The sequence below is a fragment of the Lycorma delicatula genome, chromosome 5 (genome assembly GCF_047948215.1).
Source record: "Lycorma delicatula isolate Av1 chromosome 5, ASM4794821v1, whole genome shotgun sequence".
In the NCBI taxonomy this organism is placed as follows: Eukaryota; Metazoa; Arthropoda; class Insecta; order Hemiptera; family Fulgoridae; genus Lycorma; species Lycorma delicatula.
Window position 1 is genome coordinate 87,729,031 of NC_134459.1, and position 243,653 is coordinate 87,972,683.

Consider the following 243,653-nt stretch of genomic DNA (forward strand, 5'->3'; position numbering starts at 1 on the left):
ACAAGTGGTAGTCAGAAGGGGCAAGATCAGGACTATACAGAGGATGAGCCAGTACTTCAAAGTTGAGTTTCTGGAGCATTTCAGCAGTGTGGGCAGCAGTCTGTGAACGGGCATAGTCGTGCAACAACACAACATCTTTCGACAGCAGTCCTTGGCGTTTGCTTCGAATTGCAGGCTTCAGCTTGGCAGTAAGCATCTCACTGTAACACGCACTGCTTATTGTCGTGCCCCTTTCCTCATAATGTTCCAGTACTGGGCCTTGTGAGTCCCAAAAAACCATAAGCATTAGTTTTCCTGCAGATGGCTGGGTCTTGAACTTTTTTTCCAGGGCGAATTTGGACATTTCCATTCCATACTCTGCCGTTTACTCTCTGGCTGGTAATGGTGGATCCATGTTTCTTCACCAGTGATGATTCTGTCTAAGAAGATCTCCCGTTTTTTACCATAGCGATCCAATGTTTTTGGCAGATGTCCAAGCGTGTTTGTTTATGCAACTGTGTGAGTTGTTTTGGGACCCATCTTGCACAGACTTTATGAAACCCAAGTCTGTTGTGTATGATTTCATAGGCAGAACCGCGACTAATTTGCACACGATGTGTCACTTCATCAATAGTTACTCGTCTATCTAAGAAAACCATGTCACGTGCACGCTTAATGTTTTCCTCATTTGTGGCGGTAAACGGTCGTCCGGCTCCTTCATCGCGTGTAACACTTGTGTGATCATTTTTGAATTTTTCAATCCATTCGTTGAAAAAAGAGAACAGTGTGTTGCCGCATTCATTGCGGCAACACACTGTTCTCTTACTGTATCGAAAGCCTTCGATGAATTTCTGCCCCTGATACACCTTCCGACCACAAAAACGGATCACTGAACGTTGCTCTTCTTTGGAGCAAACAGAAAGCAGAGCAGCCATGGTTAACGGCAGGGCAGCGATAATGGAACTAACCTAGCAGCATCAAACCTGCACAGACATAACAACAATTAAACCACGAATGCGTCAACCATGCAATGACAGTACAACCAACATAAACAAAAATATAACTAAATTGCGGATAATAATTGACTTACCCTCATATATTAGATACAAGTAAAATGTGAATGTTTTGCCTCTTAGAGATTTTATCATAGTAAAAAATTTTTAATATTTAAATACGTTTACTTACATACTTTATTTTATTTGGAAAAAGCAAATAATAATAAAATGGTAAAAAATATTTTATTTCTGTACTCAATTAATTGTAAATTTATTTCACATTACCTTCCATACATGCAATTGTGCAAAAATATATACAGAAATGTACAGTTTATTCTCTTCTAATGTTTTTATTTATTTAGTAATATGATATTTTATTCATTCAGTGCTAGATCACATAATACTTGAATCAGACTGTTCAGCGCTTTTGATATTAACTTAACCCATTCAGATTAAAAAAAGTACATATCACCATCACATGTTTCATTTGCCATATTTGTTCTTCCACTTTTATCATATGTTTGTGGTAATTTTTCCTATGAAAAACACTTAATATGTACTTAATATGCAGTTAATATGTACTTGTGATTTATATTATTATGTACAACACTTTGAATGTACTTTAAAAAGTCTGGAAAGCTAAGTTTATGGTAATATTATTTATTATAAAAGACAAATCTGTGCATACAATAGTGGGATATATTCAGCTAAAAAAAAAATAGAGGTTATTATATTTGGGTAGAAGGGACTACTGGACGAGATGCCCAAGAGGTCAGATCTTGTTTGCAGATACAGATTTTAAGTGATATTTAACATGATGTCAACAGAACTTAGTTTGTTGAACACACTATTTGATGACTTGCCCCATTTGAATACAATTAGATTAAAATACCTAGTATCTGGCCACTGCTATCTCGAAAGACCTTTGATGAAAATAGCCCAAACAGTTCAGTAGATATTAAAAAAAAGAAGAAAGGAAGGCCAAGGCAGCGATTATTTTATTCATCAAACCTTGTTCCTCTTTGGTCTGATGGTAAACCCATCTCCACTGAGAAACTTAATGACATTCAATCAATAATGAATCTTATACCAGAGACCTACTAAAGCTTTTACAAAAGCCTGTATTCCAGAGATGGTGTTGAAGATGACTTGGAAGGAATAGGAGAAGTTGATAGAATATATAGAAGAGAATAATAATATTTTTAAGGAAGTAGTTTAGTCCAGTGTAATACAATATTTTTCTAAACATGATATTTAAATCATATAATAAATTGTGTTTCATTCTTTTTTTATTCTAACATCTTATAATTTTAATACTTTGTACATTTATATACATGCAAATAAAGTATGTTTAAACTAATTATTTGTTGGGTCTGTTTATATACCTTATATTCTAGTGATTATCTTTCAAAATAAAAGGAACCAAGTGACATTTTGATCCATAATAGGCCTATTTTTAAGGAACAGATTTAAATTTTCATTCAATAAACTGAATAAAATGTTTTTTAGCGATTAATAACAATTTATGAGCATAAACATAATTACTTTATTTTTACACCACGAAAACTTTGATCGCTTTTTTTCAGCTTGATAAAGACTGAGTGGTTACATTTATATAAAGATCATCCAATTAACAGAAAATATAATAGTATGAGCATTAATTAATTAATAATAAAGACAAATAGTTCTTATGCATTATGGTAAATATTCTTGTATTTACCATACAAGATCATGTCTAAGGATTCTACAAGATCCTGCATATCTAATGAAAAAGCAGCCTAGAAACTGAAATAAATTGAAATAAAAATGTTACAGAACAGGGAAAAGTAAGAATTAAATTCTTACAGCCAACCTGATTGAACTGCATTTAAAAATGTGGTTTCTATTCATTACTACACTGTTGAATAACAATGGGTGCAATTTCGCTGTAAAATATTGGCACTTAAGAGTAGCTATACATAAATTCTGGGAAATGGTTCAATATCTCAAAATAAAAATTTATTTGAATACAAACCCTATTTCGATTTATTTTCTGGCTGTTAAACATTTTTTTTTCCGATAAAAATTTATGTCTCAAGAAGGGTTAAGATACTTTGATCCAATTTGATATACATTTTTAAACTGATACTCAGAGAGAAAATAAATTTAGAAATTTTTCCTTATCAAATTTAAAAATAGAATTTAAAAAGTATTTTCCTTTTGTTTTCATTTCTGTGAAAAAAGGAACAATAATATAAAACTATAAACTTTTGAGAATACTTTTGGCTTGTCATTAAAAAAGTTTGGTTACAAATATTTCACATCACTGACTGTCAGAGACAAAAATGTAATAAATTAAAAAAAACAAACACTAACCATTCCAATCCCTCTGGTTCCTGAAGAAGAAACATCTGTCACAATAACCATGGAAAGGCTTACATTGCCTTTACCTATACCATCTAAAATTCGAGCAATAACAAAAATAGAAAATGTTTTTTATAATTCCTACAATACATAAGTTAATGCTATTACCTGTCTGAAACAAAATAATTGCAAATCAAAATAATTTTACCAAACATTAAACCAATTCATATCAAGTTGGAGAACCAGTTCAATCAAGTTGGAATAAAATCTAACTGGTCAATAAAAACTTCTACACTACTTCATGTATTTAAAAAAAAATTGTTCACAGCATAACACAACCACAAAAATAATTAATTTAAGGTAACTAGAGTTCATAAATAATTTAAATCTATCCTAACCAAATACATAAATGAAAAGAAAGACAAATTACTACAATTTATTTATGAATTAATGTAAATATCAATAAAGAATGCAAGTTAATATATAATTTACATAAAGAATAAATATTTTTAAATACAATGCACTTCTATAATTATAGATTAAAATAGCAAGACTTTCAACTTTAATTAAAAATATCAGTTGCTAGCATGCTGTTCAGTATCAGCCTATCTTTGATTTAAAACTGTAATTACATTATGGCCGTTTTTAACCAGAAATATCTGAAGCAAATGTAAAAGTAATGCAGATTCAAATGCAGGTTACTTTAACATAATTCAAACGATTTAAAATAATCATGAATGTAGTAAGCCAAGGTTAAATGTACAATTGTGAAGTGAACAATTTGACTCAATAAAATTAATGTCTACTAAAACTTATACATTTCACTTATATGATTTCCTTTACTTATATAAAGCAAATCTAAACGACAATCAAATTTCTGGCAGATTCATCTTGGAATGTCTGCTGCTATCACAGATTCCAAGGCAGCAATAATGCTATTTATTAGCTTATTCAGTTTTGATAAATGGTGCAACAACCTTAATGTGCCCTCAGAACAAAATTCCCACCATAAAAAATCCATAATCTGAGGCTAACTGTAACCACTAAGCAATAAAAATTTAAGGAGAGCATCAGTCAATGAAGATTACTGCAAAGGTAACCTTTGCAGCAACCTTTTAATCCTCCAAGATATCTGCTTTGACTTGGCTGTAAGTTAATATAAGACTGATGAGTTAAGTAATCATGAAATTAGATAAATCTTTTGCAACTATTCTGTATTAAATAAATAAAACCCATAAATTGCAGAGAAATTCTTTACACTATCATTATTTATTTTTTATATCATCACTGGTGACTCAGAACAAAATAGAGCAAGAGTCAGAGTTTAACTTCAGATCTAAAACTATAATTACCTAAACTATTTCGTATTGGGGAGGGAAGGAATTATTCAGGAGTTAAAGATATTTTTGGATTAAAAACTGTTTAAGTCTGTATTACACATATAATTTAGTGTATTACTATTAATTTCTTCATCAATTTTATGACAGAATCAAATACCTCCACAAACCTATCTACCTATTTTTTACACTGTAATTATGAATGACATACCTTTTAATCTTATTCACAAATAGTGATGGGACATAAAAGATTTGTTTCATAAGTAAATAAGTTTGTAAGAAAATAATAATAATGCTTCACACTAATTAATTGTAGTATTTTAAGTCATATTACTTGTGGCATCAGAGCTTTGGAGGTTATGCTGCAAGAAGGAAAGTATGGTAATAAGTCAAAAAAGGGATATGAGTTTTTAATTTCTTGACATTTCATGACTCAGGGACCCCAAAGAACAAAAAAAAGTGGGGAATATTAGTGCATAGCATATACATAATCTATATGTACATGTCTTTGAAGCTTTTATTGGATAAACCGATTTTTATGAAATATTAAACAGAGCACTCATGTATTTAGGGAAATTTGCTGGTAAAATTTTGGGGTCAATATCTCAAATTGTGGCAGTTAGATAGTTTCTTTGGGGACAATTTTCTCAAAATTTTACAAACATAATCCCACTTTATACTGTACTCACTCAGTACATGCATGCATGGTTCTCATCATTAAAAAAAAAATTGCCCCAAAATATTCTCCCTTCCCCAAAAACTGCAAAAAACTATCTTTTTATATAATACACATTTTTTAACTAGATTTTTTTTTTAATGTCTTCCTAGGTGTAGCAACAATGCAAGCTATCCTAATAAAATACTTTGGGGTAATATTGGGGGTGGGAGATCCAAACATGTTTAAAAATTTTGGTCGTTTTTTTTAATTTTTCAAAGCTTGTTTGAGTTTATTAACTTAGTATTAAATTAGTTTATTAATAGTATTAAAAATTTAAATTAAAAAAAAAAAAATTAGTAATAATATTACACTATAATTTCATCACAATACACCCCCATCTCCAAAAAAGAAATCTTAGGTGATTTTGTATTGGTTGTGGATTTTTTTTGTGGATTTTTTTTTTAGTTTCATCCATTTCAACATAGTAAACAGAAAAATCAAAGAACTTTCTTGGAAGTTTCTTGGAAGGTGATTTTGCAGGTGGGGAGCAGAAAAAAAATACCAATGTTTGAATTTTTAACACTTTTTTGGTTTACTTAAACATGTAATGTTAATTTTTACTATAAAACTTCATCATACATGCCTTCCTGAACTTTGTGGAACGACATGTTCCACAGACATGTCTGTGGAACATGTCGTTCCACAGACATGTTAGGCGAAAGATAACAACTGTAATAATAAATGTCTCCAATCCTCGCCCTGATGAAGTCACGCTCTCTCAGAACGTACCGCACAGGTAGGTGCACAATCGGCCAGATGACCACACCCTAATCCATGGAGATAACCCACTTCAGCCGCGCCCCGGAAATGTAGGAATCAGAGATGAGCGCAATATCAACGCCCATCTCCGATACATACCTTGTCAGCAGGTCAAGCGCTAGTGTCACATGTTCATGTTAAACTGAACAATTTTCATTTCCATCAACAGGTTGAGATACGCCCGGTCCTCCCACGGTTCTCCTTGTTATTCTCACTATTTGCCCCTTGGGGCATGTGGCACTGCCAGTACGGTGTCCCTCCGCATTGCACGAATGACACCTCGGTGTTTTACTACATTCTACAGCGTGATGTCCGTCGCCATCGCTATTGTAACATACAGCCTTCCTATCTTCAGACCTGCAGTTCCTTGCCAAATGTCCTGCTGCTGAACATAGATAGCATCGCAGAGGGAGATCAACAACATCTACTCTACAGCTCACAAGTCCGATCTTCACCCTTCCCTTTAGTACAATGGGTGTAACAATCGGTAACGGGAGACGACATATTGCCACTCCGGTTTCTCCAAAACCAGGTCTAATTTTCACTCTCGTGTCAGCTGACAACACCTGACCGGAGACCGTAGATAGCCCCTGTAAGATATCACCTGGCTGTATATGCCGTCTTCCAAGTCCCGTACCTGGAGAAAGGCCGTCCTGGTCTTCGTGAGAACACTACCACCTTTTATAGTTGACAAAAGTATCTGATTAAGGGCGCCATAGGTTTCCCTTTTCTCCATAACTTTAATCTCCAAATTTCCGTCAGCCTTCCTTATAGAGAGAATTTCTGAATCCGCTGGGATCTTCCCCTCCGTCTTAAATGGTTTCAGGAAGTTCGCGTAGGACGCCGCTGTTTTAACTACTATAGTCTTTGTCTTATGGTTAGTCTTGTCTCCAGAGCAGCCGACCCAACATTCCCAGCTTTTATTTCGGATTTATTCAATAGCCAGGTCACTTGTGGTTGTCTGGCAAGCAGTGTGTCCATCGACTTAGATTCTGTCAAAGCATGCATATCAACAACAACCTTATTGAGAGGTCCCTCAATTTTTACCGGATCCCAACAAGGGTACTTCTGAAGGCTTTCTTTGGCCAGCCTTTTTTGATAAAGTCGACCATCTGGGACCCCGTTATCCAGAGCATCCTCAATGGGACTGCCTGTAGCAACCCGTATGTGCGTCGCCATCTCTGCAGTCAGTTTTTGTCAATGGTAAAAGAAGTACCGGTAACCATTCTCCTCAGAACTTTCACCGCTATGCTAAGTTTTGTTTCTAGCTTCTTTATACTCTTCGTTACTTTCTTATCAATATTTTTTCTCAAGTCTTTCGCCAACCGTTCGAATCTGTTAACAAGAACCTCTAATCCAAGGGGCACTTCCTCCTCCACCGTAGAGGACTGGCTCGCTTTCAGATTTTTGTCCTCTTTCTACAGCCCGTAACAGGCTTAAGAGGGAAGGCTTTCCGGCTGGTCAGCCTCCAATATCACTGGTTTGCTTAGCAATTCTCTCGCCACTTCGTTGTACTGTGATCACCGTTCCTCTACGGTACTGGCCCGGGTCGAAACCGCATCCCAATTACCTCGGCCTCCCGGCCTCTTCGCAATCTCCATATGGCAGCCCGAACTTTCACCTCTAAATCGATTGGGAGGGCCTTTCCCATTACGGTGGTAGCCTCATAGGAGGTTGCTTTAAAAACACCAGTGCCTACAATTAAGTGTCTGCGCTGGGCACTCCTTAAATTTTGAAGAAATGCTATATTCATATCCAACCTATGCTCCCAAATGGGCGCCGCGTATGAGGTCATGCTTTGGAAGACACCTCGGCACAACATGTACATTTCACGGCCCGACAACACATAGTCTTTCCGAGCAAACCTAATTTTGTGCGTCACTGAGACTGCGTCCGCCGCTACTTGCCTAATATGGTTGCTAAACAGTAACTTCTCATCAAACAAAGCACCTAGATACTTATGAACTCTAACTCGGCAGATTTCACAGCCTTTATATTTAATATGGGGGTTACGATTGTACGATAATTTGTCTGCACCATTGAGAAGCATAAACTTCGTCTTGGACACAGAAATCTTTAAAATTTGAATGACCATTCAGCCCTCTACGGTTGACAAGGCCGCCTGTGCTCGATCTTTTAGCTGTGGTCGTGAATTACCACAAATTAAAAGGAGACAGTCATCGGCGAAAGCTGAGCCGTGACCCCTTCTGGAAATGTTAGTCCCAGAAATTCGTCGAATACCAGGTTCCACAGCAGGGGACCGAGACCGGAACCCTGCAGGCTTCCCATGGTAACGGATTTTTCTACAACTAGGTGCGCATTCTTAAACAGCACCGTACAAAAGACAAATAGTCACGTACCACGACCTACAGGGCTACGGGAACCTGGCTATTGAATAAATCCGAAATAAAAGCTGGGAATGTTGGGTCGGCTGCTCTGGAGACAAGACTAACCATAAGACAAAGACTATAGTAGTTAAAACAGCGGCGTCCTACGCGAACTTCCTGAAACCATTTAAGACGGAGGGGAAGATCCCAGCGGATTCAGAAATTCTCTCTATAAGGAAGGCTGACGGAAATTTGGAGATTAAAGTTATGGAGAAAAGGGAAACCTATGGCGCCCTTAATCAGATACTTTTGTCAACTATAAAAGGTGGTAGTGTTCTCACGAAGACCAGGACGGCCTTTCTCCAGGTACGGGACTTGGAAGACGGCATATACAGCCAGGTGATATCTTACAGGGGCTATCTACGGTCTCCGGTCAGGTGTTGTCAGCTGACACGAGAGTGAAAATTAGACCTGGTTTTGGAGAAACCGGAGTGGCAATATGTCGTCTCCCGTTACCGATTGTTACACCCATTGTACTAAAGGGAAGGGTGAAGATCGGACTTGTGAGCTGTAGAGTAGATGTTGTTGATCTCCCTCTGCGATGCTATCTATGTTCAGCAGCAGGACATTTGGCAAGGAACTGCAGGTCTGAAGATAGGAAGGCTGTATGTTACAATAGCGATGGCGACGGACATCACGCTGTAGAATGTAGTAAAACACCGAGGTGTCATTCGTGCAATGCGGAGGGACACCGTACTGGCAGTGCCACATGCCCCAAGGGGCAAATAGTGAGAATAACAAGGAGAACCGTGGGAAGACCGGGCGTATCTCAACCTGTTGATGGAAATGAAAATTGTTCAGTTTAACATGAACATGCGACACTAGCGCTTGACCTGCTGACAAGGTATGTATCGGAGATGGGCGTTGATATTGCGCTCATCTCTGATTCCTACATTTCCGGGGCGCGGCTGAAGTGGGTTATCTCCATGGATTAGGGTGCGGTCATCTGGCCGATTGTGCACCTACCTGTGCGGTACGTTCTGAGAGAGCGTGACTTCATCAGGGCGAGGATTGGAGACATTTATTATTACAGTTGTTATCTTTCGCCTAACATGTCTGTGGAACGATACAGGAAAGTCTTGGCCTCGCTTAATAGAAACCTCGAAGCTCACCGTCCAGCAAAATTGGCTGGGGATCTTAATGCCTGGTCGGTTACCTGGGGATTACCCAGAACCGACGTGAGGAGCAGATTGCTGACTGAGGCCGTCGCATTACTGGACCTAAAATGCCTTAACTTTGGAGATGCACTAGCGTTCAGGAGTGCATCTCCTGAACCCGGGAGTGAAGACTACTAGCGAGTTATCACCAGGCCATCCACATGAGTGTTACAGATGGAGGTTCTCCGGGGGCTTGGAGTCCGATTCCTCGTGACTAGAATATGGACCCGAAAGAATTTGTGGAAACATTGAATCTCAGTGGGGTACGCGAGGTTGCTGCGGCAAATGACGGAGCCGCATGTCTGGCCGACTGCTTGGAAACAGCATATGCTGCTCTTCTCCCTCGTAGGTATTGTTGGAAGAATCGTTCCCCAGTATATTGGTGGACAGAAGACACCACTCGGAAACGCAAGGAGTGCCTTGAGGCTAGGAGGCTCGCGCAGCATATGCGTCTCTATTCACTAGGACAGTTATACATGGCCTGATGTCATGGCCATTATACATGGCCGCGTATGAGGTCATGCTTTGGAAGACACCTCGGCACAACATGTACATTTCACGGCCCGACAACACATAGTCTTTCCGAGCAAACCTAATTTTGTGCGTCACTGAGACTGCGTCCGCCGCTACTTGCCTAATATGGTTGCTAAACAGTAACTTCTCATCAAACAAAGCACCTAGATACTTATGAACTCTAACTCGGCAGATTTCACAGCCTTTATATTTAATATGGGGGTTACGATTGTACGATAATTTGTCTGCACCATTGAGAAGCATAAACTTCGTCTTGGACACAGAAATCTTTAAAATTTGAATGACCATTCAGCCCTCTACGGTTGACAAGGCCGCCTGTGCTCGATCTTTTAGCTGTGGTCGTGAATTACCACAAATTAAAAGGAGACAGTCATCGGCGAAAGCTGAGCCGTGACCCCTTCTGGAAATGTTAGTCCCAGAAATTCGTCGAATACCAGGTTCCACAGCAGGGGACCGAGAACGGAACCCTGCAGGCTTCCCATGGTAACGGATTTTTCTACAACTAGGTGCGCATTCTTAAACAGCGCCGTACAAAAGACAAATAGTCACGTACCACGACCTACAGGGCTACGGGAACATTGCGGCGTTTCAACTCATAGAGGACAGAACTCCAACACAAGGAAGGAAATGCTGCCTCTATGTCTATAAAAATTGCCAAAACATATTTACAGTCGGCCCTTTCCCCCTTCGGCAAGAGCATTTAAGATGCAATCCTCGGTGCTTTTTCATTAATCGCTTTCATTAAGTCATACTGGCCTCTATTTAGAAAACGTTCACCTCAATGTTTTCCCAGAGCCGTTCCACAACCAGCCTTTCAAGCAACTTGCCGATTACGGGCAAGAGGTTGATGGGTCGATAACTGCCGACCTTACTAGGATTATTTTCTGGTTTTAATAGCACCCTCACCAAAATCACTTTCTAACAAATCGGAAAGCAATCCCAGCTTCGGCACTCCGAGAACGGCCTGCCAAACGGCTCTCTGATGACAGGCAGCAGCTGGTAGACTATATCTGAGTCATGTTGGTAAATCCCCGGTGCCTTTTTCAGCTCCATTCGAGAAACCACTCTGTCTATATCAACGGGATCCACAACCCGTACGCCAGGGAATGGCCTCCAATGTCACACTGGTAGTAGCCTGACCGGACTGTCTCCATCGTACTCTCAGACTATTTCTCTGGAGATTCATCCATGTAGTATGCCAGACGCACCCGACCTATTGGCTCACTCTGTGTATACTTAAATTATACACAGAAAGAATTCGATAAACTACAAATGTAAATTAGACAATAGTTTAAAGAGTTAACCTACAGCAACCTATCTTATAAGATAAGAAATCGAATTAAAATTAATTAACAACTAAATTTTGTTATCAGCCATCAGTATACAATATATTGCTAATAAATTACCAACAGAATCACTTAGTTACAGACAATTAAAGACCCTATTGCCTGTAGCAATAAGGTTGATATCTAACAATTTAAATAAAAAATCAGTCCAGCGTGCAAAACTCGAGACAAAACGTAATAACACTTCCAAAATAATCCAACCGTCAGATTCCAGACTTACAATCCGTAAACATACCAAAAAAACCCAGAAAAACTGGAAGGGAAACCAGAGGGCAGAATAACACTACTACTTACTTCAAATACACTAACTCGATTCCAGACGTATATACATATCTGCCGTTAACGTATATATCGATTCGCTACAAAGATACAGATATATCGATTCGCTTGCACGAAGTTGCAAAATTCAACATTTATGTGAATATTAAAGCAACATGACAAGTGGATAAGGTGGGACGATCCATTTATTATCAATATCAATTATGCTACATTGCATGTTCAAAGTTGTAGGTAACCGTCATCTGTAGTCTGAGTGTTGCAAATATATTTGAGGATACTTTTTTGAAAATTTTCCATTTATCGTGCATGGTGATGACCTATTTATATCACGACATGGTCCGTGACAGATATGTTTACAGACATGTCATATAATAATGGATCAACATTTTTATCAGGGAGTTCAGCAGATATCAGATCGTATTTTAGCTACTAACCATACCACTATGTGACAATGAAGTAGGTAAGCCTCGTTTTTGCCACTCAACACTTAGCAGTCGACCGAACCAAATATCTTTTTTTTTTGTTAATAAGGTCTAGGAGTTTTTTCATTTTCAAATGAAAAACTCTGAATATAATATTGTGTTTATCAATAGATTTTTGACCAGCGAGTAATTAGTTTTTTATTTCTGACCATTTAGGATTACATTTAAAAGTTATTAATAAATCTGGACGCCTATTTTTACGCACGTATGTCACAGCATCTTAAGATTTTTCATGCAGATACAGTGAAAGATGAGGGAAGCATGACACTTTGACCCACATTGGTGTCTTGTTGCTCAATATTTCGAAGATTAATGTAATCATCAGTGCGTAATTTTTTTGGTTATTACGAATAAAGACTAATCTTTCAGCGATCATTCTGGCCGTCATGTCAACATAATACTGATTAAATAAGTTTCTGTAATAATGTAAAAAACTGCCTATGTTATATCGAACTATAAGTCGATAAGCATAAAATTGCATGCAGGAAAATATTTTATTTTGTTCACTATTATTTAGCGAAATAGTTAGATAATAACCATCTTCACAGTTTAAAAACATAAGAGGATATTATAAAGGAACATAAGAGCGATGAAGCTCAGACACACGTTGCATTTGATTGCCACGACGTTAAGATTATATCTCTGGATCCATTATCTTCATCGACCAGTAAAACAATAACTTCATTAAGTAGTTGGAGTATTATAGCAACCCTAATGGTGATTAACAGGTACACGAACAGCATGAATTATTCATTTAAAATCTTCCGTGTAACCCAAAGGTGTGTTCTCAATATTGCATTTAAACTCTCTCATCTCATCAAATTATTATGTTCTAGCAAAACTTGGCGTTATTAATTCCTTCTTCGTTTGGAACAGTATTAGTGTGAAGAGAAGTTTGATCAGCATCAGAAAGGAAGTAAATTTGTAAAAGTTGGTGATCGAAACCAAGTGCTGTCAATAAACTTCCTAGGCAATGGTAAACCTGACATTGAATTTTAAACGTAAACGTAAAATTCCCTTGTAAAATTTGTTTAGCACCGAAAAAAGTCATCAGAAATAAAGTGTTTATTTTACAACATTGTCGAGAAAATGTTTTGACAAAGGATGAGATCCTAAAACTAAACTGTTGGTAGGTTCTGGCAGCTCATTAAGTACAGGAAGTGAAACTTTTCCACCAGAACAACACATACCAGGTGCTTCATCTTTCCATTTTTTTGCAAAACAATGGTTGCATATTTTAATCATTGCATCAATTTGTAAATATTATAAACATAATCCAAATGAGGATTAAAAAGCAGCCATATTCAAAAGCAGATCAGAACTTTAAAGTGGCTTTCCCATATTGTATAGCATCGTAAAATAGATCCTCACGCTCTCCCGTAGTCTTATGTAGACATGATGTGCCTCGCATCTGCAGATTTTCTACCAATATTGCGCCTCTTCCATTTCAACATGATTTTAGAAAAAGCACTTAACAAACACCGCCAAAATAGTTAGATAAATAAATGAATTTGAAAATCAAATATTTCTCCCCTCTCACAGAATTAATATATTGTGTTACCTGAGAAATCGAATGCAACTGCATTAACCAAACTACAATAAGTTAAGTATATCAAAGAAACGAATTAAAATTATTTAATATTCAATAATTAACAATTCTCGGCAGCTTACACTGTTCTGTCCAACTGAATTTTGCGCAACATGTCCTCCACCTAGCGGAGAGCCAATATACTACGTAAAAAATTGTTGCCCGAGTGCAAACATCCGCCGTGGAGAGTCAACATACTATATATGGAGGCAGTGAAGCATTATCTTTTTAAGGTGTTTTTTTTATTGTTGTGTTTAATGTTTTTTCGTGGTGAAATATATTTATAAATCTGTTATGCTAAGAAACATGGGTAAAAATTTGGTTGCAGTTGTTTGGGTAGTTTTTTGTTTATCCTGAACAAAAAAAAACTTTCCTCTTTGTATAATAGTGTATACGGATATATATATATATATATATATATATATACACACACACACATAAATACACTTATAAAGAGATAACTTGATATACCTACAATATTCCAGCTAATACTTCTATAAACTGGGGCAGATAATTTCTTAAAATACCTCCTATCTTTTGTTTTTATTTGTAGATTGTTTCTTTCTGTAATGTACAGTATTTTAAATACTCAAAATGATAAAAATGAAAAATTATCCTACTGAAAAAGTTTGCCTAACTGAAATAAGTTAGGGTGTAAATAAAATTTACCATTGTGTTTGAATAAAAATTTAATTTTGGTAAACTTTTGTAGTTCAGCGACTATTCCTGCTTTAAACAAGGTTTAAAGGTTTAGGTTCACTGGACTGCTAGGTGTTCTCTACAAAATGTTAGGAACACGTATGAGATTTCATTTGCATCACAAGATTTATTATTTTTCAAGACCTAAATATTGAATTTTCCCTTTGTTATTTGACTGAATACAAAACCAAATTACAAGTTAGTTTGGGAAAGTACCTTAAGAGAATTTGAATGATTGTTGTATGCCGTATCCTTATTTTATATGACTAATCCCTGTTGTCTGAATTTATCTATTAATAACCTGCCTACTTCTTGGTGTATTTTGTTACATACCCACAGTTTTTGAGTTCTTATTTCCTGAATCAAAAAAAGATTTTCTTAATTTATTAATTTTAACACTATCCAGATAATGTTTGATAATGCTTTTAAATACTTTTCCTTTTAGCTTTTTATATTTTTTAATCTGTTACATTTTTATTTATCCAGTGGTTATTGTTTCTATCTACAAAACAACTTTTTCCTAAAATACAATGATACTTTGGATACTTTCATTGGCTTTTTGCTTCAATCCTCCTTTCTTAACATTTACTTTCATTCCAAATTCTCTCATAATGTCCTCTAAGTTTGAAATCATTTGTTTTATAATATATTATTATATATATCCAATGCTTTATCTTCTACAAATGCCATATGATGTTAAAACTTAAGAAATTTATTTTCCTTCTTTCTATGTTGATTCCTTTATCCTCTTCTTGAGAATTTTTTATATTTATAATTTCAATTAGCATTCTTTAATTAATATTGGGGAAAAGCATCTTTCTTATAACTTCAGTGTATCCTTTTCTTTCTAAATTTTTAATGAATGAGTATTAATATATTAATATATTCCCCTGCAAGCCATTTCTCTTTTTAATACTCTTATTTAATTATTCACTTTTTCTAGCAAAAAATTTATTTTTCTTCCTTTAATGATGGTAATATTTTGCTGTATTGATATTTTTTTGACATGTTTCATATTCACCCAAAATTCCTTTACACTGTTGTATTTATTTACACCCAACAATACTTGAGCTACCCTCTTCCTTGCTATTATTTCCAATTTTTGTTATTTTTTCCAAGATTCCATTTATTAATTTTCTTTTCTCTTTTGGTTCAATTCAATACAAATTTTAACTACCTGAAGTATATAATGGCTTATGCTTATGCTGTCTCCAGACAATCTGTATGAATTTTTAATTCATTTTCTTATGCTTTCTTTACTTCTGATTTTTATCACTTTGATATCTCTTTACTTTTCCTGGTTATTTCAATGTGTAACATCTTCCTTAATGGTCTTTAAACCATATGTTTCTTATAAAATTTATTTTTCCATACAAAGCTTAAAACTTAAAGCCTTAATGTATATGGTTCGTACTTTCTTAGAGAGAAAGTGACCAAGTAGGGCTTGGTCTTCCTCCATCACTACCACAGCATTCCAAACCCTCCATTATGTTTCAGCTATCTTTACTTTCTTTTTTCATTATCTCCTCTATCTTTTTATATAAAACATCACTCATATCAACTTCATATTGATAATAGTCAATATACCACTGCGAGCCAACGTATTGGCTTATATTTGTATTTTTTACTACAAGGGTAGTTGCCAAATAATTATTTATCCTTATATTAAAAGCATAACATTTGGGCTCATTCCTATCCTGTAGCAATTATCCTATAATTAGTAGAAATTAACTTTTGTATACATTTGGCTATCTTTTTAATGATTCCTATATTATTTCTCAATTTTTTATTTCCTGAATAGTTCATTTAATAAAATAACTACTAAACTATCTTTCTCCTTTCCCATCTCATTTCATTTAATTTACTTATATACATATTCTATTTATTTTTCTCTCTGTATTCTAACTTACCTCCTTGCATTAGTGTACTTACATTCCATATACTTATTTTTATCGTCTTTCCATTTGTTTACTACTCCTCAGCAGCAGCTAATTGCTACATCTCATGTTGCTTACCCTGGAGGTCTGAATGTAAAGCAATTTTATGTCTGAAACATTTAAAAGAAGAAAAATGTGCCATGCTGCTAAAACATTGAGAATCACTGAATGGTGGTATTCAATTGGCTTCCACCAATGCATCAACTATATTTAAAATTGGAACAAACCCTGTATGCACCCACTCTTTAACACAGAAATTAGATGCTACTCTGAAGCCATCCCTAACATGAGAGATAGATGCTTCTGTAGAGTACTTCAATAGTCTGGATTTTAACTTTTGATCTGTCTGGTTTGGGAAGCCATGCTGGTATCTAGGCTACCATTATCTCAGCTCTCAGAGCCGATGGGAACACAAGGAACAGTACCAACAATCAGATCATCTGCTCCCTAGATGAGGAGTTAAATTTTGTGTATGGTAATAGATAAACTTTGAACTATTTTATTGAAACTATTCTTTTTAAGATTCATATTATTCCGCTGTATATTAAATTATACAAGGGTAGCTCTTTTTTAACCTCTGATAGATTATAAAAAATACACATTGACATAAAATTATTTTATTACTGAAAGTTGGGTAGTATCTAACTTATATTTTTACATATCTCCAAAATGGGTGAGTAATTTGTTATATTGTGACACCAGCTTTCCAATGCTCTCTTCAAAGAAGTTTGCCACAGTGAGGTAAAATACGTCTTGACAGCCTCCTGAAATTCTTCATTGGTGGCGAAGTGTTGTCCGCCCAATCATCCCTTTAATTCTTGAAAGAGGTGAAAATCGCTAAGTGTTAGATCTGAACTATATGGTGGATGATTGAAAATTTTGCACTGAATTATTTGAGAAGGTCTTGCATCACGTTGGCACAGTGCGGTAGTGCATTGTTGTGGATCATCTTGTCCGGCGGACAAGAGTATGCCACTTTGTTTGTTCTGGACTACTCTGTGGCAGCAATGTAAAGATTCACAATATACTTCCTTTGTTATTGTTGTCCATAAAGACCACCAAAAAGACACCTTTATGGTTCCAAAATACTGTAGTCATTTTTTTTTGTTGCTCAGTGTCTGTTTGAACTTTTTTGTCTTGTTTGGAGAAGAAGTGTGTATCCACTGTTTACTGTTCTTTAGTTTTTGTATTGTCATACTGGATCCAGGTCTCATTGCCAGTAATAATAGACTATGAAAACTCTTCCTTTTCATTATCGTAACGTGTGAGAAAAATTATGGCAATAACATTCACTGTTTTGTGATCGTCATTCAACATTTAAGGAACTCAACATGCACACAGTATCCAGTATCCTAGGTCTTTAGTCACAAATGTGAGAAAGACCTCAGCAGAAAGTTCATTTATTGTAAACCTTCATTTGTTGTGGACAAAATCAACACATCACTGTAGCATGTTGTATGCTCAACTAGTCATACAGTAGTAAGTCCATTCACCCATCTTTAAATTTCCTACACCCACTCCCATACACTAGTATCACTCAAAGTTTTCTGCATACACTAGGCTCATTCTGCAATGGATTTAAACAAAGCTACATCCTTCTGCTTGCAGGAAACGTATCACAGTTCGCAACTCACACTTGGCAAGAGCATCGATTGTAGTGGCCATGTTCAATTGCTCGTAGCTGGGCTTAGATTGATGTAATGGAGTCAGCAATGGCAGAAGTTTATTCGGGTTGGAGGGGGTGGTGCAATCACATGAAGTGCAGCTCTGGCTCCCATTTATTTCTTGTTTACTTAGATGCACTATTGGAAATTGAAAAAAAAAAAACAGTCCTCTTATTAATATAAACCACCTAGTGTAGAATATTGATATAAGACTTAACTTCATTTTATGATGTTGGTATATTATGAGATCCTGCTGCATCTTCAGTTATGATTGAATTAATTTTATTAAATTGCTCACAAAGATATTAAAAATATTAAAAAATTAATAGAATACTATGTTACTAAAACAGACCATGTGCATGGTTTATGTAAGAGTTAGTTTACACAGAAAAAAACAAAGTGTGTATTTTAAAAGCAGTTTAATAAAGAAGAACTGCATCTTAAAAGACATACATTCCAATCTATCATATCAATTTTCTGCACCACATAATCTTGCATCATGATCATTTATCTAACCATTCAGATGGAAAGTAGCTTCATCTCCAACACAATTTCATCAGGAAATTTTCATCAGTCTACATTGTGTTAATCATTTCAAGATTAAATTTGTTCCTTCTTCATAATACATTTTCATTCAGAGTTGAATTCTTAAAATTTGTATCACTAAATTTTAGATGTTTTTCAAAATCTACTTACTATATTGTTGAGAATATCACATTCTACGAATGTAAGCGATATTTGTTCAGTCACCTTGGAAACTGGATTAACTTTGGTCTGGCTTCCTGTGTGCTACTGTGAGTTTTAAAAAAACAATTATACCATGCAGTAATTGTTGGCTTTTAAGCTGATTTTAAAAGTAGTGATAATAAGTTAATGTTGAATGAATGGTGGTCATTTGTGATTCATGAAACTAGAAACAACAGGCAAACATCAGCAAGCACAATCTGAATCATCTATCTTCATGACTTTACCAAAATTAGTGTAAATGATGTATTCACTAATCATCCAGAGAGTGTTTTACAAACTGACTGGATAACTCTAAAACTTGAAATTAAATTCAGCTCTACTTTAAATAAAACTTAGTGTAATAAATAAGTTTTTAAATACTCTTTTTGTCATTAAACATTACTTTTATGTTGTAACTAATTTTTAAGTCCCCTGAATATCTGTCATTTTTAATTTTCTCATTGTATAGTTAAATAAATCTACTTTATTGATGAAAAGGTTAATACTGGTCCCAATTTAGACTGCTGGATATGTAACAGTAGTTCAGTACTGGTGTAAAATTGGTTAAAGTGTTGAGACTGTTGATTACATTTTTAAATAAAGTTATCACATTTGAATTTACTGAAAATATTAATAACTATAAAAAACATATCAGTTCAAAAGAACTACAGTTGTTTTCACCAGTATTGCTTTTAAGTGAATTTTGTCTTTAAGACAGGGAGACAAACGAATTGAGATTTTTGAGAAATGTTGTAGCACAAACAAGAAAAAATAAAATTTTAAAAGATTGAGATAAGAAAGATATGCTACACTTTCAAAACTTTATAAGTGCACCCAAAAAAAAAAGGAAGAAGTTTTTACCCAAGAAGATATGGAAGGCGTAGAAGAAAGAAGGCATAAGAGTTACTTCCAATCTTTTTAATGTTTGTATAACATTTTCTACATAGGAAAGGATTTTTAAATATTCCTTCTAAAGAGATGTTTTTTTACCACAAATCTTGGAATACATAAAAAAATCTCATCCTTATTTATACTTTTTCATAATCATGAAATGATTCTGTTACTAATTGTTCTAAACAGAGTGTACTTTATCTTGAACTTCAGAAAGGGTTATCATCTGAGTCTCTAATTTTCTTATTACCAAGAAAGATTTAATAAATTCTCTTTGGTTAATGTTGCAGTATTTGTAATCTTAGCCTACTCCTGTAAATAGTTTTTGATTTGGATTGATGGTAATGCATTTACATTTAATCTGTGAAAAGAAGTATTCATTGCAGACTTTATTGAATTATTTGATTAGAATTTTACCATATTTCTGGGTCAAGTTAGGACCTAAGCCAGAACCTTTACAAAAATATAAAAGTTCCTGAAAATTATTAAAGTAAAATAAAATATTAAATTTTCTTCTTTCTGAAATATTTGAAGTGAATTTTACCTTCTCATCCCTTATCTTCGAATATAATTAACTTCCCTTTGCTAGTTTCTTGTTTTCCCTCAAAGACTTCTTTTAATAACAGTTACATTGTTATAACTTTATCATTATATAAAACAGGTATTTTTTAGTAGATTCAGTGTTTTACTTATGAGTCTATTCAAAAATATCATTTTTTGATACATACATATTTAATAGGCAAGCAATATCAGCATTTTAAAAAAAAATTAATAAATTACATAAATTATATCCCATTGTTTTTTGCTATATTTATCATAGTTTCTTTAATGAAATTTAAATTCATTTTAAATTGAATGTTTGTAAACGTATCAGTCACACTATTTAATTTTGTACTAACCACTCCATATAAATAATGTTTGCCCCCAAACTTAAATGTTACTCCAGACCCACTGTCACCTTGCTGTACTGCAGTATTTGATCCTGTAACATAATTATGTGTAGAATTATTATTAGTTAATATTAGGTTTTTCATTTATGTTTTTTTTTTTAAGTTAATTATTAAATTAAATAAAGGATTAAATTATTAAAATTCATTACTGATTATTATTTAGTGCAACCAGAATTTTCACTTTTACGTTTAATCAGAATGCAATAATTAGATTTTAACTTAGAAAATTTTCTGTTAACTTTCAGACATAACAAAAACCCCAGGGTTTTATAATGAGAAATGGATTAGCTTCTAAATTTCACTTGCTGGAATCATATTTCTGTCTTATACAGTCCTGACATTAGTTGGCAACATATCACAACCACAGTGAAAAAAAATCATCCATGACACTGTTAGAACCTTTTTTTAGCTTTAACTCATATTACACACCCAATTATCGCATTATATAGATAGATTTACAGATAAAAACTTAAAGCATTCAAACTGGACTAACAGTTCTACATATTTATATGAATATCTGTATATGTATCCAGCAAAGAAATGCTGGTTTTATAGTACAGAGTATGCAAAAATGAATATTTATAAAGTTATAAGAATAAGTTTTAAAGCTATTAATATCCCTTAAGTTTGACTTATAATTAATCACTAATGAAATAAAAGAATAACTGTTATAGTTTTTCCCCTCAAGGGTTCAATGTGAGCAGTTTCATCATGCGGCACACATCCAGCCAACAGGAGAGTTCATCCTGTACTTTAACCAGCATATGTAGAGTAATGAAAGAGATAGCTGCTTCAATATGTGCCTCAAATTGGTAGATCAGTAGATAGCAGAGGCATGTAAACACAAGAATTTTATAAAACCCCAAAGGAAAGACTCAGATGGGGGTCAGATCAGGTGACCAAGGGGGCCACTGCAAACAAGCTCTGTCTTTGAGTTCATGCTACCTGATCCAGTGGTCAGGGAAAACGTCATTCAACAGATCCCATAGTTATATCAGCGAAGAGGAGACTCATCATCTTGTTGCCAAAAAATTCTCTTATCCACCTTTCAGATGAGGAAAAGCCATATATGCAGCATATCCAAATAAGCATTCCTGTTACACTAGCTTCAGTGACAAAGTCATAAATTGGCATGCCTCGAGATATTGCACAGAAAACATTTAGTTTTCACATCAACATCTTCATCATACACCTTCAGTTGTCTCACACGCTTTCCTCTACATAAACATCTGGTCATTTATTATGATGTTAATGTCACTTGGAAGACCACAATTAAACTTTCTACAGAAGACATATTGAACAGTAGTACAGATCCATTTTAGCAACCAGCAAAACACAAGATTACTTTCTGCTCAGAAGTTGCCATTTTGGTGCTGTCAAGCAGAAAGATATGGAATCATCTAAGGTCATTCACATAACTAAAACAATTTTTTTGCTCTTTAATTCTACGCTTTCAGTAAACTTCATCCAACAGATATTATAACAAATTACAAACGCCAATATTTTTTTGTTCAACCATAATTTTTATATATTCGTCTATTTCTTTAAGATAGTGGACTATGAATAAAACAAACACTGATTCAAATTAATTATATAATAACATGTTTATTATTTAATTTAATTTGTATTAAATTGTTGAAAAATGTGTATAAATTAATGTACGCACACATCTACTGTATGATGTGTGAATTTTGTCTGAAAAAATATGGGTCTTCAATTATAGATCAAGACTAGACAAGACTGAAACTGAAACTGACAAATTCTAGTGCTGAGCCGGCTTATATAGTGTAGATGGAGCCAAGTGAATCACTCGAAGCTATATGTGGTATGGGGTCGAGTGAACTGCCAGTAGCTGTGAGAATTGTCAGGAGCTGAGTGAATCATTCAGAGCCAAGTAAATTGTCAAGAGCTGTGTTTCAACATACTGCCCGCTATAATCTAATACATATTATGATAATATAATAAGATTGAATCCAACAAGCTTGGTGACAAAGCCATATCGTATGATGTGTGTACACTAACAATTAATGAATAAAAACACACATTTAATAAAATACAAACAAATTATGTTGAAAAGAAGGAAAAACTAACAATTTAACATCACATAGTGCCACACAGTAGTACTGCCTGAACAAAATACATGTGTGTATGTATTTATGTATATATGTAATGCAGATATATTAGTACATCCTTGTTACTGTAAAACATTCCGGTCATTCTGTTTTATCATAATTTGTTTTTCATAATTTCTTGTGAGTTTTGAAAAGAAACAGTTGTAACATCAGAATATATTGATATAAATTTTATTAATTAAAGGAAGCTAGATGGTCTAGGAACCTGGAGGGGATGATGGCATGAAGATTACAAAATGTCATTGATCCTAGAAAGCAAATTTAAAAAAAAAATGAATAAGTGGTGATATTTAGATGAATTCAAAATAGAAGTCATGAAAGTGAAAGGGTTTTGAGAAATCAAATCCCTTTGAAACCATTGATATTCGAATTTGTTCTTGAAAGCACGTGCTTTCTTCCATTATTTATTTTTGGATTGGTTTATAGCAAGTTTCCACTATTTTACACAGTTTTCTTTTGTCTATTACTCTGCCAATCTAACTTTTGCTTCCATTCATTATCATTACACTCCACACATATGTTTTAAGAAATTGTTTGCTTATCTGCACAAATGTTATTGGAAGATACAGTCTTCTTGTAGTTAAAATCAAGTTTCTCTTGTGCAATTCTTGATTTTACCAGTCTTTGTTGCTTCTTCCATCAGGTATGATGACACTACTTACAGGTACCTTTAATTCATCGACTTGGTCCAATGCTCTGATTTTCATTATTTCATGTTTCTATTCCCAGCTACAGAATGACTTTGGTTTTTGCTTCGTTCAGTTTTGGATTGTAGTCCATGGCAAATATGTCATCCATTTTTACCATATTTTTCATATCCTGCTTGTGCTATCATTTTGTGTAAAAACAACAATGTTATCTAGAAATGCAGCATTTCTACTAATTCCTAAACTAACTTCTGCCCTTACTGTGTCCAGTGCCTCCCGTACTCAAATAATTTTTTGGTTCTCTGATTTAATGTCTTCCTTTTTCAGTATTTTGAAAATTCTCTTGTAATTAACATAGTCAAATTTTTAACAAATTCAATAAATGTAAGGTACATGGTTATGAATCTTTTTTTGTCTTCGTTGAGTACTGTAAGTGCTAATGTAGCTTCTCCGGATTCCCTTCCTTTTCCAAAACCAAATTGATTCCCATTTAAAAATTAAAAAAAGAAAATATTTTGAAATATTAAAAAAAGAATATTTTGATTAATTAATTCAACATTTCCCTATGTTAATCTTGGATGTTTTGGAAAATTGAGAAAGTCCTTTTTCATTAAAATTTGTGAAGACCATTTTCATGGGTGCAGAGAACTAAATCCCAAATTTTGGTGTTTCATACTTGCAATACAACTTGGGCATTTAGCTATACAAGTGACATCTTTACATTGTTAAACGTTGGGAACTGGTCATATAATTCATCATTACTTTCAGAGAGGGCAATGCTGGATAATGTTACAATACTGCTCTCTGTGAGGAACAATGATTTTTAAGTACTGGGTTAATTCTCGGGGAAATTAATTTATGAAATAAATCAATCAAAACATCAGCTGTTGTGGTCATTATCATATTTCACACCATTTAATTTATACAGAATGCTACTCTTACTGGTGTTAAAGAACAACCAGGTTTAAGGTATTAATTTATTATTTACTATTTTACCTGGGCCAGTTATTTTATTTTCTGTGTTCATTAAAAAAAAAATAATAAATTTACATGCCATTTCTTTTTAAAGTGCAGAATTTATCATTCGTTATTTGATCTTTATCTTCATTCGATAATTTTCTACATTCTTCTAAAGGGACATATGATACATTTGCTTCTTGTAGTTCTTCTGATGGCAAGTTAGAACTATTTAGTCCCCAGCCAACCACCTTATTAATGATAAAAATTAATTTTGATTATTATTCAAAATACAGATTGATAAATTATTTAGGGGGTTTATATATATATATATGAAATAGTCATAAAAGTAATTTTCCAAACAGACAGTGTAAATATTTTTATACTCAGTATCTGAGTTGTTTTGCATTCGTTTACATGAACAGGACAAACCAAATCTTTTTGCTTTTTGGTTCAAATATGCTACTAACAATTTTTTTATAAAACAAAAAAGTTCTGTCTTATTTAGACTAAATAGAAATATTTAGGCTAAAGTACTTTGCTTGTAAACCAGAGATCTAGGGATTTCTTTTATTAGCTTGACATTTTTACGTAATCAATAAAAATTATCTATTAGATATAAACTTAAACTTATGTATAAATATTCCATCGTTAGAGAATAAATAGTAGGAGAATTTTGTTATTTGGGAAGTAGAATTACTAAAGGTGGACGAAGCAGGAGCTATATAAAATGCCGAATAGTACAAGCGAAGCGAGCCTTCTAAGACTTCCCGTCGGGGGAACATGGTGTTGGATGCTTCTTATATTTAAATGGAAAAGCCCACTTTTGGAAACTGCCAGATATAGCCAATGCCTATACGGAAGAACTTACTGCCACACTGCAAGCTCTTCGGTACACAGAACACTATTGCGAAGAGAGAGTGCTAATATGTTCCGATTCTCTAAGTGCACTTGTTGCAATTCGGTACAATAACATTAAGGATGTCCTAATTGCAAACATCCTGCCCATTTTGTACGTTCTAAATCAACGAGGACAGCGATGCGTATTTTTATGGACTCCAGGGCATGCTGGTATTGCAGGTAATGAAAGCGCAGATGAAGCTGCCAGAAAAGCAACAGTCTGCAATGTTTTGGATGCAATTTCTGTAAGGGTGGTAGATGTTAAAAACTGTCTGACATAAGAAACAAGTGGAATACTGATTGGAGGTGTTTAAATACAAAATTAAACTCTGTTAAAACTTCTCCGTAGAAATGGAAAAGCAACGTGAAGTTGACTCGCCGAGAACAAGTGGCTGTGACCAGGCTTAGAATCGGTCACATGCGAATAACAAATTCTTATTTGTTAACCGGCGAAGGGATACCAATGTGCGGTGTTTGTAATAAAACACTTACAATTACGCATCTAATGGAGGAGTGTACCGTATTTGAGGACCTCAGAAAGAGGTTCCGGCTAAGAAATGATATTGCTGCTGATTTGGAAATGAAGGAAAAATAGTTGCTTATTTACATGCCAATGGACTTCTTAAAAGTCTGTAAAAGTACTGTAAAATTCAGTACATAAAAAATATCATCCTTATTTATACTTTTTCATAATCATGAAATGATTCTGTTACTAATTGTTCTAAACAGAGTGTACTTTATCTTGAACTTCAAAATTTTCATCAAAAGAAAGGGTTATCATCTGAGTCTCTAATTTTCTTATTACCAAGAAAGATTTAATAAATTCTCTTTGGTTAATGTTGCAGTATTTGTAATCTTAGCCTGCTCCTGTAAACAGTTTTTGATTTGGATTGGTGGTAATGCAAGTTCCCTTTACATTTAATCCATGAAAAGAAGTTTTCAATGCTGACTATTAAATTATTTGATTAGAATTATGCCTTATTTATGGGTTCGGTTAGGACCTAAGCCAGAACTTTATAAAAATATAAATGTTCCTGAAAAATATTTAAGTAAAAAGAAAATATTAAAGTTGTTTTTTTTCTAAAATATTTGAAGTGAATTTTACATTCTCATTCCTTATCTTCTAATATAATTAACTTCCCTTTGCAGTTTTCTTGTTTTCCCTCAAAGACCTTTTTAATAACTGTTCCTTTATTATAACTTTATCATTATATAAAACATTTCAATCAGTGTTTTACCTATGAGTGTATTCGAAAATATAATTTTTTTGATACATACAATTTATTTAATAGGTAAGCAAGATCAGCATTAAAAAAAAAATATTTTTTATAAAATTATATTCCATTGTTTTTAGTTATATTTTTCATAATTTTTTCAAAGTATGTGAAATGGTTTGAAAATCGAATGTCTGTAAATGTATCAATCTTACTATTAATTTTTGTACTAATCACTCCATATAAATAATGTTTGCCCCCAAACTCAAATGTTATTCCAGATCCACTGTCACCAGTCTGTACTGCAGTATTTGAACCTGTAACATAATTATGTGTAGAATTATTATTAGTTAATATTATGTTTTTCATCTTGTTTTGTAAGTTAATTATTAAATTAAATAAAGGACTAAATGATTGAAATTCATTATTGTTTATTATTCAGTGCAATCAGATTTCTACTTTTATGTTTGATCAGAATACAGTAATTACATTTTAACTTAGAAAATCTTCTGTCAACTTTCAGACATCACTAAAACGATACTCCAAAGTTTTATTAATGAGAAATGGATTATTTCTAAATTTCACTTGGTAGAATCATATTTCTGTCTTCTACAGCCCTGACATTAGTTGGCAACATACGAGGGTTATTTTTTTTCTTGGTCCGATCGATCGCGAAATATAAACACGCGCAAAAATCGGATGAACCTTTGCGTATATGTGTTGCGCAGCGTCTCTAGTATGGCCTTCAATCACGCCGCGTCACTTCGTTTAGTTCTGAACACGCAGCTAGCACGTAAACATGTCTACAACAAAAGCATCTCCCGCCTAGTGTGAAGTGCGTGGGGTAATTCGATTTCTTCAGGCTGAACGTGGCACGACCATCACTGCAGCCTCATATGTAGACGTTAACTCTTCAACGTCTACGAAGGGCAATTCAGAATAAGCGGAGAGGAATATTGTCATCAGGCATTGTCTTTCTCCATGACAATGCTCGGCCGCACACTGCAGCTGTAACAAAGATGCTTCTGCAGCGTTTTCGTTAGGAAGTGTTTGATCACCCACCGTACAGCCCGGACTTGGCTCCATCTGATTTTCACCTCTTTGCTCACATGAAACGCTGGCTAGGAGGACAACATTTTGGTACAGACATCGAGCTGCAGACCAGCGTAGAAACATGGCTGAAAACACAGGTGGCTCCATTCTATGACGAGGGTATTGGAAAGTTGGTACCACGCTACGACAAATGTCTACATCGTTGTGGCGACTATGTAGAGAAATAGCGTAACTATGTAAGTACTTGTTACAAATAATTTTTTTTTTTTCACTGTGATTTTAATTTCGTGACCGATCGGACCTTGAAAAAATAAACCTCGTTACAATAACCAAGTGAAAAAATATCATCTATGACACTGTTACAACATTTTTATACTTTTAAGTCATATTACACACCCAATCATCAAGTTATGTAGATAAATTTACACATAAAAACTTAAAACATTATTCAAACTGGACTATCAGTTCTACATACTTAGATGAACATCATCAGTATATGTATCAAGCAAAGAAATGCTGGCTTTATATTACAAAGTACAGAGTATGCAAAAATAAATATTTATAAAGCTATAAGAATAGGTTTGATAGCTATTTAATATCCCTTAACTTTGACTTATAATTAATCACTAATGAAATAAAAGAATAACTGTTATAGTTTTTCCCCTCAAGGGTTCAATGTGAGCAGTTTCATTATGCCGCACACATCCAACCAAAAGAAGAATTCATCCCATACTTTAACCAGTATGTGTAGAGTAATGAAAGAGACAGCTGCTTCAATATGTGCCTCAAATCGGTAGATCAGTAGATAGCAGAGGCATGTATACACAAAAACTTTATAAAACCCCAATGGAAAAACTCAGATGGAGGTCAGATCAAGTGACCAAGGAAGCCACCGCAAACAAGCTTTGTCATTGAGTTCATGCTGCCTGATCCAGTGGTCAGGGAAAATATGTAATGTCAGCAAGGAGGAGAAGCACCATCTTGTTGCCAAAAAATTCTCTTATCAATCTTTCAGATGAAGAAAAAGCCATATATGCAGCATATAAGCAACTCCTGTTACACTTGCTTCAGCGACAAAGTCATAAACTTGCATGCCTTGGGATTTTGCACAGAAAACATTTCATTTTTACACCTTCAATAGCTTCATCATACACTCTTGGTTGTCTGATACACTTGACTGTATATAAACATCCAGTCGTTAATTAAATGTTATTGTCACTTGGAGGACCAGAATTAAACTTTTTACAGAACACCTGTTGAACTGTAGTACCCACTTCAGCAAACTGCAAAAACACAGATGGCTTTCTGCTCAGACGTTGCCATCTTTGCAAGTGGTGCTGTCAAGCAGAAGCATATGGAATTATCTAAGACTATGTACACAACTAAACAATATTTTTACTCATTAATTTTACCCTTTTCGTAAGCCTCATTTAAATTGATCCCTTCTCGGCTTCCCGTGCTGTAAAACTTGTATTTACTGCTACCGGTAGCGATATATTACTTCAACAAGTACAGCGTGCCTACGTTCACGTCATCGGGGCTGACAATGATCAGTGGTTGTCGGTCAACCTGCGTTGCTTTGGGGTTTAGGCAACACAGCTGGGTAGTGTGTTGCAGAAGTGCCACTGTCGGCTAAATAAGGACGTTTCCTTTGTTTGAATCTTGACCCCATTTTCATAGGTTCGTGAGGCCAGTAAATTTTTCTGATCCTCTGGCAGGGTCAGGAAGCGATTTCGCTCCGACCTCGCCGGTGGTCTATCTTAGGAGCTTTTAAGCTCTGACTTTTTCGAGCGGGGTTACATGAGAACAGGCGTTCTTGCTCGGAATAACTAAGCCAAACGCTCACCTGTCTTGCGGTAGGTGTTTGGTTTCATTCAAACTGCAGCTGTAGTGCCTGGCAGTGCAGTTGTTGTATTGTTTTAATAAGCTGCAATGGAGCAATCCAGGGGAGATTGCCTCGAGGACTTGGTTGGTTTAGCCAAGGACTTGGTTACGGGTGACCCTTCCTACCGAGAAGGTCACTAGGCAGATCTCCGCCGAGGCCATGGTCCTCTGTTAAGAAGGTCATGAAAGTCTCCACGAGAGGGAAGGTCCTACCCTCTTGTGCACCAGCGGTTTGCACGAAAAATCCGAAATCACTCTGCGTCGAGCTGTGTGGTGAACACTTTGGTCGGAACCGTGCAGCGAGAGCAAGGCACTGTAGGGCGAGCCGAGGCTGAGAGGCAGCTCCTTGCGAAGTCGAGGATGGTGAGAACTTGAGAGAATACATTCCTTTCTGGATCTCCGTATTAACTGGATGATCCGCGAGGTGTGGTTTTCTTCACTCCCTTGCAGTGTATAGGTCTGCAGAGGGAGTTTAATCGAAGTACTAGATCGAGGTAGGACCCCGGGTGGCTAGGGTTCCGGCTTAGGCATTGGATTGGTTGGGGGGGAGGCGCATTGGAATTGTGCCACGGTTATATTGTTATTGTTTGTGATTCGATTTGGGGCTCCCGCTGGTGGGGGTGGCCGCACCGCCGGGGTATGGTTATGGTAACCCATGCGACCAGGGGCGTGGCTTCCCTCCGCCGGTGGTGGTCCTGATCGTGACTTGGTAATGCCGCGCGAGACACCATTATGTGATCGGGATGTGGTGCGGGGTTTGTCCCCGGCTTCTGCGTGGACCGGAATGAGGCTGCGTTCCCCTTGTTAGGTGACCTAAATTGGTCGACTTATTTGGGTGTAGGTCTGAATTTTTATGTTGCGTAAGACATAATTTTGATCGGTGTGAGTGTAGCACTGATTTAACTTTAAACTCGTTCGTTTTCTGAGGCATTCACAGTCACGAACAGTGCTGTCAAATCTGGACTAGGCGCGGTTTCGCGGTTCTGCGGTTTCGGTCAGTTAGTTTGAGGGAAATTTAAGAAAAGGTATGTCACTGGATCAAACACTCTTTAATTGAAATATGTTTTTTAACCGATTCATAAAGGAGGTGATCCCAAGTATTGACTTCAGAAATCCGTACGCTATTTTTTCTTTTAAAATCTTACTCATGCTCGTTAATATTTTCTTTACATCAACATTATCTTTAAGTTTTAATTTTTTTTAACAAAACACAATGAAAAAAATGAAAACCCTCATTCTGCACAAGCAATCATTTTATCGGGGTGGCTGAACAATCAATCAGTCAGGACATGTTCTTTTATATATTATTTTTATAAATATATAAATTTCTTAAACATGGTTTCCGCTGATATGAGTTAAAAATAATTAAATTAAAAAATGATAAATCCACCTTACCAGCAATTAAATAGACACTCTCTAGATCTTTCGGTTCTTAAACCATCGTCAGGAGAATAAAATATTATAATAAAACAAAGTCAAACATTAAAATGAATTAAGAGTCATAACTGTGTGCTTGTCAACAGTATACTGAATTTAAAAAAATATATATATATATGTACAGGGTGCTACCCAAAAGTTCGGGGAATTTGAATTTCGCGCGCGAACCATTGCTGGTACGACCTGCTGCCGCTAGATGTGGCTCTTTATGAATCAGTGTTCCAACAGCTGTGACGGTGAGAGGCTGCATTGTTGACTTTCGTGCGGTTGTGTAATGTTGTGTTTTACTGCTTCGGCGAAGTTCTAAATGGCAGATTTTAAAGAGCAAAGAACCTACATCAAATTTTGCTTCATGCTTAAAAAAACCGGTGCAGAAACCCATCGCATGCTTGTGAAAGCATTTGGTGACAATGCTATGAGTAAAAATTAAACTTTTTTGTGGTACAAACGATACAAAGATGGACGAACGACAGTCGATGATGATGAGCGTTCAGGAAGACCATCAACAAGCGCAACACCGGAAAACATCGCGAAAGTGCGAGAGGCTATTGTTGCAGATCGTAGACAAACAATCCATGATGTTTGTGCAATCGTACAAATGTCATATGCGTCCATGCAACGCATCTTGTCGGACAATTTGAACATGAGACGCATTGCTGTAAAATTCGTACCGAGATTGTTGAACAGCGACCAGAAACAAAATCGCGTAGCTGTCTGTAGTGAATTGAAAGATTCAGCAAGAGGTGACCCTAATTTCATCTCCAACATCATAACCGGTGATGAGACATGAGTGTACGGGTATGACCCTGAAACTGAGAAGCAGTCGTCGCAGTGGAAGTCGCCAAGTTCACCGCGGCCAAAAAAAGCACGCCAAGTTCGCAGCAACGTGAAGTCCATGATGATTGTTTTTTCGACATCAAAGGAGTTATCCAAAAGGAATTTGTTCCTCTTGGTCAAAATGTCAATGGGATGTTCTATTGTGAAGCTTTGAATTGGTTACGTGAAAGCATTAGGCGCAAACAGATCTGTGGGGTACCAACAGCTGGGTTCTGCACCATGACAATGCGCCCGCGCACACATCGCTAGCCGTTCGGAATTTCTTGGCTTCCAAAAAGACTGTAGTGATTCCCCACCCACCCTATTCGCCTGACCTTACCCCATGCGACTTTTTTCTCTTTCCAAAAATAAAATTTCAATTGAAAGGCCGTCGTTTTAACACAATTGAAAAGATTCAGGAAGAAGCGCAGAACGTGCTTCGAACACTTACACCTCCAGTTCCAGGGATGCATGGAATCATGGGAAAAACGCTTGGATCACTGCATCAATGCCCAAGGAGATTACTTTGAAGGAGACAGTGTAAATTATAAGTTATGGTAAGTTATTTTATTTTTATGGTAAAATTCCCCAAACTTTTGGGTAGCACCTCGTATATACTCCACCAGAGTAGACTTTATATTTTAATTCAGTATACTGTTGACAAGCACACAGTTATGATTGTTAATTCATTTTAATGTTTTACTTTGTTTTATAATATATTATTCTCCTGACGATGGTTTAAGAATCGAAAGATCTACGGAGTGTATATTTTAATTGCTGGTAAGGTGGATTTATCACTTTTTAATTATATATATATATATTTATTTATTTATACAAATCTGGTTATAATAAATAATAATTTATTACTTTTTTTTCACGTCTATAACTCGTTTAAATTGAGCCAAAACTAGGAAATAATTACATTGAACAAAAATGAATAATCAGTTTAAAATTATGATTATTTATGATACGGTTTTTTCTCTAGATGAATTATGACATACTGTATGACAGCAGGAGATCGTTTTGACAATCCCACTATGTCACAACGTACGGAAGAATCAAGAATCAATAGAAAAAGTAGGCACTTCTTCCGTTTTCACACATATAAAACATTTTAGAAGTCGCAGAAAATTTTTAATTACACTAAAATAAAAAATAAATGACCTGTTTGAAGCGACTCACTAAAATCCGCTTTTGTTTTTTTAGTAATTAATTTATAACGCTGCAAATTCGAGTAAACAAATTTTCTGGACTGAGAGAAGTAATGTGGCACTTTTTTCTAAATATTATTTCCGAAGATTCACTCCTGTCTACCCTACCTTTTTAATCTAATCTTCTTTTTACCCTACCTATCTATCTACATTTTTAAACAACCAAGGCTACATTTGTAGAAGTCTAAAATGACTACACGTAGTTCTAGTTTGGAAGAAATAAATTCTTTTTATCACTTCCACTGTTGAAACTCTGTAAAGTTAAACCTCAGTTTACACTGGTCAGTCATTCCCCCTTGATACTGCTGTATAGAAATAAGATGTAAAAAATTCAAGAAGTAATGTTTACCATATTTTTTTCTATTTTGGACACTTACAATGACAGTTAAACAATTAACGACTAGTCATTAGTAATACATTATTTCACTGTAATATTAATTATTCTCTTTATATTTGTAATTCCATCATGAAAGAAAGATATGGATGAAAAGTGTAAATTTAGTTATTCGCCGAACTAAAAAAATCTTTAAAGAAGCTGAAGATTTTAAAAACCAATTTAATCATTAAACTTTTTGTAGATACGATTTTCTTCTCTTCGATTAGCAAGTCTGTTTTCTAACCGGTCGGTAAAGTGCGAAGGTCGATGCGTTAAACTTTTAAATAATATTTACTGAAAAGTGAGCTTATCATTTAAAATCAGCCACCAAACAATCTACTAACTCTAATTTGGTGCTGACGTTTAAAACAAAATTAAGAATAAAAAGTTTTATTTTTTTAGAGTAGCGTTTATTAAAATCAGCTTTATTTATATCAATTTTTTTTAAATTATTCTACGTATTATAAATTTTTAATTCTGTTTATACTTGAAGTTAAATAGGAAATCAAAAAATCTGTCCACGAGAAAAAATTGTTTACAAAAAGCGAAAAAGGCGAGATCTGCGTTTTGATAGAAATAAAAAATGAATTAAAGAATTCAAATTAAGTAAATATTATCTAGACTCTAGAGTAAGAAAGGGCTCTCTGGGATGAATGAATAAATATTAATTTTTATTTGTTTTAGTGGGATTACAATAAGGAAAAAATGGTTCAACCAAGATAATGAATACGGAAGGACACATTCTGTTTTCTTTAAATACTTATAGTCCACATTCTGTTTTCTTTAAATACTTATAGGCCATTAACAATTTTCCCATTGTATTCATTTTAAAGCTCCGAGATGTGTGTGAATTTATTTCTAACTTCCCACGATGAGTCTGAGGAATCCCATTTACGGGCGGAGTGTCGGGCTCGCTAACAGCTTCCATTTTAAAATTCATAACACTCTTTTCTTTCTAAATTTTCTATGGCTGAGTTTTAATTTGCAAGCCAATTACTCCTCTTTATTCATTATTCACTTTTAGTATTGAAAATTTTATTCTTTTTCCTTTAATTATATTAACTGTTTGTTCACAGTAGTCATGTTGACAGCTTTTGAAATAGTAATGAAATCAAATATATATTAAAAAACTCAGAGTAATATCAAAGTTTTTTAATACCTTTCTTTTACTATTAAACAATATTTTTACGTTGTAACTAATTTGCAAGTTCCTCAATGCATATCTGTCATTTTAATTTTCTTATTATATAGTTAAATAATTTACTCTAATGATGTTAAAGTTCATACCAGCTGCAATTTAATGCCTTTGCCAGATTTAAAGTGCATTGATGAATTCCACTTCCCAAAAGAAAAGAACAATGTAGACAGAAACTGTTTAATTAATTCCTTTCATAAAGAGCTGTAGTAGTTTTTGTCAATATTGATTATAAGTGAACTATGTCTTTTAAGACAGAGGAATGCAGAAGAAAATTGAATTTTAAGACATTTTGTAGGAGAACAATGTTTGAAAGAGTGTGATTAAAAATAAGCATCAAACTTAGAAAAAAAGGAAAAAATCTTGTCAGAAGTTTTACCCAAGAAGACATGGCGCAGTAGTTTATTTCCATTTCTTACAAACTATAAGTTCAAGCTTCTAAAAAAGAAAAAAAGAGTTTATAATGCTTGTTCCAGAGGCGAAGGTTTAACAGTACCTTTTTTTTTTTGCTGAAAACTAAAATAAGCTGAAAAATCATCATACTCAATCATACTTTTTCATTAAAAGTGATTCTATCATTAGGCAATCTGAGCTATTAAGTGATTCAGTTGCTAACTGCACTGGATCGTGGGTATCCAGATTTTCACCAGAAAGAAACATTGTATTCTGAATCTCTAATCTTTCTTTTAAAATATGAGTCATTTTCATAATTCTACCTAAATACTTAATACTAAAAAAAATTTGTTTCATCAATGTTTATAAATTTACAACTAGATTACGATGTGTTGTCAGGCAGTTCAAATTTTATTTATCATGAAATAAGTTTCTAATTATATTCAATCAATTTGAGGTATCTGCAGAAATGATTTTTTTATGAAATTTAATTTCATAATTATAATATAGTATTAATATTATATTATATTATAATTATATAAAATATTAATAACAATAAATATAAATAATTTCATATGAAATATAATTTATGAATTTTTTTAAAAAATATTTAAAGTATATTTAAAATATTTAAAAAATATTTTTTTTTAAATATTTATAATTTATAAAGCTTTCTGACAATTAACATATATATTTCACATGTTTCTATGATTGTTCTTGCAACCTTTCTCAATAGCACTAGTGGTGTCAACTGAAATTATTACTAATTACACAGACATGTTTTTAAGTTTTGGCAAAAAATTGAATGCAGTTGAATGATGTGTTGTAAATTTTTTATTAGCTTCAATCATATCCTAAAATCGTCTGATAAGAATACACTGTTCTTTTTTTCTAATGATTAGATTTATCTTTTCTTTAATATTTTCTGTCCCAATAAAGATGATAATTTTAAGGAAAAATATAGAAAGTTATTTCTCTATTTTTTCTTGCTCTTAGAATCTTTTTAATTTGACAAAAGTTATGTAGCATTACTTTTCATAATGCCAGATTGCACATTTTCCTTCAAGTGTTGTAATAGAAAGATAATTAACATTTTTAAAATAGACTGTATCCTTTTTTAATTATTATATTATGTACAGATTAATGTTCAGCTCTAATATATGCTATAGGTTTTTTAATTATGAATTTAATTTATAACATCATGTTATATGTTAATATCATTGTAGGCAGAAAAATGATATTAAACTTTGCAATTAAATGTTTAATCACTTACCAAAAATACTTGAAAACTGCCGAAAATTTCTTTAACTTTTTGGTTTACAGACAGAAAGTTTACAAGAATTTATATATCACATTCATCTGCCTAATACCTAGCCAACTTCTCCATACTTACAATTATATAAAATCCTTTTTGTTAAAAAAATTTTTTTTTCTACTCATAATTTATGCTGTAAACATTTAATAGAAAAGGAATACCATTTATAAATAACATCATTAATGATTAACAACATAATGATGTTATTAATTTATTTATTTAAACTACATAAATTATATGCCATGGCTTTTAGTTATGCTTTGCATAATTTCTACAATGAATCTTAAATGGTTTGGAAATTGAATGTTTGTAAATGTATCAATCTCATAGTTAATTTTTGTACTAACTAATCCACGTATATAATGTTTGCCCCCAAATTCAAATGTTATTCCAGACCCACTGTCACCTTGTTGTACGGCAGTATTTGACCCTGTAACATAATTGTGTGAATTAATATTTGTTAATTGTTATCTTGTTAATCTGTATTTTTGAACTTAATAAATTAAAACACAGAACATCAAAAATTTATTAATGGTAAATGTTCAAGCATGTTACCTTTTCACTGTTTGAAAATAACTAATTGTTAAAAAATTAAATTCATGGATCGTGTAAGCAGACTTCTACTTTGATTAATCAGAGTTCAACAATTATGTTTTACATTTAATAAAATTTTCTGTTGCTTCATTAATATCACCTGAACAAATATCACAAACGTTTATTAAGGAAAAGACATTACTTTGGTTTCAGTGAACATCATTGCTTTTACAGATTTCTGACTAGTGTTGTTATGTCTTACTTTAGATGTTTTACATTCATCACAGCCACAGCCTGGTCAGATAATGTAAAGCAATAAAATAATATAACACTTTCTGTGAGAAAAAATAATTTTTAAATACTGCTTTTACTCTAGGGGAAATTAATTTATAAAATAATATTTCTCACAGCAATAACTCTACTTTAATATAAACAATATGTTTTGTTTAATTTTTATTTATAAATAATTTAAAAGATAGATAAGTATCTCTATCATTTAAGAATATATTTAATCAAAATTAGGGTAAGTTTATTTTTATAACATTTTTGCAAAAGTTATGGATGTAATCAGATGGACAGACAAATGCAAATTATCACTTTGCTTAGAACTTACTACTGTTAGTACTGAATGTGTACTATGTAATACACACATTCAGTTTTTAATTTAATTTTTTTTTTATGAGGTTTTTATGTAGCTCCTGGTATATTCCAGGTGTTACAGAACCACTGATTATAAGGTATGCAATGTGTCATCTATTTAGAACCAGTTATTTTATTTTCTGTGTGTTTAATTATACAAAAACAAACTACAAGTAAATCTAATTTACTTACCACTTCTTTTTAAAGTGCAGAATTTATCATTCGTTATGTGCACTCTGTCTTCATTAATTAGTAAATTTCTGCACTCTTCTAAAGTGATAAATGATAATTCTGCTCTTTGTAGCTGTTCTGCTGGCATGTTATTACTATCTCGTCCCCAGCCAACTACCTTGTTAATGACACAGATTAATTATGATTATTATTTAAAATAAGGTTTTGATAGATTATTTAGGGATAATTCATAAATGATTTAATGATAAAGAGAACTTTTTGAATAGATTTGTGAATATTTTTATAATCGCTGCCTAAGTTGTTTTGCGTTTGTTTTCATGAGCAGAACAGACTAAACATGATAATTTATGAAACATTAAAAACACGATGAAAGATAAATTGTTTTTAAACAGCCAAACAGTAAAGATGAACTCATGTGATCTCAGGCATTGATTAGCAGACTAAACATTTTTGAGTATTGATCTAAGTTAACCTGTTAAAAATATGAATGAATACTGTTTAAAATGTTAGATTATTAACAGTCACAGAAATAAAGAATAGATGCATGGAAAAATGAAAATTATGGTCTTTTCAGAATTTCTCCCAGTATTTTCCACAAAATAGTAAAAATTTATACTAAAAATTGTAGATGTGATCAAAAGAATTCAGTCAGTTGCTTCACTAACTCCATATCTACTGTGATGGTTCAACAATAATTGGAAAAGTTCAGTGGGGAGCCAATTTTTCTGTATATCTAGCTATCTACCCGTATAGAGAAATTAAAAAAAATAATTAATACACTATTTAACAAATCTAAAATACTGTTCAAATAAGGCTTTCTTTCAAAAGGTAATGTATTTTTATTGAGTTTTGTTTTTACTGGGTTTTTTAATTGACTTTTTTGATGTTTCCATCCATCTTTTCAGAAGTTAATTTAACAAACATTAATTGGTCAAGCATGAATTACATTGCTTTAATCATGCATGGTTATAGCATGAATGTAATGGGTAGGTATGCTATAATCATTCACTATAAAATCCTATGTGATGGTCCTGAAGTTCATGAATGTTTCTATCGCTATGGACTAATTAGTGCTCATATGATGTGGACAAAGATTCTTGTTTACAACAACTTTGGAATCTTGCAGATATTGAACAAGCACCATTGATGCATTCCGATGCAATTTTCCGCTCTATGTTTGCCTTGTTTATAAGATCATTTAAGATAGCAAATAACGCGAGTGCTGTTGCTTTGAGTTCTATTAGTTTGCAGAAAATTAGTTCTTTTACTGGTGACGTACCATCACAAAATCGAACATAAACAATGAAATGAGCATCTTTATTGTTATATGTTGCCTCATCAAGCTGAATTGAAAACAATTTGTCATGCAACTTCCTGAAAAGCTGATGCTGTACATCTTCAGCTATATCACCAATTCTGACGGCCAATAGTATCATTTGATAGAGGTATGGACTAGAATTGTTTGGCAAAATTATCTCCAAATATAGTTTCTACAATCTGAACTGCAGCTGGCAAAATAAGCTTTTCACCAAAGGTGGAGGCTTTTTACATTTTGCTATTTTACATGAAACTTTGTAAGAAGCAAGTAAAGCTTTTACATTCAAAAATTGTTTTAAAAAAATTATGTTTTTCTTTTCATATGGTTTTAATTTAAACTCAAAGAATTCTAAGGGTTTGTTAATGTACTCACTATGAAGCATTTCCAAATGTTGTTTAAGTTTATTAGGTTTCATGCTGTCTGCTGCCAAAATTTTTGAATGATGACACACAGGGGCCGATCTTCTTCATTTACTTCAGTACTGGTAAACCCAAAATTAAGCATTTTTGAGAATGTTTTCTTGATTTTATTTTCAGAACTACGCTCATCTATCCACTTGATGCTTCACTATCATCTAATCCTCGCTTACTCCCACTTAAAAATATCTATAATTCTGGATAAATCTACTGCCATGAATATTTAATGGCATGAATTACAATTAACACACAAATTACAACATAAACATTCACGATAGATTTGACTGCAATAGAAGGATCGACTCGACTGAGATTGGCTGGAATTGAATGAGGTGCAGCATTTATACACATTTGTGCAGATAGTTGCGCAGATGTTCCAGAATGTTCGAGGCGGAACTTCTCGAGAAGCCGCAAGAAAGTCCAGTATGGTGGACATAAGAAAGAGAAGAATAGATAGGATGAGATTCTGGTTTTACAGCTAATCGGTGTTGGCAAATTTCAATAAATTTACTTATCTTGATAATTTGTAAGGTTTTTAATTAAGGTCATAATGTAGCTTTAGCATTAAAATACATTGCTTTTGAATGAGAGTGGGGGAGGGAGGTGATGAAAATTTGGTCGTAAATACTGAAAGGTTGAGAAATGTTGCCTTAACATAACAGTTGAAGGTGAAGACACAAATCATGAGTCACTCTTAAAAGATGGCATTTTCAAGAATAAGTTCTCATGCAAAGGGTTTCCAATTACCCTTTAAAATCGAACATATTGTTGCAGATCAGCCTTCCAAAAAGCAGACAAAATGCAACCCTACAAGTGAAACTTTCACTATTTTCACTGCATCAGCTCGCTGTATCTTAATATCAGAGAAAGAAACTTGTGTCTTTTGTACTATAGGTGCTTTAAATGTGTTAGTGCCATAAAAAAGATTGGAATATAATTTCTTGTAAATCAAAAAATTATTGTACTAATTTTTTCTATAATACAATATCTTATCTACCATTATATATTAATAACATATAGTCTTAAGTTTTCTTCTTTTTTTTTAAAAAAATTCAGAAGTACTTACCGTTCCTAACATAGATGATCTAATTATGTTCTCATTATATTTGTCAACACATGCTGGCATTATAGATTCACCTAATGGAACAGAAGATGTTAATTCTAAAATAGCTACATCAGATAAATAGTTTAAAACGTTTCCTTGATATTCTAATGGTACATGTATGCGTAAGACCTATTTAAAATAAAAAAAATAATAATTATATAAATTTAGTTGTTTTTGTTTTTTATGTTACATATAATTTCTGTTCTTATCTTAATACTAAAATTTAGTGATTCATAAAATTTTTCATTATACTTAGATTTATTTTTTTTTTAAACAATAAACAAATAAATCACAAGCTGTACAACCTAATGATTCTACAAAGCGTATTTGAATCTAAGAGTAGCATTATTTCATTTGAGGTATTTGAAATAAGAATGTTAACTGCTGAAGCTATCTTTAATTAACCAGCTCCTGTGGGTCACCGAAGTAAATTAATAGATGCAGTTTCATTTCATCCAGCTGATATTTTTTGCTTACAACTACAGTAGTCAATACCACTTCATGTTATTTTTTGTGCAATCTTTATAGTATTGTGAAATGCACAGAAACATGAAAGTTTTCACATAAAATTTTCATAGAATTTAGCACAGATATGAAATGTTGAAGCAAATCTTTTTATTTATCATGGTAGCAAATGATTTATATATTTAAATGGTACTAAAAGCTTATATGAACGTTTATATAACAGCAAAAGTTAATCAACAACAATGAAAAACAGATACTTGTCAAAGAAAGTCATATGTACAGTGCCGGAAAAAAGTTTAAGACCACCACTAAAAACACCATTTTTTTTAATTAAAATATTTTTATTTTATAAAAAAAGTAATACAAAAAATATTTTAGGTAAAATTATAATGTTTAATAGTAAATGGTCCTCCTCTTGCCTTCTAGTATGCCTTAACCCTGTGAGGCAATGAGTGGATCAGCTTTCTACACTCTTCTCGCATCACTTGATTCCATACTGTACAGACAGCCAATTTCAGTTCAGCTCAGTCAATAAGCCATGGTGTTCCAAAGATTTTCAATGGAGTTAAGATCTGGACTACACAATGGTGAGGGAAGTAAATCATTGCCTTGGATCTATGGCAAGGGGCATTGTCCTGCTGGTAAATGTAATTTTCCCCAAGGCACCTTTGAGCAGAAGGAAACAGCCTCCATAGTTTTAACAGTATTTTCCACTGTTCATTACTCCACTAACTACCTTACACTCTCCAGGCCCCTCAGATGTGATGCAACCCCAGATCATTGCAGCATTACCACCTCGTTTAACTTCAGGAACGACACAGTCTGGCAGAAATTTTTCTGTTTTTGTCCTATGAACTCAAACCTTGCATCAAGGAAATAGCTCAAAACAACATTCATCTGAGAAAATTACTCTCTCCCAGGCTTCTCTGAGCCACCCTAAGTGTTCTCTGCAAAAATGAAACTATCATAGTAATCATAGTGATCATAGATCACTACAACTAACATTTCTATTTTTTTACATAGCTGAATTAACTTACAGTCTTGTCTTGGAGATGTCTTCCTGGACAATCTGCCCTAGGTCGGTCGATGATTGTTGTGAGGTATTATAGCACTTTATTGTTCGTTGAACATGTTTTAAACACTGTTACAATATTAACTACTTGTCTTTGTGATTTACCAGTTATATTTATACATATGGTAATACGTTTTATTACCATATGAAAATAGGCAGGAAATTTAAAAAGTCCCTCAAAGAATTTCTTATCTATTTCAAAATGTTTTAAAAATCTTCAAAGATTTTTAATGTTTTTTTTTCAAACAATTGTTTTGGAAACTTCCATTAGCTTTCTGAGGAAACCAAAAATCACAGCTCTATCTAGGCATTATTGAGCTACAAATTTTTCCCCAAAAAAATGTGCAATTTTATGCGGAAAGCCTAAATATAAAAAATAGCCATACATCATGTACAAGCTGAACTGCAGAAATTTTATTTCTATCAAAATCTTTCATTTTCAATGTAGAATATTATAAAAAATTCACTTAATAAATTAAGAAAAATGTATAAGACCAGTAGAGAATTAAGTTGTTTTGTTGGGGTGGTATTAAACTTTTTTCCGACACTGTATAATTAAAAAAATGAGATATTATTAAGTGGACAATATTTCAGGAAATTGGTAAGGTAAGTAGTGAATAACATGTTCTTGCACAGCCCATCAAGTGCAGGTGACCCATAGCAGATTTCTATTTCCTGTCAACAAGGCTTCTTATTTCAAAGCTAAATTAATTCAACAGCAATTGTGCAAAAGTGAAAATGACTTCTTAAATAATGATGACTCCAGAGATTTTCTCAACTAACATTTGAGTATTGAGTAGCAGAAAATTTTGAGTCAGTTAATAAGGATGAAGTTGTAATAATTGCAGTTAGAGAAAATATACCTTACTTGCACATTTGGAACATATTCTATATTTTATGAAATTAGATGTTTTGTTTTCAAAGGTTTGCTGAAGTCTTAGACCCCTAGAACATGGTTATAGTACTATAATTCTAATAGATGGACAACGTTCTTGTGTTGTTTACTATCAACATAATAACTATCAGCAAGATACAACTTCACAATAACTACCCAAATTAAAGAAACAGTATTTTCTACTTTTGGAGACTTTTACCCTAGATACTGGTACAATTTTCTATATATCTTTGAGATATTGTAACTGCAAAACAATCTTTATTTTTTATTTTGATAATTATATTTTAGACAAAACTTTATGGTGACTATTTTATTCCATATATTAACATTACCTTATTTGTCAGTAGTTAAAATAAATTTAAATATCTAAACATTTCAGTGGATATACTTTCCCATTCATTATCAACTCACTTATAAAAACCAGATGCATCATAGCCCACCATGTGGGAATTATTTTTAATTATAGCTGTTTTTTTGTTGTCTCTTTCCGTTTGTAAGGTTTCTTTAACATGGATACTTCACTGAGATTATTTGCACCATGAGTAATTTTTTTTATGATCAGAGAGAGTTTCAAGTGCTGGAAAGTATGTTACTCTCAAACTCTTTGTATATAGATCAAATATTATTGTACATGATAATAGAGATTTCAATTTTTGTATTCTGTGTTTCTAATCTAATTTTATCATGTACTTAATTGTTACCACTGAAGTAGAAGTTGTTGGATCTACACATTCTTCATGATAAATATACTTGTTTGACTACTTTACAGTTCTAGTTAAACTCATAAACTCCACTCATCTTTTCGCATCCATATATTAATTTCAATGACTTTCTCACCCAAAATTCTTTATGATGTCAGAAGGGATTGTTGTTTAAAACTATTAAAAGTAGTTTTAAAACTAAAAGTTTAATAGTCAATAAATTTATTAAAATAGTTTTACAAACAACATTAAACAAACAGCGTTAAAGACCTGTGCTAATCAATTATTGTAAGAGATTGAAAGATAATCTTATGCTTAAATTCCATTTACTTGTTACTTAAAATATTACAAATGTTACTTAAAATATAATGACAGATGCTATTTCATTACTAAATAATCATCATTAGATATCTGGAAAAAGTATAAATAAAAAATATTAAAAAAATTAATAAATAAACATTTCTTATGAAATATGATAAAACACATTTGTAATACAATCACCTACTGTTCTTTCAAGTAATCATAATAAAATTTTTAATTTATAAATATAGGATAAAACTAAACCCTGAGTAGGGATTTCGAGATTAATTTTGGTAAAGACATTACAGTACAGGATATATATGTAAATTATAACAGAGACTGAAAATAGAATAAAAGAGGATTTGGCTCATTTTACAATGAAAGGAAATGAAAAGGAAATACAATGAAAGGAAATCAGTTGCGGCACAATATTGCCAGGAAACTGGTGACAAGATTATTTTATTAGAGACCACAGTTTTAAAACACGTATATAATGAACAGGAATTATACCAATATATAGGAAATACTTATAATAATAATAATAATAATATATATATATAGTTCAGAAACTTATAGATAGTAATACAGAAACTTCATTGTAAAACAACAGAACCAACATCTAATAGCCGTTTTGATATTTAAATTTACTAAAAATCCTTTTGTAAAATTTTTATTCATAATAACACACATGTCAACAGTTGATGTGCTGTCAGTACATAGTGTTGACACCACAAGGAAAAGAGAATAATTCCAAAAATATTTTGATTCCACCTTATTCTATAGTTGTGTTTTGGATGTAACATCAAACTAAATTTATTTTACAAAAAAATAGTTCGTAATATTTTAAGTATTAATAATCTTATTTTTAAGTTATACATACATTTCTGTATACTGCATCAGTGTCTCCTGGATCATTGTATTTTATAAACTGTTTCGCAAAAGTGATTTTAAATTTTTTGGCAGCTATTAGTCTTCCGTCTGTTATATTAGTAACACAGTGAGCAGCTATATAAACAATGATGAAAATATAATGTTGTTAATGTTTCTTAATCAGTGAGCATGATAAACCTTCTTATAAAAATATATATTTATATGTAATGCTTTATGTACAACATAATAATGTAACAATGTGGACTTCCTCATAATTTTAAGAGTTGACACACTAATTATCAAGTGCAATATATGATTGCACATTATTAATTAAAAGTCTGTTCAATCAAGTTCAATTCAGCTTTCAACTGTAGACAAATATTCTGTCTAGGAATGTTAACACTTTGGTACAAAGTATAACCATTGTTTGTACAAAAGTATAAAGTATATTTTATAATAAATATAAAATAACAATAAATTAATAAATACTATTTAAGGAAAGTAATTTACTTTTGACATTAGCAAAAAACAGCTCAATTCTTCTCACTCAACAAAGAATAAGAACAACATAAAATATTTAGCAGATCAAATTAAAAATTATATCAGAGTAGTTTTTGAAATGTATAAATAATGTTAATATTTTCTGTATAACTTGTATTTTGTTTGGTCTTTATCCTCTTTTTAAAAGTAGTTTTGTATCCTCTTGGGCAGGTTCATCTCCAATAGGTTTTCTATCTAATGAGTTTGTTTATTATGGGAGTCATCAGATAAAGGTTCTTATGATAACTTTTAGTTTAATCTTCTGTCACATCTGAGCCATTTACTGCATAATTTATTGCTATGGACCATTTATTGCTATGTATTTTACAAAGTGTTTCATAAAAATTAATTTGCTTGAAATTCTCTTTTTTAAAATTTAGTCAAAATCTTGAGATTGTTAAGTTTTCCATGTCTTTTGAATCTGTTTAAAGTTTGCTTTTGGATTTTTCCAGTTTCATTTCACATCATTGATAGTCTCACTCTTATTCACTTCTTTTGTTTTGATCTTTTAAATTAATCCAGAATTTCATCTTCAACATTTCTCCCAAATATTCCATTTGTGGAACATGATGGCTAGCATTTCTGAAAAGATATTGTTATTGCATTTTTTTTTTACATGACTGCCCAAAAAGGAATGTAAAGTTTTTAGGGTGTATGAATGTATGTATGTACGTTCAGCAGCTCAAAAGCGAACTGATTTAGATGTATGGTCCCTCGTTGGAATCCTTACGTTACAGGGAATGTCATAGGATATATAAATATGTTTATAGGTATGTTTAATTGCAAAATAGTTGTGTTCTAAGATCTGCTAGGATATTGAATGAATGAATTACAGTAGTAAAATTTATTAATTTGTTTTACAATTATTATTACTGTTATCTATTGTATATATTTTAAAATTTTAGTATATTGTATATGATTATTTTCTAATGTTTTTAAGTACCACCAATGATACTAATACTGTCATGCTGATTCTAAAATTGAATGGCCACGTAAGGTATTAATGGAACCTTGGAGCAAAAATGTAATATGGAAAAGTTTGGTTGATAACAGAAAATCCTTTTACTTCCACTTCACATCAAACTGGGATTGATAAAACAATTAGTAAAGGCCCTTTCTAAAGAAGGAGAGTATTTTAAATACATGTGCCATAAGTTCCCACAACTGTCGGAACCCAAAGTGAAAGAAGGCATTTTCACTGGTCCAGATATTCATAAACTTTTTAAAGATGACGTCTATCAAACCAAAATTGAGGACATTGAAAAAAAGCATGGAAAATATTTAAAGAAGTCGTAAAAAGAAATTTCTTGGGAACAATAAGGACCCAAATTTTAAGTGTACAGTGGAAAACATGCTAATGAAATTCCAAGATTTGGGTTGTTAGATGAGCTTGAAGAAAGATTTTCTGCATTCCCATATTGACTACTTTCCTGAAAATCTTGGTGCTGTAAGTGAAAAAAAGGATGAAAGATTTCACCAAGATATGAAGGAAATTGAACACAGATATCAGGGAAGGTGGAATGTGAACATGATTGCCATGATTGCAGACTACTGTTAGTGCATCCATAGAGACAATCCGCAAGCTGACTACAACAGAAAATGTGGCCTGACAATCGTTGAAAAATATAAAAAGGCAGTAAAAATGTTTGTAGAGGTATGAAAATGGACAAAAATTCTTTATTACTTTTTTATAAATAAAGGTTTTCTATGTGGAATACATGTACTCGTACAATAAGACTTTCTTCCATTTTTTTTTTTTTTTAGTATTGTGAAAAATTTGTACGTGATAGAAAAAACGGTGGCCATATTTGAAATCAGTGCACAAAATAACATACAAATCAGTTATCAGATTACAAACAACTTTCAAATTCCTTAATTTTGTTGACCTGTGTAACCTACGCTTAGAAATTAAATAATCTGTAAATTAATTGACAACGGACTGCTTCTAGCGGAAGAGTCATGAAGGGTGCCATGTGTAGCCACACGGCGGACCACCATTGGTCCGCTTTGCGCCACAGTTTTATTGCTAAGTATTAACTAATAATCCCTGTTTTTTATTTACATGACTGCCCAAAAAGAAGCGTAATGCATTTAGAATATATGTTTGTTCCACTGCAGCAACTCAACGGCTGAAGCGATTTAGATGTATGACCCCTCGTTGGAATCCTTACGTTATAGGCTGTCACAGGCTATACAGTGTTTCTAAAATGGTGGGCTGGCTATACGTTTTTGGATTATACTTGTAAAACTAAACAAAAAATATCCTTAGGAAAAATGCAATTTCTCCTTCGTTCTCCCTCTGTCCGTTATTTTGTTATTTTTATACAATAATTAAATATCTCAAGTTTGGTTAGACGAATCAGATTAATATTTGGTAAGCGTCTTGGTAATTAAGTTACCAAGAAGTTTTAAAATTAGCAAAAAATCATGACTTAAATACGTTCGCAAATTACAAAATGGCGACCATGTTTTTTTTTCAATCCGTAATATCTCCATAAATATAAGTTTTATCAAAATTTATGTTATTGGCTAAAATGTAAGCCCTTTATTTTGAACAAAATGGCGTTTTATTTTTTTTAAATAGATTAACAAATAATCGAGTTATGGGAGAAAATTGTTGTTGTAATTTTGTGTCATAATTATTAGGTCTAATACTGTGACAAAATTATTACTTAATTTGATACTAATTTACAATAAATAAAAATTAATATTTCATTGAATTGAACGTAAAGTGGAGGACATAAAAACAGAGACATAACTACATCAATTTTGTGCCATAATTCGGCTATTTGTCAACCGATTTTCATCATCTGTATATATGTTTAAATAGTTTTAAAAAAATTGAAAAAAAATTATACAAAATTATCACCTACATGCTCTTCAATTATGCTATATTAAATAGCAATATGTGTCAGCAATGTATTTTTTCGGCAGTCGTGTTTTTTAATTTTTAATATTCATTTTTTGTTTCTGTTTTGTTCTGAGCAATTAAATATTTTATTGATACTTTTGTTAAATCTTTCTGCGCAAGTGGTTGAGAATAAAACCAAGCTGATACTCTGTTTTTCTTCTATATCCATTCTTGGCAACAAAACTCAAACATAACCTACTGCTCTAGCCATCATGCCTGGATACATTCAGAACGAAATCCAAAGTTCTTTTCCATAAAGATTTATGAACATCTATTCAATATTGAAGTGTGTCCAGGAGTCTACATATTACACTTTCTTCCTCTGTAAATTTTACACATCAAACTAATACTACTTACTAAAAGCATAATTTTTACCAAAAGTTTGCATATTTACAAATAATAATGCCAACCAGGGATAATTAGTTAGGAGATTACAGTAATCATAATAAAAGTGGTTAACAACTAATTAAAATTCATATGCAGGTAATAATTCATATAGAATTTTTTTTTAAATTAAAAAATTAATTGAAAATAGAATGCTTTCTTAGAGAGTACATTGACTAAATCAAGAATCTAGGTAAACAAATTTATTAATTACTCTTACATCTCAATACTAAAGAGGATTTTTTTTTTAAATAAATAATACAGTCAAGTAATTATTTTCTATTTATTTAAAAAATTTATTCAATCAGTCTTGCAAATTCATCACATATTATATTATAAAACAGCTGGTGCAGTTTAATGTGTCTTATCTATTTGTTTTAGCCTGTTTAGCCTCTGGAACCAATGTAAGGTATTACTTATGTAATGAATGAGGATGATATGTATGAATGTAAATGAAGTGTAATCTTGTTCAGTCTCAGATAGACCATTCCTGAGATGTGTGGTTAATTGAAACCCAACCACCAAAGTACATCTTGAACACAAAGGTTTCAAGGATCTGACTTTGTTTAGTCACGCATAATACCCTTACTAATGTACGTTCATTACACTGAAACCATCTTCTTATACTTTCTCTTAAAAAGTTTAAGGACGGTATAGTTAGATCCAAAGCTGCCATCTCAATTTTTTCGCACTTTCTTTCATCATTCCTAAACAAGGTGTACTAGTTTTTTAATAGGTGGTGAAGCATGCAAATCTCATTCTCAGTATAACAGATTACAATATAAACTAGTAAAACTTATTTTACTTCGTAAAAATTATTGCCACAAATAGTCGTTAAATATAATTTTAATTAAAAGATGTTTAGTACTATTACCACAACAACTGTACTGAACTATTATCATCCTACCCGTAATTTTAATTTCTTGAAAATAATATTTTAATGAAATTAACTCTTATAAAAATTTATTACCCAGCATTTGAAAATTACACACACTGCAAATCAAGACTAATGCATCACTTTAAGAAATAATAAGCCAACACAGACTAGTAATGTGACTCATATTTTATGAACAATTCTTGTTAAGTGTAAAAGTTAGAACAAAATCATCACCCTTTCTTTAAATGACCTAAAGAACATAGACATACACTGTTAGCAAAATAAAAAACAATTATATTAAACTAAATATAAATTGACACAAGATTTAAACAAATACATAATAGGATGCAATCAAAAAAATATAACCAATAACAGGCAGATCATTTGCCTTGATGAAGCACACATATTTTGTCTAGTAATACCTTACTAAATCATGACGTGATGCTTTAGAAGACAAATTAATAACTCTTCTAAAGGCTGTAGTTTAATTCTTATATACACTGGAGAAGAAATCTGATATATCTCGAAGCTTTATTTATCTGCAAAGTGCAAAAGTGATGACTACCTCAACTCTACAAATTCAAAAAATTATTTAAATTGGGCTGAAGAAAAATTAATAAAAAATATTCCAAAGCTTCTATAATAATTGCAAACAATGCATCTTATCACTGCACATTAAAAGAAAAATTACCTACATCCAGTTCAAGAAAACAAGGAATGCAGAACCAGTTATGTAAACACTCCATTCCATTCCTGTCCTCTATGCTGAAACCTTAACTACATGCTTTAATTAAGGAAAACAAAGAAAAATACAAATTGTATTTGTTTGATGAACAAGATAAAAATTTTTAAAACTTGCCCCAAACAACTCAAATAAGCATGATTTTATAAAAAATCTTATTCTTTTCTATAATAAGATATAACATGTTCACTTTACCTGTTAAAACACTAAATGGTGATATCAATGTTCCTCCACAGATATGTAAAGTTGTTCCATTTTTTAGGACTCTATAGATGCCAGCATTCCATGGATGATATGTTTTATTAGCTGTTATGCCATCTGATATTAATTTCTCCTGATGTTTAAGCTCTCCACACTCTAGAAATAAATAATAATTACAAAAAAATTAAAGAAATCAAAAATATACTTACTTTATTTTGAAAAAAAACTAGAGCAAGATCCTTTGACTACCTCAGTAGTAACAGTAGTAATGAACTTGCCTACTAAATCAGAGATCCAGTGGTTTTCCTGTTGGTCTGGTATTTTTATTGATTCAAGAAAAAATTTGCTAGAAATAAGCCTAACATAAGTTTACATCATAATCAGAAAACAAATAAAGAAAGATTTCCTCTGATAGCAAGTGTTATAATTTTTGTTACTGATAATTTGTTATTTATACTGCTATGATACTTAATTGCAAATTCATTAAGCAAATATGCATATACAACCATGTATGTATTATGTTCCTTTCTATGCATATATATTATTATATACTATTACATAAAGAGGAAGAGGGTTTTTGTTTGGTTTAAGCAAAAAAAGAACTACTTGATCAATCACAACCAAACTTTTATCCATGTTTTTTGGCATAACTGAGAAAGTTTTTAGTTGCATCTCGTCTCGAAAAATCTCTAAAAAATATATATATAGCAGTGGAGATTTGCCACTCGAAGTAGAAACTTTAATGAATTGAATGAATAAACTGTGAACAAGTCTCTTATCACTGCATGAGCTGAGTTTGAACTGAATGATTTGAACTAATCAAATGAATAATATTACAAAATTAATAGAATTAAAATTTACGTTAAATAAAATAATAAATAAATTTAAAAAAATTTTGTTTAACAATAATGGGCTTCCGTGGGAACTGCATGTGAGGCTAGAGTGAAGAGGTATGCGAGCACCTCATGGGAGGTTAGACCAATCATCACCATCAACTGGTAACAAACAGGATAGGCTTTGAGGAGCCTCTGAGTTGACTCTGGGATTCTCCTGGACTGACCTGAGCCCCTAGGGTCCAGGTTCTAGACTATTCTAGACAGGTTCTATGTCTAGACAGGTGCTAGACAGGTTGGCTCTATATATATGTACACATATTTATACACATGTACATAAAACTGAAAAACAAACAGAAAAAAAAAAATATATATATATATTATTTTTTTAAAAGCAATTCTTTTAATAACCATACTCCTCTGTACCAATACAAATTAATTTATATTTAATAGATCAATCCTAAGTACAGAACAATTGAAATAGGATGAATTACCTTATTGCATTACATAACAGAAGCGCTTTCGTGAATAAAATTCACATCATCAGCTTCATACATTATATATCAAAAACTTGTAATCCAAGACAATGTACCGCCCATTCATTTATAATTTTATGTTAAAAATATTTTTAAACTAATTAATTTTTTTTTTAAATGTTTAAATTTAACTTATACTTTAAAACCATAAAAAATTTAAAATCTTTTAGTTAGATTAAAAATTTTAAATTATAATCCCAACAACAGATAAAAATATAAAATATAAAAATTTAAAATTACAATGATCAATTAATTAAAATTAATAAAGTCAAAATTAAAATGTAAAAATGTAATTAAAATAAACATAAAAATTATATAATTAAAAATTAAAACTTAAAACTTTTAAAATAAAACAAACACTTAAGCAAAGCAAAATCATTCCATCGATTTTACTTTACTCAAACTTAACTTTACTTACATAACTTCTGTTTTGTAATGAAATAAGATAAGTCATCCTACTTCAATTGTTCTGTACTTAGGGTTGAATCTATTAAATATAAATTTATATTCACGTTTCATACATATACTCTTACACCAAATTATGACTCTTACATTAAATTATTAAATGTTATTAAAAAGTACAAATCCACCTTACCAGCAATTAATTTTGAAGTTCTCAAGATCCTTCAGTGGTTAGACCATCATCAGGAGATTAAAATAAAGTTAAAAAATTAAAATACTAAAACAATCATGACTGTTGCTAGTTATCAGTACACTCATAGCTAGTATACTGATAACTAGCAATCAGTCATGACTGTTTTAATAATTTATTTGTTTAACTTTATTTTATAATATTTAATCTCCTGACGACGGTCTAAGGACTGAAAGATCTTGAGATGTTCAAAATTAATTGCTGGTAAGGTGGATTCGTACATTTAATAATTTATTAATATATCAGCGGTAACTATGTTTGAGAAATTGATGTACTCTTATATCTTATGTTTCATATATATATATATATATATATGTGTGTATGGGGTGCTGAGAATGAAAGTAGTGTAAGTCAACAATTTAATAAAATTGAGTTATTTGTGTTTCGCTATTCTGAATCAAGTTTTCTATTTAGTTTCATTATGAAGCAAGTCATAATTTCACTTTAGGTTGATAAATGACAGTACTTGTTAAGAGTACTGAACAACATAACAATTTGTTTATAATCATAGTGGAGTAAGTTTGACTTACAGCACTCTAACCTAAGCAGTTTATTGAATTGTGTTAGTTCAGGTTATGCTACAAGATGCAGTCTTCAAAGCTAACAGACAGTGAATTGCTGAAATCCAAGAAATTCCAAAACATTGATTGTGGATGTTCTAAAAAATTATTGAATCGTTTATTGAACATGACAGATGGGAACAACGTAAATGTTTTCAAGAAATGGGTGACTTCAGTAAGCAGAATGCATATTTATGTGGGCTTGTATATAAAGTACCTGTTTAACAAAGTCAGCCGATGTATGGAAATAAACTAGGTAAGCAATGTACTAATTTGTATCACCTCCATAAAGAAGATAGTACTGTCTTGAGTGGTAAAAAGCTATTTTTAGTACTTTTCTTGTAAGGAGGGAAGATTGATCAGAGAGAGCTATTCAAAAAGAAGTGGAAAGTCACCAGGAGAAGATTTAAGGGGTAACCATATAGCAGTAAAGGAGATAACTCCAAGCAGAAAAAACTGGTAAAAGATCATATTAACAAACATTTTTCCTGCATTTCAGAATCACTACACAAGAAAGGATAATCCACACAGCAAATATCTATATCCTAAGTTAAACATTAGAAAAATTTACAAATTTTATCAGGAATGGTGTGAGAAAAAACAAATGAATACTGTTAAAAAAAAGTTTTTTGATGGACTTTGTAACACTGAATTTAGTTCACATTGCTGAAAAGGATACCTACAAGCAGTACAATAAATATAAACAATTAGTTGATATAGAAGACAATCAAGAAAAAAAAGCTCAGCCAGACCATCAACATCCTGGAAGATGCAGAAAAAGCCTGAGATAGTCTAAAAGCTGATTGAGCAAAAGCAAAAGTCTGATGTGTATACTTTCACTGTAAATTTGCAAAAAGCCCTACAATTTCCCATATTAACTGTTTCTGAGGCTCACTACTGAAAGAATGTGTACTGCTGTAACTTCGAAATACATGATGTCACACAATAATTTAGGGTACATGTATGTTTGGGATGAGACGATCACATCAAGAGATTCATGAGAACTCTCATCATGTCTTACAAAGCACATTCAGCTTAACCAAAAAAACATAATTATTTACAGCAATACTTGCACTGGACAGAATAGGAACACAAAGGTTGCATTGTCACTACTTAAATTAACACAGGTAACTGCAGTAGAAGTAATTGATTCATATTTTTTGCCTAATTGAGCTAGCTTCTCAACATAAAATTACCTATATTCCAAATGACTGGTATAACATAATTCAGACTGCCAAATGAAACAACAAATGACACCAAGCGACACACTTGTGAAGATGCAGGAAAACGACTTTATAAAAACGGTTGCACTTGAAAAAGCCACTACAAAACGCAAGGTGAACAATGAAGGTAACAATGTAAATTAGTTAAAATTACAATGGCTTTGTTGTAAAAAAGAGAACCCACTCTCAATTTTATATATATACACATTAAATGAAGACACTTCACTTTTTGCCCATGTTCTATGATATTTTACTGAAATTTCTCAAAAGTATTCAATGCATAACATCAGGACAAATTTTTTCTAAATTACTTTAATCAAAAAAATATAACCAATAACAGGCAGATCATTTGCCTTGATGAAGCACACATATTTTGTCTAGTAATACCTTACTAAATCATGACGTGATGCTTTAGAAGACAAATTAATAACTCTTCTAAAGGCTGTAGTTTAATTCTTATATACACTGGAGAAGAAATCTGATATATCTCGAAGCTTTATTTATCTGCAAAGTGCAAAAGTGATGACTACCTCAACTCTACAAATTCAAAAAATTATTTAAATTGGGCTGAAGAAAAATTAATAAAAAATATTCCAAAGCTTCTATAATAATTGCAAACAATGCATCTTATCACTGCACATTAAAAGAAAAATTACCTACATCCAGTTCAAGAAAACAAGGAATGCAGAACCAGTTATGTAAACACTCCATTCCATTCCTGTCCTCTATGCTGAAACCTTAACTACATGCTTTAATTAAGGAAAACAAAGAAAAATACAAATTGTATTTGTTTGATGAACAAGATAAAAATTTTTAAAACTTGCCCCAAACAACTCAAATAAGCATGATTTTATAAAAAATCTTATTCTTTTCTATAATAAGATATAACATGTTCACTTTACCTGTTAAAACACTAAATGGTGATATCAATGTTCCTCCACAGATATGTAAAGTTGTTCCATTTTTTAGGACTCTATAGATGCCAGCATTCCATGGATGATATGTTTTATTAGCTGTTATGCCATCTGATATTAATTTCTCCTGATGTTTAAGCTCTCCACACTCTAGAAATAAATAATAATTACAAAAAAATTAAAGAAATCAAAAATATACTTACTTTATTTTGAAAAAAAACTAGAGCAAGATCCTTTGACTACCTCAGTAGTAACAGTAGTAATGAACTTGCCTACTAAATCAGAGATCCAGTGGTTTTCCTGTTGGTCTGGTATTTTTATTGATTCAAGAAAAAATTTGCTAGAAATAAGCCTAACATAAGTTTACATCATAATCAGAAAACAAATAAAGAAAGATTTCCTCTGATAGCAAGTGTTATAATTTTTGTTACTGATAATTTGTTATTTATACTGCTATGATACTTAATTGCAAATTCATTAAGCAAATATGCATATACAACCATGTATGTATTATGTTCCTTTCTATGCATATATATTATTATATACTATTACATAAAGAGGAAGAGGGTTTTTGTTTGGTTTAAGCAAAAAAAGAACTACTTGATCAATCACAACCAAACTTTTATCCATGTTTTTTGGCATAACTGAGAAAGTTTTTAGTTGCATCTCGTCTCGAAAAATCTCTAAAAAATATATATATAGCAGTGGAGATTTGCCACTCGAAGTAGAAACTTTAATGAATTGAATGAATAAACTGTGAACAAGTCTCTTATCACTGCATGAGCTGAGTTTGAACTGAATGATTTGAACTAATCAAATGAATAATATTACAAAATTAATAGAATTAAAATTTACGTTAAATAAAATAATAAATAAATTTAAAAAAATTTTGTTTAACAATAATGGGCTTCCGTGGGAACTGCATGTGAGGCTAGAGTGAAGAGGTATGCGAGCACCTCATGGGAGGTTAGACCAATCATCACCATCAACTGGTAACAAACAGGATAGGCTTTGAGGAGCCTCTGAGTTGACTCTGGGATTCTCCTGGACTGACCTGAGCCCCTAGGGTCCAGGTTCTAGACTATTCTAGACAGGTTCTATGTCTAGACAGGTGCTAGACAGGTTGGCTCTATATATATGTACACATATTTATACACATGTACATAAAACTGAAAAACAAACAGAAAAAAAAAAATATATATATATATTATTTTTTTAAAAGCAATTCTTTTAATAACCATACTCCTCTGTACCAATACAAATTAATTTATATTTAATAGATCAATCCTAAGTACAGAACAATTGAAATAGGATGAATTACCTTATTGCATTACATAACAGAAGCGCTTTCGTGAATAAAATTCACATCATCAGCTTCATACATTATATATCAAAAACTTGTAATCCAAGACAATGTACCGCCCATTCATTTATAATTTTATGTTAAAAATATTTTTAAACTAATTAATTTTTTTTTTAAATGTTTAAATTTAACTTATACTTTAAAACCATAAAAAATTTAAAATCTTTTAGTTAGATTAAAAATTTTAAATTATAATCCCAACAACAGATAAAAATATAAAATATAAAAATTTAAAATTACAATGATCAATTAATTAAAATTAATAAAGTCAAAATTAAAATGTAAAAATGTAATTAAAATAAACATAAAAATTATATAATTAAAAATTAAAACTTAAAACTTTTAAAATAAAACAAACACTTAAGCAAAGCAAAATCATTCCATCGATTTTACTTTACTCAAACTTAACTTTACTTACATAACTTCTGTTTTGTAATGAAATAAGATAAGTCATCCTACTTCAATTGTTCTGTACTTAGGGTTGAATCTATTAAATATAAATTTATATTCACGTTTCATACATATACTCTTACACCAAATTATGACTCTTACATTAAATTATTAAATGTTATTAAAAAGTACAAATCCACCTTACCAGCAATTAATTTTGAAGTTCTCAAGATCCTTCAGTGGTTAGACCATCATCAGGAGATTAAAATAAAGTTAAAAAATTAAAATACTAAAACAATCATGACTGTTGCTAGTTATCAGTACACTCATAGCTAGTATACTGATAACTAGCAATCAGTCATGACTGTTTTAATAATTTATTTGTTTAACTTTATTTTATAATATTTAATCTCCTGACGACGGTCTAAGGACTGAAAGATCTTGAGATGTTCAAAATTAATTGCTGGTAAGGTGGATTCGTACATTTAATAATTTATTAATATATCAGCGGTAACTATGTTTGAGAAATTGATGTACTCTTATATCTTATGTTTCATATATATATATATATATATATGTGTGTATGGGGTGCTGAGAATGAAAGTAGTGTAAGTCAACAATTTAATAAAATTGAGTTATTTGTGTTTCGCTATTCTGAATCAAGTTTTCTATTTAGTTTCATTATGAAGCAAGTCATAATTTCACTTTAGGTTGATAAATGACAGTACTTGTTAAGAGTACTGAACAACATAACAATTTGTTTATAATCATAGTGGAGTAAGTTTGACTTACAGCACTCTAACCTAAGCAGTTTATTGAATTGTGTTAGTTCAGGTTATGCTACAAGATGCAGTCTTCAAAGCTAACAGACAGTGAATTGCTGAAATCCAAGAAATTCCAAAACATTGATTGTGGATGTTCTAAAAAATTATTGAATCGTTTATTGAACATGACAGATGGGAACAACGTAAATGTTTTCAAGAAATGGGTGACTTCAGTAAGCAGAATGCATATTTATGTGGGCTTGTATATAAAGTACCTGTTTAACAAAGTCAGCCGATGTATGGAAATAAACTAGGTAAGCAATGTACTAATTTGTATCACCTCCATAAAGAAGATAGTACTGTCTTGAGTGGTAAAAAGCTATTTTTAGTACTTTTCTTGTAAGGAGGGAAGATTGATCAGAGAGAGCTATTCAAAAAGAAGTGGAAAGTCACCAGGAGAAGATTTAAGGGGTAACCATATAGCAGTAAAGGAGATAACTCCAAGCAGAAAAAACTGGTAAAAGATCATATTAACAAACATTTTTCCTGCATTTCAGAATCACTACACAAGAAAGGATAATCCACACAGCAAATATCTATATCCTAAGTTAAACATTAGAAAAATTTACAAATTTTATCAGGAATGGTGTGAGAAAAAACAAATGAATACTGTTAAAAAAAAGTTTTTTGATGGACTTTGTAACACTGAATTTAGTTCACATTGCTGAAAAGGATACCTACAAGCAGTACAATAAATATAAACAATTAGTTGATATAGAAGACAATCAAGAAAAAAAAGCTCAGCCAGACCATCAACATCCTGGAAGATGCAGAAAAAGCCTGAGATAGTCTAAAAGCTGATTGAGCAAAAGCAAAAGTCTGATGTGTATACTTTCACTGTAAATTTGCAAAAAGCCCTACAATTTCCCATATTAACTGTTTCTGAGGCTCACTACTGAAAGAATGTGTACTGCTGTAACTTCGAAATACATGATGTCACACAATAATTTAGGGTACATGTATGTTTGGGATGAGACGATCACATCAAGAGATTCATGAGAACTCTCATCATGTCTTACAAAGCACATTCAGCTTAACCAAAAAAACATAATTATTTACAGCAATACTTGCACTGGACAGAATAGGAACACAAAGGTTGCATTGTCACTACTTAAATTAACACAGGTAACTGCAGTAGAAGTAATTGATTCATATTTTTTGCCTAATTGAGCTAGCTTCTCAACATAAAATTACCTATATTCCAAATGACTGGTATAACATAATTCAGACTGCCAAATGAAACAACAAATGACACCAAGCGACACACTTGTGAAGATGCAGGAAAACGACTTTATAAAAACGGTTGCACTTGAAAAAGCCACTACAAAACGCAAGGTGAACAATGAAGGTAACAATGTAAATTAGTTAAAATTACAATGGCTTTGTTGTAAAAAAGAGAACCCACTCTCAATTTTATATATATACACATTAAATGAAGACACTTCACTTTTTGCCCATGTTCTATGATATTTTACTGAAATTTCTCAAAAGTATTCAATGCATAACATCAGGACAAATTTTTTCTAAATTACTTTAATCTAATTTACTCTTTAAATTACTTTAATTTTATCTAAAATTAAAGACCTAGCCTTACAAATTCCATTTGCAGAAGTGTAGTACTGCATTGTTTTACTTTTGAGACAAAAAATCGAGGAAAGTTTTTTTTTTATTCATAATTAGTCACAGAAAAGTTTATGTAAACCTTTCTGATTATTTTAATCAGAGGAACTGTAAAAATTAAAGACACCTGTATTATTACCATGTGTATGTTAGTAGATACAATTATATATACATATTTTTATTGTTTTTTTAGCTACAACTAAAAACCTTCCTTTATTACAATTTGTTGTCATCGAGGTGAAAATTTATTTATTAATCTGTTATTTATTTTTTTCTCTCCCAAACTAAAATTATTTTTTTAAGATATTGATTGTATTAATTATTATAATCTTTATTTTGATACAGCTCATGAGTTTTTTTGTGTTTTGCTCTTATTTATATAATAATTTTTTTTTTTTGTAATTTATATCTTCAGAACTATTTCATCAATCTATAAGTTTATTTCATTTTTTTCACTTAAACAGAAGAATAAGCCACAACATTGATTTATTATTATTAAGTAACTTCATTGTTGAATAAATCACAACTCATAATATTATCCTAGGTTTGAATACAACCTTAGGGTATAAAATATATTTTATGTATAGAGAGATGTAAAATGAATGGTTTTACAGTTATAAGATAGTAGAAGTGACCCACCGGGTTGGTCTAGTGGTTAACGCGTCTTCCCAAATCAGCTGATTTGGAAGTCGAGAGTTACAGCGTTCAAGTCCAAGTAAAGCCAGTTATTTTTACACTGATTTGAATACTAGATCGTGGATACCGGTGTTCTTTGGTGGTTGGGTTTTAATTAACCACACATCTCAGGAATGGTCAAACTGAGAATGTACTACACTTCATTTACACTCATACATATCATCCTCATTCATCCTCTGAAGTATTATCTAAACGGTAGTTACCGGAGGCTAAACAGGAAAAAGAGAGAGATAGTAGAAGTGAAGGTTTAATGATATGAGGGTTTAAAATTTATTAGAAGTGCACATCAATCAGTGGGCCTGATTTCCACCTGCTTTCATGCATGAATTGGAGTTGTAATTTTTTATTAATTAAATGGTTTCAACATTATATTCTTTTTAAATGGCTCAATTAACATACAGTGCAAATATATGATATCCTGAGTGTGTAGAAGTGAGATGGTCACCTGCTATTTGAAAAGTGTAACGTAGAAAGACTTTATGCCCGGACAAAGTACCCACAGATATTCTTGTATTTCAAGCATACTTTTGTGTGTTATATGACAGAATATAGTGAAAAATTGAAGAAAATTCTTAAAGTGATTCCCAGTTTGAATTCAGAGATTACTTAGGAATTAGAAAAACAAATATTAGAATTCAATTGCTGGTACAAAGCTGCAGGAATATTAACTAGTGCGTCATACATTACGAAACATAGATGCAACATTATGAAATATAGTAAGGAGATTATGAAAGTACTGAGGAGAGTGGGAATAGTTATGGCAATCTTCATTTTATTGTGATCTGAACTGGAACAACAAAGCAAATTTTTGAATAAAAGTTCACCTAAAGGAGAGGGGTTTGACAGGGTTGTATCTTTCATTTTTTTCAATATTTAGTCAGAGATTTTTAAAGAACCTTTGGGTGATGTTATTAAAGGAACAAACATGATTGTTGTTGTCATCAATTATTTAAGATACATGGATGACACAGTATTAATGGCTGATAGCTTAGAAAAAGTGCAGTTGCTATTAAATACATTAAAGTTGAGAGTGGCTATGGATTACAACTGAACATTAAAATAAAACATATGGAAGTAAAAAGACTTTTGAGTCTTCGACTTTATCAAAAGCATCGTTGAAGAGAATTAAGTCCCTTAGGATATGAGTCTGTCAATTACTGCATAAGATTAGTTTGAAATAAAAATTCATACTGGGGACGGACTGAAAAGGCTTGATACTAGCACAAAAGTAGATAAAATTTAATTTTATTATTTAAATTTATGCTTTCACAGCTGGTGAGATCCAGAGAAGTATCAACTTCTATGTCTCATAGTTCTATGAAAAACTAAGCTCCAATCAATGGCCAGTAGAAAAATTTAAACTAGAGGTTTTGTGGCTCAATCAGCTTTTTATTCTGATCACCTTTAGACAAAGTTGTGATTGCCTAGTCGTTTCTCAACATTAAATAATGGAAATTATACATACTGAAGAGGCAGAATAGTTCTTTTAGCACACAAGAAAGATATTTTGAATTTATCTATATTTTAGATTAGGAATTTAACATTACATCAATATTTATTGATCACATGTTGTTCAGTGGCCACCCATGCATCAAGCATCGCTGCCAATAATAGATCAATGAGTTATTTATACTTCAGTTGAAAATATAAACATTAGTTAACACCTGAGGTGAAAATTCAGTAGATTTCACTTGTGAGAGTGAGGATTCTAACACAGATTTTCTTAATATTTTATATCACTTTATTTCTCAGACAAGTAGGAGATTACTTGTAAGGTTAGCAAATATAGAGAAAAAAACTAAAAGCCTTGGATGGCAGGTGGATGTGAAATGCAGGAGAGCTGTATAAAATATTTATCAGAGATTGTAATGATTGCAAGGAATGAAATAGATATTGGGACTTTGTCTTTGATATAAAACAATCTTTGTGTAGTACAGAACTACACCCTGATGTAAAAGTTATTTGGTATTGGAATTTGGAGTCAATGCAGTGATTTTTGATACCAACAGATGTTTCTGATATTTGTTTGTTAAAACTGGAAATTATGAGAGTCTGATATATTTTAAAAGCATTCCTAAATCTGTGTGGACCTGTTAATATTTTTGTTTTTAATTTTATTAATTATTTATGTGCAGGCAGATGTAAGGGCTTGATAACAGCTTTTCTCAGATGTGTAGTCAGATTTTTTTTTTAGCTTCTCAGTCTGATTTAATTTTACTAGATTAACTTTAAATTCAATAAACAATATCTTAATTTTAGTTTTGGACAGATATTTCTGCTTCTTTATTTATGTGAAATGTATTGGACTTCTGATAATTGTAAGATAGTAGGCTCTAGCAATATTCATGAAAGTAAAATACCTTACTGTTTTGCTGAAGAACAAGCAGTAAGTCCTTACTGCTTATCACCAATACAAAATCATATTTGATTAAATTATTTGCACTTGTTATTATCTATGTTTTACAGATGTTTTTATGTTTTGTAGAAATTTATGATGAGATCTACACCACGCCAAATTGATTTTTCATTTGTTCATTCTTGTTTAGAATTTACTATGTTTGCTAAGAAGTACTTATAAAACACATCCAAAAATTTTAATAAATCTGCAGGTAGCTTACAGGAATTGGTGCTATACCTGGTTTAAGGAATCTTGAATCTTGCTTTAAGATATTTATTTATAAAGTCCAGTTTTTTTTTTGGCAAATAATGGATTTTGATACTATTACTTAGTTGCTATTAATAGATGTGCTGCCAGTAGGATTAAATTACAAAATGTAGTGATGTATTTTATTATTTATTTTCATGTTTTGCTATTAACTTTATTTTAATATAAATTTATTCATCTATCAACTTGTTTTTTTTTTAAGATCAAAATTAATCATTACTTAATTTACATCTTATTTTTAATTTCTACATATTAAGTTATCATAAAGCATGATGCACGTGCACACTATAATATACATACACACACACACACACACACACATGTAGGTTAAATGTATAAAATAAGTTAAATATATTATTACTTAAACTACAGCTTTGAATTCCATTATACAACCATTCGCCATTTGGTTGACATCTGTCCTCAAAATCTAATGCTGATAATTCTTGATAATATCCATCACGGCAAATAAGTTTTGCTATTGTACCAGTACGCATTGGTTCTTCACAATTAACACTTGCTCCAGCATATTCACAAAATATATTTAATGAAGTAGACTTGCGCGGTTTACAGAGCCCTAAAATAAAAAAAATTACGAGTAGTATATTTTAAAATTTTAGTATATTGTATATGATTATTTTCTAATGTTTTTAAGTACCACCAATGATACTAATACTGTCATGCTGATTCTAAAATTGATAAAAGAATGAGCTATGTTATTGAAATAAATGATTAAGTTATATTGTTTTATAATGATTTTCTTACTTACTAACACATGCTGTATTTTTTGGTTGCCATCTTCCATCTCTGCAGATTGCAATGAAATTATCCTCTTCTGCTAATGCAAAACCTTCTTTACAGTTTATAAAAATATGTTTGTAGGTATCTATTATTTTATTTTCTTCAATTGCATCACATTCTTCAAAACTTGAACATTTATGTCTAGAATATTTTGTGCCAATTGAAAATGGAGGAAGTACACAGTTACCAGATGAAACACTAATAACAAAAAGTGACATTATTTGTTCAATTAAAGCTTGTAAGTAAATGTGTGAATTGAAAAATGCTCTATTTTCTATTTTAAATAACTTATATTTTATCACTGTGCTCATAATATTATCACTTTTGATTGATAAGTGAGGTCAGCATATTTTAAATGATTCAGATGCTGGGGTGGCAAGTGTGTTGTTTATATACACTTGTACAATTAAAATAAAACTTTTAAAAACAGTTGCAAAGTTAAATAACCTATTATCTTTTTTTTTAATTTTAGGATATTAGGAAGTCATTATAGAATGGTTGGTTAGACAAGTGTACATTATATCAAAATTTAGTATGCTTTAATCTGATGAGATGAATAAATTTTTTACACAAATAGTTTTGTGAACAAGAAGTTAAATTTAATATTTTCTACAATCATGACATCTAAATCAGGTTATTATGCATAAAAACAATTATTATGTTATCTATATATAATAAAATACAAAAGAATCTTTCTAAACAATAATGTTTAATTGGAAGTTCATACCCTTATTCTCTTATCTTTATTTTTGAGCTGTTATTAATTTTCTAAGTAATATTTCATTTGTAATAGTTCTCAAGATACATGATGTAATTGTCTATGTTTGAGTCTTGTTACTGTGATTCTGTAGCAAATAGCTGTCAAAACCAGCTTCATTTGCACATGAGCTACATTTGGAGAATGTGATGCTAGAATTACAGTGAATATCAGATACAAATAATGTACCTGGTATTGTACCTTCTCAACGAGAAGATATCATTTATTATTTTATTGTATTTTTGTTTAAAATTTAAACAAATTTAAGCAATGATAAAAATTGTTAACTACATTTATATAAATTTCTTTAACTCCACAATCTTTCATAGCTGTCAAAAGATACTTAATAGGAATACTATCAAAAGTTTTTTCAAGTCAATAAATACTATGTGTAGCTCTCTATTATAGGTTAATTACTTTTCAATAAGTTGTTTTATGCAGAAAACATTATCTATACACTAAATACAGGAACAGCCAGATCTAAAACCAACCTCTCCAATTCCTGCATCTGACCTCCAATTCACCGCTTATATACCTGCCTGAACAATCTACTCACCAAAATTATAATCATTATAAAAAAAGAACTAAAAAAACAGAGGTTAAAAGTTGATTTAAACAAATTTAGCCAATGATTTAAACTTTAAATCATTGGCTAACTAGGATTTTATACCAACATATGTAGACTGATAGTTACTTTTAACCCCTGTTTTTTTTAGTTCTTTTTTTTATAATGATTATAATTTTGGAGGATGCAGGAATTGGAGCAGCAGAGTGATTTTAGATCTGGCTGTTCCTGTATTTAGTGTATAGATAATGTTTTCTGCATAAAACAACTTATTGAAAAGTAATTAACCTATAATAGAGAGCTACACATAGTATTTATTGACTTGAAAAAAACTTTTGATAGTATTCCTATTAAGTATTTTTGACAGCTATGAAAGATTGTGGAGTTAAAGAAATTTATATAAATGCAGTTAAAAATTTTTATCATTGTTCTAAAAGCAGGGTTAAGGTTATGGTTCACATTTGTCAGATGACTTTGTTGTCACTAAGGATGACAACGCCAGGGGTGTTGTATTTCCCCAACATTATTTAAAATTTATTTGATGAAGATGCTGAAATACTGGACTCGTATATATGGTCAAATGGAAATTATGATGGAGGAAAACTATATTTACAATTTATTGTTTACCGATGATCAGGTCATTTTAGCAGAGGATAGGGATGATATTTTGCATATGATGGAGAGCTTAATTACTGAATACAAGAAATGGAGGCTGGAAATTAATGTAGAAAAGACACATACATGGTGGTTGAAGAAAAGGAGAGGATTCAAAAGGTTATTAGGAATTGTGAAGCATTCTGAGGAATTAAAATATCTTGAGAAAACATTAACATCTGATGGAAGAGATACCGGTAATATGGATGTAATGAATAAGATTAAAAAGGGTAAAGGATTTGTAAGATTTCATTCAATTTTGCGGAATAACCATATCTCAATGAAAAATAAACAAAATATTTTTAAAACTTTAATTGAAAGTAGTATGGCATATGGATCTGAGCTATGGACTCTACATGAAATAATGAAAAATAGACTGACTGCTGTAGATATGTTGTACTGGAGTAGGTGTTGTCAATTTATCAAAGAAGTGATAGAGTAAGAAAAATTATCAAGGTCACATCATTTTTCATAGAGAATGTAGCAGATAGATACTATGGTATAACCCACCGGGTTGGTCTAGTAGTGAATGTGCCTTCCCAAATCAGCTGATTTGGAAATCGACAGTTCCAGCATTCAAGTCCTACAAAAACAGTTACATTTATACAGACTTGAATACTAGATCATGGATACCGGTGTTCTTTGGTGGTTGGGTTTGAATGTACCACACATCTCATGAATGGTCGAACTGAGACTGTACAAGACTACACTTCATTTACACTCATACATGTCATCCTCATTCATCCTCAGAAGTAATACCTGAATGGTAATTCCCAGAGGCTAAACAGAAAAGAATGAAAGCTGCTATGGTAAGGTATGGTCTTGTTCAGAATGGTTCCAGACAGATTGCCTTCTCAAATATGGGAATGGCAACCATCAAATTGAAGAAAGAGAGGAAGGCTGCAGAGGATGTGGGGTCATGATGTAGTGAAGAGTATGGAGGAATGTGGTTTGCTGGATGAAGCGACCCAGGTTAGGAAGGCTTGGAGAGCAGGATGCAAGAAATGGCTGTAACAGATGTAAAAGAACTGCTGAATAATAATAACTTCTGCCTTGCTTCTTTCCTTTTGTTTTACCATGGTCATTATTGATTGAAGAATCAGTGCTCTTGGTAATAAAATAAATTAATTGGGGAATTAACAAAGAGATTATGACAATTAATTAGCCATAATAATTTTTAATAATTAAATGATTCCAGCTGCAATGTTTTTTATGTTTCTTTTTGTTTTGTTTTGTAATTCATTTGTCATTCAGATATTTTAACTAAATATCTGATTGAATGATTTATTTATTGTGTTAATATTAATAATATAAATATTAATAAATATTTAACTAAATATAATTTTATTTAATTAAAATTATAATGTTACTCTTGGCAGTGTGTTTATATATGTCTCTTTCTCTCCCTCTCTGTCTATATATATATATATATATATATATATATATATATAGAGAGAGAGAGAGAGAGAGAGAGAGAGAGAGAGAGAGATTGAGTTTAATCATTTTATCTTCACTGTAAATTGAGTTTTGATGCTTATTTATTATTCAGTGCTTAGACTTTTCGTTACCTTCAATTAAAATTTACGAACACTCCTTACTTTCTACTTTTGAATTATGTGTACTATGTTTAAACTTTGATGATGAGGATGTTTTTAGTGTAACATAATGAAATGAAATGAGTGATTAGTGAAAAGTCTAGATTATATCACCAGTGGTGATTTATGACATTCCAGACTACAATAATTTGGGTTTCAATTAACCACACATCTCAGGTATGGTCGAACTGAGAATGTACAAGACTACACTTCATTCACACTCATACACATCATCCTCATTCATCCTCTGAAGTATTATCTAAACGGTAGTTACCGGAGGCTAAACAGGAAGAAAAGAGAGAGAGAGACTACAATAATTTGACTGTAAAATTCGCTCTACTATTTTTGCAAGGAATGCTTTGCTGAAATTTGAAAAGACTTCAAGATCATTTCTGTTGGAAATGTTCTTTTAATTTACACCTGAAGTTTGGATTTTACAAAAAAATTTCATTGATCAAAGATGAAATAAAATTTAGTTTGAAATAATTTTGTTCAGAAATATTATTTAAATTTTGAATTTTAACAAATTCCCCTCTATATTTAAAAAAAATGAAAATATCACATTTTTATTGAACCTCCAGATTGTAATTGGATGTAATAATTCCTTTTACACATATAGCACTTACTCATTGTTTGGTTAATGTCCTAAAAAGTTGAATATAAAGTTATCCAGATGTAAATCACTAATCTTTAACTAGGTTCCTAAGTTTAACTAGGTATTTCTTTAACTAGGTTCCTTAAACTACGTAACTGATAATAATTTAATGCACTATTTACAATCATATTAGTTTAATATTTTTCACCTGACTGGAGGTTTTTGTGATGTTGTATTAAAGTTAAAACCACATAACATATTGTCCTCATCAGAACCATCAGCACAGTCAACTTTACCATCACATTTTGATGATTCATCAATACATGCTCCATAAGCACAACGAAAGTTTTGGTGATGACATCTGAAAATGCATTTCAATGTGCAATAATGAAACCTTTTTTCTGTGTATTAATATTAACAACTATTATCTAATATAATCAACATAAAATATTATATATATGTGTAAATATTAAATTATATGTTTTATATTTATATTACAAACTACATGTATTAAATTATTTAAAATGAATTATTATTTATTGATTTCATTAATTTTAGAACATACATTACCCTGTCTTTCTCTTGATTCTGAAAAGTACAACTGTAGTCAATGAGTATTTTCAATGTCTTTTTTGTAGCAGATGCAGGAGTTTGTAGCTATCAGTTTCCTTATCACAACCTTTTTATCAGTTTTCCATTTAGTCTTTTTATTGGTGTTTTTTTCTCTTGATCTCATATGATGTCTTACTGTATTGCTATTATCAATGTCATTTTTTATAGTAAAAGTGTTTAGATAACTAAATGAAGACTAGTTCATTCGAGTTTGTGAGTCTATTGGCATCTATTACAATTTTTCCCAATATTTGGTGAGATGCATATTTTAAAGCCAAATTTGATGAAGGATGGTTTCATTTTTAGCAATCATTTATACATTTACAATTTTTTGATTGGTTATAAAAAGTTTTAAATGGTGCTCTTGAGTAGATTTTGATCTTCATCTGTCTAGATCCCTTCCTTGTCAGTTAAGTCTCATTAGATCCTTGTTCTATCTCTCTTGTCTAACTGTTAGATAACTTTGTAGGAAAGTGGTAAAATACCACTAAAACAAAAGGGCAGACTACAGATTTCAAGAAAAAAACATTGTAATCATTCTTGTATGAAGTAATGAATTAGGTGTCATAAATTTTAATTGAAATAAGTTAAAAAATATCTTAGCACACAGCAATGAAGCATGCAGATATTGATACTCTACAATGTGTTGGTTAAATTCTTTGTTATCTCACTACCTCAGTCATAACCACCACAGATAATCAGAACCAATTAAATTTAGATAGACAATTAGAAAGAATTTAGATATAAAATGAAATTATTGGGTAGAAAATACAAGTTATTGAATAAATGCAAATATATACTCCTTTGCTGGTTTATCTTTATTTAGTTCAAGAACATACTACAGTTAGGTAGCTAGCCACCAAACCATTGCACAAAAGCACTTATAAATGAATTTATGATAATCTGGTAACCATGCTTTTGTTTCATTTTTTACTATAGGTAACAATATGAATTTATTAATCTATTATACACATTTTTATGAAATTGTGCATTGATTTAAATATAGTATATATGTATTTATGTATGTTGTTAAGAATTAAGGGTACTTAAAAATGTATTCTTAAGGGTACATTCAGTGTGTCAGAAGGTTTTAGATTAAGTTGTTTACAATCTCTAGCCTGCTGTCAGATATTTTTATATTTAGAAGTATTTAGGTAGGATAAGTTCTCTGCAAAGACTGATTTTGTGCATCACAGAAAGAAAAATGAGATTAAAGTGACTGGTTTGTGTTCAACTAATTTGTTCTTATATATTTACCTTAGTAATCTATAATTAAGGTTTGAGTTATGAACTTAATACATTTTTTTTTATTCTAATGCATATGTTTATTATAATAGTGCAAAATGCTAAAAAAGAATACAGTTTGTGAAAATTGTGTGTTTTCCTTAGGTTTCATTACAGCAATTTACACTTGTCTGCTTACCCAAAATTTTCTTGGTTGCATTGAGTAATTGTTTCATCTGATTTATCTTGACAGTCTGGAGTACCATCACAAGTTACATACATATTAATGCATTGACCATCACGGCACTGGAATTCATTTGATCTGAAATTAACAAAATTATTTTATTATTAAAATTATGTAATTTGTGTAACTGAAAAGTAATATTTAAATAATTTTTTATTAGTGAAAAACTAAATTGTTACATATTTTTCATCAGTCCACCAAGTGGTCTAGTTGTTAACTCATCCCAAATCAGCTGTTTAACAGCTGATTTTCAAAGTCGAAGGTTCTGAGGTTCAAATCCTAGTAAAAGTTAGTTGCTTTTATATGGATTTGAATACTAGACATTGAATACTGGTGAACTTTGGTGGTTGGAGTTTAATTAACCACATGCCTCAGAAATGATTGGCCTGAGTCTACACAAGACTACACCTCATTTATATATCATCCTCATCTCAGTGGGTTGCTTATTGTTCACTAGTTGAACACATTGCATCATACACAATAGCAAAATAAATATATATTTTTTCAGCACCTGCAGGTAATTATCACAAAATCATTTTATTTTTTTTCAGTTTAATATGTTTCACATTATGTCATTACTTTATAAATTATGCAATCTGTGTCTAGTTCTCATAAAAAATCCATTAAAAATAAAATCAATATTTGTGCAAAGGGATAGTATATTCACTCTTATTTACATTAACATGGAATCTATAGAAAGCCAAAAGTTTATATGCACACACCTTAATACTGTACCTAATGTCCAACAATAAATTAAATGGTGGACTACAGAAAGCTGATTGTTTTATGATAGCTGCCCTGATAACAGAATTGAAGTAGGGACTCTTTGACTCATTAATACCTGCCATGTAGCATTTTAAGCAAATGTACAGGAAAAGGATTATAATAAAAATGTTAGAGATGGTTGAAAAGAAACAAAAACCTTCTTCATTGCCTGCGGAAAGTTAAAAAATCTTGCAATGATGTGACTGAGCTAACAATTTTATCCGTTTTAAAAACCTACAACCAGTTATTTTGTCAGAATGTAAACAAACTAGCAGTGAAAACCTTTGTTCTAGCAACAATAATGGTGATGATGACGATGATAATGAATGGCAGTCAGTTACTAACTTTGGAATGGATCAGAATGCAAGGATATCAGGAGACACATATCCTCCTTTTGATCCTCCAATTTGCAAATTGATTTGATTATATTGTATTGTTATTGGATTATCCTTGGGAAATTAGCAAGATATTGCATCTTTCTCCCGGTGCGATTCCCCTTGAGTCTGTCCACTGAAGGCCTTTCAGTGCTAGTGCCTTTCAGTCTAGCAGGAATGTGCCTGATGAGACCCTAGATATGAGAGTGCAATGCACTCTGATATCTGAATGTGCTAGCGGTAGGCTATCCCTTCCTTTTTCATGTTTAGCCTCCGGAAATCACCAGCAGGTATTACTTCAGAGGATGAATAAGGATGATGTGTATGAGTGTAAGTGAAGTGTAGTCTTGTACAGTCTTAGGTTGACCATTTCTGAGCTGTGTGGTTAATTGAAACCCAACCACCAAAGAACACCGGTATCCATAATCTAGTATTCAAATCCATATAAAAGTCCCATATAGAAGCCTTTACTAGGAGTTGAACGCTGGAACTCTCAACTTCGAAATCAGTTGATTTGCGAAGACGTGTTCACCACTAGACCAACTCAGTGGGTTGGTAGGCTACCCCTTTTCCTTTCTTTTTCCTGTTTAGTAATTACCATTCAGATAATACTTCAAAGGATGAAATGTATGACTGTAAATGAAGTGTAGTCTTGTACATTCTCAGTTCGACCAATCCTGAGATGTGTGGTTAATTGAAACCCAACCACCAAAGAACACCAGTATCCAATATTCAAATCCATGTAAAAATAACTGGCTTTACTAGGACTTGAACGCTGGAACTCTCGGCTTCCAAATCAGCTGATTTGGGAAGACGCGTTCACCACTAGACCAACCCGGTGGGTTTGGTAGGCTACCCCTAACCAACACTAACTCCACTGTTCTGCAGAATTACATTTCCAGGCCTTATGCCTTACCTGCAATACCAGTACCCAACCTATTCTTTTGTTTGGAAAAGCATAATAATTTCCATTGTTCACAGATTCATGCTTTTCTATAAATCCTTTTCTAGAAACAGTTCCATTGTTGTTTCTTCTATTTCTTCTACATTTTTCTTTCTTCATTGTTTCTATTTTTCTCCTTTCTGGAAGCTTCTCTGCCCGTTACTATATTTGGTTACTATGAAAAATATTGATCTATAAGGATTTTGATAAATAAAATTTATTGCCAAAACTAGAATGGAATTTAAGATAGTGTATTCATTCTACAAAGACCTTAATTAACTAATAAATTATACTAAATTCTAAATATAAAAATTATATTTTCAAGAATTCTTCTGTCACTTTTGAGGAACCTAAAAAATTCATTTATTTTGATGACAAACAATTTTTTTAATTGGACCTGCAAAATTATTTCTTCGGTTCATTAAAAATCAGATGTCCATTTTAACATTTTATAGTTAAACATATAGCTCATGGATGTAAATTTAAGGTTTCCATATTTTATTTTTTCAAATTAGATTTTGTTTCATTTATCTTAACTAGCTATTATGTTTGTCTATTACATTTTTTAAATAATGCTCCAATGCACCAATCACTACCAGAGTAAATTAGGTTATCAAGTAAATTGATTACTTTTTGTTTCAATTTGCAATATTATATCATATCTTAACATAACATGCTTTAAACATCTGTTAAAATAGCACTAATTTTTTTAAATGTTGCTTAACGCTGTCTTACTTATGACTGTGATGCAAATAAGATCCAATAATCCGATCAGGAACATCATTATCTTCTCACATTTGGCTTATAAGACCAGTCCTGCAGTGGACAAAAAAAGGACATCACATAAAGTGTACATTAACTGTCTGTACATCAGTTGTCTTTATATGCTGACATACAGTTGTATATTAAACTCAGTGAAGAAAACATTGAGAAACCAATTCATTTCTCACACTTCTTTAGTAAACATGGAATGGGATGTTTTTATTTTTGAGGATGGTTATTCTATTTTCAAGGCTACTTGTTTTTTATGCCAAGCCGTGGTTATGGATCCAGCATATATACAGTTTTTCTCAGTGGGAATAGTGATCTTAAGAAAATTAATCATTAGCTTCTGTTTTGTTTTTTTAACAAACAAATCTACAATTGTTCTTCTTCTTTTTAAAAACTGTTTGACAATTTCCCATTTTTGTATATATTCTTAGCTGGTTTTTCAAACCTTAGTAGAGTTCAAAGTAAATTGGTCTATAAAATCATTTTTCAGTATTTCAATTTAATATAAATGAGTTAAACAAAAATTGGTTAATAATTCCGCTAAAAATTCAATTATATTGAATTTTTAGCCAAACCTGTCAGTAAATTCATCAAACTTGGAAAAAGGTTTTTATTAATTTTCAAAACCTTCTGTATAAGAAACAGATGAATCAATCAATGTTAAATCTGATTTCTAAAAAGAAAAAAAATAATTTTACACCTACAATGCCAGTGAAAAATACAGTAACATAATTGTACTCATTTGCAATTCTTGTGGCACCACAAATGGAAAGCTCACAATTGTTTTTTTTAACCTCCATCATTAATTTCAATTTTTTTTTCAAAATTTGCACTAAAACAATATATGATTACAATTTCTCTGATTATTAAGCGAAGAGTGATTAAGAAATTTTGGTACTTAACAGAAAATATCAATTTCAATGTTTCTACTTCCTCCAATGGCTAGCCTGGAATTTTTTATGAATTAAATCCTAATATAAAACATAATAATTAATAAATAAAGCATACTGACCTCCAGCTAAAATATTTTATTATAAATAAAATAAATTAAATTAAATTATAAATAAAATATTTTAGCTGGAGGTAAAATTAAAGAAAAATATACATTCTTACTTGCATTTTTTTTTACTTGGATTTGGTGCCCAATTAACACCTGGACATCTTAATAATAATTCATCTGAGTTATCAACACAATTTGTTTCTCCATCACATGTCTTACTTCTGTCAACACATGCACCATAGGCACATCGAAAAGTAACTGTAGGACACCTTTAATTAAAATAAATTTAAATTATATTGTTATTAAAAATTATTAAGTAATAAGAAATATTAAATTCTACTGCTAGAATTAAGATGATCGAGTATTTTTAATGTTAACAATAACCTACTTTTTCATTGTTACAAGAGACAGTATGTGTAATGAATTGTTTCACAACAGAAAGGGTACATTAATTTGTTGTTTATACTATATGACCAGTCTTCCATATGGTTGACACCTTTAAAACATCTTAGATATAAGTGGCAACAGGCACAGTAATTTCTCTGGAAGTAATGATGTTAATTATATTGCTGGTTTTTGCGATCAGCAGAATTAAAATATCAATTTTTAGGGGTGAGTAACCTGCACATTCAGCTTAATGAAGAATACAACAGAGGGGTGTCACTTCTATCTTCATTTTCCTATTAAGCCTGGTATTAAAACTTCAACAAATTAATTTTTTTTGTCAAACTTATTGTAATACTCTGAATTAATTTTCAGTGAATCTCAATAATTCTTGATTTAGTGAAGATCTTTGTTCTGCTTATTTTACCTTGAATATGAAGGATAACCATTCAAGAGTAGTTCAGAATCTGAACTAGTAGAAGCTTATTATGTAATTTAACATGAAATCTTTCTTACTGTATTAAATACTAAAAATTTAATTATTCTTTAATGTTATTTCTTAATTTTTCATTTATTAATTGTTTGTAATTCCAGCTTTTTTTTGTTCTGATAACATTAAAATAAGAGGTTTTTTTTCACAAGAAACCTGATTATTGTTGATTTGGTGACTGGCCCACTCTGCACCTTGATCCTGAACTGATTTTATCTATTATAAATTATTTTTAGTAAGTTTTAAACATGTATACATTTACATAAATGAATATGTATGACACTTTGTTTTTTGATATGTAAATACATACTCACTTTTAATGCCAATTACCACTACTTAAGGACAAAAAACACAGAAAAATCATACTCCTAATAGTGAACCAAGTAAAATTTTCTTCAAATAAATAGATTTTTAATTGCATGATGAAATTTTTGTTTTAATCTTCCTTAATGGACTAGGAAAGTAAAAACTTTCATTCAAAGTACATCTGACTTTATTACCTTTTAAAATTAACATTTTCATTAAAACTTTAATTGATGACTGTCACTTACATCATAAAAAATATAATAATGCATAAAACTATTGCAGAAATTTCTAAGGACAAAAAGAGATATTATGAAAACTCAATCCTCACCACAGAACAAGTTCAGTTATTAAACAATACAGTATAAATCTTGTCATAAGATAATATTTTTAGATAATTCACAATGTTGCAAAATGTAGAAAAACTTGTGTAAGGAAAACAGTTTAGTTACATACTTTTTAACTATATATATATATAAACGTTTATAAACTTAAATAAAATGTTCTAAAAAAATACATTCAACATATATATATATATATATCTTTTCAACTTTTTTTTTTTTTTATTTTATTGTAATTATTTCAGTTTTTTTTTTTCTTAAACAGATTTTATGTACTAATGGCTGTTTTTAATTAATTTGCTTTCTAAACAAGGTAAAAACAAAACAAAAAATAGTTAATATATTTTAATGTTTTTTTATTATTATAAAGGTTTAATATTATGATTGTAAATAAAACAAAATAACATAAATATTAATTTATTATTATAATATATTATAATCTAATTAATTAATTTTAAATTATGAGAAAAGTAACTTACGTTACATTATTTTTTAAACATGTATATTGCTTTTCATCTGAGCCATCATCACAATTTTTTGTTCCATCACATACATCAAAAGCATCAATACATTGACCATTCGTGCACTGAAATTGACTGAAAGAAATGAAGAATTATGTTATAATTTTTAACATGTTAAATTAAGTATTAAGATGACTTAATTTATTTTATGTTTTTATTAACTTTTTTTAACTTATCCATTCATTTTAAAGTCTTGCATCACAACTCACCTGTGTATTATGAAAGATCAGTAATTTTAATTGTAATTTGAGTGAAAATCTTAATTTTTTTAATTAGTCTCGAAAACACAGAATTCCTTTTATCAAATTTTTATATGGATTTTGAATATAACTTCTGTTTCTCTACTGGTAAAATATAAAAACAATGCTTATATAAGAAAAGATTAGGAAGCCTAGCTTTAATCAAGTAAGCATTTCAGTCCCAGGTAGGATTTTGTATTCAGCTATTCTACATAGCTGAATACAAAATCCAACCTTAACATAACAGATGTTAAGGATGGGGGAAAGGTTCATAGACATAGAGTCTGAACCTCAGAAATATTAAGGTTGCCATAACTTTACAAGTTCTCACATATTCTCATAGATCAAGTTTCACTATTTAATATTTTTTAGTTACATGGTAAATTGATATCCGAGTAACTAAAAACAGGTTCCATTAAAAATAATAACACCACTCAGAGAGCTGAATAAAGGAACAAAAATAAGGATCTTCTGGAAGCACTTTTCTAAAGTTTAAAATAAAAAGTAATTTTTATAATTTTTTTCTTTCAAACACAAACATTACTCATGCATATAAATCAATTCACTAATTTTTCAGCTGAATTTAGTGCTGGTTTAAAATGTCATCCAAACCTAAAAAATATAGTCATATTTGACCATTCATGCATTAAAATTGACTGAGAAATTAAGAATTATTTTACAATTTTTAATACTTTAAATTAAATATTAAAACAATGTAAATAACCTTACGTTTTTGTTAATTTATCCATTCCTTTTAAACTCTTGCATCAAACGTCATCTGTGTATTGTGAAAGACCAGCGAAAATTTTAAATTATTTTAATTAGTTTCGAGAACATCAAATTCCTTTACAGATTCATTACAATATGGTAACAATTTCAAAACTTAGAATTTTTCATTTAGCAATGAAATAAATGGTTTACAATGAATAGTCACCATCTAGTCCTCTCATTAGCAGAACTTTAACATGAAATTTAATTTTATACACAAAATAAATTTACTTTATTATTTTAGCAAGTGTTTCTTAAGCGATTGCTATATGATTTCCACGATGAAATTCATTCATTATAGTTAGTTAAAATGATGTTTATGTATTTTATGATGGATCACTTTCTTTTAATTTCAAACCTGATTCAAAACAAAGTTTGTATGCTTCATTTCCTCTACCCAAAGTTGTTGTTGATACAACATTTGTGTTCTAAAAAAAAAATACTTATTTCTACAGAGGCAAAATTTTTCTGAGATGTAATTATGCAACAAAAGTCAATATTCAATAATTTTGTAGTTCATGATAAAACTACAAACACAAATGCAAGCACATACTCATCTGAAGCTTGTTTCAATATTAGCTTGTTTTTCATTTTTTACAGATTTTATAGAAAGAATTTCTGTAATAACAGAAAACAAGAATTGTTTGTTACAAGACAAAAACTTTAAGAATAAAATTATGTACTTTGTATGGATTTTTATCTGGAAAGTTTTAGGTTTGAATACCACAAAAGTTTGATGTTTTCCACACAAAATTTATTTTTATCATTGCTAACTGTAACTGAATATAGTACTAACAATTACTTAAAAATATATAAGTTTACCCAATTAAAATAATATTTTTTTCAATATATTTATAGTGATTTTTAAATAATTCTTAAATTCAAGTATTAATTGTAATACATGTATATTTTTTAAATTTTTTCAAAAGGTATAATTTTAATTAACTTAATTAGAATTGTTAGTTTTTTTGTTGCTACTCTATTCAATATTTAAATTATAATTTAGTAATGCATAATAAAATATTTGACTCACCCAGGACACTTGTTCTTTTCTTGTTTTATTCTATAAGATAGTGGTTGTAAAGACTGACTAGAAACTTCTTTAATGGAAAAACCTACAATCAGTAAAAAATTATTTATAATTCATTCAGATTTTGTTGTTATTTTTAAAGAAATAAACCCTATGATATCCCAGCCCAAAGTAGAGAGTGATAAATTGAAATTCATCTGACTTTTAAAATATGTTAATAGAATATTAATTTAATTGGAGAAACTGTGAAATGGAACACTTTATGTTGAATTTCTTCGGCTTAGATACAAAAAAATTTATTTCAAAGGTTTTCTCTTTGTAGAAGGTTATTAAAATAAGTTTAAACTTGTGATTTGAAACATATTACGTTTTTTTACTTCCTTTTACAAAGTAAAGGAAGTATTGTGATCGCGAAAAATTTTGGTTTCCAGATTTCAACATAAATATCATTTTGACCATTCCTGAATCCATTCTAACTAGTTTTGGCACGACGACTGTACTTACATAAGTATATTCCTCGCATAATTCGAAAACAATTTGCCATAGGATGTTGAAATTTTGGATTTACGACTGTTGTAACATCTAGTTGAGCACCTCCTCTTTTGATTGCAATCAACTGAACCAAAAGTGTCCAAAAAATTTAGATTTTGGACTTTTTCTTAATTGCAGTAACAAGCCCTCATTGAGAGCTTTTCAACAATATATATATATATATATATAAGTGGTACTTATTTTCATTGGTTGCAGAGTTATAGCTAAATAAAATTTTAATTAATGAAATATATGGATCTTACAAGGGGAGGGCACACCGGTTCGAATCAGACTTCATCTCATTTTTTTAACTTTTTTTTTTTAATTTAACTTTATTGATTTGTTAATAATTATTAACCTATTATTGTAAAAAAAATTACGATGAATAATAATTCAATAATAACAAAAAAATATATATATATGAAAAAATATCAGATGTTTTTAATGAATTAAAATTTGATGTACTTTTCATTTTAAAAAATTCTGTAAATGTAATTTAATAGGTCCACAAAGAAGTCGTGTGTTGTCCACATCCGATTTTTTTGTAATGTAAAAGCACCACTTTATCCTTGTTTTGAAATAATTAAACCATCAATTTAAATAAAGCATTTGTTTAAATTATAAGTTAGAGAAATAAATTTAATAGAGAGAACTAAAATTAAAATAAATAATAATTTTAAAAATTTATTGAATTTACAAATAATGCAATAATAAATAAAAATGTCAAATTCAAGCTAAATTGAAATTTAATAAAACCTAACCAATTAAAAGTTCAAAGATTAAACGTTTCTTAACAACATTATAACTTAATTGTTATGTATATTCACTCTGTGAGCTGGCACATTGTCAAACAACAGTGGGAAGATAATTATAACATTTAACAAATTTAAGTCTTGTGAGGTATTGAAATTAAAGAATGTTTGTAAAATTATATAGGTCACTTTTTGTTGAAATTTAGTGAAACACTTATTGTTTACTGTTTCTTCAAATAACCAAAGAAATGTAAAAATCAGACAATTTTTCTTGTCTTAAAAACCTTTTAAATAAGGTGTCTTCAGTGAGTATCACTATTTATAATTTTTTTATTGTTCTCCGAAAAAGATTCTTAATTCTATCTGTAATGTCAAAAAATTAACTTATTGGCCAATAAAATATATTGAAAGTTTTTTCATCTCTATCTAAAATGGAGCTGGTTACCTCTTTTGTGCAAGGTCATCTAATTTTCATGTTCTAATTTTTACTTTTGTAGTTGCTATTTATACTTTTGTAGTTATTTTTTGCAAATAAGGACCTGATAAGGGAATTAACTTCTAATATAGAAAGTAGGATTTGACTTGAAGTTCTAGAATGTTTTTGTCAGCAAATTTTCCAGGAATGCATATGGAAGGGTACATCATTGGGTATGCATCTGGATAGAACAAAGACAACTTTGAGTGAAACTGCATTAGTCATTTTGGCTGGTTGTTAATAAATCACAGCTAAGCTTAGAAAATAAAATAATGTATGAGATAACATTAAAGACAGTCTGATTTTGGGGTACAACTTGGGGAATGACCACATTAGACCTTGAGATACTTGAACGATTGCGTTCTAAAGTGTTTAAAACTCTTCATCAGAGGGCCATGATATGTGATAAATGTAACATTACATAATGATCTTAAAATACACTTATTAAAAGAAGAAAATTACATATGTGAAAAATACCACAAAAAGTTTGAAATGATAACAGTCTGTTAGCAATAAATCCCCTACAGAACTGCACTGTATACCACTTTTAATGGTATATGCTACATATCACTTTCAGTGGTTACAGTAGAATCAACTAATTGGTTCATTGTGTTATTTATTTTATCTATTGACATTTGTCAGTAAAAAATGGAATGTTAATCTCTTTAATGCTGCTAAATTTATGAAGGAGGATTTCAAACTCTTCAGGGAAAATGAGAACAAATTGTTTGATTGTTTTAGGATGTGAATTGCATTGTTATATAGTTTAAACTGGAAAATAAATAGATCTTTCATTTCTATCAGTACATAATATATTATATAGATTACGTCAGGAGTGGGTAGGTATACTACTCAAAGGATAAAAAGAATGTCTCAGCATTTTCCTGGATGGATCAAGGGAAACCGTGGTAAAGCCATGATCGTAGCAACAGCACAGAGCGGACAATTAGTGATAAAATAAAAAATAAATGGAATTTATGTATATATTTAAATTAAAAATATAAACACATGAAATAATGTAAACATATGTAAATATTAATTAAAAAAAAAAAAAATCGCTTAATAACTTGTTCCGCGTCTAAATCATTCACTCTTTATAAGAGATAATTATTGCAAAATACGGCTAATATTTAAACAAAAGAGGAGGTTGGTTGCACCGTATAGTTAACAAGTTGCGCGTCACCATGAATGTATAAAGGTTTCATCTAATTAAAGAAAGCCGAACTTTTGACGCTCGGCATTCTCCAGACACGACGGTGTATTTTTCAGAAGACGACTGCAATTTCCTCTCCGTTAAACGCCTGACTGGCATAGACTCATTCACTCTCATAAATATACAGAACGGACGGCAATTGCAGCTGTGAAACGGACGACACCTGCTTAAAATCATCCAGCTCATTAGCCATTAACATTTACATACATAAATAATTATATAAAATTATATGAAACATATTAAGGGTTCTGGCTTCAACAATCAAAAGTTCATCGTATTTAGTATGAAAAGTGTCTGGTCTTTTCAAAAATCGAATCCTAGACCAGGTTATCTAAAAGCCGTTTTCATTACTTTTCAACTAATGCTATTATGAAAAGGAATTGATGAATATTTTTCAATTCAAAAAGAAAAATTATCTTATTTGAAGTAAATCAGAGTGATACAATATTTGTTTAATTAGCAAGGAAACTTTCAATAGAGTAAAATAAAACTTCAAAAAGCATAAATTTTATTTTAATTTATTTTCCCTAAAATATTTCAGTTCATTAGATGTTGACTAACTGAGGTGGAATTTAAAGATGAATTAAAAAAATACTTTTTTAACTAATTAAGTTGGGATTTTTACTCCTTAGAGAAGTAATTAATAAAATTTACACTTTGTAAATTGTTATTTTTCCATGGAATGTGAATAAGTCTTACAAATTAAAAAATTGATTCTCAAAAGACGTACAGATGAAAATCCAACGTCTTCATAAAAATAATTAAAAGAATGAAAAAACAATACGAAAAAGAGGCCACTACAGAGTGGAAATTAAGATTTTTTGATATTCAGGATTCTTAATTATTATTTAACTCAAAGTTTTCCAACTGATTTTCACACGTTAATCCACTGAATATTAGAATGATGTCAAGTTATGCATCAATACACTATAACAATTCATTCTAGCCAATGATGTCAACAAAAAAAAAATCTAATTATCTGTAGACCGTTTAGTTCAGGATTTTTGTTGCAGGAGAATTTAATAATTGTTTTGGTAAAAAATAATTCAAATTTTCTCCGCAATAGCAGAAATTTAACAGGTTAGTCAACAATTAACACTGAAAAAACAATTATGTCTGTGTTTTCCTTGTTCGTAGTCTACATATAAACAAACAAATATAAATGGTATACTACTAGTTAATACCTCCAACATTAATTCAACTTTGTATATTATTTTTAACTAAAAATTATTTATACAAGTTATTTAAGATTAAAATAATAAATAGAACTGTTTATCTTACCGAATAAAGTTATAACACAAAATATAACAATACATTGTAAAATGAACAAACTGCAACCTAACATCATATGCTGAACCTGATTTGGCGGTGTTAAAACCACTTTATCCTATGTCTAGACTTTTAATAACCGCTGTGAACAGACTGCTGTTGGTAAGATTTAACTTGTAATTTACCAGTGTTATTTACAAAATCCCATTTTATTACAGTGCGTACCTTTTATATTCTATTAAACATATAAACTAAATTATGTTCATTACAAAAAAAAAATTTTTTCTTGTTTTCGTTTTCGTTCTAAAACATTAATTTGTTACCTAGTTTAATTAGCTACAATAAATTAGTTAAATGTATTTTATATTATTATAAAAAAAACTTATATATTTTAACCCAGATTTATCCAGTTTAATGAAACATTTGATTGGTGCACATATATTCTTTTCCTGAGCCTAAATTGCGTTGACCTATAATTTGCTTGTGCATAATAATTTGGTTGATAAATTAATCGTTAATAAATAATTAGTTAACAAATTAAATTATTTTGTTTTATTACTTTAATTTTTAACTATTACAACGTAATCTGTTTTTAACTAAATTTTATCTTCTTGAATAGAAAAAATATTTACAAAATATCTCTATACAAATGTAAACATGGGATTTTTATCAATGTAATCAATATTTATTGAACATAAATTCAATAAATGCTAGGCCGGGCCATTTTACACTGGGTCCCGCTATCAGTTTCATCTAAATATATTGATGGTTGTAGGAAAACAAAATTATCTTTGATAACTTCCAAAAAAAAAATATACTTTATTTAGTATAGTAAATTTGAGTAAATGTACGGAAAGTACCAGTGATCTTCTAAGTTTTATCTAGAAGCCTTTCAAAATCTATTACATATGAAAGTTTTTATTTATAAAATGTAAGAATTTGCTACAGAAGTCATACAGAAGCCAGTATATTTAGATCTAATTCAGCAATAAGTAGAAGTTATTTGTTTTTTATTTATATGCTTCGTCATCTATCCATTAATATTTACAGCATAAACAATTAAAAACATAAGTATTCCGTCCCGGACGGCATAATGGAAGTATAATTTTTTTAAGTTCTTTAATATCTCTTAGTGAATCCCTAAGAATTCGAGTATGACACCGCTAAAATAGCTGAAATATAGTAACTTGATTTTCAGGTTATTATTTTACGCTTACAGAAACTAATTCTGTGTTTCAGAAATAATACTGTACTATTGTACAATAAAAATATGTGAAATAATGTCTCTTTAAAGCGGAAAATAGATACCGACCAATTTTTAAACCGTGACATTTCTAAATAAATATATTTTGTTTTACGGTGATAAAAGACAGAATCAATTCTAAAAAGAAAGTTTTTTTCTAGTAATGATTATGGTAAAATAAAAAAATAAAATTAATTTTCGTAGGACATTTCAAGAGTAGCATTTCCCACACAAGTCGTAGAAAATGCGATTGTTTTTATCAGACGATTTTATTGGCCTTGTTTCATCAGCTATATATTTAAAAAATCCCTTTCGCCACACCGGAAGGCGGAGGTAGATTTGACCGGTGTTAACTAGGGGATAAAAAAGATTTACACCTTAAAGTTAAGAAAAAATTCAAATTTACTCAATACAACAATGGTTGCATGTGAAAATATTTTTACGTGTTTAGCATACGACAAGCCCCATCTTACAATTTCAGTAACATTTTGGTCATCCCTTGCGTAAGGGTTGATCATACTAAGAATTATTTCAGGCAAAGGTTTTAGGTAATGTTTAGAGGACTAACGACCACTTAAAACCGATTCGATACTGTGCCTATTAAGAGAGGTATGATTTTTTTTGTCTTCAAAACCCCATTTTTTCCACCCCCTGGTCCGGTAGTTAGTGATATCAAAAAACTTTACTTACATAAGTTTTAGCCCCTTATCCAAATAATAGTAGGAACTTTAAAGGAATTCGATATTTTACTTATTAAGAAAGTTATAACAATATTTTGTTTTTTTGTAAAATTCCCTCCATGTTCCGATTTAGGCCGTTAACGAACTCGACCGAGATTTTGGAACGAGTTATTTATAAGGAACAATTTGAAAGTGATTGGTGCAAAATTACGGCAATTATCGTGTCCACAATAGTGAAATATACATATAAATATATATGTAAACTTTTGAGCTGACTGTGGTTTTGGGGTCTGGAGGATGTGAAACGCGAAGATAATTTTCAAAAAAAAAACGGTCGAAATTTTCCGAGTCAAATCACGGTACCCATTAGCTTTCTTATGAAATCTACCTAAAAAGTCACTTTTTTCGTTCTCACCCTTCTAACATACTTTAGGAAAATTTTCATTTATACTAAAAACAAACAACGTAATTTCATTAAAATCTGCCGTCATTTTTTTTTATGATTCATAAATCTCCAACTCCGTTAATATACCTTCTGAACAGCCAGCAAGTGAATATCAACAGTCAGTAATTTCGTATTGATTAATTAAGAAATCTTCAATGAAACTGAAAATTAAAAAAAAAAATTATAAATTATCATTTTGGTCGAGAAACAGTAAATTACTGAATTGCAATCTCTTCTACTTTTAATATAGTGTAGGTCTGTGTTTTATATATATATATACGTACATACATACATTCACACACATAATCCTGCCCAATTTTATTTAATATATAAATGTTAAGGTTTGTGGTGGTATTGTCCATTTGCAACATCACGCGATTATCAACCGACCGATTGCTTTCAAATTTTCAGGATACATTCCTGTTATCCCAGGGAAGGTTATAAACTATAGATAGAGGCTCTAGCCCCGTTGGGGGTGAAGATGTGAATTTTTCCCGTCGGGGTGAAGTTTGAACGGCGATCTAATAGTTTTTGATTTTTTTTCGACGTAAAAACAATAGACAGCAATTAATACGTCTTTCTGTTAAACGTGAATAGCCAAAGATTAATTAATTTATTTGCGATTGGTTAAGTGATATAGTTTAAAAAATTAAAAACCGAAATATCTTATTCCAAATAGTCTATTTCTAAAGAATTAACAATTGTTTAGATGCCTGGTAATATAGGCCGTGGAATAGATTATAATTTTGCGTCCCAACGCAACAATGTTAACGGTTTTACACGAAAAACTGACACTGAACATCATTTCTGGTAAAACTGGTTTTGATTTTAGTATAAGTGTTCATAAACTGTATTATTTAATAATCAACAATCTCACTAAGTTAATCAGAAAACTAATTTTTGATTAACTAGCTTAGTTTTTTCAATTAAGTTCAGTATTAATTTTTCACACGATCGACAGAGTAATTTGATGTAACCTTGGTTGAGCCGTTTGTCTGTTTTGGTGGACTGAGCAAGAAATAAATTATGATATGATTGAGGAGCTGATATAATGCAACTATTATCTTCTTCTCCTCGATCGGCAAACCTGTTTCGTAAGCGGTCGGTGAAGTTCAGATGGGTTCTACTTTTAAATAACAGTTAATGAAAAGTAAGTGGGTTTGTAATTTAAAATCAGTACATAACAATTTACAAATCCTTAATTTTTTGCTTACTGATTTAAGATAACACTTACGAATTAAAGAAGTTGTCTTTTTAGTATTACTATATCGTTAAAACTTTTAGTTTTTTAAAGTAAGGTAAAACCCTCTGGGACTAAATAAGTACTAATTTTTACCTAGTTTAATATAATTTCGATGAGGAAAAACTCTCTTTAAGAACGATTACATGACACGTGCCATTTTCTTCACACCCTTATAATCCATTATCAATTTCCCATTAAAGTTGTGTTAGGAAAACGTTAGAGCAGCTCCAAGATAGTATCTTCCAGAGAATCTCAACGTTCTTCACACTACAAAATTTATTACCATTCACTGTATCATCAGCCTATTACCGTATGAATTTAACGCGTTTTGCCCTAATATTACGCAGTTCAATATTGCATCCCAATGCGTTATGCCATAATATTACGCATTCTGTCATGCCGTTACATTCTACACTTTAGCAACTGTAATTTGTACTAAAAGGTCTTAGTCTAAATGTCGTACGGTTTTAATGTTTTTCCTCTATAATTATTATTATATAATGAATAATAGAAAGGAACAAATTTTTCTTATTCGTTCCTTTTTTCTCCCGCCGAGTTGTTGAATAATTTGACTTTCATACGCATCTGGTTTTGTAGTTTCTTGGTTATGTTTTCGTATACGACCGTTTTAATGATTTTCTACTGATTTGTGAATTCATGTTGTATATTTTTATTTTAGTTTAGTTTTTTTTTGAAGAAATATGTGGCAATAAAGCTTAGTTTTGTTTCCGTTTACACCAGGTGTTGGCGTAATGTGTGAATTACTTTCTTGTTTTAGTTTATATTTTAAGGTTATAAAATAGTTATTTATTATAAAGTCTTTAACGCGTTTTGCTGTAGTAATTATTTTGAAATTTGTCTACTGGTATCATGAATATAAAGTGAAATACAGTTAAAGTTCAAGAGCACATTCGGCTGTCAATTCATAAAATAATCCATGCAGTTAGGGGTATTAATCACCTACATAATTAACGGATTAAAGGGTTTTAATTTGATGTACGGAATTATATACAATTTTACATGTACAGGTTTATTATACTAGCGGCTCGTAGTGCGAAATATAGATCAATTACGTTCATGCAGAACTGCCTGTTTAAATTACATTAAAATTACAAGAACGTGCATGATTAACTATGAGTTGGCTGCCTAGTAACCGCTTTTAAATAAATTGATTTAAACATAGAAGTAGGATACTATCTTCGAATTCTTCATGTGCATTAAACGACTTTAACTTGATCGTTATTAAGAGATTATAAGGATTGATTATTATAATGTTTAAAAAAAGCAGTATGTGTCCTTCATAGTCATTGTTCTCATTCCGAGATATTTTTCCCTGCTTAACCTTTTATCTTAACGTTTTCAAAGAATTTTTTTTTTAATTTTCCTGCGAAAATACATTGAGTAGTATGAGATCATGCAATTTATCATTACGTTGTCGAATGGTAACAAAAACTTAAATGTTTTTCCGTTTTCAATTCAAAATGTAATTTTTTGTTAAAAAAAATTTATTTGTCTATTTAATTTATGCACGAAAAATTTTAAACTATGAAAAGGAAAATAAGAAAAGGATTCTTATTAAAAATAAATCTGGAAAGGGGGTTTTTCAATTTACAGCTAGCGAAAAATTTCGCCTTAATTTCTGTTCAATATTAGTAATGGACTACACTGAAATTCTTGGTACATATTGTGAGAGAAAAATTAATGGTTTTATTTCATTTTTGTTAAGGAAACTGAGCCCAGAACTGTATCTTCAGTAGTTTCAGGGAAAATTATTGTAAAGCGCAAAAATGGGGCCACAAACACTTTTTTAATTAACTTAAAAAAGTTAACATAAATTAACTTTATGTAAACTACCAATAAATATAACTTCTTAAAAAATTTATAGGGAATTCAATTTTGAGAAATTTGATATAAGTATATTCAACTGAAAACAAATTAAAGTTAAAAAATGAACTTCCATTAAAACAAAACATGACAGAATATTATTTTTATGATTTTAAATCAAACTTAAATTTGTTTGATATTGCAACAAAAAAATGAATATCAACTTGGAATCTAATTTACAAGTGATGTTAGTCTGATTTGCATTCTCTGAGAGTAATAATAAGGTTTACTATACAAACAGTTCCTTTTATGAACAGAGAAGATGTCAATTGTAGGGTTGAATTATCATCAGACTACCTCCCGCGAGACTGTTCTATAACCGCCTAAACAGCTAGCAAAAGGAATCGCTGGACCCGCAGCAAAATGTCCGCGTAACACCTAAAAGTCGAGTGGTGAGCCCAAACAGGTGCAGCATATAGCATAATTGCCTCACTGACACCTTTGAATGTTACGCATGGTACGGTAATTCAATCCCCAATCGAGATGAATTGGTCACATCTTCTCATTGTAAGACTTCTATTTTCTTCTCCTATTTAAGTCTCTTTTTTTTTCTTTTGCTTCCCTCTCCCTTTTCTTTCTGGGGCATTGAGTTATACTTGGCCATTCTCGGATGGACCAAGCTGGAGGTCCTTGGGGAAGTTTTTCCAAGCCTCCGGTCATGCTAAAGAGTACCTCCACGCAGTCCCCGCTGGACAACAGCGTCTCCCTTCCTAGAAGAGTCATTTGGTTGTTTTACTGTCTTTCGAGCTTTTTTGTAGAGGAGTTTAGCTGCTCTGATTTCTTTAGCTAGCCTGTAAATTTTTCCTTATAGAGTAATTTAAATTAAACATAGTTTGTAGTGATATCTTTTACTCACAAGTTTTATTGAGGCGACGGCTAAGATCTGATGAAGCGAGACCGGCGAATTTCCAGTAGCATTCGCTCGATGCGGTGCCGTACCCTTGACCCGACGCGGGAGATGAGCCTCGTGCCTAGATGCCCGGGGATCTTGGGTGCGCACCAAGTCGTATACCCCCAGAAACGCTGGTCTCGCACAGTTCGTAGAAGCCAGAAACCTATACCTGCTTAACGAGGCAGAACCGCCGACTTTCTCTTGCGAACTGGGGGAGTTACATCGACGTCACCTTGGTGACGGACGATCTGCTTAGAAGTACAAATGGTTGGACTGTCTGACCCGAGGCCAGTGTGAGCGATCATAGGCTAATAACCTATGAAATCGCGTACGGAGACGGACTCAGAGCTCCAGATCCGGGTCGCTATAACCTAAGAAACCTGGATCGGGTCAGGCTGCGGCAAGAGTGCGCGGCTCCCTTACAATTGTTGGAGTGGCGCATGGAGCACAGAGAGATGGAAATGATGGCTGAACAATTCGGCCGGGTCATCAAGACTGGCTGCTATAGGGTCCTACGGCGCTATGGGAAATGGACGGACCCTTGAGTACAGGCTAGTCCGCTGATCAAAGAGTGCCTGGAGGTCATTATCTCCGCTTCCAGGAGACCGTCTGTCGACCGAAGGTGGAGGCCCGAGGAAAAGTGGTGGCCGTCTGACCTAAGCTTGCTGCGCGCAAGAGTGAGATACGCGCGTAGAAGGTACCAGGGTCGCCTCCTAACGGGGATTATCGTTGACGTGCGCGCTAAGGGCCTGCGTGTCTGCCGGCGCATCCTTAGTGAATATGTTCATGTCATCAGGGAAGCCAAACTCAAGTTTTGGCAAGACTCCATGCGTGAGTTGGAGCGCAACCATTGGCAGCTCGCGAAATCATATTATCGGCCATAGCCACTGCACGTGCAGGCCAGTGTTCGGTGCGGGTTTGGTGGTCGGGACCATATGTTACATCTGTGGCGACCTACCAGGTGTTCCTGGATACTCTGTTTCCATATGCTCCGGAGGGTGAAACAGAAGTCGGCGTCAGGGCGGGTGAGCCTGGCGTACAGGCTGTGGAACCGGTGGATATAGACCGAGTGGTTTATCGAATGGCATTGAGAAAGGTATCGAGTATTGACCAGCTTGACTGTCTGCTGCCTGTCATAACAACTTGGCAGGCTGTTCTCGAAGTGCCTTAGCTGGGGTTGCTTTCCGACTTGTTGGAAGGTGGCTTTGGTAAGGGTGCTCTTAAAATCAGGAAAGGATCTGAGTGAGGTTGGCAGTTAACTGTGAGTTAATGAGTAAGGTTGGCAGTCCATCAGCCTCTTGCCGGTTATTGGCAGGTTGCTTGAGAGGCTGGTTGAGGAACGGCTCTGGGAAATCATCGACATAAACTCTCTTCTACATCGAGGCCAATATGGCTTCATGAAAGGGGTTGGCACCGAGGACTGCATCTTAAATGTTCTTGCCGAAGTGGAAAGCACACTGTAAATATTTTTTGGCAATTTTTATAGACAGAGGCGGCATTTCCTTCCTTGTGTTAGGGTTCTATTCTCTATGAGTTGGAACGCCGCAATGCTCCCGTAGCCCTGCAGGCAGTAGTGCGTAACTATTTGTCTAATCGTACGGCTCTGGTTGGAAATCGCACCTCGCTGTGGAAATATCTGTCACCAGGGGAAGCCCGCAGGGTTCCGTTCTCGATCCCCTGCTGTGGAAACTGGTATTTGACGGATTTCTGGGACTGACATTCCCAGAAAGGGTCACAGCCCAGGCTGTCGCCGATGACTGTCTCCTGTTAGTTCGTGGTAATTTACATCCACAGCTAGAAGACCGAGCAAAGCAGCCTTGACCGCGGAGGCATGGATGGTCATGGAAAATTTTAAGATTTCTGTGACCAAGATGAAGTACTCGTATATGCTTCTCAATGGTGCAGACAAATTATCGTACAGTCGTAACCCCCACATTAAGTATAAAGGCTGTGTAATCAGCGCAGTTAAAGTTACTAAATACCTAGGTGTTTTATTTGATGAGAAGTTGCTGTTTAGCAACCACATTAGGCAAGAAGCGGCGGACGACGTCTCTGTGATGCACAAGCTTAGGAGGATTGCTCGGAAGATTACGGGCTGTCGGGCCATCATTTATATACGGTATACCGAGGTATCATCGAGAGTATGGTCTCTTATGCTGCGTCTATTTGGGCGCTTAGGTTGGATACGAATCGAGCACTTATTCAGAATTTAAGGAGTGCCCAGCGTAGAGCCTTAATTGCATGCACTGGTGTTTTTAAAACAACCTTCTATGAGGCTACTACCGTATTGGGAAAGGCTCTCCCAATCGATTTAGTGGTGAAAGTTCGGGCGGCCATGTGGAAGTTGCAAGATGCAGGGAGTCCGAGGTATTTGGGATGCGGTTTCGAGCCGGGCCTGTACCGGAGCGGAACAGTGATCTCAATGCACCGGTTCTAAATTTCGAATAGTTGCCCATCTCCCGCCTGCGTAGGAGGCTCTTACAGCCTCGCGGTACATGCATGGCAGCAAGAAAGGCACACCACGTCTAAGGGAAGGTCCTTGTATAGATCTATACAGAACTTGGGAAGATGGTAGGATGGAGGATGGTCTCCCTTTGGTTTTAAGGGCAACGGGTGCCCAGGTGCTCTCCAACCACGTGAACTTGAACCAATATTTGTTTCGGTTCGAACGTTCTGACATGGAACGGGCTGAAGGCTCAGTTGCTGGCCGAGTGGAGATCGCAGATATTGATATATGATATGCCAAGGGCGACAACAGTAGAGGAGTCCGAAATCCTCAGGACCGTGCACGGGCAAAATCCTACATTGAATATATCCTTAGAGGATTTCCTTCGGGAAAGCAAGATGGTCAGGCAGCTGGGGAGGAAGGAAGCCCCAAAGAGTAACTGGGTGTTGGAGACCTCGCCAAAGATCCGGCAGGTCTTGGTAGCCGATGGACGTCTGTTTTTCGGGTGGACCTCATGTAGGGTCGTCAACCACATAGAATTCGCCCGATACTGCAAGTGTCAGAGCTTTGGCCACACCTCTCTTCGCTGCAGAGCGCAGTCGGGGTTGTGGTCACTGTGCTCTTCGAGGCACAGGGCAGCCAATTGCCCTGCCAAGTCTGCGCCTACCTTGGAGAAAGTCAGTCAGTGATGCTGGAGACCAGATCCGGGGTAGGCAGTGCAGGATGTATGATATTTGGTAAATCTGCTGATACAACTGGAGGACAGCGACCAAAAGCTTGAATAACTTGGAATTCTGCATATTCATGATTACACTTTAAATGACACCAGGCTTTTATTTTTCATACCGTAAAACTAATTTTCAACCAGTTTACCCATTCGTCTTTAATGTCTATTGATTTGTTCTTAACAATCTTTGCAGCAAGACTTTTCAAATCAATAAAATCTGAATAATTCGACTGTTTAACAATGTAGCTGCTACTAGATTTTTCCCTGTACGGGAACTGGCCATATGAAAAATGTTAATCCAGTCATTTAAAGAAAAGGCTGAAAAATGTCTTTTGGCACTCTATTGCACTGTGCATTGAATCGCAGTCCATTATTGAGTGTAACCCTTTCTAAAAAATTATGTTCTACTACTTGGAGGTGTGTAATCTGAACTACAGACAAAAAGAGCAGCTATGAACTCGTTGCGGTTTTGACCACTACAGGTATCCCAATCCCGTAGAGGAAAGACACCTGAATGCCTCAGAAAACGAACGAGTTTAAAGTTAAATCAGTGCTACACTCATATCAATCAAAATTGTATTTTACGCAACATAGAAATTCAGACCTACACCCAAATAAGTCGACCAGTTTAGGTCACCTATCAAGAAGAACGTAACCTCATTCCGGTCCACGCAGGAGCCGGGGACAAACCCCGCATCCCCAACCTGTCCAATCATGGTATCTCGCGTGGCCGATCAGTCACGATCAGGACTGCCACCGGCGGAGGGAAGCCACGCCCCCGGTCGCACGGTTTAACATACCCCGGCGGCACGATCACCCCACCCAGCGGACGTCCCAAAGCGAATCATAAACAATACCAATATTACTATGGCACAATGCCAATGCGCCTACTTCCAACCAATCCCTAAGCCGGAACCCTAGCCACCCGGGATCCTACCACGATCGAGTACCTCGATTAAACTCCCTCTGCAGGCCTACACACCGCAAGAGCGCAAAGGAAACCAGTCACTATAGACCACTCCTCGCGGATCATCCAGTTAATAAGGAGATCTAGAAAGGAATGTATTCTCTCAAGTTCCTTAACAACTCGAGAACGTTCGACCTCATATCGGGGACAGACGTAGAGGACGTGATCCACTGTATCATTTGTCTAACAATCCGGGCATTGTCTCGATTGCACCAAACGAAACCTAGCCAAACTCTCCCGAAAAGCACCATGCCCGGGGAGAAACTATGTGATATACCGATTGGGGGAGACCCATCCAATTGCACCAAAATCACCATGGGAAATATACCATGCGTGTAGCGACCTGTAGGGGATTCGTCCCACCTGGCCTGCCAAGACGCAAGGCCCCGGTTGACGCCAGAAGATTGTTTACCTTGGAAATGTAGCGTTGCCTACGCTCAGTAGCCAAGATGTCTATTGGTTTGACTCCGGCTATAACACAGACTGCCTCCCGCGAGACTGTTCTATAACTGCTTATAACAGCCAACAAGAGAAGTCGCTGGTCCTGCAGTAAAATGTTCGCGCAATACCTAAAAGCCATCCGGTGAGCCCAGACAGGCGCAGCATTCAGCATAACTTCGCTGACACCTTTGTAAAGGATACGGAAATGGTACGGAAATTCAAACCCCAATCGGCATGTATGAGTCTACGTATTTCATAAAAAGCATCAGCGGCTTTTTTTGCTACATACTGTAGATGTTCCTTGAACCAAAAATTCTCATCAAGCATAACAGTCAGGTATTTTTGAGTCGTAACGTACCGAATGGGGAGACCAGCAATCCGGACCCGGATTCCTCGGGTAGCAGCCAACCGGTCCTTGAGCAACATCATTATGGTTTTTTCTGTGCTAAAAATCATATATATATAGTATACATCTCATTACTTTCTTTTTGTTCTTGTTTATTTTCATGAGGTAGTTCTTGCATAGGACTTCATTGTTCCTTCAAAATCTTTTTTACTCTCAGCTAGAATTACTAAGTCATCAGAAAATCGTAGCATCTTTATCATTTCACCTTATACAGTTACTCCAGATCTAAACTGTCCTTCAACATCATTAACTGCTAGTTCTATGTAAAGATTAAAAAGTAACAGGGATAGGGAACATCCTTGTTGGACTCCTTTTCTTATTACGGCTTCTTTCTTATGTTCTTCAATTATTACTGTTGCTGTTTGGTTCCTGTAAATGTTAGCAATCGTTCTTCTATCTCTGTATTTGAAACCGAATTTTTTTAAAATGCCGAACATTTTATTCCAGTCTAAGTTATCGAATGCCTTTTCTAGGTCAATAAATGCCAAAGCTTTGCAGTCAAGTTGATTCCTAAATCTTTGCTTAACCATGATATAATCTATCTGATACCTTGAAGTATCACCTGGCTTTTTCCATGTGTATATTCTTCTATTATGATTTTTGAACTGGATATTTGTAATTACTAAATTATACTTCGTGCAAAACTCTCTAAGTCAGTCCTCTCTTTCATTCCTTTTGCCCAGCCCGTATTCTCCCATTATTTTTCCTTCCTTGCCTTTTACAATCTCCAACTATTATTAAATTTTCATCCCCTTTTATCTGTTTAATTACTTTGTCAATTTCTTTGTATACACACTCTACCTCATCATCGTCATGGGCGCTTGTAGGAATATAGAATTAATAATTGTTGTCGGTTTAAGTTTTGATTTTATCCTTATTAAAATGATTCTATCGCTATGCATTTTCAAATACTTTACTCTCTTCCCTATCTTCTTATTCATTACGAAACCTACTCCTGCCTGCCCATTATTTGAAGCTTAGTTAATTATTCTAAAATCACCTGACCAAAAGTTGTTTTCTTCTTCCCACCGAACCTCACTAATTCCTACTACATCTACATTTATCTTATCCATTTCCCTCTTTAAATTTTCTAACCTACCAATCATTTTCAGACTTCAAAAATTCCACGCTCCAACTCATAGAATGTTATTTTTTAATTTTCTGGTGACCCCTTCCTTAGTAATCCCCACCCAGAGATCCAAATGAGGGACTAGTTCTCCTTCGGAATATTTTACCAAGGAAAGCGCCTCCATATTTGTTATTTGAAAATGCAGAGAGCTAAATTTTCTTGGAAAAAAAAGCAGCTGTAGTTTTCCATTGCTTTCAGCTGCGCAGTACTCAGAGGACTGAATGATATTGATATGGCCGTTTAAGTCGTCCTGACCTACGCCCTTAACAACTATTGAAAGAGCTGCTGCCCTCTTTCAGGAATAATAAACTAATAATTAAAATATAATAATGCATGGCTTTAAATAATTACAGTTATGGAGTTTATGATTTGAACATTTTGAGCATCTTAAAATCTTACACAATATATATAAAGTAAGGCAAATCAATAAAAATTTCAAATTAAAGTTTTATAGATTTTTAAATTAACTGTTTCACTCCATAAGCTGTTATTTTAAATAAATATTTTAATTTGTATTAACTTTAACAATAGTCTGATAAAATACATCAACAGCACTTATGTATTGATTAATGCTAATGTACAGATTAATTTTTTAAAGTAACATTTCTTAATAAAAATAATTTTTTATAACAATGATTTAATAAATGTAATCTGATATTTTCATTGGTTTTCAATTATTGCTACTTAAAAAATATACCATCAACATTAGTGTTAAATTAAATTTTAAAAGTGTTTATCTGCTTATTTGAAATACATGATTATTTTGCTGTCAGTTTTTCATTTGCCCAAGTAATTTCCTTTTCAGAAAATGTATATGTACATCCAGTAGCAGTTTTCGGATTAACTTTTGTTAATACTTCCTGTTGAGGTAATATTACAGTAGCACTGTGTGCTGGAACATAAGAAGGAGAAGGACCATAAGGGTGAAGAAAACTTACTTCCACATCTGTCGATTCATTTGTAGATAATACACACGTCAACCACCAATCCATTGCTTAAAAGTTATTTTGCCCTGCAGAATTTTCAACAAATATTGAATATAAAATATTTTTTTTTTAAAGAATAAAAATCTGGACAATTCTTACACTCACCAAGAGTGATTCTTGAGGTAGATTACAAATAATTTGTGCCACACAGTGTTTATAAAAAGTGAAATGATTGCTGGACTTTTTTGTTAAATAATTTGATTTTTCCGTCAAATATTAATTTCACATTGTGATGCATAACGCGCGTGCACACATACATTATGAGTTCCAGTGTAACCTGCTAAAACACAATTTTCAGGTTGTAAAATCCCAATTGTAATACCTGTATGAGTTTCTTTAAAATGTTGATGTATCTTTTTCAGATTAGCCAGTACTCCAACCAATCTGTTTTGGATTTAAATTTTGGTGTCTGGCCACTCCAGAAGGATATGTGACCAAATTTTCCCCTTATACTAATAAGAGACTGTAGTCCTGAAAAATCTCTGTCTTAGTCTCTGCCTAAATTTCAAACCACCTAATAGCACAATTTTTATTGATAATTTTTGTTTTTTTTAATTCTTCAACTATATTAGAAACTATGATGAATAATGATTTGAATATTATACGGACAATTTGATTAGGCAGGATTGGAAAAGCACCCTTGAAAGATTTAAAAAACATATAAGGGGATCTTATAATTCAAGATGAAAAGGGACAAGCAACATTATTGCATGATAGCAGTCAGATTACTATGGCTACAGATGTGACTGATGAATACATTGTACTAGTTTATGGTTAATGTCAAGAGATACAACAGTAAGAAAAAGAAGAAAATTTGTTGTTCAACCTACGCTTGTAATACACTTGCAAACTGTATTGGAGGAGCAGACAGTTTTAATAAACAAAGAGAACTATATTGTATAAAAATTCATTCAAGGAAGCAGTAATAGCAATTTTTTTGATTTTGCCTGAATGTAGCTATTGTGAACATGTGGTTTCTTTACTGAATGGTGCACAAATCTATTCCCCTTTTGGAATTTGCCAGACAAATTAAATTATCCCTTCTTGCTACTGATGACATGGGAAAATAGAAACAAAAAAATATCTTCAGTACCAAAAGAATCTCGATCTGACTGTATAAATCATCTTGTCCATAAAAAAAAATACTCAAATATTGCAGTTGTTGAAGAAAATGTATAAAATTTCACTGCATAAAATATTGGTTTGCCTTCTGAAACTTATTTCATAAAATACATGAACTAAAAACAAAAATACCTTTTGAATTATTGATATAAAAATCATTTTTTAACAAATATTTTGTCCAAGTTACTGATATTTTATTATTTTTATGATTGTATGTAATTACAGTCACTAGGATTTTATTTATTAGACTAAAGACTACTGATTTTTCTCGGTACTTATTTTTTTCCTTTTTTTTTTTTGTTTTCCTGATTTTTTTCAGTACAACAGTTGATATTAGTAAAAAGATCATTTTACCAGCCTTGGACAAAAATGCATTTTTTATGAATGATATTGATAATGATAAAAATTTACTGGTACATCTTAAAATTAATGAATTTAAATAGTTTTAGTGTTTATGTAGTATTAATTTTAGCAATTTTGTTAGTATTTTCTTGCAAATAAAACAAATAAATTTATCAAATTTTTCCCATTAATATAATACTAGTGGTTTATATATTTCATAACAAAGGGCTTTTAAAAAGTAAAACAATTTTTGAAACAAAAAACAGTTCTGGGCATCAATGGGCAATAGAAAACTGACGCAAGATACTAATATTTTAAAATAATCGTTAATTATTTGGACACAATTTAACAAACCGCATGAACGCAAAGTATAATAATCATATATATAATACTATTTTTATGATATTCACTCATCTGTTTTGGATCTTCATTGTTTCAATACATATGAAATTATGTTAAAATATCACCATAAACAAACCAGAAAATCAAATTTCTACAGTCACCAAGTTAAACACATAAGAATTACATCGCACTCTTAAAATGTACAGAAATGCAGGTATTCTTTACCATAACCCAACTAAATCCCGCCAATACTATCATACACAATCAAATTCTTGAATGCGATCAGCCGTATGCATGGTAGCCAAGCTAAAAATGTTACACATCTGTTTCAACAGATTTATTATTGTAACACTTTTTCATTTCTCAGTGAGCAATTTGAATTAACTTGAGTGAACTTTAAATATTAACTACAAACAGAAACTTTTAATTAACTGAACATAAATAAATATTTTTCAACTACAACTATAGTATCTTAAAAGAATCTTTTGTTGTTACGAGTAAAGTTTAAGTTACAAGTACGGTTTAAGGTTAACGAATATGACAATATAGTTTCTTCTTTTTTTTTTTTATGATTTATCAAACTCCAGACTTCACAAAATGTTAGTCAGTAAACGAATAGTAAAGTAAGTAATGTGGCACTTTTTCTAAAAATCACTTGCTGAAGATTTATTAGCTACCAATTGGTAAACCTCTTTGAGTAAAAAGCGTACATCTATAAAAGCCTACAATGACTTATCGTAGGGTTAGTTTGGAAGAAATAAATTCATTTAGTCCTTCCACTGTTACCGTTTTGTTAACATTTAACTACAGTAATCCCTGGATATTCATCCTTCCTAATTATTGTTATATAGAGATAAAATACAAACAATCCAAGTTATGTTTACTGTATTTTTTCTTTTTCAATGACAGTTAAATAATTAATCACTACGGTCATTGATAATATATCATACTGGAATATTCATTTTTATTCTGTTTATATTCAGATATTAAACAGCTTGTTGTTGGAAGAAAGAGTTCATAGAAAACTATTTGGAAAAATCAGTAACTCAGATTTCCAGAATGAGTGATCAAACAATAATGTAACTTAATCGTTTTACAAGAATTAAGAAATCTTTAAAGAAATTGAAAACTTAAAAAAAAATAATGAAGAAATCATAATTTTAGTCGAGAAACTGGAAATTACTGAATTACAATCACTTCTACTTTAATGTAGTACAGGCTTATGTTTTATATATATATATATACACACACATAATGCTTGTGTTTTATGTATATATATATCCATACACACACATAATCCTTGTATAATGTATAATTGTATCTAAAATAATGTATAATTGTATCTAAAATAATGTAAATGCGAAAGTTTGTGGCGATACTGCCCATTTTCAAAAGCATCAAACAAGAAACAACCTACCAATTGGTTTCAAATTTTCAGGATACATTCCTGATATCCCAGGGAAGGTTATTAACTATAGATCGAGGCAAGAGCCTCGATCTGTAGTTAATAGATTTATAGATTTCACAATGAATTTTTCCCCTTGCCGACGACTTATACCTTTGAGTTTGTTTTTCAACGTAAAAATATCAAACTATGCATTTTATAACATATTTGATTTACAGCTTTACTTTGACTCCTCACCGAGATTTAAGATGTTCTAGGGTAATGAAACAAGGAACCAAAAGGGATATGTTAATCTACAACAGGAGTATGTATGTTTAGAATGAGAGAAACATTGGAGGAAAGAGATCTCTTTATAAGAACTTATAACTTATAAAGAATCTCTTTATAAGAACAATAATTACAGAGATGTACCATTTTTGCCAAACCCTTATAATACATTAACAATTTTCCCATTAAAGTTGTTTTAGGTGAATGTTAGAACAGCTCCAAGACATTATCTTCCAGAGAAATGTTAGCATTTTTCACACAGTACAAAATGCATTATCACCCACTATAACGTCAGCCTGATGTTACAGTATGAAAACGTAATAGGTTAATTATGTATATTAATTTGATGCATGAAATTATAAGCTATTTTATTAGTCCAGTGAAATTACACATGCTATCTTACAAAAGGTCGAGTATCTGTACTTTTTGGATATGTTGTTAGGACCAAAACGAAGAGTAAAAAACCAAGTTCGCGGAAACGGAGACCCTGTGGAAAAATGTTAAAGCAAAAAAACGAGGAAATTTACTCCCTTTTTTTTATTTTTGCTCAATATTTTCTTTTCTATGCACCGTAGAGCAAAACCTGTTTCCAAAACTTAAAGACAAAAAAAGTTTTTAAAATTATAAAAAAAAGTTTTTAAAAGTTATTAAAAATTAAAAGTTTCAAAAAATTAAGGACAAAATTAAAGAGGACTACAATTTGGCCTCTTTAAATTTTTGATACGTACAAGCTACTTTTTCAAGCTACAAACCTTTGAAGGTGGGGTAATTTCTGTTAATAGACTAAAAACAACATTTTTCTGAACTATTTATGCATTTATTATTTTTGAGCATTCATTTCATTACTTTACAAATACATGTACTGTTGATATGAAATTAACATTATATTGTAAAAGTGTACATATATTGTTATTCATTTGATTTAAGCAGTTTTTAAAAGTGATTCACTTCGAAGGGCCTGGTGTTGAATAACCCTCTTTGTCACTCATTGAATTAGCTGCTGGAGAAATGTGAGGACGATCAGTGGCAAGCTCCTCATGTAGTTGAAGAGCATAGAGCATTTTCTTCCTGATCACTGTCTTCCAAAGCATTAGTAGGAGCATTTTGATATAACTGGCCAAGACAAAAAACGCACATGTTTGTGCATTTTAGACCAGCTTTCTGACAGAGCTGCAAGCCCCGTAGCACTGTTTCTTGCAGCAACGAAATATTTTAATAAGGTTTGAAGAGCAGAATCTTGAGTACCTTGAATTGATGCGAGCCCTTGGCCTTTATGCAGCCAACCCAATTGGTTGGTGGCATCTCAAACCCCAACCACTTCTGGATTGTATAGTATGTCAGGTAGAAATGGTATCTAGCGGTGTCTCGTGTCGGGGGCAGCCATGCAAGATTTAATTTGGTGGTTTTCGCAACAGCCTTGATGAAGGACTGGTAATGGGGCTTATCCAAATTTTGTGAGTTCATGTCACCTCCATATAAAGTGACAAGAAACTTCTCTGCTGCAGTGGCAATGTCTACAGCACATGCATTTTGTTCTGAGAAAACAAAGTACTGTGTTTAATTCAGGTTTTTTGTGGAGAGTGGTACAACATTTGGTTTTCCCTCGCCAGAAAGAGCAGATGTTGCATCACATCCACTGACAACATGCAGGAAAAGATTGATGGCTGGAGAAGAGCCCGGTAAAGTATACTTGAAGGAGGAACATGAATATAGTGCACCATCAGTCCTGCCTCCTCCAGGTTTGTATTGGTATACATATTTTACATCAGAACCCAGACCACAGAGGAGCACTAGTAAGTCAATTTCTTCCCCAATGATGATGACTTGAAGTGCTGCATTTACAATGTCAGCATCTGCATCCTCCACAGCTTGCTTGACATCAAAGCTGTATTGTTGAAATGAATTGCTAAGTACTTAGCCTCATTACATAAACATTTCTCCTGAGGTCTGGGATGAGTGCTTCATCTGATAAGATGATGTCAACACAAGACTGTACAGTGGAACAGCGCATACATTCTGCAATCTTTGTATTGGTTTGGGTGGCATCCACTGGATAACTATTAAAAACAATGGACACATTACTGCCAAAGTGATACTGCACATAGTTGGCATACCTTTTGATGACTGAGCCAAATGTCGCTGTGGTGCCACATTAATTTATGCAGCAGATACCCACCATCCACTACGGCCAATGTATCATTTGTGTCAAATGTTACGTCTCTGGAGGCTGGAGTAAACGCTGTCTACATGGAGGATTTTTTTTCCTTTTTGCATCCCTCCTTCTGAGAATAAAGACATTGAAAAGGGTGTGAGCTCATATTTCAAGTACTTCTGTAACGCTTCATCAGTCCATTTCATGGAACATTCTCTCTGGAAAATTGTCAGGGGATCAATCAGTATTCTCTTGTTAGCTATTTGGACAGTGCTAGTGACTGATGCTAGAGAAACCACTTTCTCCTTTCACTTGAAAGTAACTGTTCCTAAGTTGCTACCAACGATTCTTGATATCCCACCTTCAAAGCTTTGTAGCTCGAAAAGTATTGTATGTATTAAAACATCAAAGAGACCGAATTATAGCAAATTTTGTTCTCTTTAGTTTTTCAATTTTTCCAAAAATTAAATTAAATTAAATCTTTAGTTTTTCATTTGAAAAACTGAAGATTTCAATACATTTCAACTATATAAAATTTACAAACTTTAAATTTTATTTAAAAAATAAACCTATCCAATTCAGCATGTTACAAGCAAAACAGCCTCTAACAAACACATTACAAGTAACTACACTGAAGATGGTACTTATAATTACCTCTGAAAGGTCATTTGGAATAGATAGTTTCCTTATTTCGAACATGAGTTGTTTATATTTAATCATTTTAAAATTTTGCCTGTTGACAAGTTCATTAATTTTTTTCTCCAGACCCCTCCTAGCCAGTGGTTACATGGGTGATTTATTCTGCTATAAATGTTACCTCCAAAGAATTATATTAACAACCTTATTTTTTGGTTTTTTCCTTTATGCTCTAAAACAGCTACATTGAGTTTCATTAAACTGGTTCAAATTCATCAGATATGTTTGTTTTACTTTTGATATTATATCTAAAATAGTGGATGATATTGGCAGTGTTTCTAAACTAAAATAGTTTGTAACAACTCATGCAATTAGTAGGGTATCAAATTAAAAAAAAATTTTAACAGTTTCAAAAGTATTTTTGATCACCAGAAGATTTCCTCTTGAGAATAAAAAAAGAATCATCAAAACAGTAAATGTGGACGCTTAAATATATGAGTGTACATTTGTGAGGGTCAAGAATTGAGAAACTTCTTTTTTGAAATCAATTAGAAAATCTTTTTTATCATTTAGCATTTATATTTTCATTAATCAATTTTTATTAATTAAAAGGCAACTGTACTCATATTTATGTTAAGAATAATGTTTTTTATTTTGAGTAAAAATGTCTATCTACATGGTGAAGTAGTAGCATCTCAGCCTTTTATCCAGAGGTCCCAACTTCAAATCCTGGCCAGGCAAGACATTTTCATAAGCTACTCCATTTCCATATCTAACAGACAAGCTTCAGTCTTATGTGGTGAGATCATTAAGCAAAAAAAAAAATGTAAATTCAAAAGAATTTAAACATATAACTTTTGCCACCAACACAAGATTTACACTTATTATTGCAAGGTATAAAGAGCATTCATAATAGCTTCTACTCAGCATAGGAATTATTATCTTATAAATATTTTTTCAGTAAATGAGATAGACAAATATAGGATGTTAATTGCAATAAAAATTTAATCTGACCTTTTATATTTACTGTGTCATTAATAACAAAAATTGAAAGAATAACAAAATAAATACAAAATATTGATTAGATTTTATTTTTTAAACATTTTTTTTTACTATTCATTCAATTTGTCAAATTGATGTTAATTTCCGTGTTGTTTTGTATTTATTACAATTGTGCAGCAGTTTATCCATTTTGTTTGCTGAAGTTGATTTTTTGTTTTAGGTTAACATTGTTATATGGTTTTAAATATTTAATGGGTTATTTAATTGATGTGCTATTAAGCTATTGTAAAATGATATAATACTGTTACATAGCAATTAAGTAATTATAATTAATTAATTAACTGATGTAATAACTATACTAAAATATTATTTTATTCTTTAAATCTATTCTTGATTTCAAATGTTGCAGTATAATATTTAATATGTCTTCAGATTTCAACTCTGCTATAAAACCAATTTTTTATTTAAGTAGGATTTTTGGTCTCGCTCCATTTTCTTTACAAACATATTCAGCTTCATGTGGAACTATATTTTATTCTGTTTTGCTTTTAATTCCATTGATTTATTTCAGTATTGACATGATCAAATTAACTTATAATTTTGATCTTTTACCGAAAATTGGAAAAATATTAGTGTTACTTGAACAAATGCATTTAGGTGCAAATACATTCATATCATGGGCTGTTGCAATTTTTGGTTTTAAAAAATTAGTAAATACTCTTCAAGGTTTTGTTGAAGTCGAAAATCTTCTTAAAAGGCTTAGTATTAATGTTCCCCACAAATCATATTTACGATATCAAATAATACAGATATTTTGGCTTTTAATGATAATAATTATTAAGTTCACATTAGATTTTGTTCTAAACGGATCACGTAATGGCTTAATTATTGCGTCTGCTATAAATCTTGTTGTTTTAACTCAGTTTCTTGATTTTGTTCTTTTATGTCGATCTTACTTTTCAATACTAAATAAACAAATCAAATTGTTTGCCTCTGATCATCAGTATCATAGAAATATTAAAAACATTATTCATGTTGGATTTACTCCTGTAAATCATACATATGATAAACATTTTATTGCTTATATTGGAATTCCAAGTAATGCTGAAGAATATTATATAAAAATTATTAGAGAAACTCACAGATTTTTGTATAGTCTTCATGGTGATATTAATTCTTTTTATTCACTGCAATTATTATGTAGCGTTTCAAGCAGTATTATATCAATTATTTCTGTGCTGTATTGTTTTGCATTGTTTTCTATTAGTGGTCTTAATTTATATTACCAACATTTTTGGATAAATATTATAAATACTGTTTTTGTAGCATCATATAATTTCATAAAACTATTGATAATTGTATATGTGTGCACATCCACAAGTGATGAAGTAAGTATAAAGGAATTATTGAATTATTAGAAAATTAATTTTATTAGATTTTATATAAATAATATAAAAGTATGCAGCCAAACTTGCCTTCATAATAAATTTGTTTTTAACTGTTATAATCAAATGTACATTAAGGAATGAATTAAAAGGATGTGCATATGAGTAATTGTTGCCAATTATTTAAATCAGTAATTGCAGCAATTATTTAATAACCTTGGCTTTCTATTCCAAGGTTAATATATAACATAAATTAATTTTTCATTTCTGTCTAGATAGTTTATTAGTATGTTAAAACTTATAACTGAGCAGCCATTCTGCGTACTGAAGATTACATTTAGAACACTGATCTAACAAATATTTCTTTTTAAACTTGAAAACAAAATAACTTAAAATACAAAAAATACATTCGTTAGAGTAAAAATAAGGCAAAAATAATTGATGTAATAAAAAAAACTTGTGCAAAACTGCAAAAGAATACCAACTTTTCATTTCTGAAGCCCTCACTATTTTTCAGTCAGATATGCACTGATTTTTAGAGTTCAACACCCTACATATGTCTGATTAACAAGTAGACCCTAAACACAAGCATCACTTTCAACTCGCTCACCACTATAATTCACTACATACACATGTATGAAAAATACCCCACTACACAGTCAATTTAGGTTATGTTGTCAACCTTAAATTGAGCATAACTCAGGTTCAACTCAACCAATCTTAATCAGATTTTCACATGCGCCCTTTCAGATACATTACTACAGCAAATTTAATTTTCAATGAAATTGATCTGGTAGTTTTGGAGATTTCCAAACCAAAAGGGTTTATACATGGGTTTACATATATATATGTATATATATACATGGGTTTACACACATATATATATATATATATATATATATATATATATATGTATTTTGTACTCCTCATACCTTAAAACAAAGGAAATTCATTTTCAACCCCAATCCCAGATCCCACTATATGATCAAAAGTACATACTTTTCTTTGGTAAGTTGGTAAAATAATAATTAGGAATCACTGAGTGTTTATTTAACATGTTTTACCTACTTATTAAGATTCACGAGTCTTGAGGAATGCGATGGCTTGTAAAGGATTAGGAAGGGTTTTATGGGGAAAAATGGAGAAGTTGAAAATATCAGTGCTAATTTTATAAAAAAAAAAGTAAATAAAATTAAAAAATTCCCATGGTCTTTTTGTATTGTGTGCAATAAAAAATAACTCCAATATTATACCTTACATTGTTTTATGATCTCATAAAACAGTAGTCAGGAATAAGTTGGTTATGGCGAGTTTAAAAAAAAATTAAAGAATAAGTTTTTTTTTTAAATATATTCTTAGATTATTTAAGTATTAGATTTCAGAACTTGTATTTTATAGGTTTACTGAAAATTACTTCAGAGAAATTTTATAATTTTTTGTATATCTATGTTTTACTTTTGTAATTTTGATAATTACAAAACATTTCACTAACATTGTCAGTGTGAAAAATACATTATTGTACAGATTGCTGTATCAAAACTACAGCTTGAAATTTATGAATATACAAATAAATTTTACTTTGTATATCACTATAGCTGAAGAAAGTATTGTGATCGGTCCAATTTGGGCATATGCTGTTTACGCCGAATCTTGACATTTTGATACCTAAGGAATCCAAAAAAAATGGATGGAAATTTTCAAGACTTATTGCCTTTCGCGGTTTCGTGAGGATTTGCGTAAGCTGTTAACGCAATCTTAAAATTACAAAATTAAATTTAAATTGGGGAAATTTGCCCAATCGGTAAACAAAATTTACTTGTTCAGTCGTCGATTTGTATTCCACCAGTTGCAGAACTCCAAGCAAAGATCGACTGCTGGGTGTATATGTTGAACTGGCTACATATGATAAGGATAAAATTGGTTTTGTTTTAAGTGTTCTCCAAGTTATCGAATGCGAAACTCCCATCATAAATCTACTTACGCGATTATAAAGAAATCGTCTACTGACGCCTTGACTGCGTCAATAATAATTTTATCAATAACAGCATCGTGCTGGAGATCGTTCGTAGCTGTTACGAATGAACTTGTTTTACGAAGACTGAGAAAAGTCACGCTAATTGTTTTAGGATCTGGATTCCTGCGTTTCGAAAAACTTATTTCACGCTCTACTGCGGCAGTTGTAGCATTATCATTACACCACCCAAAATGAATGCAATATCAGCGAATTCCTCTGTTGTAAATAACTACAGCATTACTTCAATGGCAAACTGATCACGTTCATATTAAGACTCACCGCAAACCTTCGCTAACAACAGCACAGTTCATACTATCCGATATACTTAACCTACTTCACAGAATGATTTAAACATTAATACATGATGCGTATTGTGATCAGCTGTTGTTATTTTATTGCCAACTTTGAAATAATATTTTTTCAAATAATTTATTTTATTTCTGTCATTAATAAAAATATTATTAAAATAAGTTTTATAACTGTAGTGTAAGTTCCAGTTTTTTTTTTTAATCAACAGTAAATTTTGTTTTTACAAATTTTTCTTATCACCAAAAAAGAATGTGGTTTTTGTTTACATTAAATAAGTACTTTTCTGACAAATGTAGTGCTTTTTCTGTACTGCTTCTAACAAAATTCGAATATCTGTAATTTTTCTTTGTTTTATTAAACCTATCTTACACACATTGTTGAATTAAATCATGTACAAGTTTTTTTGAAAGTATTATGAATTTATTACCCATTTAACAAAGTTATTGTTCAACAGACATAAAACCAGAATTTTTACACCAATTTATTGATTTTCATCCCCGGATTCCTATTTGCCGAATTTAGAACATGTTTGATGTTTTAGTTCTGAAATTTTGTGTTTGTAGTGCTTGGGTATGGTGTTTTCTAAACTGATTTTTGTTTTTTGAATTCAACAGTGTAAGGTGCATTGACTCAACCAACGCAGCCACTGCCACTGTTAATATGTGAGAGAAGAGTGGCTGCACCTGCTTCCAGTTACTTGACTAAAAAACATTAAAAAATTAACTGCGATGGGAAATATTTAAATATATATATATAATAGTATAATAGTAAATGTTCCAGCGTTCAAGTCCTAGTAAAGTCAGTTATTCTTACGTAGATTTGAATACTAGATCATGCATACTGGTCTTTGGTGGTTGGGTTTCAATTAACCACACATCTCAGGAATGGTCAAACTGAGACTGCACAAGACTACACTTCATTTACACTCATATATATCATCCCCATTCATCCTCTGAAGTATTATCTGAAAGGTAATTACCAGAGGCTAAACAGGAAAAAGAAAGAAGAAATATAGTAGTAAATATAATTTGATTTTTTTGCAGGTTAGTAGTACAAGTGGTCTTGTCCACTGCATACTGAATGAAGAAAGTATTCCAGCAGGTGTGCATAATGAAGTGAGTGAGTGGATCATATTTCATTTAAAGTGATACCATAGTATCAACCCACCGGGTTGGTCTAGTGGTTAACGCGTCTTCCCAAATCAGCTGATTTGGAAGACGAGAGTTACAGCGTTCAAGTCCCAGTAAAGCCAGTTATTTTTACACGGATTTGAATACTAGATCGTGAATACCGGTGTTCTTTGGCGGTTGGGTTTCAATTAACCACACATCTCAGGAATGGTCGAACTGAGAATGTACAAGACTATATACACTTCATTTACACTCATACATATCATCCTCATTCATCCTCTGAAGAATTATCTAAACGGTAGTTACCGGAGGCTAAACAGGAAAAAGAAAGATACCATAGTATCAAGTTTTTTTATTTGTTATTTTAAAAAATGTGGTCTTTATGATTATATAGTGGTAGTTTTTTTAATTCTCAGTAATCGGATTTCATTTTTAAATTTTAAATTAAAGATCAATCTTTTGGCTGATGGCTTTTAAAAGCTTTTACCATTTGCATTGTTCTTTATTTGAGAGACAAATTAAATTAAATTTGCTATTTTACTGATCTTTTTTAATTCTTAAATTCTATTTGATCTATTATATATTGGATTCTCTTCAAATCCAACTTAAAAAAAAAAATTATTTATATTTAAATGTTACATCTTATTGTTAAAGAAATAAGTACATTTGTGAAAATTTTGTAGATAATCATGAATCTTTAAAGCATTTCAAAAAAAACAAATTCATCAAAACCAGTCAGTTTGGTGAAGAGATAAAATATAGACTTGAAAAAACACAGATCAGATTGTAGACTCAATCTTTTTTTTTGAAATTCATTAAAAAATCTCAAGTTAGCAAATCTTTTCTAAAATTTATTTTCTAGATTTATCTTTTACCAAGATTAACAATATATACAGTGAGATAAAATGGTTATAAATAATGCTAATGATTATAGTAACAAATGATAATTATAGTAATTTAAAGTCTTTATGTTTTTTCAGCTGCATTTATTTTCAAATCAGCTTATGCATCAGAAGATAGTTTTCACAGCTTGTGGTTTTTTCAATCTTGATTTCACATTGATTAGTGTGGTAAGTACGTTATGAATAAATTTTTTGTCATTAAAAAAAATTTATTTCAATCTACTAATGTTTTGTTTTTGCTTTTTTATGTAGGTAATTGGTGCTGTTTCAACTTATATGGTCATTCTGATACAATTCCAAATAACTTCATAAGAAACGTGAAAACTTTATATTTTTATTTACTTGAAAAAGATAAATACTTTATTCTCTATTTTAGTATAATTCATGAAATAAAGATAAAATTATTTTTTTGGTATTTTTATTTAAAGACAATTAATTCTTTTATAACATTTAACCATATTTGAACCTGACCATATTTGACCAGTTGTCATAATAGCTGGTAATGATGATGATTGCTACTTACAAGGGACGATCAGAAAGTAAGTTACACCCCCTCTATGAAACAAACACATATATAAGACAATTTTTTTTTATTGAACAAAAGACTGCATATATTTACTATTTTTTGACATAATCACAAAGTTTTTTAAAATGCTTTTTAAATTCATACCTTGTGGCAAGTTTTTCATTTCCACTCAAATAAAAATTTCATTCAATTTCCTTCAACCATTTAAGGATGGCTTCCTTCAGTTCATCATCATTAGTGAAACGCTCCCCTCCCAAATCTCGCTTGAGAGGACCAAACAGGTGGTAGTGGCAGGGTGCTAGGTCAGGGCTGTAAGGCGAATGAGACCACACTGCCCACTTGAATTTTTGCAGTAACTCCTTTGTCATATGAACTGAATGAAGAGTAGTGTTGTCGTGAAGAAAAACGACCCCATCCCTCAGTCTTCGATCTTGAATGGCTTTATGCAATATTTTAGTCTTACAGTAAGATTTGACATTGATTGTTGTTCCTCAGGGCATAAATTCACTGTAAACAACTCTTGCACAATCAAAAAAGACTGTCAGCATAACCTTTCCAACATGTGGGGATGTTTTTAATTTTTTTTGCTGTGACAAATTTTTGTGTCTCCATTCATGTGATCCTGTTTTAGCCTCAGGAGTGTAGTGAAGCATCCTGCTCTAATCCCCTGTGATGATTTGTTTCAAAAATTGTGGTCCAGTCCTGGAATAATGTTGAAGAAAAGAAAGAGGAGACAAAACATTGATGTTTGTGGTTGTCTGTCAACAGATGTGGCACCCATCATGCACGGATCTTACGGTAACCAAGCTGATCGTGAATAATTGCAAACACACTACCATAACTGATGTTAAGTTCACTTGCAATCTCTAATTTTAATTCGCCGGTTAATCAAGATCATTTCATTCACGCATTGCGTGTTACCTGTCATTTGTGCAGTTGAAGGACGCCCAGCATGCAGTTCGTCACTCAAAAATTTCTACAGTTTCTGAACATTGGCACCATTTTGTGATCATGGGACGTGACATTGCATTCTCAACCTAAACATCAACAATCTGGCAATGAATTTTACAATTGTAATTGTTTTCCCACAAGAATCAGACTATTGAACGTACTTCTATGCTGGACGAAACCTCTAACAGTACACATGTACTGAATGTCGTTCAAAATTGCTGCTGGGAAAGCGTGAAGACAAGAACACAACCAACCAGTGCTGCAACCACAAGCCATTAATATATCCCTTTCAGTTCAAGAACATGGCGAGGGTTTAACTTATTTTTTTATCCACCTCTTGTACTTTGTTAACCAAGTATCATTTATATATATATATATTTTTTTTTTTTTTTTGTAAGTATCATTTATTTAAGACTAGTAATGCACATTATTTATGTGTTGCAAGCAGCTGAAAAATCAGAAAGTAATTGAACTGGGCAACCAAATACATTTTGTTCACTTAGTACAGCTCTGTGCCATTTATTATTAACTTTAGGCAAGAAGAGAGAATAATTCAGTGCTTACACAAAATTTGTAAAATGAATTTTAAAATGGATAAGTATGAATATAAAGAAGGTTCTTTATAATGATACCTAACAAGTTTAAATTCTTGGTTTAATTGCTACAAACAATTTTTTCTCAACATATGCATAATAATATATAGTCAGTAAAGATATCACAATTGTGTTTTATCATTTACTAAAATCTAAAAAATAATTAAAAGAAACAGTAGTTAATTTAAAAATATACATAATTACTACATTATTCATACTCCTATTTTAATTATATTAGTTATACTGTATGACATTATTTATTTATACAATTCACAAGTGGAGAATTTATAGCTTATCATCTAACTTATCAGATCGACAATACAGTAGGTCTTAGTTGCAAGAAAATTGTTTTTATTTTTAAATACATTTTGATTAAATTTCAAATGTATGTTAACTTAAAGAATGTTTTACATATAAATAAATTTTGCTTTTTTGATGTAGATGTGTGCTTTTTTGATATCTGAATTCACTTGAATATATCTTTACTGTTCTTGCATTTACCACAGGTAAAACCTTATCTACATTATGCAAATCATGTGTAGTCTCCTGATATCTTATTAATGTATTTTTAACTTGATTCTACATGTTAAGATGTGATTTATTATTGAAATTAAGTAGTTAAGTAAATTCTCATGTTAATTTCAACTCACAATATTCATTTCAGAGACACAACACCACATCAAATTGAAAACAATTAGTTAGTGTAAGTCACACATTGGTGTTCCTTTCATACTTACATTCTTCTCCACTGTTTTTAATATAACTACTTTCAATATGTATGTTTCCTAACAATAGTGAAGTTTTTTCCCATATAATTTTTCACATATCTTTTCTATATAAAGAAATTATATATTTTTAAATTATTAAACCATGATTTATTGAAGCCATGATTAAAACCAAGTATTTAATTTTTGTATTTTTTTTTTTTTTTAATATATATTTCCAAATATAAAAATGTGTATACTTACTTATATATTATTTTTTACTTATCTGTTTATGAGTTTTTATATTTAATAGTTTATTTTGCCAATTGCATGCTGATGGCAATTAAATTATCTTCTCCTCCTTTAGTTAATCTTTTCTCCGATTTTAAATGATTTTTGTTGCTCTTTTATTTATAATAATAGTATTAACACTTTATATGATATGAGGGGCAAACTGAATAAAATTAAAAATATGAGTAAATAATGTGTTTATATTAATAGCAGGTCATATAAGCATAATAATGGAAATATTACTTTGTTTAGAATTTAATCCCTGTATATAAACATTAGAAAATATGGATGATCTTTTTTGTACATAAAAGAAATTATAATCAAGCCTGGTTTAAAAGGAAGTTAAACAACAATCAAGTAAAATATTTTTTAAATTTGTTTATTAAAAGATCAATTTATTTCATGCATAGTCTTATTACTTATTAGCATCATTTACTTCATTACAGGCAAACTGTAATGAAAAAAATCCCTTTTTGATGCTGGAAGGCGGAGGTAGATTTCAGCTAAGTAGGGGATAAAAAAGATATCCACCTAAAGTTAAGAAAAATGTTTAATTTACTCATTATGACAATGGTTGCATGTGAAAAAAGTTTCACATGTTTAGCATACAACAAGCCCCATCTTCTTAAATTCCAGTAACATTTTGGTCATCCCTTGCTGTAAGGGTTGGTCATATCAAAGCCAATAGTGGTGATATAAAAACATTACTTACATCATTTTTAGGCCCTTATCCAAAGAAAAGTTGGAACTTTAAATGAATTCTTTATTTTATTTAATAAGAAAGTTATAGCAATATTTTGTTTTTTCAAAAAATCTCCCCCCCCCCCCATTTACACCCCCATAGTCCAATTTGGCTGTTAAAAAACACAATTGAGATTTTGGGATGAGTATTTTTAAGGAACAATTTGAAAGTGATTGGTGCAAAATTACGGCAGTTATCGTGAAAGTGAAATATATATATATATTTACTCAATATATATACATATAAATGTATATATAAACTTTTGAGCTGACATTGGTTTTGGGGTCTGGGGGATGTGAAACACGAAGATATGTTGAAATTTTCCGGAAGTCGAATCATGGTACTTATTACAGTAGGTAGCTTTCTATGAAATCTCCCTGAAACTGTTTTACCTTTTAATTCCTGTTGCAGAATGAGCTTTGCTTTTTATATTTTTTACAATAACAATCTTTTATTGCAGTGACATATTAATTAAATAATGTTATTTTTTTAAGTTCAAAAAACATGCTCCTAAGTAAATTATTTATTATTATTATTTATTTATTTATTTTATTTGTTGCACATTAATTTCACACTTTTACTGTTACTTCTTGTGCTGTTACAGTTTTCTGAGAGTAGCATTAGGTTTATTTGGTACAAGTTCCTTTAAAGAAAATAGATTAATAAAAGAGACCCATAAGAAAATAAATTACTTTCTTATTTATAAATATTTTTCCTAAAATACAAAAAACACATACCATGGACTAATCAATATAAATCTGAAATCAAAAATGGGTGTAATTTTTTAAAAGGGTATTTTACAAAAAGGGGCCCTCAGTGATGGATATTTTAGCCCTAGTACTGACCTTGTTAATTCATCATTTAAACATGCTTTTAACAACTAGTACAGTAAAATTTAAAATAATTAATATTGCTTTCATCTATTAATTATATTTCATTTGTTACATTTCTTATATCTTTGTTTGTTATCCTACCACAAGTACAACTGTTATAAACAGGCTAATATGAATCACTCCCAAAAATGACAGCTATTCTATTGAGTACCAACATTCCTTTACAATTTATTAGAGAAATTAGGAGGAAGTGAAATGCAAATTTCATTCAGCCCTGCAGACACCTCCATTTTATTCATCATATGGATTTTCTATCTAGTGAACACCATTTCTCTTAGATAAGTAACTCTGGTAATCCTTGTACCTCAGTTTCCTTATTTGTATAAATAAATGCTTTACTATATATAAGTACAAATGATAAAAAATACATCAGGAGTAGATTGATTTGCTAATCTGTGAATAAAAAAAGCCATTGTGTGAACAGATCATGGGATACCATGGTAAAATATTATCACAAAGTTCATAATAAATTAACAATAATTTTCTTTCAAAAGGCTCATGTCACTAAAATGAACTTAAATTTGATAATTACATAATTACTAGCTGATTATCCAGCACTGCCCAGATAGTTATTTATCTCAATCTTCTATTAGGTAGAAAAATGAATCAAATCTATTCATGGTGTAAAATATAACTAATTTTATTTACACTATTTAAAAACACAGTAAACAAAATTATAAAATAAAGATAAACTGGAAGACTTATCTAGTTAGCTTCCCTTAAATACAACAATCTAAGATTCAATGGATGCTGGAATTTTCCCCTTCTAGAATCCAAGACTGGGACATAATGATTTCTAATAATTTGCATTATGTTCTACTGACATAAGTTCTAATCATTTTCACAACCTTCCTGAAGGTTCTACACAGTTCTATTCATTCTATTTGACTAAACTTTAACTTAAAATTTCATTGGGACTGTCACCAAACAGCCTAGCGACATCGAAAACTATGTTTTTAACTTTAATATCAGTTATTTTTGATTATTTTAACGTCATGTCCTTCTTACCACAACCTATAGAGCTGCTAGGGATTTCCTACCCTCATAATATTTTTTCCAGATAGTAAGTCATACTCTTATTCCAACTTTAGTTGAAATTGCTCCAGGTGTTCCATAGTTATATGTTATGTACATTCATACATCCATTTTCATATTTAATATTCACTCCAGTTCAATTTATGTGGAGTAGGTCAGCAACTATGTAGTAAAGCCAGCGATTTTTACACGGACTTGAATACTAGATCGTGGATACCGGTGTTCTTTGGTGGTTGGGTTTCAATTAACCACACATCTCAGGTATGGTCAAACTGAGAATGTACAAGACTACATTTCATTCACACTCATACATATCATACTCACTCATCCTCTGAAGAATTATCTAAACGGTAGTTACCGGAGGCTAAACACGAAAAAGAAAAGGTCAGCAACTATGAATTTCATTGGGAGAATTCAGATTTGAATCTGGGTTACACTTATTTATCTATCATTCAGTACAAAATTAAACACCAAATAAAGTTTTGAGTATTATGAAATAAATATATTTTTTTTTAAATTAACCTTTTTTAATTAATTAAATTGGAAAAACACTAAATGCTATAACTTCATTTAATTATAATTTCCTGATTATTTTTTTTTAATTTAATTTTTTTTCCAGTAAAAGTGTATTTTGTTAAATTATTTATATTTTACACTATATTTCAATTCGATTATACTTCTAAGTGTATGCAATGATGATTGTTAAACAATAAAAAAAAACAGAGTTTAGATACAAAGTATTTATTTTTATTTTTTTGTAAATTATGTTTGAACATTTTTTTTTTTGTTTTGTGTAACTTACTTCAATAACCATTTAGCAGAGTTATTTCTTTTTAAGCTGATTTCTTTTGCAAACTGGAGATTTGTTATACACAGTTTTATTTCTTTATTGTACAACTAAGGTGAACACAAACTTGGTTCATACATACAAAAATACATACACTCTCAACAAGAATTCATTTAAGAAACTGAATTATTCACTCTAATATTCATAACAAAAAATTTCTTTAGAGTATTTTACTTCAGACAAAAAGTAAAAATTATCATTACTCTTGTTAATTCACTTCTGATTAACGAATTTGGTAAATGATGAATTATGTTAAATTATTTATATTTTACACTACATTTCAATTCCATTATAAGTTACATATGATTGGTTTACATGAAAAAAACCTAGTAAAGAAGAAACCTGCATTTTTATTGTCAATGATCTTGATGTATTTTATTGTGTTGCATAAAAATATTTTACCTTTTTTTAATAGGATCTTCTTATATTTGTATAAAATATATTTCATGTTTACTCATTCAAAATATTTTTATAATGCTGTTATGAAAGTTTATAACAGTATTTAGAGGATAAATTTATTCCGTAGTATATGTTAACTTTACAGAACTGGATATCAGGTGACTAATTTACAAGTAAATTTACCAATTCCCTTTTATCAATAAATTTATAATTTTTTTACTGTATAAATTTTTAGTATAGTACCTTTTTATTACCACTGGTACTAAAATGTATGCATATACACAGTATGTAAGTATATGAAATAATACTTTATGGTATAAATATGCTGTTTAAATTATATATAATTATGATATTTTGAATTTTATGTCATAAATATATTTTCTTTGATCAATATTTGATGATGTACTGCAACTGGCATATGAAAGTGTGTTCATTGTTGATATTGATCATAATTATAAAAAAAGATTAAGATTTAAGCAATATTTATAAATAAAGAGGTCTTTTTGCTGTAAAACTGTATTATAAGATTTTATGTAGCTTTTTTCTTTTTTGTAAAATGAATAGCTAACCTAAAAATATATTGTTTACTTATTTTGTAGTTTCTTAATAGATTATTCTGTGATTATTAACTAGACACTTTGTTAAATAAATGTTACTGTGGGTTTAGTATTACCTCTGATTTTTTTTTTCACTAATTTTTGTCTACTAAAACATTGTTTTTACAATATCTCATAAAAAGGATTATGAGATTTTTGTAAGAGGAAATAAACAGTTTAAAACAAATTTATAAATTATTTCTTTCTATAAGATATACTTGTAATTATATATTTTTTTAAATTACAATGCTATTTCATAAAGTTTTTTTTACATGGTGTTATCAGAAGTACTCCCTTTTAATCCTACATATTTTTGCTATTCCATTTCTAAGAGAAGTAATTTTATCATTGTTCATTCTTACCATATTTAAGGCACCTTAATTGTTGGCCAAAATAAATATGCTAAATTTTCTATTTGTTTATATTTATGAATGTTGCTTCCTTTACTAAAAAGAAATCATTTGTTTTTAGAAAAAAAAGCAAATGGTATTCACTTTCATTTTATTAAAAACTTTATTGATGTTTGTGTTTTGCTTATAAGTGAATCTTTATATATATATTTTTTTTAAATAAATAATGCAGTACATTAATTTTTGTTCTTTATAATTATTGGTTTAAATTATTAACATTTAATAAGATATGAAACATTTATTTAATGTCAAGAAAGTGAATTTTATCTGCTTTTTCAACTGGTAAATGGCATTGATAAGTGTGATATACACAATTATCAGGTGATGATGGAAGTAATTACTTCCACCCAAATCTTCTGATCCATAAATGGGGAAATCCTGTATTGAGGAAATTATAAATACAGTTTAGATGGTGCAGAGAGCCATCATGTCAAAAAATAATTGTCACCTATTGTTTAAGGAAATTGAAAAAGTTCACATAACCTAGTAATTATTAGATGTGAGAGTGGGTTCCCAAAATAAATTAAAAAAATATGGTCTAATAATGCTGATTTGCCCAAGAGCAGATCTAATGTTTACTTTGGAAAATTCCATTTAAATTCAATGAATTCATGTGGATTCTCTGTGGTCAAAATCTTTATATTCTGTTTCTGAACATGACCAGAAACAAAAGCAGTGATGGCACAAGCATGAAAGTGTGGATGTGCCATACAATAACTGGTGTTAGGTCAAATGAAATGATGACACATTTTAACACAGATGAACAAATTTTTTGCCAGTACCAAGTTCTGAAGCACATTTATTCACATTAATGGGAAATACAAAGATAACTTTTCTCAAATTTCTTAAGTGCTTAACACCAAGCACCTAAATATTCCTTATCCAGTAGACTTCTTGTTCTTTCAGCTGCTTTCCCCAAATTACTAAAGTTTTTTTGAAGTACAAGATCTTCAATGAAAACACAACGACTCTGCAACAGTCAATAGATTAAAATCTTAGTAATCATAACATACATTGAATCTTCCTTTATACAGTTAACATCTTACTGCTGGGAATGAAATTAACCATATTGTGTGTTAACCTTTCCTAAATAAATCTGTTCTTCAATCCAAATCTTCATCAAACAATATAAATCTAAAAAAGTTTTAATTTAATTTTGTGCTTTTTTACACCTCCATCAGTTTCCTTTCAGTTACAGTAATTTAAAACTGCATCATAAATGCAGATAAACTGCAAAATTATAATCATCGCCAAACTCAACAAATGTTTTTCAGTCTAACGCTATTATATTTTAAACTCATATTCATGATAAACTCATGTTCAGTCATGTAAAAGATGCTTTGCTATTTATTTTATTTTGATCTATTTATTTTAATTAAAAAATTATTTTTGATAACAGTTTTTTTACTAATTTTTTAGTTGTTTTTAATAAAATTTACCCTTGTTGAATTATGTGGTATTTTGAAAAGAAAGCCCTATAAACCCAAAAAGGTTGTTTTACTGATCAGGATGTTCATACCTTCCATACCTTTTAATAAAAAAAAATCCTTATTCAGAAATTTTTTTACAATAATCATTTAAGTAGTTTATGCTTTTCTTCATTACTTTCTGTTGTGTAGTATTTTCTTAACTCCAGCATAATTACTACAATCTAAATTCTTGGTTATAAATCATCTATTTCATATATTCCAGTTTTTTGTTTTTTTCAAGAGTGTTTACCTTCTACATTTCCATCTGTTTGCAAATTAACTAAACATGAATGAACTAAACATGACTTTTAATCTTGTTCATCTCTTTATTATAGCCTGCCACAAATTTTTCATGTCTTGCATTTGTTAAGACCTCTTTATTTCATACTACAGTTCGCCTACTCCTCAACATCCTTATTTAAAGTCTCTACTCTTTTGTTACTATTTTTTACCAATTTCACATGTTTCACTCCCATAAATTCCTATACTACAAGCAAAGAGTATTTAAAATTTTTTAAATTTTATAAATTATTAAGTTCTCAGATCTATACCATAGGTAAATTGTAAATTAAATTAAATTATAGATTATTTTAAGTTGTCAGATATAGCGCACTTCATTACTGCTTGTTAACTCCTTACCAGTCTTTTTTTTATCTGCCTTAGTTTATTGATTCTTTGAAACTTCACTATCTAAATAACAAAATAGATACAAACTTGGTGTATTATATATACTCTCTGTTTAATATTTATTTATTTGTTATCCTTCTTGTTAAGTATCATTATCTGTGTTCTGAACTTATTTCTTTTCAGATTGAATTTCTACCCTAGCCATTAATAAATGCCATTCAGTATTTCTTATAACACATTTTTGGTTTCTATCAAAAGGGCAATTTAATCAGCAAACTTTATTTTATTTTACGTTTTCTACTTGCCTAAGGATTTCCAGATTTTCCTATTAATCTCTGACCTGCTTCTTTGTATTCAAACTAAAAAGCAGTGGAAAAGACCTCATCTTTGCCTCATTTCTCTCTGAATCAGAAATAAGTTTTTGCCAATCGTCACTCTTACCACTAGTACCTGATTCTTCTAAACAAGGTATATTTTCCCAACATATATGTTCAATTTTCTTTGAAATATTTTGCCCATTGTTCTATCAATTGCCTTCTCTAGATCTAGTCTTCTTAGATCCACCTTCTAAGATTAGCCTACGACCAGAATAGTTTCACTTGTCCGATGGTCTTTCTGAAACCAACTGATCTTCATATACTACACTAGAAACTTTAAACACAGAATATTTCAAATGAATAATACTTTGAATTATTAGAATTTTTAAATCAACTAGTAGTGGGTAAACTAATTTTGTGTTTGCAGCCACCAAACTTTATTCAAAAGATAAAGTATATATTATGATTAAAAAAAAAAATCACTGTATAATGTTCTTTTGTTTCAGATTTCCTGAATAAAGTTGTAGATCATTGGAATTAATTTCCTGTAATTGATATTATTGTAATGAAGGTAATTATTACTTTTCATAATTTTACCTTTTATAAATGAGAATATATGAATTCTTATAGTATTTGTTAATGTAGCTCTTTTAGTTGATTTTATGAAACATTTGCTGCAGTAAAGATTTATATATCAAAATTTTACAGTAATGAAGTTTTATTCCTTTTTTTTATATAATTTCCATTGCTTAAGTATAATGATTCCTTAAAATTACTTGGTTTGATAAGTACTTATTCATAGTTAACTGTAAAAAGTTGTAACCACCCTAAGAAACATGCTTTACATTATCCCACTAATCTCCATAGGGGAACATTACCTGCCTTGCAACAATCCTGGTCACCACACCATCCCTCTGTTCCTAGCACTGATGGTCTTTACCACAGGTCATCTTTTAGACCCTTTAAACCTGATAAACATCACAGTCATCACATCAGCTTGGCCTCTGTCAGGATACAACCGATGCAAATGCCTCGGCAGATATTTCCATCAGTGTATTTACACAACTTATTATTGCCTTTATATGGCTTCCTCCAATCATGACCACCTATCATAACTTACAATCTTCAACTGTCAAATTAACTGATTCACGGAAGTCTTCCTCTAACACCAAAGGTTTCACACAAAAACTCTACCCACATCTGACTTCAATTAGACTATGCACTCAGATCATTATTTTATTGAGTCTTTAAACATCAAAAATATTATCTTCATACCAATAAAACAAGTCTTGATCACAACAATGACAATTTTTTCCTACAGTTCAAGTTATCCAATGTCCTCTTAATTTACTCAAAAATCAAGAACCGGATTCCCAAATTTATTAAGCTTCTAATAAATGTATAAAGCATACCCTACCACTCTCTGCTTAGTTTGCTTTCAGGAGAGAGGTCAATGCCTACACCCTCCCATATCGCAGCTCCAACACAAGAATTCTCAACCCATCCACATCCTAACAGTGAATATATCAGCTAGCCAGAGCTCGATGTCAAATTTTGGTAAATTACATGTAGTGAGATTACAAACACAAAAAATACAATAAAAATAAAACTTATTTGACTCATAATAATTTTTTCCAAAAAAATCCATAAATTCTCCACAAAAATACTTTTAAAATAAAAATATTTAAAATTCTGTTATTTTTTGAGGTTAGAATAAAACACTATTACATAAAAAAGAACGATGAAAAACATTTTTTTTTAGAAAGAATATCTTATACAAAAATAAAATAATTATTTTTACAGGATTTGAAGCAAAAAAATTAAGCTTGTTTCGTAAAAAAGTCATTAGCATTTTTTAAAAGACTTAATAAAATAAAGATTATAATTTAAATTATGCTCTTTTTAATGTTATAGTAAGCTCACCACAAAATGGAGCAAATCAGTGATTTTTTCTTTTTTTTTTTAATTGTAAGATCCTTTGATAGTCCTTTGCATGTTTTCCAGATAATTCAGGTGAAGATTTTTTAAATAAAATATCACATTTTCCACAGTGATAATTTGATATTTTTCATTCTGTTCTTTTTTTATTGTTGCAAAATATTAAATAGAAATAACATAATGATTTATTATAGCCTTAAAATTCTTATATTCAAATGAATCCTATAAGAAAATTTGTTCTAAAACTAATTGTCATTATTGTCTCCCTGTTAAAACAGGGAAAGATATATTCCCATAATCCCTAGTTGGTTATAGCTCAAGCTCATAAACCTATTATACTTTATAAAAATTAAACAACAAAAAATTGGGTCCTGAATAAGATAAATTAAAAGCAACTCCTTATAACATGGTGTCTTTGCAACAATTGAAGAGTGCGAAGTATTTATTAAATGACATTACTACCCACATTCTTGTTTAATAGATTACAGTTCCACTCCACGTGAAATATGAGATGTCATTTTCTAGTGGCTAATATTTATGTCAGTTTGTATCACTTAAGAACAAAAAATGAATAATTATTTTTTGAATAAATAAAATATGTATGCAAGACAAAAAATAATGATATTTAACACAAACTTTCATAAGAAACAACTTTGCTACAATCATAGCCCAAACAGAATGTAAAAAAGTATTTGACTGGATTTTTGCAATCTACTTGGATTGTTCATGAAGATGTTGTTTTGATTCTGCTTGTTTAACTTTTTTAAAGAGTTTTTAGCACTCATTCTTGTTTTACATATTTTATTTTCAAAAAGTTGTTTCTGTGACTTTTAATGTCATTAGATTATTAAGTGATCTGGTTTATACCCTAGGCCAGGATTCTCATTACTACTTGTAATACGGTATAGAGAATTCTAAACAACATGAATTTCATAATTGGAATTTATTGTAATTTGTCACTATTTTTTTTCTTCTTTAATTTAGAAAAGGAGTGCAAGAACTGAAACACATTCAAAACGTCAGCAGCAGCCTTTAAGTAAATCTCAGAGCCAGACATTTCCCAGTAATAGACACGAGCTTTTTGGTCCAAAGAAACCAGCCACTAGTAGAACTGATTTATATTGTCAGCTATCAACTGTATTTCAAGCTCTTTTAACTCCCCCACCTTCAGAACCCAGTAATAAGTCTAAGAAAACCGGCGCTGCAGAGGAGAGGGCTAGGAAAAAGCCATATCAGAAGCCTAATGAATTAAAGGTATCTTAAATAAATATTTTTTTTCTTTACACAAGTAATAACTTTCTCATACAAAGTAATATTCATATTTTATAAGTCTTAATTCAATATAATGCACATCTCATTTATACTCACAATTCTTCTAAAATACAATAAAAAATAAATATCCAATTATCCAGTACAGAAATAAGATGGATCGAATTTGATACACTAGTCAACCACGTATCAGTAATTGAAGCAAAGTATTCATTTGCTTGTTATTTAAATATCAACTTGTAAAATGAGCAAGGACATTACATTTTTATGTTACTATATAATAGCATCTTCTGCATAAATAAGCATTTTTATTGTCACAGGCAACTTTGGAAGTAAAGGTGAGGATAATTGAATGTTGTCATTGTTTGCAGTTACTCCCAGCAGAAAGTCATTGTTTGATCAATGTAATGGTTTATTTATTAAGTGCAGTTTACTTTCAAAATGTCAATTTTTCACTACAGATCTTGTAAATTTCACCAGATAAGTTTTTTTTATTTTTGTGGATTTTTGTATTAAAATTACAAGGTAGATTTAAAACTAAAGTTTAAAAGCCAATTTTTTGTATTTTGATTTTAAAATTGAGGTACTCATATTTATTGTGTAAGCTGTAATATGACTTTAGCTCAATGGATGAAAAGGAACAATAGCTCTCTGCCATTTGCTGTCCCTGTAGTATGGTGCAAACCTACCAATCATTATTAAAAAAAAAAATTTAATATTCAATGAGCCTACTGCTTTTGATTATGTGCATTCTACTGTTAGATCTTATGAAAGCGGCTTAATTGATATAAACTTCACCATTGAAGTGGGATGATATTAACATTTCAGCTCTTAGTAAAGGATGAGTTCTTATCTCATATCATTTCTGCGACATTTTTCTGAATATCTTTCTTTAATGAAATAGTAAATATTTTTGAAGTTATACTTCTTTTGGCACGTTAGGAGAAATTGATCAGAGTGTATTTTTAGCAAGTTACGGAAGTTGCGCACCATCTTCATGGTGCGCAACCCCAAGTGGATCAGTTTACATGCACATGTGTGTAGTATCTAATTCAGTCAGTAGTTCAATGCAGTTAAGTGATTAACACATGTTATAAACATAACATAAATATATATATATATATATATATATATATATATATATATATGTATGTATTTACATACACATATTTCTGATGACAGATATTTTAAACTGTGAACATAGTTTTTCATATTCATAAAACTTTATTTGTATTGCAGCGGGTATACGAGGTGCGACAATAAAATAATGAGACTGATTTTTCTTTGCAAGATGTGGCATCCCTGCAGCTTGCGTATGCACACCATCTCTTTGACCTTGGTCTATAAGCTACTTCTAGTACAACTTATACTAGAAGTAGCTTATAGTCCAAGGTCAAAGATGGTATGCCTACGCAAGCTGCAGGGTTGCCACATCTTGCAAAGAAAAATCAGTCTCATTAGTTTATTGTCGCACCTCGTATATATATATTTTTTTCATTTTTTTTTTTTTTTTTGTGAAAATTGCGTATATTAGGTTATAATTATGTAAGTATTATTTTTTACCAATAAAATTATATTTTTTAATGACACAGAAATTGGAAAAAACAGATGAATTCTTGATTTTGCATAAATAATTTTAAATTTACCAAAAAAAATTTTGATAAAATAAAACTATTATAAAATATAATTATTTGTATCATATTTTTCATATCATAAGCCGCTGAAAACCTCCGTGCCTATTCAGTCGTCATCCAAAGAATTAATGGAACTAAACTAATCGAAATGTATTCAATGAACTTTGTTTTATATGACAACAAATACTTCAATACTTTTTAAACTGTATAAAATAAATATTATTTAATTTAAGTGTTACTTTATTCAAACTTTTATTCATGGTATTTAATGTTGTCAATCAATCGTTTGACTCTGTTCAAATTTGTTTGAATGCGTTAACAAATTATTTTTTTATTCACGCCAAAGAAGTATAACTTCTTACGTGCGTACATAAGTACAAACCAACCTTTTTTTTTATTATTTACTGTCTTAAAAAATTAGTTTTCAGTCCACACCAGTATTTTTGTATTATACTGAAAATGACTTTTGTGTATATAATTCTCTTGTTTACAAAATGCTATAGACTTAATTTACAAAATGGATCAATATTTACATACCTTCTAACCACCTTTCCTTTTTTTCCTTTTTTAACATTAATGTAAATAATGACTAATTATTATTATAGTGGAAACTTATGTTGTACTTGTACATTTGGAGACTGATCATTAGTTTTGAAAGTTATTATTGTTTTTGTCTTATCTCATAAAAATTATTTATTTTGTGTAAAAGATAACTTCCTTTAAGAATTGATAACTTTTTGGGAATTGAGTGATAGAATTTGGTGAGGACTCATTTGGTGGGGTTGATGTAGTAGGGAGTGTTTTAATACCCACAAAAAATCTATATATTAATTAATCGCTGAGGTACAGCGGTTTGAGTGTATTTTTAAGGATGAGGATATGTTTTATGTGACATATCAATACTTTTATCCCTCAAAACGTTTATCAGAATTGAGTGATCAAAGTTGATGTGGGCTCGTTAGATGGTGCTTGACATGGTGAATAATGTTTTAAGATCCATACAAATTCTGTATCTTAATTAGTTGCTGAGATACTTCAGTTTGAATGTCACTCAGATAAGGCTTTTATAAGAAAAGCTATTTATTTCCAAACTCCTCTCATAATTGGATGAGCATAACCAGTCCACACTGGTAACCTGTGGCCTGATGTAATGAGTGTTTTAAGATTGCAATGAAGCCTGTAATTAAATTAGTTACCGAACAATTACAGAAAAACTAAATTTTTTTTTGGTTGACCAAATTTTTTTAATGTATGTATTTTAATATAAATATTATGTTTAATTTTTTTTAAACTATTATTATTATTCAAATTTTTATCAGTTAGATCCCACCATAACTCTGGTATTTAGTAAATAGTTGTTATTATGCTTGCAGTTACCAGATTACATGTACTGTTTACAGCAAATGCTTAATTTGTAATATCATAATGTATTTGATAACTGTCATAGGATCATAATTGAAGCATTATTTTAAGATATTTTGTGATACTGTATATAGAGTGAGAAAATGATAATGCCTTCAATAAAAAATTAAAAGGTTGTTAGCAATATGGAAAATTGCATTCTCTTAAATCCCAAGGGCTCCACAACACCTGGAATATCTAAATATCTTGAAAATTGAAGAATGGAGACAAAAATCATATCCCCATGATCAAACAAGCTCATTCTCACATATCAGTTAAATAAATACAAATAATTCATAGTGCAATTGTCTGTCACATGGATGATGTATTAATGAATAATGTCACATGGAGCTTTTATTAATGAATAATAATCTCACCCCAGTTGATGATGTCTTGAGATATGATTTATTTTAGTACAGGCATTATTACTGACCCAGATACATCAAAATATTCTTAATTTTCCTTTACTACTGAATGCTGGGTTCCTATTAATGAAAGGTCAGTAACTTACATTTATTTTTCAGACATTTAAGTCCTTAAATTATTTTTCTGCAACACTGATTATTTTAACCAGAGCGTGTTTATTTATGTTATTAATTCACTATTGCTTAAGTTTTTTTTTTGTATTTTGATTAATTACTGCCACCCTGTATTATGATTGAAGATGTGCATGTGAAATTGTAACGTAGCCTATGTTTTTTTTTTTTGTATTTCTTTTTTTGTTAAATTGTCTATATGTTCAAAACAGTATATTATTTTGATAAAGTATAGAAACACAAAAGTAAAATTATTCGTAAAAAATTTTAATATTGATATAGTGGAAATCACTGTCCTAGAAAGAAGGAGGGATGATTCTTCTGTATTAATGAAAAGGTTTTTTTTTTAATTTATAGAAAACTTATTTAAAACAGAGTTAGTGAACTTTAAAAATAGTTTATTCTTGAATTTAACATTTATTTCATTCATGATTTTAAAAAAATCGTATGAATTTTATAAATATATTTTGTCTTTACAGGTCAAGTCCATCACCAAGGAGAAGATGGCTGATGAACCAGAGGTATGTTAATAAATTCAGTTTACTTATTTGTACTTTACTTACCTTTGAAAATATGTATATGTACATACAACAAAATTAATTTTTGAATCACTTTATAGAATGTCCTTTTGTTGTAATTTCACAGCAAAATAAAGTTGCACTATATACAAAAAAAAAAAACAATTGACATATCCATTTTAAAAACAAATATATATATTTTTTTCACTAAAACATTTAAATGTTTACTAAAAAAAAAACATAAAAATTTACTTTTTGTCATCAGCATTTGTTTTCATGTACTTTCCATTCTTTTTTTTTTATTCTATGCTAATGTTTATAGTAAAATGTTTGTTTTATTTATTTAATACAGTACATTAGCTACAAAGGCTATTTACTATAATCATCAAGGTGCATAGATAACTAAGATTGTGTCAAACCTAAAGTTGTGTTGTGGTGTAGAAATCAGAAAAAAATTACATTACAAATAAATAATTTCAAGTTAGTTTCAGTTTCTTCCTACTGTTTAAAGTTGAAAACATCTTTAAAAGATGAATAAAAAGTTACATAATTCATTTTAAACATCACATTATTTCCAATTATAAGATCCAAATATTTAATTGCACTTCTGTAACTAATCCTGCAATTTCACATTTAACTCTTATCTCTTGTCTAATAATTATAATTATTGCCATCTACACTTTCTTCTTTTTTGTTGCTTATCAATTTATGTGTTATCACAGCTTAAAATACTATTTTACCGCAATTAATTCTAGTGGAAAAATGAAAAAAGATGACTGGTCCTTAATTCCAGAAAAGACATAGGTGTGTAAGAATGGGCTTAAACTGAATGACAATAAGACTTAGAAAATACAATTAAGTTTGCATAAATCAGTGTAACAACAGGGTAGAACATTGGATTTAATGTTGGACCTGAAGATGAACTGGAATAATCATATACATCATTTTACTTGTTTTATTGGTTTTTATTTTTTAATATTTTAAATTAATAGAATAAATGTTATTCTATTTATTTTTTTTGTTATTTATTTTTTATTTAAAGGTAATAAAATCACATCATTAGTGTACAAAACTAAAGAACTAAAAGTACTTTCCATTAATCTATTTATTTGCTAAAATATATTGAATTTAAATTTGTTCCATATCTGACTGCAATTGTTATTTCCATACAATCATAGATGAAATTCTTTTTAATGCATTAAAAGATAAACACAAAAACTTCTTGATCAAAAACAAGAATTCTACCACTACAACCCTCCACCATGTTGTGGTGTGTGTTCATTTATTGAACTAAATTTAACAATTGCAATAGTGTTGAAAGATTAATTATGATAAAAAACATTTTATTTACTTTGCATCAGCTGTCATTCTCTTTTCCTGTCATTTTTCCTTTAAAATTTATATTATTTACATCCACATCATAAAAATTTATTTTTAATCTAGGCACCACCTGCCGAAGCTGAAGCTCCAGCAGAAGAAGAGGCTCCAGCTGCAGTTACTGGTAATTTCTTAATTTAAATTAAATTATTAAAATTACTTGAATAAAAAATGAATGAACCGCAAAGTACCTCGGAAACTCAGCTTTGCTGAGCAGCTTCGTACAGCCGCCGACAAAGCTGCGAGAGCCGTAACTGCTTTCAGCCGGCTTATGGCGAATGTCGGCGGACCGAAAGCCAGCAGACGGCGATTGCTTATGTTCACGGTGCATTCCATCCTATTATACGGGTCGGAAGTGTGGGCCCAGGCATTAAGAGTTGCGAGAAATCGGAAGCGGCTCACGCAGGTGCAACGCACCGCAGCCTTGCGTGTCGCTTCCGCGTATCGGACGGTCTCCGAGCCTGCAGTACTTGTGGTCGCCGGCGTCATACCCATTGCTACTTTAGCAAGGGAGCGCCAGGTGATCTACAGGAGGCGACGGGCAGGCGAAGACCGGGTGACCATTGCCAACGAGGAACGCGTTCGCACGTTCCTCGCATGGCAAGAGACCTGGGACCACGAGACCAGAGGACGATGGACCGCAAGGCTTATCCCTCTAGTCAGACCGTGGACGGTGCGACGGCGTGGATAGGTGGAGTACTACATGACCCAATTTTTAACGGGTCACGGATACTTCCGCGCTTACCTCCATGTCATAGGGAAAGCGCCGTCCCCCAACTGCCTGTATTGCCCCGGTGTACGGGACGACGCTGAGCACACCTTTTTCAAATGTGCTCGGTGGGCAGCAGATCGAGAGACACTAGAGTCGGATCTCGGAGCACTGAGTCCCCACAACGTTGTTGCGATGATGCTCCGCGACCTGAACAGCTGGGTAAGTGTAGCCCGATTCGTCGGCAACATTTTCAGGGCCAAGAAGGTTGACCTGGATAGTCCTGAAAATTAGGTAGCACCTAATCAGGCTAGTATAGGAGTACTCGACCGGAAGTAATATTTTATACGGTTCTGGGTCGAGTCCTGTTAGAAAGGGGGGTGGTTTTATTCGGTAGTCTGCTGATAATGATTGTTTAATACCATCCAATCAAAAAAATATATATATATAAAAAAATATTATTATTTATTCACAGCTTAAATTATATTTTATAATATGATGGAGGTCCTTTTATATACATTTTCTTTAAAATTTTATAAGAACTGAATTGTTTACTATATAACATTTTGTAGTATTAGACTAAAAAAGTTTAATAATTATATAAAAAGAAGTATATTTTTACAATAGATAAAATATGTATTTCTTCTTATTATAAAACAGCTGTAGAAGTAGATACATATATATATATATCTTACATAAGTATGAAGAAACAGTTATATAATTTATCATAAATGATGAAAACATCATAGTGAACATAATTGTAGTAATATAACTAATTTCAGGTTCTAACCATCCAACCAACCAACCAACTAAAGGTTCTAATTCTAGGAAATAAAAAAAAAATACGACTAATACACTTAAAAAATAATAATCACTTACAGCACTACATTTGACAGAATTGTCCAATCTCAACAAACTGATACTCTCTAACGAACTGAAAGTTGGCGGAAGCAGATCAGATGTGAATGTGTGTTCGAGTGCAGGCACCTCGTAGTAAGTTGACAGTATGCTGCATTGTTTTGACAAGGTTCTAACTGATCTAGGTGTTTGAGAAAATTGCATTCAAAAATTTAGTTTGACAAGTTTACTTTTTATTTAATATTTATGATTTTAACATTTATCTGTTTGTAAAACTAACCTTTATGCCTTGACAAAATCATTTTGCAAAACTCCACCTCTTTCTATCTTAAAAAAATTAAGTATAAAAGCAGTTAGAACCTTGGCAAACCAAAAGTGACTTATTTCAGTACAAAAAAGTTCTAACTGCACTTAAAACCTTGTCAAATTTTACTTTTATTAAAATTGATGAAGGACTGGATAAAAAAAATTTCACAGATGATGAAAACATTATTTAACACAACAAAGTTAAAAACAAGAATTTTATTTAGCCCATTAATACTTATATTACAGTTTAAGTACAACTTTGTAACAGTCTCTGTCCACAATGGGCATGAACAGGATAGCAGCCTTTATGTCTGTTTTCTTTAGTTTAGTGAAATTTCTAAGGCTGGTCTTGATGTCTTGATTCTTACATCAAAAACTGTCTTCAGGTTTCCTTCTTGGAGGATTTTCTGTTGAGAGTTTCAAGAAACTTAATATTTGCATAACTAGGTGGTTCATATTTATCATGGCTTTCTTTGTCGTGAATGACACTGAATGTTTGAGTAAACTATAAAAGATGAGAATGAGATTTGTGTGACAGTACCTTTCACACAGATCTCATTCTCATCTCATTTACAGCCCTAAATTACAGGGCTGTAACAGCCCTGTACAGGGCTGTTTGGCACACCCAACAAAGTCTTTGAAATCATGTGGTTTCAATTGGATAATTCTGTATGGGTTCAGTTTATTTATTGTTTTCAAGATTCTGATTAATCCAATGATGGAATAAAAGTCTGTTTTTGGCATAGCTTTTTCAATTACACTGTGTGTGCTATCAACTTCCTGTACACAAGAATTTCCAGGAAGGGAATATTTCATTGTAACTGATTTTATGTTAGGGTGATCTCTTAAGAAATTCATTACAGCATTAGAAATGAAAGAATTTCAATTTTGTGGCACACATAAGTCTGACCACATTATTAACTCTGATATCTCATTTTCATCAACTTCTAATACTTTTTTGAATCCACTGATAATATTATTTCCACCTTGTCCAGCCATTACTTCTATCCATAGGGCACAGTAAACATTTTTGTTACCATGTGGTAAACTACAAAATTGTACACATTTAATTTACGCAGGTAGAAAAGGCTACTTATATCAGCATGTGGTGACAAGATGACATTTTCAAGATCAAACATTTTTAGATCAAAAGAACTGGCGGGCTTTTGTTTCCCTTTTATCCTTTTCAGCTCTCATTTGGTCTTTGAGCAACTGATGTTTGTCATAATTTTCCTTAAGATCAGATGTTATGGTTGCAGTTTGTCGTGCTACTTTGACAATTTCACAAATACCGCAAAGGCCACTTTTCGGGATGTGAAATCCAAGATTAAACTCTGTTGCAAAAATTCTGTAATACATGGATTATTTATTGAAATGATATGTTTCCTTTAGAACATTTTTCCAAGTACAGTTCAAATATGTTGATTACACTTAAATGAGCATCCAAGTATAGTCTGTTTGTGTTTTCCCTTGTAACTACAGTTGGAAAGGACTTGATATGAGCTCTTGCAAAGTCTGGATCCCTTGTTGGTTTCCTTCTGCTATTTTGATTCCTTCCGCTCTGATCATGTGTTGGTATGCTTGTTTTTTTATCTTTGGTACTATGTGCTCTATAGATAATTTTTTGAGATATATGTTCCTAAATCACATCGTTTACAGACTTGTAATTTTTTCTCTATTTACAACAAAGAAATATTTAAAAGTGCACTTCCTTCTAGAAAATTGTTCTTCATTGTTGCTTTCGTCTGAATTGTCCACGTTTTCACGATCATCATGTAAATTATTGATAGCTTTTCTTTTTGATTAAGCAGTTAAACATCTAGATGTTGTATTTATAATAAAATGTCTATTATGAGTTGCATTTTGTAAAGTGTAAAATGATGCATGAATGTTTGCCCTTTCAGTGTTTGAGATTTTTTAGCTGCATTTATACTTACAATTAAAACAGTTCTTTTATTTTTAACTTATTTTATTTCGACCTTCTTTCCTCTTCTACTAATACATTCCTTGCATTGTTGATGATCTTTCTTCCTAATGCTTTATTTCCACTTGGATGGCTTAAGTATATACTTCCGAACATTGTTCTCAGGCGTGTTAACATCATTGCTGAAAAAACAGTTATTAAAGAAACAGAAATAACAGTAAATAGTAAAGAAAATATAGTAATTATATTGGAAAGATGCAAAATTATATTAAAATATCTGATGTGGATACCACATGACTTGAATTTTTTAAAATGAAAATACATAAAATTTTATTTCATTAATAACTAACTAATATTGTATATATATTTTATTGTTATTGAATTATTATTTATTGTAATTTTTTTACAATCAGAGGTTAATAATTATTAATAAATCAATATATATAAATTTAAAAAAAAGTTAAAAAAAGAAGATGTGAAAAAAGTTAGAAAAAAACCGATGTGCCTTCTTCTTATAAGATCCAAATATTTCATTAATTAAAATTTTTTTTGACTATAACTCTGGAACCAGTGAAAGAAAGTACCACTTATTATTATATATCGTTGAAAAAAATGTCAATGAGGGCTTATTACTGCAGTAAGAAAAAGTCCAAAATCCAATTTTTGGGGGTTTTGAGCTTTTTTGTTGATCCCTTTTGGTCCAGCCGATTGCAATCAAGAGGAGAGGTGCACAAGAAAGGTGTACCGACTAGATGTTACAACAGTCCTAAATCCAAAATTCAACTACGGCTAATCGTTTTTGAGTTACGCGAGATACGTACGTACAGACTTCACGCCGAAACTAGTCAAAATGGATTTAGAGATGGTCAAAATGGATATTTAATTGAGACCTCATAACCGAAATTTTTCGCGATCACAATTTTTCTTTACTTCGTACCAGCAAGTAAAATAACAACATGAAACCAATTTATGTCCCAATGTCCAAAATTTATAGGCTTGACCCATTATCAAATTCAGGAAAAATAACAGATTTTTGGAAAAATACTGAAAATTATATATGTAATAGATGACTATGAATCTTCTACTTTATTTTAAAGTGGATTAATTGTCTTTCAGTTGTGTTATTATATATAAAATTATTATTTTAGTATAATTGTATTCGACTACTTTCTAAACGTTGGCAAACAACTAAACAATAACAAAATTAGTCAAAACAATGTACACCAAAAATCTCCTTTATTAATATTGTTGAGGATCTGAGATCACCATTCTAACTACTGAGCTAGAAAAATAGTGAAATAATCAGTTTCATAACACCTCAAATCGAATCACGTTCTTTTGTGTTATGAAAGCAACCATCAGGTTTCTTGACGCTATGAAACTGCTTTGGTTATGTGATGAAACTAATAAGTTAATTAAAGTTAACGACCCCATGAGTAAAATAAACAAATAAAGATGAAAAGTGCTCAATTTTTTCCGTTCTGGAATTCTGCAAAACAGGAATTTCTTGGTGGAATAAAATTTTGTTCAGAACATTACACTTAAATTCAGTACATCATTATTTATTTTTTGATCTTCTGATTGTTCTTGAAAAGTTTCTTCCTCTACCATTTGCGTAGGCCTCCTAGAATGGATTTTGACTGTCCAGTTATCCACTTTGTCAAAAATCTCATCAATTTTTGTTCGCTTTTGAAAAAAAAAACTTCTTTTTTCAGTGGCTCGAGCAAAATAACACTGCCTGTGAAGTGAAACTTAACTTGCTTACTCAACTCTTTGGTTGTCATTTCTATATATACTACTAACTACGTTAAGAGTGGCATTGTTCAGAATTGACGCTGACAGTCTATGTTTAATATTTTCTCAAACATCACAACACTACCTTAAGAGTAATATTTATTGATAAAAAAAAAAAAAAATAGTTTGGACCACAACTTACTTTCTAGGATAAAATGTAACGTAAGCCTAAAGACGCACTAATGTTATTAGGGTCGACAGGACGGTGGTGGTTAACAATTTGTTTATCTCTTAGTTCTCTAAATATTTTTCAGTTACTTTTACATTTTATTTTTTTTGTTTTACATCAAGCCTAGTATCTATAACGTAATAAAAAAGTGTATACCTTTTCGTTTCAAAAGGAAACTGGCATAAAAATAAGGATAACTGTAAGTTTTAGGTAGGCCTAAGCTCCAGCCTACTTACCTTTTCAGAAAGTCAAATGGTGATTAGTCACTTTCGGAGCATGATGTTGGAGGCACAAAGTAATCCGAATCACAACTAAACAAGTCTGATAAACTTTCACCAGAGTCTGACATTATAGTAAACGATTAAAATCAACTAAAACATGAAATATAGCTTAAATTTAACCCGAATTTTGAAGAATTCAAGCAATAAGGAATTCAAGAAAAGGTTACACGGTCGTTTTGTTTAATATTAAGGTGTAGTAAATGGAATCCTGCCTGCAGTGCTAGCTGAACAATAACCTGCAGTTGGAACTAGTAATGGGATAATCGTGAATTAGTCGTTCCTTCGATTCGATTCTTTATACTGAACGAAAGATTCGATAATCGGTTTGCAGAAGAAACCGATTCATTTTACGATTCTTAACAATGAATTGGATAGGCGACAGGAAACCAAATCTTTCTTAGTTACGATTCGATTGGATTCTTAGCAATCTTTCTTATCTTACCTTGTGGTGCGAGATCCTCCTAACATACCAAATTCTAGCTTGTGTTTGTTTACTTTATTTCCACACGTGACGCATAACTTATTACATCACCACCACTATTGTTTATTGAACATTCCGAAAATTTATTACTTAAAATATTTTCATTAGCTGCGCTATTCCACTGAGTTAATCTTAAACAATTAAATTTTATCTGTAAGCGCCAAAACACATTTTTTGTGTTTTATCACAAACTACAGTGAAATGAGAGCCATTTTTTTTTCTTTTTTTATTTCAACTCATTATAAGTATTTATATTTTTTCTGTTTCGTATAAAAGTAACTAACTACCTTTACCTAGGATTGAATCTTAGAACTCTCGACTTCGAAATCAGCTGATTTGCAAAAACGCGTTCACCACGACCAACCCGGTGGGTAAAAGTATTTATAACTAAAAAATTGATCTCGAACTAATTTCTCTTAAGTTATAAATTACAAAATGAATAATTATTACACATGACATAAATAATTAAGCTGGCATCAATGTCAAATTGTATAGGACGAAATCAATAATTTAAAATAATATAATAATATAGCTTTTACCGTACCTTATTTCTGAGCGAGCCATTCATTCCGTCTTAGTTTGTTTTGTCACATCGATAGCTATGATTTATATTTACTTAAATGTTTTATCTAATACGCGCAAAGTTATTTACACAGACACACAAACATTTTGTTTTAAAAAATGTTTGGTTCTATCACAAAAAAAATAATGAAAAATAATAATAAGAAATAAGTAAAATAAATAATAAATAATTTTTAAATAATCTTTACAGTATTTTACATATTTACATGTAGAAATATAATTTTTTCGAAATTCTTTGATTAAGACTATTTCGCATTTCAGATAACTGTACCGCTTTTGAAAAAAATCGTTCACAGGGAACAGAGGTTGAGGAATGCAAAATCTAGTTTGCATTATTTTGAATAATCTTGGATAAATTAACCGCCTTTCTTTCCATTAAGATTTTGTGATAGGATTTTGTGTTCTTGAGATGAGCGCTAAAATTCCTGTTAGTGTTGTGTTTGAATTAGTTAAAATTGTTGTTACTTTTTTATCAAAATCTTTCCATGCAGTTGAAATGCAGGTTTCAATAATTTCTTGTTCGGTTTCAAACCTATCGCCTTGTTCGATCTGAATACTTACAACTTTCTGTGAAAGTTTTATGTAAGCGTTTTGGTAAGATGCTTCATCTTTAAAATCTTGGTTTTTAAGCAAAAATCTAATCGTATGCTTTCAAGCAAAATATTATTATTTTCAACATCCTTAAATCTATGTTGCAGTTGGTCTAACATCTGGTTACATACTTCAACTATTTCAGAATATTGGGTAGAAGATTTAATCTTAAGTACACGTCTTGTCATCGCTCGCGCCAGTAAACAGATTTTTGAAATTGTGACAGTTTTTTGAGAACTTATTTCAATAGTTATCTCTTCAAACATTTCCAATAATTTGTACATTTCAGACATCAAATGTAATATTTAGAATTGGATTCACCAAAGCGATAGTCGAAATTAGTTGTTCTTTTGTTTATAATCTATTAAATATTAATAATCTATTAAACATGTGCAGGAGTGAGTTCCATCGTATAGGCACTTTCTGTTTTAATTTTAATTCTTTAAAATTCATTTGTCACTGCATGTTTTGCAGTTTGGAGGCAGCATGAGAATATCGTTTAAATAATTCAATAATTGCCTTCGATTTTACCACAATTATTTTTATTTCTGATGCTGCTGGACAATTAAATTAATTGTGCGCGCTAAGCAAGGAATTGCGAATAGCAGCTTTTAAATTTGCTGCATTATCACTAACAACTGCTCCTATTCTGTCAGTAATAGCCCATTAATTGAATTTACCTTGCAATTTTATGGCAATGTTTTCAGTCGTATGTTGACTATAGATTTCTATACAAGTAAGTAACTGGGTTTTTAAATTATAATCATGGTCAATGAAATGGACAATTATGGACATATAATTATTATTTGAAACTGATGTCAAATGTCAGTGGTTATTGCGCATGCTTCTGTATAATATAATGACTTACGAATCTCACAAGAAATTCTAACATATAATTGTGGAATTAAACTACTTGTAATCGTTTTCCGACAAGTAAGCGAATACCCAGGGTTTAACTTGTGAACAAACTTCTTGAATTCTTCATCCTCAACGAGTGAAATAGGTTGATATTCTTTAGTTATTAACCTAATTAGTTCAATATCTAACGCTAGGCTTTTGCTTTGAGGAACAGGTTTTGTAACAAAGGAAGTAAGGGGCAACTGTTAAGATGTTACTGGATGCATAGAAGAAGAATTAGGCGATTCAACAAGGTTTGTTAATTTAAGAGCAATTGCTTTGTTTTTCTTTCCTGTTTAGCCTTCAGTAATTACCTTTCAGATAATACTTCAGAGGATGACTGAGAATGATATGTATGAGTGTAAATGAAGTGTAGTCTTGTACAGTTTCAGTTCGATCATTCCTGAGATGTGTGGTTAATTGAAACCTAATCACCAAAGAACACCAGTGTCCACGATCTAGTATTCAGATCCGTGTAAAATTAACTGACTTTACTAGAACTTGAACGCTGGTGCGCTCGACTTCCAAATCAGCTGATTTAGGAAGACGCATTCACCACCACTAGACCAACCCGGTGGGTTTTAAGAGCTAATTGCTGCGATTCATTTGGTTCAATCGCAGTAAACGTAGTAGTATTTGTAATACATTTCTGAAATATGATAATCAAAAGGATTTTTTGTCTTCAAATATTAACTCCTGGGTGTTTAACTTTAATATGACGAGATAGATTACTAGTCGTCCCACCAGCATAGGATACTGAACTACAAAAAAGATTACACAAGGCTTTTCCCGGGCTTGCTTCAGAAAAGGAAGTCCAGATGCGAGTTCTTTTTCTGCAACTCATGTTTATAATTTTACAAACAAAATATTCTTTTATAAAAATGCTTAAAAAAATCTACTTACGTAAAAAACTAATGATTTAAAAAAAATAATACCAATAAGCATTTAGAAAAAAATCCGCTTCTGATTATGTAAAATAAAAAGATATCTTATGAAGTTGAGATAAAAACAGAATCGACTGTCGTCTTTTACCCGTCTACTAAGAATAATTGTAAAATATATCTTGAATATAACAGTATGTGCTAAAACAATGACAGTAATTAATGTTGTGCAACATAGCTTCCGTCCGAATGAAATTAAAAGAAAAAAGAATAATCTCATATAGAATGTGTGCGTAAAAGTTTAAATTTTCCCTTCTGTTTTTAGCGATAAAGTTTGCTGATATAAGCTTGTTTTCATTGAGGAATCGGATAAGAGATGAAATAAGGAGAATCGTTGAGTAGATGAAGAGAATAGGCGTGCATATTTGCGGGGTAAAAGTTTTAAACATCATATTGAACCGAAAAAGAATCAGATTTTTACTTAAGAAAAATCTTAAAAAGAGAAGAGTTGAAAAGAGAAAAATCGAAGACATTTAGTAGGTATGCATCAGTTAACCCACCGGCTTGGTCTAGTGGTTAACGCGTCTTCCCTAATCAGCTGATTTAGAAGTCGAAAGTTACAGCGTTCAAGTCCTAGTAAAGCCAGTTATTTTTACACGGATTTGAATACTAGATCGTGGATACTGGTGTTCTTTGGTGGTTGGGTTTCAATTAACCACACATCTCAGGAATGGTTGAACTGAGAATGTACAAGAGTACACTTCATTTACACTCATACATATCATCCTCATTCATCCTCTGAAGAATTATCTAAACGGTAGTTACCGGAAGCTAAACAGGAAAAATAAAAAGAAAGGTATGCATCAGTTGAGGTCAACAGGAGTATGAAGAGATGAACCGCCAAACACGGCTGAATAAGAGAAAGAGAACATGCGCATTTCAGTTTACAGCAAGTAGTTGCAAGGAAAAGAATTACTGAATCGGACGATCGATTCTTTTTTATGAATCCTTTCTGAGAATCGAATCCTGAAAAAGAATATTTTATGCCACCACTAGTTGGAACCTTGTAGAAGGCAACTCTTAAACAGAGTTGCAATTAGAATTTTGTCACATTAGTAGTTCGCTTGTTATCCGCTATATCGCAACCAAAGTAAGTTTCCTTAATAGCCCAGACTCCATACGTAGTAAAGTAATTCTCAATTTTGCCGAAAATGTTAGAACCTTGTCAAATCAACGCAGCCAGTAAAGAGACACAGTTGCACAACCGTTATATTTTATGATAAGCACTTCAAATAACAAATAAAAACTATTTTCTTTGTCTTTCTTTCTTTCCTTTCTCAATGAAAAATGAAACATAAAACATTCTTGCAGACGTTTGAGAGTAACAAGTGTTTGTATTTGAATCTATGAAATGTTCTTCATTTTAATCTGTAAATATTTTTATTAATAAAAAAATAGGAAAAAGTATCTTTCGTCATAACTTTTAAAAAAAATATTATTATCGGCATTAAACTGGGTAATTAAATTTAAAACATATTTTATAAATATTTTTTTCATTTTTTTTTTTTTTTTGAATGAGATATTAAATATTAAAAGTACTCTAGTAGTGAGTGTTATGTTAAAAGTTACCAATTGTACCACTCACTACGAGCGAGGAGTGATGTGCGGAGAATAGACGTCGTAATACCAGATAGACCACGCGCGATTGGACAACCTCTACAGATACATATTGCATTTAATTTGTATACCTGTGGTTTGCTGCGTTTGTCAGTATTTGTTAATTATTAATTTACTGTATATTTTTTATCCTATTAATTATTTTGAATGTGACAGAATTTTCTTACTGAGAATATAGGCAATTGGTATGATTATTACTGAGAGATGAAATTTAATCTCGCTCACATTCTATCACTAGATCTAGTTTATTTATGTTCATGACTGACTGTTTCTTAATCTTACATTATTCCAGTATGTGAATATTTTTAGAGTACAGTAGTAATATTTCAGCTAGGAGAAAATATTATCCTCTGAAAGGACAATTTCCATATAATTTAAATGTTACTCTTTTGTAATTAATTAGTCCTTTGTAACTTTTAAGGTTTTTAAAATGTTATCAGTTTCATTATGCTGTTCTACGGATATTATTAGTGTGTTCGATTAAACTTAACTTTACCATGAACTATTTATTTGAGTCAACATTTAAATCTGTTTGTAAACAGCAAGTATATTATTTTTATAGTTATCTTTGGCATTTTATTTTTATAGTTATCTTTGGCATTTTCTAATTTAATGTAGGAAATATTCTGATAATTATTACTATTATTTCTGTTAATTAAATCTTTCATAATAAATGTCATGATACAACAAATTTGTGAATTTGTTCATAGATTTGTAGAACACTAGAATATAAAGAAAGTAATTAATACACATAAATCCGAGTTGCAAACTATAAATGAATTGTTATAATAATATTTCTGCAGTAATAGAATTTATAAATCAATATACATATAATTTATTCATATTTATATTATATATAAAAAAATTATGTATGGTAATAAATTTTAGTTATTGCTAATTTTTTTTTAGATTTCTTTTTGTTTGGATGTTTGATGTTCACCAAAGTATATTTATTATGTCACATATGGATCATATGTGTCTGATCATTTGATTTTCTTGATCACTTAAGATACTGTTAACATAATATAGAAAACAACTAATTTATTTTTGCATTCATCTTTAACGGTTCTGCCCCACCCCTTACCAAATTAACATGCATTTTATTAGATTTTTTTATTATTAACGTATTTTAAAATTCTATTTCAACAGTTTAGTTAGTTAGCATTAACCATAATATTTTACGTATATTTTTTTTAAATTGTCATTTCATTGAAAAAAACTCCTTAAATTTTATTTAATTTACTGTGAATTTAGCATGTAACTTGATAAAATATATTAAACAATATTAACAGAATTGAAAAATTTAATTTAATTTTTTTTAAATTTACCTAAAAATTAACAATCAATTATAATATTAATTGATTTTAATCTTTTAATTATGATTTATGTTATTTTACAAATTTTTTCATAATCTATAATTTATTTCTGTGTAATTTTGTAGAAGGAGGTGAAACTGAAGGAGCTGACACTACCGAAGCTTCTGAACAAACTCCCACTTCTGCTCCTGTTTCTAGTTCTCCATCAGGAGAATTATCACGTAATTTCATATTATTATTTATATAAATGTGAAACTTGTTCTCTTTTCTTTGGGGGTTGATATCCCCAGAGCCCTAGCCTATGAAATTTTTTCTCATTACACTCTGAGATGCTGAACCTTTTACGCCATACACATACACCACAAACACTAACAAATTACAACATATACACTTATACAGAGACTCAGCAACACCTTATACTGTTTCTTTGTATCATATACACTCAGTGGTGTTGTGACACCTTACAAAATGCAATCATAACCCAAACTATCGTGTCAATGAGTGGATGGCTGTATGTAGTGAGTCTCAAACACCCTGGACACCAGGGTGAACCCAGTTGTATAAACCCTAGCTCCAGTACACATGCACTCTGCTGGAATGGTCCATTATATCGTTGGTACTCGTGGGAACCATATATGTCTATCCTATTAAATATTTCTTTGGTGGTTATTGGTCCACTTGAAAAAACCAACAAACATAGGAGCTTAAAAAGACTTTGTCCGATATTGTCAGCCAAAGATGTGTCTGGAGATAATGAATCAAGGGATAAAGGAGACAGCTAACTATCAATAATATGGTTTATGGTTTATTGTAGTGAAGTATAAGGAAGAAGGTAAATCATTTGCTAAGGTTTCACCTTTCTTAATAAACAAGTGTGTTATTGCTGTATGTGGCTCTGCAAAGTCAAGAATAACAAGTCCGAGAACTATCCAGATTGGTCCAGGCTTTATCAGACCAGGTGAAATCCCTCACCTCTGCTATTGCAGTGTTGTACTGGCAAGAAGAAGGATAGTTTTGGTCAAAAGACTGACGATGGTGTACCAAAAACTACTTCAGTTCGTACACCTCATATAAAATTCCTGCTGCACCAAGAACACATCAAAATTCTAAGATCCCAATGAATGGATCTACAAAAATATCATCACCTGGTATGGTATCTCCAGGCTTCCAAATCCCCACCACCATCTCGAGGTCTCTTCAAGAATGTTGAGGCTGATAAAAGCCTGAAAAAGCAAAGTACTACCTAAAAATTATTAACAGAAAAAAGAAAAACCAGATTGTATTTGATAAGTAATCTGCACACAGTTTTGTATATAACTGAAAAAGAGTATTTATGGGTACAAATGTTTTTCATTGGAATGTTTGTGTTCTCTGTTCTTGCCATGAGGATATTAAAATACTATTAAAGGAAGAAAATCCTTTAATGCTATGTCTGCAGGAAACGTATCTCTGTCATCAGGATGATGTGTCCTTTTGCGGATATGTCTGCAAAAGATGCAACTATCAAACTGAGGGCAGAGGACGTGAAGTGTGACTGTTTTCCTAAAGGAAATCATGATAGCTGACCATATTCCACTAGCGACAAACATTCCTGCAGTCTCAGTGAAGATATTGGTGCTATTCAAAATGAATAGCTACAGCTTATACTTTCCATCAAATTGAGATATCAGTGAAGATGACCTCTCCAGTCTGTTTTTCCAGATTCCTTTACTCTGCCTAATAATTGGCAGTTTCAACATCCATCACTGTTCATGGGTTCATCGTCACATTCTTCCTGACTGAGGCAGAACTTAGATTTCTGCATATTGAATGCAAATCTTCATATTGAATGTTTGTCATCTTCATCAGGTACATTTTCGTGCATCAATCTGTTGTGTTCAGTAACCTTACTCCCACATTTTACCTTGTGCATTTCCAGAAATTTCTTTGGTAGCGATCATTCACCAGATGTTATTTTGATCAGTAGTAGCAGTTTGGCTCAGAGTCAACTACACAGTTGGGTGGTTGGGAAAGCTGACTGGATCCGGTACAGAGATTTGTCTAGCAAATACAACAAATGTGGTAGTGTACCAGCTTTCCAATTTACTTTCACTTGCACTATCGAGTGCAAGTGAATATATCCCTCTAACATCTGGTAAACCAAAGCGGCCTACTGTACCTTGGTGAAAAGAATGCAAGAGTGCACTAAGGGATCATCGCAGGCTTTAAGTAATTTCAGTCATAGCCCTACAATAGAAATGTATGCTCCTACTGCAATGCAAGAGCTGTATGCCATTGGATGTTTGTGTGCCAAGCGGAAATCGTCTAAATTACATGATACTGTTTCTCGGACAACTCCATCATTGGTTGTTTGGAGAAAGTCACTGCAGCTGATTGTACTGGAAAGCAGCTGAATCCTCGTTACCATGCCAGTTGATGTGGTGAACACAGATCAGTTTCACTTGCATCATCCTACTGTCCTGTGTTTGAGGTAAAAGTTGCAGACAGAAAGTAAATCTTTTATTATTGGAGAATCACAAAATGAACTAAAGATTCATTTTCCATTTGATGAACTAAGATATGCCTTGAATAATTCCTTGACACTTCCCCTAGAAATGACAATATCAGGTTCAATATGTTATCTTATCTCCCAGATACTGCATTACATCTTTTGTATATTTACCATAAAATATTCTCTGACTAGGTGTTTCCAGATTCCTGGTCAGAAGCATCGGTGATTCCTGCAGTAAAACCTAGTAAAGATAAATTGTGCCCTTCAAGTTACCATCATGTATCCTGAACAGTACGCTGTGCAAGTTGATGGAATGAATGATAAACCATCTCTAGTGTGGTACCTTGAGAGAAACATCCTAATTGCCCCTGAACAATATGGCTTCCACAAAGGTAGATGGTTTATTGATCATGCAGTTGTTCAGAATTTCTTATTCAAAACACTTTTCTATTTTGCTAATACCTGGTTGCTGTATTTTTTGATATACAAAAGGCACATGACATGACTAATCCTAAATAATCCTAAATAGAGTAATCCTAAATACACTACATGAATGGGGTATCAAGGAAATCTCCTTAACATTTATCAAGGGGTTTCTTCAGTAGTTGGTCCTCGTGTTTTGCTCAAACCTTGGTAAGTCTGCTGGTGGAGTCATATCTTTGGAATAGGTGGAAGCAAATGATTTGATACTATGTGGCTCAGATTAAAGCACAACCGGCATATTAATCGATACCAGGAACCAGGCGAGATCTACTGCTTCGCTAGGAATCAGAGCTCAGTGCTTTTTTTAGATTTAAATACATAGTCCCCCCCCTTAACAGCCCTCTCTGGTTAATTACTACTTTGGCCTTTATCAGTAACAAAAACACAAATCCAGTTATGTTATGAGAAAAATTTTATAACAAATAGCGTGAATCCTGATGGTATAGTTTTTATGAACAGCTCTAAAAACATTAATTCTGTTGCTTGTGCTTTTGTGGCAACAGAACATGTATGTTTGGCCTTCCCAGCATCATCAGTATTTTTGTTGTAGAGCTATATATAGTTAATAAGGCCTTAAATACAATTAGCCATAACATTTCGACACATACTTGTCTGCTCAGATCCCATGAGTGCCTTACAGGCAATAAGTGATGTACTGTAGAAACCCTATTGCATGTGAGATTCAGAGAGTTATTTCTCAAATGACTCAACATAATACAGTGTTTCATATTGGAATTTCAGGCAATGAGCACGCAATAGTGCGACAAAAGAGGCTTGTTTCCAGCCTCCTTTCACTAATCACATCGTTTCGAACAATCTTGTCTATTTTCTCAAGAGGGTAGTTCATGATGAGTGGCAAAGTGAATGAAATCCTATTATCAGCAATAAATTCATCCAATTGAGAACACTGTGTCATAGTGTAGTTCCTCATGCAAGAATAACCGTCAAGAGGGGGTTATTTGCCGTTTGTGAATAGGGCAAACTAGGCTTGCTCATGGAAATCTGATGACTCAAAACAGATGTACCTGTTTGTGCTTGCTGCAACTGTCAATTAACTGTATACCAGATTCTTGTGGATTGCATCTGTTACTCGGCATTGCATCGCAAGTTTAAACTACGGGACAAAATGCAAAATATTCTAGGGAATAATGTAATGATGCTATCTTATGTCTTACCATTTCTTAGGACCGTCTATTTATATTCAAGTATTTGAATTTTAATACAGTATGTTTCAGCTGTGTTTGCCAGTTTGCATATTTCCGATTGTAATTTTAATTTGTTAATTTCGTTTATTAATACAATATGGTTCTGGGCACTGATGACACTTTTTTAGGCATCCCAAAAAAAACTTTTTGGGTGTTTTGTTTTTAATTTTTAATATTTATTTATGTACTACATAAACATTGTGTCTGTGTGCTGATAATGACACTTTGTTTTGCACCCAGGAAAAAAATTATATATATAACTTTTCTATCCTAGTGCATCCCATTACAAATGGACAATTGTATAATTAATTATAATCCATAATTTTATAAAATGTATAATGCAGTGCAGTTGTATAAGTTTTTCTTGGGATTATATTTTTATGATAAATAGTTATCCATTCTTATACTAAACTGTTTTCTTTTCTTAAATATCAAAAGTTAAGTTTTTCCAAGAAACACATCAGATTTCATTAAATCATCAGGTAATTTTTTTCAACCAGTTTACATAGAATCTATTATTCTCATGAATTTCCAACATTCTGGACTAGAACATTTACATCTACTGCATCACAGTTATAGAAGCTTTGGCCATATCTTACAGTGTTATCAAACAAAATGATTCTTTATCACAGTCCAATAATTGCAAAACATTCATTAGAGCAAAATTACACTTCATCTAAACAACATAACATATCGGTGTTGCCATTTATTGCAGTTTAACTAACTTGAGCCACCATTCATATGACAAACATTTTGGCCCCATGGCATTTTTATTCAAATTTTTATCATGATAATCAAAATAATGTGTTATTGCTGCTGTCTGTATTTGTGAATAATCATTTTTTGGTCACAAAATTTGTTTAGTTTTGTTTTTACCACTACCATCTCCAAGTCATGTATAAAATGAAGTTTTACTATTAGTTTTCTTGACTATGTTAATTACTCACAGTGTCTTAATGAGGAATGCAGCTAAATATTGTATAACACATATTACTCATATTTTCCACTCATTTTCTCATTATCATCAAAAAATTGTGTAATGTTTAGATTCATATTTAGTTTTCATTAAACACAACTTTTTTTATTATATATAGTTTTATTCTTTTTATAAATAGTTTTTTTTTTTATTTAATAAAAAATCATTTCACTTTCTAATTGTCTACATTTTAGAAATACTTTTACCGTCGACGTAAAACTTATAATAACTGTAACATAATAGATTAACATTTTTAATATTGAACAAAATAAATTTGTTTTAGAAGTAAATTTTGAATTTCAATGAAATTCATTCACTGAGGAATGTTTAGGTTCTAGAGGTTAGTGTGATTTTTCAAAGTAAATATGAATTTGTAATTTTTAATAACATTTTATCTCTTTAAATACTGGTCTTTAAAGAAATTTCTGGCTATAAAAATCTGTAACCTTGTTAGGAAGTGAATCAGAGAGCCTTTGGCTTTACATTCAGAAATATTAATGATTGCCATTACACAAGATAGAATATTGTTTATAATTATGATATATATTACATTACTAATACTGTTTATATTACTTACATTGCAGTAGTTGGAAAAGTATAATACTGAACATGTGAATAATGTTTGATGTGAATAAACATTATAACAATTACATCTTATCATTTACATCTACTGATATAAAATTGCAAGAATGATGGTGCATGACTTTTAAAACGTCATAAATGTCATCTCCTTTCTTAAAATGTTTTATGGTAATAAAAACTAATTACAAGACCCAATGTATTTATTCTGGAAAATTTTATTCTGAACAGTGGGTAGTCAGAATTTAGAAAATGAATTGGCAATGTTTGAAAAATTATATTACAATATTAAAATTGTACATTGCTGACTTAAAAAATTTACTTTGTGTTATAATATGTTACCAATGAACTTATTTTGTTAGATTCTTATGGTTATTCTATTTTAATTGCACATTTATTTTTGTTTTGTTTTAGATGATGGAGCTCCTGTAAAAGTGAGTACAAAAATAACTACAGATGAAAAGAGGCTTTGTGATATTGACTGTTTTCTTGTAAAAATGCCTGCTTAGCAGTAATAAAATGAATTATATACTTTTTAAGTTTGTCTGCCTCACTATTGCTAGATACTGCTTTAATTATTTTTGAATATTTATTTAATAACAGTTATCACTAACATTCCATTGTATTTTAATAAGAAGTATGTTGTGATCTTAAAAATATTGTTAAAAAATAGTTAAGTACTTTCATTTTATTTTACTGATAAAGAGTTGTAAATTAACCTTAAATTTTAATTAATGATGTTAATAGTTCTAAGATCTTGTCATTTAAAACAATTTTGGACACAATTTTATTATTTTCTCATATATTTGTTTTCATACAACAATTACAAACTCATTTTTTTGCAAGTCCTTACAAACTATTTTTAAGGTTTTCTGTAATCATCATTACAGGATCAATTCTATTATAAATAATAATTTTATTCTCCGTTATTTTATTCACATCATCTTCCTCATTTTGAGATATATATGTAGTGATATATTCTGAAAAGAAAAGAAATGTTATGCAATTATTTCGTTTGGGAAGAATATACTAATTTGAATTATAATATTGAAAACTCTACTTTGTAGTGTTTCAGATATTTTTATTCTACCGAATTTTATACATATTTTTTTACGTTTTTTGTTTGTCAATCCACAATGTTATGTATGTCATTGGTTTCCTATGTCAAAATAGTTTTAATTAAATATTTAACTCTTGGAGACTCCTTGAAATTTTAGTTTGCTATGTTGGCAGCAGTTTCTGTTGTTCGTCAGTTGCTTCTCTCTGTTTGTATAGTTGTATCTCTGTATTGACTATAGGTACCAATGGCTTGCTATATTTCACTGAAATAGTTTTAAGAACAACTTAATCAATACATTTTCTTTTAATTTTTAATCGACAGTCTTGAAATTCAATGTAAACATATTAAACCATAATGAAAACACTGTTCTATCAAATACTTATTTGGTTCATACCACTTTAGGATAAATATACCATTCTAGGGTAAACCATTTCTAAGCTTGCGAACAAAAACATTCCAAGACAGAATTTGAAGTTCCATCGACCTCCAGCAGTCGTAATTATAATTAAATATTTTGAAATTACTATACAGATACACAACTAAACAGAAAATAAGCTAATATGTAGCTAAGTGTAATTTTATTTTAATAAAATACCATCTGATATATCTAAGAACAAAAACATAATTTTTCAAAAGAAAGTGATTTCAATGTCTCCCTGAATATATGCAATCATAAAAATACGTTTTCCATTACAGCCAATTTATTTTGTAGTTCATAGAAGATATCCTGATTGTCTTTTTTCCATGAAATCTTCATACAGATACTTATGTTTATATTAATATACACATATAAATATTATGTACAATTTATTATAAAAAATAAAAATTATATGATTGTATTTATTATGAACATAATTTTTACATTCTTTATTTAGCTAACACTAGACCATGAAGGAAGTGATGGTTCACAGTGGAATAACTTTCCACTGATAGATTCAGCTGTACTTAAAGAATTAAAAGAAGCTAATGCTAAAGCTATTAAGACCTCAATACTTATTGAAACTTTGAGGAAAGATATATTGAAATTTCGAAAGGTAATCTCTTATTGTTTGGTTATTCAGTTTAATGAAATATTTGTTGTTGTAATCAATTATTATTTATCATAGTACTTTAAGTGCCAAGTGACTTTGTAAAAATATAACGTATAAAAATATTTTTATTTGCACTTTTTATATTTTAATTTAAAAATATCTTGAATTTACTCAAAAGTCAGCATATTTATTTTTGATAAGAAATTGTCTTTATGCATCAACTGAAGCATTTGCGATAATTTCTTTTTCTACTGATGAATTAATTAACCACTGAATCTTACAAAGAAACTTGTTCATAGGCATATGAAAATGGAAATTTGTAGTGTATGAAAAATAGCATGGCTGACCAGGATTCAAACCCAGTACCTCCAGATGAAAGTCTGAGACAATAGGCCAAATGCTTTAATTTGTGTAAATCATGTGGTCTGCATTAGCAATTTTCCAAATATTCATCCTTTTTATTTGCAGCAAAAAACTGCATAAGATCATGTTTTGTTTACTTCAACTTACTGGTATCCCTATTTTCTATTTTCCTATTTTCCTTATATTATTTTTTTTTTGTAATAAAAATAAAAACAATTTTTGACAAAAAAGAGGAAGAAATATAATTTCAGGTAATCCTCATCCTCACTTAAACTATTTAATGTTCTTATAATAGAAAACTTTCACAAAATGAGTTTTAATAAATTTTTAAACTAAAAGGCTTAGTCAGATACTGCTTCCCTATCATTATTCATAAATTAAGTCTGCATCATTATTTGTAAGGTTAATTTCCCAACTATTCAACTGCTCTTTATTATACACATTTTTAAAATGTTTATTCCTAATATTTCTAATTAAATAATTTTGTATGATGTTCCAAGCAATATCAGGTTACAAGTGATTTCTCTGATCTATTAATACTATAATCCTATTTTGTCATTATCATTTTTATATGTATTTATTTAAAAAAAATTTATCAGTGTACAAATTTCTCTTGTCTTCTAAAGATGATAATTTAACTGTCAAAATTACCATCTAGGATTAGATTTAAGTTTTTCTTTTCTTCTTTTTTTTTGTTATGGGTTATAAGTATTTTTGTAATTTTTATATCAAACCCAATTTATAATCCTTTCTTCATAGATTGTTCATTTAGTTAATTAATTTATATTTATCTGTTTTTTCATTATAATTATAAATAATTTCAGTTATTATAAAATAAGAAACGATCACAAACAAAAAAGCAAGTCTTTGAAAAGTTTTATAAACTGGATGGAAAAAAATTGAGTTTCTGAGACTTGTATTTTTGATTCTTTTGATTTGCAGGTAGATGTAAACTGTACAAATTATGTAAAATGCATTAAAAACTGCACCCTTGTCTTTTTCCCAGTAGTTCAGTATTAAATAACTCTAATAAGACATAATTATTATTTTTTTTAAATTATGTTTGCAGTAAATTTAAAAACATTTTTCTGTCATTTTATCTGTTTTAAATTTACATTTGTCAGTTTCTGTGTGACAGCCATTTTTTAAAATTGATGTTTCAGTTCCCAGTAAAATTACACCATTGAAGAATGACTTATTCTGCATTCAAGATGTCATCTTGGAATGGTATTTAAAAAATGAAAACAGATAGGATTTTTTTTTTCTATGAACTACGTGACTTATCGTGGTATTGCTGTGCTTACATAGTTTTATAATTTCAGTTGACAAAAGAACTATGAAGAAAAGAAAAATTCTATTAAAACTATTAGGAATGGCCATCTATTACGACGAGTACAGACACTTTATTTGCTACACAAATAGCAAAACCATGTGCACAGACAGGTTATACAAACAATATTTTATTTTATTCTTCACAACTACCCAGATGTGTGTCTGGTATCATTAATAACACCCTATAGCATGGTTCAAAGATATAATTTTAGGCAAGCTTTCTTACAAGACATAGTTTGTCCAAGCCTAATTCGCACAGATCAGATCTATGTTATGGTTGCCTAGCTAGTCCAAGGTTAATAATATGTTCATGGAAGACAGTATATATGCGGTATATATACAGAACAATTTTTTTCTTATAGTAATTTTCTAATTTTTTTATATTAATGTACGGTATAATTTTTATTTTTTTTTATACTAATGTTTATTCCAATCAATAAACAAATTCACATAATAAAATTTTTTAATTATTTTTAGTCTTATATTTATGTAAAAAAATAAATAAATTCATAGCCAAATAAAACAATTCACAAATGTTTAGCTAACTAATTTTTAAATACTTAAAGTAAAACAAAAATTAAATAAAATTATTACCTTGACATGTAGCTATTTCTTGTTTTTCTGTGTTTTTAGTTACTTGACAATACTTTTTTCAGTAAAATTTTTACACTTTACTTTATAATGTATTCATTATGAATTCTGTAACTAGCTCTAGAGCATAATACAAATAACTAAAGTAAGAAATTACAAAGTTGTCAAATATATGGTACTTCACTTGTACTGCATGTTTTTGTCGTCTTCTGACGATTCTGATGAACTCTTGCTTCCCAAATTGATGATGATACGTTCAATTTGTTGTTCTAGAAGTCCTTGCAGCTTGCCTTTTTCCCAAAAAAGGAAAAAATTCATTTTTGCCTTTTTTAACATATTCGCAACATTTTATCCACTCCTCAACTGAGAGTTGTGTGAACATTTATGAAAAATTTCCATTGTTGTAGCTGTCGTAAATCATACATTTTCGGCTGCGACCTGGTTTTTCACCCATGCCCATATTAACACAATGGAATTCAAATCATAATGATTAGGGAGTAGGCGTAAAACAGGGAACCCGCCTTCCTCCAGTATCTCATCTGTCTTATATGTTTTCAGATGATCTTTATTTTTTTGTCAAATAAAACTGAACTTTCGTCAGATTTTCATGGAATGATATGCTGAATTCGGTTCTCAGCTTTCTTCAGCATCATGATAAGAAACATTATCTAAAATGACACCATTTATCGGCAAGTTAGGCATTAATTTTTCTCTTATTGGATAAAAACATTTGCAGTTCATCTGAGAATGATAATCACCTGAGTAAGATTTGGCGCTTACCATAATGTCAAGCATTTGGGAACGAATCTTATTTCACTACGAACGTGGATAATTATTATCCTTTAGACAATTAGTCTTCCTTCAACTCGATCTATGTCTCTTCTACATCTTCTTCAACTTTATTCAAATACACAAACTGTTTGTACTGAATGAATATCATGTTATTCGTTAAGAATTGCCCTGTTGTTTCTGATTCTCTTCCATTTTAAGTCCATGCGTAACAGAAATGTCCATAAGCTTTTGTCCATTAAATACCCCATCACGTTTTAGTTTTGCAATAAGTTTCCTTAGAAAAATAAAATTTTAACACTATGTTGTATGGCATTCCGATCAAAATTGTCTGGGTTTGTCAATTCCTTTTTGTGTTTTATTCCTTTGTAAGGAAAACTGAATTTTTTTCTGAAGCAATTTCACCCGTATTCATTAAACTGTTCTTTTTGAGAATCCTGTGGCGCATGCAACACATTCTACATTTTCTTTAGGATAACTAACAAACATTCTAATTGCAGCTTCTCCTGCCATGTAATTAAAAGCATAATGTATAATTTCTTTCCCTTGACGGTGATTGTCTTTTCCACATTAATTAGACATAATACGCAAAATAATAAAATTATTTTACTACCATAAGAATAGACCCATCAAAAATTTACTAATTTAACGGTGAATAAATTACTTTTAAAGTTTCACAAGACTTCAACTAATTTCAAGAATTAAACTCAAAGAACACTATAATCAGATGATAACCTTACTCTTTGGATACACACAATTAACTGGACAAATTTTATCTGCAAATACAGTGTTTATTAGAACGGAATCATTTACAAAAACAAGTTAGTCTCTAAATCAATCAAATGGTTTGTATAAATAGAGATTTAATGTTTCATTTGTGTGCTTAGAATGATACATTGTTCGGTTATTATTTATACAAAACTGAATAAAGAGATTTTTCTTATGTATGACTCATAGCCTACGCTGGCGTACGGTTGTTCACCACTCCCAGAACAAAGGGTGAAGAGCGTAGCATAAACAGTAGACATCAATCTCGTATGTGTTTGGCTTATATATTTTATACAGTTATAAAACTATAAATAAATACATTTAGCCCTAAACACTAATCAGTAACAGCCGATTAGTCTGCATAATATTGCATAACATATCTATTTCAGTATCTAATAAAGAAATAAATTATTAATTTAATAATATATAAACTCAGTATTAAATATGTAGTTAATTAATTAACTAATTAAGCAATGAATAATATGTTGAAATTGTTGATTGATTGGAATAAACAACATTCGTACCATATACATAATTTAATTGAGTAGTATTATAAACCCATGCTCCTTACACAGCAAGCTATGCTGTTCATTAGATCTGTGCCAATTCGGCTTGCACAAGCTGTTGTAACCTTTTCTTGGTACAGTATAATATACAATTTTAGTAATTGCACTTATTATGAATTACATTTAATTTGATTTTTACTTGAGTAAAAAAAAAAAAAACCAAGAAATAACTATGTGCAATAATCACATCCATCTGTCTACAAGTAAAAATTTATTTATACTTATTTCAGTTTATCAACCAATAATGATAGTGGTAATTGTATCTAATAAAATAATTTCATATGAATAAAAGCATTTAAATTTTTTTTAATTAAATATCATTGAAAGTATTTTTAAAGGGCTTAATTTGTAAATATACAGCTCTTCCAGCTATATATGATTTTTCTTTAGAGTTCAGAAAAATTTGGGTATCTTTACAATTTCCTTAAGTATATATTCTCACATTTCCAGATTTTGAGTGATTTTTTTTTTTTTTATTCAAGGTCTGTGATAGATTTTTTAAAGATTTCTTTCATTAAGAAACTTTTTTTACCTTTTCAGCCTGGTAATTATTTTAATAATGATCTTTGTTAACCCTTTCTGATTATAAAAATGCTGATTCAATATCTGAGATATGTTCAAATCTGTCTATGGTGAAATCTGTCTTTGTATTTGGTGAATTGTATTCTTTTGGCGTTAGGTTGAACCCCTGTGAGTTTGTTGGGAATTTCTCAGTAATAAACCAAGACGTTGTTGAGTTGTGGTTTGAACGTGCTTCATTTCATTTTGTTTTTTTTTTTCATTTATCGGAATCAATAGTTATGAGAATCGAACATTAGTTACGAGGACGCATTTTTCTCATTAAACATGTCTTTCGTGAAGGTGATAAGTATAGTGATTTAGTGAAACACAAGTTTTTTTAAAAGTTTCCAAATAGTCCTGTTCCTCACTGCAATGCACTTCTAACTCTTTATCGAAAAATTTCAGACAACAGGCTCTGTTGAAGATGTTAATTGAAATGGAAGACAACCTAAACTAGCCGAACAAAAGCTGCTTGATATTTCAGATGCTATGACTGAAAGTCCATCAATGTCAATGTGTAAGTAGCACAGCAGCAAGATTTGGACTTGTTACTGCACATAAAGTTGTAAGAAAAGAACTGCAACTTTCCTCCTAAAAAGTAATGTGTGTTCAAGAACTGAAAACTATACAACATGCCAAAAAACTAAATTATTGTCAATGGTTTAAATGTTTTATTGGCCAAAATTCCATCAGTAGGCTCGACATTGTTTTTTACAGATGAAGCATGGTTTCATCTGGGGGGGGGGGGGAATAATTCACAAAAAACATTACTGTGATCGACAACTAAGCCCCATGAATCACACAAACAATCTTTACAGAAAGCGAAAATTGGAGTCTGGGTCAATGCGAGTAGAACGCGCATTGTGGGTCCAACCATAGTTGAAAATATAGTTAATAATGTTATTTACTGTGCTGTTTTAGCAAACCTTCATTCAGTTAACAGAAGTGGAAATCAATCATGGTTGGTTCCAACAAGATGATGCCACAGCGCACACAGATGGAAGTTTTTTTATGAAAGACTTTTTTATGAAATACCTATTATGATCAAATCATTTCAAGGCTTTTTTGGCCTGCACGATTATCTGATCTGATTTCCCAGATTACTTTCTATGGGGGCAGTGAAATATATCGCAACAGACCACGCACGATTGACAAATTTATATGTATGAGACATTCCAGTACATCAGCTGTTTAAAACGTTTGAAAACAAATTGAAATGTATGCAGTGGAGAAGCCCATTTTCAACACCTTTTATAATCTATTCCAATTATTGTAATATCTGTTTCTATAAAATAATAAAATTAAAATAAAGTAGTTAAGAAAGTTTCATCATTGCATTTCTATAATTCCAGTGCACAGCAAGTTTCCAAACGCTCTGTATATGTTATTAATTACAGTTAGTTTTCAATAATAAGAAAAGGCAGGATTACAATATGTATTTTTTTTTTTAGTAAATAATACATCATACAAATTTTAGAAATAATATTAATTACAAACAGTAAAAATAAAAAAAATACATGCACTTATGACCTGGCTATAAATCTATTACATAATAAATTTTCTATCAACAAAAAAAATATGTATTTAGTTGCAAAATAAAATGTTTATACACTCCACAAATTAACTACTGTACTTTTAAATAACTCCAAACTTGAGCAGGAAAATTGTTTTTGGTGCTTCATTAAAAACCAATTTTTTGCTGAAAATGACATCTCATTTTCTGTAATTCTGTTCCACACTTTTGCTATGGTTTCTGTTATAGTAACACATAATTATTTACATTGGTTATTGCACCTCTTTGTTGCCAAGCAAAGATTATATGGACTTTTAAAAGACTTTGGATCTTCTTCTGTCTCTAATATAAGGTTAAAACACTTCATTAAATTTAGAAATTCTTCTGTTGCTTCCTTATAAGACTCAAAGAAGTAGCTGTCAAAAATAACCTGTGATGTTATTTTTCCACTTTTGTAACAATTTTTTTATGTTACATATAACTAAACATCAGAAATTGATAAATTTTCTATATTATAGTAGTAAAGAGAAGTGCTAAAAAATGTCAATTAGCAAAAAACCTAAATCCAGCATTTTGATTATACAATCATCAGTAGATATAAAGGAATTATATAATACCTACAAAGTAATAAAAAAATTGGAATCAAAAAAATGTAACACTATGCAGTGACCCCATATGAAGGTGGGAAAAGAAATTTGTTGAGGTTAAGTCAAAAAGTAAAGTGAAATATTTTAATATGAAGTATATAAAGTGAAAAAAATTATTTGCACTTATATAAATGAAATACACTTATTTTTCAACAGTCCCCTCCTCCTACATACATAACCAGCATTTGTCTGGTGTGTAGCCAATTTTCTCTGCTTCCCTGACCACTTCTTCATCAAAAACAAAATGATTTCCTTAAATACTTCCTTCAGTAGACCAAAAGATGAAAACGGCATAAAACAACGGCAGGACTCAACTTTACACATTCTAGTCTGAAGGCCTGGTACCTTATAAGGAAGCTTGGTATAGATGCAAGGTTGTCAAGTACAGTCACACGTGTGAATACTAATGATGTTGAATCCAGACTAAGGATGATTTTGAAAATTAAAATAGACAAGGTGCACACACGAACCGTGAAAAATGACATGTACATAAAGGGGTCTCATCTGAAACCACATCCAGACTACTCACATGACTTCTGCATTGAGGAGCTTGATATATCCTTGAATATGCTAAAGATAAATAAAGCTGTTGGCTTTGATGGTGTATATTCAGAGTTTCTTAAGGCAATAAAACCTAAAACTAGATTGTAGCTCATTGAATTTTTCAATGAGATTATGAGAACTGGAAAATTACAGAATCGTTTCAAGCAGGCTAAAGTAATTGCCATCCTGAAACCAAGCAAAGATGGAACTGATGCTTTTCGCTACCAACCATACACAATGCTTCTCATTGCTACTAGAAAGTCTTATTCTAAATCGCATTCAAGAGGCCATTGATCAAAACATCCCCACTGAGCAGGGTGACATTAGGAAGTATCAGCACTGCTGCGACCAGGTCTTAACATTGACAACTCTAGTGCAGACTGAATTTCAGCAAAATCTCAAATCAGCTGCAGTTTTTGTGGATCTTACACATGACATTGTGTGGATGGAGGGAATAACGTCATAGTTTATTGAGTTCATCCCATGTCAAAGGCTGGTGTTTCTAGTGAGCATCATACTCTCTGACAAGCGCTTTAAGGTGTTAATGAATGGATGGGCTAGCAGATTGAGGACTCTGAATAATGACCTCTCTCAGGGATCAGTTCTGGCCCCCCATTCGGTGTAGCCTGCATATCCACGACATGCCAGACACTGCCTATGAAAATCCAGTATGCGGATGATCTAGCATTGGCCTTCCAGAGTAAGGATCTTGTGCAGTGTGGTGGTAGTGTGCTGACAGGTGATCTGACGAAATTGAGTGATTAATTCCATAAATGAAGACTTCAGCCTAACACAAATAAGACTGAGGTTACTGCATTCCAGCTAAATAATAAAGAAGTCCTAAGGACACTACATGTGACTTTCAACAGAATCGAAGTGCCCCATAATTACAATGCAATATATCTGGGAATCATTCTGGATTGGTCCTTGACATTCAAACAACAGTGCATCAGGTTATCTAAGAAACTTGGCTGAAGAGTGAATCTACCTCACAAGATTGCCGGAAACAATTGGGGTACAGACATCAATACTCTACGCTCTGCTGCACTTGCTCTTGTGTATTCGGCTGGTGAATATTGCATCCCTGTGTGGTCAAACAGCGCCCACACATATAATTGATGTGCAGCTCAATGAGGCCATGAGGGTTATCACTGGTACTGTTAGACCTCGAGACATTCGATGAAATTGGCTCATTAATGGTTAGAACTAGGCACGGGGTCTTCATTCTGCGGTTAGGCTTCTAGCTTAGTTCCTGAGGGCAACATGGTAGCTACAGGTGTCCGTTGTCTTCTTTTGAAGGCATAAACTTAAAACTACTACCGGGGTGAATTTTACCGTTGCAGATGTCCCTCTGCAATGCACCGGTGGCATCTCTGCGGGGCCTGAACTGAATGCTGTGGTGTGCAATCAGTTTGAGGGCGAGAAGATGTCCTCCGTTAAAGCCACTACTGGCTAGGAATGGAGGGGGTGGTGTAGCGACCGGACATGCTTTGAGGCGGGATCTTCTCACCTCGGTGGGGGAATTGAGATGGTACTGTTAGACCTTTCTCCATTAAAGCCACTACTGGCAAGGAATGGAGGGGGTGTTGTAGCGACCAGACACTCTTATGTTGGCGGGATCTTCTCTCCTCAGGGGGGGAATCGAGATGGACCCCCCCCCCCCATAGACCTACTCCCATTCATTGATAGACCTACTCCCATTCATTGGTTGCCTGTCCTGGCTAATATTGCTCCACAAGATCTGAGGAGGAAAGCAGCTAAGGTATACTTGCTCAAGAGGATCACTTCTCATAAGAAATCTCCCTTGTATGATGCCCTATAAGATCTACCAACAACTTGGCTGAGGTCACGCAAACCACCCTGGGCTGATTTAGAAAGTATCAATTCTGATGACGTGGCCTCCAAATGGTGACAATGCTGGAATGAAGATCCACTCAACAATGCTCACCTAGTTCAAGATCCAACAAAGAAGGTTGAGGATTCCCACTACTACACCAAACCTGGCCAGATTAAGACGGGTCAAGGGAGGTGTTGTTACATCTTGAAGAGGTATCTGCTAACTGCAACTGCAGAGCAGAGGAGCAGACAATAGAACATATATTGTTATGGAGTGCCAATTCAAATGCTTAACAATAATCTGGGAACTCTACATCAAGTGATTCCGAGAGCTCTGGACTGTTTGTCAAATTTGTACATTTCCATCTGATTGTGCATAATTTTGTGTACTCGTAAAACCATATGATTATATATATATATGAAAATTACTTGAAAGCAGATAGGTTTGGTGGGATGGTCCAGCATTTCTGAACTGAAATTTGAAGAAAAAAGATTGTTTTATTGGCTGTATGTGGTCGAGCATTTTGCTGAAACAAAATCACATTTTTTGAAAGTATACTATGCCTTTTTAACTTGACTTCTGCTTTCAGTGACCTTAATAGCTCAGAGTAATTTTTCCTGCCTACTGTTTCATCTTAGGTGTAAACTGATTAAAAACTGGACTTTCTATATCCCAGAACATAATCATCAACTACCAACCTTTCCCTTCAAATGTATTAACACATTTCTTGAGTTCAAACTAATGGACCTGTCTTATTAATGGTTTTTCCCCACTTCAGAAATGAATCTCCTTTATCTTCATAATTTTCAAAAGCTTCTGGAAAGTTTTCAAGTGATCTCTTTGTGAATGTCTAACAGTTTATATGTAACCCAGCAATCACAGACTTTGTAAAAGTTTAAAGAATTGTGGATTATAAATGCCTACCCAATACTTGCATTCAACTTTCTTGCAACTTCAGCTTTCATTCATGGATTATTGCGAATAATTTGTTTAACCACTTTAATATTGTCATTCTTTCAAGTGGAAGGAGCCTACCTTAAATTGATCACAAAGAGAAATCCTACTCTAACAAAGTGATTTATCTTAATTTTAACTTATTTTCTATTTTTTTTTTATTTTTATTTTGCAAGGATCCTCCTATCTAATAAAATAGGGATTCATGTATGTAATTTATTTACATTTTATTCATTTTTTTTTTTTTTTTACTATGTAATAAGCTTCTTTTTTTTGGTAAGAGGAGTTTTATGACAGTTTAACATTAAAAAATGGTGTTGTTAGTGGGGATCCCTTTATAGTGTTATGTAGCATTATACTGTATGTTTAACTTTAATATTTGTTAAAATTTATGCAACAATAGCTTATCATCAAAGTTTTATAATTGCTTCATAATATGAAACAGTTTGAGATTCCATTCTCATATTTCTCAGACAAAAATAACCCCTTTGGTTACTGGCATTTATATTTTTGATTTATGTTCTATGTAATTACTTCTTTAAATAAAAGAAAAAAATAATGTTTATTTTTTTTCAGAAAAAAGATATGACAGAAAATGATTTACAGAGTGTAAAAAGAATGAATTATGCTTTAAGTGAAAAACTGAGTGAGTTTGAACAAATTGCAGATAATATTCAGCGATTATTGGGGATTGCTGATCTTACTCCTTCAAAACTGGCAGTAGTGTTAGGAGCAGTTCCTCCAACTGAAGAATTTTCAATACATGAAGAAGGTGAACCTGAGCAACCTGTTAAAGAAATTGTTGAAAAAACACCTGAACAAATGGTGACACCTTTTTATTACTATATAGAGTTATTTTTATTTACTAATAACTGATAACATCTTCTTAAATATTGAGTTTAATAAAAAAGTCCAGATTACAATATACGTAAAAAATTTATGTAGGTCAATGGCATGTTCAAAAAAAGAGATTTGTAGTAAGACAAATAATACAATTCTGCTTTCTTTTTAATAAAAAAGAACACAAAATTACTAAAAAAATAAAAATAATGAGAATACTTCATATAACAAGACAAAATAAAAATATTCAACTAATCAATTAATATTGAATATAACCAGACTTTAGTAATCACAAGAAAATTACCATTTTTGCAAGTTTATTTTAGAATTAAATAAGGCCTTTTTCCCCTCAGATTATAGGAATTACTAGTATGAACATAAGTAATTCATTAGTTTTGTTTTGCAAATAGGTTTTATAACAAAGATAAAAACTTATGAACTCTCTGAAAAACAGAAATTATTTATTTCAACAGGATTAAGTAGATTTAACAGAATGAATTCAGATAAGTTTTTAATAGCTCATACTAATAAATAAAACAGTATATTAATAATAATAATCTCATATATGCTACTCCTTTTTGTAAAAAAAAGACTTAATTTAATGTTATCTTATTTAAATGAATTTAGTATAGTAAGAGTTTGACACATTAACAAGTTATGTATTCAATTAATTGAATATATTGTTTTAGTATAAACTCCTTATATTCTGATTGTTGATAAAATAGTTATTCAAAGATATAACAGGACATAGTAATATAAATAATTGTGTATTGTAATACATGTTGAACATAACTGTCTACAGGTAGGCAAAAGAACTGTGAAGCAGGTCAATATTTACACATATAACTCATTTCCTTAATCTACGGATACCGAGTGACCAGTATTAATTGAATTGAATAATTAATCCTTGAATTAATTAATTAATTGAATGTATTGTTATAATAATAAAGTCCTTATATTCTGATTGTTGTTTGAAAAATAACTCTGTGGTTTTTAAATAAAATTTGCTGTATTAGAATTTGAATTGCTAATATATGCAATTTATTATTACATGACAGTAAAAGGTCCAAATCTTTTTAACTTTTAATGTAACTGAGATCACCATTTGCAGCCCTGCAATGACAAACCAATAATCCACCTCATTCCATGCCCTGTTGTGCATGTCTCCAGGAATCGCTTCCACAGCAGCTGTTATTCTTTAGCGCAGGTTGTCGAGTGACTGGATTTTTTCTTGATATACGATGTCTTCTGCATAGCAAGAGAAAGAAATCAGTCTACATCAAATTGGTACTTCGCCATGGCCAAGCGATGGGAGCTTCTCTGACTATCCAGCCTTCTGGGAACCTGTCATCGAGCACAGTCCACACAACTTCTGCATGCTATGGAGGATTTCATCCTGTTGGAAAATTAGGCCGTCCATAACTTCAATCTTATAGAAACACAAAGTTCTCTAACATGTCTGATTACATGTCTGTAACAGTCTGCTCACTGAAAAAAAGGACCAAAAATTTGATTGTGCATTATACTAACCATATTTTAATTTTATGAAGTTGTGGATGAATTCCATCAAATCGTGTGGATTTCCGGAGTCCCAAACTTGGCAATTGTGGCGATTCACGACTTTATGATCATGAAATGTTACTTAATTACAAAATAAAATGCGCTGCAGGTAAGTTTTCATCAACAGAAATGAAATAGTCTAACATAGCTGTTAGGCAAATTGATTTTTTTGTGCCTTATCATTAGGTTAATTAAACTGAGTTTCTATTTTGGTGACGCCTTGGTACTGAAGCCCGGGCTCATAACAGATTGGCCAACAATCTAATACAGCTGCTGCCTGATCAAGAATATGTAAATTAAAACTTAATTGTTGTCGCTTCAAAATTATTCTTAAAACACTGTTGAGTGCTGCAAAATAATGAGTGCTGCATAATTCATTCTTGAAACTCCAGAGTTGTTTTTCAGTTACCTGATAGTAACATATAAAGATCAAGCCAGTCTATTCATATTTTACATTTATTTGTTATTTATATAGAAATACATAGTAGAGTTCATGATATCAGAAATACTAACATGGTTTTTGAAAAAAATTCTTTTTCTAAAAAGAAACTGAAACTGAAAAAGAAACTTATGTACAAACTGTACATAATACATATAAGGTCACCTAATTTGTCTGATCCAATTCTTGCCAATAATTTTCTCGACTTTTTTATAGATGGTGTTGTCTTTTCTAGGCTGTTATAAGTCTTCTTCATGTTACATTACATTACATTATCCTGGTTTTTGATAGATCTCATGGATCTATGACCTGCAACAAAAATCTCCTCAAACAATCTCCAAAAGGTCTTTGACCTGCAACAAAAAATCTCCTTTGCCACCTCCACCTTTTTTTCACCAAAATCCTCCCTGATACCATCATGTCATCTCCATCTAGGTCTTCGTCTTCTATGACTCATCATCTCTGAAAGTTTCCTGTCTTCCTCTGCTTTGACCACATGACCTTCACAATTCCATCAGCATTGTACATCTCATCCAACTTCCTCTTCTTCCTCACTCCGTATTCCCCTGTTGTTCGATCCTTCAAAGTTCCAAAGATTCTTCTCAGCACTTTATTTTCAAATAGTACTAGTTTATTTTCCTGTCTTAAATGCCTGCATTTTACATTTGTAAGTCACAATCAGACATAACACCATCCTGTATATTATCAGTGCAAAGGTTCTAGCAGCTATGTTTGATCCTCATTTATCTCCAGACCCATTGCTTTTGCATTATTCTCAAAAGGTACTAATATCTCCTCTAACACAATTTTATTTTCATCAATCATCACCACATCATTAGCATACGCCAGCAAATGCAGTCTCCTTCCAAGCAGTTCAGTTTCTTTCCAACACACCTTCTTGTAAACCCATTGCTACACCTAATTAAAAATCAAGGGTGACACAATATCTCTCTGTCTCACACCAGTACAAATCTTGGAACATTTTGTTAGCTCACCACCAATCTTCACTCAGTTATCAGTATCATCAAGGTACACACCAATCATCCTGATCAACTTACCAGGAATTCCCAGCTCACTCAGTATTCTAATAATTTTATTTCTTCGCAAGTTGTCATATGCCTTCCTGAAATCTATGAACAATAATTGAATGTCTTTTTCATATTCAATTCTTTTTTCAAGTAGCTGTGAACAACTGATCGATGATTGATCTATTTCTTTTAAACCAAACTTGGTACTCTCCTACCACCAACAAAGCATAAGGCTTGAGTATGTTTGTTAGCACAGTGGAAAAGATAATGCATGCAGTGTGTAGAATAGCTATGCCTCTTTATTTGTTTTATTCTATTACATCTCCCTTCTTGTGAATTGAAACTAATTAGAAACTCTCTCTCCTATCCTCCAGAATCTCTTCCCTCTTCCATATCTCCCCCAATCAACACCCACAACCACTTTCTCAACCTCACTCCAACACTGGCAGCCTTGATATATTTTAAACTCTCAATGGTTATTGAGAGTTTAAAATATAGTTATGGTTATAACAACCTTCTCCAAACTAGGGATCTTCATTTCTCTCACATTCCTCTAATCCCCAACCATCAGTTCCCCTTTTATTCATCATGAACACCATTCAACAGTCCTGAAAAATATTCTGCCCATGTAGATTTGATCTTGTACTTGTCAATTAAAATATTACAATCCTCTCTCTTCACCATTCCTCTGTCTTCACTTTTTCATATAATTTAATAAATATATGCTCTTAATCTTTATACTGATATTAAGGAAATGCCCATGGTTTTTTTGGTAGAAAAAATGGAATGATGTTAAACAAATCTTTACTAAGATCGATTTTTTATTTAGTACTATTAATAAATTGTATAAAACCAATCCTCTTAATAAGGTTATTAACATTATTTTGCTTAATTATATGCAGCTAAATATTTTCCATTCAGTTCTTATTTAATTATTAGGGGAAAAATGTTCCTAGCAGGGAAGCACCTGGTACCCTTCAGGGATTATTTACTTCTGAGAGTGAATGGAGTAGCAATCCTGGAGACCAAAGATTGTTGTGGTTTTCATTTGTAAATTATATAGGCTGCATCCACAGGCACATCAACACTACTTACTGTACAAAGTATTTCTTTCTTTCACAGCATGATTACAGGACATTGCATTTGTGATTAATTAAAAATATTTAATTTAATATTTAATTAATAATATATTTGTGTAATTAATCTGCAATATATTTATTTGATCAACAATATAAAATGTGATAACAATTTGAAACTGTAATAATTTTTAATAACTCTCAAATTACATGGAAATTGATTTTTCCAGAATCTTGTTCTGCGACAATTATACAGCTTTTACTTTAGTGAATTTACTGCTACTATTGTATTAATGGTACATCCTGTGGTTGGGATGATTGATTGTGATGAAACTGCTTTAATATGTAGGCATTTGTTTGAGTATGTTTTGTTTCTTTAGTATGCTGATTTTGTCAAATTTAATGTGTTTGTTAAATTTCATATTGTTCAGGTGAGTTGAGATCTTGTTACTGTATGCTATTTGTTGTAATGTGTTTATGCTGTGATCAATGTTCCTGTATATGAATGCAGTTAGTGAGGTGATTTATTGTATAGTGCCTGTATGTGTGACAAAAAACTTTTGTATATGATTTGTCTAATATAGTATCCAATTCTTTCCTTGCAGTTAAACTGTTAGTTTGCTGAATAATCTTGTGTATTTTGTTATAATTTTTAAAACAATACAGTAATCTTTTTTCTTGAAAATGTCTTGTTTCTTGAAAATTGTTTCATAGGAACTGTTTGTTGACATATCTTCTGGCACAAAATGATGTCAAATAATGTATTTCTATTGATCTTGGTTAATTGTGTATTTTCTGTCACAAGGTTCGTTTAATATTTTATTCTGTATTTTATAAAGCACATTGTATATAAGTATGGGTATGCAGCCTCCAATGATGAAATGGGCTGATCTAGTGGTTAACTCGTCATCGCAAATCAGCTGATTTTGAAGTCAAGAGTTCTAAGGTTCAAATCCTAGTAAAGGCAGTTACTTCTATACAGATTTGAATACTAGCTCATGGATACCAGTGTTGTTTGGTGGTTGGGTTTCAATTAACCACATGTCTCAGGAATGGTCGACCTGAGACTATGCAAGATTATAATTCATTTACATTCATATATATTATCCTCATTCATCTTTTGAAGTTATACCTTACAGTGGTTCCGAAGGCTAAACAGAAAAAAAAGAAAGGAAAATCCTTTGATATGGGCAACTGCACGAAAAAAAGTCCAAAAAGATCTGCAGGAAGAGCAATTTCTGTATAATCTGAAAGCCGGTCATTGGAAATTTTTAATATTTAAAAAAAATGATGACACTTTCTTATCTTATGCACAACATCATTGCTAAGAGTCATAATTCAAAGGGTAACTTATATTGCCAAACTATTTTGGACTTGCATGGCCTGTATATCTTATTATAAGTGAACCCGGTAATACATTAGGCTTAGTTCTGCAAATGCATATCTACTTTTGATGAAATAGCCCTGCTATTTTTCCACTTAATGGAACAAAATTTCCTTTTTTAGATCATTTCTAAATTTGGTTCATTGAAAAGAGTCAATAATAAAGGATCTAGAAAAAGATCCCCATCATATTTGTACGATATAGAAAGAATGTTAAAAATAAATAAATACTGGTCCATCTTGATTTATATAAAACGTAGGAGAAAAGGAGTTCTTGGAAAAAAGCTTTGTAAACAAGAATACGAGAAAGATATTGGAAGACTTCAATACCATTAAAAAGTTATATTAAGGACTAAAAAATTGACTGTTATTACATAAAGCACATTTTGCATCTTGTTTGTATTTGTAATACTTTCTGCAGGATATATAATCAGATTGGTCGGATACAAATAGTTTTTAATTTCATTTTTACTTTTTAATCTTTAGCATAAAAATATATGCTGTTTCTGATATGTCCCAGTAAGGAGACTTTTTATTGGAAAAAATAAAAAAATTACCCCCATCTGATTTTTGTATTTTTCAAAATTTTGAAGTTCATGAATCAAAAGTGCTAAAATTCTGACTGTGTTCATGAGTTTATACTATATGTGTGTTGTCATTTAGTTGACTTTGTATCTCTCAATCTATTTAATTTGTCACATAAAATTATGGTTTGAGTTTGAGAAATGAATCATTATGAAAAGAATTTGATAAAATTATATAACAATTAGGAAAAAATAGACCATATTTTAGTCACCATGCATATTGACTCTGCAGTTCTTTGGTAAGTTATTGCTTTTCAATAAGTAAGGGTTGATAAAAAGGTATTTCATATTACGCAATAGGGATGCCACACTGATAATATGATTCATTTCATATCACACTGTACTTCTCAAATCCAGTAAATAGAATATATAAAGTTTAAGTTTTTTTAAGTTTCTCAGTGCAGTTGCATTCATAATAAAATAATTAGAAGCAATAAACTATAAAATAAATGTACTGAGAATTTGATTAATCTGATACCACATCAGGAGAAATTAACGTTCGGCCCCCAAGAACGGAACATGTTAAAAGCAGAATTCTGTTAATTTTTCTAACTTAATGCTTTTACAGATCAATCTAAAATACATTTTTTAAAAAAAATAAGATAGTAAGTAAGGACATATACTAAACATGATCTTCAAATTTTTCAGATATGGGGAATTTTAAAAGTTTTAAACTCCATGCCAATGCTGGTAAACTTTTTTCTCAGTTTTTACTACATGAATAAAAATCAGAATTTTAATAGTTTAATTTCTCACTGTATGTTTATGATTGTAGCTCATATCTGATAAGGATGGGCAAATACATTTAACTCCATCAGAAGAAGAAAAATTGGTGTTATTAGAAGATACGCTTCCTAAAATCATTGTTTGTGGTAGTGGAAAGGAAAAAGAGATACCAAAAATAATAGTATGCAGTGAAGCAGAGAAGCAGGATATAGTGGTAGGTATAATTTATTATAATTAGATATTATGTTTTAGTTTATTTTTATATTTTTTGGGGGCATCAAATGCAAAGGTCATCCCTTTTCCCAAACAACAAAAAAGGAAAAAGAAAAAATTTCTTTCTTTCCCTGATAAAACCACTAGCAAACTAGTCTTTGGGGGTTGGCATCCCCATGGGCCTAGCCTCTGCAGCTTTTCTTCCCACTATATACAGAGCTGCAGAATGATTTACACTATACACATACGTTACACCAAGAACACTACATAAATTAAAAAACATATACCCTTACACAATTGCACAACAACATCCTACACTATTTTTCTTACATTTACAATTGGTGGTGTTGTGACATCTTATGAAACACAACCTTAACCCAAGGTGGATAGTATTGTGCCAATGAGTGAATGGCTCTATATAATGAGTCTCGAACAATGTTCTCTGGGCACCCAGTTGAATTTAGCTTGAGCTCCAGTACGCTTGTGCTCTGCTGGAGTGAATAACGAAACGACAAAGCAGAATGGAAGAACCTATACCTTTCCTTGTATTAACATTTAATCTTCCAGTACTTCCAGAGAAGATAAAAGTAGGTTACCTGTTGGTTCGAGTACAACCTTTCATCCCTAACTCACGAAGCTATTTTTAGTGTCAAGAGTATGGCCATACTACAACATCTTGTTCAAAAACTATAATCTACACTCGATGTGCCAAAGAAGGTCACAGTGACATGAACTGCCAGTAAGAAAAATTTTCTAACTGTGGGGGAGCACATTCAGCTTGCTCCTGAGATTACCCAACTTTTAAAGAAGATAAGCCAATTCTCAAAGTCATTACAGAGCATCCTGACCCCATAGGGACGACACCCTTCATGTGGCAGTGAGGTAGCCACACCACCCCTTCCATTCCTAGCCATTAGTAGCTTTACCAGAGGTCATCGTCAGAGCCTCAGCAAAAGGCATCTCACAGCCTTGTTCTTGCCTCAGTCAGGATGCCACTGGTGCGAATGCCACTCATGACATTCCCATTGGTGTACTACTACCTAAACAAACAAAAACAAAACTGTAAAAGTCTTAAACAATACTGAATAAATAAAAACAGTAACTGAAGTCTTAAACAAGACTGATCAAAATAGGGATCTGCATTCACGACTACCTACCTATGGTAAAGAGTGAATCGAAACTTGAAACGAAAAATGACAAAAGAAACAAATAGTTTGCTTGGCATTTTTCCCACCACAACTGTATTCGGTCGCCCTAAATCATAAGACTAAATGTCTGTGCCACGAAACAGTTTAGCGACCAGTGTCATAACAAGCTAGAGCTAACCTAAAAGCGTGATACCATACACCACTCGCTTGTGTGTCCCACGACCCACTTGTCATATATCTTGTCAAAGAGAGCAATTCTTTGCCACGCCTAGGCCACTGAATGCCAGCAAGTACCTGTCCATCATTAAAGCGCTTGGAGCCTTAATCTGACTGCTAGCCAGCCATATCTCTCGGTTAGCTTCCTACAGCAGCGTGGTAGGAGTCTTTTCCCTTAGGTAAACTACTGATGTCGGTTGAACAAAGCAACTGCATCAAGAAACTCCCACACAGTCCGATAAGGCAGTTTTCGCCACATTGACTCGCCAATTGAGGTGACCAATTTTCCCCTTAACCTCTAAGTTCCAGAGTGGCCTGAGTCCTGGCCCCCCACAAGAGCCGAGCAATCGAACATCATGTGTTTGTTCGACTGGACCTCCCTGCAGACACACAACTCATCAGCTGCCAGGTGGAACCGAAACAAATATTGGTTTAAATTTATATGGTAGGAGAGCACTTGGGCTCCCGTTGCCTTCAAAAATGAAGGAGAGGCATACCATCCCCCCCAGTTCTTGTACAGATCTATACAAGAACCTTCCCTTAGTCGTGCTTGCCATTCTTGCTTCCATCATGAGGTTGTAAAGCAACCTCCGCAGGCTGGAGATGGGCAACTGTTTGAAATTTAAAACCGGTGCATTGAGATCACCCTTCCACTTCGGTACACGCTCGGCTCTAAACCGCATCCCAAATACCTCGGCCTCACCGCCTCTTCGCAATTTCCACATGGCCGCCTTAACTTTCACCACTAAATCAATTGGGAGAGCCTTTCCCAATACAGTAGTAACGTCGTAGGAGGTTGTTTTAAAAACACCAATGGCTACAATTAAGGCTGTGCGATGGGCACTCCTTAAATTTTGAATAAGAGCTCGATTTCTTTCCAAACTATGCGCCCAAACGGACGCCGCGTAAGAGGTCATACTTTCGAAGACACCTCGGTACACCATGTACAAATGACAGCTCGATAGTCCGTAATCCTTTCGAGCAATCCTCCTAAGCTTATGCGTCACAGAGACAGCGTCCGCACTGCTTGCCTGATGTGGTTGCTAAACAGCAAACTTTTCATCAAATAAAACACCTAGGTACTTATGAACTCGAATTCGACTGATTACACAGCCCTTATACTTAATACGAGGGTTACGACTGTATGATGATTTGTCTGCACCCTTGAGAAGCATAAACTTCATCTTGGGCATAGAAATCCTTAAATTTTGAATATCCATCCAGCACTCTGCAATTAACAAAGCCGCCTGCACTCGGTCTTCTAGTTGCGGTCGTGAATTATCACGAATTAACAGGAGACATTCATCGGCAAAAGCCTGGGCTGTGACCCCTTCCGGGGATGTCAGTCTCAAAAATCCATCGAATACCAGGTTCCACAGCAAGGGGCCGAGAACGGAGCCCTGCGGGCTTTCCCTGTTGACGGATTTTTCCACAACTAGGAGCGTATTCTTAAACAGCCGTGCGATCCGACAAGTAGTCACGTACTACGGCCTGCAGGGCTACGGGAGCATTGCAGCGTTTCAACTCATAGAGGACAGAACTCCAACACAAGAAAGGAAATGCTGCCACTACATCAATAAATATTGCCAAAACATATTTACAGTCGGCGCTTTCCACCTCGGCAAGAGCATTTAAGATGTAATCCTCGGTGCCAACCCCTTTCATGGAGCCATATTGACCTTGAATTAGAAATGAGTTCATATTGATGCTTTCCCAGAGCCGTTCCACAACTTGCCAATTACCGGCAAGAGGCTGATGGGTCGATAACTGCTGACCTCACTCTGATCCTTTCCTGATTTTAAGAGCACTGTCACCAAAGCCACCTTTCAACAAGTTGGAAAGCAACTCCAGTTTAGACACCCTCAGAACAGTCTGCCAAGAGGCTTTCTTATGATAGGCAGCAGATGATAGTAAATATCCAGGTCAATTCCCGGTGCCTTTCTCAGTGCCTATACCTCAGTGTCTATATCTACGGGTTCCACAGCCCATACGTCAGTGAATGGTGTCTCACCCGCCCTAACAACGATTTCTACTCCACCCTCCGGAGCATCTGGAAACAGAGTATCCAGGAACGCCTGGTAAGTCGCCACAGATGTTAAAGTGTGGTCACGACCACCAAACCCGCATCGAATACTGGACAGCACATGCAATGGCTTTGGCCGGTAACATAACTTCGCTAACTGCCAGGGATTGCGCTGCAACTCATGCATGGAGTCTTGCCAAAACTTGAGTTTTTCATGTCTTGATGGAATGAACGTACACATTAGGGGGCGCGCCGGTAGGTCCGCAGACCCTCAACGCGCACGTCATCGACGATAATCCCCGTTAGAGGGCGACGCTGGTATCTTCTAGCGGACCTAGCTCTTGTGCGCAGCACGCCAAAGTCAGAGGATCACCACTTTTTCCCGGGTTTCCGCCTGCGATTAACAGACGGCTCCCCGGAAGCAGCGGTCATGATGGCTCCAGGTACTCTCCGATCAGCGGACTAGCCACTACTCAAGGGTCCGTCCATTGGCCGAGTTCGCCGTAGGATCCTATCGCAGCCAGTCTTGATGGCCTGGCCGAATTGTTCAGCCATCAATTCTACCTCCTCCCTATGCTCCATGCGCCATTCCAATCACTGTAAGGAAGCCACACACTCGTGCCGCAGCCTGTGCTGATCTAGGCCCCTTAGGTTATAGCGACCCGAATCTGGAGCTCTTGGACCACCACCGTAAGAGATCTCATAGGTTATAATCCTATGATCACTCACACTGCCCTCTGGCCAGACGGTTCAACTACTTGTACAGCTAAGCATATCGTCCGTCACCAAGGTGACGTCGATGTAACTTTCCCCCAGTTCGGAAGAGAAAGTTCCATGATTGTTCTGCCTCGTTAAGCAAGTAGAGGTTTCTGGCTTCAACGAACTATGCGAAACCAGCGCCTCTGGAGTCAGTGAATGGTAAATCCTAAGCGGAAGACTTGGCGTTAGCGTCCAGAGCAACCAGCGCTCTGATGCCCGGGAGACCGTCCAGAATCCCCCCCCCCCCCCAACTTCACCAACTAGTCATCGATACTCCATCCAAGCTGGATGTATCCCGACACCAGTACAACATAGAGCTTACCCGTCGTGACTCGCACGACGGTGAATTGCTCATCAGAAAACTGAAACATCCAGAAGACACCCAACCATCGGAGAGACCGAGCCAACCACGATCGCAGAAAGCGGCCGTTTCCCACGAGAATGAATAACATCAACCCCGTGAAAGCCGACCACCCTATCCCCGACCGTGTACGGCTCCTGGACCAAGAGGACCTTGAGGTCTTACTTCTCAAGAAAACTCATGGCTTCATTGGTGGCCGTCCGGGAACGATATGCAGGTTTAACTGTCCCAGGCGCAAGCGTTCTACATGGTGACGACCGTCCTCGAAAGCTTCCCCCAATTCAGGCGTCATCATACTCCGTATTGTTTACGATCTTCGCCCGGGCTGTGTCATGCGATCTGCATTGTTGCCCCCGACCCGGTGTCCGGCGTCCGGCATTAAAGCCTTTCACCAAGGTACAGGGAACGCACTTTGCAGGCACAATCTTTTTAGGGCAGTTAACTGCCCTGTGCCCAGCAAAGACGGAATGACCACACATCTCCAAGTGTGCTCTACAGCGGTGTGTGCCCAAAACCTTGACATTTGAAGCACCGGGGTACTTCTGTATGGTCGAAAATCCTGCTAGAGGTCCACCCAAGGAACAGCCGACCACCGGCCGCCAAGTCCTGCCGGTTCTTTGGCAAGGTCTCAATTATCCAGTGGTTCTTCGGGACCCCAACTGCCGAACCACCCTGGTTCCCTTGAGGAAGTCCTCGACAGACATATCCAACACAGGAATTTGGCTTTGTATAGCGCTGAGGATTTCGCACTCCTCCACACTCGTTGCCCTTGGCAAATCGTAAACCAATATTTGCGGCCCTTGCTCGCCGAGCAACTGAGCCTTCAGCCCGTTCTTCCTAAGAACATCGGCCTCCAGCAGCCGCTTTGACTGCTGCTCATTAACAACCTCTAAGACGACTCCATGGTCCCTTGTTTTTGTGACCCGGAGAATCTGGAACCTTTCCTTCTTCTGGGTCCAGGACCTTCTTCAGGGTCAGCTCCGTCATCACAGATGAAGACCCCGGACCAGGCGTCACAGGGATCACCTTGACAGTGGTCCGCTTAATTTTGATAGCCGGCGGCTGGGAACTAACCCTCTTAGGCCTCCGTGCGGCTGTTACCGCAGGGAAGGAGACAGGTATTTTTACCTTCTCTTCCAGAGAAGTGTAGATCTTGCCAAGGACCCTTCCAATTTCTGGTTTGAAGTTCTTAACTCCTTCCACTACCAAATCCACCTTGCTCAACAGTTGAGAAATGACCTAATCAAGGGCTCGGTTTGCGCCCTGGAAGTTTTCGTTTTTCAACACCAGTTTAGCAACCATCAAGGAACATTCAGAAAGGTACGAGTCGACCAACTGTCTAAACTCGACCGATATCCTTGACACCTTTTTTGAGGATATTTTGGCCCATGCGGACCGCATACCCTCAATCTGCCCTATCCCTTCGGATTCTGAGCTAGACCCCTTCAAGTGAGGCTTCGAAAAAGTCAAAGCTTAAAAGCTCCTAATATAGACCACCGGCGAGATTGGAGCGAAATCGCTTCCCGAACCTGCCAGAGGATCAAAAACATTTACTGGCCTCATAAACATATGAAAATGGGGACACGATTCAATCAAAGGAAACTGCTTATTTAGCCAACAGTGGCACTTCTACAACACACTACGCAGCTGTATTGCCTAAACACCACAGCAATGCAGGTTGACTGACAGCCAGTGATCATTGTCAGCTTCGCGACATGAACATAGGCACGCTGTACTTGTTGAAGCAATATATCGCTACCAGTAGCAGTAAATACAAGTTTTACAGCACAGGGCCAGAGGCCAAGAAGCGATCAAAAAGAAATAAAACAAAAATTTGCTAAGTAATCATAAAATAACAACACATGCATGTAAAAAGTAAAAACCCAAGTAAATCCAATCTATATTTCCTCAGCAATCTGATCACACACCACAGACGTAAGGAGGCTCTCTATGATCGCCCATTCAGCCTGGCTCCTCCAATTCTCTCAGAGGTCAAATACCAACCAGATAATATTTAGCCGGCAAATGGTCTCCATGTGCAAAAGATAGATTTCGCACAATTGTACAACACATGGTAATCAGTATCCAACTGTCCACACTGTGGACACATACCTGAGTCTACCAGACTGAATCTCTGGAGTCTATCTGGAAAGCATCATGCCCAGAAAGTAATTGCATCAAATATTTTTTAGGATGAACCTAAGAGGCACCCTAAAATCTGCAACATTCGGTAAAAGATCATACATGTAACGCTCGTCTTCCAACTCATCCCTCATGGCCTGCCACAAGGCATTGTCATGTTGCTCTATCTCCCAAACTTTCTCAGAAGTTAGCTCTCCTAACTTCTTAGCAACACACCTCTATTGACTTTAGATGCAATCAGATCTATCGGCTTCATGCCTGCAATCACCAAGATCACCTCTCATGAAATAGTGCGATAACCTCCAGTTACCGCCAACAATATTAGGCGCTGAGCCCTTAATAATATGTCTCGATAACTTTAGTACTTTAGCCTCCCCGCCCAAACAGGCACTGCATATAACATAACTGCCTCATAGACGCCCTTATACAAGATACTCATTGTCTTAAAATTTAGACCCCAATCAAGATTGACCACACATCGTATTCCAAAGAAGGCATTACAAGCCTTCTTTGTGACATACAAAAGCTTCTTACTTCTAGGACCAGTAGGAGCCTGTCATCAGCAGAAGCTACAACAAGGCATCCACTGAGCAACTTCAGCCGCAGGAGCGAGTCAAACTCCACCACCCACAACAGGGGATCCAACACACTGTCCTGGGGACACCCCTTAGACAGTGTCTTGCCAACCTCATGGCTACCCACACGGAGTAGCACATCCTGATTACTAAATTAACTTTGCAGTACCTGCAATTCACTTACAGTACATTTTCTCCTTTGCAGTTGATGCATAACAGAGGGCCACCATAAATTGTTAAATACACCACAAATATCTTGAAAAATTCCCAGTACATATTCCTCATCACAATCAGCAACCACACTCATCACATAAGAGTATGGTATCCTGCGAGGTCAATCTCTCATTATAGGAAGATACAAAACCTTTTTGAAGACCTTGCCAATAACCGGCAGCAATGTCAGAGGCCTATACAACAAAGTAACTGTGGGATCCATGTCACCTCCTTTAAACAGCAATTAAACAGACAACCCCCTTCTTGTAGCAAATTGGAAAATATCCTCCACACAATAATTTATTAAACACGCCTTTGATAAATCCCACACTTACCCCAACCGAGCCAACAAAGAGCTCTGCAGTTATCTCATCAAAGCCAGGGACTTTCCCCCTACTCACACTGCAGATAAACTGGAGATTGTTGAGGTACGTCGGCTGAATCGCATCAGCAATCTCCAAGAACACTGTATCGTCGCAAAACTGAGCAACCTCACACGAATCCACAGATGGTATGCGATCTCACCAACTTCATTGCCATCAGGCAGCAATTCGTTAAGTAACTTGTGTAATATACCAGACAAATCCAGTAATACACCTAACCTAGTCAAGAAGGCGGATAGAAGAACATCCTTCCTACATTTGTGTCCTATAAATCTATAAATGACTCCCCAGGGATCCTTGTTCCCCTGCTCATGCACAAAGAAACGCCAGGAATTTTGCCATCTGAACCTTATGAAAATAAAGAGATTGTTTAGCTTGATAATCAGCAACAAGTACTGCCTGCCATTCTGGATCACCCTTATGCTGAGACGGTCTCCATAAACGACAAGCAGCCTGTTTCAATGCTGACATTTCCTGCTCCACCATGGAGCCAACCTCTTGACCAGGACTAGGAAAACTGAGCACTTGGCAGCATTTATGGATGCCACCAGCAGACCTGCCAGGTCCTCCAGACCCAGATTATCCATACATTGAGCCAAGACACAAAGTCTGGCCGAAAGAAAATCAACAAACTTTTTCCAGTCCTCATGCTTGTGCAAAAAACGACCCTGCTGAACTGGAACATCACATTGGTAATGATCACTCAAGCTATCAACAATCTCATATACAATCAACCAATGATTGTAATCATCCACCACAAACGTTTCCAGCCATAAATGTTAACAGGTAAAAACCTACCGATGGTAACATCGATGATTGTTCCTCTGAAAAGACATCTCCTATCTACCTTACCTGCGTAGGTGGTCAAAGGTTCATTTCTTGGTGGAGAAGAACTCTTTTGTTTAAACAGTCTGTTTTTATCTTTGATGGCTTTGGGCTGCTATCCTTAACTGGTAGATTCTTCAACTTCTGAATAATTATCTGTTCAACTATATTTGGTAAGGCTTTTTTCCGGGTTTTTTTTTTTTTTATTTATTTAGTGTGTAGGACTTTAGTGTCTACATTAGGTATTGCTTAAGAAGATGGGATGAAATTGCAATTTTTTAGCATGTGAAAATGCTATGCCTGACTGGATTTGAACCAGGGAACTCTGGATGAAAGGCTGAGACTGTGCCATTTGTGCCAAGGAGGCCAGCATATTTAATACGGCTGACACCAGTTCATAGATCATGTCCTTGGGTTTAAAGGAGGCTGCAAGAGCAGCAGTAATCTGTGTATAAAATTGAGCTTTGGCCATCGGCTGAGCACAATTTTTCTAGCTTCGAAGTAGCTAATCTTTTGAGTGGATTTTTCACCTGTATTGTCACTTCTTCCTTATATTTGGACAGTTTTGTGATCTCGCAGTGTAATGTCCATTACAGATGACACAAATCAGTGAGTCCCAGCATGAGTCATCCGGGTGTAACAGGTTACCATAAGCACATATTTGTTTTCTCGTGCATTGCACTGCTGTGTGTCCAAATTTCTACCATCCAAAACAAGACAGTGTTGTCGGGATGAATGGACAAACAGCTAGCCTATGAGATCAAAACTTTATTTTTTGGGGACACTTAAGTTTGTTAAATGTGAAGATATTCAATGCAGAGTATACAACTTTGTTTCATTATGTGTTCAGTCATCGACTTGTAACAACTCCTTGTCCACAGAGTTCTTCTACAATTTCGTCTTCTGTGCAGTACAGCAAATCTCTGCCCACAACTATTCCTTTGGAGGTATTTAGCATACTATGTGGTACAACCTCATGTCAATGAGTCCCATCTTCTTAGCTTTGAGTAGCCATGATGACTGTAGGTCGTTGAAGGTCTCAACAAACAGCCCCATGGCAGTTTTCAATGTCTCTTTGACAAGTCCTCCTGCAGCTTACGTGATTCCTCCAGTTATCATAAGAAGAATGATCTCTGTAAAATCCCCTTCTTTCTTCTTTATCACCAAATATTTTGGTATGACTTTACTGCCTTTCAGTTGAAGTTTAATTCAACCCTTTTTTTCTATATACTAAATTCAATGCTCTTCCTTCTCTTCGCTTGCAAAAACAAAGGCTCTAATTGACTAGGGTCTTTTTGTGAACTCTGCTACAGAAATTGTGGAAGTTTCCATAAATTAAGTTTTACTGCCAGTCAATATATCACAAGGTAGGAGGAGAAGCAATTGAGCATGTCCTGAATCACTGACACTGCCTGCATTACCCCAACCAGCCACTTCCCCCCACAGATTTAACCCAAGCCAGGGAGTCAGGTACTACCTGATCACTATACCAACATCCCAGCACTCGCAAGCAGCAGTAAGGGCTATGATTTACCCTTACCCATGGGACAATCCCTGCCAAGGGCTGAAGTAACTGACTCACATTAAGGGCTCAAAACTTTGGCAGAGCTCACATCACCTCACCCCTCAATAAGGACCTACAACCAGGAACAGGGATGAGTTCTCCCCGTCTGCAGCATTGACAAAACAGATCCCCAGCCCCTGCCATTGCTATAAACAGCGAAATCGAGAAGCACAACCACAACCAGCTTGGGTAGCTAAGGATGGCCAACCCCACATTCCACAGGGAGCTCCTGAGCAAAATCATTGCCTCGTTGGCCAACATAAGTAAAAGTATCCGTTTCTGCCCACCCAGGATATGTGCATAGATGAAATTGCACAGATGTGAGGTTGAATTTGCCCAGGGCATTATTTTTTTTCATTATTTGGGCATAGACTTCTGACATTGACATTGTTTAAAAAAAGGAATTACATCATCTGATCATCAGATGTAAGGGTTAAAGCACCCTCACGTTTTAATTAAAACAAAAAAATAACATACCAAGAAAAAAGTAAAACAAAACACACACATATAACACTTACACTGTGTAGAAATTTTTCTGACATTTTCATAAACACAAAAAAATAAAATTAAAAACCTTAAACGCACAGTAAAAATAAAATAATCAAGAACTCTGTGTTCTGATGAATGTGCCTTCACTTGGAAGATTCTCGAGTTAAATTTAACTCTATCATCTTTGTCAAAAGGTTACTACTATAAACTCGTGAGTAGTCCCCTGGCAGATAGGTAAGCAACTATATTTTTCTTCTTTGTCATTTTCCAAATCAGCAACAAAATTATTTCTTAGTTCATACCTCTTTCTGAGGTCCTCATATATTGAGGACCTCAATGTAGATTCTTGACAGTAAGTGGTTCATCACATAAATTGCTCATTCGTCTTTCTTTGACGGTTAACAAATATGAATCTGTTATTCGTATGTGACCTACTCTTTGTTTAATCACTACCACTTGTTCTTGGTGAGTCAGTTTTTTGTTGTTCTATTTATATGGAGTAGTTTTAATTGCATTTAATTTTGTATTTATTTAGTCGTCTTCAGTTGTTACTCCACATGTTTCTCAAACTGTTAGACAAGTTTTAACATCTGTCCCATGAAAAAAGGGATTATATCCATATTCTCACACATTGTTGCCATTCTGGCAGCTTCATATGCGCTTCTATTTCCTGAGATACCAGCATGCCCTGTAGTCCATACAAATTCACATCACTGTCCTCATTGATTTATTACACACAGAATGGAAAGGATGTTTGCAATAAGGAAATCCTCAATGTGGTTTTTCTGAATAGCAGTTAGTACACTTAAAGAGTCTGAATATATAAGCACTCTCGCTTCACAGAAATGTTCTGTGTAGTGAAAAGCATAAAGCTTAGCCAGGGAAAAAACAAGGCAAAATTCTTAATTCCTCTTTTAAACAGTTTTAATTTGAACAAAGACCACTAACATGGAATATCTTCTTGGGCAAAATTCAGTTAAATAAATTTAAGATAATTTTTCCAATTAGAGTTAAGTTACAATTAAACTCATTACTAATCTGATAAACTCCAGGTGTCTTATTACTTTTATGAATTTAAAAAATCTTTGCTGTTTACTGAGAGAGATAAAAAATCTAAAACAAGAGCAACAGTATCTAATAATATAATAGATACATCCAAGGGTCTGGGATAACAAACATGTTGTAAATGATAAAACACAAATCTCATTGATGGAATTCTTTGAAATTTCTTCTTTGCTACTGACTGATTAGATGCACTAGAGAAATTTCTAACCCTGAAAAAGAATTTTCCAATTCAAGATGGTAATTAATCTTACTTCAATACTTGCCTATACTTGTTGTGACATCAGCCTTATTATCCATCAAACTCTTCTTCATCTCTTATGAATGTTTTTAATAATTTAAGTTGTTTTTAATTAAACGTTATCAGTATGTTCTGATAAAACAAAGATCTTTGTGAAATTTCACAAACAAGACAAAAACAAAAGAAATAGTGAAAAATAAAAATTAATTTTAATATATATATATATATATATATATATATATATATATATTATATAAGTAAATAATTTACTTTAATATTTTATTTTAAATAAAATGATTTATTTTATTTTTTGTCTTTGTTTCAGCAATATAGCCAGTTAACTGAAAGACTTTCTGACAGCTATAAAATGCAAGAGAAACTGGTTACTGATAATGCAGAAATGGAAGGTTCAAGGTTATAAAAGTTTTTTTTTAATTTTTAAACAATATTTATTTTTTTAACTTTATAAAAGAGAGTTCTCATTTATTTATATTCAATTTAAATTATATTCTGTTATAATTATAAGTTTAGTTATATTTTACTTTTTTCTATTACGTGTTGTAAATTCCTTCATCTGCTTATAATTAATAATAATAATTTATTTTCCAAACTAAGGATACACTTTTTAAGACAAACAATATAACAGAGTAACAAATTAGACAAAACTTTTGAATTATATAAATACTTCTATTGACCTACAATAGTTTGTACCTGTAGGTTCTACTTAAACTACAACAGGCTCACAAGAGTAACTATAGTTTTCTAATTTAAAATTGTGATGCAATAATTTTTGTGATTTAATATTAGTTTGGAAAATTAGGTACTCCTTGAGGACAAGAATCCTGTTGTAGGAGTTACCATCAATTTATGATTAAAATATTGAAGAATATTAAAGATATATAAATGAAAAGTGACTGAGTAGATATTTAACAATTACTAAAAATTATAGAAATATTAAAGGGAGGGAAAATCATTTAGTTATCATTTGAAGTCAAAAGGTGATTCACAAAAGCCATAAGCTTTATGCTACCCTAGCATAATTTGTCAATTTTATTCACAATTGAATCAATACTTTTTATAGTTACTCTTGGAGTAATTATAAATATAAAACTACTTGATTCTGATCAATAACTATACATTATATAAATCACAGAAATAGCAAGATTGCTATTCAACAGATTACAAACAGGAACTGCTTCAGCATTTATCTGGAAGGATCAAATGAAACCATAATTTCATCAAATGAAACAGAAAATTCAAGTTGATTTTTCCTTGTATAAGGAAATCTTATCTGTTATGTATCAAGAAACTTAAATTTGTTAAATTACAGTTTTCATTGACTATTCTGTAGAATTATAATTGTTGATTTTTAATTAAAAATAATTTACCCTTATTTTGGGTCAGTTACATTTCCCAAGATATGTTGAAATAAATTGTTCAAATGATGGTGTTGCCACATGAATCTCCACTAAGTACAATTCATTAATTTGTCTTGGATTGCATTTTTTTACATAATTTTGCTTAACTCCACATACTTTCTGTAGATTGGTTGTTTGCCATTACTTGTAGATCTGCAATTGCACAAATCTGCTTAATTAACAATGTGTTGCACTGAAGATTCAACATGTGTTGAATGGCCCTTCCAGAATGTGTTCCATAATGTTTTGAATTTTAAGGCAATCTTCCTTGTCAACAAATCAATAATTACTATTTTTTATTTTGCATAAATGTTTACAAATTATTCTTGAAATTTTGTATTCATGTTGGCTATATACAGTAATACAATGAAGAGAACATGCTATCCTTTTTTTGTACCATTAAACTTTGGAAATGATAAACCAATGAAAAGGCACAGGTTATATTAACTCACATATCCTAATAAAAATTAAGAGAAATTCATATAAATAGCTTAGCCTAAAATTTATTAATCGAAACAATTCTAGAAATTGCTCTAGTATTCCAAATGTGCGAAATATGAAAAGTTCATGAAGGAATGGTTCATAATTTTTAATGGTTGGCATAGATTTGTAAAGTTTTTAATTATAATTAGTCTCAACTTTTATAGCTATTATAGAAAAATCAGGCTTAACCTCAAAACATATTTGGATCCTTTTTTTTTTGTCTTCAGACTGGTTTGATGCAGCTCTCCAAGATTCCCTATCTAGTGCTAGTCATTTCATTTCAGTATACCCCCTCATCATACATCCCTAACAATTTGTTTTACATATTCCAAACGTGGCCTGCCTACACAATTTTTTCCTTCTACCTGTCCTTCCAATATTAAACCGACTATTCCAGGATGCCTTAGTATGTGGCCTATAAGTCTGTCTCTTCTTTTAACTATATTTTTCCAAATGCTTCTTTCTTCATCTATTTGCCGCAATACCTCTTCATTTGTCACTTTATCCACCCATCTGATTTTTAACATTCTCCTATAGCACCACATTTCAAAAGCTTCTAATCTTTTCTTCTCAGATACTCCGATTGTCCAAGTTTCACTTCCATATAAAGCGACACTCCAAACATATACTTTCAAAAATTTTTTCCTGACATTTAAATTAATTTTTGATGTTAACAAATGATATTTCCGACTGAAGGCTCGTTTCGCTTGTGCTATTTGGCATTTTATATTGTTCCTGCTTCTGCTTCGTTCATCTTTAGTAATTCTACTTCCCAAATAACAAAATTCTTCTACCTCCATAATCTTTTCTCCTCCTATTTTCACATTCATTGGTCCATCTTTGTTATTTCTAATACACTTCATTACTTTTGTTTTGTATTTGTTTATTTCCATGCGATAGTTCTTGCGTAGGACTTCATCTATGCCATTCATTGTTTCTTCTAAATCCTTTTTACTCTCGGCTAGAATTACTATATCATCAGCAAATCGTAGCATCTTTATCTTTTCACCTTGTACTGTTACTCCGAATCTAAATTGTTCTTTAACATCATTAACTGCTAGTTCCATGTAAAGATTAAAAAGTAACGGGGATAGGGAACATCCTTGTCGGACTCCCTTTCTTATTACAGCTTCTTTCTTATGTTCTTCGATTATTACTGTTGCTGTTTGGTTCCTGTACATGTTAGCAATTGTTCTTCTATCTCTGTATTTGAACCCTAATTTTTTTAAAATGCTGAACATTTTATTCCGGTCTACGTTATCGAATGCCTTTTCTAGGTCTATAAACGCCAAGTATGTTGATTTGTTTTTCTTTAATCTTCCTTCTACTATTAATCTGAGGCCTAAAATTGCTTCCCTTGTCCCTATACTTTTCCTGAAACCAAATTGGTCTTCTCCTAACACTTCTTCCATTCTCCTCTCAATTCTTCTGTATAGAATTCTAGTTAAGATTTTTGATGCATGACTAGTTAAACTAATTATTCTGTATTCTTCACATTTATCTGCCCCTGCTTTCTTTGGTATCATGACTATAACACTTTTTTTGAAGTCTGATGGAACTTCCCCTTTTTCATAAATATTACACACCAGCTTGTATAATGTATCAATCACTTCCTCACCTGCACTGCGCAGTAATTCTACAGGTATTCCATCTATTCCAGGAGCCTTTCTGCCATTTAAATCTTTTAATGCTCTCTTAAATTCAGATCTCAGTATTGTTTCTCCCATTTCATCCTCCTCAACTTCCTCTTCTTCCTCTATAACACCATTTTCTAATTCATTTCCTCCGTATAACTCTTCAATATATTCCACCCATCTATCGACTTTACCTTTCGTATTATATATTGGTGTACCATCTTTGTTTAACACATTATTAGATTTTAATTTATGTACCCCAAAATTTTCCTTAACTTTCCTGTATGCTCCGTCTATTTTACCAATGTTCATTTCTCTTTCCACTTCTGAACACTTTTCTTTAATCCACTCTTCTTTTGCTAGTTTGCACTTCCTATTTATAGCATTTCTTAATTGTCTGTAGTTCCTTTTACTTTCTTCATCACTAGCATTCTTATATTTTCTACGTTCATCCATCAGCTGCAATATATCGTCTGAAACCCAAGGTTTTCTTCCAGTTCTCTTTGTTCCGCCTAAGTTCGCTTCTGCTGATTTAATAATTTCCTTTTTAACATTCTCCCATTCTTCTTCTACATTTTCTACCTTATCTTTTTTACTCAGACCTCTTGCAATGTCCTCCTCAAAAATCTTCTTTACCTCCTCTTCCTCAAACTTCTCTAAATTCCACCGATTCATCTGACACCTTTTCTTCAGGTTTTTAAATCCCAATTTACATTTCATTATCACCAAATTATGGTCGCTATCAATGTCTGCTCCAGGGTAAGTTTTGCAGTCAACGAGTTGATTCCTAAATCGTTGTTTAACCATGATATAATCTATCTGATACCTTGCAGTATCGCCTGGCTTTTTCCAAGTGTATATTCTTCTATTATAACTTTTAAATTGGGTGTTGGCAATTACTAAATTATACTTTGTGCAAAACTCTATAAGTCTGTCCCCTCTTTCATTCCTTTTGCCCAGCTCGTATTCACCTACTATATTTCCTTCCTTGCCCTTTTCAATGCTTGCATTCCAGTCTCCAACTATTATTAAATTTTCATCTCCTTTTACGTGTTTAATTGCTTCATCATCATCATCATGGGCGCTTGTAGGCATATAGACGTTAACAATCGTTGTCGGTTTAGGTTTTGATTTTAAATGAAAAGCAAAGATCATTTAAGTGGTTATATCTCACAGTGGTATATCATTACCAGGATAATACATTGATTTCATAGATATTCTCATCTTGTTTTCTTTTCTGATTACCTATAAAAAATTATTTTATTTTCGCCAAAGGAGTATCAATCAAGCTTAATGCATTTATTTGCATCCTCATTAACTCTTTTCTTTTCATATTTACTTATTCCCCATCCCCAAATCATATAATTGCCTTTTGTAATTTCATGTCCCAGTGTTAAACTTTGTTCTTCTCTTCTTTTGGATTTTATCTTTACTTTTATTTTCACCCTATTCGTACTTAGTTCTACTTTTTTCAACCCCTCATCCAATTTTCTCAATTAGCTTAGCTTCTCAGCTGAACTTGTCACAATTACTAAATAATTTGAAAAATGTGTAACTGATTTATTCAGTCCCCCATATTCATTCACACATTTACGTTCTGAACAAATTTAATTTTCTCATAGGGTGGCACAAGTTATTGTCACATTTTATATTGAATAATGGAAATAATACACTATAAACTGGTTAGTGGAAGTGACACTGATATCAATTCCTAAATATTGTCTTTGAAAATAATTAAACATTAATCATGATATCAATCAATGACATCATAAAATAAAATGTATGTATTTAAAAGGTGATATAAATGTTACTTTGAATGCTGTAAGATAGGTTTACAAAAAATAAGGATGTATCACTTTTAATTTGTCCTAAACTGGTTAGTGGAAGTGTACTGATATCAATTCCTAAATATTGTCTTTGAAAATAATTAAACATTAATCATGATATCAATCAATGACATCATAAAATAAAATGTATGTATTTAAAAGGTGATTTAAATGTTACTTTGAATGCTGTAAGATAGGTTTACAAAAAATAAGGATGTATCACTTTTAATTTCTCCTATCCTAAGATTAATTTGGTTAATCTGATATTCCAAGTAACGTGATGGAGAAAAATGATAATTTTTTTTGTATACAGAAAAATTCTATATGGAATTTCTTAAAACATCCTAAACTACACACTAAGTCATGTACAATTTCTGAACAAAGCTTATACTAACTTTTCAGTCAAAAAATGCTAATTGATTGACTGAACAATAAAATTATACTGGCTAGTAACTGAACTATTTTTTAATTATTATTATGGATATCTTTATTGCTTAAAAATATATATGAAAATATAGAAAGTAGTTAATGATTAAGTAAAATATGTCTTCCAGTATGATGTAATTTTATCATGTTAAATAACTGACATCAATTAACATTAATTTCATGTTTAAATATGACAGGTACCAACTACAAGAAGAGCTTCTTTCAAAAGATAGAGCACTTGAAACTCTTCAAAAGCAAGTTGAATGCCTTCAAACAGAAATGAAATTAATTTCAAAAGAAAATGCTGATCTTCAAAAAAAGTTGCTTCAAACATGCCAGGTATTTATTCCATCATCAGTTCAAGTAAATATTGAATTATTAATTTATTCATTCAAATTCAAATTTCAAATTTAAGGTGCACTTATAATTTACCAGCTTCTACCTTCATTATTTTCCTCACTGATATTAAAGTTAAATGTTTTGTTATGTAATCTTTTCACCTTTATAATAATCAGATACCTAATTATTAAATTGGGAAAATCTATGCTGGATTATTTTACATATTTAATTTGAATATTTATGAAGAAAAGTATATATTTTATATATAACTTTTTGAAAATTCAAATAATATATCAACATACTGTAGATGCGGGATCCCGTGAAGGTGGACTATTGATATTAGTTTTTTTTAATGTTTTTTTCTGTTATTGTGTTTGGCAGTTAAGTTGCTGTTTATATATATATATATATATATATATATATATATATAATGAAAGTTTATTAAAGTATATGTATTTAGCAAGTTTTCTATATAGTAGAATTTCCTATATTTCAGTATATATACATATATTGTATTTTTATAATCAAAAACCAAATTGAACCACCCAAGTACAGAATTACATTCCTTTGTATCAATATATTGTATTTTTATTATAAAAACTCAATGTACTGGTATAGAGGAATATGGATCTTATAAGTATTGACTTTAAAAAATCATATACATAGGAAGTTTCTGCCATACTTTATAAGCATATTACCGAGCTAACAAAGCAGGTGTGAAAATGAAAATACTTTTTTTTCTAATTACCACTAGCAAAAGATTTCATTAGATTTTGCTATAAAGGTGAAATAATGCTGTACTAAATTATTAAGTAAACTGGTTTTATATGCAATCATATTGAAATTTTTTTTAAAATGGGCCCTAGAATTTTATCTTCACTGTTTCCAAGAAAATTGTTAAACCTAAGAAAATTGGTGTGTAAAAGAACTATGCTTTTTAAGTTTTGGTATAAATTTCTTAAATTGTCAATTACCTAATAAAATTTCAAAAATTTGTACTTTTCCAACACTACTTTTTTATTTCTTGGATGGTAAACTTGATTTTGTGTAAAAGTCCATTTCCATTCTTGAATCATAGAGCATATTCTGTTGTTTTCATCTTTCCCTATACAAAGAAAAATAAAGTATTCAAATCAGGAGCTCTGGCTATCACACTTGCAGTACTCCTTCCCCAATCCAGATATTTGGCAATGTTTATTTGATATTCTAAGTAACATAGGAATCAAACTGAGTTTATGCTCTGTCTGCCTTGCTTTAAATACACTTTACCTTAAGAGAGACATCCTCTAAAAGCTGAGAAAACCCATTTTGAAGAAAATTTAGATAATTCTCTCCAATAGGTATGGAAGAAGCAAAAAAATTGAAAAAATTCCACTTTCTAATGACACAGTATCAAGGCAAATTGATGACATGACTGCCAGTGTTTGTGATGAGATAATTCAGCAAGTGAATTCAAGTTAATTTTTTATTATTCAGTTCGATGAATCAACAAATGTGGCAACATTTCTCAGTTCTTATGTTTTGTGAGATATGAATGCGATAGGAACGGATCAATAAAAGAAACTATTTTGCAAATCAATACCTGGTTGTGCAACAGGTATTGTTATGAATTTTTGTTATGAATGGTTTTAAATAAAATTGGTTATAAAAGCTGAAAAAAAAATTTTATTCAGCTTTTATTTAATTATCAATTTTCTTAAAATTAAATTCACTAAAACATTTTACTTAGTTATATATGATTATTTTTCATATAAGAGTGTATGTAAGTCATTCTTTTTGTTCAATAATTTGGGTTCATAGAGTTTTAGTAGAGCATTATTTGATCTTTAAAACAGAAATCTTCTGCTAGCCATAATTAAAAAATAATACATTTCCAGATGAAAGTTTTTATGGGTCAGTCCATTTGAAGTGACCCAAGCGGTAGTTGCTTCACCAATTCAAAATAAATTGAAATTTACCCACTTGTTTCATACATGTCCCAGGATCTTAAAAATATACTTTTTTTTAATTTCTTATTTAAGCAGTTTGCCTGTGGCGGCAATTTTTGTTACAGTGCACAACTATTTTTGTGATTGTAAGGGTTTATGGAAAAAATCAGAACTAAAAAACTATTGGTCCTGAAAGGATGAAACAAAAAGCAATTTATTCATACTTTCTCAAGGTAAAAGATTGGTCCAGTGGTTTACATAACTCTCTTCTTTCTATGAGAAAATTAACAATAAATTTGAACATGAAAAACGGTGAAATTTCACTTTTGGTCATTTTTTTCAAGAGGCAGGGATGGCATACACAGTTTGAATTATTTCTTTTATTTGTAGGTATGTTAGTGGTTTTACCTTAAATAATATTAATGGTGATATACTTACCCCTAAATTTTTATGAATTATTAAAAACTCATTTTTAAAATAAGATTCAAATTTTGGCTTCAAACAACCCTGTTGGGGCTGATGATAAAAATTTCAAATTTGCACAACTTGCAGTGTTTTTGTAAATGTTTATGACAAATAAAATAGTTTCTTGTGTATTGTACTAATGAAAAAGTTATAACCTCTCAAAAATCATGAAAAACGTGTTAAAAGCGATACCAATTTGCCTTGCTAAATAAGTGCTCCAAGTGGGTTTCTTGTCTTCTTGGCACTTTAATATTTTTATACTTATTACTATACTTGAAATAGACTTGTTTGAATCATTCAACTGCAGTGTTGATATTATAACAGGCGCTTGAAGTCATTTCCAGTCGTCAGGAAAATTCAGTTTAAGATACATTATCTCATCCTCTGTTGATTAATTTCATAGCATTGGATTAAATTCATTCTTTTCTTCTAAGCAATCAATTAATTGAAATATCAGTAAACATTGAAATGAACTTTAAAAGAGTGGATACCACCTTAATCCATCAGTTGTAGTTTTACAATAGTGTTTGGGGGCAAAAATAAAATTTTAATTTTTCTTTTTAATTTTTAGTGAGGTTTTCCAGTACTGGGTGTGCTCGACAGTTATCAATTAGCAATAAAATTTTTCACTTCTTTTTTCTCAGTTCAGTTCCAATTATGAGTTTCAGCTTTAAAAATTGTAGAAGTCATCCATCCCTTTGTATTGACCAAGTCCTTAACTGGATGTTTTTTGACATTCTTAAAACAAAGAGGAGTTTCTTGATTTTCCATTTACCAACAGTTTTCTTTTTTCAGTTACAGTCATATTCTAACACATAAGAACCGTGTAACAGTAAGCCTAACTTTTGAATGCATTCCTCCAACACATTTTTCTCCTTTTAAATTTAAATGTTTTGGTTGAAGTTAATTGATAAAAAAGGCCATTTCATCAAATTAATTATGTCTTCCCATTCATATCCCGATTTTATTAGTGACCATTTTTCAGCCAGCCAATTGCTAACTTCAGTTTTATCTGCGCTACTTTTACACTGCTAATTTTTGCAAAAACGATATGATGTCTGCTTTTAAGTTGGTTCAAACAACCATTGCTACAAATAATCCCTTGGTATTCTAGTTGTTCAGCAAATTTTTCTACCTGAATTTTCAATATTAACCCATTTATGTAAACATTTTCACTCCTCTTCACTTTAAACTACATAATAAGACCTTCATCCAAATAATTTTTTTCACACAGTTTTATCTTCTTTACTTGAGACTGATTTTTTTTTCAAAAGGTATCCTTAACTTATCATGGTTCTTCCAGACCTTTAAGATAGTGGAAGTAGAAAGTTCATGAATTTTACACAGTCAGAATTAGATCGCCCATTTTCTAATAATTCAACAATTTTTAATTTGTCACATACAGAAAGAATTTTGCTTCTGATGCTCGACATTACTTCTGTGCAGTAAAAATTTATCAACAACCACCACAACACACTCATAGAAAATACACTGACTTCAGGAGTTATATATACTGAGTTAAACACGAATATACTCAAAGCATATACAAAGCATCAACAAATCCATTTTAAGAATTGACTACCTGTAAAAACTTCATAATAGTGGAAGAATGGAATTTCACAGAATCCAAAAATAGTCAGTACAAAACTATACATGGATTATTACTGCATCTGGGTTATTTCTTATTACCCACTTTCACTTATTGTGAAGAAGTCATTGCCTCCCTAGTTTAATTGAACAACATCATTACAACATTCATTATTACAAACATAATAATGACTTCAATATTTAATATTTGTACCTAAATTTTAAAATCATTTGCAATTTTAATTAGTCAGGGAACAAATTTATTGTTCAAAAAAAATAATTTGCTCATTACCAACTTCTATTTGCTAAGAACCAACTTCTTATTTCATTACTAGCTCATTAAGACACACTTTATTATATATTAATTATATAGGAAACCAACCAATTATCTTTTTTTCCTCATTTCAACCACATTACCGTTACAGACGATCTTATTATAAGTGACTTTTACTGTATACATAAAACTTGTACTATTTTTTATATTTATTTTCGTATCTATAATTATAATTTAAATAATGTATGTGATATGATTTTGTTAAATTTAAGATTTAAAATTAAATGTCTTAATAATGTTTCTTAAAATTAATACTTAGATTTTTTTCAGCCTCCTCACCCACCAATGTGCAAGAAAGAATTATATATGAAATTTGTTGGCGCACTTCCTGATTGTGATACTCTAAAACCTCCATCAGAAGGCAAAGATTATAATTTTGTATGTTTGAATACCTGAATAGTAATTTATGTTTAGTAAAATTGTATTCCCTGACATTTTATTAATAATCATCAAAGATTTTTCCAAAACAAGTAGCCTACCTTCAAGTACCATCAAAATCACATCTGTTTTTCTCTTTGCTCGACAATCGTCTTGTGGGTCAAACACGTAAAATAATTAAAGGGGAGATGTTTAAAAATTCTAGATAGCTACGAGTCCTTAGAAACACCAAGTGGGGAGCTGTTTAAGTATTTATTATTCTGTAGTTTGGATTATGGCTGTATCGTCTACTGTTCAATGCATATTATCCTACTTAAGATTCTGGATGCTGTACGCCACTCTTTTTCTTTCTCTCACCACTGATGCCTTTAGATCAAGCCCTGTCGCAAGCATTCTTGTTGTTTGCAGTGAGCCATCACTTTGGAATAGGCAGGACCAGCTGCTAGCATATTACTCTGGCCATCGTAAAGGACAACCAAATCACCCGGTTCTTAAAATAGTCCTCACAAACTCTAATTTCCAATGATATGAACCATCCACATAATAATACCACCAATGGGTGTCCATACCCGGTGTTTAATGTACCTTTTAAATTTTGACACACCTATTTTCCCAACCTATCTCTGATCATATCCTCCAAGGAGATTTGACCCCATAAATTTTAATTATGACCTCACCATATACACAATAAAAAATTAACAACTCCAACTCCTCTTGTCTTTCAGCAAATATTTTATCATTTTCTATCAGAGACAAACCCAGACGCAGTATAGTATACACAGATGGGTTGACGCAGAATGATACTATTGGTTGCGCTTTTGTTGTAAGTAACAGATCTTATGTGTTTTGTCTGTATTGTATTACAAGTGCCTACAATGCTGTACTATAAGTCTTGAATGGCTTTGAATGTCATTAAATCAAAATATTGTCACATTCTTATCTGTAGCGACTCATATAGTGCTCTCCAGGTTTTAGAAGGTTTGTATTCCAGACATCCTATTGTCACCGAATATACATAATATAATCACTGAAGTGAATCATAACAATACACAGGTGGATTTCTACTGGATCCCTAACCATGTGGGAATCTGGGTAATGAACGTGTGGATTCCACTGCTAAAGGTATGAAGCTAACTGTCTTTTACTACTTAAGTTACAACTACCCATTTTATTAATTCCATTAAACATACACTTCAAGGAAGGTAGCAAGGTGACTGGACTGCTATAGTGAATAATAAACTCTAACACATCAAAGATGTGTTTATCTGTAAGTGACTACCAGAGCCACTCACGGATACCTGATGTCGGCAGAAAACACACCACTATGCATATGATGTGACTGCCACTTGATGTGCGTGCACCACGTCCTTGTGGACTGCATATGTTATGCAGCCTTACACCACAAATTTAAATTGCCAAGAGACATATGGCGCATCTAGGAAATGAAAAGAATGTACCAGACAGGGTATTGTTACTTCTAAGATAAATCAATATATACTCTCAATAAGGTTTAATGATAACCAATCATACATTTTATTTTGTTATTTGTATTACATATCGTATGTTAATGGTTATGTTTCTTTTATTATTTTAGTTAATCTTACTATTTAAATTTTCGTCTTAGTTTTAACCTTATTTTATTAATATTTAAATATAAAAAAAAGGCCTTTTTGTTACTATCTGACCCCAACAACGATAACGCAAAAGTGTTTTTCACCCTCCCCCTCAAAAAATATTTAGTTCCTTAACATTTTCTGCGTAACATTATTTTTTATTTTTTTTTTGAAATAAGATTTCCGTAATTTAGTTTCGAAGCGTGTACCAAAAATTCCTGTGGATGACTGCAGGCCACAGTACCACAAAGAGTGTCTGCTCCCTTTTGGCAAAAGACTGAATTTGTTTTCAAAGCAAAAAAGTGTTAAACAGGTTGATTTTAATGTACTGTTTTAATATTATTTGTTTAAGTCCATTAAATTTGAATATTTTTTTGTCAAGCCTTATCTGTTGTCAAGAGAAGGTACACAAGATGTTAATCATAAAATTCTATTCTATAATTCAGATTATAGGAAGGTCAAATGTAGAAAGAAAAAATTAAAAAGTTAAAAATTTCCTTGGTATAATCTTCATCCAATTTGTTTTTTTTTCTACAACAATTTATTCATAACTTGTTTGATACTGATGACCTTAATAGTGAAGATCTGTACTTGTATATAAGCATGTGGTTGTACAATTCTCTGCTCTGAGGCAGTTCCTTGCACCATGTCAGTCTGTCTGTTTACAATTAAGCTATTGAGTTCACTAGCTTCAATTTCCTTTCATATAATATATAATTTTTACTTTTTTTCATAATGTATTTGCATCTTTTAGCATTGTTTTAAATAACCCTTCTCTCATTGTGTTTTATACATAATGGCTGGTTTGATATCTGTCTTTCATATTGTGAATTGTTCTGATTAAGCTTCTCCACTGCGTCTTATAACTGTTGCTTCTGACTTTAGCAACCTAATATATTATCAGAATTAATCAGGTTTATTATATTCAAGATATAATTTGCGTTATAAGTAAATGTAACATTAAAACTAAACATTAGCACTTTTTGAAATACATTGAATACAAATCATTTCTATGATTATGATGTACGCATATACTTGACAAAAAATGTTTCCCTTAATATGGGAGCTTTCCTTTCCATTTCCACAGCAGCCATGCAGGGATCATTATTACAGAATTATTATTGCAGCAGCATCATTATTACAGGGGATATTAACACTAATTTTTTATTGAGATTCAAGGGACCAAAGAAATATTTCATTGTATTCAGGATTCTGCTTAAACCAGATTCTTTTGACCCACCACTTATTTAAAAATGAATGCTGATAGAACTAATACATGATGATCCCATTTTGCACCATCATTCATAATTATGTTCAGTTATAATTTTTCATAGGTTTTTCTTCTATTCCCACTTATTTTTTATTAATAATTATATATACATTTTTTTTTGCATGAAAGGTTTCTTTTGGTCCTACACACAGTTTATCTTTTACTCATTATTGTAATGAGTATGTCATTAACATTGGTTTTTTAATTATTTGTATATTCCTTTAATTTCACAGTGGATACTGAATGCAATTTCCCCTAATGCAGCTTCTTACCTGTTTCATGACTTTTGTAACTATATTTCATAATGTTTGAGATTTCCCTTTTTGGTTTTCAGTTTTTTAGGTGTATTAAACATTGGTTCTTATGAAAAATTACACTTTTTAAATATCCTCAAAACAAAAAACGTTGATGGTGTAAGAGATCAAGGAGTGACCAAAATATTTTTCCTATGTAATTATCATTTAATTAACTTATTGGGGCTAATACTATCTTGCTGAGTCAACATTCTCATTTGTTTTCTTCTAGTTATCTAATAATCTGTTGGATTGTGACTAGATAATCTTCACCATTTATAGTTTTTTTTTTTTTCAAAAAGTAAAGGATACCTGTCATGGTAGCAGGAGATTATATCTTAAGCACTATCTATAAGTGTACATAATGATTGTGAAACATATGAGGGTTTTATTACTTTGTATTTGTTATTCTGACTATTCACATACCCATCCATGTGAAACTAAGCCTTTTCACGAATATAAATATATCCAGTATTTCAAGCCCATGTTCATTGACAAAAAATTGAAATAAAAAAGAAAGTAATTATAATATTTTTGTAGCCAAAAAACCAGCAGCTGTGAACAGTTGTTGCTGTCAAGATTTTCTGCTGCTTTAAAATTTTTCAAATTGTTCCACAAAAATTTTCTGGCTGAGCTAGAGACATGCTCAGAATACTCATGTACTTAAGAACAGTTAAAAATAATTATCAGCCTGAACACTTTTAATCCTGTACACTACCAGTTTCATAAAATTTATTTATAAAACATGATGCAGCAGTTTATGTATTGGGACTGCAGACTGGAAGATTTCTTCTGAAACTCACCATTCACATGTTTGAAATATGTGTACTGGAAATAAGTCTTCAATAATCACATATCCATCCTTCAAAATGACATGGTTGACACAAGTCAAAGGATAGATTCTGAAATGACACTAGGGTATGAAAAGTTACTTCAACTGTTGTGTGCAAAACTTTTAAGTATAGTGTTACTATCTGGCAATTAGATTATCATAAAGTTTACCCTCACATAAGTTGTGCATTCTTATCCTAAGGATTACATCATTTATTAAACACCAATTATGCATATTGTTGCATTTGTATGCTTTTTTCTTCTGTAAAATTTATTTTTAATTCTTCTTTAAACTGCAGGAAAAAGAAATACTTCACATGGAAGATGTTGTGAATAACATGAAGAATGAGCTATCTAGTGTTCAAGAAGAACGCAAAAAGTTAAGCTGCCAAGCACAAATGTTACAGTGTTGTTTTGCTCATCTCCCAACAAATACAAAAGAAGTGTGTAGTTTTTATTTTTTTAGTATTAAGATGATTAGGTATTAAATTAATATATTATGACATTCAATTTATACTTGTGTGAAGCAATATCACACAGTATGAAGATTTTAAATATAGACCTGCATTCATTTTTTTATTTATTAAACAAAATAAGCATTTCTCATAAAAATAGTTTGCTTCTTCCCAAAGTTTGTGAAATTTCCTATATATAAATGATAATTCATTTATCATTTATTAATTATACCAGATATCATATATATATATATATATATATATATATATATACATTATTGTATATACTTCTTCAGTACCAGTATGACTAGCTGTATGTTTGTTTTTTCGTTTTTATAAAAGTGAAATGTAGAAACCAAAAAGCGTTACAATAAAAGGTTTCTGTTAATGGATTGTTATTTGACATGCAATATTCTATATTGAATTAGGAAAGGAATATCATCAGCCAAGATTTATTTTCACAATAGTTTCTAGATGCCAAGGATTCCATTATATTGTAAATAATTGAAGAAATTAACTTTGTCCTGTTGTCAATCTCAGTTTCTTATAACTCTAATATTTATTAAATTTTATTTCAATTACAGTAGATGATTAATTAAAATATTGTTCTCTCTATACCTTCACACAAAACCTTTTAAAAAAATTCATAGGAAGATGTGAAAATTTTAAGTCAGATTAGGTCCCTAATTAATTTTTTAAAAATTAAGTCTGAAATTTTGGTTTAATTATTTCTATTAAAAAAAGTCAATTTTCCATTTCGATTTTTATTCACATTGTTGTCAGATTTTTAGAAATAAACTGTAAACCTTTTTTGATGGAAACTGCTGCAGTGGCATGCATTTTACAGTCTCATCTGAATTTATTTTATTGTTTATTAAAAATTAGTGTATGTTGAGAGGCACATTTTGTTACACTAGCCATAACATAAGGATTATTAGTGCAAGATTTTTTTTATACCAAGACAAGATTTTGTATTTTGTTCTAACAACTTCAAATTTAAAATTTGTTATAATTTTTAGCATTGAATGATTCATAATATATTTTTTTACACAAAATTAAATGGTATAATTTATTTTGGTCAATTTGTCATTCATTTTTGGAGTTTTTCAGAGCCAGAAACAATATTGTTATTGTTGTTGTTGTTGTTCTTGTTTTTGCCATCACTGAAATAAAATTAATTCCATACAACTTTATTCTGTCCCAACATGCAACATTTCACATTTAAACTTTAGGTGCGAACTAATATTTTTTTAATTTATTAAATTTTGGTTTTACATGAGGAGCATTCTAAGTTTCCTGAATCCCAGCTAAAGATTCATGGGTCAGTTTGCATTGATTCAGTCATTCATTTATCATAATTCTTTTCAACGTTATCACAATGTTTTTCTTTAAGTTGCTATTGACTGGCACGACCATTTTTTTGTGGAACCTCCATCCAGTGTTCTGTTTAATTTTGGAGAACTATAAAAGCCAGTTTATTAAATTTAGCGTTGATCATAGCATTTAATTTTTACTACATATCCCCATCAATTTTCAGGTTTCTCTCATCTGAGACATTACCAGAACCACTAAACGACTAGACCATTAGACACGAGGTACAAAGTTTACAGTCTACCCAGAGCTCTTATTCACTATTACATTAACAGTTAACACAAAATATCTAAAAAATTTGGCTGAAAATTGTTTCAGAAATTTTTCGATGCAATGGGCATAAATTGAATAGGAATCCTTTAAAAGATAAATAGAATAATGGAGAGCACATATGCATATTGTTTAGACATTACTGAAATAGTTTAATAGACATCATTACTATTTACATTACTTTATTACCTAAAGAAAGATTAAGATATTGTTGATACACATAGATTTTTTTTTTTAATTTTATGAAGGGTATTCAAAAAATAATGATAAGTTAATAAAATTTTTAATAAGGAATTTTTAAACTCTGTGGCAACATAATTTCCGACAGCCTCGAAATGACAGTTAAGAATTTATCATGCTCATTTATAATATTATGTTTGCAGTGTGTGTTTAAATTGACTGACACTACCAAATTCTAAAAAGTACAAGTTGCATTCAGCCATTCCATTCCGTAGTATAAAAGGAGAAACTGATGTTGGAATCAGCTAAATGAGTAGACCAAATACCATTATCATAATAATGAACTTAAAGCAAAAGAAGAGAAGATATAACACTAGCAAAAAAGTTAAAGTTAATATAAATTATATGAATATAAATTAATATGGCAGTAATATAAATTATTATGGCAAACCATCATCCACTTGAAGAAAGGACCATTAATTTAAGGGTTCTCACTAACTTTCTGCCTCAAGAATATAACACAAAAGACAATGCTTACTGTGAGCCCTGAAAAAACTGGTTAATATTTAAAGAAACAGAAATGAATGTTTGATGTGAAAAGTATGCATACAGTATAACTCATTTAGAGGTTGTTTACATCTTACACATAAGTTTTCATGGCCTTCAAGCTTTCTTTTTTTTCTGTTTAGCCTTCAGGAATTACCATTCAGAGGATGATATAAATGATTGTAAATGAAGTGTAGTCTTGTACAATCTCAGTTCAATTCCTGAGATGTGTGGTTAATTGAAACCCAGCCATCAAAGAACATTGGTATCTACTATCTAGTATTCAAGTCTGTATAAAAGTAACTGCCTTTACCAGGACTTGAACACTAGAACTCTTGACTTCCAAACCAGCTGATTTAGAAAGACACTTTCACCACTAGACCAACTCGGTGAGTTCATAACCTTCAAGCTGTTTGGCTTATTCTTCACACAACCCAAACTTTGTACAAATATTTTTATGCAGTTGAAAGAAAATTAGCTTGTTTCAAGGGAACAACATGGTTCAAGATCTGGTTATGTTGCTGTGTAGGAAGAAGGGTGTAGGACATACATACCTGTAACACAAAAATTAAGAAATTCAAATGCTTTTGCAAATTAGAATGCATTGGTATGAATGGTGATATGTTCTAAGTAAATAAACAATATTCAAAAGAATATACTTTCAAAATTTTAAATATCTCGCTATTTTATTAATGCAAGTTTATTGTATCTACAATAAAAATATGTTTACATTTAATTATGACTTAAGTTCATTCTCATGGGAATGACATTCCAGGAGTTCTTAGGTGAAAAGAACAATTATTCTACATTTTCATCACTCTAGGCTCCTTCCTTTACTAAAATTATGAGTCTGAAGATGTTATGATGTTACAATGGGGAAAAATACCAATGGTTAAATCAGTATGATTTTTTTTTTATACAACAGCATTTAAAAGACATTTGAAAAATTTATGTAAATGAATACGTTAAATAGTGATTATTAAATTTGTAAAATATTATTTTTTTCTCCTGATACTTTTAGCCAAATTCAAAGAACTTCTGAATGCTCCTCACAAATATATTTGTTGTTAAATCATTTATAATTATAAAAAATAAGTGAGAAATTTTTTTTTTTTTAATAATTGAGTAAATGCAATTTGAAATTAATTTTTATTATGAAATTGAAATTTTTTCTTTCTAAGTATGTTAATTTCTGGGGAAAAATTTCCCAATAAATACACTTTTGTTTAATAAATATATATAACATTTATTACATTATTATTAGTAACATTAATTAAGCATTAACAATATTTACACTTACTTCATAATTATATTACTTATGTAAATTATTGTAGTAATATTGAAATTATTTTATAACTCATAGGTTGGTTATCTTCTGTGTAGCTATTAGTTTTCTATGTTAAGATTGTATTGACATACTCTTATATCTGGGCTTGATGATTTACTGTTTTTACTCCCTGGGTTCAGAAGTGTTTGTGTTTTTTGTGTGTGTGTGTATATATATGCATGTTTTTTTTTTTTATTTTAGTTGAGATTTTGTACTCTCTGTACATTTACATTATTTAAAATGTCATTTTTGCGAATCACAAAACAGTTCTTGTTCTTTAGGTTATTACTATATAATTAAAACTAATTCACCATCTACCTCTACCTCAACCTCCTACAAAGGAGAGCAGCAGTCATAGAAAATTTTTTGTGAGAAGGAGAACAAAAACTAGACGTAACAAAAAATATAATAATTCACCCTTATTAAACTAAATTATTAAGTTACTATTTATAAGTGTGGAAATGCCAAATTCAATATAAACAACAATTAACATGTATGATGTGCAGTGTCTATTAAACATGTCCAAATAAATATACAATCATTTCCAGAATAAAATCTACTGGAACATCAAAAAGATTTCTCTTTTTGCAGGTGTTACATGAAAAAGGAACTGTTTTGTAATAGATAAGATTATAAAATAATTAAAATTAGTGTGTTTAACCAGTTAATAGAAAGTGCCTATTAAGTTAGGGTATTAAAAAAATTATAATAAATTGAAAAAATAACATATATTTCATTAAATAAACAAATACACTAAATATAACGCAGAATTCACAAATGCAAAATATATAATTGTAATTGAAACCCAAGCATCAAAGAACACTGGAATTCACTATATAGTACTCAAATCTATATAATAGTAACTCTCTTTACTAGGATTTGAACCTTAGAACTCTTAACTTTGAAATCAGCTGATTTGTGATGACAAGTTCGCAAATCGAGACCAACTTGATGTGTTCCCATTGCTGTACTACCACTAACATTCTGCTTTTTTCATTCAAATACTATAGTAAAATATTTTCTTTCATTTCTGTTTTGCAAAGATAAACATTTACTTTTCTACTACTTCTGGTAGAAATTCACTATGCAATCACCCATAGCAATAGTTTTTATAGTAAGGCGGATCTCATTTAACATCCATTCAACTTTCTTTTAACCTTTTTAAATTGAAATTCATTGTGATAGTTATTCTTCATCTCATATGAAATTTTTACTTAATATTTTTACTAATATTAGGTGATAATAAGTTTTAATAACCAAAATGTACTATCTGAATAAACTGTTATTATTTACTACTTGAGTTTGAAATAACAATATGCGTGTTTACACAAATAATAAATGATTGTATTTTTGTGAAAACCAAGAAATATATATAAAATCAAAAAATATAGAAATTAGATATATTTTATATTTCATAGATATATTGTATTCTCAAAACAAGAAATAGGGAAAATTAAATGCAATAGGAGATAACATTTGAGTATGATGGTTGTTTCTCTCTACCTACATTGTTCAAATATCCTATTAGCTAGAAATAATTTTTTCATGTCTCTGGTGTTTGCAATTAACTAAACTTAAAATCAAGGAAATAATTGTCATTTCTACAGCTACAGACTGGCACACGAAATGATCCAACGTTTGGTTCTGTTAAAAAATATTTATTTTAATCGTAATACAGAAGAGTAAAATACAACGCGTTTACTATGTACCCTGAGATTATGTTTTGCTTGTCACATGTTCAATATTACCACCATTATGTCTAGCAACTTCTTAACATGAACTGCTATGTTGTTAATAACTTGACGACACATATCCTCAGTTATATAGTTGCATGCCTCGATGACTCAAGTTCCATCACTGTACAAGGATGTTTAGAGAAAATCTTTTCCTCTAGAAATCCCCCAAAGAAAATAATAACGCGAATTCAAATCAGGACTGTTCGGGGCTTGTTCTGTCCACACTCAAAACGATTAGGAAATTGGTTTGAAAAGTCATTTCAAACCAATTCTTTTTCTGCATTAAAAGTTGAATGCAGAAAATCTAAAACAAGATTAGCTGTGTCCGGTCTGGCTTCATCATACATGAACCACTCGTATTCTAATTGAAACCCTTCTGAAAGAAGCTGAGGAACAAAATTATTAGCAGCATGTTTAGATAACATTCATTATCTGTTCAAAAAAGAATGGTCCTATTACCCCATGACCTGAGATAGTGGCCCATACTGTAATTCTTGGAGTGTGATGCATCTTTTCATGAAACATGTGGATTTTCAGAAGCCCAAAAACACACATTTTGTTTATTAACAATCCCGTCTAGTTGATAATGTGCCTCAACTGAAAACCAAACATTGTTCAACAGTCTTGGTTTACAGCCCATTCAGCGAATGCTATTCTTTGATGTTTGTTGTCAACCATTAAATTAGGCAACACTGGTTTTTGTATGGATACAAATGCAAATCAGTTTTTTATAATTCAGTGCATAGATTGCCTAGAAATTTCATGATATGCTATTGCTTTTCTTGTTAATTTGCCCGGGCTCCTCAGCAATGCTGCTCTGACAGCTTTGACATTTTGTAAAGAACGGCAGGCCATTCGCGCGTAATCTCAAATACTGAATTATCACTATAAAAGTTTTTTAAGTGTACATATTGTTTTAAATGAGTGGGACCACCAAAATTGGAAATTGCACAAAACTGTCTTTGTGTAAGCACTACACTTTTCATTTCATTAAAAAACAACACGTCTTTACACGCTGTTCAACAGTCAGTTTTCCTTTGTCAGCCATCTTTGAACGATACTCAAACAGCACGTTCAGAAAGAGAAGAAACTAATACTCATGAACTGCCATCACTTCTGCAAGCATAAAACACATTAATAATTATTATCCAAAACAAATGTTGGATCATTTTGTGCGCCACTCTGTACATTTAAAAGAAAAATTATTTTAAATGAGAAACAATAAAAATCGTATTTTGTTTCATTTCAGGCAGCGAGACAAACACATGAGGGATCTGAAACAATTAATTGTATAAAAGTATTAGAAGCAAAATTAAAGGAAGTTAATGAACAATACTCTACTTTAAATAATGATTATAAAGACAAATTATGTGAGATATCTTGTTTAAGAACTCAGTTGACAACTTTAACTGTTGAAAACGAACAGTTAACAGAAAGGAGCTGTTGTGCTGAGGCTACAATTGAAGATCTCTTCGCAAGAATAAAAGTAATTGATTCAGAGAAAGAGGCTGTGAGTATTTATTTTGTTTATTATTTTATTTTGTTTCTGTGTGCGACATACTTAAAGGAACCATCCTCACATGCGTGGATGGTAGTAAGTTTTGTAGTGCCATATAAAATATATGAAGGAAACTTCGAAACTGTTTTGTTCATTTCCAATAACCGCAATTTTAGGACTGTTCTAGATAACACAATATATGCATACTGAGATGGTATTACAAATATTTTCTATTTAGATTCTAGCCCAGCTCCTATAGTCCAAAATTATATATTGAATTAATTTGTTTGTTAGTTGGTAGCTCATCAAGTGCATTTAATCTCTTATTTTCTTTAAGAGAGTTGCAATAAATTATTTAACAATAGCTATGTTGCAACGCATTGTGCTCTTCCATAAACAAAATATTTTGTTAAGACATTCATTAGTTTTGTACAACAGAATTTACCATAATTTTAAAGTGGGGCTACTGTAATTCTAGTATCAAAATCTGGAAAAGCCTGCATCTGTAGATATCAAACTGAGAAGTATTTTTTTACAAGCCGGTGGATGAGCCTCTGATATGGGTGATATCTAGAGAAAAAGTTTCTTACCACAATAAATCAGTGCAAATATCCACCAATCATTTAAACGTTCTTGATGTAACTATGACAAATTTAGGAAAGTGCTCTGTATTTCTTATCTCTCCATAAAATTAAAATTTAAAATTATTAACATTTTTTTTCTGCTAAAAAATAATGAGCAAGTTTTTTTCCAAAACTTCGGCATTTCTTCTACTTTTAAAAAGTAGTAGTAAAAGTGTCAATGTGTGATTTAATTATGAGGAAGCCAAGAAAGGTAGATAATTGTACTCTTATAAAAATTAGAATATCATAAAGTTATAATAATTTTATATAAGCTATACCTGTTTTCCTTTCCAGATTTATTTTACTTGGAAAATTTGTACAACTTGTTCCATGTGTACTTTCTTCTATTATTTTTAACATGTAGGGAAAAAACTATATATTTAATTGTACAGAACATTAATATATAATTTTTTTTAAAATGAAATCAGGTTTCAAATTGTCAGTACTTATTTGCTTTAATTAATATCTTTATTTATATTAATTAAAATTTACAGGTCATGGTTTGTAGAGATAAATTTATTGATATGCAGCAGCAGGTAATAGTTATTAAACAAACATTGCAATCTCGAATTGAGGAAATTGAATCACTTAAAATGTTGATTGAAGAACAGAAAATCCATATAGAAGATTACAAGGAAAAGGTATTTATTTTATTTTATACACGTATTAATTTTAATTACCTTATAAGTTAATGTTAAATATGGTTACTTATTACTAGATTTACATTTACATTTGGAATTTTATTTATGACCCACAAATTTCTTCTCAAACCTCCATCATCCAATTGCTATTTCATCTAATGCAATTGATTATATTACTTATTTGGACGTTTTTTTATAATCATGGTAGGCTAGATTGTTGGAATTTGTTTGCGCAGAGACTGCAAGTAAAAGTCTGATTGGCTTGCAAGGGTATTGAGGGATATTCATCCCCCTTTTAATTGCAAAGCCTGACATTGGTTCCTTGTTACTGGGTCTTTCTAATTATCAGGCGGGTATTTAATTATTTAATGGCAGTTATATATTTATTTTTATTTTAAGATGAAGTTGAGGTTCACAATCCAGTCCTTGTAGATTGGGTTTTGAGTGTTATTTTACCTCAGGTTACTTCTTGGGAGATCAGCAAGATATTTATGTCTTTATCCAGGCTTGATTCCCCTCTTATCCATCTGCTAAAGGCCTTTCAGTCTAACAAGAATGCACCTGATGGGAATCTTAGTTATTTGGGTACAATGCAAATTCCCTTTGCAGAGAGAGTCGCATTCACATGTGCTGTTGGTGAGCCAATAAGATGAAGAAGAATTTTGTACTTTCTTCTTAGTTCTCTACATCATCATCTTTGTCTTCATCATCATTATCATCTTCTTGCAGCAGCTGAGTTGGCTGAACCCAGTTTTTGTTGCTTTTTTCTTTTTTTTTCTGACCACTCTCCATGGTGTTTTTTTTTCTTTGTAAATATTTACAACCTTAAACTTAGAAAGAACTGTGAATCTGATGAAGAGCATCAGAATTGAGAATGCAAACCTCTTCGTTCTCTCTGTCAGATGGCTGCTGAATTTTCTTCCTCCAGCTCATTCACTGTTTGATGGCAGTCTTCATTATCTTTTCTTCATAGGATTGAGGATTGTGGGGAGGACTTATAATTAATATTAGAATAAAATTATTTGCATACGCAAGGGTGCAACGATGAACTAGTGTTTGCCCCATACAGAAAACAGCCACCATTTTCTTCTAGATAAACACGGTATTTAGGAAGGGTTTGGTGGGATCACAAGGCTGAATTAAAGGTGTCCTTGTCAATGTGGTCGCTGTTGTCAACCTGTAACAAACCTGAAACAAAGGTTAAGGAAGGGGAGGCCCCCTATCTGGATGTGTCTTTTGTTGCATGTAATTCCTCAGCATTTATCTGAACTGTGACCCTAGCACTGGAGGGAGTTTGGCAGATGAATGACAAACTTCATGAGAGTTTTTGTTTTATTGTTGATGCTGACTAGTTACTACACCTTAGATCTTTCTTACCTTTTGGGTTAAGCTTATCTTCTGAGCTTACTTTTGAGCTTTGAGTCGTCTGGTGTTTTCAGTCGATGTCACTCTTGTATACTATCTATAAAACAAAGATTTAAATTTGACTTCTGAATTGAAGTTTTCTGGTGGTTTTAGTTTCAGTTGGTGTTATGTCCATGTCTAATCTATAAAAAAAGAGAGACAGGAACACCTGATAGCAAGGCTTCCAGCCTTGTTTGAGTTACCTTAGTTCTCATGGTTTTGCCAATTATGGTGGTTTGTCAAGGACAATGTGAGCATCTTCTTACTTCCTGTGGGGAAGGATTCTCTCAGCAGATGTCTCTGAAATACTGGTGCTCTAACACATCAGCCCATCCAGAGTCTCTGTGCTTGTCACACCCACTTACAGCAAAAGTACTAGATTGTTTTACTTGTTATATGAGCAGCACTATTACACTGAATTCAATACGTAACAGTATATTTAAAGTAATTAAAGCAATTTTACTAAAAAAAAATACTGCTGATGCAGGTATTAAAACATTTATTATGAAAATTAAAAAACTGTATTGCTTTGGAAATAAAAATAAAATTGTTCACACATATATATATATTTATTTATATTGTCTTCAGTCATTTTACTGGTTAGATTCAAAGCTCTCTAAGATTCCCTATTTAGTGTGTCATTTCATTTCGGTATACCCGCTACATCTTACTTCCCTAAGAATTTGTTTTACATATTCCAAATGTTGCCTGCCTACACAATTTTTCCCATCTACCTGTCCCTGCAATACCAAAGCAACTATTCCAGTATGCTTTAATATATGGCCTATAAGTTTATCTCTTTTTTTAATTATATTTTTCTGAATGCTTCTTTCTTCATTAGTTTGCCATAGCACCCCTTTGTTTATCACTTTATCCACCCATCTGATTTTTAACATTTTCCTATAGTACCATATTTCAAAAGGTCCTAAGCTTTTCTTCTCAGATACTTCGATTGTCCAAGTTTCACTTACATTTAAAGCTATGCTCCAAACATATACTTTTTCAAAAATGTTTTCCTGGTGTTTAAATTAATTTTTGATGTGAGCAAATTATATTTCTGACTGAAAGCTCATTTTGCCTGTGCTATTTGACATTTTATGTCACTCTTGCTTCATCCAGCTTTAGTTATTCTACTTCTGAAATAACGGAATTCTTCTATCTCCATAATGTTTTCTTATTTTTATATTCAGTGATATATCTACATTATTTCTACTACATTTAATTTAATTTTGTTCTTGTTTATTTTTATGGGGTAGTTCTTGTGAAAGACTTCATCCGTGCCATTCATTGTTTCTTCAAAATCTTTTTTACTCTAGCTAGAATTACTATATCATCAGCAAATCGTAGCATCTTTATCTTTTCACCTTACACTGTTACTCTGGATCTAAATTGTTCTTTAACATCAACTGCTAGTTCTATGCAAAGATTAAAAAGTAATGGGGGACAGGGAAAATCCCTATCCCCCATAGGGAGGGGTTGGACTCCCTTTTTTGGGTTATAAGTAGTGATTGAAAAACAAAACCTGTAGATAATTTAATTGTGAACAAAATTGTGTAAGATAAGTTAAATAACACAAAGGAAAATTATAATTTTTTCCTGAGAAATGGATTGGTTGTGGAGGTGCACAATCCTGGCCACCAAGATTGCCTGATCTAGCATCTTTAGTTGTTTGATGTCACTTAAGTTTGGATTTTTTCTTGCGTTTGGATGAAAAATATTGTCTACAAAACAAAAATTAATTCTCGTGAGGAATTAATTGTCCGCATTGTAGATGTGTCTGAGCAACTTAAGGACAGCCCTGAAGAATAAAAAGAATAACAAAAGCGGTACAGAAGCATGCCAAGAAATGTGTTGAAAATGGCTAGCTTATTTTTGAACATTTATTATAAACTATTATGTATAATGCACGTTAGTCTAGTGTACTATTTCTAAATAATATTCATATTTTTCTAATTTTTCTGCTTTATTCAACTTATCTTAACCATTATGTTCAGAATTAAATTTTCTGTAAGTTTTGTTATAAAGTTTTATTTGTTTCACCCATTTAACAAAGTTATTGAACATAAAAACAGGGATTATACCTCAGTTTATTGGATTCACCCCAGATTTCTCAAAAACTACTGCAGATACAGTTCTGGGACTTATTGTATTCAATTTTTCAGGTAAAAATAATCATAAAAAATCACTAACTCTGCCCCTTAATTAACGTCCTAAGATTTTCAGTACAACCTCATTTCACTGGGATAGCTGAAATCCGAGAGAAATTTTTACTAGCCGTAACTCGCAAATAAAGCATTTTAGGATATATGTTTATGTGACTTTTTTCATTATTTTCATAAACAGAATATGTTATGTAAATCCTGGGAAAACTTTGTAATTCACTCTGTATGCAGTATATATTTACAGATTCTTAAAATTCCATGGCATTGTACTGTGTGGTGATTTGGAACATTAACAAAATTAAAAACTTTCTGTAAACATATCTTCAGAATAACATTGTTTTGAATTTAAGGCTAGCAAAATATTTTGATGCAGTTTCTGCACAAGGAAAAATCAAAGGAAATCATAATAAAATTCAACTAGCCCAAATTAATGGGCAAGTTATTTTCTATAGTTTTTGAACTGAAAAATTTATAAAACAAGTCCTTATATAACTAATAGAATAAGTTCTTAAAAGAAAATCATTGCAAAGCCCAAAAAAAGTTGGAGTTTAAAAAAACGGTAGGTTTACCATAAATTAACTTGTTAAACTGCCTATATCGTAACTTCAATTAGATTATGTACTCAGATCATTATTTGAGTGAGTCATTAAACACTAGAAGTACTACCCTCATATCAACAAAACAAGTTTTGATCGCAATAATAACAATTTTGTCCTAAATCAGATTTACTTAAAGTTCTCTTGATTTACTTAAAAACCAAAAAACAGATTCAGAAATTTAATAAGCCTCTAATGAAAATATTTCTCTCTGCCCAGGTCCACTTTCAGGAATGAGGTCAATGCCTACACCACCCTCTTCCACACCGCAGCTGTACCACACAGTTCTTCACATATATATTCTGATCCTAAAAGCAGATATCTCTTCTAACCAGGCCTCAATGCCAAAATGCCTATCTTGGTGAAGTAAGCACCCAGGCGGGTCCTAGATGTCCGGGTTGCTATTCTTTTTATATATCTTTAGCAGCATCAGACCCCCTCTGCCATCTTCGGCAGGGCTAAGAAACTAAGGAAGCCAGCAACTACATTCCATTTCCTTTGGTTTTCCAATTGACTTGCAGGTCAAAACCAAAATTGATCTTCACAAGCTCTCTAGCTACTATTTTGGACACTCAGATTCATACCTGGAGCAGACATATAAGATATAGCTCACATCATCAATGGCCCTACACTCCAGACACAAGCCTGAATTAATCAAACCAAATCAGGCTAACCTATCTCGAAAAACACCAAGTCCAGAAAGAAACTATAATATTCTGATTGGAGTAAATCCACCTAACTATCTATATACTTTTTATATCAGGAATAATACCATGCATATAATGGACATCAGATTATTCAGTCCACCTTACCTGCCATAATTGGAAACCTTGGTCGTCTTAATTTCATTTATGCGTCCAGAGGTAAGATACCTTCTTAGCTTCATAATGTAATTGGTCCTCAGTCACAAGGATATCAATGGGCTTAATACAAAAAATAACAAGGACTGCCTCTAATGAGGCAGTCCTTTAGGCTCCAATCACAATTAACAATATGAGATACTGGGCTCTCAACAAAATATTCCTGTAACATCTGTACCTCATTCGATGAGCCCACAGGTGCAACATACAGCAATATATTTTTGCACATACTCTTACACAGAAGACACATGGTTCTGAAATTAAGCCACCATTCGGTGTGAACTGCTTTCCAAACACAGAGGAAACCAGAGCAAGCCTTTTTGGCAGCATATTGAATGTGCTCTTAGAATTGAAGATTCTCTTCAAGGATAAGACTTAGATAGTTTTGCAGTGGTACATATCTAATGCCTGCCATTAATATACAAGGTCATTGTGTAACAAGTAGTCTACTCTTGAACATCATCATTTTCTTTGGGCTAAACACCATCTTATGTTGCAAACTTCACAACTTGAGTAACGTGCAAGCTTAGGCTGCCCTGAATTCGATCTCATTATAGAATCTCCTTTAACCACCAAAAGCCCATCATCCACATACGCAATGACACAGTATCCACTGGGTAACCTCAACTGCATCAAAGAATCGAATTCAACAACCAGAACAGGGGTTCTAAAACATTACTCTATGGACAACCTTTTTCTATTTCTGAGACACCATCTCGAAGGATAACATCTCGATTTCTGAAATTATTATATAACACATTCAGCTCCCTCCTCTATGAATCATGAGACCTTGCCGTTGGTGAGGAGGCTTGAGTGCTCAGAGATAGAGTAGCTGGACCGAAGGTGCAACCATATCGGAGAGGTATCTGTTGAGAGCCAGACTAAGGAATGATTCCTGAAAGAGGGCAGCAGCTCTTTCAGTAGTTGTTAGGGGCGTGAGTCAAAATGATTTAAATGGCCATATCAACATCACTCAGTCCTCTGAGTACTGCGCAGCTGAAAGCAATGGAAAACTACAGCTGCTTTTTTTCCAAGAAAATGTGGCTCTCTGCATTTTCATATAGCAATGATGGAGGCGCCTTCCTTGGTAAAATATTCCGGAGGTAAACTAGTCCCCCATTCGGATCTCCGGGTGGGGACTACTAAGGAAGGGGTCACCAGAAAATTAAAAAATAACATTCTACGAGTCGGAGCGTGGAATGTTTAAAAAAGGTTGTTAGGCTAGAAAATTTAAAAAGGGAAATGGATAGGATAAATATGGATGTAGTAGGAATTAGTGAGGTTCGGTGGGAAGAGGAAGGCAACTTGGTCAGGTGATTTTAGAATAATAAACTCAGCTGCAAATAATGGGCAGGCAGGAGTAGGTTTCATAATAAACAAGAAGATAGGGAAGAGAGTAGAATATTTCAAAACGCGTAGCAATAGAATCATTGTAATAAGGATAAAATCAAAACCTAAACCGACAACGATTGTTAACGTCTATATGCCTACAAGCGCCCATGATGATGATGATGATGAAGCAATTAAACACGTAAAAGGAGATGAAAATTTAATAATAGTTGGAGACTGGAATGCAAGCATTGAAAAGGGCAAGGAAGGAAATATAGTAGGTGAATACGAGCTGGGCAAAAGGAATGAAAGAGGGGACAGACTTATAGAGTTTTGCACAAAGTATAATTTAGTAATTGCCAACACCCAATTTAAAAGTTATAATAGAAGAATATACACTTGGAAAAAGCCAGGCGATACTGCAAGGTATCAGATAGATTATATCATGGTTAAGCAACGATTTAGGAATCAACTCGTTGACTGCAAAACTTACCCTGGAGCAGACATTGATAGCGACCATAATTTGGTGATAATGAAATGTAAATTGGGATTTAAAAACCTGAAGAAAAGGTGTCAGATGAATCGGTGGAATTTAGAGAAGTTTGAGGAAGAGGAGGTAAAGAAGATTTTTGAGGAGGACATTGCAAGAGGTCTGAGTAAAAAAGATAAGGTAGAAAATGTAGAAGAAGAATGGGAGAATGTTAAAAAGGAAATTATTAAATCAGCAGAAGCGAACTTAGGCGGAACAAAGAGAACTGGAAGAACACCTTGGGTTTCAGACGATATATTGCAGCTGATGGATGAACGTAGAAAATATAAGAATGCTAGTGATGAAGAAAGTAAAAGGAACTACAGACAATTAAGAAATGCTATAAATAGGAAGTGCAAACTAGCAAAAGAAGAGTGGATTAAAGAAAAGTGTTCAGAAGTGGAAAGAGAAATGAACATTGGTAAAATAGACGGAGCATACAGGAAAGTTAAGGAAAATTTTGGGGTACATAAATTAAAATCTAATAATGTGTTAAACAAAGATGGTACACCAATATGTAATACGAAAGGTAAAGTCGATAGATGGGTGGAATATATTGAAGAGATATACGGAAGAAATGAATTAGAAAATGGTGTTATAGAGGAAGTTGAGGAGGATGAAATGGGAGAAACAATACTGAGATCTGAATTTAAGAGAGCATTAAAAGATTTAAATGGCAGAAAGGCTCCTGGAATAGACTGAATACCTGTAGAATTACTGCGCAGTGCAGGTGAGAAAGCGATTGATATATTATACAAACTGGTGTGTAATATTTATGAAAAAGGGGAATTTCCATCAGACTTCAAAAAAGGTGTTATAGTAATGATACCAAAGAAAGCAGGGGCAGATAAATGTGAAGAATACAGAACAATTAGTTTAACTAGTCATGCATCAAAAATCTTAACTAGAATTCTATACAGAAGAATTGAGAGGAGAGTGGAGGAAGTGTTAGGAGAAGACCAATTTGGTTTCAGGAAAAGTATAGGCACAAGGGAAGCAATTTTAAGCCTCAGATTAATAGTAGAAGGAAGATTAAAGAAAAACAAATCAACATACTTGGCGTTTATAGACCTAGAAAAGGCATTCGATAACGTAGACTGGAATAAAATGTTCAGCATTTTAAAAAAATTAGGGTTCAAATACAGAGATAGAAGAACAATTGCTAGCATGTACAGGACAACAGTAATAATTGAAGAACATAAGAAAGAAGCTGTAACAAGAAAGGGAGTCCGACAAGGATGTTCCCTATCTCCGTTACTTTTTAATCTTTACATGGAACTAGCAGTTAATGATGTTAAAGAACAATTTAGATTCGGAGTAACAGTACAAGGTGAAAAGATATAGATGCTACGATTTGCTGATGATATAGTAATTCTAGCCGAGAGTAAAAAGGATTTAGAAGAAACAATGAATGGCATAGATGAAGTCCTACGCAAGAACTATCGCATGGAAATAAACAAATACAAAACAAAAGTAATGAAGTATATTAGAAATAACAAAGATGGACCAATGAATGTGAAAATAGGAGGAGAAAAGATTATGGAGGTAGAAGAATTTTGTTATTTGGGAAGTAGAATTACTAAAGATGGAAGAAGCAGGAGCGATATAAAATGCCGAATAGCACAAGTGAAATGAGCCTTCAGTATGAAATATAATTTGTTTACATCAAAAATTAATTTAAATGTCAGGAAAAGATTTTTGAAAGTATATGTTTGGAGTGTCGCTTTATATGGAAGTGAAACTTGGACAATCTGAGTATCTGAGAAGAAAAGATTAGAAGCTTTTGAAATGTGGTGCTATAGGAGAATGTTAAAATTCAGATGGGTGGATAAAGTGACAAATGAACAGGTATTGCGGCAAATAGATGAAGAAAGAAGCATTTGGAAAAATATAGTTAAGAGAAGACACAGACTTATAGGCCACATACTAAGGCATCCTGGAATAGTCGCTTTAATATTGGAAGGACAGGTAGAAGGAAAAAATTGTGTAGGCAGGCCACGTTTGGAATATGTAAAACAAATTGTTAGGGATGTAGGATGTAGAGGGTATACTGAAATGAAACGACTAGCACTAGATAGGGAATCTTGAAGAGCTGCATCAAACCAGTCAAATGACTGATGACAAAAAAAAAACATTCAGCTCATTCTGTGTACAATCATGCTTCTGCAGGTGAAACAGGGCAGAGGGCCAACACAAATTATTAAAAGCCCCTAATTATCAAATTACAAAAAGATACCTAAGACATACTCAAGAATAGATTTAAGATTAGCATTTTCTGTGTCCCTGACTGGGTGAAAACCATACTGATTTTCCATCAATAACTTTCTAGAATTCAATCTATCAGTAATACAAAGATATAATACCTTCTCAAAAACCTTTCCAGTAACTGCCAGGGAAGTTAAAGGCCTATAAGAGGAGTTTACAGTGGCCTTGTCCACCACCTTTAAACAATTTTAAAACACCTTTTAAAGCAAACAGGGAAATAGCTAGCAAAGAGCATCCTATTAAAAATTCTAGTCAGAGTAATAAAACAAATTCCATTAGAACAAACAAGGAGCTCCACCGTGATACCATCGAAACCCAGGCTTTATTCCTACCAGAACTGCAAATTACCTGACGTTCTATGCCTCTGTAATTTCCACAGATAAAACATCAGAAAGAAAAGCAGAAACTTCCTCTCAGACTCACAGATAATACGAGGTTTCATTAATCACAACATCATCCGACAATACATCATTCAATAGAATATTTAACATCTCAGCTTTATTAAAAACAACATCCTGCTGAATCAAGAGAATCGACAAAAGAATATATTTTTTATTTTGCTTATTATTTGCTATTATTTTGCCTAGGACTCTGTACACAACACCCCCAAGGATCCTTATTTCCTTGCTCTCTAAGTTTAAAGAACACAAGAATCCCTTTTTGTTATCCTAACTAAATGAAAATATTCAGACCTCTGCCTTTGACAGTCATCTATCAAAACCAATTGCCGTTCAGGATCACTCTCCCACTGAGCAGCTCTGCTTAGGTGGTTCACGGACTGTTTCAAGAAAGTTAACTATCTAGTCCACCAAGGGGCAATTCTCTTTCAATCGAAACTATGGGGAATTGAATTCCCAGCAGCATCAATGAAAGCCAGAGAAAATCTTTGTGCCAGGTCTTCCAATTGATTATCATCCAAACTTCAATCTAAGACACAGAGTCCCGCAGAGAGAATATTAACAAATTTATGCCAGTTCACATTCCTGTGCAGGAAGTGCCCCTGATGAACAGGGACATCTATAAATGTCATTACAACTCCCTTACCAACTCCAAAGATAATTAACTGATGATCACTAGAACAATCATCATTAACAGACCAAACATCAGTCCTATCAAAAATATTCCTACAAACAGTAATATCAATATTCTCCTAGCAAACAATATCCTTCCATCTACCACTCCAGCATATGTTGAAACTCACCTAAGACATTAAAGACCTCTAATCCATACTGCACAACAGAACCTTCACAACTAACTCACCACTATCATCTGTGACTCTACTATGCCAAAGAAGCGACTTATCATTTTCATCACACCTAGTACTATAGGACAGATATCAACAAGATCAAGAATTCCATTCCACTTATCTAAATATTTCTCAGTGGGAGCTCTATATTGAAAATATGAACTAATAAGTCACAAATCAAGACCATTAATTACAAATTTAACGGTGACATGATGAATATCAGAAACCTGCCTCAATAAGACACAATCCAGTGTCCTCCTACACAGAACTGCAGACATATTGTTACCTCCAGTATACAATTTTTGCCAACCAATGTAATCTGGTAGATCATGTTGTACCTTGTATGGATGTTGTAGAAGAATTACATTGAGGTACCTCCATTCAGCAATTTCACCTAACTCAATCTGAGCAATGTAAGCACCTTAAGAATTTATCTGTTTAAAACTTAACTTCCAATGAATTAAAATACATCTCAATAGTTCTCTAATAACAACCACAGTCCTTACTATCAACCAAGAGCTTGCAGTCCTTATACAGCTTTCTGCAATTTACACAAGTAGGAGCCTCAAACCTTTTAAGACACTCTTCACACTTGTGACCCTCATCACTACAGATCAACCACATCATAAATTATATTTGACTAAAGAGAGGAAAGTCCTCTTTTATAGAATCTTATCAATTATTATAATAAATAATATATACAATTATTATTTTAAACCATCGTAGACAAGGATGATGTGAATAGGGCTCCCATACATTATTGTTTTTTGGACAGTAATGATTTTTAGGTTTTTCACTGCTTTATAAATATTTTTTGGGTCCTAATGTCCCAAAATATTTGAGTCAAATAGCTTTGTACTTATATTTGTAATATTACATAATATATTTTTACTTAGAATTCTTGATAAATTCTAGGACTCTCAAAAGCCAGCCTAAGCTTATTTGGAATAATCTGTTTGTTTATCTGTACTGTTTATTTTTTTTATTCTGTAATGGTTTTGTTTATCTGTACATATTTATTTTTTAAATATGGGATCTTATTTTTTTAAATGAGTTTTTTTTTTTAATTAAAAAAAGAAAATATAAAATTATTTCCTATCAAAATATGCATTTCAAGTAACATTTGACAGCTTTAAGTTGAATAAGGCTGTTGATTTGGTTATGAGTAAAACAATAATTTGTTTCTCCTTCACAAAATGATGTATCCACAATACCTAGAACATTTCAAGAAGTATTATCTTGGAAACAAGATGATTGATATTAAGGAAAATGAGAAATGGATCAAAACCAAGATATGCAAAGTGTGAATCTCCTGATAAACAGAAGTCCATCAGAATAAATGGTGTTATTATAATAAGCTGGAAGTTGAAGTTAACTGCTATGATGATATATAAATGTAATTTCTTGTAGTTCATTTAGTGTGTTAGTGTGCCAGGCCAGGTTGTGCAGTAAATCAGAACCAAATATAGTTAGTACCCCTAAGGTAGAACTAAGTAATCCATTAAGTTCAAATTTAACAGGTACAGCAAGATCTAACAGGTCTCAAGCTGTTAAATCTTAAAATTTTTTAGTGACTCCACACATCAAGTAAACTAATTTTTGGCAGATCGATCACTGCAGTTAACAATACTGGTGTGTTTTCATTTTAGGAGATAATTGCACACTGTTGATTTCAAATGGCTAATACTAATGAACATAGTTATGTATTATTTCAATAAAAAAAGAAATGTTCATTTAATAAAAATAATTAAAATTGTGAAAAGAATGTATATATATATATATATATATATATATATATATATATATAATTTTCATTGATGTATATTCTTGTTTTGTTGATAATTTTTTTTTAATTTTTCAGTATTTAAAATCTCAACAAACTGTTGAAGAGCAAAAAATAATAATCGAGAAGATACATTCACATACAACTGACATACAAGAAACACTCATTTTTGAAATACAAGTTTTCAAGGTTGGTTAAAAAATATTTGTTCTTCTCTAACCCTAGAATTATCATTTATGCTTAACCTAAATGCTGTATTGTATTTATATGTGTAATTTTTTTGTTGATATGTCTGGGAAAGTATTAAGAAAGAGATGGTAATATCCTTTTAGTAGCCAGACAGTATATTAAAAAAAAGACAGAATTTGTTTTGTTGTGAATGAATGCTCCTATATTCATAATTGTCCATAACTTGGATGCATGGATCATATTTATTATTTTTAGTACTAGGATAAATGTTTTTTTTCCACTTTTGTATTTATAGTAAAGGAAAGAAGTATAAAGATTATACCCTACCAAAAAAAGGAGTTTATTTTAATTTATCTCACATTCATTAATGATTTTTATAAACCAAAAGTATTGCCAGAAGTGAGTATTTTTTGTTTTTTACAGCCATGTATAATATTTCCATCATTTACTCTCCACATGTGATAGGCCGAACTCCTCAATATGTAGTTGAAATATAAAGTTAACCAATTTTTAACAGTTTATTGCCCTCTTCACTCTTATAGAGTGAATAAGAAACTGTTTCAGATAGAATAGGGTAACTTTCAGGATAAGGTAGCAGTCAACTTTACCTTTTGATGAGAAGTAGAATTTCAATCCCTTCATTGAGGGTGGCCCAGGTTTGTAACTCAAATATTTTAAATGGTTACACCCATTGTGTGATAGATGACTTTATAGGACTCTTTCAGAAAAGAAAAGTGGTATAACTAAAAAAATTGGTACTATGTCTATACCCAAAGTGGTAGCAAGATAAAGTTTAGACTTTGGAAATTACTAAATTCAGTAATAAAACAAAATTAACTGAATTAAATTAAAAGTAAATCTAATTTATTTTTTTGAAGTTAAATTTAAATTTTTTTAAATTTATTTTTTAACATAAAAAACTTGTTTTTGTTCCAATTTAATAAGTAAAAATGAAAATATTGTCACCTAATCAAGCTGATCATTAATGGTCTCTTACCATTACTGGAAAAATTTACACTGTTAGTTTCTTATGAGAATTTTTTGTGATCAGTTGGGTAATTGATTTTGCCTACCTTTACTACATTTGTAAGACACTTTTGTTATTTACATCTCTTTTACCTTTTTTGTAATTGTTTTTTTAATGAATTAATTTTTTTTGTGCTATAAACATGTCATTTTGTGAACAAAAGATGGTTACAGTAGAGAGGCTTTGATGCGTTAGGTCATATAGTGAAGTTTGTGTATTGTTCAATGTAATATTAGTAATCATAACCATATTGCAAAAGGTACAGTGTCAAAATTCATCAAACGATTTGAAGAAATAGTGGGCATTAATAATAGGAGAAAACCAGGAAGGCCTAAATCTGCAACAAATAATAACAAATGATTGGAGACAATGCAGGAATCTATTGAGAATCCTCATTCCTTGACTTGAACAGCTGAGAACATAACATTAGACAGATTTCAGTGATTCAAACATTAAAAAGTGAAAATTTCAAACCCTTCAAAATTCATGCAATGCAAGAACCTAATGAAGATGACTACAATCAAAGACTTGAGTTCTGCAAAATTATGATGAACAATATTTATGCAGATCCTAATTTATTAATGTAGTTTTTAATGATGGTCATATTTTTTTTAAATGGCAATGTAATTGCCTAATTCTCAATGCTGGTCTGATATTAATCCACACTGGTATTGTAAGGCATACACACAATATTCAGTCAAAGTAATTGTATAGGCACCTGAACATATATTTGCGATACCTATTAGTGGACGATTGTTAGGGCCAGTATTTACTGATGGAAATTTAAATGCCGTAGAATATGAGGATTTGCTTCTCAACCTTATCATTCCAAACATTCAAAACATTGTTAGCTCCAACTTCTAAAATATTTGGTTTCAACAAGATGGTGCCCCGCCTCATTTCAGTCTTAAGGAATGTAAAATTTTAAATGCATTTTTTCCAAGAAGTTGATTGGCCAAAAGGTTTGAATAGAATGGTCAGCGCAAGATCACTTGACTTGTCATCATTGGATTACTTTCTATGGGGCCACTTAAAAAGTATTGTTTATCATAATAAAACCCAAGATATCAAGATTTATAATATTATTTTATCAAAGATTAAAAATAGAATTCAAGAATCAGCACAAAATATCACTAGGGAATCATTGAATAATGCAGCAGTATCATCCTTTTACAACTGACTGGCACATTGTCAAACCACAGAACATTTATTAAAATGAAATGTAAGTAAATAAGTAAACGTTATGCTTAATTTTTAATTTTTTTTTTTTTTAGTAAATTTATTCAGTAATATCCATTTAATTAAATTATTATAAATGTATTTATTTGTGATAACATTTACTTAAATTATCAATGTAATTTTTTTTTAAATCCAAAATTTATACCCCCACTATTTTGGGTCCCCACCAGACATCATCAAACCTTTTATTTATAGCATTTTTCTTTCTAAATAAACGTACCTTTAAAGACCTATTTTACAGAACCTTTAAAATGATGTCATACAAAGGGTGTTACCATTTAAAATATTTGAGTTACAACCCTGGGCGAACCCCCAAGAATGGGTTGAAATTCTATTTCTCATCAAAAGATAAAGTATTTGGCCGATACCATATCCCAAAAGTTATAGTATTCTATCTGGAACAGTTTTAAAGTTGTTGAGGGGTTTCCATACTTTGACACACTCTGTAATTGTCACTTAGTCGAAATATATATTTTTTAAAGTAGTATATACATTTTTTAAATATTTCATTATAACATCTACCAAGCTTCAAAGCAATTTCTTAATTCTTACATCTAGAGTGTATATATTGGAAAAAATAAATACACTGCTGTTTTGTTTTTGGCTGGCCTTTTGAGCCCATAATACAAAAAAGTGACATTTATAGTGTTATGTTAAGTTGTAAAAAGTTTACATTGCTAAAGAAATGTTAAAATATCGTAGCCTTAGAATAGCATAAGAATCACTTTTTCAATAGTTACTTCCTCTACCACTTTTTAATTTTGATGTATACATATGAGCACTTTTTTTATCAATTGCTGCTTTTCAGCTTCATTAAATGAGTTGTATATTTATTAAAAGAAAATTAAACAAGCTTTTATTTGGAACTTTTTGAAAGAGACATCTGTTTTTCCTCCAGTTATTTAATAAAAAAATTATCAATGTTTGTGATAATTTTTCTATCAATTCTTTTTATAAAAAATTATCAATAACTTGAAAAATTTTCTTTTTATTTAAAAAAGCAGTCATTTTTAGAAAATAATATTAATATTAAATTTTATTTATATTTTACTAATAGGTATATATTTTAATCACATATAATTAACAACAGTAATTAAATTATTAAAAATAATCATACAAAAATGACTATCCTTCTAGTAACTTCAAAAAGGATATTTATCTTAAAATAAAATAAAGCTACATACAGAATGACAATGGCAAAACCTTTCTCACCCACTTTTTAAATTATCACCATAATATTTATTAAAAGTTACAAGTTCTTTTTTACACTAATCATTATATCTTTAGAAAAATAATATTTTCTGAAGTTTAATAGTCCAGAAAGATTTTCTGATAAAGATTGGAAACTTCAGAGAAGTTCCACCTCCAGAAGCGTGGGGGGGGTCAATAAATTATATTTTATTGTGCCAGCATTTTCTATTTGTGTATAACAGATCTTTCAGATTATTTATTGTTCCCTCATTTAGCCAAATTGGTTGGTTGGTTGGTTGCTTGCTTGTATTTTGCATGCTTTTAAGTAGCATTGCAATTAACCCTGCTTCTGGAGAAATTAGGAAAACTTTTAGTAAATGAGTAAATTAACTTATATAATATTTTATATTCTGATTTGTTTTTGTTAGTTTTATTTATTGTGTTACATTAGATTTCATTTCATCCAAGTATACTGATATCATTAATTGTTTTTTTCTGCTTTGTGTAATTCATTATATTAAATGCGCACTGTAAACCATAAACTATGAAATTTCATACTGTACATTAGGGTGTTGTTTCAATTAAAAAAATAATCTATTTTCAATTTCTTTCAGAAACAAATGCAAGAAAAAATTGAAGAATTAGTACCTCTTGTTGATAAACTCAAAAAATGTGAAACAAAATTACAGATTGCTCATCATAATGTTGAAGACTTAACAAAACAGTTGATTGAATGCAGAGAAGAAGTAAGTGCAAATTTTTGCTGTTTGAGGTTATATCTACAAATGTGAGGGATAACTGAAATTTTTGCATACTCTATAGAGGTCAGGCAAAACAATTTTGTCTCATATTTTTCGTTATCTAATGCATTACTTCTGGGTATATTAATTTTCGCTCTGGATTATCAGCCCCTGTCTTTCTTATGGTGAATGTAAAGCAGGTAGTAAGGTACAAAACTGACAAGTCAGAGTTCTGCTCAGATTGCAATAATGACAACATTCATTGCAGCCTGTTTCCCTGATAATGAGAATGAAGGTGCCACTTCTACGCCTGAGAATTTTGGATGGCCTGTCATACTCTTATAAAATAATAATTCAGTCCTGTGGAGGACCACTTTACTTCACATATTCTATTTTAAGCCTGGATGGGACTTAGTACAATTCTTTTTAAGAATGAGATGTTGGCCTCATTAGAGATTAGTATTAAAAATTAAGTTAAATTTTAAAAATATAGTTATGAACAGTTGTTTAATTAATTCCTTTTTATATTATTGCATAGTGAATAAGGCGAGGAAAAAGTAAAATCAACATTTTCATGTTCCCTTCAATTGTAAAAGTAAAAAGATCAAAGAACTAATGAACTTCTAAAGCAGTGAATATTTAGTATTTATGCCATGACATTTGGAAAAATTGAGAAATGAATACAGAGAGAGATTATCTACTATCAATATCTACTGTCTATCTGTCTTATCTACCTCTTATTTATCTTATCTATACCAATGGAGAAGGGTTATTATTATTTCACGTTAGTTTGAGAGATCAGACTATTTAAAAAAAATAATACAGTTGAGTAACATTCTAAAATTTTTGTTTATTCTCTTTAAATTACTAGATGCATTTTTCCTTTACAATTTTTGTCACTTTCATGTAGCATATGTTTTAGAATTTTGGTTACATTCCAGCAGTAGTACAGTAATTATTTGAAAATATTTTCATTTAGCAGCAGAGAATTTATTTTCTTTAGAATATTCCCTGAGAAATATTTTTAATCTCTTAAAGTCTGGGTGATTAGTAGAATAAACTACTCATTGGAAATTATGTTATAAAATGAATACACCAGCATGAAATTACAAAAAAATTATCTAGTGCAAGAATTTGTATATCACCTTGTTCACATCAAATTATTAAAGATTTTCATCTTGTTTAGTTTCAAGAGATATATGAAAAAATATATGTGTAAAGATCAGAATCTTTTGGCAATCTCTTGTTTTATAAATTTATTTTTTGTTAAAAGTAAAATTGGTGTTGATACTGTGCACAACAACTTGTAATGAGGTTTGACTTTTTCATTGTATCTTCTGTTAATACAATATATTAACAGAAGATACAATCAAACCTAAGAGCCTTCTGCTCTTAGGCTGGTCTGTGATACTAGCATACAATATTCATTCCTTTCTGTATGATTCTGTTCCTGTTATTTTAGCCTACTTTTACTTTAAAAATTCACTCTAGAATTCATTGGCATTTATTGAATTTAATATTATGTAACAGACTAAAAAGCTAATGGAAGAAACACCAAATGAAAAGAAGTTTGCTGAAGAACTACACAACATTAAAGATAAACTGAAAGAAAGAGAGAAAGAAACAAAGGACTTGAAAGACAAACTTCATAAATCGGAGTAAGTATTAATGAGAATTTTATTTTATTTTATTTTTATTTTTTTTAATGTTAACAACAACATTTATTATCCATGATGACATTATCGACAAAAATAAAAAAATACTGCTTTTGCAAGTACTTAAACTTATCATAATTTTTACCAAATATATGTGATTTTCAGCATCAGAATTGTTTTTTTATGTTATGTGTTTACTCAGAATCTGTGTAAATCTATTTCAGCAAAAATTATAATTAAATAATTGTTATTTAAAAAAAAACAAATAGCTTTGTTTTGGCTCAAAACATAGAAAAATGTAGAGCACAGGACTTGTTTTCACATCACATAGATCATAAAATATGTTGCTTTAAATGTGCTTCAAATACCTGACTGTGAACTTATCTCCTAATTTATTCAGTTTATATTCTCTAAAGAGAATTGCTGACTTAATGAATCGGTAGTTCTTTGTTAAATTATCAACTTTATCATCTGATCCTTATGTAAGTTCTTCACAGTAATTATTCTAATTTTATTGTGGCTTTTATTCATCTAAATTGAATATCAGTTTGACATTTATGTATAATTTAATGCTGATTTGATTTTTATGTGATTATTTAGTAATTTACTATACTTTAATTAATTCACTTTTTTGTCAAACATCAGTTTACAAAGCAGTATATTATTCCCTTCACAAGATTTCTCAGCGATATATCATCCATTGCTTTTTTTTTTCATTTTTGTTTTTACTTAAAATTAATAAATGTCATATTTCAGTTTTAACTGAGTTAAAAAAAAAATTAAGGTTCTCAAACTTTTTTTTCAGTTAAGAATGTTCTCTTTTATAATTGTTTGTTCAAATGATATTCTTTACCAAATGCGCTGCCAACTTTATTTATTAGTAGAGGAAGTTCCTTTACTGAGCCTGTTTCTTCTAGATAATTTAAGTTCATGATTTTTTGAACAAGAATTATGATCCAACATAGATAATTTGAAGATATTTGTCATTTGTTTGGCATTAATATTACTTACTATTTGTACTAGGGAATGTAAACACTAATAATTTGTTGATTAACATATTTTTACCATCTTCCATTCATTTCTGTCATTTGTGATGCTCTCTTGATGACTTTAGATGCTCTCTTTATGTCTTAATCCTATTTTACACTACCTCTCTGTTTAAAGTTTAAGAAAGTTTCCTTCCTGCAGGCTTCCTGTCATCCACCTTCTTTATCATCTTATAACCCTCTGTAAATCCTATTGGTCTGCCTCTGTTATTGTTATTATATCTGTCCACTTAATAGTCTATAAATTTAAATATTGTAACAAATTAGACTGATAAATTTTAGGGTTTTTAGATTTATCAATTTAAGTTAATAAAACTTTTACATGCACTATGTATTAAGAATCAATAGTAACGTAATGTAATAATAGTATCAGTAACTAAAATTGCATTGTAGTTAGAAGTATATATATGTATGTACAAATATGTATATGTATGTACAAATGTACATAAATTTTTAGTTACGAGTCAGTCAGTCAATTACTGATAAGTCAAAATTATATACTTTTTTTTTTTTTTTATATATTCTGTAAGTAATGTAGTAAATAGTCTGAAATAATAGTTGAGGAATGAATATGCATCCTGACTTCCAGTTCACAAGATAATTAATTAATTATACATCCTTTTTCTTGCACATATCATGCTTTTGTATTTCCTACATGATGCCATATAACAATTCCTAAGCACTTAATACTAAGCAACTGTTCAGTTTGGAAAATGGCATAAGAATGGATAAAAAGACAGAAACCTTACTAATGAATGCTATGTAGTTATGGGAATTTTGAATACTAGTTATTGTTGTGTGTTGTCACAAATGTGAACATATGTGCTTACACAAATTAGTTCAAGCCTCTGAAAATGGAGTGATCTAGCTACACATTGTCTGATGATATTCTACCACTGGAACTCTACCACTGATATTCTACCACTGTTCTAGTTCTAGTAATTGATTAATTCATAATCCACTTGGTCAGTTACATGTGAGGTAGAGATACATACTTATTTATCTAGAAATATGTTTCAAAAGGAAAATATACGCAGTATAAATTAATGATTTTGTTTATTCATTAGAAATTTATTTATTGTAATGTATTTTAGGTTTTTATTTCTAATTTTTTTTAATATTACCTATTTTTCTAATTAGTAATTAAATTTAAGATCCTGTAAGAAGAATTTAAAATTCTTAAATTCATTATTAAAAGTTTTATACTTATTAGGCTTTGTAACTTCAAAGGGGGTGCGTATTACTTAATGTCACATGTAATGATAACAATTAATATGGTTCTTAGTTTGGCGTATAATCATCCAAATATTTATTTTAAAAAAATAGTAAATTCCTTTTAATTAATGAAAATTATAATTTTGCTGGTTTTTATTGCAAATTATAGGACATATGTAATGTAGAAAATAGAGTTCAGTATGCTTTTTAGAATTAGTTTGGAAACATTTTACAGAATTGTTCAAATTGTATTCTACGTATCTAATTTTCTTCAACAAAAGTGTCAGTAATAAGGAGCAAAATATTGTTGGTTGTGGGAGTAATACAATAGTGCAGAATTGGAGACCCAGTAACGTTCCTATCTTCATTAAATTAAATTTATATACAATTCTGCAGTGGTTTACGAATTTCCTCAGAAGTTTTTTGTCTGATGTTGATCAAATTGATGGTAGTATTTCTTCCCAAACTTGGAGCACCGCAGATCAAACAAAGCTTTTCACTCTCAGGTCAAAACTCTGTTTATGTTACTCGGCAAATGGAGGTCTGTACTGTATTGAAGACAAGCAGTCCTGTATATTCAGGACTGATCCTAGTAGCAGTAAATAAGATAAATGACATAATAAAATGTTCAAATATTTTAGATTTGGAGTTAAAAATAGCAGTGAATTATCTCTTAAGTTACCATTAGGCCATTAGGTAGTAGCATACATCCAGCTTGATGTTCAATTAGTAATTGCTAGTTAGCCAACACACAGTTAGTATGTACCCAACACAGTTTATAAATCAAGATCATGCTGAAAGTATTTATGTTAAAAATTAAAAATATGTTGGTTCCAGTGTATGAAATAATATATATATTATTAGTTAAAATGAACCAGTAGTGGAACAGGTGAAGGAAATGTTTCAAGCTGATAGATTAAATCTATATAGGAATGTTAATAAGATATTTGCATGGCTTAGATACAGCATTATGTGAAATTATTAGAATTTCTGAAAAGTATATCACTACTATGTGTACTAATAATATAGGTTAAGAAATAGTGAGTGAATCAAACAGGACTATATGTATGGGTCTGTTCAACAACTCTTCACACCAATGAAGGAGGAACATACTTAAACAATTTTGCAAAAAAATTCATGTGCGTATCACTACTAACCAAACTAAAACAGGATTTAAGTGATGGAAACTCTTATTTACATATCTGCAAGAAATTCTGAGTGATTTCCTCATTTGGTGAAATCATGCTTACAGTGTTATAGGCTTCTTAAGGATGCTTCTGGCCAATTTCCAGAAGTGAATTGATATTGAGAATACTGCATCTTAATTTGAAGTTCTATTGATGCTTTGGGCTGCAATTCAAAGAAAATATTCACTCTAATGACAGTAGTATTGCGCCACAAGGACATTGCCAGAGCTCATGCATCTCAATTAACCCAGAAATGAATTGTTGAATTAGGGTGAAAAGTTCATTAAATTCACCTTACAATATCGACTTAGTCTCAAGCAACTATGAATGATGATGATATTAAAAAATACCATCATTCAATAATAAAAAACATTAAAAGTTGAATAGCTAATAAACAGTGAATGGTTAAAAATTATAATAGTCCAACTTTTGTTGTGATCAAGTTTAATCACTACAAAAGTTATGTTAAACGCAACACAATCATGACACAAAAATGTCTAACCTCAAATCCAAAACCATGTTCATTCACATTAATTTTATTCTGTTCACAGTCATAGCCTGTGACATTTGATCATTCCACCAGTTTCTTTGTGTTTTTTCTAATTATTCTACTTATTATTTATGAACGTGTTTATTACACACTATGTACTGGAGAATTGTCTGTTGTAATAAAGTAAAGAGTGATATTGAAGACCACATGAAAACAGCTAAACACAGAAGTGGTTATTAATGCTTCTGCTTCAGCAAACATAAGAGATTTTTTAAACCCAAAGATGGGAATAACAATAACAGTGATCTGGAGTATGCTGCTAAGGAAGTTACATTTTCATACCACACTGTTAGACACAAGCTCTTTTTCAACACATCGACTGCACATCTTAACTGGTTAAAAAGTTATATGACCCAAAATTACTAAAAACTATTAGAGCCAAACCTGAGGCAGTTATTATCATTATTTCGCCATTTATATGTGATGTGTTGCATTCTCTGGAAAACATTAATTATGTAATAGTAACAATGGATAGCTCAAACAGAAGTGAATTAAAACTTGTTCCGATTGTTGTAAGATATTTCAGTCTGGAGAGGGAATTCAAGTTAAATTTTTAGTGTCAGTTGAAACTACTCAAATTTTGACTCTGTATCTTTTGCGGTGTGTGAAAAAATATAAACTTGAAGAAAAGTTAGTTTGTTATACTGCTGATAATACTAACAGTAATTTTGGTGGTGTGAAGAGAAAGGGGAGAAAATGTGTTCAGAAAAGTTCAAAGTGATTTAGATAGACCTATTTTAGGAATTGGTTGTTCAACCTACATTGTACACAATTCAGTACAAATATCATGTGATTCTGTTCTGCTAGACATAGAAGTAATTGTTATAAAAATTTATAAGTATTTTCATATATATACAGCAAGAGTAACGAAACTTGAACAGTTCTGTGAATTTATGGAAACAGATTGCAAAAAAGTATTATCTCATAGCAATCAGTTACATCTCAATAGAAAGAATTCTTTCCATTTTTGATGGCCTGAAATCATTCTTCTTATGTTGTGATAAATGCCCAAAATTATTATTTGATTTTTTGAAAATCTAGGAAGTGAACTGTTTTTGAAATTTTTATATGGTACTCTACAATTATTTAATAATGTAGTTCTGAAATTGGAAGCTAATTCTATCACAGCAACAGAAACAATTCAGACATATTCTGAATTAATTTGTCAGCTTCATGAAAGAAAAACCCACACATTTATGCCATCTTCTGCCAAGAATTGCTATGCACTCATAAAAGAAAATAATGATGTTCAGGAACAAGAATTCTTCTCAAGTATAGTCAGTTTTTATAATTGTAGTATCCAATACTTACACTTGTTGAGAACCAGTTTTGATAGAGTTAGTAAGTTTCAGTGGATAAATTTATGAACTCAAATTGCCTGGTCTGATTTACAAGAGTGCACAAGTTGTTAATGAAATTATAAAGGATTCCATAAATATTGACCTATTTGATGAACATACATTGTTGAACCAGATAATTCAAAACCAAAGGATAGGTTGTGATTTAAGTTCTGAAAAAGTATCAGGTACTAGTAGACAGCAATTTTTAAGGTGTTTCAAAATACTGATATTTCATATTGCAATATTTTTAAAATTGTTGAGTTTATGATGTCTTTGCCTGAGACATCTGCTCCAGTTGAGAGAGTTTTTTTAATTACGGAGAGCATTTGGTTTGCAGAAAGGGGTAGACTTTCATTATCTACTGTTAGACGTCTGCTAAATGTTAAAATTACTTCAGAACGTTCTTCTGAATTTTATGATGTAATTAAAACAAACCATTTCTGAAAAAAAATCATATCTAGTTAAAATACAACTGAATAAATAAAGTTTAATGTTTCGGTAAATTAAGACTTTTAAGTAATTTCAAAAATATGTCCTGGATTGGACCCAAAAAAATATGGTAAGCCTAGTTCTGGTGTACAAGATCAAACATATTTTGATAATGATGTGGGTCACAGGCTTATATGTACGTTGAATATGACCTCATCTCAAAAAATGGAAGTTTTAAAAAACAGTTCGTCACCAACTCCAAGTTATGACTTTGCTAAGGATGCTGTGCAATTAAAAAGAAAATTCAAGTACATCTGGTTGGAGGATTATGCTCCTTGGCTGGCATATTCCAAAAAATTAAATGGTGAGTTGTTTCCACCAACTAATGTGCATGGTGTTTTGGGTTCTTATAGTGAGACCCTTTACTTGCTATAAAGACATGCCCGAATTCGTGAAATCTCGCACGTTTTCTCAGTGGCACAAATTGATGACCGCAGCAGCAAAATGTTTTGTTGAAAATATACCCGTTGATGTACAGTTGATTTCTGTTCACCAACAAGAAAATTGTTGCATCAATAATTTTGATTGTGATGTTTTGTTGTACACATGATGCACCTTTGAGAGGCAAAGAAAATCATAAAGACTTAATCAAACTCAAAATTGATGCTGGTGATACATTTTAAAAGAGCGCATAGAAAAGGACACAAAAAATTCCACTACTTGTCACCACAGATTCAAAATGAAATAATCGGCCTGTATGGCAATGATTATTTCATTGTTTTATTTCTTCATTAGAGAAAACATCACTACTGAAATATCAGAAAAAGAGCAACTTTCCATTGGGGTTAGATTTTTTGATGAATGAAAAGATGATGGTTCGTGAAGAATTTCTGGGTTCTGAAGAGTTGATTGACATGGATGCAAAATCTGTAGCATCTGCAATTAACAACTTTGTAGAAAAGGTAGGCCTTGATCCAGATAAGTGCATCAGACAAGGATACAATGGGTGTTCCAGTATGGCAGGAAAGGATGGTAGTGTCCAGAAAATTATTCGAGAAAAGTATACGAGAGCATTTCACTGTGCTAGTCACAAACTGAACTGAACTTAAACAAAACAATAGTGATACGAAATTTGCTCTCCACAGTAAAAGAAATAATAAGATTCTTCCAAGAATTGGCCCTTCATCGAAAATGCATGCCGAATATTAATGCTCTGTAAAACCCATAGGTCTCAAAAATATAAAAGTATTGCCACATTCAAAAAAACATTATGTACAAATCATTATGGCGCTTGAAAAACTTATCAACAGATGGTAACAGTGCAACGAGAAAAGCTGCTTTTCAAATGCATTGCGCTGCTACAAAATCTGAATTCAATTTTTTGTCTCACAGCAAAATATTTAGCACTCCTGCAACTGGTAGTAAATGCTCTTGAGTCAACAAGTGGGGACTTACTTCATTGTACAAATCACATAAAGAAAATCACAGACATCATGAGAAAACTGTGTGGAAATGCGGTTGTTAAAAGTGAAAGTGTTATAGCGGAGGCTGAAACAGTCGACGAGCATCTTGACACAGATTTCAATATGCCACGAGTCATAAATCAGCAGAAATATTGTATGAATCCACCAGCACAGATTCCTAGTGAGTTTTGGAGAAGATCACTAATTATTCTGTACATAGATTTTATTAATGATGTCTGGAAAGAGTTTTTGTGAGGAGAACTTGACCACATTCGCATTGCTTGTGTTGCACCCTCATGTAATGCTTGATATGATGAATGAGGATTTTTTTAAAAACTACTAGTTTTTCTACTTACTACAACCTGAATAATTTCCTTAGTGAAGCTGAACTTTGGTACAACCCATGGATAGGAAAAAATTGGCCGAATGTCAATCTGAAGGCGGTAGAACTAGCTGCACTAGTTCTACCCAATTTTGTAAAAGAAAACCCAATTGTATAGAACAAGTGGGTAGAACACCATTCATAAAATGGGCGCTACTTATCTTACTTGAACAGCTCTGCACAACATGCACTATCAAAAAGTTCCTTCTACTCCTTACGCAGGGTAAAAACTCTATTATGGTCAACAGTAGCAGGAAATCGGCTTGTCGGTCTTTGTATGATGAGTGTGCATAAAAATAAGGTTCTGGAAGCTAAAAATAAATTTAAAAAAGAAATTTTGTAATATTTAGCCAGAATTCTTGTAGACTAGTGCTGAAATAAGATTTAGATAGGTTTGAGTAGCTTTGCAACTAATTACTTTCAGCATTTTCAAATGTTCCATTTTTTAAAAAAAACATTATCTTATTTTTGGCCCCTGGAGAAAATTTTGGCTGCGCCTATTACTACCAATGTGATTTATTGAAAAATGAAGATTTTTTAAAGTATCTCGCTGAATATTTTTTTAACATTGTTATGTAATTGATGATGTATATTTTTCAATTCTTCACTACTAGATAATGTAGCACTGTTTGTTTTAAAAGTTCAAAATTCTTTGTAAGAAATACATGTCAAAACACTCTTTATAATATCGATATTAATTAATTATACTTTATATTATGAAAATTTAGTTTATATTCTTTTTTCTTCTCAAAATCAAAAGCACACCTCTACTAAATACTGAACTAAGGTTTATTGGTCTGTTTAAACATCAAGACTTATGAAAAATAATTGGCTTGTTTGTTACTAAACTGTTATAGATGTATACAAAACAGATATGAAGAGGCTATGAAAGATGTAGAGTGGAAGCTAGAAGGAAGATCACATGAAATTACTCAATTGAAGACACAGATGGATACATTGAGACAAGAATCAGCCAGGCAATTAACTGTAACAAAAGAACGTTGTCAAGCTGCTAGAAAATTAATGCTTGAACAGATATCTATTCTAGAGAAAGAGCTCATTGAAAGTAGAGCAGCAGCATGTGCAGCCGAAAAAGAAAAAGAAGAGGTACGTAAAAAAATGTTTATACAAATATATTGTATTTTTATAATCAGAAACCTACTTTAACAACTCAAGTACAGAATTACAAAGTAAATGAAATGACACCTTATTTTTTTATTCCAAAAGCACTTTTGCAGGATCCCGCATCATCAGTTGTATATAAGATATATTTATATAAAATTACATATCAAACATAAAAAATTTTAAATTAAAATTAAAAGATTAAAATTACAATTATATATATATATGAAGTACATTAACACATTATGGACCAGGTTTAAATGACCTTCATTTACCTTAGTTCCCAGGCATTTAAACCAGGATTTTTAAATTTATGCATGCATTTAGAAAAAAAATCATATCTTCACTCACCATTGTTCAAATTTCACGAAACTTGCTGAAAATCATGATGGGAGGTTCTAGTATTGCTTCAAGGTATGGTACCTCTGAAGCAGTACCAGAACCTAGTATTGCATGGGTAGTACCTGGCAAAACTTACAAATTTACCTTGTTTCTTTTCTAAGTTTTTTGCAGCACACACTTTACATGCTTGTAGGATATTTTTTCACTCCAGAATTAACAATAACGTCAAGAGCATGTTTCTTCATATCACCACTCAGTCTGTATGGGGGAGGTCACTAAATGGGGCATGTTTGGTTGGTTGGGAAGAACCTGGACGAACACTGTCAGTCTCGGAATCTTGTGAGGTTTCCTTTACTATTGGTGTCCAATATTTTGCCACAGCCAAAAGAAAGTTCTTATATGTAATTTTTTTTGGGGGTTCAAACAATTGTATATTCTGAATAAATTGAAAAGACCTTAGTTTATTAGAAAGAGAGCCACCACCTTCTTGTATAATTTTCTTGTCTTTCTCATAATTGAGTAATATGACAATTACTGATCTGCACAACCTTTCATATGGTTGTTGTATTCTAAAATACATACAGGCTTGGATATTTTGTTTACTGTTTTTCTGCCCATTTTACCAATTGTTTGCTGTTGACTACCATGGATTGTTGAAATCATTCTGATCTCCCTTTTATCTTTCCACCCAACAAGTAGCACATCACCCTTACAAACTAATGTGAATTCCTCTTTTTTCAAGTTTTTCAATTTAGCTTTCAAAGTGCACAGTAAACCTCTATTAGCCTTTATTGTTCCACAAACTCTGGTTTTATTTTCTAATAACCTTTCAGCAATTGAATTACTGTTGTAATAGTTATCTTGATATACATGATGCCATAAACCAAGATTACATTCAGGGACAGAAAGAATAGGTTCTTCTAATCTTTTACATTCCCCAGTATAGTTCCATGTTATAAACATAACCTGTGTCACATGCTATTCTGACTAATAAACCCCATATTTTATAATTTTAGCAGAATTGTATGTTCAAAACTGCAGCCTACCCCACCAGGGAATCATTCCTTCATCTAATGACAAATTTTGCTTGGGTTTATAAACAGTTATGAATTTATCCAGAAGATATGAAATAAGAGGTGTTATTTTGTACAACCTGTCTGTGTTATTTCCTGCTTGTTTGTTGTCATTAAAATCCCAAAACTGCCAAATTTGTTCAAATCTACCTCTGTTCATAATTTTAGAAAAAATTGGTGTTTCAATGTAAGAATCAAGGGGCCAGTAGTCTCTAATGCGGTCTTTTTGTACTTGTCCCATTACCAAAAGAAGGCCCAAGAATGTTTTCATTTCATTTATAGTCACATCTTTCAATTTGAGAGTTTTAGGTGACTGTCTATGTACTCCTATCATTTGTTGTTAGTACCTGTTTGTTTCATTACACTTCATAACCTTAACACCTGTAATACACTCAAAAGTTTTTAAATTCAGTAAATTGTCTATATCTTTCCATAGGTTACCTGAATTTGAGTCATCAGTCGAATTGTTTGATTCCGAATCCTAGTTAATATTCAATGGCTCTGGCCTTTTACAAGCTCTTTGCTGTTGTGTAACACTTCCACTATCACTAGAATTCTTGTCATCATCTTCACTAGAACAATCTGACAGTATATCATAAAGTAATTTGCTTAATTCATTATCTCTTTTGTCACGTTTACGATTTAAATCCACCAACTTGCGCAACACCATTTTTAGACTTGCTGTAAATCTCCTTTTACACAGCTGATATGAATGACATCCACATTAATGAAAAACATGTGTAAATGTTCAGAGAGTATTCACTCAAGGCCTTTAGAACTAATAATTAGTTCACAAAAAATATAAGAGATGGCATGAGAGTTACCAATGTACAAAACCCGATGATTCTCGTGAACGGTCTTTTGACAAAAGGAGACAAATCACGAGAATTCTTGCGACTGGTCCACAATGTGTTAAATGTAATAACTTACATATATATATAAATATGACATCATAATTAAAAAATTGAAAATGTTAATTAAATTTAAAAATAAAATAAATAGAAAATTTATACTATGTAACCTGGCCAGTCAATGGTACATTACTGAGTAGATTTTAATTAAATTATTTATATACATTATGATTATATATATGTTTATCTAAAAAGATGGTACCATCTGTTGCCGCTTTTATAAGAGTGTCATTCTCATAATATATCTGAAAGTTGATCAAGTTGGAAATTATTTTGTATTTATATATATAAAATCTCTCCAAAATGTCCAAAATTTTACTATTATTATTTTAATTAAATTTCTTGATTTCCACTATTTCCAAATTTGTCTGAATATCAGGTACAGTATTTTTGTTATTAATAAAGTGGTCAGCAACATTAGATAAATCCAATTTACCATTTTTATAATTACTAATGTGTTCTAAAAATCTAGTTTTAAAATACCTATTAGTTTTACCATATATATATATATGGTCACAATCATTACACTTTATTTTATAAATTCCACATGAATAATTATATAAGTCAATGTAATTGTTATTTTTTAAATAAAATTTTTATTACATGATTGTTTGTCTTGTATGCCAATTTAAATGTACTTTTATCATAAATATTAGTTATATTTTCAACATTATCTGTGTATAAATATTTTAAATATACGCTGTCAATTTTTTTGTGTATAATTTGTAAGTATAAGAGTTGTAGTATTATTAATTTTTGAATTTTATATATATTATCAATTAAAAAAACATAACCATTTTGTTTAGCAATTTGTTTTATAATATCTATTTGTTTAATTTACTTTTATATTGTGTGTAGTTAATTGCTTTATTAACCATGTATGTTTATGTGCTAATTTTGTGCGACCTCGGATGAATTGAATTTCTATGTATTGTTGTTTTATTGGTTGTGGGTTTCCTATAAATTGATTATTTTTGTTAATTTTGATACTAACATCTAGAAAATTTATTTTTCTATTTATGTCAATTTCAAACTATTATAATATGAATTAATTTTATTCAAAATTATTAAATGTTCATTGTGTGTAATGGGATTATAAACTACAAAAACATCATCAACATACCTAGTCCATAACAGGACTGTATGAATAATGATGTATATGAATAATGCCATAAATAATTTTATCTTCAGAATCCTGTAAATAAATCTCAGACATGATAGCTGATGATGGAAAACCCATTGGTAAAGTATTTTCCTGTATAAAATATTTATCATTAAGTTTAAAGTAACTTTGTTGGCAAATATTTCTAACAATAGTTAGTAATAATATTATCAATAAACAACGGGTTTTCATTATTGTACATTAATTAATTTGTTTTTTATTATATGAACTGTTTTATACGAGGTGCGACAATAAAGTAATGAGACTGATTTTTCTTTGCAAGATGTGGCAACCCTGCAGCTTGCGTAGGCACACCATCTTTGACCTTGGTCTATAAGCTACTTCTAGTCCAAGCGGCACATTGATGCAACTGCTCAGTTGTGAGTTGTGCTATAATAAGTGAACACGTGTTTGTGTCTCTCGTCACAGAAATGAAACCACAAAATATTGCGCAACGGTATGCCATTTCTTTTTGCGTTAAATTGGGTGAAAACGCGACGACAACTTATGGTTAGCTTCAGAAGGCTTTTGGAGAGGAGGTTATGTCAAGAGCTCAAGTTTTTCGGTGGCATAAAAGTTTTAGTGAAGGCAGAACGAATGTTGAAGATGAAGACCGCAGTGGACGACCATCAACCTCACGGACAGATGTCAACTTGACCAGGGTGCGTGAAATCGTACGATCTGATCGAAGATTATCCGTGAAAATGAAAAGGCATAAAAATAATAAAAATATTTTATTATAATAAATATTTTAATATTATTGAAAGAATAAAAAGGCATGTGTAAATGTAAATGTAATTTTTATTATTACCATCCATTACCTAACATTTAGAAAAAATGTTGGAAGTGGCCGCCATCTTCTTGAATACAAGGTTCAATTCTTTTTACAGCGTTTCTTGCAACTTTTTTCTAAGTTTGTGGCTGGATATTTAATACAGCTTGTTCAATATTGACTTTCAATTGTTCAAGTATTCGTGGTTTGTTGCTGTAGGCTTTTTCCTTGAGGTAACCCCATGGAGAAAAATTCCGCCGCAGTCAAATCTGGAGATCTTGGTGGCCACAAGCCTCGACCGATAACACGATTACCAAATATTCCTCAACGAAATCAGCAGTTAGAAGTCAGAAGTTGTAGTGCGATGTCGCACCGTCATGTTGTAGCCAGCAGTGTCTGTCTTCCTCTTCCAAGAGTGCAATGAACTGAAATAAAATATCCTGATATTGTTCTGCATTAATGGTGTACTCGAAAAAAATAGGACCGATTATTTTCTTCCACGATATCGTGCACCACACTCCCAACTTCTACGGGTGTAATTGTTTTTCGTGATAAACGTGGGGATTTTCAGCACTCCAAATTCTACTGTTTTGGCTGTTTACGTAGCCATCCAAATGAAACCATGCTTCATCTTTGAAAAATAACGAATCCATAACATTAATTCCCTCACGTAGAAATCGATGGAACCATTGACAATATTGTAGCCATTTTTCTTTGTCGGGCTCAAGAAGTTGATGAACTGTTTGAATGCGATAAGTCCGTAATTGTAATTGTTTGGTCGCTCGATGAACACAGTTGATTTAGACAAATTAATTTCAGCAGACAAACGTCTGATCGATTTATTTGGCGAGGCGAGTAATCAGTCTTTGATTTCAGTGACTGTATCTGTATTCAACACTGACGCAGATCTTTTGTGCTCCTTGTTATTAACAGAACCGGTCTCTCTAAATTTTGCAACTAACCTTAATACTGATGTTTTGTTAGGAGCTGGTTTATCTGGGTACTTATGGCGAAACAAATCTTGCACTGCAACCACTGATTTCGTACTGAAGTACAACTCAACAATGAAAACACGTTCATCTAGCGAAAACACCATCTTGTCTCTAGCAACACACTGAACGTTATGATTGCATTGTTGTTACTATCAGTAGTGTTCTGCTGCGTTGCCGCGATGTTCAGATGTTGGACGAGTCCATTTCAGTAATGAGTAAGGGAGTAAGCTTGACTTTTGAAATTTCATGCATGAGTAATTGATGGGTTGCGTTTTATATGGGACATTCTGTACATACTGTTTCATCAGATTATTATATTTTTCGGTATGCATAATGCTAGGTGTCTAAGTTTTATTCGATTTTAAGATAATACAATTATTCTTAATTTATTTTTTAATTGATAAATTACTTTTTTATTAATATTTTTGGAAATTGGTTTGCAAGTCAAATTTTTACTTTTAATTTTATATATTTTACTGCTAATGAAAAAAAATTTCAAATCTTGTCATCAGGATTTACGTTATTAATACTTATTTCAGAATCAATTACTATATTTTTAATAACATTATTCTTATAGCCATCATTCAAAAAACTTAAATGCATTAGCAATGATAGACTTTTCCTTATCATCAACGTCAACATTAGTAAAATTAATCAAAACAAGAGAATTACTATTAAATAATTTTGAATCTACATGTCCATCTTTGAAATTTAAATCATTATGAGTATCATTTGTTACAATGTCTTCCTTTATTTTATAATCTTCCAAACCCCTATAATTATAATTATTATTACTATTATTATTATTTTTAGTTTTTATCAAATTATTAATTTTAATGTGTTTGGATTCATTAAGTTTATTTTTAAGAATTTTAATGTTAGTCTTGATCAAATTAAATACATAAACATTACAACTCTCAAGACCTGTACTAACTGGAGAAGTGAATTATATAACTTTATATTCATTAAATTTCTTTTATAATATGCATGTTTGATTTCCTGCTTCATTCTAAATCTTTCTGCAAAATCTTTTTTAGTTTTTGTTGTATGAAATTTTGTGTAGCAAAAACTAAAAAAATTTGTGCAGGCTTCAATTACTATGATCATTTAGCCCAAATGGAAATTTATAGTGTATGAAAAATGCTGTGCCTGACTGGGATTCAAATCCAGGACCTCCAGGTATAAGGTGGAAACGCTACCATTTGCATCACAGAGGCCGAATATATATTATTATTATTATCTTTTATGATCACACAGGATCACTTTAGTCAGCCCATTATCCAAGCCTCTTCAATGGATTATTTGGGCCTTCCAATCCTCCCAGTACTTTTTCATACGTTCGATCTTTGTGCTCTTTCCAGTGATGAAAATGTTCATGTTGTGAGTGTGAAATGATTGTTTTTTCTTGATTTTCTTATTTATTTTTATTTTATCTGTGGTGTCTTCTGGTGTAAGGCCAATTTCCTTTAGATCCTCTTTTATTTCTCTGATCCATCTGCATCCTATCTAGATATTTTTCAAGTCAGGATTTTACATCAGAAGATTCAAAAGTCTTGAATCTTGCATTCACATGATATGTCCAAAGTAACCTAGTCTCCTATTACGTATGGTATCAGTGATGGGTTCTAATTCTTTGTACACAACCTTGTTGGGCCTAATCCACTATGGCCCATCTTTCTGATACTTTTTATTGATGCAGGTTCATCTAATTCTTTCAATTTTCTGGAGTCTATCTGCCTTTGATTGTAGGTTGTTTTATTATTTATCCAAGGTATTTGAATTGGGTTACTATTTTGATTTTATTATCATTTATGTTTATTTCTTTTAATCGTGTTGGTTTTTGGTGCATAGTTTCTGTCTTTTCGAATGATATTTTGAGACCAGTTATTTGCAAAGTTTTGAAGTTCTATTATCTGTGATTTAGCTTCGTCGATGTCATTTGTTAGCAGTGCCAAGTCATCAACAAAACCAAGATAGTTATGGTCTGAAGTTCCCAATTTTTTTAAAGAGATAACTAAAAAACACTTTTAAATAGCAGATATTATAAGAAAATAGTTATTATCATTCAGCATGTTGCATCGTAGCAGAAGTACATTACTATTTACAAAATTAATTTTTTTGCTTCTTTATATTGCTTTATTTTTCTTTCACATTTAGTAATTTCAAGGAGATCTCTGCTTTATCAGAACATTTTAGTGTGGAACCAAACTCTAAAGACATTTTAAAATATAAAAATTATAGAGAAGAATGGAGAAAGTTGAATAATTTAAATTATTTCCCTTATTCAATCATGTTCAAATTTTACTTTTTAAACAATATTTTTGTTGTTTTTATTGTGTATTTTCTCAAAAGTAAATTTATTAAGTTAATTTTTTTTTTAATTTAAGCAATTTATAAAAAAAACTAAATATGTAATGTTTTATGAATTTGTTTTTTCATCCAGAAGTAGTAACTTTTTTTAAAACATATTTTATGACAAACTAAAACAACAAAAAGAAAATATTAAGTACTATCTATCAAAATAATTTCCATCTTTTGTAGTGTGCTGTGAGTGTTATAAAAATTATTTTATCATTAGTTTTAGTACTGTAATTTTTCTGTACCAAAAAGTGTGGTACATTTTTTTTGGAATGTGCAGAAATGGTTTATAGTTTTCCACAATGGAGAAAATTATTGCAGGACTGAAGTGTTATTTCACGTAAAATATATAGAAAGATTTGAGTCATTATATAAAAATATCTAAAATGTAGTTGAACACTTGTTTGGGACTTTGATGTTGAAGGCAAAAAAATAGTGTTAGACTGAAGAATATTATATTGTAGTTAAACTAACAAAAACAATTTTTTTTACAAAAGTCGAAATGTATTCCCTAATATACCTTGTTATCAGCATTCTATTGAGAGAAGAATCTCAGACATAACTTCAAAGAATATGAAATGAGAAAAACATGCACCTACATAATGCCAAATTTGTGTATTTAGCTTCATTCAGAAAATCCTCAAAACGGATTAAAGTTTTTTGGCGAGCCCTGATACATTTTATTGAAGACCAAAACTTTAATAAAAGATTAATATTTTCTGATGAATCAACTTTTATCAAACATGTACAAATGATTTTTACACCAGTAATGTTTCTAAGTTCAGAGATTTCATTTAAAACCACCTGCTGAGTTGGTTGTTGATTACTGTATATCTGAAAGGTCTGAATGCTTTTTACTATAAGTTTTTAAAATAATTTTTTTGAGATTGAGACCCTGAAAGTAACGAAGTTCAGTACTTTATGAGTCCAGATAAAGTATGGAAAGTTAAGTAGATAACTTACAACCCTACAGTTAGAGAGACATCTTAAGCAAAATGTTTTTATTAGTTAATTTTTCTTTAAAAATCATTACAACTTTATGGGAAATGCTGACCTGAAGAGCTCTTGATTACAAGATTAGGACTGAATGTATTAAATGAGTTTATTTGCATCAGTATTCTTAAAAATAAAAAAGTATAAAATTGTTCAATAGATTATAAGAAAGTTATTTTCCTTCCTCGTAATGGAAACATAATGGAGTATATTTTAAATAGAAGGAGAGTTGGTAAGAAAGTCAGAAAGTTATAAATATTTTGAAATATGATTTTTCCTTTGTATTTAGATTAAGATTCAATATTCTGAACTTGAGATTATTAGTATTTAAGTGGAGTTAATTTTATTTTCATAGCTTCTTGTGTTCATTAGTTACTGATCATTAGTACATAATTTAGTATGGTAGTTAAGGACTGGCTGTACCTAGAACTACATTATACTATATAATAAGTTCTAAAATGTATTAAAATACTAAATAAAAACTATTAGATTCTTTTTTAATACAGATTCAATTGCGAATGCACCATCAAATCACAGTTCTGGGAGAAAATTTTAACCAAGCACAACTACGAATCAAATGTTTGCAGAATAACATACATAGTTTGAAATCATCATCCTCATCTCTTGGCTTTCCTTAATTTATATAATCTGACCAAAACTGTCATTTTAATACATGATTTACATTGATACCAGTTACACCATACTCTAGAAATCTTGAAACTATTAGAAAGAAATTCACTACGCAGAAAAATATCTGTTTTTTTAGAGAATTTGAAAAAGGAAGGTAAGTGAATACTTTCAATATTCTAATATAAAAGCAAAGAAAAGTAATAAATAACTTTTGTTTTTATGTGCAAGAAATATTTGTTCAGTTTATGTAAAAATAAAAGTGTGCTTAAATTAAGTTATTTGTGTTTAAATTGTTGTGTACATTGTATTGATATTTGTATGAACATAAGATAATTTTTCAGTTTTTTGCATCTTTATTACCTCCTGTTATTATTTAACATATTTGTTTTTGAAATCACAGATTTTTTTAGAAAATATTTTAATTTTTTCCGTAATATAGAAACTATTGTATTTATATTCGTGCATTAAAAATATTAACTCATTTAATACTATAATTAATTAACTTTCAATTCATGTTTTAAGTGTTTGTATCTATTTTTTTCTTCTTAATATTTTTTTTTATTTTTTTTTTTTTTATAGTCCAGTGTTTGACAATTTTTCACTCAGAATTCTTTAAGACAAAACCAATTGATGTGAAATTTGAACAGTAATTAGCGAATAGGTCAAGAAACAAAAGTTATATACTGTCGATGTGTGCTTTTACCCTGGGGGTTGATGCCACCCCTTCTCGGAGGTGGAAATTATTACATTCAAAATAACCACAAAAATCCATGGAGATAAATTCTAAGTAAAAAATGTTCAATCAAAATTTTTTGTAGAGTGAACACTTTTTGAGTTATTTATGATTGAAAATGTTGATTTTTCATCCAACCATTGAATGATTTTTTACTAATAACTCAAAAACCTTACGTTTTAACGAAAAAATTATTATTAGCAAAAATGAAGCTTATAAAATAATGAAGAGGTTGGTCTTTTTTTTATTTCTGTAGATGCAGTATGAAACAAGTTGTGTTGTTGAAGGTAACTTTTGTTCACCGAAGACTGAAGTTGAACCTTTCAATATTAAATAATGGAAAATTTTTCAAGGAAAACTTATGGGATATTTTTCAAAGTACTTGAAAAGGCCTTCAAATTATCTTTGGTAACAGTTATTAGCAGGAGAACAACAGAGTTTTGATGAAAATAAAATGGTTGTCCTGCTTTTTCAGAGAAAAAAAATCAAAATTGGAAATTGGAATTGAACGTAATCCTTTTACAATTTACTTTAATTATTAACAATATGTTTTAGAAGTTTGACTGGTTTGGAATGCCTAGATTTGAAAAAAAATGATTCACATTGAAGAATTTTCTTTTTTCACAATAATTCAAAAACTAAAGAAAATACGTAAAAAAATGTCAGTAAAAAAATTTAGTTTTTTTTAATGAAAATTTTTGTTTTTGTTTTTTTTTTTAATTTCTGTAGAATAAAAATTTATTGAGATAACACCTTAGAAGTTTGCATTTGAGTGTGAGGACCACCTTCCCCAAGCCCTTTAAACTCAAATATTTCAAAACAAAGAGCTCAAGGTATCTAAATTTTACATGCCTTGTAGCCCTTGGAATTCCCTGCAAAATGGGTTTTTGAGCAATTGGACAGCTTAAAAATTAAGAAAGTTATTGTTGAAAAACCAATCGCATTTTTAGGTGAAATTTTCAAAGCATATAAATTTTATATTCTTGACAGTTTCAGACCATTCATGAATGCATGTGAACACATCTATTGGTTTGGGATCTTGCAATAAATTATATTAACTGTAAAAAGTTTATAATTCATTATAAGTGCACCATTAAAACATTGTAAGCTGTTTTAACTGAAAACTAAGTTTTTTTTTCATCATTAGGGTGGATACTAAGGATGGCAACATTGTAACACATCATAAATAATGTTTCAGAATATGGAACAATGTTTATTCTACATGATTAAATGATTTTGAGCTACAAAACACTTACATCTATAATTTAAACAATTTATTTCATAAGGGGTGATTATTAAGGGTTGAAACATTGCAATAAATCATAAATTATATTATAAACCATAAAGGGATTTCAATTCATTATAAATGCACCATTAAAACATTTCAAACTGTTGAATTCTAATTATTTTTTAATTTCATCATAAGGGGTGGTTTCTAAGGGTTGAAATGTTGTAAAACATTATAAATTATATTCCACAACATAAAAGAATGCTTATTCTACATATTTAAACATGATTTCAATCTATGAAACATTTAAATCTATGGTTTTTGAATTTATTTTATTAAGGAGTAGTTTTCACCTCCAAAAAACAAAAAGCATACTTCAGGAACATAGAACTTTTGAAGCAGAGGGTTTTAGATAAGCTTATTACACATTTTCATGAAAATCAATGTTGTTCGAAAGAATTCTGAGGTAATACTCTATTTTTACTGTGAAACACTGGACTATAATAAAATGTGTGTTAGAAATATTAATAACCATGATTTAATTTAATTTTACTATTAATGTAGAAATTACTCTGTGTGTGTGTATGTGTGTGCGCACATGCATGCATGTTTTTTGTTATTTGTTAATTATCATTTTTTAATTTATAATGGCATTTCATTTTATGATATTTTACCAGTTTAGAATTTCTGTTTTAGAAATCCTGATCTAAAATAGGTAAAGTCTAAATTGTTGAATACATTACTTAACTGTGTTGCAGATTAAAATTTGCTATCCAAAAGATTGTAAAATTTTTTTAAAATTAAATAAAGTAGTATATAATCTTAATTATTTGCCCCTTAAGTTAAGTTTTCCCTTGGAACTGCACATTTATGTTGCCTTGCAAAATCTTCTTAATGTTGGAATTTCATTAGTCTTAGATTCTTTCTGTTTAACACTTAAATGCAAAATGACAATTGCAACGTGTGTATATATATATATTATTATTATTATTATTATTATTATTATTATTATTATTATTATTTGTAATTGAGAATTTATCTTAACTCTTGAAAACTGTACTTGTCTTCAGTATCCTCTTATACAATTAATTCAGACACAACAGAGGTAATGAAAGGACAGATTCCGCTGCTAAAGAGGCTTGTAATCAACCTCCCTTCACCACTCATGTTGCTATTCTGACTTTATAACTTATGTAAAACAATTTCTTTGAGCAAAGTGGCAAGGTGATTGGATGGCCACTGTTGATAACAAACTCTTGCAGATTAAAGATTCTGTGTTGCCTTGGGACTTCTCATGTAGAAAAATTTGTCGTGACGAAATGGTTCTCTGTAGACTGCGATTAGGAGGTACCAGAGTCACACACAAGTACCTGATGTCAGCAGGACAAGCACCACTATGCGCACGATTTAATTGCTGCATGACCGTGCACCACATTCTTGTGGATTGCATATGTTATGCAGCTTTGCATCATAAATTTAAATTGCCAGAAATATCTGTCAATTTTTGGGCAATGATAATGAAGTTTTAGACCGGATGTTTCTGTTTTTTCATCATGCTGGTCTTATAGTTAAAATTTGATATTGTGGTTTATAGTTTTTGTTTTTGGTATGTCTGTTTTATTTTTTATTTTTATATTTCTTGTTGGTTTTTTTTTATTGTATTATCTGAAAAGGGGCCCTTTACACCCCTCTCAGGTACTGTAAAATTCTATATTTATGTAAATTTTATACTGTTTTTTGTTTTTATTTTTAATTTAAATAATTTTTTTGTATTTTAAAATTCCAACTGTGATAAGTCACGTTAGTGATATTACATATAAGTTTTTAGTGATATTAGTTTTAAGTTTTATTTCATATTTAATATTTTAGTTTTTATATTATGTATATTTTTATTTGTTTTTTTTTTTTTAAACCAGAGTTATGACACATAATGTATATTTGCCTTGAAAGAGGCACAAAAGATGCAACCTGTTTAAATGTGTTATAAATTTTAATTTAAAAAAAAATAGGTACATTAATAACTTATTTTGTTGTGACATGAAACTCAGCCCAAATTTGAAAGTTCAACACCAGAGGAATTATTTCAAAAGTGGTGTAAGTCTCTTTCCCTGTGTTTCAAAGTTAACCTATGTGACACCTGCTCAGCAATAAGAGCAAGGATAGCATTAATTAGATTCTTCACCATTGTAGGATCTCGCACTCGAATTTAACTCAGCCCTCTTTTTTACTTCGTCTCATGGGCAAGCCTGTAAACCACTCTTATATCATATGGCTTGATTGAACTTTTCCATCCACCACCACTTTTGCTCATCCTTGACTCTTCCTCCAACTTTGATTACCAGTTCTGTAAGTGTAGGTCTCACTACACTGGGTTTACACTGCTCTACTAGGTCCTCTATGCTGGGAATTCAGAACTTTAAAGAAATAGATATTATTTTGTCGTACAAAATCAGTGTCTGTTTATAATTGAGTAATTTTTTTAGTATTTTTTAATTAGATAGTAGAGTGAAGTAAATACTAAGTAGTATAGTATAGATATTATACTAAATTCTAGCTACTACTTTCCAATAAGTTATATTTTACTAATGGAAAACTTATAATGAACTTAAATTAATGAGATTATGTATTACGTTTTTATTGTTTGATATCGCCTAGACTTTTTTTGGCACATAAAGTATATTATTTATTTACATACATATAAATATTAAACTTAGACAAGAGATCAAAGTAGATGATTGGTCTAAACAAAATTTCTATATTCTATGCTTAACTTGAAGAGTGAATTTTCTATAGCAGGCTTTATTTACAGATGAAGTCACTTTCCATGTCAGTTGGTACATTAAAGATTACAATTGGTAAGCTGGGAATCTAAACAACAAATATAATGGATAAATACATCACATTTCTCTAGATGTGAATATGTGATATACAAAATATCATGACAAAGTTTTATAGGCCTTCTTCTGTATTGATGAGAAGACCACTGCAAACTTTTATTTAGTTGTGTTAAATTATTATGCATTTCCTAAAATTAAAAACATTGAGAGTAAGAAGCATCTGTAAAATTTTCATTTAAGTTTTTGTCAGCCTACTTCAGCCTCCCTGTATGCAAAGCCTTGAATACCCAGTTCCCACATGCCCAAATGATTGAATCAGGATCTATCTATCATTGCTTGGTCTCCTAGCCCTAACCTTACCTTATCTTACCTTACCTTAGAAGCCCTAACCTTACTCCAGCAGATTTTTTCTTGAAATACATTAAGAAGAACAGAGATTATGTTTGTTAGGGTTTCTCAAGACATTGTTTAATACTGTAAATTTTTATTCTGAAATGATCTATGATTTGTTGCACATATATAAAAATTGCTGCTTCCATTATTAATTATTACTACAGAGGTGGATGAGCACCCACGAAAAGATTTTAAATATCATTTTGATATGTGCAGAGAATTAAAATTAGTGAAATACACTGGGGTATTTTCTTTTTTAATTATGTTTTTATATTGGGCTTTTATAGATTATTTATTCAATATTGCATCTAATGATATCCACACACAAAACTCAAATTTTCTTTTTAGGAAGAATTTTTTAGGCAATGTTAGAATTTTTTAAGAAGAAAGTGAAAAAATTACAGTTAACTCAATATCGTCTGTCCAACTAATAATTTTTATGCTTGTAAAATTGCTTCCACTGGATGGTGAAGCTTTAAGATAATAAAATTTCTGATAAATTGATTTTAGATTGCTCACATTCTCAACATTGGATTGATAATGAGAAACTTCTGAAAAGATAAGGATCAGTATACAAAGGCATTGAGAGTTTGAGAATACTGAATAAAAAAGTGTACCATAATAACTAAACAAACTATGTATATCAAATTACTCATAATATGCTACTATATCATTTATATA

The 243,653-nt window shown here is 31.7% G+C and overlaps 3 protein-coding genes across 8 annotated transcripts; 2 read left to right on the forward strand and 1 right to left on the reverse strand.

Moving 5' to 3' along the window:
• Window positions 1-20,568: 20,568 nt before the first annotated feature.
• LOC142325165 (modular serine protease-like) lies at window positions 20,569-106,455 on the reverse strand. 6 transcript variants are annotated; one of them, XM_075366574.1, is made up of 15 exons: window positions 104,580-106,455; window positions 77,716-77,797; window positions 75,634-75,750; window positions 73,750-73,905; window positions 69,739-69,861; window positions 67,912-68,064; window positions 63,506-63,735; window positions 63,101-63,313; window positions 55,170-55,331; window positions 50,458-50,619; window positions 44,819-44,943; window positions 40,467-40,634; window positions 37,667-37,823; window positions 26,837-26,938; window positions 20,569-20,803 (listed from the first exon to the last, which is right to left on the reverse strand). In XM_075366574.1, the coding sequence occupies exons 1-15, from the start codon at window positions 104,584-104,586 to the stop codon at window positions 20,607-20,609; spliced, it is 2,154 nt and encodes a 717-aa protein (XP_075222689.1). In that variant the 5' UTR covers window positions 104,587-106,455; the 3' UTR covers window positions 20,569-20,606. The 6 variants fall into 6 exon arrangements, 4 of the variants coding, with proteins under 4 accessions (XP_075222689.1, XP_075222688.1, XP_075222687.1 ...); XM_075366573.1 differs by lacking the exon at window positions 104,580-106,455 and adding an exon at window positions 81,965-82,096 and having other exon boundaries at window positions 73,750-73,857; XM_075366572.1 differs by lacking the exon at window positions 104,580-106,455 and adding an exon at window positions 81,965-82,096.
• LOC142325166 (uncharacterized) lies at window positions 103,534-108,761 on the forward strand. The gene is made up of 4 exons (XM_075366577.1): window positions 103,534-104,097; window positions 107,461-107,532; window positions 108,528-108,617; window positions 108,702-108,761. Exons 1-4 carry the CDS (start codon window positions 103,534-103,536, stop codon window positions 108,759-108,761), a joined length of 786 nt encoding a protein of 261 aa, XP_075222692.1.
• Window positions 108,762-119,414: 10,653 nt separating this feature from the next.
• On the forward strand, window positions 119,415-237,927 carry LOC142325700 (uncharacterized). Its single transcript, XM_075367728.1, has 23 exons — window positions 119,415-119,420; window positions 121,772-122,041; window positions 126,107-126,148; window positions 127,589-127,646; window positions 140,114-140,209; window positions 140,803-140,946; window positions 146,137-146,213; window positions 147,658-147,816; window positions 158,854-159,102; window positions 163,084-163,194; window positions 163,601-163,651; window positions 165,963-166,127; window positions 178,453-178,541; window positions 184,112-184,277; window positions 188,838-188,945; window positions 193,252-193,395; window positions 200,087-200,347; window positions 201,453-201,599; window positions 213,852-213,962; window positions 218,034-218,165; window positions 219,690-219,817; window positions 228,284-228,533; window positions 237,658-237,927. Exons 1-23 carry the CDS (start codon window positions 119,415-119,417, stop codon window positions 237,787-237,789), a joined length of 3,096 nt encoding a protein of 1,031 aa, XP_075223843.1. The 3' UTR covers window positions 237,790-237,927.
• The last annotated feature ends 5,726 nt before the right edge of the window (window positions 237,928-243,653 follow it).

Coding starts and splice junctions, on each gene's coding strand:
- LOC142325165 (XM_075366572.1), bottom strand. CDS start 82,031: ATGATGTTAGGTTGCAGTTTGTTCATTTTACAATGTATTGTTATATTT. Junction 63,736..67,911: donor TCACAAAAACCTCCAGTCAG/GTGAAAAATATT, acceptor TTTTGTTATTAG/TGTTTCATCTGGTAACTGTG. Junction 37,824..40,466: donor GATCATCTATGTTAGGAACG/GTAAGTACTTCT, acceptor GTCATTAACAAG/GTAGTTGGCTGGGGACGAGA.
- LOC142325166 (XM_075366577.1), top strand. CDS start 103,534: ATGATAATAATTATTAAGTTCACATTAGATTTTGTTCTAAACGGATCA. Junction 107,533..108,527: donor CAGCAGGTGTGCATAATGAA/GTGAGTGAGTGG, acceptor ATGTTTTTTCAG/CTGCATTTATTTTCAAATCA. Junction 108,618..108,701: donor ATTTCACATTGATTAGTGTG/GTAAGTACGTTA, acceptor TTTTTTATGTAG/GTAATTGGTGCTGTTTCAAC.
- LOC142325700 (XM_075367728.1), top strand. Junction 188,946..193,251: donor AAGGCAAAGATTATAATTTT/GTATGTTTGAAT, acceptor TTTAAACTGCAG/GAAAAAGAAATACTTCACAT. Junction 200,348..201,452: donor TTGATTCAGAGAAAGAGGCT/GTGAGTATTTAT, acceptor TAAAATTTACAG/GTCATGGTTTGTAGAGATAA.